The 288,358-nt window shown below is 38.4% G+C and overlaps 4 protein-coding genes and 1 pseudogene across 9 annotated transcripts; 3 read left to right on the plus strand and 2 right to left on the minus strand.

The window, feature by feature from the left end:
* Positions 1-31,478: 31,478 nt before the first annotated feature.
* On the plus strand, positions 31,479-95,021 carry LOC127454704 (ribokinase-like; annotated as a pseudogene).
* LOC127454924 (39S ribosomal protein L33, mitochondrial-like) lies at positions 93,645-97,950 on the minus strand. The gene is made up of 4 exons (XM_051722460.1): positions 97,818-97,950; positions 97,266-97,284; positions 95,708-95,814; positions 93,645-95,322 (listed from the first exon to the last, which is right to left on the minus strand). Exons 1-4 carry the CDS (start codon positions 97,837-97,839, stop codon positions 95,273-95,275), a joined length of 198 nt encoding a protein of 65 aa, XP_051578420.1. The 5' UTR covers positions 97,840-97,950; the 3' UTR covers positions 93,645-95,272.
* A 20,858-nt stretch (positions 97,951-118,808) lies between these two features.
* On the plus strand, positions 118,809-189,064 carry LOC127454918 (uncharacterized). The gene is made up of 5 exons (XM_051722456.1): positions 118,809-119,449; positions 151,459-151,540; positions 152,197-152,672; positions 162,498-162,551; positions 187,318-189,064. The coding sequence occupies exons 1-5, from the start codon at positions 119,381-119,383 to the stop codon at positions 187,441-187,443; spliced, it is 807 nt and encodes a 268-aa protein (XP_051578416.1). The 5' UTR covers positions 118,809-119,380; the 3' UTR covers positions 187,444-189,064.
* Positions 189,065-191,653: 2,589 nt separating this feature from the next.
* LOC127454902 (kanadaptin-like) lies at positions 191,654-214,118 on the minus strand. 3 transcript variants are annotated; one of them, XM_051722423.1, is made up of 14 exons: positions 213,931-214,118; positions 211,061-211,256; positions 210,827-210,955; positions 210,635-210,695; positions 209,248-209,387; positions 208,496-208,656; positions 207,777-207,846; positions 206,874-207,066; positions 206,544-206,652; positions 204,037-204,259; positions 203,492-203,596; positions 202,181-202,257; positions 196,138-196,207; positions 191,654-194,329 (listed from the first exon to the last, which is right to left on the minus strand). In XM_051722423.1, exons 1-14 carry the CDS (start codon positions 214,099-214,101, stop codon positions 194,280-194,282), a joined length of 1,755 nt encoding a protein of 584 aa, XP_051578383.1. In that variant the 5' UTR covers positions 214,102-214,118; the 3' UTR covers positions 191,654-194,279. The 3 variants fall into 3 exon arrangements, with proteins under 3 accessions (XP_051578383.1, XP_051578381.1, XP_051578382.1); XM_051722421.1 differs by having other exon boundaries at positions 213,271-214,118; XM_051722422.1 differs by lacking the exon at positions 196,138-196,207 and having other exon boundaries at positions 213,271-214,118.
* LOC127454908 (STAGA complex 65 subunit gamma-like) lies at positions 213,446-225,247 on the plus strand. 4 transcript variants are annotated; one of them, XM_051722437.1, is made up of 5 exons: positions 213,446-213,594; positions 215,391-215,850; positions 216,134-216,458; positions 217,259-217,490; positions 222,541-225,246. In XM_051722437.1, exons 2-5 carry the CDS (start codon positions 215,420-215,422, stop codon positions 222,801-222,803), a joined length of 1,251 nt encoding a protein of 416 aa, XP_051578397.1. In that variant the 5' UTR covers positions 213,446-213,594; positions 215,391-215,419; the 3' UTR covers positions 222,804-225,246. The 4 variants fall into 4 exon arrangements, with proteins under 4 accessions (XP_051578397.1, XP_051578398.1, XP_051578399.1 ...); XM_051722438.1 differs by lacking the exon at positions 213,446-213,594 and adding an exon at positions 213,806-213,944; XM_051722439.1 differs by lacking the exon at positions 213,446-213,594 and adding an exon at positions 214,328-214,442 and having other exon boundaries at positions 216,323-216,458; positions 222,541-225,247.
* The last annotated feature ends 63,111 nt before the right edge of the window (positions 225,248-288,358 follow it).

Genomic DNA, 288,358 nt, shown 5'->3' on the forward strand with positions numbered 1-288,358 from the left:
AAGCGCCAAATAGACATGCGCATTTGTAACCTCCGTTAATGCACCTGTATGGCTCTGTGGATGGACACACTCCACCTGTGTTTCACGTGGGTCAACTTTCTACAGGGATAAGTTGTCCTATTAAGTATATTAAATCAATTGATGACATCACAGTTCTGCACGCATTAGTGTGAAGTTGAAAATGGCAAGCTGAGAAAACAAGATGCAAAATTGAAACCCCTGTATCATTCAAGTCTACTGTCTGGGAACTTTTTCTATTTGCGGTCAATCAGAACAGCGATGGTCAAAAACATTTACAAAAAAGGCACTGTTTGCAGACATTGCTTGACGCGAGTGCCGTATACTGGTAATACATCGATGTTTGATTATTTATTTATGCTGACATCACCTGGGAATATATAGCGCGCGGTGCACACAGAGCCGCGAGTGAGCCCGAAACTGCACACAGACACAATCCCTTCCGTCTTTAAGCAGGCACTCAGTGCTAGTTTGGACAGACATGAAACAAGAACTAAAGCGCTTGGGGTATTCATTGCCAAAGTTATGTTGCGCTTACTCTGTTGATGAAGATGTGGTATTTCCGTGTATGATTAAAACACTCATGTTGCGTTACGACATCCCTTCTAGCATATATTTTAACAGCATGGTTATTCCTTCTATAGTGATGTACAACTTCAGAATGTTGAATATATGTTGAGTATGAAATTCTGTTACCAAATAGAATATATTTATTTTGGATATGGGAGTAATATATTTTTTTTCTGAAAATAACATATCGAACCGTACTGAAACCGTGACCCTAAAACCATGATACAAACAGAACCGTGAGAAATTTGAACTGTTACACCTCTTTTATCTATCTATATATATTGAGGCGAGCAGGGCATGGCCAAGCGGCATCGGGGCAGAGAGAGGCTAGAGAGATAAATGGTAAATGAATTCCACCTGTGCCCCACACAGGTCTCATGTTCCAGGGAGGAGTGGAGATTTGAGGAGAGAAGACAATGGCAGATGGGAAGAGAAAGATGCAGGGAGCTGTGTGTGACTGTGTCACAGTGACTGCTGAAAAGCAAGGATTTTGATTGTTGTTGAATGAGTTTGTTTATTGTGCTGAGAAGCACATTTATGTATTGATGAACACTGAAAAGTGTGGCATTAAAGTCTTACGTGGATTGTTCTCCTGGCTCTCACTTCCTCCTTTTTATGCAAAGCAGAGGTCTGCCACATTTGGTGCCAAAACCCTGGATTTGGAGGAGGAAGGCACTGTCATGGAGTCCTCGCCGCTGGCTGAAGATCGTGACACCAAGGCGAATCCCAATCCGGTGGTGCTGGAGCAGTACGTCAGCTGGCTACTGAAAGGGATGGCTGAAGGGGGTCCAGTGCTATCGCCCGGCAACTCTGACGGAGGCAGTACAGCTGGCTGAGGATTGTTTGGCAGCATGTTCGGGACCGCCATGTCCATCTCTCTCTCCTCTCTCTTTCTCCCTCTCATTCCCCTCATCCTGTTCTTATTCCCAGAAGCCATTCTGCCATTTTGGGGGGGGGGGGGGTAAGTCACAGGCCTGAGTTTGGCGATGGGGGTATGTGGCGAGCAGAGCATGGCCGAGTGGCGTCAGGGCAAAGTGAAGCTGGAGAGATAAGTGGTAAACGAGTTCCACCTGGGCGCCATACCGGTCTCAGATTCCGGGGGGAGCGGCAGGAGTATTTAAGGAGAGAAGACAGCAGCAGACGGGGAGAGAGAGACACACGGAGCTGTGTGACTGCTTAAAAGCAAGGCTGTTCAGTGTTGTTGAATGTGTTTGTTTATTGTGCTGAAAAGCACATTTATGTTTTGATGTACACTGAAAAGTGTGGCATTAAAGTCTTATGTGGATTGTTCACCCAGCTCCAGCTTCCTCCATAGGAAAGGCAGAGGTCTGCCACATATACAGTGCATCCGGAAAGTATTCACAACACTTCACTTTTTTCCACATTTTGTTATGTTACAGCCTTATTCCAAAATGGATTAAATTCATTATTTTCCTCAAAATTCTACAAACAATACCCCATAATGACAACGTGAAAGAAGTCTGTTTGAAATCTTTACAAATTTATTAAAAATAAAAAACGAAAAAAAAAAATCACATGTACGTAAGTATTCAAAGCCTTTGCCATGACACTCAAAACTGAGCTCAGGTGCATCCTGTTTCCACTGATCATCCTTGAGATGTTTCTACAACTTGATTGGAGTCCGCCTGTGGTAAATTCAGTTGATTGGACATGATTTGGAAAGGCACACACCTGTCTATATAAGGTCCCACAGTTAACAGTGCATGTCAGAGCACAAACCAAGCCATGAAGTCCAAGGAATTGTCTGTAGACCTCCGAGACAGGATTGTATCGAGGCACAGATCTGAGGAAGGGTACAGAAAACTTTCTGCAGCATTGAAGGTCCCAATGAGCACAGTGGCCTCCATCATCCGTAAATGGAAGAAGTTTGGAACCACCAGGACTCTTCCTAGAGCTGGCCGCCCGGCCAAACTGAGCGATCGGGGGAGAAGGGCCTTAGTCAGGGAGGTGACCAAGAACCCCATGGTCACTCTGACAGAGCTCCAGCATTTCTCTGTGGAGAGAAGAGAACCTTCCAGAAGAACAACCATCTCTGCAGCACTCCACCAATCAGGCCTGTATGGTAGAGTGGCCAGATGGAAGCCACTCCTCAGTAAAAGGCACATGACAGCCCACCTGGAGTTTGCCAAAAGGCACCTGAAGGACTCTCAGACCATGAGAAACAAAGATTGAACTCTTTGGCCTGAATGGCAAGCGTCATGTCTGGAGGAAACCAGGCACCGCTCATCACCTGGCCAATACCATCCCTACAGTGAAGCATGGTGGTGGCAGCATCATGCTGTGGGGATGTTTTTCAGTGGCAGGGACTGGGAGACTAGTCAGGATCGAGGGAAAGATGAATGCAGCAATGTACAGAGACATCCTTGATGAAAACCTGCTCCAGAGCACTCTGGACCTCAGAATGGGGCAAAGGTTCATCTTCCAACAGGACAACAACCCTAAGCACACAGCCAAGATAACAAAGGAGTGGCTACGGGACAACTCTGTGAATGTCCTTGAGTGGCCCAGCCAGAGCCCAGACTTGAACCCGATTGAACATCTCTGGAGAGATCTGAAAATGGCTGTGCACCAACGCTCCCCATCCAACCTGATGGAGCTTGAGAGGTCCTGCAAAGAAGAATGGGAGAAATGGCCCAAAAATAGGTGTGCCAAGCTTGTAGCATCATACTCAAAAAGACTTGAGGCTGTAATTGGTGCCAAAGGTGCTTCAACAAAGTATTGAGCAAAGGCTGTGAATACTTATGTACATGTGATTTTTTTTTTTCTTTTTTGTTTTTTCTTTTTAATTAATTTGCAAAGATTTCAAACAAACTTCTTTCATGTTGTTATTATGGGGTATTGTTTGTAGAATTTTTAGGAAAATAATTAATTTAATCCATTTTGGAATAAGGCTGTAACATAACACAATGTGGAAAAAGTGAAGCGCTGTGAATACTTTCCGGATGCAATATACAATATACATATATATATATACACACACACATACATACACACACACACACACACACACACACACACACACACACACACAGTATATATATTCATTTTTAATTGTTAATTTTTATTTTATTGCTAACTAATTAATTTTACATTTTTGCAATTTAATAGAATTATTTATTGAAAAAATATAAGTTTATATTGTAATGAAGTCATATACCATTTTTATATATCCTTAAAATTGCTTTAACTTAAATTAACAAATGTAATTCAATGCATTAGGTGTTAAGTTGGTCTAAGTAGATTTTAATATGAGCACAGAAGTCACTTAGCCTTGTAATTTTGTTTACAATAGGTCTCAATTTCTTTTATTGTTGCATTTTTTTCTCTGTTCACTTTCAAAATAAACGAAGTACATTAATTTTTAGTCTGCATTCATTATTTATACGCACAACTGTTTAAATAGCCTTTAAATTATGTTGGGAAAATAAGTACATAAACTAGGTTAGACTACTGCATGTCTGCCCACAGAATAATCAAATTGTTCCTCGATGTTCCCACAACATAACTTTGGAACTGTGCCAGTCCATCATTACGGCGTTGAGGTAACATCGAGTAACAATAGCTGTTTTGTGGTTACCAGTTGGTAATTTTTGCTTTTAATAATTATTATGTGGGTGGACATGCAGTGGGCTACGAATATAGGAATTTCACTTTTCCGGTTGTCACAACGTAATCAGTTATGTTGCCACGATGAAAGTTTGGTCGTCAAATTACGGTGCAGTTAGGTAATGCAAGAAAACTTATCTAAGGTTAAAATTGATGTACAATAAATCTATAAACTAAAAACGCAAATGAGGATTCAATAATTAAGCCTGTTAAAATATTTACATTGTCTGATATATAAATCGGGTATATGGCCATATACGAACAAATACAATTAGAGTTCATATATTTGTACTATGTATTATGAGGGGTGGCAACACCAAAGCAAGTGCCCATGCGTAGTTCTTACAGATTAAGGTACCAAGCTTCATTGCAACAAGTACTAGTTCATTAATTGGAGTCACAATCAAATGATAAATATCCATGAATTTGCGATACAACTGCATTTCCACAGGAACACATCACAAACACATCAACAAATTCTAAATGTTCCTTAGCTTGACATAAAACTAGTAATCTGGAATAAACTTCACATTATGCAGGACAAATTATTTAATTTGTTTTAAGTGTACCCATGGAGTGCATGCATATCCAATGTTATTCTGCTAATAAAATCCTGTAGGCCTATCAACTTTGTAACAGCTGGAATAAGCCATTTGAAAGGGAACATTAACACAAAGTTAGTTCTAAATAAACTCTAGGAAAACTGTACTTTGGGTGGCAGTGCTGCGAAACTCATGAATATTAATTACTTTATGCACAATAAGAGATTTTAAATCACCTATTTTGATAAACAGTCGTTCTTAATGACCTATTCAAGCACTCAAATAGATATTTCACATAATATGGTAATTTTATCTCTACATCTGCCACTGTCAGTCTTGGGATTTTGTTAGTAGATAAACACAGATCAGCAATTTAATCAAGAACATGATTGATTGGTCAAGTGGTTAATTTTATTCCTAGTTTTTAGAGGTTCTGGTTTCTAATTCACCCAAATATAACTTTTTTATTGTAATAAACCAAGGTTGCATCTGTATGTAAGTGGATGGGTGTTACACTTTAAAAATAAAATTCAATAAAAGATGCGGGGAGGCGAGAGTAGCGGAAACACAGACACATTTATTGACTGTTCAGTATTTGAAAACAGCTAACTCTGAAGTTCAGACAGCGACAACCACAAACTCTCCATTCCAGCAGTGAGAATCTGCACGAGAGCATCGGTGATCAAGATGGCACAGCTCATGAACACCCATCTCCCATCGCACAACCCCGCCATGGAACACTCGGTTTATATAGGAAGGAAACACACTGCGTGCCGGTGCTCTCCATTAACAATCAGCTCACCTGGATACCCCACACCTGAGAGTGATTAAGAGAGAGAGAGAGAGAGAGAGAGAGATAAAGAAAGAACATACGCTCTACATGCACACAAACAATACAGCCGAGAAGGCCATCACAATGTGGGACATATTTTGCTTTTCTATTTCCTGGAAAAGAGCGTGAGCTGTAGAAAAAACTGCTGACACTAAACGACACTGATAACAGCCACAACAAACATTTATCATAAATTCAAAATAACACATTCCAGCACCAGATACGCATTCAAAACATACATAGATCAGATGAAATAGAAACTCTAACTCAAGAACTGGAGATGTATAACACATGAAATGAGAAATATAGTTAACTGTACAACGTAACTACACATACTTCATATACATAATGTACGAAAGAGGGATCCCTTCTAGACACAACACGCAAAGTCCTGGAAATGACTGAGAAGTGTCATTTTGGGAATCATTCAACAATGGAGCTTGGCTGCCCCGTATTGGACATTTATGGTACCGTGTTTGATAATTGCATTCAGAACTAGGTTAAACATATGGCTTGGATTTTCTAGTATTTTTACATCTCAGTTAATATTTTTACTATAATTTATTTATATAAAAAATAAAAGGTTTGTGCAGTACATTTACAATACAATAAATTAAGACTTTTATAGCATTTTGTTTCACTTTAAAAACTGCTTTCACTTGCACAATAATGCAATGCAGTGGAAACAGTATTTAACCTTTTGATGTGCGTGCATGCCCCCCCCCCCCCCAGAACTGATGTCACTTTGCTTAAATTAGTTCACATTTACTATATAGTCTAGTCAAAAAAAAAAAGAGTTAATAATGTTGACAAATTATGAAGATGTATAATTTGTCAACATTATGAACAATTTTGAACAGCACACTCTATAGTAAATGTGAACTCATTTAAGCAAAGTAAAGTCAAACCCATGGGTGCGGTCAATGAGCATCAACAGGTTTTAAGATATCAAATATTCTGCATATATTCATGCATGCCAAGTACCTCAAAAACATGTGAATACACATAAAAAGGAATAATAACATTTAATGTGTTGCCATGGCAACAGTATTTAAGATAGCAAGAATCCCTTCAGAATTTTAAATCTGCACTGTCTTGACATTATTCTACATTTTTTTGATGCAATTCAGGTAAACATAAGAGGGACGTTTCAAAATCTGTTAAAAGTGCCACAATTCCACCAGTTGGTGGCACTATGACTGTGACCCACAATAGCCACATCAATGTGATCAGCCCGCAAGGACAAACATTTGGCTCAATTGTGACATCAATTGTGATGTCACACTATGCAGGCAGAAGATATGAGACACTTCCTTTTTCCAATTTTTTGACATTGTCGTGTCACCATGGCAACACTGCACCATGGCACATGTTCGATATATCAAACATCTGTTCACAATTTAGCATCGTCAATGTCTTGGCATGATGTCACCACATTTGGTACCTGTAACATGAAATCCCTAGGAGGAGTATTTCAAATTCCAGAGCATGCATTTTTCAAACAATCCAAAATGGCCAACTTCCTGTTGGGCAGAGCTTATGACTGTAAGCATGAAAGTTGAAAGTTGGTTCATCCTTGGGAGCAATTTCCAAATGCCTGAAGGTACCATGTTCATCTGTACAAACAAAAGTATGCAAGTATAACACCATGGGACCACGCAGCCATCATATTGCTCAGGAAAGAGATGCATTCTGTCTACTCAAGATGAACGTAGTTTGGTGCAAAAAGTGCAAATCAATCCCAGAACAACAGCAAAGGACCTTGTGAAGATGCTGGGGGAAATAGGTAGACAAGTATCTATATTCACAGTAAAATGAGTCCTATATCGACATAACTTGAAAGGCTACTCAGCAAGGAAGAAGCCACTGCTCCAAAACCACCATAAAAAAGCCAGACTACAGTTTGCAAGTGCACATGGGGACAAAGATCTTACTTTTTGGAGAAATGTCCTCTTGTCTGATGAAACAAAAATTTAACTGTTTGGTGATAATGACCATTGTTATGTTTGGAGGAAAAAGGGTGAGGCTTGTAAGCCGAAGAACATCATCCCAAACGTGAAGCATGTGGGTGGCAGCATCAGGTTGTGAGGTGCTTTGCTGCAGGAGGGACTGGTGCACTTCGCAAAATAGATGGCATCATGAGGAAGGAAAATTATTTGGATATATGGAAACAACATCAAGACATCAGCTAGGAAGTTAAAGCTTGGTCACAAATCGGTCTTCCAAATTGACAATGACCCCAAGCATACCTCCAAAGGACAACAAAGTCAAGGTATTGGAGTGGCCATCACAAAGCACTGACCTCAATCCGATAGAGAATTTGTGGGCAGAACAGAAAAAGTGTGTGCGAGAAAGAAGGCCTACAAACCTGACTCTGTTACACCAGTTCTGTCTGGAGGAATGGTACAAAATTCCAGCAACTTATTGTGAGAAGCATGTGGAAGGCTACCCAAAACGTTTGACCGAAGTTAAACAATTTAAAGGCAATGCTACCACACACTAACAAAGTGAACTTCTGACCCACTGGGAATATGATGAAAGAAATAAAAGCTGAAATAAATCATTCTCTCTACTATTATTCTGACATTTCACATTCTTAAAATAAAGTAGTGATCCTAACTGACCTAAGACAGGGAATGTTTTCTACAATTAAATGTCAGGAATTGTGGAAAAACTGTGTTTAAATGTATTTGGCTAAGGTGTATGTAAACTTCTGACTTCAACTGTATGTGTATTGGACTATATTACCTTCATATCCGACTTTAATCTTGACAAACCTTATATTGTTCGAAAGCTACAAGTCTCTAGCTTCAAAATATGCTCACTGTTTTGCGATCTGAATGACATCATTACAGAAATGCATTAAAATACTGAAAGAATGGATTTTAAAACATGCAACGTGAGCGGTATTACTTATCTTCTGGTTTTGATCCGATCGGATGATAGCAGGAAATTCAAACCTACAATCCATGGCAAATGTCCACGATTGAAAGTAGACTAGACCATTTTATCCAAAACAGTGAAAATCGATGAAATAAAAACAACTGAACATCCTTTGCTTGCATCATCACATAAATTAAAATATATCAATAAAATATTGATTATAAAACTTAATTCATCAATCAGCATCAAGGTCTCCGCTATTCCGGTGAAACATCTGCATTGTTTGAGCCCACCAACGAGTCTCTCTGTAATTCACAAGCGGAGCTGTCAATCAAACCAGATCAAAGGCTCCATGGCCTCTCCAAAATGAGGATTGTCTGTTTCAGTGAATAGATCCAGCCAATGGATCGCTAGTCAAGATTTGATTGTTAGGTTATGTAGCCATTGGTATGACGTTTCTATGGTTACAGGGGTTGGCTTTGCTTATTCCAGAACAGTGACGTCATCCTAATGTTTGTTTGGATAGAGAACCTAAGGCCACCATTACCAGAGGTGGTAGAGTAGCCAAAAACTGTACACAAGTAGAAGTACAATTACTTTAAAAAATAATTACTCAAGTAGAAGTAAAAGTGCTAACATAAATAATTACTTGAGTAAGAGTAAGAAAGTATCCAATTAAAAGAGTACTTAAGTACTGAAGTGACTTCAGAACACAGAATAATTTTTTAGAAGAATATTTCAGCTCTGTAGGTCAGTACAATGCAAGTGAATGTGTGCCAAAGTTTGTATGCTCCAAAAGCAAATTCAGGCACCATAAAACTAATCCATATGACTCCAGTGGTTAAATCCATATTTTCAGAAGTGATATGATGAGAAACAGATCAATATTTAAGTCATTTTTTGCTAGAAGTTCTTCTCCCAGCCCAGCAGGGGGCGATATGCAGAGATGAATGTGAATCACCAAATTACTAGAAAGGTTTCCAAACCTCTCTTCTTATTGACAAATTCATCCAGATCTGACAAGAGCCCTTCAAGGTATAGTTCACCAAAGAATGAGAATTCTCTTGTAATTTACTCACCCTTATGCCATCCCAGATGTGTATGATTTCCTTTCTTCTGCAGAACACAAATGAAGATTTTTAGAAGAATTTATCAGCTCTTTTAGTCCATAAAGTGCAACTGAATGGGTGCCAACATTTTAAAGCTCAAAAAAAAAAATCACACAAGTCAGCATAAAAGTAATCCATAAAACTCCAGTGGTTAAATCCATATTTTCAGAAGCGATGTGATATGAGAATGTGTGGATGAGAAACAGATCACTTATTACAGTGAAAACGTGAACAATGTCCCACAGGGAAATATAAACCAATGCAAGATCATATTTTATTAATGCCAACTTTCGCTATTCCATAGCTTATAGTTGTTAGTTCAGTGTAGTTTTCAGTGTCGAAAGAATTTAGATCATTAGTTCTGTACAGCAGTACCGCTGCTCCCTAAACACAGAGTACGCAGCCTGTGAAATGCTGTCTGTTCGCGCTACAGTTGTCAATAACACGATCGGCAGAGCAAAAAGCATTTACACTTAATGTGGCTTTTTACATGGATTCATGCAGTTAATCTGCCCGAAGTAGCTGCAAAAGTTTCCAGTATCCCCGCGAGGGCACGGGGTGAATGCATAAATACTGCTTAGGGCATTCGGGATGCAGGACAAAGCGCACTGATATATTGCTGCAGATTTTAAAATGTACACTTAATAACTGATGGCACAAGAGCCCATATTTACAGAATCACCCTGAAAATGACCATCACCATGTCACACAGAGCCAAAACTTACCTCAACGTGCTACCTTAAGTTGGAGCTGCAATTTTAATCTTGAAATATCTACTTGACTTGGTGTTAAATGAAGGCATTGCATGATGAAACTATTTTTTTACTGTGCAAAGCGAAGAAATTGTTTCACTTAGTTAGAAGAGCATTATGCTGCAGCAGTGATGGACTTGGCTTGAGTGACAGTCTGTGACAGCACACGAAGCTGTGTGAACTTACTCTGTCGTAAAAGTCCCATTCAATAATCTCTCAATAAATTACACATTAATTAAAATTAAACCCAGTAATGTAATGGCAGAAACACCGCCCACTGTAATGAAGTAAAAGTACAAAAATTTCATTAGAAATTTACTTGAGTCAGAGTAAAAAGTCCCCACTTTTAAACCTACTCTAAAAGTAATTTTTTTCCCAAAAAGTTACTGAAGTGAATGTAACGGAGTAAATGTAGCACGTAGTCAGAGATGACTGAGAGTAAAGAATCAGATGTTCATTTATTAACTGTTCTGGGCTGTGTATCCCAAAAGCATTGTTAGTGTAAGTTGATCGTAGGTACCATAGGCACCAATGGTCGTTAAGAGCAACTTGGGCTAACAATGCTTTTGGTTAACACAGCCCTGAGTGATTCCATTTAGTTGAACGATTTATCAAACTGAATCAACATGCAAGTTTGTGAGTAAGAGTGAATTATGGCGATGCTATAGAGTAATTTTTTTTTTTATTTGAGTAAATTTAGTGGAATGAGTGAAAATGACAACAAGAAAGAAGTGTTTTTTGGTATTATTTGGTGGTACGTTTTTTTTTTTTTTTTTTATTATTATTTTTTTTTTGGTGTTGTTACATTCAGTTTAGACTTCAAGTTCACAAAACCTTTTGATTAGCATGGTCTGAAGATGATCTGAGCAGAATTTTGTGAAAATTAAATTATCGCTGTGGGAGGAGTTAAAAAAAAAGTAGGTTTTCAGTTAAATTAATAATGGCCGACAGGAAGTTTGGCCGACCATGACAAATGTGGTATCGTTGAACTTGGCTTGACCCAAGGAATCTATCAAGACCAGACTCATAACAATAGGCTAAAATTATCAAAAGTTATTAGAATTTTTATATATTTTGTTATATTTTTTTACCACAAGCCTGCGCTTTCCTGAAACTTGTTGAGCACCTTCAGGGCACTGTGCCGATGACACATACAGAGTTTCGTAACAATACGCCAACACAGCATTTTACAACAAAATTCAAAATGGCCAACACCCAAAATGGCCGACATAGGCAAAATTGGTATCATTAGACACGGTTGTGATTTTAGGACAAACCCTTCAGAAGTTATAAGTAAAAAATAGCCATTTCTTTTTTGTATCTCGTAACCAGTAGGTCGGGCTGTGCCGAAACTGCTCAAGTACCCTCAGGTCATGGTTGTCATAACACACAACAAGTTTGGTCTGAATTCACTAAAGTGTTGCAGAGATATAGGCTAACAATTGATTTGGAGTGCTCATCGTCAAATTTCTTCACAAGTTATTTGAGAACGGTTTGGTCTGTCAAAAATCTTTGAACAACTTTTTGTTGGCATGGTCTAAAGATGATCTGAGCCAAATCTGTGAAAATCAGACCAACCGTCTAGGAGGAGTTTGAAAAAGTAGGTTTTCAATTAAATTAATAATGGCCGACAGGAAGTTTGGCCGACCATGAAAATGTGGTATCGTTGAACTCGGCTTGACCCAATCAATTGATCAAGACCAATGTCATAACAATAGGCTAAAATTATCAAAAGTTATTAGCATTTTTATATATTTCATTATTTTTTTTACCACAAGGTGGCACTGTCCTGAAACTTGTTGAGCACCTTCAGGGCATCGTGCCGATAACACATACAAAGTTTCGTAACAATATGGCAATGCGTTTGTAAAATACAGCATTTTACAACTAAATTCAAAATGGCCGACAGACACAATGGCTGACATAGGCAACACTGGTATCATTCGACATGGTATGCCCCACAGAATCTAAAGAGTCTAGTTTCGTGATTTTAGGACAAACCGTTCAGAAGTTATAAGCAAAAAAAAAAAAACGTTTTTTATATCTCCTGACTCATAGGGGGCAATGTGCTGGAACACTGCAGGTCACCTCAGGGCATTATGGCTATAACACATACCAAATTTCGTCACAATCTATCAAAGCGTTGTGGAGATATAGCCTGAAATTCAATTTTGTACGTTCTTCATTTAATTTGTTGAAGCGCCATTCAAAAACGGTATGGTATATCAAAATTCTTTGAATACTTTTTGTCCTGAGTGTCTCCAGATGACGCATGTCAATTTTCATGCAAATCGGACATACGGCCTAGGACGAGTTTGAAAAAGTAGTTTATTCTGAAAATTCAAAATGGTGGAAAATCTAGTCGGGTGGAAATTGAAACCATGGTATTCTTTTGACTCAGCATGAGCCGATTCAGGGAATCAGGGGGGAAAAGAATTTTGTCTCTAGGACTTACGGTACAAAAGTTATTAGCATAAACATGAGTGAAAATTTGAACTATTGGTGGCACTAGATAGTTCGAGATAAAGACTCCAAATTTGCTGTGGTAGCACTGCAGACTGTCCTCTACCTGTGTGCAAAATTTCATAACTTTCCCGTGAACGGTTCAATGAGCTGCCGTAGGAACCATATACAGAATAACAATAATAATAAATATAGCTGCAAGCAGCGATAGCACGGTCAAGCCAATTATCGGCACCATGAGCAGCAAAAGAAGCTTTGTGACATGTTTTTGGTTAGAGTCCGATGAACAGTGTATGAGGAGTTAGAAAAACTAAACTTTCAATCATAATAGACACATTTATTTTAAGAATAACTAAAAATAGCTATTTCTTAGAATTTTTGTCCAGTATGTGGTGCTGTTCTGAAACTGCTCAGGTAGTAACTGCAGTATCATGCAGGAAAGCGTTCAAGAGTTATAAGCCAAAATAGCCATTTTTCTATCTCCTGACCAGTAGGGGGCAGTGCGCCAAAATGCTGCAGGTAACCTCAGGGCCTAATGGTGATGACACGTACCAAGTTTCGTCCAAATCCCTCAAAGCGTTGTGGTGATACAGCCTCAAGTTAAATTTTGCACGTTCTTCTGCGAATTCATTGAAGTGCCATTTGAAAACGGTATGGTTTATCAAAATTGTGTGAATAACTGTTTGTTTTGAGTGCCTCTAGATGATGCAGGCCAATTTTCGTGCAAATCAGACAAACAGTCTAGTAGGAGTTCGAAAAAGTAGGTTTTCAAAACATTTAACAAATGGCGGCCAGGAAGTTTGCTCGATCATGACATAATTGGTATCATTCTTCTCGGCATGAACCACAGAATCTATCAAGACCAGTCTTATGACAGTAGGCAAAATGAGTCAATAGCTATTAACATTTTTAGAAATAGCATTATAATTTTTGACCACAAGGTGGCGCTGTCCCGAAACTTTGAGTCCCTTCAGAGCATGGTGCCAAAGACGCATACAGAGTTTCGTAACGATACGCCAAGTCGTTCGTAAAATACAGCCGATGTCCAAAATGGCCGACATAGGAATTTTTCATATCGTTGGACTCGCTATACCCCACTGAATCTAATGAGACCAATTTGATGATTTTTTTGACAAACTGTTCAGAAGTTATAAGCAAAAATGTGCTTTTATCATATCTCGTGACCACTAGGTGGCACTGCTCCGAATCTGAGCAGGCACCCTCGAGGTATGGTGTCTATGACAAATAATAAGTTTGGTATGAATACGCTAAAGCGTTACGGTGATATACCCTCACGTCCATTTTGGCGTGCTTGTCGTCTAATTCGTTGAAGCGCCATTCGAAAACGGTATGGTTTATCAAAATTCTGTGACTAGCTTTTTGTTGTGAGTGCCTCTAGATGATGCAGGCCAATTTTCGTGCAAATCGGCCTACAACGACTTCGAAAAAGAAGGTTTTTCAGAAAATTCTAAATGGCCGACATCCAAAATGGCTGACATAGGAATTTTTCATATCGTTGGACTTGCTATGCCCCACTGAATCTAATGAGACCAATTTAATGATTTTAAGACAAACTGTTTAGAAGTTATAAGCAAAAAATATCTTGTTTCATATCTCGTGACCAGTAGGGGGCAGTATGCCAAAACTCTGCAGATAACCTCAAGGCTTAATGGAAATGACAAGTACCAAATTTCGTCCCAATCCCTCAAAGCATTGCGGAGATACAGCCTCAAGTACAATTTTGTGCATTCTTCGTCTAATTCGTTGAAGCGGCATTCAAAAATGGTATGGTTTATCAAAATTATGTGAATAACTTTTTGTCGTGAGTTCTTCTAGATGATGCAGGACAATTTTCATGTAAATCGGACAAACGGCCTACGATGAGTTCGAAAAAGTACGTTTATCAGAAAATTCAAAATGGTGGAAAAATTGCACGTCAACAACGCTTTTTGTTGTGAGTGCCTCTAGATGATGCAGGCCAATTTTCGTGCAAATCGGCCTAGAACGACTTCGAAAAAGTAGGTTTTTCAGAAAATTCTAAATGGCCGACATCCAAAATGGCTGACATAGGAATTTTTCATATCGTTGGACTTGCTATGCCCCACTGAATCTAATGAGACCAATTTAATGATTTTAAGACAAACTGTTTAGAAGTTATAAGCAAAAAATATCTTGTTTCATATCTCGTGACCAGTAGGGGAAAGTATGCCAAAATGCTGCAGGTAACCTCAAGGCTTAATGGTAATGACAAGTACCAAATTTTGTCCCGGTCCCAACTGTTTAGAAGATATGCTTTTTTCATATCTTGTGACCAGTAGGGGGCAGTATGCCAAAACGCTGCAGATAACCTCAAGGCTTAATGGAAATGACAAGTACCAAATTTCGTCCCAATCCCTCAAAGCATTGCGGAGATACAGCCTCAAGTACAATTTTGCACGTTCTTCGTCTAATTCGTTGAAGCGGCATTCAAAAATGGTATGGTTTATCAAAATGATGTGAATAACTTTTTGTCGTGAGTTCCTCTAGATGATGCAGGCCAATTTTCGTGTAAATCGGACAAACGGCCTACGATGAGTTCGAAAAAGTACGTTTATCAGAAAATTCAAAATGGTGGAAAAATTGCACGTCATATGGTGCATATGGTGGTCTTCAGCCAAGGAATCAGAGGAAAAAATAATTTCGTTTCTAGGACTCACGGTTCAAAAGTTATTAACATAAACGTGAGTGCAAATTTGGGCAGTTGGTGGCACTAGAGGGTTTGAGGTAGAGACGCAAAATTTGCTGTGGTAACATATCAGACTGTCCTCTATCAGCCAAAATAGCCATTTTTCTATCTCCTGACCAGTAGGGAGCAGTGTGCCAAAATGCTGCAGGTAACCTCTGGGCCTAATGATGATGACACATACCAAATTTTGTCACAATCTGTCAAAGTGTTGCAGAGATACAGCATGAAGTCCACTTTGGCGTGCTCGCCGTCAACTTCGTGAAGCCATTTCTCAGGTATGATTTCAAACATAGAAAAAAAAGTGATAGCTTTTGTGTAGCTCTATCTCACGATCGCCTTATAACAATTTTGGTGGAAATCGGACAAAAATTGTAGGAGGAGTAGCGAAATATGTCCTTAAAATTCAAAATAGCAGAACCAAGGACTCGGCATGAGTTCAGGAATCAGGGGGAAAAATAATTTTGTCACTAGGACAGTTCAAAAGTTATTAGCGTAAACATGAGTGAAACTTTGACCTGTTAGTGGTGCTAAAGGGTTTGAGTTACAGACTCCAAATTTGCTGTGGTATCAGTTGAGACAGCAAAATTTCATAACTTTCCTGCGAACGGTTCTATGGGCTGCCATAGACTCCCATAGCAGAAAAAAAGAATAATAAGAACACTAACGTTTACAATAGGGGTCTTCGCCCTTTCAGGGCTTGACCCCTAAAAAGAACACTACACAGCTTCTGTGCTTGGCCCCTAATAATAATAATAATAATAATAATAATAATCCTTAGAAGAACAATAGGGCCTCTGCAATTTCAGTGCTTGGGCCCTAATAATAATAATAATAATAATAATAATCCTTAGAAGAATAATAGGGCCTCACACTTTCAGTGCTTGGGCCCTAATAATAATAATAATAATAATCCTTAGAAGAACAATAGGGCCTCTGCAATTTCAGTGCTTGGGCTCTAATAATAATAATAATAATCCTTAGAAGAATAATAGGGCCTCACACTTTCAGTGCTTGGGCCCTAATAATAACAATAATAATAATCCTTAGAAAAACAATAGGGCCTCCGCACCTTTAGTGCTTGGACCCTAATAATCCTTAGAAGAACAATAGGGGCTCCGCACTTTCAGTGCTTGGGCCCTAATAATAATCCTTAGAAGAACAATAGGGCATCCGCATTTCCAGTGCTTAGGCCCTAAATAAAGAAAAATCCTTAGAAGAACAATAGGGTCTCCAAACTTTCAGTGCTTGGGCCCTAATGATCAATAAGTGCTGAAAACTTAACAAGAAAATATGATTCAGAAATCGACTTGACAGTTGCTGAAAAAAAATAGAAATAGGCAGCAGTCCTCAAATACTTAAAAACAAAAAGATGCTAATGAGTAAGTGGAGAAATAGAAATCCAACAGAAAACAAAACGTGGTCCTACAATGTTTTTAGACATGGTATCATGGACGTCCAATGGCATAACCATGGTATTCTTTTAAGTACCTTGGAGTATCATGTAAATATGATACATTAAGAAGGTATTACCATCTTATACTATCACTGCGTCATAGTGCTACCACTGACTGTGCTCTTTAGTAAGGGATTCTTCTTGTTAAAACTCATCAAATAGCAACAAATAATAAAATTAATTTAATTTGTACAGGTAAAACAAAATGTGGTTAAATTACAGGTCTATTATAATTAAATTCAGCTGTCTAAAATGAATAATTTATTACTAGGCATCATATTAACTGTGAAACATCTGCACTGACACATAAAATAACATGACTATCCCCTCTGATCTTAGCTGTGTTCGAATGAACTGGGGAAATGGTGCTTGTTGTGCAGTCTGAGTGATATCTGCTATTTAGTTTATTATTACGTTTGTTTTGGTGTTTCAGTACTGCAGCGTCATGATAACAGACTGGCTAACACGCTAACCCATCATTATGAATGACTTTTTTTATCATTAATTATTAAAAGCCTAGGTTCGCTAAAGTAAACATTTACAAGTACTAAACGAGAAGTTACGGTTTGTTTTAGTACCTTTATATAAAATAAACAAATCTTCAGGCTGAACTCATTCCACACTTCCTCTGTTGTGATTTAGGTCTTTGTTATGGATGTCCGGAAACATGCCTGATTGTTTTTACTAAAGCGTTATTACGTATCTATGTATAGAATCAGTTCGGAAGCTCAGTAGCACAGTTTATTAGACATATATCACAAAATTTTTAATACCCAATTTTATTTCTGTACTTTTTGTGAATCAGAAAAACACTTCACAAAATAGATGGACAGCTCAAATTGTCCGCTGTGTTGTCACGTGTGTTTGTGTGCCGTCACATAGACGTGAGTACTGAGTGTTGTTTTGACTGTTAGATCACTGTTTTACTTTTTGTGCAAAAATAGGCAAAGTATAAAATAATATAGCGTACAAAATAAATCCGAATGGTAACTTATTTAGGAGCTGTATAATATACCTTGCATTCTTGTGAGTTAGATCATTAATCCCGTCTCTCTTACAGATATTAGAGGGTGCAAACAGTTAGTAGACTTTGACAACAACCACTCGTTGGCTAAACCAGCCCAAAGACTTTAGACTTTATTTAATTTTATTTGTATTAAATACATTTTCTAACTCCCTTTACACGATTATATTAGCCAAGTTGAATATTATAATTAGAATAAACTTTAATTTCTTCAATGAAATGTAATTTCTTTTACATATTTAATTTATCCATCTAAAATTAATAGTGAAAATAAGATGATAATAAGATACACTGCAAACTTTATAATAAATGAAAAGTTAATTATTTTAGAAATAACATTTTACAGATAATATTTCAACTATTTATTTTGGCTTTAGTACAATGACACTAAAATATTATTTCATTTTGCTAACATTTTGTCTATATGACATCTCTTACTATTTTTCTCACACACAAAAAAAATATGTGAAATATTTGATTTTAGGGCAAAAATCGTATTCTTGATAATAATTTTGATTCAATTTGATTTATCTTGTTTTAGAAACAACACTGCATAAGATATTTAGGTTTTTCAGAGAATGTATTTTTAACATGTGTATTTTGTCTTACTGTACTGGCAGAGTTTTTATAGTCAAAACAAGTGAAACAATATACCAGTGCAGTATTTAGAATACGTTACTGACCTTGAGTAATCTAACGAAATACTTTACAAATTACTTTTTACAGCATGTATTCTGTAATCTGTAGTGGAATACATTTCAAAAGTAACCCTCCCAACCCTGGACCAGGGACATATGCAAGGATCCTTTTTGTGGACTTCAGTTCGGCTTTTAACACCATCATCCCAGCTAGGGGTGCACCGATCGATCGGCCACCGATCGGAATCGGCCGATATTTGTCTTAAATTCGTGATTGGCGATCGGCCAATCGTGCCTAGATTTAGGGCTGATCTTTTTTGCAGCATGCAGGGAATCACACATACACTGCAACTCTAAAGAATGAGCACTTTCAGGGCCTGGGTAGCTCAGTGGTAAAATACGCTGGCTACCACCCCTGGAGTTCGCTAGCTCGCTAGTTCGAATCCCAGGGCGTGCTGAGAGACTCCAGCCAGGTCTCCTAAGCAACCAAATTGGCCCAGTTGCTAGGGAGGGTAGAGTCACGTGGGGTAAACTCCTCGTGGTCACTATAATGTGGTTCGTTCTCGGTGGGGTGCGTGGTGAGTTGAGCGTGGTGCCGCGTTGGATGGTGTGAAGCCTCCACACGCGCTATGTCTCCATGGCAATGCGCTCAACAAGCCACGTGATAAAATGCGTGGGTTGACAGTCTCAGACGCGGAGGCAACTGGGATTCGTCCTCTGCCACCCGGACTGAAGCAAATCACTACGTGACCACGAGGACTTAAAAAGCACATTGGGAATTGGGCATTCCAAATTAAAAAAGAAAAAAAGAATTAGCTCTTTCTGTTGTAGCGCAGTGAGTTGTTGGCAATTCTAAGCATTCACGAATTTAAACTTTCAGACATGCTGTAATTCAGATGAATATGCCAGTTTGTTTTTAAAAATGTGTAAGAATTACACGTGTATGAAAATTAAGCTGCCCATTTTCTAGAGTCGTTAACAGTAGTTATTCTGACTCTTAGCACAGCCAGCAGGAAGATGATAAAGAGGCTGCTAACAGGTATAAAAACTAATTTAACAACAAATAAACATGCAAATACATGATATATGAAGTGAGTCGTAACAATCAGATGTTGTGTTGAGCTATAGAGACTCTTTGAGCGATCATGAGCACTTTTAGCTTCACTCCCCTCAACATGAGCGCTCTCCAGGTGCTCTCAATATATCATCACCGATTTAAATAAGATTAATATTAGTCACAATACCACCAATAACAGATGTAACTGTTTGCCCTTCAATAACAACACCGCATCTTCACGCATTTGCTTAATAATTAGTGATTTGTGTTACAACAAGATGCCAAAGACAGTAAACAATCATAGATATTAATGATTTCTCACTGGAGCAGTTTTAAAGCTTGTAATGGATCTATTTTTCTTATTTTTTAATGTATCGCTGCAGTGTGTGATGCTCTCATGGTTTTTACTGGTTGCCAGTGTGTCACATTGACCTTTTGATATTGACAACATAACTATTAATAACTGTTTTCAGTACAAATAAATGTTAGCAATTCACAATTAATTTAATTTTAATGTAATTTTGGTAAAACTTAATAAAAAGGTTTCATTTCTTTTCACGAACAAACAATGAACAATATTTTTTACAGCATTTGTTAATCAATGTTAGTTAATAAAAATACAATTGTTCATTGTTAGTTCATGTTAGTTCATAGTGCATTAATGTTACTAATACAACTTTTGATTTTAAAAATGTATTAGTATACAGTGTAACTAACATTAAGTTCATTAGTTCATGTTAACTACAGTAATGTTGTTAAATATTATTAACAAATTGAAACTTTTTATAAAGTGTTACCGTAATTTTACTGTGTGAGGCATAAACATATATCTGCAGCATATAACTTGCAAAAGTGTGGCAAAGGGCACTTTAAAAAATAATCGGTACTGGCCGATCTTAGTGTTAAAAAATAGGAAATCGTATTGGCCTCAAATTTCCTGATCCACCACTAGTGCTTAATATGCAGTTGTTGCCTCTAATTTCACATAGTTACAGATATTTTTTCATTTAAGGTCAGTTTGGCCTGTAAAAGAGCAAATAAACATCTTTTTGATGAACTCTTTCATTCTTTCTTGTCTGTTGTTTAAACAAAGAAAAATATCGGCAATCAGTATCGGAATCGGCCCATTTGCTTGTAAAAAATCGGCAATTGGAATTGGCCATGCAAAATCATGATCTTTGCATCCCTAATCTCAGCTATAATCCAGACTAAACTACATCAACTCTCTGTTCCCACGTCTATCTGTCAGTGGATTTCCAGCTTTCTGATGGACAGGCAGCAGTTTGTGAGAAATTCACTTCCAGCACCTGTACAATCAGCACTGGTGCCCCCCAGGGATGTGTGCTCTCCCCACTACTCTTCTCCCTCTGTACCAATGACTGCATCGCCAAGGACCCCACTGTCAAGATCCTGAAGTTTGCAGATGACACCACTGTCATCGGCCTCGTCCGAGATGATGATGAGTCTGCATACAGAAGGGAGGTCAAACAGCTGGCTGTCTGGTGCAGTCAAATCAACCTGGAGCTGAACATGCTCAAAACGGTGGAGATGATTGTGGACTTTAGGAGGAACACCCCAACACTGACCCCCCTCACCATTCTAAACAGCACTGTGGTAGCAGTGGAGTCATTCAGGTTCCTGGGCACTACATCTCACAGGACCTGAAGTGGGAGACCCACATTGACTCCATTGTGAAAAAGGCCCAGCAGAGGTTGTACATCCTTCGACAGTTGAGGAAGTTCAAACTGTCACAGGCGCTGCTGATACAGTTCTACTCAGCAGTCATTGAGTCTGTCCTCTGCACTTCAGTAACTGTCCGGTAACATAAGAAGACTACAAAGGTTAGTTCGGACTGCTGAGAGGATTATTGGTTGCCCTCTGCCTTCCCTTCAAGAATTATACACTTCCAGAGTGTGGAAAAAGGCTGAAAATATCACTCTGGACCCACCCACCCTGCCCACTACCTTTTTGAACTGTTGCCTCTGGCCAACGCTTCAGAGCTCTGAGCACCAGAACCATCAGGCACAGGAACAGTTTTTTCCCTCAGGCTATCCATCTCATGAACAGTTAAAACTGCCCCACTGCGCAATAATTATGTGCAATTCACAGTCTAGTCTTTTTATATTTATCCAACACATCCAGCCTCTTCTGCCATTACATTCCCTTGCACTTTATACAACAGATTTGTATTTAGATTTCAAATCAAAATCAAATCACTTTATTGTCACACAGCCATATACACAAGTGTAATGGTGTGTGAAATTCTTGGGTGCAGTTCCGATCGACATAGCAGTCGTGACAGTGATGAGACAGTACCAATTTACAATAACATAAAATTAACACAGCACAATTTAAACATCTGATATACACATAATTACACTCAACAATATACAAATAATAACATACACTGTACAGTATACAATACACACTATATAGATACACATTATTCAATAAAAATAAAAATATATAAAAAAGTATATATAGTAGTATATATAGAATGTACAGTATTGTACTGTATTGACATTCAGGCTGTCGATTGATAGTCAGTTGTTAAGAGAGAATATAATATAATAATAATATAATTTATGACAGTCCAGTGTGAGATATAAGAGTAAGGGTAATAAAGTGCAGTGCTGATGTATTTTGATTGTGGGAGATCAAGAGTTCAGAAGTCTGATTGCTTGGGGGAAGAAGCTGTCATGGAGTCGGCTGGTGCGGGTCCTGATGCTGGGATACCGCCTGCCTGATGGTAGCAGTGAGAACAGCCCATGGCTCGGGTGGCTGGAGTCTCTGATGATCCTCCGAGCTTTTTTCACACACCGCCTTGTATATATTTCCTGGAGGGAGGGAAGCTCACCACCGATGATGTGTCTGGCAGTTCGCACCACCCTTTGCAGTGCTTTGTGGTTGTGGGCAGTGCTATTGCCGTACCAGGCGGAGATGCAGCCAGTCAGGATGCTCTCTACAGTGCAGGTGTAGGACCGTGTGAGGATGTGGCGGTTCATTCCAAACTTCCTCCGCCGTCTCAGGAAGAAGAGGCGCTGATGAGCCTTCTTCACAACGACTTCAGTGTGGATGAACCATGTGAGTTCCTCAGTGATGTGGACACCCAGGAACTTGAAGCTGCTGACTCTCTCCACTGGTGCTCCATTGATGGTGATGGGACTGTGTTCTCTGTCTTTCTTCTGAAGTCCACCACAAGCTCCTTTGTCTTTCTGACATTGAGGGAGAGGTTGTGCTCCTGACACCAGTGTGTCAGAGTGTGCACCTCCTCTCTGTAGGCTGTTTCATCAATGTCAGTGATCAGACCTACCACCGTCGTGTCATCAGCAAACTTAATGATGGCATTGGAGCTATGTGTTGCCACACAGTCATGTGTGTACAAGGAATACAAGAGTAGGCTGAGAACACAGCCCTGTGGGGCTCCAGTGTTGAGGTTCAGTGATGAGGAGATGTTGCTGCCTATTCTAACCACCTGGTGTCTGCTTGACAGGAAGTCCAGTATCCAGCTGCACAGCGAGCTATTTAAGCCCAGAGCCCTGAGTTTCTCATCTAGCTTGGAGGGCACTATGTTGTTGGATGCTGAGCTGTAGTATACAAACAGCATTCTCGCATAAGTGTTCTTTTTTTCCAGGTGGGAGAGAGCAGTGCATATTGTAGATGCAATGGCATCATCAGTGGAGCGGTTGTTGCGGTAAGCAAACTACAACGGGTCAAGAGAGAGAGGCAGCACAGAGCAGATGTAATCTCTGATTAGTCTCTCAAAGCATTTGCTGATGATGGGGGTCAGAGCAACAGGTTGCCAGTCATTTAAGCAAGTTATTTTTGATTGCTTTGGAACAGACACAATGGTGGATGTTTTAAAGCATGTTGGGACTACAGACAAAGAGAGGGAAAGTTTGAAAATGTCCGTAAAAACACCAGCCAGCTGGTTTGCGCATGCTGTGATGATGCGGCCCGGAATGCCGTCTGGGCCCGCGGCTTTGCGGATATTCACCCGTCGGAAGGATTGGGTTACATCCGCTACAGAGATGGAGATTGAACTAACCTCTGTAGCTTCGGCCGTGAGAGCTCTCTCCGCGAGGGTGGTGTTATTTTCCTCAAAATGAGCATAAAAAGTATTTAGCTCATCCGGGAGAGAGGCAGCGGTGTTCATGGTGGAGTTTTTATTCCCTTTAAAGTCCGTGATGATGTTAATTCCCTGCCACATGCTTCTAGAGTTGGTGGTGTTAAACTGTCCTTCAATCTTGCTCCTGTACTGGCGTTTTGCGGTTCTGATAGTTTTTCGGAGGGCATAACTGGCTTGTTTATGCTCCTCCACGTTCCCGGAATTTAAAGCAGAGGTCCGCACATTAAGTGCCGCGCGAACATCGTTATTTATCCATGGTTTCTGATTCGGATAGATCCGTATTGTTCTGGTCAGAACCACGTCCTCCGCGCACTTTTTGATGAAACACATTACGCTATCAGCGTAAAGCTCGATGTCGTCATCAGAGGCGGACCGGAACATCTCCCAGTCCGTGTGATCAAAACAGTCCTGTAGCGTAGAGTCTGATTGGTCCGACCAGCACTGGATCTTTCTGAGGGTGGGTGCTTCCTGTTTCAGTTTCTGCCTGTAAGTGGGCAGAATCAGAATGGAAGAGTGGTCCGATTTGCCAAATGGTGGGCGGGGGAGGGATTTGTAGCCATCCCGGAAGGGAGAGTAGCAATGGTCCAAAACCCGGTCCCCTCATGTGTTGAAACTAATGTGCTGGTGGTATTTTGGTGCGACTGATTTTAAACTGGCTTTATTAAAGTCCCCGGTCACAATGAACACGGCCTCAGGGTGCACGGTTTCCTGCTCACTTATAATCCCATACAGTTGCTTGAGTGCCCGGTCTGTGTCGGCTTGTGGCGGGATGTACACAGCAGTGATAATGACCGCTGTGAATTCCCTCGGTAGCCAGAATGGTCGACACAGAAGCATGAGAAATTCCAGATCAGGAGAGCAGAAAGACTTGAGAGAATGTACGTTCCTCTGATCACACCAGGATTTGTTGATCATAAAACATACTTCACCACCTCTGCTTTTACCTGAGAGGTCTTTCGCTCTGTCCACTCGGTGCACAGAGAACCCCGCGGGTTCAATGTCTGAGTCTGGAATCTCCACAGACATCCAAGTTTCCGTAAGGCAGATAATGCAGCAGTCCCTCGTCTCTCGTTGGAAAGAGATCCACGCTTTCAGCTCGCAGAGCTTGTTATCCAGAGACTAAACATTTGCCAGTAGAATACTGGGTAGCGGGGGTCGATTTGTGCGGCGTCTTACTCTGATGAGAACGCCGGCTCTGTTTCCCCTTTTGCGTTTCCGTGGCCGGGCAGCCCAGACAAAGGGCTCCGCTTGCGTGTTTTGTAAACAGTGGGTCGGCATTGAGGAATTTGAAGTCCGGTTTACGGTGTGAAATTGCTGAACCAATGTCCAAAAGTGTTTGTCTGTCGTAGACAATAAGGCAGACAACATCCAAGACAAAAAACATAAGAATTGTGAACAAAACAAACAAAACACTACTATGTTGTGTCAGAGCTCGCAGCGCAGCAGCCATACTCGGCGCCATCTTGAGTCCTTGAGATTTGCACTACATATGTGTATGTGTGTGTGTGTGTTTATATATGTATGCGTATGTATGTATGTGTGTGTGTGTGTATATATATATATATATATATATATATATATATATATATATATATATATATATATATATATATATACATACAGTTGTGGCCAAAAATATTGGCACCCTTTCTAAATATGAGCAAAGAAGGCTGTGAAAAAAAAAAACTGCATTGTTTATCCTTTTGATCTTTCATTAAAAAAATCCACAAAAATCTAACCTTTAATTGATGTAAAACAATTGAAAGAGGGGAAATATCTCATTATTAAAAATTATTTTTTCTCCAAAACAGGTTGGCCACAATTATTGGCACCCTTAGAAATTCTTATGAGTAAAATATATTTGAAGTATATTTCCATTCATATTTTACATTTTGTAGTGCAACTGGGTGACTAGGAACAAGAAATTGTTCAGCCATGACTTCCTGTTTCACATGGGTATAAATATGAGGTAACACACAGGTCAAATTCCCTTAATCATCAATCACAGTGGGTTAGACTAAAGAATATAGTTCTGATTTGCGGCAAAAGGTTGTTGAGCTTCACAAAATGGGAAGTGGCTATAAGAAAATAGCCAAAGCATTGAAAATGCCAATTTCCACCATCAGGGAAACAATTAACAAGTTCCAATCAACTGGAGATCTTAAGAATCGGCCTGGAAAAGGAAGTGTGTTTATATTGTCTCCACGCACAGTGAGGAGGATGGTTCAAGTGGCCAAAGAATCTCCAAGGATCATAGCTGGAGAATTGCAGAAATTAGGGTCTTGGGGTCAGAAAGTCTAAATAAAATATCAAGACATCACCTACAACACCACAAGTTGTTTGGGAGGGTTTCAAGAAAAAAAAGCCTCTGCTCTCATCCAACAACAAACTCAAGCGTCTTCAGTTTGCCAGACACTACTGGAACTTCAAATGTGACCAGATTCTATTGTCAGATGAAACAAAAAAAATAGTTTTTTGGCAGCAAACACCAGAGATGGGTTTGGCGCACACAGAGATAAAGAAGTACCCAATGCCCACGGTTATATGTGGTACTGGATCTTTAATGTTGTGGGGCTGTTTTTCTACCAGATGTCCTGGACATAGACATCAGATACATGGCATCACTGACTCTATCAAATACCAACAGATAAAAAAATCAAAACCTGGCTGCCTCTGCCAGAAAGCTTACAAAGGGCCCTGGATGGATCTTCCAGCAGGACAATGATCCAAAACACATCAAAATCAACACAAAAATAGTTCACTGACCACAAAATCAAGGTTCTGCCATGGCCATCCCAGTCCCCTGACCTGAACCCCATAGAAAATTTGTGGGATTAACTGAAGAGGAGAGTCCACCAACATAGACCTCTGAATTTGAAGGATCTGGAGAGATTCTGTATGGAGGAATGTTCTCAGATCCCTTGCCAGGTGTTCTCCAACCTCATTAGACATTGTAAGAGAAGACTCTGAGCTGTTATCTTGGCAAAGAGAGGTTGCAAAAATTATTGAATAAAAGTGTGGCAATAATTATGGCCAGTGCATTTTGGAGAAAAATGTTTATTTAATAATGAGATATTTCCCCTGTTTCAGTTGTTTTGCTTAAAATAACGTTTAGATTTTTGTGAATTTTTTGAATGAAAGTTCAAAAGGATAAACAATGCAGAATTTTTTTCACAGCCTTCTTTGCTCATATTTACCAAGGGTGCCAATATTTTTGGCTACAAATGTATGTGTGTGTATATATATATATATATATATATATATATATATATATATATATATATATATATATATATATATATTTGTCTTATTGTGTATTCTATATATACTTTCTTTTCTATGTAATTTTTTGTATTATTATTAAATTTTTTTTATTATTTTTTTTATTATTATTATCTATGACTTGTTGCTGTTTTGTATTGTGCACTGGAAGCTCCTGTCACCAAGACAGATTCCTTGTATGTGTAAGCATACTTGGCAATAAAGCTGATTCTGATTCTGATTCACCCTCACATGACAAGCTGTTTCTACATTTGAAGATCACACTCATTGCTGTGCTTGTGGAATATATTCCACATACAGAATGCAGACTTGAAGGTTTAAAATAACTCAGAAAGGAATTAGTCCTTCCAGCAAGAGCCAAATAAAGTCTTTGGGGAAGATTTGGGGAAGTGTCTCCTGCTCTGCCAGCTCAGGCTATTATTAATTTGTCCCCAGGGAACTGATTCACTCCTCGCTGGTCACATTTGCTGCCAGCAGAAGTTTTTTCAGCATCAAATGTGTCCTTGTCATACCGGCTGCACTGTTTCCGGCTCAGGTACACGTTCAGATGCCTGGAATGTGACCTAAATGTGCAGCTGGGCAAACTGGCAACTTTTACCTTTCATGTCCACATATAGTACTGTATATTACTCTGAAAAAGATGGAGAGTTGAAGAATAATGTTTTAGAGTTTTGTTCTTACTTTCAGTGACATACAGATGTGTTGAGTGAAGTTTTGATGTTTAATCCTCAATGTTGCCTCATTCCCATTTTCTTAACTTTTCCCTACTTTAAAACACTTAAAATTAAGTGTAAAATTGTTAAGTGTTAAGCGTAATCTTTTTTTAAATATTGTTCTTTGCTTTTTTTAAATTTATTTTTTATTAAATATACATTTTAAATATTCACCAAATTGTATCGTTACTCAATTTCAAAAGGTAAATGAATGAAAACCTGCTTTTGATTAATTTCTTTCCATTGTCGTGCAGTGTTTCCACTGAGCCAATATTTAAATTGCTTTCATCATATGTGCGATATAGGGTTAACACGTGAGTCTGAAAACGATTCTTAGATCTGTAATCTTTCAAACTCAAGAGAAGAAATGTTTCCATAGAGATGGGTTATGCAGGCTTAACATTTTTATTTTAAATGTTTTCATAATTTCAAAAATCATATTCCTTTCCATCTTTGTCATACCCCAAATGATCAGAAAAACAAAACTAAATGTCCTTTTATAAAACTGGAAAAACTCCCTGTTGCTCATATATTTTACCATTAAAAATTCAGTCATCTGTATTGGCCTTTGAAGAGCAGAGATTGCATCAATTAGGCAATAGTTCTGTTGGGAAGTATCATACTTCAAGTATGTGTTTGTGTTTTTGGCAGGCTGTTTTTTGGAGGATGGCTGACACATTTCACCCATCAAAGTGCTATGCATGGCTTTGAAGTATAAAATCCAGTTTTCTATGTGGTTTGTGTTTGTGACAGTCAAATAGAATCAGACGCTTTGGAACCTGTATCGTGCGGAACATCTGTGTCTTTGTGTTAAAGCCAGACAGTGCCACCTACTGATTACAGTTTGAACAAATTACTAAATATTCACTGGAGCTGTTACTAACTTAAATTGAGACATGGTGTTAGTCAAGATTGTGCATGTGGCAAGCAGAAACTCTGTTTACTTGAAATATAAATTAAATATACCCTTTAAAAATGGGCATTAGGCACCTAAGCTCTGTGTCGGTATGTGCCATTTTTGTGAAAAAGATGTTCCTTTCAAAAGCTCAAAACTTAGGGGAAATTCTTTGTTGATTGCTGTTCTGTGGCTGCAATATGGTACTCAATTATTACCATATTCATCATTCATGTTATTTACATGGTACTCAAAGGTATTCAAAGTATACCATGGAATAGCCATGGTATATGTCCAAAGCACAATGATCCTACAAATCTTAAAATCCTATGATAATAACAATGTAAAAGCCTGGTACAGTTGTTACTTTTTGTTAGTGAAAACCTCTGTCCCTGTAGCTTTTTGAAATCATTAAAATATTTTTTAAGGGAAAAAGAAAAACACAAATAAAAACTCTAATATTCCTGTTGTTTCTCATAGAGAGCGATTAAATTTAATTTAATTCAAATTAAGACTTTTTCCAAAGTCTCCTGCTTTTCAGATTTGTTCCTCTGAAAAACACCCCAGTAATCTCACATATGTCTCCTCTGGATTTTTGGAGATTTTAATAATCTCACACTGTGCTAAAATATGGCAATGCCAAAGTCTGCAATCAAAAGTCAGAGACTGCAATATAAACTCAAACGGTTCTCATGAAATTTTTCTGAGACAGAATTGATTATGCTATCTGCAATAACTGTATAACTCTAAACTTGTATGACAAAAATTGTCTCATTTGTGTCTATATTGATATATTGTGTGTATTTCCTGAGGAATTTTAGGAGAAACATCTGGGACATAGTTGGCATTTAAGTGAAACTGAGTCTTAAAGGGATAGTTCACCCAAAAATGAAAATTCTCTCATCATTTACTCACCATCATGCCATCCCAGATGTGTATGACTTTCGTCTGCTGAACACAAACAAAGATTTTTTAAAAAATATTTCAGCTCTGTAGGTCTATACGATGCAAGTGAATGGTGACCAGACCTTTTCAAGCTCCAAAAATCACATTAAGGCAGCATTAAAGTAATCCATACGACTCCAATTGTTTAATATATGTCTTCTGAAGTGATGCAATCACTTTGGGTAAGAAACAGATCAGAATTTCAATCTTTTTTTGCAATAAATCTGTATTTTCACTTTCAAAATGTGAAAGAATGTGAAAGTGTAAGTGTAGATTTATAGTAAATAAGGATGTAAATATTGATCTGTTTCTCACCCACACCTATCATATCGCTTCTGAAGACGTAGACTTAACCACTGGAGTCATATGGATTACTTTCATGCTGCCTATATGTTATATTTGGAGCTTCAAATGTCTGGTCACCATTCACTTGCATTGTGAGGACCTACAGAGCTGAAAATGTATTCTAAAAATCTTTGTGTTCTGCAGAAGAAAGAAAGTCACACACATCTGGGATGGCATGAGGGTTAATGATGAGAGAATTTTTATTTTTGGGTGAACTATCCCTTTAAGTCTCTTGAGCTATGAAAGAGCAACCTCTGAGGAAATAAATAAATGAATAAAACCCTCTTGGAAGTTATTTCAAAGAATACCATTGAATTATCATGTCCATGTACATAAAACAATTATATTACCACACTGTAAAAAAAAAAATTCAACCCACTAAAATTGAAAACTAAAAATTAATTGCTGCCTTAAAGTGAAATTAAAGTGGTGCCAAAGTTACAACCTGCAGCAGTAAGTTCACTGTATACCTGTTATAGGTATATATATTAAGGTAAACTGATGAAAACAAATATGTTGTTATAACAATTATTTTTGTATTTATTTATTCAGAGCATAAAACACGTTTGAAAGACCATGGCTTTACCATTGTGCCATGTCCAAAAACCAATTACCAAATACTTGCTCCTTTAATGGTCTGTTGACCTTAATGTACAATAGCACATTTACAATGTTACTCCTGTGTTTCTCAGGCTGTTTGTGGTCCAATCTTTATTGGAAACAATGAATTGGAATAAACATCTGCTTGCACCACAGCCTACGTCACAGAACACCTGTTGTATTTCCTTTTTGGCTAAGGAGATTAACACCATTTGCCAGAGTTTGGTTTGTGGCAGAATGACTGTTGCTCATGAAACAATGAAGCGACTGTAGGAGAGGAGTTAAGGTGAGGCCAGACTGTCTCTAACCTGAAACACAGACAATGACTCAATCAGACATACTTGACATACTCAGACATAGCTGGCTAATGGAACCAAAAGTAAAATAGAGGATCTGTGCTGTAATTGGTTGCAAAGTTGTATCCATGCTAATAGCAATTTAAAAGTGTCTGTATTTCTTTGCCGAACCACAGGTGTCTACAAATCTAAGTTAAGGCTGCTCTGAGGAGGCTCCTTTGCCTCCAAAAATGTCATGTTTTTCATTCATCATTATATGTTTTTATATTAATAATTTCATATTTGAAACATTTGTTTCATAAAATTATATCTGTGTTTTTTATTCCACTGTAAATGTATTTATGCAGCATTAAACAGCCAGTAAATGTATTGTTTCGGGGTATACTACACATGCCGCTTCAGATGTAAAAATGGCACAGGACCATTATTTGCGATTTTATGGCAGATGTAAATTTATTACTTAGAGTAAATAATGTAATATTGTTAATAATATTGTTAGCTTAACCTTCCTCATCCTTTTCCTCATTTCTGAAGCTTTAGGCCAAAGACAATGTGCAAGTGTCTTGGAAGCAGTTTCAGAATGAGGTAATTACTAAAAAGAATTTTAACTTTTTTGCATTTTCTGCACTGATTTTGTAGGAAAATCTGGAATTCTCTGGAATGAATTAATAAAATGGTAAAATGGAGCTGAGAGTATGACAGTTATATTGGTAGCTGATAGGATGATCGAATTAGTCAAAATGTTTAACAAACTAATAAGCAAGGGAAAGAAAATGTGTAGAACTTTGTGAACAGTGTTACCTAAAGTTACTTAAAAATAGTAATTCAACAAATCCTAAAAATTACTAATTATTTCACTAAAATTGTAATTGGATTACTAATTACTTCATTGAAAAAGTAATCATTTTACTAATTTATATTTAAGTTACTTTCTAAAACACTTTTCCACTCAACAAATTAAAAATAATGTCTATTTTTCTTTCTTGTTCATACACTCAGCACCTCACATTTCTCCTTCACAATAACTTGTTACGGGGCTATAATTCATGTATTCTTACATAAATAATATATTAAAAAATAAGCATAACCCTACAATGTACTTAAGAGTAATGTATTATACTAAAGTAATTAAATTACGTATCTAATTGGATTACACCCAACGCTGTGAACGAAATATTACACTAGAACTTGGTATTTGGTTTGTAACATGTTTAATAACTTAAATGGTTTTGTGAAAACTAAATCGTGGTCATTTACTTTAAATTATCATGAGTTCTTCATTCTAAGTTTTTTAGGTTCTTTATCAGCACAATTTGTCCTTAAATCATTAGCAACACCATCAACAACCAGCTCCAATCACTTCACCACTCAGTTTACTTGAATCTAGACAAGATCTTTGTCCATCCGCATTGGCTTGCTGTAATTCTCCCTCTTTTAACTGCAGCACTCAAACAACACATGTTCACATGTGAAAAACAACTCTATTGGCATCACATAAACATGGACTCCCGGAGACTTGGATTGGGGCCAGACCGTAACCAGCTGTCTGGGATAGTTGTTTTTTTTTTTCCTGTTGTTCAATAGAATGAGTAATAGCTGCTTGTCCTGCTCGGGTGAAAGGCTAACGGACCTCTCTCTGAAATGGCATGCACTAAGACGGCACAATAATTAGCTTTTCTGGAAGTCCAAGGCACCTGCCTTAGATTTAGAAGGGCCCAGGATGTTATATTTTTTTCACTGACAGCCCACAATCATAGCCCATTTCCAGTAAAAGGCCCCTCATTTAAACAATATGGACTTTAATTGACTGAATGGCCCATTTGGTGTTCTCTTAAAAACAAATTGTACTGATGGACATGTACATTTACTAAAGACTAACAATGTATTAATTTGACAGAATATTGTATCTCTACTGTAGTTTTAGGTATGGTGTCAGTTATGGTGTTTACTGTTAAAAAATTTTCAACATTTACTTGCCTTCATAACATTCCAAACCTGTATGATTTCTAAAGTCTTCTAAAGTAGGGGGTTAAAAATTTGGTCCAGGGAGTGTAATAAAAAATACTATTTATTTTAATAATATCTTGTGGCTTTAGTAATATGGCAATATAAAAAAACAATTATTTAATTTTGTCTTAATATCATGCTTACTGTTTTTTTCTCAGACAGTATAAATGGGCCTTTGTACATGAAAATAAAATATACATGCATCTATATAAGAAGGGATTCTTCGCAAGGGACACAAAAAGAGAGATTATGAAGAATGTTCATTATGCACATATTGACCATATACTGTAAAGCTCTAAAAAGGACAAAATAGATAACATAAAAGTAGTCCATACACTTTGTGCACTACTGTATATTCCAAAACCTCTGAAGCCATACTATAATTTTGTGTGATGAACAAACCAAAATTAGACCAAAGCCACTGTTCAATGAGAATCTTGGCCTTTAGCTGTAGCTCTCAAATGCCATTCACGCTTCTGCATATTGAAATGTGATGCATTGCGCAAGATTTAAAATTTGTGGCATTACATTGCAATGGTGCTCATGTGTCTAATAAATAATCGCAACACAGCAATCGCAAATGACAATGTGAAAGCGTGAATGAGATTTGAGTCGGAAGAAACAAATAAATTAATGATTAAAGAAATATAGAATTTTAAATCAACTTTCTATTTTGCATTACCTTTAACATTTTTGCATTTCCGCAATCATTTTATATCGCATTATTTTTGCATTAATGGGTGCATTTATTTATTTAATTAATAAACTATTTGTATATCACATTTGTTCATTTCTATAATTATTTATGCACACATATATGGATTTATTTATTTGTGTATTAATTTATTTATTATTTTTGCAGGTTTTATCCTCCGTTGTTAACACCCCATATTATGATTTCATGTTGTTATGTGTCTATATTAGCCAGGCACCTCGACTTCCTAAAGCTGGAGAGACAATACATGGACACAAGTTCTTTTTCGGTTTTGGTGGCAAAGGGGCCAAGACTGCCATGGTGTGCAAGGTACCCAATATTGCCTGCTTTCCTATTAATAGTTTAAGTCTAGTTCTATCTATTCCTCATAGCTTGTGAACACCATAAAAGACTGAATATAGCCTAAGGTACACATACACACAAAAATGTTCAGGTTGATACCTATCAATTCCTAAGTTTCAGATTTTAACCACATGAGAGTGCCTAACCAAATAATAAAGCTTCATTTTGTCAGCGCAAAGGCGCTAATCAATACCAAAGCGAATGCAGCGTGCAAAAATAGACTCCCATTGCTTTCAGAAACACTCAAAGAGAGATCACACATCAAAGACAGAGGGCCAGGTAGTGAAGGGTCTCCTCTGCTGGGGCTTAGGACCCATACTTGGCATGTCTTTACCAGCGTGGGATAAAAGCAGACCCAGTTGGGGAAAAAAGGAACTCTTTTGCCCCTCACCTCACCATTGAATGTCTCATAGGAAGGAAGAATAGGAGATCTAAGTTGTATTTGTGTGGAGGCGTTTGTTTGGGGTTGCTATATCTGGAAGGCTTGGCCTGATATAGCAATGCAGAACTTTGGCCAGTCAGCAAGTTGCTAGAAAATACTGTTTCAAGTTCTGCTTTTCAACTTTTTTACCATTTCAAAAAATAGTTTAAAGTGGTTTCTTTTTCAAAACATTGTAAATATTTCTTCTCTCTTCAGGTCGGCAAAGACTTTTTGGGGGACAACTACATTCAGAACTTCAAAAATAATGGCAAATCCACTGGTAATGGAAATCATTGTTCATACAGTTCTTGACTTTTAAGTCTTTGTTCAGACAGGCTGCAAAAATTTGATCTTTTTGGTGTGTTCAACTCTATTCTGTTTAGTTTTTTGCAGCAAAAAAAAAAAAAAAAAAACATGAAATCTGAGTTTATAAACTTGATCCAAAACCAATCCAAAATGTGTTTAAAATCCGATTAAAAAATAATATATTTGTAAATTTGAAAATCACTGAACTGTCAGATGAGATTTCACATATTTTTTAGTTATTTGAGACGTGATGAGTATGTAACATTCAAATTGTGCAGTCATGTCTCTAGCTGTGTCCACATTCACTCATGATTGACATGAGCAGAGGCAAAATTTCCAAACTCTTAAAAATTTATTTTTAAAAATAATTCCAAACTGAAAGCTTTGTGCTCTTAGTTGTCTTGGAAGAAAACTCTCTTGGCATTGTGCTGATGTTTATTCTGTGTTACTGTACTGATATAGGTACTGGATATGGATAACACTGTCAGAACAAATGGATCCGATTTCATCACTTGTAGAATGAGTGTGTGGACAGTCAGTCCCTTTAAATCAGTTTTGAAAACAAATGGGATTTGTATGCATTGTGAAAGCCTAAGCAGTCTTGTACAGTCTTGTTCACTTTGTATTTGTTTTCATTTTAAAAGCTTGCTAGAATGCTTGTATGCTATCTACAGCTGGGCTAATGTTATAACTATATGTCAATATATTTTTTTTTTTATCCTTTTGACTATATATTTACAAGATATATATACTATACTACTGTTCAAATGTTTGGAATCACCAAGACATTTTTGTTTTTTGAAAGAAATTGATGCTTCTTTTCACCAAGTATGCATTAAATTGAAATGTAAATCCTGCCAAAAACATTAACAATGTTGAAAATTCTTATTACTGTTGCTATAAACTGTATAAATTATTATAAACTGGCAGCTTCAGTGAACAGTACATATTGTTTAATCTGCAACAGTGAAGAGCAGACTCTTGGATGCTGGCCTTCTAGATAGACTTTCAAAGAAAAAGTCACATCTGACAAATAAGGAGAAAATGGTAGAATGGGCAGGTAAATAATTAGAAATTAGTATAATGGATGGATGAGTTTAAGTTTGAGGTGTTGAACTGCTGTTAGAAAAGTCTAATCATTAGGTCTCTGAAAAGAGTCCTACAAAACAATTGCATCTTTGGAAGTGCTACAAAAAGCATGGGATAAAACTTTGTCCAAATATCTTGATAAACTGACAGCTAGAATGCCAAAGGCGTGATTGCTGCAAGTGCAGGATTCGTGGAAAGTTTGAAGAATACAGCTTTTATTTAAATACACTGCCTGGCCAAACAAATAGTCACCGTTTGAATTTAAATAAGCAGATACTTAAGAGGCTATTATTGGATCACTATTGCAGTGATTAATATGTTTCAGCTGGCAACAGTTCTTTTAACCCTACTGATGCAGTGTGTAGCTTCTCATTTCTTAAATAACCACATCGGAAGACGTATCCTGTGGTTGTGGAAAAGATGTTACTTTGTTTCAGAAGGGGGAAATTATTGGCCTGCATCAAGCATCTTTTTTTTTTTTATCAATTTAAAGCTTCTTTGGTTAAGAAAATTATCATTTTCTTCCAAATATGGTTATTCCTAACTTTTAAGGATAAAAAATATAAATGTACTGTTTCTTTATCTGTATACTGATATTGATTGAAATAGTATTTAGGAAACATAATGGCCAAATAAAAAGCACATCAAAATAATTTCGTTTTTAAGGATGTTGCTTAATTTTGCCTGTAAAATCATGCCGATGATATTGTAAGTATTTAATATCACCCAGCCCTAATACTGCCTGTATTGTAATAATTACAGAAATCAGAAGGTCAAAGATTTCAAATTTCAGATTTTTCCAGATGTGATTTAATTATGAACTTGTCTTTCTTTTTTAGATTTTGTAGAACAGACTGAAAAAGCTGCAACCGGAGCTGCCTCATCATCGTCAATGACACAGGTAGACAGAAATTTGTCTGAGTACCGAGTTCTGCTGCATCCATGGCTTTTAAAAGCATCTAAAATAACATAAACACCACTAAGTACTCTTCTGAATGAGACATGGATGAGTGAGAAGCTCTCGTTCTGTGTCCACTTCGCCTACGCAGGGTAATTTTAGACACTTTTTATGTAGCACTACTTGGATTTAAAGAAAGGTGACATAACCAGCCTGATGCTCAGTGTAAGGCCTGCTGCATTTTAAATGTCAAGGTTTAGTGAACCAGCATAAGTGCTAAGGCCCACTAGTGCCACAGTGAGCATCCTAGGAAGAGCTCTGATTGCCATCATGATTGCCATAACAACCTGCTGAAATCTCAGTGTCCCAGCTTCCTGTGTGAATGTCACAATGACGTAAGACCGAACAATTATCCAGCAAGATAACAAGGAAGTCATAATGAGGTAAAAAATCTCGATAATATCTCCTGACACTGCAGTGTGGTTTTCTTAATGCTTATGTCAGATTTGTATGTGTGACTGTCTGTTTGTGATGCAACAGTGCAAGAATTTTGTACATGTCTGGTTGTAAGTATATATCACTGGCCCCATAAAGTATTTGAACACTTATAGTAAGTCACACTTAAAATGTCTGAATTTCATTGCATACTGCCATTCAAAAGTTTGTAATCACCATGATATTTTAAAGTTTTTGAAAGAAAAGGTTACTTAAATTGATCAAGAATTATAGTAAAGAAACATAATGTTACAAATGGATAAATACTGTATTCTTTAAACTTTGTTTATCTATTAATCCTCCACTTGCAGCAATTATGCCTTAGGCATTCTAGCAGTCATTTTAAGAAGATATTCAGATGAAGTTTCATCCCATACTTTCTGTAGCACTTCCCAAAGATGTAATTGACACTTTAGACCTTATTATCAGACTCTTCTAACAGCAGCTCAACACCTCAGACTTACACTCATCCATCCATAATACTAATTTCTAATCATTTACTGCTCAATCTTTAAGTTCTTTTGCCTGTTCTACCCTGTGTCAGATTTTTCTTTGAAACGTCTTTGAAACAGTGTCTGCTTTTCGCTGTTGCAAATTAAACTGGTATTTTTCATGTACTGTTAATCAAAGCAGCTGGTTTAGGACCTCTGTTGGGTCTGTTTCTCAAACTAGTGACTTTAATGTTCTTCCTCTTGTTGTCATTCTTCTGGGCCGTATTGGTCAGATCCAGTTTGCTTATATCTTTCAGTTTTTAGAAAAATTTGTTTTTTGTTCTGACATTTTTCAGACCAGAATTTGACGTGAAAGTGCAAAGTGACTACATGCAAGTGTACTCAATATTTAAGCAACTGAAAAAAGACAATGTATTTGATATAATCTCAAATACAACTTAGATCTCCCATTCTTCCTTCCTATGAGATGTTCAAACATCATTAAATAGCACAACCATTTTCAACTGTAGTATCGTACCAAATTAGCACATTAGAATGATTTCTCAAGGATTAGGTGACACAGATTCTTAGTAGACTGGAATAATGACTGCTGAAAATGGGGCTCTGTCATCATGGGCAAAAATGTTCATTAATCAACACTGATACTTGATACTGATCACAAAGTATAGTCAGGACATTACTAATGTAAAAAAACAGCACCATCACTATTTGAAATAAGTCATTTTTGATGAAAGCTAGACAGGCCCCATTTCCAGCAGCCATCACTCCAACACCTAATCCTTGAGTAATCATGCTTAATTGCTAATTTGGTACTAGAAAATCACTTGCCATTAAATCAAACACTGCTGAAAGCTACTTGGTTCATTAAATGAAGCTTAACATGGTCTTTTTGTTTGTTTTTGAGTTGCCACAGTATGCAATAGACTGGAATGTCTTAAGGTCAATATTAGGTAAAAAAAATGGCAAAAAAGGAACAGCTTTCTCTAGAATCTCGTCAGTCAATCATTGTTTTGAGGAATGAAGGCTATACAATGCTTGAAATTGCCAAAAAAAACTGAAGATTTCATACAAAGGTGTACAATACAGTCTTCAAAGACAAGGGCAACTGGCTCTAACAAGGACAGAATGAGATGTGGAAGGCCAAATGTACAACTAAACAAGAGGATAAGTACATCAGAGTCTCTAGTTTGAGAAATAGACACCTCACATGGCCTCAGCTGACAGCTACATTGAATTCTACCCGCTCAACACCAGTTTCATGTACAACAGTAATGAAAAGACTCAGGGGTGCAGGCCTTATGGGAAGAATTGCAAAGAAAATGCCACTTTTGAAACAGAAAAACAAAAAGAAAAGGTTAGAGTGGGCAAAGAAACACAGACATTGGACAACAGATAATTGGAAAAGAGTGTTATGGATCTTAACCCCATTGAGCTTTTGTGGGATTAGCTAGACTGTAAGGTGTGTGAGAAGTGCCCAATAAGACAGCCACATCTGTGGCAAATGCTACAGGAAGCATGTGGCGAAATGTCACCTGAGTATCTGGACAAACTGACAGCTAGAATGCCAAGGATCTACAAAGATGTCATTGCTGCACGTGGAGGATTTTTTGATGAGAACTCTTTGAAGTAATTTAAGATGTTCTGAATTTTTTTTTCAAATTGTAATAGTAATTTTTCACGTTATTAATGTCCTGACTATATATTGTGATCAGTTGAATGCCACTTTGGTGTAGGTGCTACTGGTTGTTTAAATCAGTTTTACTATCAGAAATAATCAATAATTAATTGTTATTAATTATGGAATAATCAAATAACAATTAAATAACTAAATAGAATTTAACTCATTAAACTATTCTCCAGAAATAATCAATAATTATTTGTTATTAATAATCGAATAATCAAATAACAATTAAATAACTATATAGAATTTAACTCATTAAACTATTCTGCAGAAATAATTAATAATTAATTGTTATTAATTATGGAATAATCAAATAACAATTAAATAACTAAATAGTAATTAAATGGAATTTAATTCATTAAACTCTATTCTCGGGGCACCACTCTTTGAAAAGAGAAAAATGATAGCAAGTTACTGATTGAGTCTCATAAAACAAAATCTACCCTGTAGGTTGAGTATCTTAATTGTTAATCAAAATAATAAAAAAGGGAAAAACTAGTTAAATTATTGGTATACAAATCTAATAGTAATCTAGTTACAGTTAGTTTCTAACACCAATAACATAATAGTACTCTGAGGTAACTTGGGAGTTCTTCACGTGGTAGAGGTTGGCTTCAACACAACATTCAAACAAAAACAAACAGGAGTACTTATAATATAACAGGATTTATTATACACAAGCAGTAGTGAACACAGCCAATACTATCCGAATATAATCCAAAAATAAAATCAAGGATATCCTAAGCTAACAGTGGAGCTATATGCTAGTGTGTGTGTGTGTGTGTCCAGGCGTGGTAACAAAGGAATCAAAATGGAGGATCAGGTTCAAAATGGAGGGTTAAATCCAAAATGGAGCTAATACCACGTGCGGATGGAAATGAGCGGACACACAAAGGAACTGACGGAACAGGCGGGGGAATTTGGTTCGCCAGCCAGTGAGCACAGCCAATACTTTCCGAATATATTCCAAAAATAAAATCAAGGAAATCCTAAACAAACAGTGGAGCTATATGCTAGTGGGTGTGTGTGTGTGTGTGTGTGTGTGTGTGTGTGTGTGTGTGTGTGTGTCCAGGTGTGGTAACAAAGGAATCAAAATGGAGGATCAGGTTCAAAATGGAGGGTTAAGACCAAAATGGAGCTGATCCCACCTGCGGATGGAAATGAGCGGACACACAAAGGAACTGACGAAACAGGAATTTGAGTTCACCAGCCTGAGTTGAACACAAACCGAGGCACCGCTCACTCAATGAATATCAGTGAGAGAGAGAGAATGAGAGCGAGAGAGGAAAAATGCATGCAGTTTAGTTAAGGGTAACCGCTCGTAACAGCGGGACTGAATTACTAGTTCAAATCACTCAACAAAACAAACGTAACCCCAAAAGAAACTAAAACAAATCTCCCAACTCGAAGCAGCGAGCAGAGTTTAACATACAAAAATATACTCAAAACATCAGCATTTAGAATCAAAAATATGATTTAGATTCACAAGAAAAATCACAGTTTCTAAACTAAATCTGCCCAGATATCAAGCCTTACTTGGGAAATCCTGTGTGATTTCAGTAGGTTTGTCCGTTGGAATTCCTGTTGCATTGAGCAGTCAGGAGAAACGTTCTGGATGGTTCCTTGTCTTACGCTCGTCAGCGAAAAGACGCATCTCTGCTTTATTCTTCGGATCCAGCGATGGAGAAGAATGCAGAAAGTAGTCAACGTTGAATGAAAAAGAGGGAGAAGGGAAACTGGTCGACTTTCCGTTTTTCAAAATAAATTCACTGTTGCTTTACAGTGAAACTGAACTGGTTGATATAAGTATACTATAAGACTTGAACAAAGCTAAGTTAATCTTACTCTACCGTGGCCAAATGGTGAGGTTAGAAAAACGTGGTCTCTTTGTTCTCAGTCCAAACGGAGGGAAGACTCCTTCAGTACGTGCACAGTACAGATGTCCCTTAACAGCCAGGCAGAGCTTAGCACAGAGAGGCCGAAATTCATCTGTCCGCGGGTTTTGTTGACGAGATGACGTCATCGGTCGTAGGCCGCTCGACCAATGGAGTTTGAGACTGGGTCCATGGGCGGGACTTCGCATCCAGTTGTGAATTTGTGAAGGATCCTGGGAAACTGAGTTCAATGTCTCTCCTTTTGATCATAGAACAAAGGGCCATGCAGTCTCTGCTGCCATTTTAAGTGGGCCAAGGCCCTACATTGGTGAATAAAAGTACCAATTTCTTTAAAAAGTACCAATTTCTTAAGAGCAAAATCTGTACATTATTCCAAACTTTTGGCCGCCAGTGTATATACACCAATTAGCCACAACATTCTGAGATGCTATTCTTCTCAACACAATTGTACAGAGCGGTTATCTGAGTTACCATAGACTTTGTCAGTTTGAACCAGTCTGGCCATTCTCTGTTGACCTCTCTAATCAACAAGGTGTTTCCGCCCACAGAACTGCCACTCACTGGATGTTTTTTTGTTTTTTTGCACCATACTGAGTAAATTCTAGAGACTGTTGTGTGTGAAAAATCCCAGGATATCAGCAGTTACAGAAATACTCAAACCAGCCCATCTGGCACCGACAATCATGCCACGGTCCAAATCACTGAGATCACATTTTTACCCATTCTGATGGGTGAATATTAACTGAAGCTCCTGACCCATATCTTCATGATTTTATGCACTGCATTGCTGCCACATGATTGGCTGATTAGATAATCGCATCGATGTTTGTTGGTGCCAGATGGGCTGTTTGAGTACTTACCGAACCGGTAAGTACTTGAGTACCCGAATGCTTTCAGTAAAGCCCTGAATGTTTTGTAGTGATGTCAAAAGTACCAGTGCTTCGGTATCAAATTGATACTAAATATAAAAATATTTTAATATTAAGAAATACACAGGTTATATTCTAAGTAGTATATATAAAAGTTAATTATACCTGTCTTTCTACAGTAACAATAATAACAAATACCGACTCCATTCAGTACCACGTACTGTCTTGTTGGCAGCTTCTTTAAAGCATTAAGCTAAACCCTGAAAATCCACTTACCATAGAACCACCCCTGGTCAGAAGAGAGAAGATGCCAAATTTAAAAGGTTAGTTCAACCAAAAAGGAAAATTCTCTCATCATTTACCCACCCTCATGCCATCCCAGATGTGTATGACTTTCTTCAGCAGAACACATTTGATAGAAAAATTGAAAAATATTAACCCTTTCACATGTGCAATCAAACCAGTGTGATTATGCTAGGCTGGGCTCAGATGCGTATGATCAAACCGTTATGATCTGCATTCATGCTGCTGTTTACCAGCAATAAAGGGACAGAAGCGGTTGTCATAATGAACCAGCTGCTCAAATAGTCTTTTCAACATCACAATATCTTTATTTTTATATGTTACAAACATTCAAACAATCACTAAATAAAAGTTGAAAGCCGCTACCGTCAGAGCGCACTGTTTTGCTGCAGCGATGCAGCCATATTTTCAGACATTAAACAAAGAATATACAAACTAGTCAATCTACTCGAGCCTTCTCCCATTCTGTCCGTCACTCATTCCAACAACTTCTGGTGCTAGGAAAGTGTAAGGACTAGGCTTTTAGAACCTTCTATGCTTCTATCACAAACTCAAAATCCCATATTGCATTGCATGTAAACAATATGGCGGCATGCATAGCCGCCAAGCACATTCATGATCGCATCTTATCTATCATAATCAATTATTATAAACATCTAAAAACCACATTATATGTTTGATAATATATAATCTGACCTTCAGTGCACCTGCTGTGATATAATCTGTCCTTCAGTGCATCTGATGTGAAGTGTAAGGTAAGATATATATATATATATATATTATTACAGCACACATTAAAGAACTCACACTGGGGGGTCCATCAGTACAGGAGAAACTCACATGCGAAAATGTTAAAATGCAAGTGGATGGTGATCTGACCTTTGAAGCTCCAAAAACGCCATGGTTACTTGTGTAACCTCTGTTCCCTGATGGAGGGAACAAGATGTTGTGTCGATGTAGTGACACTAGGGGTCACTCTTGGGAGCCCGAGACACCTCTGTTCTTTTGATAAAAGGCCAATGAAAATTGGTGAGTGGTATTTGCATGCCACTCCCCCGGACATACGGGTATAAAAGGAGCTGGTATGCAACCATTCATTCAGGTTTTATGCTGAGGAGCCGAGACAAGGTCCGGCCATTTCAGCAGGTAGTTCAGCGTTGTGGCAGGAGGAACACAACGTCTCGTTCCCTCCATCAGGGAACGGAGGTTACGCAAGTAACCATGACGTTCCCTATCTGTCACTCACTCGACGTTGTGTCGATGTATTGACACTAGGGGTCCCTATACAAAACGCCACAACTGGCTGAACTGTGTTACGTGAACTGGCGCTGTCCCCCAACATAGTTATGAGTGTCGAACGGCCCTTTGGGGACAAGTCGACTACCCAAAAGATAGAGACAGGCTAGCCCAGTCGTGGCCTCTTTTCCCCTTCTTTTTTTTCACTCCCTAAAAAAAAAGGGGGATTACCTAACTGGGCCAACCAGGTCTAGTCGGGGGGGGGGTCCTTCCCAAGGGGAGGACACCGCGGAGACCACACCTCACCCAGAGAGAGGGGGGGATATTTAAGTGGAAAATACGTCACATGGTCTTGCCGATCATGTGGAGAAGTCTCATGGTAGATCCTATCCAATGGGGGAGGAGTTACTACAAACATGGAGACTGTGGCAGAGGAGGCTCTGCCCAAGGAAGACGCAAATTGCCAACAGGGAAACGAATTAACGGAAGATATACATCGCATGGGGTTACCTTACAGGGAACCGCCACATGCGGAGCACCTACCCCAGAACAGGGCTCTTAGTTAGCACGTGTACTGGGCCGGCAGTTTTTCAGAGTCTCTCTGAAAACTCGACTGCCACAGGGCTCAGAGGAAGTTAACCAGGGAACATAGTTTGTGAAGACTACTGGGAATTAATGGTGCACGTCTTCAGTTCAGAGGAGGTGAAAGGCGCTATATGCAAGCGATACACCCGGCCGGCTATCCCGGCTTATCCACTTGTATTGCGTGCCACTACCCGGGACGAAACCGGTTCCACCCGGAGGTTGTAGAACCTCGCAAGGTGTTGGGTGTTGCCCAGCCTGCTGCTCTGCAAATGTCTGTTAGAGAGGCACCCCTGGCCAGAGCCCAGGAGGCTGCTACACCCCTGGTAGAATGGGCTCGTAGCCCTACCGGGGGCGGCACGTCCTGGGCGTTATATGCCATAGCTATGGCGTCAATGAGCCAGTGGGTGATCCACTGCTTGGAGACAGCACTTCCTTTCCGCTGTGCACCAAAGCAGACAAAGAGTTGCTCAGAGATCCTAAAGCTCTGCGTGCGATCCAAATAGATGCGTAATGCGTGCACCAGACACAGCAACGACAGGGCTGGGTCTGCCTCCTCCTGGGGCAGCGCTTGCAGGTTCACCACCTGGTCCCTAAAAGGGGTCATGGGAACCTTGGGCACATAGCCCGGTTCGGGTCTCAAGATCACGTGAGAGTAGCCCGGACCAAATTCCAGGCACGTTTCGCTGACAGACAACGCTTGCAGGTCTCCTACCCCCTTGATGAAATTGAGCGCACTCAGGAGGGCAGTCTTCAAGGAGAGTGCCTTAAGCACAGCTGACTGCAAAGGCTCAAAGGGGGCTCTCTGTAGACCCTGAAGAACTACAGAGAGGTCCCATGAGGGAACGAGGCGCGGTCTGGAGGGGTTCAGCCTCCTGGTGCCTCTCAGGAACCTGATGATCAGGTCGTGCTTCCCTAAGGACTTACCGTCCACTTTGTCATGGTGTGCTGCTATAGCAGCAACATACACCTTCAAGGTGGAAGGGGACAGCCTCCCTTCCAACTTCTCCTACAGGAAGGAAAGCACCGATCTGACTGCGCATCTCTGGGGGTCTTCCCGTCGGGAAGAACAACACTTAGCGAACAGACGCCACTTAAAGGCATACAGGCGCCTCGTAGAGGGGTCACTAGCCTGAGTGATTGTGTCTACCGCTGCGGGTGGTAGACCACTTAGGTCTTCCGGGTCATGTCTAGGGGCCAGACATGGAGATTCCAGAGGTCTGGTCGTGGGTGCCAGATGGTGCCCTGTCCCTGAAAAAGAAGGTCTTTCCTCAGGGGAGTTTGCTGGGAGGGCTGTCACGAGGAGCATGAGGTCCGAGAACCATGTCTGGGTGGGCCAGTAGGGTGCTACCAGGACGACCTGCTCCTCGTCCTCCCTGACTTGCACAGAGTCTGTGCAAGTAGGCTCACTGGGGGAAACGCATGCCAGCACGTCTATGCCGCGAGGTACCTCGGTTAGGGCGTACCAGAGCGGGCAGTGGGAGGATTCTTGGGAGGTGAACAGGTCTACCTGTGCCTGTCCGAATCGACTCCAAATCAGCTGGACCACCTGAGGGTGGAGTCTCCACTCTCCCCTGAGGGTAACCTGCTGTGACAGCGCGTCCGTTGCAGTGTTGAGTTCGCCCGGGATGTGAGTGGCTCGCAGCAACTTGAGGTGCCGCTGACTCCAGAGGAGGAGACGGCGGGCGAGTTGTGACATACAACGAGAGCGCAGACCACCTTGGCGGTTGACATATGCTACTGTTGCCATTTTGTCTGTCCGAACTAACACATGCTTGCCCTGGATCAACGGCCGGAACCTCCACAGGGCGAACAGAATTGCCAGCAACTCGAGGCAGTTGATGTGCCAATGCAGCCGCGGGCCCGTCCATAAGTCGGCAGATGTGTGCCCATTGCAAACAGTGCCCCAGCCCGTTTTGGAGGCGTCTGTTGTGACCACGATGCACCTGGAGACCTGCTCTAGCGAAACACCTGCCCGTAGAGGTCGGTCCAAGGGCTGAAGAGGCAGTGACAGACCGGCGTGATGACCACGCGATGTGTCCTGCGGCGCCATGCCCATCTCGGGACTTGAGTCTGAAGCCAGTACTGAAGCAGTCTCATATGCATCAACCCGAGCGGGATGGCCACCGCTGAGGATGCCATATGCCCCAGGAGCATCTGAAAGAGTTTCAGTGGAACCGCTGTTTTCTGTTTGAATGCCTTCAAACAGGTCAGCACTGACTGTGCACGCTCGTTCATGAGGCGCGCCGTCAACGAGACTGAGTCCAACTCCAAACCAAGAAAAGAGATGCTCTGAACCGGGAGGAGCTTGCTCTTTTCCCAGTTGACCCGAAGCCCTAGTCGGCTGAAGTGTGAGAGCACCAGGTCCGTGTGCACACAACACATCCCAAGAGTGAGCTAGGATTAGCCAACCGTCGGGATAGTTGAGGATGCGAATGCCCACTTCCCGTAGCGGGGCAAGGGCTGCATCTGCGACCTTCATGAAGATGCGAGGGAACAAGGACAGCCCGAAAGGGAGGACCTTGTACTGATACTCCCGACCCTCAAATGCAAACCACAGGAAGGGTGTGTGTCGAGGTAGAATTGAGACATGGAAGTACGCATCCTTCAGGTCTACCGGCGTGAACCAATCTTGATGCCAGACGCTCGCTAGAGTGCGTCTTTGCGTCAGCATCTAGGACGGGAGTCTGTGTAAAGCCCGGTTCAGTACACGCAGGTCCAAGATTGGACGCAACCCACCGGGGCGGAGCCTGAGGTGCCACACCGTGTCGTGGCCATGCTGAGTTCAGGGACATCGAAGTACTTACCTGGCTCCTTGTGACCACCCCCGGAACAGCCTGGGATGGGGGAGGAAGAGGCCTGTCCTCGTGACCCTTGGAGACTGTCACATCGGGGGCGGATTAGTGCCACATCTGGGATCTCAGGGGCGGGGAGACCGCTGCTGGAGCGCCAAACCTGCCAAATAGAGTGGTGGACGGTGGTCGTGATGACAGCCATGCATACCGGATCCGTGACCCAGGGAACAAGGATACCACTCTTGCTGAACTCTTGAGTACTGCAGCCACTTGGGCATGCAGCGCAATTAAATGCAAAGGTAACAAAAGATTCTCCTCCCGGCCCTCAACCGGGGGATGGAGTGGTCTGCTTACCAGCTCAGGGCAGCGGGTTTCGTCGTCCCTGGGTCGCCTGTCTCAGGGGCGCTTCGAAGCCTTTTGCGGGTTCTTGGAGGCCGCGAGATGGGTGGTGTCTGCTTCCTTCGGTGGGCTCCACGCCGGGGCCGGGCTGCAGGGGCTGGCTGCAGTGGAGCCGGTGCAGTCACCACAGGGGGACGCCCTTGATGACAAGCAGACGGGGTGCGGGATCTTGAGCTGCGCCAGGGCAGGATGTGCCAGATAACCTCCGTCTGCTGCTTCACCGCTGAGAACTGATGAGCAAAGTCCTCGGTGTAACCAGACTGGCCAACTTGGGAAATGGGGGCAGCAAGGAACCGTGCCTTGTCAGCCTCACCCATCTTGACCAGGTTGAGCCAAAGGTGGTGCTCCTGGACCACCAAGGTGGACATCGCCCGCCCGAGAGACAGTGCAGTTCCTTTAGCACCTTGGTGGACTTACAGGAGAGCTATGGCGTGTAGGACGGAGGCGGCTTATATAGCGGCAACATAGGCCTTGGCCGTCAGAGATGACGTAAACCTGCAGGCCTTGGACAGGAGTTTTGGGTACCCGCGCCAGGTGGTGGCGCTCTGTGGGCATAGGTGCACCGCGAGCACCTTTATCCACCGGGGGGATTGCCGAATAGCCCTTGGCCGCCCCACCATCGAGGGTAGTGAGGGTGGGGAAGCTGAAAGATCGGGACCAGGCAGTTAAAAGTGCCTCCCACGAAATTGTCAGCTCTTCATGCACTACCGGGAAGAAAGGAACGGGGGCGGAGTGTGGCTTTGAGCAGCGCCGCGAGCCCTGGAACCAATCATCATGCCACGAGGGTTCAGGGGAGAGCGGAGGGTTCCACTCTAGCCTGACGCTCGCGGCTGTCTGGGAAAGCATGTCATCATCTCCGCGTCAGCCTGTGACTGGGCAACCGCACACGAAGGGAGGAGCCCAGCTGAGGCTTCCGCATCCGACTGGATGAGCCCGCTCTCCGATGTTGCGCTCGAGAGCTCATCACTTTTGTGGGGTCCGAATAAGAGGTTGAACTCGCCGTGAGACGAGCCGGCGGACTCATCCGGAAGCCCGATCAGGGCAGATGAGCATGCTGGGAAATGGGAGATCCGCGGGGGTATACCCGGCGGAGGCGGTCCCTTTGGGGTCCCCAAATCACCCCCAGTGCTAGCCGCACTGGCCTCAAACCCGTAGGTAGAAGGACCAAGGCGGGGAGCCTCTGGGGTGGCTTGCTTTCTTACGAAGGTAAGCCGCGACCGCATCGTTGCCATGGACATGTTCTCGCAATGAGTACATGACCCATCCATGAACACTGTCTCCACGTGAGCAGGGTCCAGACATGAAAGGCCGTCAGAAGGCGAGAGATAACGAGCACAACCAGGAATAACACACAAAGGAAAGGCATTTTTAAAAAGACGTGTCTTTAAAAAGATGTTCCGTGTGTGCGGCTCTTTAAGAAAAATATACTCTTTTATTTCTGCCAAAGCACCCAAGGGCATTCTCTGCAGTGCACCAGTGCAGAGGAGGGAGAAGCCACTGAAATGCGCCGTCAGATCCAGCAGAGGTGAATGAACAGTTGTGGGAATTCAGCTCAGTGAACATGACCGTTCGGCTCCGAAGAGAAAATCTGAATGAGTGGTTGCATTCCAGCTCCTTTTATACCCATATGTCCGGGGGAGTGGCATGCAAATACCACTCGCCAATTTTCATTGGCCTTTTATCAAAGACCAGAGGTGTCTCTGGCTCCCAAGAGTGACCCCTAGTGTCACTACATCGACGCAACATCGAGTGAGTGACAGAGAGGGAATCAAAGACCGTCAGCATAAACGTCATCCATACGACTCCACTGGTTAAATTAATGTCTTCTAAAGCAAAACGACCGCTTTTGGTGCAAAAAAGATAAATATTTAAGTACTTTTTAACCATAAATCATCGCTTTCGGTCAGCAGCAGTATGCGCAGTATGACATATTCGGGTCGGCATGTTATGGACGTAATCTCACATTTTTCTCTCAGTTGAGACATCCAGAATGAGCACACAAATGCAAAATTGTGAGTAAACAAACAGATACAAATACAGATCTAAACCAAAACCAACAAAGCTTCTGTACAGCGTTCCTCCTACTCAGTTGTAAACAGCACTGCTCTTCCGGGTGTCACACGTGTGTCTGTTTTCGCGTGAACATGCCAACACAATTACATCACACAGGCTTACTGCTGCTGATGGGAAGCAATGATTTATAGTTAAAAATTACTTAAATATTGATCTTTTTCACACCAAAAGCATTCATTTCGCTTTAGAAGACATTAATTTAACCAGCTTTTATGCTGACTGTCTGTTATTTTTGGAGCTACAAATGTCTGATCACCATCCACATGCATTTTAAGGACCTACTGAGCTAAGATATTTTCTGTTTTTCTTCAAATGTGTTCTGCCGTAGAAAGAAAGTCATACTCATCTGGGATGGCATGACAGTGAGTAAATGATGAGAGAATTCTCATTTTTGGGTGAACTAACCCTTTAAGGCACACTTCATACGAAATCGAAGAACAAAGGGGTGTGACGTTATTTTGAACAAAATCTGGCCAAAATGAAGGTATTTTTTAAGTTTATATCAATGGTTTGTAACAGCTCGCCAGTGTGAACTTTTAGGAAAACTTTGTATCGGCTGCTTAACACCGTCATACTGCCAATGGTCCATGTCATTGGTGGGTGTGCCTGGAGCTTGTTAGCGAGCTGGTGCAAACTGACCTACATCTGTACGATTGTTCATGTAGAGACATTTTCCAAGAACATATCATGTGATTTTTTTGGTTTAATTAGTCTGCAAAAGTGATCACATCTACTCAAATACTCTTATGTGCCCATTCACTTTGTTGTTTGATATGTTGTTTCATTCATATGTCGTCTGCAACCGAAAGCCATTCACACATCTGCCCAAAGTGAGATATGCCTCTTTTCATTCTTTCATCTGTATTCTGCCCATTAATACTCTTTTAGACACTCATCTTTGCAGTAGTATCAGTGTCATCATAAATTACAATAGCAGAGTGTAACCAGCAAATATTATGTTTGCATATATTGTGATCACACATTATTGCCATGAATGCAAAATTGCAGTAGTATCAGTGTCATCATAAATTACAATAGCAGAGTGTAACCAGCAAATATTATGTTCACTTATATTGTGTTAGCACATTATTGCCATGAATACAAAATGTAAACATGGCAAATAACACATTATCTACTGTATATACAGGTATAGTACTTGTAATCATCATTGAGTGGTTAAACGGCTTCTTATGTGAATTCTACTCATAGATTAAGGCATATAGTCATTGATAACACATTTTAATGTCACATTAGTTAAGGTTTTACATGTACGTAGTCTTGTGCGTCCTCATATTTAAATGATCTTCTAAACACCTCCCCCAGCAGCGTGGCTGGTGTCTGAATGTTCGCAAACAGTATACCGTTCAGCTGTTTCAAACTTCTTTTTGGTAATGAATGAAGAACTTCTCTGTGAGTATACATGAGCCCTACTGTCACTCCCTCAGCAGCTGTATTAGAAACCCCATCGCAGCAGTGGTAATTTTTTTAAACTAATATCAGGGTAAGATAACACAAAGCATAATGTTACAAATTTACACTAAATAATCTAAACATTTAAAATATAAATTGTTTGCTAGATTTACTCTTTACTTTTGGGTCTTGAAGGTACAGGCAGCGTTTTTCTAGTTGGAAAGTGAACAAAATATTGTAGTTGACCACAAACTGCCTACTGTTTGCCTTCTGTTTTCCATAAATTAAAACATCATCATCCAACTCCACATCTAATTTAAAGAAATCGAGTTAGTGCTCAGTTCATGAAATTTGCTGATAAATATCTAGCTGGCCATTTAGACTCACTTAGATGTTAATAGTGGAGATGTAGCGGTTCAGATATGATAATATTGACATATCACACATAAAATGTCCAATTGTGCTTTGCCTTTATAAACATGTATTCTTGTATTCTGAATTATTATACTTTTCTTTTTTATGTGATGTATCGGAATACATTACTAAATACATTTAAGAGAGAGTATTAAGTATTCAGCCCAGAATAATTTCTTTAAATATTCTGCCCAACCCTGCCTGTGACCTGAATATATGACATAATAACAACATAATCTACTCTGGTTTTGTTAACCAAGAACCATTTAAGAACAAGGAAAAACTTTCTTGGTATATATAGCACTTACAGTTGAAAAGAGCTGTCTGACTCGCATTTCAGTGCTGTAATTTTAAATCCAGCATTTTGAATGTGACGTCTCATCTCCCAAGGGATTATGGGATCATAAAGTGTCTAGTAGATCCTCACTTAAAAATCTTGTGGAAATATTAGGTGTAACAAAGTTCTTAGGATGGGGTGCAAGGAGGAAGTGTGAGACGGCATGATTAAACTCAAAAAGGTAACTTATTTTAATAATAACTCAAACAATTTGCTTTTCAGTGCAAACTCAGCACACGCTCTTTCGGTGTGTGTCTGTGTGGGTAGCGCTCTCTCCTCACTGTCATCCGGCTCGCTCTTAAAACCCATCTCCACTCTCACTGCAATTACAAACAGTTACAGTTCGAGACAATCATTGCCAGGTGATGATCCTTACCATTCTCATCTCCTGATTTCACTCTTCATTCACAAGCGTGCCTGGACCATGCCCAACCACGCCCCCACCACCACAGTAGGTTATCCAGGCGTTGAGACGTCTTCACACAAATAATTATTAGTAATCTGTGTTACTTTACCACAAAAAGCTAAAGAGGGTGAACAAATCTTTATGACCTGTCACTGGAGCAGTGTTGGAGATCATATTGGATATATCTCTCTTGTTTTTGAATGTATCTCAGGTGGTGAGTGTGATGTTGAACACGCATAATGTGTCTTTTTGACAGTGACAACAGAACCGACCATATCTGTTTTCTATATTGCAATGAATGTTGCAGAAAGTGGCTCTGTTAAATTTTTAAACCAAACCAGGAGAAAATATAATGTATAAAATAATTACTATAAAGTTAATTCTCAATATAAATAATCTTTACAAAAAAAAATTTGTTTACAAAAATTACACAGTATATAAAGTTGTGCTCAAATGTTTGCATACCCTTGGAGAATTGGTAATATATGTACCATTTTTAAAGAAAACATGAGTGAATAGGCAAAACACATTTATTTTATTTCTTATGGGATTCATATTCAACTGTAGGTTATAACAGAATGGCACAATCATAAAACAAAACATGGCAACAAAGAAAAAAATGAAATGACCCCTGTTCAAAAGTCTGCATACCCTTAGTTCTTAATACTGTGTATTGCCCCCTTTAGCATCAGTGACAGCGTGCAGTCTTTTGTAATAGTTGTCTATGAGGCAGCAAATTCTTGCAGGTGGTATAACTGCCCATTCGTCTTGGCAAAATGCCTCCAGGTCATGCAAAGTCTTTGGTCGTCTTGCATGAACCGCATGTTTGAGATCTCCCCAGAGTGGCTCGATGATATTAAGGTCAGGAGACTGCGATGGCCACTCCAGAACCTTCACCTTTTTCTGCTGTAACCACTGGAGGGTCAACTTGGCCTTGTGCTTAGGGTCATTGTCGTGCTGGAAAGTCCAAGAGCGTCCCATGCGCAGCTTTCGTGCAGAAGAATGCAAATTGTCTGCCAGTACTTTCTGATAACATGCTGCATTCATCTTGCCATCAATTTTCACAAGATTCCCTGTGCCTTTAGAGCTCACACACCCCCAAAACATCAGTGAGCCACCACCATGCTGTTGAGCCTCATGTATTCAGATAGAAGACAAAGGCAGGCCTAACACAGTCGTAAAAACCTAACTCAAGCCCCCACATTCCAAGTCGTAAATTATACTGATAAAAATCGTGCCAAAATCAAACAAAGGGAGTCCAAAAAAGACTACAAATCCCATGAAGCCTTGCTCACTAAAGGATCGAACTCTCAACTCCTATTGGATGAGGCACACAACAGAACGTCCCTCAAACATGACATCATCAGGAGTTGAAATACCTCTGAAATGCTTTCGGGATTTGCTTCCAGCAACTTTGCTTGCAGTGTGTGGACGCAGTTCAATGCTGCTCTCATGTGCAACCTCGTGGCACAAGGAAGTAACGTCCGACTTGAAACTGTAGTCATACAATCTCCATCTCGCTGGATGAGTTGAGATTACTCTGTGTTCAACCGAACACTCTAACGGATCCGAAGGAGACCACCGAGCAATTCGCATCTTCATCCGTTTGCCTACAGAAGTGAAGAGATTAAAGATTTCTCTTCCATCTTCAATCAAGTCGACATTTCTGAGTTCTCCACCAGCCCGCCGAGAATCAACAGCCGTACCGCCCGCCGACAGAGCGAGGAAACGGCCTCCCGTCATCACCCAAGCCTCAAGGAAAAGGGTCAGAGCTAAAGGACGGAGGAAAACACATTCTGCCTTTGTCCTCATGCGATTCAAGTAAGAGGTTTACGTCTGGGCAGAGATAGAATATTATAGTGTGTTATTCTTGTGTTTCAAGGTTTTTGCTTGTACAGTTTACGGACCGCCATGTCCGCTCATTATTAATACTCAGGGTATTAATTATCACAAATTTGTTTTGCTGTATTGTGGTCCAACCAAATTGGATTGTTGTGCAATTTCGCCATCGCGGGTGAGACAGCAACTGAGTTCATCCATTAAAGAGTCAAATAACGTGGGACTTTTACGAGCCATCCACTGCGTCTCTGAGTGATAAACTGACAGCTGCTTTCTCTTCCACTATCGCGAAATCTGCTTTAGGGCCGTCATCTCTCTCTCTCTCTCTCGTACTAACCACACACACACACACACACACACATACACACACACCTTATGTGTTATAGGATTATTTTTATTTCCATATCTAATCACATCACTGTATAGTTTGTAGTTGTAAGTCGGAATTTTATTGACTGCATTGTATTAATTATTAATTGATATTACTGCATAAATAAACTTTGTTTATATTACAAAGAGAAGTGTTTTGGTTTGTTTTGCATACGCCTGTGTCATGCTGACGGGATGTCATTGCTCGGATTCAAACCTTCATTCATTGTTTTTTTCCCGAAAATCGATATTCGTCGGATGTCGATTTTCTTAAGAAAACAATCTAATATTGAGACTGTTTTACTATTTGGTTATTAGTCCCTGATTCCAGGGTGGTGCCCCATCAGTGTTAATCCTTATTAATATTCTATTGATTTCTGATCATTCATAATTATCTTTTGATGGTTGTTGAATTTGAATGATCAATAAGCTAGTGTTAACTTTAATTAGTTTCATCGATGTTAACAATTAACGATTATCTTTGATAATTGTTCATTTAAAGGATTAAAAAAGCTAACATTGATTCTCATCAATGTTCTATTGATTTTAATAATTAATAATTATCTTTGATAATTATTAATTATTGCTAATAACCAAACTTGCTCCTAAACGTAGCACACTACATTTACTGGAGCCCCATATGAGGTTTTAATGAGTTAGATTCAAGTAATTAATTTAAATATTAATTAATAACTAAAGAAATAATTATTAATTATTTCTGATAGTAACACTGATCTAAACAACCAGTAAAGCCCTACAGTGCTTCACAGTGGGGATGGTATTCTTTTCACTATAGGCCTTGTTGACCCCTCTCCAAACATAGTGCTTATGGTTGTGACCATAAAGCTCTATTTTGGTCTCGTCACTACAAATTACAGTGTGCCAGAAGCTGTGAGGCATATCAAGGTGTTGTTGGGCATATTGTAACTAGGCTTTTCTGTGGCATTGGCACAGTAAAGTGTTCTTTCTGGCAACTCGACCATGCAGCTCATTTTTGTTCAAGTATCGTCGTATTGTGCTCCTTGAAACAACCACATCGTCTTTTTCCAGAGCAGCCTGTATTTCTCCTGAGGTTACCTGTGAGTTTTTCTTTGTATCCCAAACAATTCTTCTGGCAGTTGTGGCTGAAATTTTCTTGGTCTACCTGACCTTGGCTTGGTATCAAGAGATCCCCGAATTTTCCACTTCTTAATAAGTGATTGAACAGTACTGACTGGCATTTTCAAGGCTTTGGATATCTTTTTATATCCTTTTCCATCTTTATAAAGTTCCATTACCTTGTTACACAGGTCTTTTGACAGTTCTTTTCTGCTCCCCATGGCTCAGTATCTAGCCTGCTCAGTGCATCCACGTGAGAGCTAACAAACTCATTGACTATTTATACACAGACACTAATTGCAATTTAAAAAGCCACAGGTGTGGGAAATTAACCTTTAATTGCCATTTAAACCTGTATGTGTCACCTTGTGTGTCTGTAACAAAGCCAAACATTCAAGGGTATATAAACTTTTGATCAGGGCCATTTGGGTGATTTCTGTTATCATTATGATTTTAAAAGGAGCCAAACAACTATGTGATGATAAATGGCTTCATATGATCACTACCCTTAAATAAAAGACAGTTTGTTTGCATGATCAGTCATATTTTCAAAATCAATGCCAAAATTTCACCATTTCTGTCAGAGTATGCAAACTTTTGAGCACAACTGTATATATATATATATATATATATATATATATATATATATATATATATATATATATATATACAGGGTTGGGGAGTAACGGAATACATGTAATGGGATTACATATTTAAAATACAAAATATAAGTAAATGTGTTCCATTACAGTTACATTTTAAATAGTTGGTAATTAGAATACAGTTACATTCAAAAAGTATTTTGATTACTGAAGAGATTACTTTGCATTTTATTGTCATTTGTTTCATTTAATACTTAGTCCTTTCAGATGGAAAACATTTATACATATAAATGATGCGATCCAAAGTGCATTTGAACAGCGGTGAAACACTTTCTTATGATGTGTTACATTCATACGAGCAGACAGAGAAGTAAGTTTGAAGTAGGTTTGGAGCAGAAGAAATAGAAATAAACCTTGTGTAAACTGTCAGCTTTATGCTTTATGCTATTTCTAGCCATTTTACATGCATGTGTTACCAGGCACGATCATATTTTTTTTATCAAGAAAATTCACGTTGGATCATAATTCCTTTTTTTCTAGTAAGACCTTTGATATTAGGGCAAAAATCGTATTCTTGATAATAATTTTTGTATTGTTTTCCTGTAAAAATATTCAAAAAAAAAATCCTTAAAACAAGATCAATTTGATTTATCTTGTTTTAGAAACAACACTGCATTAGATATTTAGGTTTTTTCAGAGAATGTATTTTTAACATGTGTATTTTGTCTTACTGTACTGGCAGAGTTATTATAGTCAAAACAAGTGAAAAAATCTGAAAGAAGTCCAAAGTATTTAGAATACGTTACTGACCTTGAGTAATCTAACGGAATATGTTACAAGTTCTCGCCTCTGACTGAGGATTGCTACGTCAAGGGAGTGCTCAATCCGGTGGTGCTGGAGCAGTACGTCAGCCGACGACCAAAAGGGATGGCTGTTATCTGAGTTATCGTAGACTTTGTCAGTTTGAACCAGTCTGGCCATTCTCTGTTGACCTCTCTCATCAACAAGGCATTTCTGTCCACAGAACTTCCACTCACTGGATGTTTTTTTTGTTTTTGGCACCATTTGGAGTAAATTCTAGAGAATGTTGTGCGTGAAAATCCCAGGAGATCAGCAGTTACAGAAATGTGTGTGTATATACAGTTGAAGTCAGAAGTTTACATACACTTGGGTTGAAGTTATTAAAACAATTTTTTTTTAACCACTCCACAGATTTCATATTAGCAATCTATAGTTTAGGCAAGTCGTTTAGGGCATCTACTTTGTGCATGACACAAGTAATTTTTCCAACAGTTGTTTACAGACAAATTGTTTCACTTTTAATTGACTATATCACAATTCTATTGGGTCAGAAGTTTACATACACTAAGTTAACTGTGCCTTTAAGCAGCTTGGAAAATTCCAGAAAATGATGTCAAGCCTTTAGGCAATTAGCCAATTAGCTTCTGATAGGCTAATTGGAGTCAAGTGGAGTTGTACCTGTGAATGTATTTTAAGGCATACCTTCAAACTCAGTGCCTCTTTGCTTGACATCATGGGAAATTCAAAATAAATCACCCAAGACCTCTAGACAGGTAGGCAAGTATCTATATCCACAGTAAAACATCCTATATATAACCTGGAAAATAACCAAAATAACCTGGAAGGCTGCTCAGCAAGGAAGAAGCCAGTGCTCCAAACCCGCCATAAAAAAGCCAGACTACAGTTTGCAAGTGCACATGGGAGAAAGATGTCACTTTTTGGAGAAATGTCCTCTGGTCTGATGAAACAAAAATTTAACTGTTTGGCCATAATGACCATCGTTATGTTTGTCGGAAAAAGGGTGAAGCTTGCAAGCCGAAGAACACCATCCCATCCATGAAGCATGGGGGTGGCAGCATCATGTTGTGGGGGTGCTTTGGTTCAGGAGGGACTGGTGCACTTCACAAAATAGATGGCATCATGAGGAAGGACAATTATGTGGATATATTGAAGCAACGTCTCAAGACATCAGCCAGGAAGTTAAAGCTTGGTCGCAAATGGGTCTTCAAAATGGACAATGACTCCAAGCATACCTCCAAAGTTGTGGCAAAATGGTTTAAGGACAACAAAGTCAAGGTATTGGAGTGACCATCACAAAGCCCTGACCTCAATCCGATATAAACTTTGTGGGCAGAACTGAAAAAGCGTGTGCAAGAAAGGAGGCCTACAAACCTGACTCAGTTACATCATTTCTGTCTAGAGGAATGGGACAAAATTCCAGCAACTTATTGTAAGAAGCTTATGGAAGGATACCCAAAACGTTTGCCCCAAGTTAAACAATTTAAAGGCAATGCTACCAAATACTAACAAAGTGTATGTATACTTCTGACCCACTGGGAATGTGATGAAAGAAATAAAAGCTGAAATAAATCATTCTCTCTACTATTATTCTGACATTTCACATTTTAAAAATAAATTAGCGATCCTAACTGACCTAAGACAGAGAATGTTTCTACGATTAAATGTCAGGAATTGTGAAAAACTGAGTTTAAATGTATTTGGCTATGGTGTATGTAAACTTCTGACTTCAACTATATATATATAGTTTTAAAAATGAGTAGCCCTGCTCTACATCTTTCTAATTTCATGAAAACACTTTGAATGCCATAAAGTTGTGGTTCTCTCTTTGTAGTTATGTTTCTGCAATTTTGTTTACATGAGTGTTTTGATATAGTCATATAACAACAATATTATTCTCTCTTCTCTGTCCTCACAACACATGTTTTTATTTGAATCTAGGTGTCTCTCACTCCCACTTCCTAAAACTATTTTTAGCCTTCTATCTCATCTCATCTAAAATAAACAGATGATTGGTGAGTTTAAAGCATGATTTTGTCCTCCCATGGAAAAAAAAACACCGGCTTTGTCTCAGATATCATTAGCACCTTGTGTTTTCAGGTCCCTGCTGATCAGAGATGCCCTGTACCCTCGTCATGGAGATCCACAATGATGAATCAAGCTTCATTCACAGATGGGTGACACAGATGGGCACCCCCCCACCCACCACCAGCACCACCAACGCACTCCCTCAGAACTGCCCAGATACATGCTGTTTAGCCTGTTAGCGGGCCATATTTAGTGTTAAGACAGGCCATTATCCCAGATTATGCGCCTATTACTTGGGATGAATTCATCAGACAATGACGTGCGCAAATAGCACTTACCCAGTGCTCAAGGCTTAGATTACGCACATGCCACCCCCACAGGCTCGCTGGAGAGGAATCCGATGCCGTTTTTCTAACCACATTTTCAAATAAATTTGTGTAAGCGCTGTCAAATTTTCTCCTCAAGTGTAGTTAATTTTGGATAACTATGAAGCTGACATGTAGTTAACATGTTATTTCCTACAATAGCCTGGGCACTAAAGGGATGTCTGATCACTCTAGTGTGAATTTTCCTAAATTTTTCTTTAATTTGCTGTTGTTTTTTTGCTCTTAGTGCCTTTCGAAGCCTCTCTGAACAGTGAGGTCTCACATGGCTCATTCAATCTTCTCATGTACTTGTTAGTTTTGCCTCTTTTTTTTCTCTCTTATTATTTCCCAGTTCTTTCATATTACGCTATTCACTTCACAAGTATTTATTGATTATTTTCTCTGCTCACTTGCTGTCTATTCCTAAAGAACTCTTGAGTTTCCTTAAACAGATAGTTCACCCAAAAATAAAAATATTGTCAACAAAATTGGATGACGATTTAGACTCAAGCTCCAAAAAAAAAAAGCATAATAAAAACTGATTTTCAGTGATTTATGTTTTTTTTTCGGGCTGTTCCTTACATATAGATATTATAAGACTTTGAACATACTGTAGCACTTGAGTCGTGTGGACTATGGAAATGAGCTTCCTGAAAACTATGCTAAATCTGCTATTGAGTTCAGAGGGGGGAAAAAACAAAACATTTTGAATGACATGATGATGATAATATTTTTGTTTACAGTGGACTATTAAGTGTGTTCCTAGCCTGGGAATGCTTTCATGTACACTGATGAGCCAACATTATACTCCACTCACAGATGAAGCAAATAATGTTGATCATCTCCTAACAAGGCCACATGTCAAGGTCTGTGTAGATTATATTAGTGGTCCGAGGAGGGACAAACCACAAACCGGTGACAGGGTGGTGGGTGCCCAAGGCTCATCGATGCACAAAGGCAAGAATGATCGCACAAGCACATTTTCAAGCAAAATTTTTACAAAAAGAAGTTTGGTTTTAAATTATTCTAAATATATACAGTACTGTTCACAAGTCTTAGGCACATAAGATGTTTCACAAAAGCATTTGTCTTAAGATGGTTATTTATATCTTCAGCTTTATGTGTCAATAGGAAATATAAATGTTAGACTCCCAAACATTACTTTTGCAAATAGAAAAGATTAGAATAGAAGAACAGGGAGCCCTGCAACAGATGTCATGGCCCCCACAAAGCCCCCCACTGAACATCGTGTCTGTCTGAGATTAGATATAGAGACAGAAACAATTGAGACAGCCTAAATGGATAGAAGAACTGTGGCAAATTCTCCAAGAAGCTTGGAACATCCTATCTGCCAACAACCAAGAAAAACTGTGCCCAGGTGTACCTAGGAGAATTGGTGCTGTTTTAAAGGCAAAGGTGGTCACACCGAATATTGATTTAGCTTTTTTTATGTTTACTGGAATTTGTATGACATTAAGTGATAAATGAAAACTATTTATGTCATTATTTTTGAAGACATCCTCACTACGCAACATTTTTCACAAGTGCCTAAAACTTTTGCACGGTACTGTCTCTAAATGATAGATATTGTGTTCTAAATGATGACAAAAGGCATTGCAACTTAGTGCAACATGTTATATCTAGTTATTTTTCTGCTAAGATATCTGTGTGAACTTGAAGGGAACTGACTTCATGCATCAACAAAAAAATCACCTTAGGTCTCGTTGATTAAAAGTAATTGCAAGAATGCCTCAGATATGTGAAGCGAAAAGGGCTAGTATCATTTGTTTGCAGATGCCACGTTTTTTTTTTTTTTTTTTTGCAATGAGATACAGACATTTTAAAGTGTGATTTAAAGTGTATTTTAGGAGCCACTGCAAGGGGTAATATATTACATTAAGGAAGGGATAAGTAGAAACTGCTTTAATGTTACCAGACTGTGTGCATTTGTGATTATGTGCCCTTTTCCCCCTTAAGAATAAATTAATAAGTACCAATAGAAGACAATTCAGTAACAAATCATTATGGAATCAGTAACAGTCAGTATGAACATACTAAAGTCTGTCTCCATATTGAGGACCTTATACAGAAAGTATGCACTTTATACTTTAGACATTATTCAGCAGAGATGCTCCTTATGACACACAAAGTATTTCCGCCTTTTAATGTGCGTAGATTACTTATGTCTAAGCACACAAAGTAGAAATCCCCTCACAGACAGGAAGTAAGGAGATTGTGCCTTGCTTACAGTCACTTCCTATGTGGTTTGGTGTACAGACCATGTAAGGTTAGACAGAGAGAAAAGAGGGGAGAAAGAGAGGGAACTGATGGCTTTGGATTGATGTTGTTATGAAACAAGTGTTGTGCTGAGAAAGCAGCAAAGTTTGCTTATATCAAATCAAATTCATCCAAGAAGCTTATAGGGCAGGTTTCATACTGACTACAGTGTGACGTCAAATACAGTGTGTCATGTGCAGTATGATGTGTTCTGGTTTGCTCTGATTTAAATGTTGTTTCCTTAACTCATGACAATAATGTGACGTCAAAGAAATTCTTTACTTGGGTCTTTGCATTTGTACCTGTTTATGGATGAATCTGTTTCTTTCTTCAATATTTGAGAACAAAATGGACTTAAATTACCTAATGTGTAAATCACAGTTTCCATTTTTCTTACAGTAAAAACCATTTGTAATCCAGCCCCTGCTATCAGAGACCTGCATTCTGATTTTTACAAAGCATCTGATGTTTTCTGCTGTAATGAGTCTGAGGTAAGACACAATATCAGTCACATCACATACACAAGGCTCAACAATAAGAATTTTTTTCTGGTGGCTCAGTCGAACTAATAGTTTACATTTTTACATGCCCTGTCAACATTTTCACTGGCCCTACTACAGAAATTGACACATTTTATTTTTGTCAACATATTTCCTGTCCATAAAATAAGCTTACAATGAAGTGAAAATGCAGCACTGGCCAAATGGGGCAAGTGACCATTCCATCAACTGGCCCAAATTTCTCTCTCACTGGCCATCAGGACACCCTTATTGTTAAGCTCTGCATAAAAAAATAATAATAATAACTATACAATTGCAAATGTGAAGTGGGTATTTTCAGGAGTACCAAACTTTGCAAATATAATGATTTCCCGAGAATCGCCATTGTCTAACATTATTTGGACAAAAAGGTAGACCCATTCCAAATTCACATCATTAGTTGAGTCAGAAGTTGAAATGTCAGACCGCTCAACAAACATTTGAAAGTGCTGCTGGTTTCTCACAAAACCTGTCACGAACATGTCCGGGTTACATTTCACCCCAAAATCAAAAACAAAAATGTTTAAAGATTGAGAAATAGGATCACGGGATGCCATGCGAGAAGCAGACGTGTGAATCACGAGCTCTGCGCACTTTGCTGTTTTTTTTATTATTTTCATGTTATAATCTGGTGAGATTTGATACACCCAGTACATATTTGTTCTTTGAGGTAAACATGGCAAAGAAGTCAAAATCCTCTGGCTCTGGAGACATTAAAAGACACTTACGTGCTCAAGATGAAACCTCTGGGCCTGCAGACCGTGGACTCGATTTGGACGGCACGTCGGGAGATGAAATCCAGCATCAACTGTCCAACATCTCGGTGATTCTGACGAAGGTTGTTGCTGACTTGGAGGATCTCGCTGTAATACGTCGATCGATTACGGCGATGGAAACAAAATTCTCTGAGTTGGTCACAAGAGTGACAGAAGTTGAGAAACGAATTGGTTATCCGGAATCTTCGGAAAGGGAATTATCCGCTAATCCACCCGTGTCCAAAATAGTCGTGGACATTTTTTTGGAAAAACTTGAAGATTTGGAAAATAGGAGCCGAAGGAATAACATACGAATTGTTGGAATTCCTGAGCATGAAGAAGGCCGAGATATGGTTAAATTCCTAGACGAGCTCTTCCCGAGTCTGCTCGACATAACAGGCCATAAACTGGAAATTGAGCGAGCTCACAGAGTCCCGGCTCACAGATCTGCTGAGGGAGACAGGCCCCGATCAATTCTGGCCAAATTTCTGAGATCATCGGATAATGATCTTGTGTTATGCGAGGCGAGGAGCAAAGGAAAGCTTTCTTGGAAGAATCACAATATTTTCTTGTTCCCGGACTTTGCGAATGCGACGAGAGAAACGCAATCGATTCAAGGAATGTAAGAAACTCTTACATCAATGGAAGATCACTTTTGCACTGATGTGTCCGGCCAAACTGAGAATAGAAACGAAGGATGGTCGCAGGGTATTTACGTGTCCAAAGCAAGCACTGTCTTTTATAAAAACAATGGGTGAGTAAGCAATTTGGGGTTTTTCATGTAGCTCCAGAGTGGATTAAATCGCTGTGCTTACTCTGGCTGTCTGAGGAAGCTGGGCGACATTTTTGTTTCTTTTTGCGTTGGTTCCGCCTTGCGGCTGGAGATTGTTTGTGGCATGACTCCTTCAAGAGACTATTGCATGGACAGATGATCACTTTTACACTGAAGTTCCCGGCCAGATTGAGAATGGTCACTAAGAATGACTGCAAAATATCTTCATGCCTACACAAAGGATGTCTTTTATAAAGTTGACGGAGTGCGTAAGTCATGGTGTATTTTTTTAAATTATTTTTATATATATATATATATATATATATATATATATATATATATATTTTTTTTTATTTTTTTTTTTAATGCAGCCTTTGAGTGAATTTGACTCGCTTAACTGAACTTGACCATTGAGAAACCGGGGTGTCTGTTTTGTTTTTTGTGTTTTTTTTGTGTTGGTTCCGCCTGGCGGCTGGATCTTGTTTTGTGGAATAACACTCCTTCGGATCAGCTGTGGATGAATCTGTTCGTTCTTTGTGCTTATGCCTCCTGTTGGCTGGAGTTTGTTTTTGTGGAGTATTATTAAGGGACATTAGAATGATTACGTCATATGCTGCACTCATAGCAGCTGGCTCACTGAACACTTGTTTATCTGTCCGAGGAAACTGAACAGCTTTATATCAGCTGGAATTTCTTTTGTGGAGGAACACACCTTCAAGACAGTTCTGTGAATGAATCTAAATGTTCTTTGTGTTTATTCTGCCTATTGGCTGGGTTCTGTTTTACAAAGTATTTTCTGTTATGTGGTGTTGCCTTACAAAATTTGTGCAGAAGCACCGGACTTGAATAATCCGACGGCAAAGTTGTCGCGGGGGTTCTCGTATGCGTACATGGACCTTTTGAGTTTAGAGGGATTGACGCAGGTTGGCGCTGTCGTGTGCGGGGTTAATGTGCACATTTTTATTTTATCTGTTTGTTTTGTTCCGGGGGAAGTTCGGGGTTTGATTGTTGCAGTAATGTTGGAATGTGGTCTGTATAATCTTGTTTTTGACACATGATTTATTTTTTCTATTATATCAAAATGTCAGTTGTTAATATGAGTGGATTGTCTCTCTCCACATGGAATGCGAATGGGTTGGGGCACCCCATAAAAAGAAGGAAAGTTATTTATTTTCTTAAACGTAAGAAGTATGATATAGTGTTTCTTCAAGAAACGCATCTTTCCCCACAGGAAGCTGAAAAATTTGGGAAGATATGGGGTGGACATGTTTTCTTTAGTGCTGCCTCAAGTAAAAGCAGGGGGGTCATTATATTGATAAAAAAACATCTAAAATTCAAATGTCTCAAACAGATTAAAGATAAATCAGGAAGAGTCATTATTGTTTTAGCAGAAATTCAGGGGCAAAGGTTGATTTTGGCTAATATTTACACATCTAACGTTGATGATCAGGGCTTTTTTATAGATCTTGAAGGGATGTTGCAAGCCGCTGGCACCCCTCATGATATAATATTGGGAGGAGATTTTAATCTTTTGATGGACTCAGTCCTTGATCATAATGAAGCAAAAGTGTGTAAGCCCCCTAGAGCAACATTGACGCTTCACAGAATGTGTAAAAATCTTGGTCTTAAAGATATTTGGAGACTTTTGAACCCATCTGAGAGGGACTATACATTTTTTTCATCAGTCCATAAGATTTATTCTAGAATAGATTTTTTTTTTTTTTTTTTTTTTTTTTTTTACCTAAATCCCTCATTTCAGCTGTTGTTGATTGCTCAATTGGAAATATCTTAGTCTCAGATCATGCCCTGGTGAGTTTAGAGGTGTTGCCTCATACAGAGAAAAAGAAATCATATAGTTGGTGCTTTAATGTATCCCTTTTGCAAAATCCTGATTTTCAAAAAATGTTAAAGGCTGAAATCCAATTGGTCCTCATTATCCTCTGTAGGCATAGCTTGGGAGGCACTTAAGGTGGTTCTTAGGGGTCGGATCATACAGTATGCCTCATTCATCAAAAAATCCAAAGCACGTGAACTCGTGGAATTGGAACAGAATATTAAAAGTGTCGAGGCAGAGCTGAAGCGCCGAATGTCGTCTAATGGCCTCAGAGAACTGACCCATTTGAAATACAGATATAATACAATTTTGTCGTGGAAAGTGGAGTTTTGGCTATTCAGGGCAAGACAGTCATATTTTGAGTCGGGGGAGTCTTTTTCTACCACTCACTGAAATCTGCTGGTGTTTAAATTTTTACCTCGGCCATTGATATTAATAATGCCTTTAAAAAGTTCTATCTTGATCTCTATAGTTCCATGTCTTCGTCTACTGATGAAGATATTAGGAACTTTGTGGAACCATTAGAACTCCCTAAACTGATGACAGAGCAAAAAAAGTATCTTGATTCTGAAATAACCTTGGAGGAGATTGACAAGGTAATTAAGGCCTTACCTACAGGCAAGGCTCTGGGGCTAGACGGCTTTGCCGCTGAATTTTTTAGATCTTATGCTACAGAATTGGCTCCACTTATGCTAGAAGTTTATATGGAATCATTAAAGAATGGAAGCTTCCCCCAGCCATGACACAAGCCTGGATCAGTCTGATTCTTAAAAAGGACAAAGATCCAAGCGAGTGTAAGAGTTACCGTCCAATTTCCCTGATCCAGCTAGATGTAAAAATTTTGTCAAAAATTCTGGCTAACCGATTAAGTAAAGTTATGACATCTCTTATACATATAGATCAGGTGGGGTTTATTCGGGGCCACAGCTCTTCTGATAACATCAGGCGTCTAATCAATATCATGTGGTCAGTAGCAAATGATCAGACTCCGGTCGCTGCCATCTCACTTGACGCAGAAAAGGCGTTTGATATGGTAGAATGGGATTATCTTTTTAAGATTTTGGAAATATATGGGTTCGGGAATACTTTTATTGGATGGATTAAGTTACTTTATAGACACCCTGTAGCAGCGGTACAAACAAATGGATTAATTTCAGATTATTTTACTCTGAATAGGAGCACCCAGCAGGGTTGCCCTCTTTCCCCATTATTGTTCTGTCTTGCCCTGGAACCATTAGCAGCCGCGATAAGAAAGGATGGTGATTTTCCAGGGGTGGTGGCAGGAGGTGTGGCACATAAGCTTCTGCTTTATGCAGATGATATTACATTATTCGTCTCCGCCCCTACTAGATCTATGCCTTGCCTCCACAGAATTATTAATTCCTTTTCTAAATGTGATACAGAGTTAATTGGTCTAAATCCGAAGCTTTGGCTCTGACAGCATACTGCCCAGTAACGGCTTTTCAACCGGGCACCTTTCATTGGCCCAAACAGGGCATTAAGTATTTGGGCATTTTATTCCCAGCAAATTTATGTGATTTTAGTGAGAGTTAATTTTGACCCTTTAATTAAAAGATTTTCGAGCGATGTGGGCAGGTGGGCTTCATTACATTTATCTATGATTGGGAAGGTTAATGTTATTAAAATGAATTGTATTCCAAAATTCAACTACCTGCTACAGTCTTTCCCTGTAAATGTCCCCCTCTCTTATTTCAAACAATTTGATAGCATAGCGAAGTCCTTTATTTGGAATGGAACTCGTCCCAGGTTACATTTCAATAAGTTACATAGGCCGATTGACAAGGGTGGGCTAGGCCTACCCAAGATTTTGTTTTATTATTATGCATTCGGTCTTAGACATTTGGCTCATTGGTCGCTTCCACCTGAAAGAGGGTTATAAAGGGTTATAAGTTGATTCCTAATGCATAATTTTGTGGTTAAATTTATTTTTGTCTGTCTTGGAATCAATAAAAAAATGTTAATAACAAAAAAAAAAGATGTTTAAAGGAATATTCCGGGTTCAATTCAAGATAAGCTCAATCAACAGCATTTGTGGTATAATATTAATTACCACAAAAATTTATTTTGAGTTGCCTCTACTTTTCTTTAAAGAAAAAAAAAAAACCTGGGTTCCAGTGAGGCACTTACAATGGAAGTGAATGGGGGCCAATGCATAAATGTTAAAATACTCTTTATTTCAAAAGTGTAGCCACAAGACAAACAATATGTGTGTTAACATGATTTAACTATGATAAAATTGCTTACTAACCTTTTCTGTTTAGTTATAGCTAATTTGCTGCTTTGTTGTCATGACAATGTAATATCTACAAACCCTGAAACCCTAAATGACTGTAAAAATGATGATTTAAACAACTTTACAGTGGAGTTTTAACAGAATAATTAATGTAAGTGCTTTTTTTTTTAATTATAAGCTTCACATTTCTGCATGACCTGCACGCTAGTAACAAAATACAACAGCCTGAAATGTCATATACTAGACTAGAAATTACAGGGTTGGCTGCCGTGTCTTACTGTAACTGTTATGTTGGAAGACGCCCCTCTTACATCTTAGCAGGGTGAGATGACAGAAAAGGGTTTGGATTAATGGGAAATGGTAAAGTTAAAGTAGCCACAGCCAGGCAAGCAGATGCACAGATGGTGTGTCAGTGCAGCCGGGGGTGAAAGCTCCGGTGTAACAGAGTTTGAACCAGAGTGCTCCATCAGGGATACTTTGATGTGGCTGGGAGGTTGGAGAGTGAAAAATGTACAGGTGGGACTTAAAAGTGAGAGCCTTCAGTACAAATCAACCATTTAGACTCGTCCCAACGCACGCATTTGCGTTCAGTTGTGAAAGTGAGCGATTAATCATCAGCAGTTTACAGAAGCAGATAACCACACATTGATGAGTAATGCGTGTGCTTTTCTGCTTTGGCAGCTTGCTACGAAAGATTGATGGCAAAGCTTAAAGTACACAAATACAAAGGTGATACTTGTTGCCCTGATCTCTGAGTGAGCGGTATCTCCACTCGTTTGGTGGGGTAAGGTGGGGGTTACCCTTCACACCTGCAGTATAGCACCTGAAAGGACTTAAAATGCAAACACGTGCTAAACTTAGGCTAAAGTTGGTTTGGTCTGAAAGTACCCAGGATGAGAACACTTTGATCAGTTGATCCCAGTGCATTACACACATTTTCCTACCCTCTGTTATTCATAAATGATGTAAGGATTTAAGACTCTTGTGTTTCAAAGGTTGAACTCTGTCGGTAATCATTTACAGCATTTCTGTCTTATTGATCCCATGTGCTTTTAACCACTGATCTTCAGTCAGTTGTATGTTCTCACATTAAGAGGAATACGTGGTAAAAACATCAATTTCGGGTGATTCGATCAAAGGTGGACAGTGCTAAATACAGGTGTAAATGAGGTCCAAAATGTTTTGTGGACAACGGAGAAAGACTGCCTACTCACTTGTCAATCAACCATTGAGCTTAAAGAAGGGCTTTAAACATTGTCAGTTACATGTAGCTTTAAAAATAATAACAGTTTGAATTTCTTTTGCACATACTGTATGCATATTTCACAAAACATCTTTAGTGAAGCAAGCACATCTTAAGTTAATTTAATACATGCATTCAACTAAAAATAAAACAATAAGCATTTTGCTCAAAATGTTGTGGCAAGATTAAAATTAAAGATTTTTCTGTTACTTTGCTTAGACATAGTAAGTAATGTATGTAATCATGGACTCTCATGACCTTCCCCGCAGCTGACCACAGAGATGGATGTAATTGCCAGATGTAAACATGGCCAGAGAGTGCAACAGTCCGGTTCTGAAAGTAAAAATCCCATTCATTTTTTTCATAGGGTATTGATTTTTAACAATAGCTTAAACATTTTTTGACAGACCTAAAAGGAGCTCCAAGGTTGTTATCGATGTTAAATGCTCCTGTTGAACCCATCAGTCTGCGTCACTTCAACTTCATTTTTATAAAACGTGTTTTACAGTGGAATTCTTGGTGAAGAAATACACTACACATGCAAGCAAACCAGTTAATGAGCCCAGCACAAACCACCCACTCCCATGATGCACTGTGAATGATGCAGTCGAGTTGGTCTCCCTACACTCTCAGACTACTTATATACAGTTGAAGTCAGAAGTTTGCATACACTTAGGTTGAAGTCATTAAAAATAATTTTTTAACCACTCCACAGATTTAATATCAGCAAACTATAGTTTTGGCAAGTCGTTTAGGACATCTACTTTGTGCATGACTGATCACATTGATGAGTGATTTTTCCAACAATTGTTTAAAGACAGATTGTTTCACTTTTAATTGACTATATCACAATTCCAGTGGGTCAGAAGTTTACATACACTAAGTTAACTGTGCCTTTAAGCAGCTTGGAAAATTCCAGAAAAAGATGTCAAGTCTTTAGGCAATTAGCCAATTAGCTTCTGATAGGAGGTGTACTGAATTGGAGGTGTACCTGTGGATATAATTTAAGGCATACCTTCAAAACTCAGTGCCTCTTTGTTTGACATCATGGGAAAATCAAAAGAAATCAGCCAAGACTTCAGAAAATAAAATGTGGACCTCCACAAGTCTGGTTCATTCTTGGGAGCAATTTCCAAATGCCTGAAGGTACCACATTTATCTGTACAAACAATAGTATGCAAGTATAAACACCATGGGACCACGCAGCCATCATACCGCTCAGGAAGGAGACGCATTCTGTCTCCTAGAGATGAACGTAGTTTGGTGCAAAAAGTGGAAATCAATCCCAGAGCAACAGCAAATGACCTTGTGAAGATGCTGGAGGAAACAGATAGACAAGTATCTATGTCCACAGTAAAACGAGTCCTATATTGACATAACCTGAAAGGCTGCTCAGGAAGCCACTGCCTCAAAATCACTATTAAAAAGCCAGACTACAGTTTGCAAGTGCACATGTGGACAAAGATATTACTTTTTGGAGAAATGTCCTCTAGTCTAATAATTTTTTTTTTTTTTTTTACGGTTTGGCCATAATGACCATCGTTATGTTTGGAGGAAAAAGGGTGAGGCTTGCAAGCAGAAGAACACCATCCCAACCGTGAAGCATGGGGGTGGCAGCATCATGTTGTGGGGGTGCTTTGCTGCAGTAGGGACTGGTGCACTTCACAAAAGGAAAATTATGTAGATATATTGAAGCAACATCTCAAGACATCAGCCAGGAAGTTAAAGCTCTGTTGCAAATGGGTCTTCCAAATGGACAATGACCCCAAGCATACCTCCAAAGTTGTGGCAAAATGGCTTTAGAGTAACAAATTAAAGGTATTGGAGTGGCCATCACAAAGCCCTGACCTCAATCTGATAGAAAATTTGTGGGCAGAACTGAAAAAGTGTGTGCGAGCAAGGAGGCCTACAAACCTGACTCAGTTACACCAGTTCTGTCAGGAGGAATGGGCCAAAATTCCAGCAACTTATTTTGAGAAGCTTGTGGAAGGCTTCCCAAAACATTTGACCCAAGTTAAACAATTGAAAGGCAATGCTACCAAATACTGACAAAGTGTATGTAAACTTCTGATCCACTGGGAATGTGATGAAAGAAATAAAAGCTGAAATAAATCATTCTCTCTACTATTATTCTTACATTTCACATTCTTAAAATAAAGTAGTGATCCTAACTGACCAAAGACAGGGAATGTTTTCTACGATTAAATGTCAGGAATTGTGAAAAATTGAGTTTAAATGCATTTGGCTATGGTGTATGTAAACTTCTGACTTCAACTGTATATGTATATGTGAGTATGTGTGTGTGTGTGTGTGTGTGTGTGTAAGAGGTTCATATGTTGGAAAAGGAGGAAACGGGAAAGTTGGGATTGCAACTCAAAGGTAGAACTTTAAACAAACTCAAAGTGGTTTTTCAGCAATACACTCATCAGATCAGATCAGATCACACTTTTAACACAGTCTTTTCTCTCACGTCTCTGGTGTGGTCCCTTTTTATCACTCTCCCCAGTGCTTACTGCAACAGGTGTTAGACATTATAGCACTCAGGTGTGTTCACCCTTACCGCTTTCTCTCTCTCTGGACGAACGCTCGACCACGCCCCCACCACCACATATCCCCACCACCCAACTCAGGCCGGGGAGTCACCCGGTCTGCCCACCACTCCCCCCCCCATTTCTAGAAAGGAAGTCTGCGACAGCCATCTGCACCCCCGGTCTGTGGACCACCTCGAACCTAAAGGCTGAAGAGCCAGATACCAACAGGTGATCCACACCTAATGTAGAATAATTAGGCACAAACATTCTATAATAGCCAACCAGCCCCAGGAACTGTCTCACCTCCTTTTTGGTCTTGGGTCTTGGGCAGGTCGCAATCGCCACAGTTTTATCAATTTGGGGATGCACCTGCCTGTGGCCCAAGTGGAACCCCAGATTCCGTACCTCCACCCGTCCAACTGCGCACTTCTTGGGGTTTGTCGTGAGTCCCGCCCATCTCAGCGACCTCAGAACAGTCCTCAGATGCTGCATGTTCCGCTGACAATCATTACTGTATATAATGATGTCATCCAGATAGGCAGTGGCGTAAGCAGAGTGTGGTCTGAGGACGTGGTCCACTTGGCGCTGACACGTAGCCGGGGCCCCAAACAAATCGAACGGAAGCGTCATAAATTGGTGTAAGCTAAACGGTATATTGCCGTTAAGGGGATCTGCCAATAACCCTTTGTCAAATCCAGTGTCGAGTAAAAGCGAGCTGTGCCCAACCGATCGAGCAACTCATCAATACAAGGCATTGGGTATGCGTCAAATTTAGACACCGATTGACTTTCCTATAATCCATACAGAAACGTACAGACCTGTCGCTCTTAGGAACTAGAACAACTGGGCTGGACCAATTGCTGTGGGATTCCTCTATTACTCCCATATCGAGCATTGCATCTAATTTTTCCCGAACTATTTTCTTTTTGTGCTCGGGCAGTCAGTAGGGACGGTTACGTACCACTACCCAGGCACCGTTTCGATGTGGTGCTGGATGAGGTTTGCACGACCCGGCAGAGGAGAAAACACGTCTGCAAATACTTTCTACAACTTGGCAACCTCTGTGAATTGATACGGTGAGAGGTGGTCTCCGCATGTGACATGATTGGCTTTTATGTTCACCTCCAGTCCGAGCTCCGCCCTGTCCGGAACTGCTGTTGCCAACATCACAGGGACCGCCTCCCTCCATAATTTCAGGAGGTTGAGATGGTATATTTGACGTACGTTACCTCTATCTGTTAGTTTCACCTCATAATCAAGATCTCCCACTCGTCGTGTGACCTCAAAGGGCCATTGCCACTTGGCGAGTAATTTAGAGCTCGATGTGGGGAGTAATATGAGCACTTTATCTCCCGGTGCAAATTCCCGTAGCCGAGTACCCCTGTTATACAGTCGGCTTTGACGTTCCTGAGCTTGGAGCAAATTGTCCTGTGTTAGTAGACCCAGAGTGTGGAGTTTTGCTGTAAGATCAAGAACATATTGAATTTCATTTTTACTGTTTGAAGGCCCCTCCTCCCAAGCTTCCTGTATGACATTGAGTGCGCCGCGCGGCCGCCACCCATACAGCAGTTCAAATGGGGAAAGCCCTGTGGAGGCTTGCGGGACTTTTCGCACTGCAAATAACAGGGGTTCGAGCCATTTATCCCAATTTCTAGCATCCTCATGCACAAACTTACAAATCATATTTTTCAGGGTTTTATTAAATCGTTCCACCAACCCATCTGTTTGTGGATGGTAAACACTGGTGCAAATCAATTTAATCCCCAATAATTTGTACAGTTGCGTAATGTTAGTGACATAAATGTTGTGCCTTGATCAGTGAGGATTTCTTTCAGAATCCCCACTCGGGAGATTATTTTGAAGAGTGCCTCTGCAACACTACGTGCTGAGATGTTGCGCAGAGGCACTGTTTCCGGATATCGTGGTGCATAGTCCACCAGAACCAATACAAAGCAATGGCCGCATGCCATCCACTCTAATGGCCCGACGAGGTCCATGCCAATTCTTTCAAAGGGGACCTTGATTAATGGAAGGGGGCGCAATGGTGCTCTTGGGGTAGCCGGCAGATTCACCAGCTGACATTCATAGCATGCTGCACACCACCTGCAAACATCCCAGTGAATGCCTGGCCAATAGAAATGGGCCATTAGTCAGTTCAGTGTTTTTTCCTGCCCTAAGTGACCCGCCATCAGATTATAATGAGACGTCTGGAATAACATTTCCCGATGGCTCTGGGACCATCTCCTGCCCCCATCTTCATGAGGGCAACTGGGGGCATGGGGGCTGCTGGGTACGGGGTCGCGGCCGGTGTTTTCTCCTGGTGTAGTAGACTCCGGATCGCATGCTGGTCCTCTGCTTGAGCTTGGAGCACCTCCTGGAATTGGCGATCCTTGTCCTGGCGTAGCTCAAGCAGGGCCTGATGTTGCGCATAGTGCATACTGCCGAGGGACTTGATGACTTCTGCCAACTGTGAGGACTCCATGCCAGCATATTTCCTCCAATTCTCCTGGGTTTTGGCACCACTGTAAGAGGTTCGTAGGGTGGAAAAAGAGGAAAAGGGAAACTTGGGATTGCAACTCAAAGGTAGAATTTTAATTAAACAAACTCAAAGTGGCTTTTCAGCAATACACTTATCAGATCAGATTACACTTTTAACACAGTCTTTTCTCTCAGGTAGCTCTCTCCCCCTTGTCTCTGGTGTGGTCCCTTTTTATCACTCTCCCCAGTGCTTACTGCAATCAGAAACAGATGTTAGACATTGTAGCGCTCAGGTGTGTGCACCCTTACCGCTTTCTCTGCGGACGAACGCTCGACCACGCCCCCGCCGCCACTAAATATATATATATATATATATATATATATATATATATATATATATATATACTGTATATACGTATATGTTTAGATGATACTGTATTTCCATAATTTTTAATTCGATTACGTCATTCGCAATGCTTCGTGGGATTGTAGTTTATGCCCTCATTAAAGACGTTAACTACACAGTCTTTTACCTTTGTCTTTTTGTCCAATTTTCAAATACTTTTTGCCCTATGGAAAAAAATTATGGAAAAAAACTTCAGGAACCAAGATGGCTATTAAAGTTGATTGTTGCACTTTATAGAGATATGATGCTGTAAGTCATAATAAATATACTCCACACAAACGCAGACACAAATTCTTGGCTGCCACATTGCAAACACACAGTCCCTTTGTACTTGCATAGGTTCTTGCATTACTGTGTTGGTAAAAAAAAACCTTAGTGATATTTACTTTTAAATGTCTGCACCATTAAACAGGATGTTATTTAGGTAGCTACAGTAGCTATAAATGTGTCAACAGTTTAACTTGCTCAGCAGTATTCTCTTACTGTATTATTACTGCAAAATTAAGTGTTTTAAGGATATCTTACTGCAGTATTCTCAAACTGTTTACACTAACCTCTATAGTGTCCCTTGTGCCAATGCTGTAAATGCAATGTGTTCTTGCATAATTGTATGAATTGCGTCCTTACATGATTGAGCTTGTGTATATAGAAGTGGATGCATTCACACACAGTATGTTTCAGTGTAAGCTGCCGTATGTGGCTGTTTCCTCATTATCGTACCCAGCTTTGTGTTATCTCTTTCAGGCAGAGCTGCTGACAGGGAACCTACACAAAGGTTGTTGTTCAGTCATAGTCACTCTGGGGCCTCAGGGCTGTGTGGTGTGTCAGTCCACAAACGTGGCCCCTAAACCCGTCCCCACCACCATGTTGATACTACGGTAAGACTACAGTCGCTCCTAACCAGGACGTCAGTCAAATATCCAGTGCATCTACATAATGATATTATTATTATTTTTTTTATTTTTATTATTTACTACAAGTCTTTGGGCAATGGTCCAGTGGCACTTGTGACATACTGTTTGCCTAGATTAATTACGACACTGAATGACACTATTAGCACACTGTACACATAATCACAAGTAGTGTTTTCATTAAGTCGAATAAATGCATCATCGTTGAGTTAATTATCTGTATCTGTTGTATTTGGCACTTGCAGCCTGTTACTCATCACACACCAGGTGTACAGGTGTACCTCCTCGGTAGGTTCATTACCACTTTATTTTTTGTTTTATCAGCCTGCCCCATCTTGCAAAGTCTGGTCCACTTTGCAGATTCTTTTGTCCAAGAACTGCCACTAACACAGGGAGGCCTTCCTACCACTGTTAATTTTATGTTGTTTTATTTTATGAGACATTTATAGAAATAGATCACCCAAAAATGAAAATGTATTAAAATTTTTCATGATTTTTTAAAGATGAAAATGTATATTATTTACTCACCTTTATGCCTCTTAACAAACACGCATGATGAAGCAAAGAAACAAGACAGACAAACAAGAAAGTGTCGTAATACGCACAATGAACCACGTAAGAATCATTTTGCAAAAATGTAAGTAAAATAATGTGATCCTATGAGACCCGGTTGAAAGTTAATAAAAGGATATTTCTTGCAGCTGACATAATTATTTCCTACTGAAACATCTGATTGTTGTCAGAAGTTCAGTCTGGCATTTTACACGTATGTTAATTGGATACAGCTACTGATGTGTCTCGTATTTCCTCGAGTCTGACATCAGCCTCTTATTAATTGTGAATGTGCTTCTTCTGGTTTCTCCTCTGATTGTAATCTCTGAAGATGCTTACTCATTTCACACCTGGATTCAGATACTCTGGCGTCATAGTAACTTGTGTTTCCTGTTTATTTTATTGCAAATTTCAAAATGCTTGAAAAGTCTTATGAAGAACAACAGGATCAATTATTAGTCAAGTATTATGTGTCAAGACAGAAAGAAAACACATTTCTGATGGAAGTATGCAAAACAATAAACAAAAATGTCCTTCTGGTGTCCAACAAATAAAATAAAAAAAATCATCTGCTTCTCTGTTCTTTGTTTTAATTATTCTTTGGCTTTAGAAAATGTCTGGGAGTACAAAGTATGCATTTCAGTTCTCCTTTTTAAAATCACATTTCACATGGTTAAGAAGCAAATTGACAACTTCGTCCTGCACTCATCCGTTAGCGTGACATGCAGACCATCTTTGCTCTATGTAACTAAGGTTCTTAGAAAAATTAATTTATTTGGAGTAGTTCATGGGGTTTTTCATTATTCTCCAAAACCCTGTAGTTTTCAGTAGAATGAGCCCTGCTTTTCCAGTCATTGGTATGAGAACATTAGTTTTAACAAAGGTGTACTATTAGTAAGCTTATGTTATGATGCATACGCATTAATCAATCGCACTTTGTCAAAGCATCAAAAGCCTACTTGTCTGTATTATACACAGGGAAGACCAGGGCTAAAAATTAAATATGTATTTTTAATTTTTTTATGTTAAAATACTGTCTATCCAAGCTTAATATTCTGAGTCAACTATACACCGATCAGCCACAACATTAAAACCACCTGCCTAATATTATGTAGGTCCCCCTCGTGCCGCCAAAACAGCGCCAACCTGCATCTCAGAATAGCATTCCAAGGTGCTATTCTTCTCACCACAATTGTTAATTGAGCGGTTATCTGAGTTACCATAGACTTTGTCAGTTCGAACCTGTCTGGCCATTTTCTGTTGACCTCTCTCATCAACAAGGCATTTCCGTCCACAGAACTGCCGCTCACTGGATGTTTTTGTTACTGACCCGTATCTGCATGATTTTATGCACTGCACTGCTCCCACCAATTGGCTGATTAGATAATCGCATGGATAATTTTTGGTGCCAGACGGGCTGATTTGAGTATTTCTGTAACTGCTGATCTCCTGGGATTTTCACACACAACAGTCTGTAGAATTTACTCTGAATGGTGCCAAAACCAAAAAACATCCAATTCTGTGGATGGAAATGCCTTGTTGATTAGAGAGGTCAGCAGAGAATGGCCAGACTGGTTTGAACTAACAAAGTCTACGGTAACTCAGATAACCGCTATGTACAAATGTGGTGAGAAAAATAGCATCTCAGAATGCAGGTTGGTGCTGTTTTGGCGGCACAAGGGGGACCTACACAACATAAGGCAGGTGGTTTTAATGTTGTGGCTGATCGGTGTTAGTCAATTGTAGGCTGATTTACCCACAAGTGTAAACACTGTGGCACTTTCAAAATATTGCTCTCGACCTGCCCAACATACAGTAGCAACTTTGGCCCAACCAGCGTGAGTCTGAGACAATACTATATATTTGACCAACCAACAGAAGACGAGGAGAATGTTTGGAAAACCTGTTTGAAAACATTAATAATTTTTGCTATTCTGTTTGGCTAGTGATGCAGAAATTAAACAAACAAAAAATTTGAGTGCAAGTCAATTTTGTATAGAGGCAACATATATAATATTTAAAACACACTTGCCCCCCCCCCCCCCCAAAACATTTTTTTTTAATTAATTTAAATTTAAAACAGTAAACTATGTCTTTTACATTTGCATTACTGTACAGGTGCTGGTCATATAATTAGAATATCATCAAAAAGTTGATTTATTTCACTAATTCCATTCAAAAAGTGAAACTTGTATATTATATTCATTCATTACACACAAACTGATATATTTCAAATGTTTATTTCTTTTAATTTTGATGATTATAACTTACAACTAAGGAAAATCCCAAATTCAGTATCTCAGAAAATTAGAATATTACTTAAGTCTTATTATCTATCATTTTTGTCTTTCATTCAAAATACTCACAAAAATCAATCCTCAAATAGATATCAAACAATTCCAAACACAACACAAATTGATAAAAAACAAATATTTTTGTCAAATATATGTGTGACACAGTTATTGGACATTATAACTCCTATAATGTCTAATGAGGTTGGAGAACACATGGCAAGTGATCTGAAACCATTCCTCCATACAGAATCTCTCCAGATCCTTCAAATTCAGAGGTCCACACTGGTGGTCTCTCCTATTCAGTTCACCCCACAGGTTTTCTATGGGGTTCAGGCCAGGGGACTGAGATGGCCATGGCAGAACCTTGATTTTGTGGTCAGTGAACTATTTTTGTGTTGATTTTTTATGTGTGTTTTGGATCATTGTCCTGCTAGAAGATCCAGCCACAGCCCATTTTAAGCTTTCTGGCAGAGGCAATCAGGTTTTTGATTTTTTTTATCAGTTGGTATTTGATAGAGTCCATGATGCCATGTATCCGAACAAGATGTCCAGGTCCTCTGGCATAAAAAAAAGCCCCACAACATTAAAGATCCACCACCATATTTAACCGTGGACATGAGGTACTTTTCCATATGGCTACCTCTCTGTGTGCACCAAAGTCATCTCTGGTGTTTACTGCCAAAAAGCTCTGTTTTGGTTTTATCTGACTATAGAACCCAGTCCCATTTGAAGTTCCAGTAGTGTCTGGCAAACTGAAGATGTTTGAGTTTGTTGTTGGATGAGAGCAGTCTTTTTTCTTGAAAACCTCTTAAACAACTTGTTGTGATGTAGGTGATGTCTGATTGTAGTTTTGGAGACTTTCTGACCACAAGACCCAACTAATTCCTGCAATTCTCCAGCTGTGATCCTTGGAGAATTTTTGGCCACTCGAACCATCCTCCTCACCGTGCGTGGAGACAATAAAGACACACGTCCTCTTTCAGGTCGAATCGTAACATCTCCAGTTAAATGGCACTTCTTAATTATTGCCATGATGGTGGAAATTGGTATTTTCAATGCTTTAGCTATTTTCTCAACAACCTTTTGCTGCACATCATAACTTTATTCTTTGTTCTTACCCATTGTGATGGATGACTAAGGGGGCTTTCACACTGGGCATGTTTGCTGTGGTTCGATTCCGAATGTGATTGTTCCCAGTGCCCCCCGCAGCGTTGGTCTGGTTTCACACTCACTTGATTCTATCAAACCCCGGTCCATTTGCATTCATCTTACGTCTTCAAAAACACGCATGGTGAACACAATGCGACTCATCATACTTTTTGTTTTTTTGTTATTTTTGGTGCCATTATGCACAGCAGAGTGAACAACAACTGCGTATACATGCGCTTCATGGCGTAACTCATCAGATGTCCAAGGGAAGGCAGCTTGCTGCTGCTCGCAAACGGCATTTTTTGAGGAGACAGCTGATTGCAAGGAATTCATTTGCATCTTTGTTTACACTAAATGCTTACACTCGTGTCCAAGGTGAAGTTATCACCACTGTCATCTCCTATTATACCCTATATTTATAACCTATAATAGTATTTATATATAGTATTTATAAGGTATATAGATAGATAGACAGACAGACAGATAGACAGACAGTATTTATAGTGTTGATTGTACTTGTATGTCATTGTGGTGTCATTACTTTTTTGGGACTTTCAGGAATGTGTGGATCCTCATGTGTTGTCGAAACTAATGATGTCGTCATCGGCTAAAACGCATGCGCAGGTTACTTTACTTCCTGAACGAGTGCACACCCAAGTCCGAGTTGCATTCACATTCACACGAATCGTGCTACAGTTCCATTGTAACCGAACTCAGACCACCTCCTACAGGTAGTCTCGGTTTCGGTACCACGGTGCGCTCCCCGGTCCGCATGCAAACCGTGCTCTGTTTCGAACTAAACTGCCAGTGTGAAAGCACCCTAAAAGAATTTGGCCTATGTGTTACCTCATATTTTTACCCATGTGAAACAGGAAGTCATGGCTGAACAATTTCATGTTCCTTGTCACCCAGGTGTACTAAAATATGTAAAATATGAATGGGAATAATATTTCAGATATATTTTACTCATAATAATTTCTAGGGGTGCCAGTAATTGTGGCAAACTTGTTTTGGAGAAAAATATTTATTTTCTTATGAGATTTTTCCAACTTTCAATTACTTTACTTCAATTAAAGGTTAGATTTTTGTGAATATTTTGAATAAAAGATCAAAAGGATAAACAGCATAGACATATTTTTCACAGCCTCCTTTGCTCATATTTACCAAGGGTGCCAATATTTTTGGCCAATACTGTATATGCTGTTTTAAGTGTTTGCACAGTAATGAGAACATTTAAAACGACATTTGTTAGTTTGATTGAATTATTTTGTCTGATTTACAGATATACAAAGCATTCCACATCTCTCTCTCTCTCCATCTCCCTCTCTTGTTTTAGTCATCCACACTCACATACAGAGTGCAGCATGACATTTCCAGTTTCAACAGAGTAGGCTGCCCCTCGCTCCCCTGTCCTCTCTGGGTGACTCAGTGCTTAGCAGTGATCCACACAGTGGGAGTCCGCCTGGCTGTGGTCTCCACGTGGCCGTTGGCTCATTTCCGCGCACGTTGATGAACCATAAATCCTGAGTTGTTTAGCTCTTTTGGATGCCCTGATCCCTCTTCCAGTAACTTTGTTTTTTCCTCACTTGTTAAAAACGTAGAAAAGGAGGGGAATGGGGGCAAATGCCAGATTTTATCTCAATGGCTAGACAGGAGCAAGGCATGTTTCCATTTGTTTACTTTTCGAAGAATGATGGGGCATCACTTTTTTAAAAGAAACTTGTGCATGTCTTCCCAACTGATACAGTGTTTCTTTTCACTGTTATGCAGATGACACCCAAATCTATTTACCTCTGAAGCGCAATGACAAGCATACCCTTGAGCCACTACTAGCCTGTCTAAAGGAACTGAATGCATGGCTGACTCAAATATTTTTTGTTCAGTTCTAATGACAGTAATCATGTGTGCAACCTCAAGTTAGGTACTCTTTATTCTTTTACTACATCATGTGCTAGGAACTTAGGTATCTTATTCGACAACAACCTTAAATTTGATAAACAAATTAATGCTGTGGTAAGATTAGATTTCTTCCATTTACGACTGTAAGCCAGAGTAAAACATTTTCTCTCTGCGAGAAACCTTGAAAAAATCATTCATGCCTTTGTTCAGACTACTGTAATTCCCTTTATATTGGAATTAATCAATCTGCCCTCAATCGTCTACAACTGGTCCAAAATGCTGCTGCCAGATTCCTAAAGAGCAGACGCAAGTCTGAGCACATCACCCCAATTTTAATCTCACTACACTGGTTACCGGTCAGATACAGAATTGATTTTAAAATTGTATTATTCATTTACAAATCATTAAACAACCAAGCACCTCCGTATCTTTCAAATTTGCTGTGTCCCCACATGCCTACTCGATCCCTAAGATCTGGGGACCATGGCTTACTCTACGTTCCCAGATCTGGAACAGTGTGCCGGCTCATATCAGAACTGCTCTACCTGTTTTTAAGTCTAGGTTAAAAACCCACCTCTTTTCATTGGCTTTTAACTTACCTTGATACCTTGCCTTCTGTGTCTACCTTTTTTATCTTGTCCTTTGTTGTTTGGTTTTATTGCTCTGTATAATGTACTGTACAGCACTTTGGTCAACTTCAGTTGTTTTTAAATGTTTACATTTATATTACATGTATGCATTTGGCAGATGCTTTTTATCCAAAGCATCTTACAGGACACTTATTACAGGGACAATCCCCCTGGAGTTAAGTGCCTTGCTCAAGGACACAAATGGTGGTTGGGATCGAACCGGCAACCTTCTGCTTACCAGTTCTGTGCTTTAGCCCACTACGTCACCATCACTTCATAAAATGTGCTCAACAAATAAACTTTGACTTGACTTTTGGGGATATGAACCCAACAAATGGCTTACTTATGGTTGACTCTGCACATTATACTTAATAAAGGAGAAAGGAACCATCCAAAAAATTTGACAACAATTAGACACTTAACCTTTAAAGAACATTCAACAGAAGGTTAAAGTGTTTACCGGGCTTCCCTGAGCATAGCTTAGTGAGTCACAAAGCAATGCACTGCTCTCTGCACTTTAGCCTGAATACAGCATTTTTTGCAGTGTCAGCAAATAGACCTCATAAAAAATAAACACTGTTGTTCAGACAATAGGTATGGAAAGTGAAATTTTTTTGTATGTGACTCAGTTTGCAACTGCTTCCTGCACAACTACTTAGCACCAAGTGTTATGGATAAAATTGTTTTTGATTTCAGTTTGATTTGAAGAACATAAGCCACATGCCCACTTACCAACTTGAAATACATCCATAAGGTAGGAGATGTTGAAACTATTGACTATTGTTGCTGAAATCTCTCATTTGTGTGTCTGTCACATTCCCCGCTTAGAAATGGGGCAGTCATTTAAATAAACTTTTTCAGGACACTGTATTTTAAAGATAATTTTGTAAAAATCCAAATAACTTTATAGATCTTTATTGTAAAGGGTTTAAACAATGTTTTCCATGCTTGTTCAATGAACCATAAACAATTAATGAATGCACCTATGGAACGGTCGTTAAGACACTAACAGCTTAGGTCACAGGTATAAAAACTAAGGACACTAAAGAGACCTTTCTACTGACTCTGAAAAACACCAAAAGAAAGATGCCCAGGGTCCCTGCTCATCTGCGTGAATGTGCCTTAGGCATGCTGCATGGAGGCATGAGGACTGCAGATGTGGCCAGGACAATAAATTGCAATGTCTGTACTGTGAAACGCCTAAGACAGCGCTACAGAGAGACAGGAAGGACAGCTGATCGTCCTCGCAGTGGCAGCACCTGCACAGGATCGGTACATCCGAATATCACACCTGTGGGACAGGTACAGGATGGCAACAACAACTGCCCGAGTTACACCAGGAACACACAATCCATCCATCAGTGCATCATCAGATTGAGCTTGTTGTCATTGAGATTGCCTGCAATGCTGTGCGTTACAGGGAAGACATCCTCCTCCCTCATGTGGTACCCTTCCTGCAGGCTCATCCTGACATGACCCTCCAGCATGACAATGCCACCAGCCATACTGCTCATTCTGTGCATCATTTCCTGCAAGACAGGAATGTCAGTGTTCTGCCATGGCCAGCAAAGAGCCCGGATCTCAATCCCATTGAGCACGTCTGGGACCTGTTGGATCGGAGGGTGAAGGCACTTGCAAGTGCCTTGGTGGAAGAGTGGGGTAATATCTCACAGCAAGAACTGGCAAATCTGGTGCAGTCCATGAGGAGGAGATGCACTGCAGTACTTAATGCAGCTGGTGGCCACACCAGATACTGACAGTTACTTTTGATTTTCTCACACAAAATCACATTATTCCATTTTTGTTAGTCACATGTCTTGTTCAGTTTATGTCTTAGTTGTTGAATCTTTTTATGTTCATACAAATATTTACACGTTAAGTTTGCTGAAAATAAAAGCAGTTGAAAGTGAGAGGATGTTTGTTTTTTTTTTTTGTTTTTTTGTTTTTTTGCTGAGTTTATGTTTCACTGATTCCCAATCAATTAATCCAACACATTTTGGATGGACAGCAATCGACGCCTTGCTGTGCCATGTGCAATATGTGTCTTTGTGTTTGTTGAGGAAGATGATGCCCAAAAAAGTTTGGATAAGAACACTTATGTTGGTTTGTGGACAGTATGGCTTGTTCTTGAATTGGTGTAAGATGTTTATAACAGCTAGTTTATTGGTCACTGCCAAGGCCATGAGGGACCACCCACCAATAATCACTGAGAAAGTATTTGTTCTTCCCAGAGGGCAGAAAGAGAGTTAGGTCCATTAACTTAGCAGGGATTTGAATTTGTGGGACTGACAGTTTAGTTTTTCATTAAAACAAATTTCAAACTTATGTAAATGAGGCCAGTAGTGGAAAATCATTGGGAAAAAAAACAACATGATGACACGGGGAGTCGGAATGTTGCTTCCAAATGTCCCAGTACCCTGACAATGGCCCCATTGTGCTGAGTTACTGACAAGTTGCATCTCCCATTAGACATTTTTGCATCAGTTCAAGCATGTTTATGGTTTCGGTAAGCAGAAACCAAGTTTAGTTTAAGAGAAGTTAACCTGCTGTTTCTGAATTCACTGTGAGATCAGTCTGGGAAAACAATGGGTTAGTGGGTTACTACCTCTATACCAACTTTTTAGCTTGTTTTCAAGACAAGACAAGTAACTGTATTCAGCCCTCATTACAGTTTCAAGCACTTCAAATTACAGTTACTTTATCAAATTTTGTTAGAATACTTTTAGATTACTTATCTCTTAATGGCCACAAAATAAGGCAGATTTGAAAGAAAAAGTCTCGTCAACCAAGCTAGCAACATATTTTCACATGAGATATACAAAAAATAAAAAACCCAGAAGAAATCAGGATGGGGGCAAATGCTTTTTCACAGTTCTGTGAAAAAGTATTTGCCCCCATCCTGATTTCTTCTGTTTGTTTTTTTTATATCTCATACTAAATTGTTTTAAAAAATTCAAACAAAATCTAACATAAAACAAAGGCAATCTGAGTAAACACAAAATGCAGTTTTTAAATGATAATGTTATTTATTGAAGCAAAAAAGTTATCAAATACCAACTAGGCCTGTGTGGAAAAAGTATTTGCCCCCTTAGTAGCTAAATCCCCAAATCTATGAAACTGCATTCATAATGGGGTTCAACTGGACTAGTATGAAGTTGGCTAAAAGGTCTCACTCAGTAGCACACTATGTCAAGGTCGAAAGAAATTCCAGAAATGATCATATCATCAGTCTGGGAAGGGTTACAAAGCTATTTCAAAGGCTCTGGGACTCCAAAGAACCACAGTGAGAGCCATTATCTCCAAATGGAGAAAACATGGCACAGTAGTGAACCTTCCCAGAAGTGGCCGACCTTCCAAAATTCCTCCAAGAGCACAGTGATGACTCATCCAGGAAGTCACAAAAAAAAGCCAAGGACAGATTCCAAGGAACTGCAGGCCTCTCTCACATCAGTAAAGGTTACTGTTCATGACTCCACTATCAGAAAGACACTGGCCATCCATGGAAGAGTGGCTAGTTGAAACCCTTTGCTAACCCAGAAGAACATTAAGGCTTGTCTGAATTTTTCCAAAACACACCTTGATGCTCCTCAAACCTTTTGGGAGAATGTTCTGTGGACTGATGAGTTGAAAGTGGAACTGTCTGGAAGACAGGAGTCCCGTTACATCTGGCGTAAATCAAACACAGAATCGCACAAAAAGAACATCATACCTACAGTCAAGCATGGTGGTAGTAGTGTGATGGTGTGGGGATGCTTTGCTGCTTCAGGGCCAGGGTGACTGGCAATAATTGAGGGAAACATGAATTCGGCTCTCTACCCGAAAATCCTAAAGGAGAACGTCCGGTCATCAGTCCGTGAGTTGAAGCTCAAGTGCAACTGGATTATGCAGCAAGACAATGATCCAAAGCATAGGAATAAGTCCACCTCTGAATGGCTCAAAAGAAGCAAAATTAAAGTTTTGGAGTGGCCTAGTCAAACTCCTGACTTGAACCCGATTGAGATGCTGTGGCTGGACCTTAAACAGGCAGTTCATGCTCAAAAACCCTCCAATGTGGCTGAACTAAAGCATTTCTGCAAAGAAGAGTGGGACAAAATTCCATCACAGCGTTGTGAAAGACAAATCTCCAGTTAGCAGAAGCATTTGGTTGTAGTTGTTGCTGCTAAAGGTGGCACAACCAGATATTAAGTTTCAGGGGGCAGTTTTTCACATGGTTGATATAGGTGTTGGATAACTTTTTTGCTTCAATAAAAAAATTATTTTAAAACTGTATTTTGTGTTTACTCAGGTTGCCTTTGTTTTATGTTATATCTCGTTTGAAGATCTAAAACAATTTAGTATGAAAAATATACAAAAATAGAAGAAATCAGGAAGGGGCAAATACTTTTTATATTTTGTATATAACATTTGAGTGCATGATATATTCTTTCCCTGCAATTATAATTGCTGTATAAATACATTTATGTTGCTGCAGATGCAGCTTCTGTGCTGATTTTTGCAGTGTAAAGATGGACGGCTCTCCATAAGCATTTGGTGAGTCACGTCCAAATCTGAAACTTGCAGAATGAAGATCTGTTGTAAAATAGCAGTTAGAAACAACAATAATATGAATAGGTGAAATATGGGAGAAAGTACTGCAAAGACTGAAAGAGGGAAAAGGACTTGAAATAAATCAGAGGATTTGAAACGATGACAGAAAAACCTTATGTAAATAGCTATTGTAAAATTTGTGGCTTATTGACATATGAGCAGCTAGTTCAGTGTCAAAAGTATTGTAATGAACAGGCATATTAATATTTACAGTATATCTCATTTTTTTTTTTTTTTTATCTCATATGAAGTGATTCACAAAAAATATTAAACAATAAAAAAAAAAATAAATAAATAAATACAATTTAAAAAAAATGATGAGTAAGAGAATCAAAATGACCCAAAAATAATTATGGAAATATGCAAGCAAGCCTAGTTAAAATCACTAATATGCTACATTGTTGTCACATGAGCTCACTATTTTGTTTTATTTCTGCTAGTGGCATTCAGTTATTATCTCAAATTAATATGGTTTTAATTTATTATCTAATTTTGTGTCAAAATGGATTATTATTTGTCAGTCCAATCAAATAATGGGTTAACATATCAAAATATTGTAGTTAACCACAAACTTCCTTCTGTTTGCCTTCTACATCCAATAAAGAAATCTAAGAAAAGATAATAATGACATATCACACGTAATTCTTCCAGTTGTAACTTGCCTTTATAAATATGTATTCTAAAAGTATTCTGAATATGTTACTTTTTATGTGGTGTATCGGAATACATTACTGAATACATTTAAGAGAGAGTATTTAGTATTCAGCCCAGAATACTTTAAAAAATGATTCTGCCAAACCTTGTGCACTAAGGACTACTTATGTGGGTGTCTTAAGTGCTGTGCGCACATCTTTTGATTCTAAAGGACCATGCTGTTATGTGCTTACGATCAAGGAATCCCTTCTGTTGATGACTGACACCACGAAGTCTCAGGTTAAAAGCATCTTTTTCAGCTTCACTACAGCTAGACTCTCCTTGAGTGATCAAAAGCCCTGTGGTGTGGCACTATATGAAAAGCAAAGTTAGACACTGCTGCAAATCTGAATGGGCAAGTAGTTTCCATCTACGTTTCTACCCACTCATCGTAAGATCATTCCTTTTCTGCCATTAATCTTATGAAGGCCTTTTTTTCTTCCCATGCTGTACAAACTTTTAATGAGATCCTCTCTGTAGCCTATGTGTGTGTGTTTGCGTAGACTAGGTTCCCATACATCCCATACCTACAGCACACTTCAGATGGACTGTGGGTGGCCCATGATCTTGCATTTGGAGGTTTGGGAGATTTGACCATAAACAACACTGACACTCAAACACTGTTTGAGTGTTCAGAAATGAGAACCTTTAGGGTTACTTCTAAAAACACTCTTGATGGTACACAAACCATATGAAAATCCTAATGGTTTGTGATAAGTCACAGAATGAAACAATATGAGTTTTTAATTCTCTTGATGTTTTGACTTTGTGCACCCCACCTACTGGTCATCCACTCAGTAACCTCAGATGGAAGTCTTTGGCATTAACCTCATGAATGCCATCTTTATCATGTCATCCCTGAGTCATCCACTCTTGCTTTTGGACCCTTTTTTAACCAATGGACTTAGAGATGCATGTTGTTGTCGAACTCTCATTTGTTCCGTAGTTGTTATAACTATTGCAACCATCCATTTTTCCAAGGCTTTTTCTCTTTTCGGGATAATCCTCGGACTAGCTCTACATGAGGCGCTAGAGTATATGACATTGGCAGACTTCAATTAAAAATGAAATCAATAGTGACCATGTTAACATGCACTTAAGAAAACATTTATTCCAGGGTTTTTGAAGAAAGAGGTGTTCTGAAACATCATGTAAACGAGAACGCTGATTTCCTTAAGCCATTTTAAGGCCCCGATATACTTCCAGAGAAGTTCTTCTTTCAGAGGTATAAAAAAAGTTTTAAACAACCGAGCAACGGAATACTGTTTGTGGACAGTAATTTAGAAGATTTGATTCCTTTTGTTGACTTATAATTAAACAAAACAAAAAACGCAAGCCATGGTCTTGCACCCCAATGTGTTCACGTTAAATACTGACTGAAAAACTGAAAAAAAGTAGTAGGTGGAGCTTCAGGTCATACCTACCGATGACATGGACCAATGGCAGCAAGGTGTTTAGCAGCCGGTTAGAAGTTTTCTTAAATGTTCGCCCAGGCGAGCTGTACCGAATCACCGAAACGAATGCAAAAACACCTTTTTGGCCAGATTTTGTTCTAAATTATGTCATACCTGTTCATTCTTCGATTTCATATGAAGTAAATCTGGGCCTTAAAGGAATAGTTCACCCAAAAATGAAAATTTGCTGATAATTTACTCACCCTCAGTTTATTTCTTCATCAAAACAGAATTTAAGATTTTTAGGATTTCATTTCAGGCCTCCTCCTTTAAACAATGCAAGTGAATGTACTCCATTTTTTTGACTGTCCAAAATGCATATTTATGGTGCATCAAATTAATCCACACGACTCCAGTTGACAAATAAAAGTTCTTCTGAACCCAAACGATTTATTATTTTTAGAAACAAAACAATACTTATATACTTTTTAACTACAAATGTTCCCTTCCGTACATCTCTGTGACATGCGCTCATGAGAGGGATGACGTAAGCTCATTGGTAAGGTCACGCATGGAGGAAGCAAGAAGCGTGTCATTGTTTACAAGAGAACGAGTGCTGCACAAAAGTTTAATTGTCTTTGCTGTAGATTTGTATTCGTATAAGTGTATTGTTCAAAATGGTCATTTGGTGTGTGTATCCTGGATGCTTCAACCTTCAGAAACCCCAAAGAAAATGCACACCGGGAAAAATATTAACTTTTCATCGATTGCCTATACGTGATCATGAGCGATTGAAGCTCTGGCTTATCGCGCTGAACCTGGATATCAGTACAACCCTACATTCTCTCAAATATTGGAGGGTGTGCAGTGAACATTTTACGCCTGAGGATTTCAGACCATCGAAAAAACAAAGGATCAATATCTGAATTCATCAGCTGTGCCCGTGTTGTTTTTCCAGCGAACTCAGGTATGTGTGAAAACTATAGCTGTCTTATTTGGAAGGCTGCGTCCTCCGGTGGTCGTATTTGTCAGCCGCATACGTCATCGAGGCTGTCTCGTTTCAGAAAAGCGAGTAGGACACTTCAAATGCAGCCTTAGAATGCGACCTTCTTTCACAGGAATTCGGAGGATGTATGAGGTGTATCCCTCGTGGGCACTCACAACCCACAATTCTTTGCTTCAACGGAAATGTCTAAAAAAATTACGCCAATTTGCCCGTAAATATGATGTTCAAACGCAGGGAATGTTAATTCCCAAGTTGAAGTACCTCAGTAGGTGGGTGCATAGTATATAATATGTATAATTATATTAATATATAATTAAAATGAAGTATTAGACTAAAAGTACACCTGCAAAATCTATTTTCTTTTCTCTTTACATCATAACTCTCCTAAAATTTACCTCATACAATCCCTTCTAAAGTGACTTTGTTCCCTTCTCACTCAAAGTGCTCGCGCTTGTTAAAGAGTGGTGTGCTGTCACGTTACGTTTGTCCTACGAAGGCCGTCTCGTTTAAACGAGGCTCGTTTAAAGGAGGACGCTCAGTATACTGCAGCCGTCAAAGGACGCGTCCTACCTAGCATGCAGCCTTCGAAACGAGACACAGCTTTTGTCATAGTCACGCCTTCCTCGGGCTCTGCACCTCCCTCATCACTCCGCTCCTCATCACCCGATTTCTAATTCACCGCACCTGCACTCAATTCACACGCTCATCACTGCCTGCATAAATAACTCACATTCACGCCACTTCACTGTCAAGTCTCACACAAAGGACTCTAGTTTGACCGCACTGCTCTCACGCAGTGTTTATTTACCTGTCTGTATTTGCTCTTGATCTTTGTCGATATCTGTTTACCCAGCTGTTTCGCCTGTTACCTCTTCTTCAGTTCTGTGGACATCAACCTTGTGAATCCTTCTTCAGTTTGTAAAGCTTCTCTTCTGTGTGATATCACCTGTACCATTGATCTCACTGTGTAAACCCTGTAAATCCTGTGAATCTCAGTAAACACTCTCGCACTTGGTTTCACTAATGACAACTTGTGTGGCTTGAATTCCTGACAGTCATAAAGCCTATATACTTCTGCTAAAGAAAAAGCATTGCTCTGAAATAAAGGATGGATATTTACTGCAGTAATGTTTTTTTTTTTATTATTATTATTATTATTTGGAAATTATTTTTTATTTTTATTTTATATTGTTTTGAAATTGTTTTGGACTGCTTTGGATTGTGAACGGCGCTTGGTCTGTGCAAGTTTCTCTTGTAAACAATGACGCACTTCCTGCCTCCTCCTCCTCCACGCATGACCTTACCAATGAGCTTACGTCTTCCCTCTCCTGAGCGCGCATCACAGAGATGTACAGAAACAAACATTTGTAGTTAAAAAGTATATAAGTATTGTTTTGTTTCTAAAAATAATCAATCGTTTGGGTTCAGAAGAACTTTATTTGTCGACTGGGGTCGTGTGGATTATTTTGATGCACCCTAAATATGCATTTTGGACCGACAAAAAATGGAGTACATTCACTTGCATTGTTTAAAGGAGGAGGCCTGAAATGAAATCCTAAAAATCTTAAATTCTGTTTTGATGAAGAAAGAAACTCAGATACATCTTGGATGGCCTGAGGGTGAGTAAATTATCAGCAAATTTTCATTTTTGGGTGAACTATTCCTTTAAGGGATTAAGAGAAAGCAGTTTAACACACCTACGTTTCACCCAGAGAACGCAGCTTAATGTGGCCATGTGAACACATAAGCGGCGTTCTAACAGGATTTTGAAGATCATGTGCGATAACAGTCCAGATAACAAATGTCATATGATGGAGCCCAACAAGTCAACACAGCAGAAAGAACTCAACATTTTTGGGACTACACTTGGAAAAGCACATACACTATAAACTATACCAATTTATACACACCAATGTAAAATATCAACAATCCCTCACGTTCGCGTATGCACTCTTACATCGAGGGAAACCCCATTATTTCAGCACAATTCCGCTGCATATTTGGGAAAATTACGTTGCTGTAGAGAAAGCTGCTTATTGACCGAGCCACATACGAGAGTACGCCACTTATACAGTGCATGTAAACAGGAATGCTGCTTTCTCGCAATAAGCCGCTTTCTGGTGTCCATGTAAACATAGTCAATGAGTCCGTATACATGCACGTTCTTCCACCGATTATGCTTAATAAGCCGACAATGCGTGTGGTTATGAAAACGCAATAAACGGCGTTCCTTTATCGGTGTCATAAACGCCGTAAGAATAAACCAGTCAACACGGGTAGATTTATGTCCATTATGACGATTTTGCATGGCATTTAATCACCTTTACCGGTGTTCTCACCGTAAAAAGCAGAGAATAATGTGATTATTTCAAATCTCATGTAAACACAGTTTTCTCACAATTTTTTTAAATAAGCTGATTTTTGTGAGTAATCAGCACGTTGATGTGCATGTTAACGTGCTCAGATGCTATTTACTTTACAACTCGTTCCTGGTCTTATTGTGCATTATTCATTGCATATTCCAAAGAAAACAAATGTTTCTCTTCATTATCATTCATTAAAACGTAATAACTTGCTCTGCCTCTGAAGTGACTTTCAGCTGGTGTCACCAAGCCCTCTTATTTTTTAACCCCTTACCTCCAGCCACCTTGCTAAATTGTGGTATGTTATGGCCAGTTTTCATACAATTCCTGTTGTATAAATAAAAGTCCACCATAAATTTTTCTATGAAATATATCAGCTTACGTAAGAAAACTGGCTTGCTAATGGCATTTCATGTTGACTTCAATCATTTTTATTTATTTTTTGCAACACTCTCTGATAAATGACTGTTGTGAGGTACAGAAATTCTGGCCGAAGTGTTTGCTTTTTGCACTTCTTTTTTTATGAGTACACAACATAAAACATGTCCTTCAGCTTCATAAAAGTTTTCACTGTTAGTAGAACCATAATGAAAAACTATGGTCTTTTACTGGCAACATCTAATAGTTTTGCCATTTGATTGCCAGTTGCTCTTTCTAACCTTTACCAGAATGTGTCTGGGACTGTTTGGCCAGTACTGGGAGGGGCAGTGGATGTCACTGTAGCTAAACATCAGACCAATGTTGTCAGATGTCAGTATTACTTAAGGAGGGTCACCATGCAGCCTGTGAAGACAAAGATTGCCCCTTTTAAAAAGAATAATGATTCTTTTGATAATGCAAATTGTTCAAACTCTCTATAGTATCAAGTTTGCCAAAAACATTTTTGTAGCTTTTAAAAAGTATTAGGCCATTCAAACTAACAGCTATAGCAGTTTTGAATGAGTTACCATTTGAAGGGGACGAGCGACAGCGACCATTGGCAACGCAATTAAGTTGAGAAAAGTAAATTCCAATTGAATCATTCATCTTGTTCATTATACAGTATGATGCATTATGCACAGCTACAATTTATATGCTTTAACCTCCAGAATGTAATTTTTTACATATTTTAGCGACAAGAAAACTGATTTGCTGCAAGTAAGAACTAAATCTTGTTCTTATTGGCAATACATTCTATTTGTATGCAGATTTTTAAAATATGTGGCCAGTTGTGCAGCCCATCAATAATGTTAGGGCATTCATGCAGTAGGAAGTTCTACTAGTGACCAACAGTGCAAAGACCTGGCGACCTCCAGCGATAAAGAACTGTCAATGTGAATGGTCATTTACCAATTACATTTTTTTCTATTTGTCTATTTGTCAAATTTCTTGAAGCATAAACTTTATCAGAATAATAAAAAGATGAGTGGGGGTTTAAGCACCTTTGACTGAGCTGGGTGGAGCTATTAAATACTTTTTTCAGAACTTTCTTCATTAACACACGATATGTTTAACTCCAGCTGGTCGACTATTTACTCAAACAGACAAAATGAATGACTTGCGCTAAACTGGGCCAGTGTGTACTGTGATCACTTTGTAATGGATTCTTGTGTGCGTAGGTCACCTCATGAAGTCATCAGTCTTTAGGGGAGTTTAGACAACTGCAGCCTTTGGCCTTGTGGTTTAAGATGAAGTGAGAAAAGACAGTCAAAGGTGTGTAATAAATATAAATGGTTGACAGGGTCTATGAGATGAGTAATCAAGTAGACTTGTGAGAACCAGTGACTGGGCGATCTGCGGTTAAATCTGAGAGCATGACCGCATTCCTATGTGCTTTCCCATCATAAATTCAACACCCATCCCCCAAATCCCAGTCTACCCCCTGCAGGCATGGTAAAACATTAGTATTCTTATCAATTTTATAGTCATGGAAATAAAAGATGCCATAGTGTGTAGTACCATTGACTCAAAAAAAAAAAGAGCTCTAAATAAAAATTTAAAAAAATCTCCCTCCCCCTCCAACTTATAATTATCTAAATTAAGAATATATGTTTTCATTATGGGGTGAAATATGACGTGGAGAAGTTCTTGACAGGCTTTATGAGATTCACCTGGGGAAAAAAATGCTAAATGCACAAGTTAAATAAGATTTAACAGCCACTGAACATCTCAAGTCACAAAACCAGATTTTTCTCAACAATGTCACACTGCATGTGTGCATAAGTGCACATCTCCAAACAGAAGACTTTCACAAAGACTTTGAGGCTTGACACTACAGTACAGAGTACGTACTGATAGAGGTCAAGGAAAGCCTGAAATTTCACTCTGTAACCAAATCAGCATCTACAGACTTAACATGCTCTGCACACAGCTAAATAAGCACATATGACTCAAAAGCACTATATAAAAACATCTCATCATCATTATCATCAAATATGATCTACAGCATTTGGTAGTTAATATATTTTTTGTACCTGTTTCCCATTTGTTTCCCAGATTTCTTTATGTACAGTACAAAGTTACATCATTTGAACCCACGCCATTTACAAGTATGATGGCACCCCCTGCTGTCATATTAATTTCTCTAAGTGGTAACTAGTTCAATTGTCTTCAAACTGCACTTCAATTTATTAACATTACTCAGACAAACCACAAAGTGAACCTTATAATTTCTTAACAGGGAACCGGTGACAACTTCATTGGTGCACTGGCTTTATATATGGCCCATTATCCCATAATGCCACTGGATTTGATGGCCAGAAGAGCCAACCTCGTCGCAGCCGTATCTAACTGTTGGCACTCAAACATCCTTTCCATTTTGGAAGGATCTGCCAACTGAACTATTCTGAAGGTGATTTGTCAAGGTCCCTTATCTTAAAAACAAACAAAATACCATTAATCTGTGCACAGTGGCCACATAATAGCTGTTTGTATAATACACAATACCATGTACTGGAAAATCATGTTGATGATTTTCATTTGTAAATGATTATATATATAGCTTAGCTTACATAGAATATGTTTTCAATAATGACTCTCAGGCTTAAAGATTTCAACATGTTGTAAGAATGTGTGAAAATTGAATAAAATGTCAATTTCTGTAAGAAATACAAATTACCCAGCCGTTTTTATGTTTGAATTGCTATTATTTTTAGCATGGTAAATTTATTTACACTGATTTTCTCACGAATTAATTTAGCAGGCTAATTATTCCAACAAATCCACTTCAGCCTAAGGCAATATATCATTGTGTAGGTGGTACATTGTTTGCAAAATGTGTCAAAAATGTGCTTTAGTCCAAAAAAAAAAAAAAAAAGAAATAAAAGAAACAAATCGAACAATACACTAAATATTATGGTCAGTGAACAGGACATTATTCTTACGGGTTGTCTGGTCTCATTACAATGAACCAGTCATCCACAGTTGTAGAGGTGTGGGGTCCAAGAATTCCACTCAAATCTTCAAATCCTCCTCCATGGATGTTTAGATTTTGATCACCTGACTGTGGGGGCTGTTTCATGTCTGTAGTTTGACACAATGCACATGAACCATCAGTGTCTGTATCAGAAGAGTTCTTCCAATGTTTAAAGAGAGCGGATCTTCCTCTTCTCAATGAACAAAACATGTTTGTTTACTGTGGGATGCAATGAAAAGAGAGAATGAACTCAAACAAGGGTGAAACACTGAAAAGGAAATACAAAATAGACTTGAAAAATAGAGACTTGTGTTTCAATTGTATAAGAACAAGAGTGCTGGTCTGGTATTTATGTTCTCTGGAGATTCTCTCAGACCAAAGATGCTTTGTTATTGTTACTTTAGGGATTGGGGTTTATGGTTTGCCAATATATCAAAAGCACAATTTCGCCAAACTCTGAGCTATTTGAAACATTTGTAATGATAAAACACCAAACACTTTCAAAAGTGTGGCTTGCTCACATTTAAACAGGGTCTACAAATTAATACTGAGCAAAAACAGAGCATAAACCTCAGTGCCATATCAAAATAATTTTTCACCTTACCTATTGGGTCATGCTTTCGTAAAACCAGCTTCTCTCTCAATCTGCCCCTCTTCGTGTTGAAACAGTAACCTGTGCCAGCTGCACTCACCATCTGAACCAGCAATGTCCTGAAACACAAGATCATTTGAAGGACATAGGTCATGTCATAAATCACAGGTATGTTTATTTCCATGTATCTGTCAAAAATCAAGAGGATAAACAAATTGATTCAACAATCTTGTATTGCATACGGTGGTATCTGGACACAAAAAAAATTTAGACCTCATAACTAACTTAAATTTTCTCTGCCATTTCTGCAAATGATTTTTAGTGGTTGTATGAAATCAGTTCCCCTCAAATTTGCATGTGTCCTAGAAGAGTATCCACAGGTGGACAGTATACCAATTGTTTTATAATTAAAAACCAAACAAACTTAAAAGTGTGCCATCTCTCTTTAAAATAAATGCCATATGGTTTGATATTTTATTATCTAATTCAATGACATCCATACGTTTCTGTGGATTAAAGGAATATTCCTGGTTCAAAACAGGTTAAACTCAATCAACAGCATTTGTGGCATAATGTTGATTACCACAAAAAAAAATTATTTCAACTCACCCCTCCTTTTCTTTAAAAAAAGCAAAAAACCGAGGTTACAGTGAAGCACTTACAATGGATGTAAAATGGGGCAACTTTTTGGAGGGTTTTAAGGCAGAAATTTAAAGCTTATAATTTTATAAAAGCACTTACATTAATTCTTCTGTTAAAACTTGTATTATTTGAGCTGTAAAGCTGCTTAAATCAAAATTTCTACCATTGTTTTAGGGTTTGTTGAAATTACATCGTCGTGACAACAAAGTTGTAAAATCAGCTATAACTTTACACAGAAAAGGTTAGTAAGCGATTTTATCACACTAAAATCATGTTACCATGCATATTGTTTATTTCTTATGGCAATACTTTTGAAATAGTCAGTGAGTATTTTAACGTCGATTGAGCTTTACCTGGAATATTCCTTTTAAGTGTCCAAATATGACAGTATGCATATGACAGTAGACTACCTAAGTTCAAAATGTGTTAAATGTACAACATCACAACATATACAAGTACCTGTTAGTGCAATATTATGCATGCTATCAGTTTAAAATTAGATTAAAATGTAGTATGTTTTAATATTCATATTTAAGTAGGTTCAAAACTGCTTTATTACATACAGTACAGAAAGTCAGCAGTGTATGAAATATATTTGCACAAAACTCTGTAGAAAGTTCTGCAGATTTTTGCAGTCTCTGAACGCCCTTCACTGAGTTGTACTCATCTCCTGCACTATTGCATGTTCATTTAAAAAAATATTTTGGCTAATTATATTATGCTATTATCTATCAATAACACTATAGTACTTTCAGTTCAATTTAACAATTGACCATGTTTTAATCTATTCCACAGATACTTCCCCATAATTTGTGCAAACAATTGGAATTAGTTGGCAGATTCCATCTGAACCTGCATATGAGTACACATCACATAGGGCTTTCACAATTTAACCCATGTAAGCAGTGTAACATATAGCAAAACTTACTTAGATTTGCTCTTGGCAACTAGAAAAAGAAAGAGAGAAGGGTCAGATTAGAGTAATAGGCTGTGTCCTGCAATGTGGCATGCTATACTTCATCTAAAACTGTTTTAAACAACATTTTATGAGCTTTAATAAGACTATATAGAGCATTTGTACTTTTAATAATACATTTTTCACAAAGCAGAGATATTTAACTGCAAAAGCTAAAATGTGATTAAAAATTATGACAAAGATTCTAAAAAAAAAAAAATTCTAAAATCTCATTCTAAAGTGTTTAAGTAAAAAGAAAGAGGAACCATATTATTTATATGTTGCTAACTACATATAGCGAAAAAAATAATTAAAATAAATTTATAAAAACGGAATAAAGTGAAGAATGTTTACACCAATACACACACGCACTAGGCTGGGTATAACTGTTAATATGTACACATGATACTAGCGGCTAGTCATTAGCCTCTATGTAACATATTTGTTCTACAGTCTACACATATTAATTGCACTTCTGCTGACACTGTGTTATTGCATATATTGCACGATTATTGATATACTCACGGTTTACCGCAGTAAGAAACATTCTGATACTTAAATAACAGATCAGAAACAACCGCGAAATGTCACATTGAGCTCCTGCTGGCTCCTGTCACTTACTACTTCCGGGAAATCTCCAATGTTTCCTGTGTCGTGTGCAATTGTACGTCATCTAGCCTATTTTTCTTCTTCTTCTGGTCTTTATTTCATGGTCCATGATATACAAAAACAATTTCTCACCTCATATATATGGAATAATAAGGACATCTTATATAAACATAATTCTCTTTTTATTAGATATTGGTTTGATAATGGCATTATATTGGTATATCAATTATTTAATTTAAATGGCCTTCTTTTCATTTATGATGAGTTTTTTGCTCACTACAATATCCCTGTAACACCAGGAGATAATGCAAAAGTTTTGGTGCAATTTCTCAGGCAGTGTGTATGTTGTTTAGACAACAGTCAAGATTTAATCTTCATCAATGGTCTTTGCCCAGTATAGTAAATTCATATATAGGGATAGTTTGTTTTTCTTCTCCATCTAAATATAGATCTATAAGAGCTCTGTTTCAAAGAGATGTTGTGTCTAGATCATATGTGTGTTCATAATTGGAATCATTTTACAGATACTATTATTTGGGAAAAGGCTTGGCTCATACCTAATCCGTTTCTAATTACAAACAAAGTTAAGGAAGTATCATTTAAACTCATACATAGGATTTACCCAGCAAAATATTTATTGTCAGATTTAAAGATAATATTAATATAAGCTGTGCTTTTTGTGACAGCTGCACTAAAACTGTGATTCATTTATTTTGGCACTGCCCATTTGTAAAGAATTTTTGGCAAAATATATGTGATTTTATTGTCAAGTATATTGATGCTCAATTCGTTTTATTATGGAAACATGTATTGTTTGGTCTTCTACAGAAACAAAAAGACAAAGATAGTCATGTATATATTATAAATCTTTTTCTTTTATTGGCAAAATTTCATATTCAAAAAAGTACAATTTCTTCAAAAAAAAAAAAAAAAAAACATCCTGTTTTATAGCTTTCAGAAAGGAAATGGAACATTATATTGATTCAATCCGTTATTCCTTGAAACAAAAGTCAATCAAAACTTACAAATTTGTACCTCCTTAACATTATGTAGATTGGTATTAAACTCCCCCTAGTGTTTAAATGCTGTATTGTATTTTTTTTTTTTTTTTTTTTTTTTTTAAATGAATAGGTTTGTTTAAAAAGTGGATTTACTAAAAATTTAAAAAAATCTACTTCTTCTTCGTTTTATGGCGGTTGGCAAACCACTATTTTTTTCTCATTATGATCTTGTATCTTTAATGCATTCTCTAAAATTAACCAAGAATGGAAAATTATGTTTATTGTTAAATATTATGTATCTGTTTTTGGCATTGCATAAATGTTATTTATTAAAGTTTTACTGTGTCTTTTTTATGGTTGTTTTCTTACTGTATCTTTGGAGAATTATTATTGTTTCCAGTTATTTTTCACCTTACCTATTGGGTAGTGTTTTCACAAATCCAGTTTCGCTCTCAATATTGACCCTTCTTCATGTTGAAACAGTACCTGTGTCACAGGGGTGGGTTTACGATTTCTGAGGCCCCAAGCAACCGACCAACCCGGGGCCCCATTTAGAAAATTTTTGCTTAAAAAATTACATAAAATTGATTTTAAATCATAATTTTAAATTCATCCTATCAGCCGTTGTAGCCAAGTACATTCAAAATGTTTAATTAAATAAAAATATAGTTAACTATAATGTTTTCCAGTTTTTCCACAGGTAAAAAAGCAATATTTACCTACATATATTTTTACAAAACACTTTATTTATTTATTATTATTATTATTATTATTATTATTATTATTATTATTATTATTATTTGATTTTGTGAACAGGGTGTGCGAAAACCTACTTTTTCACCCAGTAACATTTTGGAATTTAGTTGGTATTTATTAATATTATAACCCATCAATTACAGTATTTATTGTTGTCCAGTTTGTCATTATAAAATGATACAGTATTATTATTATTACTTTGAGGATTTATACATTAGTATTATATTCCTGTCTTATTTAATTTACTTTCTCCTGGATCTTATATTCTGACGCTGCAGTGTATTGTTCACCATGTTGCAAAAGGATGTATTTTTTGTTAGCATTGCAGGCAACATTCGTAACAGTAAACACACAAGCACGGCGGCCCCTCAGTACATTAGAGAAGGGGGGGGGGGGGTAAGCATTCCCGTTTATCAAACGCTGAAACTTTGCTTGGTGCAGAACCATCTGGAATTATGTTAAACATTGTAACAGTCACCTCTTTGCAGCCTGAACGTTAAATCTTTGTGACACATGCACTAAAAACAGTCTAGACGCAGCGCAGCGCAACGAATGAAACAGAACTCAAGTGTTTCGACGTGCGTTTTTGAAACCTTAAGTTCTTATTAACTTAAAACAGTGTCTAAAAATGCGCCGGTCACTGAGATACTTAAGAAACAGCGATACGCGGTGCAGCAGTCAAAGACGTTCGTCCAGCGCGTTTAAATAGGAAAACAATGGGAAAAATAAGAGCAGACGCACACAAAAACTCGTTTGGTGTGAACGGCCCCTAACTCATCCGTTTGCGTGTATCTGAGCGTGTAAGTGAAACAAGTTCGGAAGGTCTATATATATATATATATATATATATATATATATATATATATATATATATATTTATATTTCATAAATTACAAACCCAAAGTTCTGCTGACCTGAACCTGCCAGCTTCAACCGTGAACCACCGAGCTGACAACGGTGTGTTCGCGCGTGAACAACATGTCCCTTCAAGCAGTTTTTGATGAGCTTTCCTACCGGGGTGGGGGACCTCTCGATGTCCGGGGTCCCACGCAATTGCGTGGTTTGCGTGGTGGTTAAAACCGCTACTGTGTGCCAGCTGCACTCACCATCTGAATCAGCAAAGTCCTGAAAAACAATATCATTTAAAGCCAGGGCATATAGGTTATCAAAAAGTTATATTTGCATGTGTCATAAATCAAGAGGATAAACATGTATCAATAAAAGTGCACAAAAACAGGAACGTTTAGTTTAAGTTTAAAAATTGAATATTGTATATTTAATTTTAATCTATTTAAAACTTAATACATGTAATACATATGAATACAAGTAAGTAGGGGTAACCACTGGCACACCAGCAACAGCGAGAGAGGAGTAGGCCTAGACTGTTGTATTTATATAAATCCTGCACCTGCATTCCAATCTACATCTTGATGTAATCCTTCCTCATGATCACACAGCGTGTTTTCATGAGCTTAATGGGAGACTAAACAAAAAGTTTAAATGTGACAAGACTGCAGTATACCCAACAGACTCGTGCAAGCCATTCGTGTATCACGAGCCAGCAGTGCTTTACTTTCGATTACTTTTTGGCGAGTAAACGCACCGCTTTGCTTCAGTCAGGCTGTGCGGATGACAGCCTACATTCCGTGTTTCATTTGTTTCTTTTTGCTTTCAGAATAACATGTGATGTAATAAGGAAAACACCACTATTAATCCTTGATATTTCCAACCCAGTGTACAGGTAGGCCTACACCCTCCTTAAAGCACGGTCACACTCAAAATGACATTACACGATTAAAAGAGAAACATAAACCCACATCGTGTGGTTCAGAAATCTGAGTCTATTCAAAATATAGGCTAAATTAAACCTGGAAATAAAGTTTTAGGATTTTGCAGGTGCGATTCACTGAAATGGGCTAAATAGTTGATCTGCTTGTGATGCGCGAATGGCTTGGAGGCGCAGCGCGAGTCACGTCTCACTTTAATAGTGTTTTGTCTCCCATTCAGCTGATGAAAACACGCTGCGTGACCATGAGGAATGATTACATCAAGATGTAGATTGGAATGCAGGCAAGGTGCAAAAAAAACTTCATATAACTATAATAGCCTGCTCCCAGTGGCGGAATGGCCATTGGGAGAACCGGGACTTTTCCCGGTGAGCCGGCCGCGAAATGGGGCCGCATGGGCCGCAGCGTTATGCAGAACGCGCCACAAAACGGCGCCGCGATATGCGGAAGGGGGCAGAGATATGCAGAAAAGGACAGCAAAATGCAAGTGGACTCATACTTCGGAAAATCGCATAAATTAGCATTTCTTTTTTTTTTTCCTTTTTTTTTTTTTTTTGGCACAGCCATTGACCAGGAAAATAAAAAATGGCACTCCATGTCAAAAAGGTTGCCGTCCCTTGCTCTTGAAAGAGAGGGCAATGGAAGAGGGGGAACAATACTGCCAAAAGGAAGACAGGGATCAGGAAATTAATTGTTGGACGTGCCACACTGGGACCAGCTGCAGCCTGGCAGGATATGTGTGTGAAATAGCCTGCGTCACTAGATGATGGTTCTGTGGAGAGACCTGACAGAGGCAGTGGAAGCAGTTCATTCAGACTGTTAAATTAGCTCATGTCTTCCCAGATTCTGTGGTAGAACCACCCTGCTTACTGACAATGACTCAAGAAACATGTCATCACAGCATGCCGCAATAGACACATGTGCAAGAGGACTATGCCAGGTTTCAACTGCTTGCAGAAATATGTTGAAATCCCCAAATATTCCACTATTACGAAATACATAGGAAGAAGAAATGTTGTTTATATTGTGTTTTTCTAAACATTGTTAGGCTATATGTTTGCAATAATAACTAAAATCCTCAAATAATAAGTAAACTAAACAAAACAAGGTTAGTTCTTCATTGCAGGGTGTACTGTAGAAAAAAAAGAAGAAAAATATTCTGAATAAAAATAAAATATGTTTTTTACAGTTCAGACTTTTTGTGACATTTTTGTGACATTGTGAAATTTTATGACACCTAAAGGTGAAGTGTGTATTTTTTTTCTAAATTAGAATACTATGTGTCACACCCTAATAGGCAGAGAAGTAAGCCAAGTAAGTAACATTTCTCTGTTTGCATCCCAACCAGCCTATCAGCCCGACATAGCTACACTGACTCAACCAGTGGTTTGAGTTTGGGGTTGTCCAACCAAAAGCAGTCAGGGACACAGTTAATGCACAAAAGAACATAAGTCCATATTTCTATTCTTTTAATTCATTCCATACAGTTCATTTACAATACAAACTTCTTATGAATGCGCTGTCTTTGTTTTTATTGCTGTGTTTTACATGGATTATTGCATCAATCTCAAACATCTGCTGTTTAGGAACCACATCGAACCACATCGATCTCAAACTCTCGCTGCTCAAGAACAACCATAACAACAATAACAACAACAAACAAGTGCAGTAAGTCATGGCATCCGCTCATGTTATTTCTTCCTGCATTGCATACCACATGTTTATGATAGCTTCTTCCGTCAGCAGTGAGGGATTTACATGTGATAAATGTAAGGAATTAGTTAGGCTTATGGAGAAGGTTAATGAGTAAGAGACACGCATCTGAACGATAGTGGAGGTCAGTGAGAAAGAGAAGCCGGTAGATACTGTTTCGGAGGCGGGTAGTACAGCGAGCAACACACACACTTTGGTTCTGGCTGTAGAGCCCCCACAGCAAGGCATTTGGGTTAAGTCTCAGCAGCATACTCGCTCAGCAAAGCGACACCACTCCATTCCTGTTAGGGTTTCCAATCAATTCTACCCACTCAGTGATGCACCCACAGAGAATCATGTTGAAAGAGCCTTAGTGATATGTGATTCTATTGTAAGGAACATGGAAATAGAGACTCTACCACTATTGTTAAATGCAATTCAAGGGGTATGGGCATCTGACATCAGATCAAATTTACAAGTGCTGGCTAATGCTAAATGTAGATTTTCTAAAATTGTTATTCATGTTGGCACTAACGATGTCCAGCTTCACCAGTCAGAGATCACTAAAGATAATACTAAAGAGGTGTCTGAAGTTGCAAAAATGATGTCAGACACTGTAATATGCTCTGGCCCCCTCCCTGCTCATTGTGGTGACGAGGTTTAGAATAGATTTGTGTCACTGAACGGCTGGATGTCTGAGTGGTGTCTGGAGAATAGCATAGGATTTATCAACAGTTGGAAGAGTTTTTGGGGTAGACCTGACCTGCTAAAGAGAGAAGGACTCCATCCCTCCAGGGATGGTGCCGCTCTCCTCTCTAGTAATTTGGCTCATAGTCTTAATAGTGATAGTATTTGACTAACTGGGGCCCAGGTCAGGAAGCAGACAAACTGGTTAATCCAAACATCTGCTAGCTGCCTTAAGATGTCACATAAACTACAACACATAGAGACTGTATCACCAAGATATTGAAATGTTTAGTGTGTGTGTTCATGTTTTTGATGTCTTTTATTTTGAAAGTTATTTCCTGGTTCATGTCATGTGATTTCATGTTTTCCCTCTATGTTCATGTGTCTTGTTTTCATTGGTTTATTGTTTAATTATCTTGTTTAGAGTTCTGTTTGTTCATTGGTTTGTTCTCCCATGTCCATGTATTTAAACCCTCATGTTTTCCATTGTCCTTTGTCAAGTATTGTTGATGTAATGTTGGTTCAAGTCAAGTCAATGCTTCATGAAATCATTAAGAATTTTTTTTTATTAAGGTCAAACTAAAATAAACTAAAAAAATTAAAGATAAACATCATACAAAAGTAGGGCTACTAAACATTAGATCTCTTTCAACCAAAGCATTAATTGTAAATTAAATGATTACAGATCATAGTTTGGATGCACTCTGTTTAACTGAAACCTGGCTTAAACTGGATGAATATATTAGTTTAAACAAATCTACTCCCCCATGTTATTGTTATAAACATGAGCCTTGTCTGAAGGGTCGAGGAGGAGGTGTTGCTACAATTTACAAGTTTTTGGTGTTACTCAGAGGACAGGATATAAGTTTAAGTCTTTTGAACTAATAACGCTTAATGTGACACCATCAGATATAAATAAAAAACCTCTGTTGTCTTTTTCCCTTGCTACAGTATATAGATCACCCGGGCCATATTCTGATTTCCTTGGTGAATCTGCAAATGTTCTATCAGATCTAGTAGTTATTAGAGGTATTTTACGTTGCATGGAAGGATAGTGTCTGTAGCTACAGACAGGCACTAAAAGCTGCCAGGTCAGCATATTTTAGCAAACTTATAGAAAATAACCACAAAAATCCTAGGTGTTTATTCAGTACTGTGGCTAAATTGGTTAGGAATAAAGCCTCGACTGAACCAGATATTCCGTCGCAGCAGAATAGTAATGACTTCATGAATTTCTTTACTGATAAAATAGAAAATATCAGAAATAAAATTGGAATAATGCAATCAACTGTCTCAGCACTTCAGAAAACAGTGTCTCATAATTTTCCTCACGAGCAACTTCAATCCTTCGCTGTCATAGGTCATGAAGAGCTAACAAAACTTATCAAAAAAATCAAAAGCCACTGCTAAGCTCTTAAAAGAAGTATTCCCTGTAATCTCAGAACTTCTTCTTAATATTATTAACTCCTCGTTATCCTTAGGACATGTCCCAAGAAACTTTAAAATAGCAGTTATCAAACTGCTTCTTAAAAGCCACAGCTTAATCCTGGCGAATTGGCTAATAAGAGAACGATTTCAAATCTCCCATTTATGTTGAAATTACTATAAAAGGTAGTGTCCTCCCAACTAGGTTCATTTCTGCAGAGAAATGGTATATATGAACAATTTCAGTCAGATTTAGGCTCCATCACATTACAAAGACTGCACTTATCAGAGTTACAAATGACATATCTGATCGCGGCTGCATTTCTCTTCTAGTGCTTTTAGATCTTAATGCTGCCTTCGACACCATAGATCACGAAATTCTCTTGAATAGGCTGGAGAATTATATTGGCATTAGTGGACATGCATGGTTCAGGTCCTATTTATAAGACAGCTACCACTTTGTATGTGTAAATCAGGAGTTTTAGGGGCTCTGCTTTTCTCCTTATATATGCTTCCCCTGGGAGATATTATCAGGAATTGTGGAATAAGTTTCCACTGTTATGCAGACGATACCCAACTTTATATTTCTTCTAAACCCGACGAAATTTCACAATTCTCCAAATTAGCAGAGTGTATCAATGAAATCAAAGATTTGACTCAATTCTGACAAAACAGTGGTACTAATTATTGGACCAAAACCTCTAAAAATAAGCAGCTAATATATAATTTGACTCTCGATGGCTGTACTGTTACATTGTCTTCTACAGCAAAGAACTTAGGTGTTCTATTTAATACCAATCTGTCCTTTGAAAAACTAATTTCCATTCTTCCACCTCAGAAATATTGTTAAGTCAAGACACATGCTCTCTGTTGATGATGCTGAAAAAGGAATTCATGCTTTCATGACCTCAAGACTAGATTATTGTAATGCATAACTGGGAGGATTTACTGCAAGTTCAATAAATAAACTTCAATTGGTTCAAAATGCAGCTGCCAGAGTGCTGACTTGAACCAAGAAATATGATCATATTAGCCCAATTTTATCATCGTTACATTGGCTACCTGTTAAATTTCGTATTGATTTTAAAATTCTGTTAACTACATGCAAAGCTTTGAATGGTCTAGCTCCACAGTACTGAAGTGACCTTCTACCACACTATATTCCATCACATTCATTACGATCACAAAATTCTGGCCTGTTAATAGTTCCTAGAATATCAAAATCCACAAAAGGAGGTAGATCCTTTTCCTATTTGGCTCCAAAACTATGGAATAGTTTCCCTAACACTGTTCGGGATGCAGACACACTCACTCAGTGTAAGTCTAGACTAAAGACTCATCTATTTAGCCAGGCAAACACCTAATTTATCCATCAACTCACAATTAGGCTGCTTTAGTTAGGTCTGCTGGAACCAGAATCATTTCTCAGAAACATTTATCATAATCTATAACTCTGCAATAAATTGAATGGCATCTATGTTAATATTATTCTATTTGTTTCCCTGTCTCAACCTCGGGATTCATACACCGAGGTTACCAGAGCCGGCCAGATTCAGCTCCATTCCTGCTTGGTGTCGGACTCCACTGCTACATGTAGCTGAGTGATGACGACAAACTACAGTCGGTGCTAGCCAGACATTACTTCAGTCATTTACGACGGACTTCACAGGATGAACTGATGCCAACTCCAACTGCAAGACATCGGATACTTCATATGCTACTGCTTGAACCTTGGATTTAGGATGGACCCCACCAAACCTCACCGAAATGATCTTCAGGTTGAACTGCGATGCACCTCATTGATCTCTGCCTGAATCACCTTTGTTTATTGATGGACTACACTCTTGAAATGGAATACATAGACTATCTATGAATTGCCAACAAAAGCCTTCATCAGCCAACTAACAAAGGACAATGCATATATGTGAACTTCTGCAGTTAATTCAGGATAGACTTCAAAGACATTAGTGTTTAATCTTACAGTTCATACAAAATCTTTGTTTAAACACTGGTCCTTAACACTTACTTAGTTTACAAATTTTAAACCGTGACTTGCACTGCACATAAATAACTAATACTGACATTATATTCATGCTGTTTAGCCAGAGGGGAACTGACCCCACAGTGAACCTGGTTTCTCCCAAGGTTATTTTTCTCCATTAACCAACATCTTATGGAGTTTTGTGTTCCTTTGCCACAGTCGCCTTCGGCTTGCTCACTGGGGTTCTAAATACAGTTATTATTTAACTATTTAATTATTTATTTTTATACACAATTTACAATTACACAATGATGACTCTTAGACTTTATAGATTCATTTTCTGTGAAAGCATGAATTTCTGTAAAGCTGCTTTGAAACAATGTGTGTTGTGAAAAGCGCTATACAAATAAAAATGACTTGACTTGACTTGACTTGACAAGGAAGGGCATAGGAAGTAATTGGAAAAGAACCTTAGAGTTAAATTTCGCTTGACCCAGCCCATTAGTGCTTTGCGCATGTAATTTCCCCAAACTCACTTGTGCTAAGACTTAGCGCATGCTTGCACGAAAATACCAAAACTTTATGGACATGCACACTGACTTTGCGCTTGTCATATTTAAATGTGTTTTTGTTCATGTTTGGATTTCATGTCTTTTATGTTAATAGTTTAGTTCCTGTTTTATAGTCATGTGTTCATGTCATATGATTTCCTGGTCCCTCATGTGATCTTGTCATGTGATCCTGTCATGTGTTTCCCCTGTTCATGTTTCTTGTTTTCATTGGTTCATTGTTTAAGTATCTTGTTTTACAGTCTTGTCTTTTCATTGGTTGTCATGTTACCCTTGTCCATGTATTTAAGCCCTCATGTTTGCCATTGTCTCTTGTCAGGTATTGTTGTGTTGTAATGTTGTTTTTGAAGTCAAGTCGTTTATGTTTGTTTTGTGTTGGATTCACGTTTTTGGATATATCGCTCTTCATGTAAATAAACTGCACTTGTCTCAATACTGTAGAAGATTTTGTTTGGAAAATAATAATATAACATGTTACTGTACATATGGTTTTGTTTTCTTTCCTTAAAAAGGAGCTAAATGCATTTTAACAGGAAAAGAAATATATATAGTGTGAAATTTCAGCACTTTCAAAATGTGTGATTAATAGTGATTATGAAGAATCATGCTATTAATCGCGATTAAATATTTTAAATGACTGACCGCACTAATTATTACATTACTGTCATACAGGCTTTGAGATTCACCAAGTAATAATAATAGTTTTAGAAACATAAATCGTATATTTTGTTTGTTTTTGTAACATTTCTTTAAAAAATGTGTCAAATAACGGAGAACATATGATTGTCAGAGACTCTTAGAGACTGCAGGTGCTCATTCAGAATGCACTCTCAAATCACATTCTGTGCCCTGTAGTTGACTGAGTGGGCTGTTATGTCATACAGATGTGCATCAGGTTGCCATGGCAACAGCAATTCAGAGAACCAGATACTGTTGTACCCTCTTGAAAAACAATTCTAGAAATCATTTATACAATGCTACTGCAAGAATAATATATGGTGAAACACTGCCTTAACAAGCTGTTCTTTAAAAAATAGCTCACAGATGTTCATTACTGGTTAAGCACTGATAAAAGTTTATTTTTTCAGGTTACAGGTTGGAAAATAAACTCAAAAGGGTTTTATTAGACCAAACACAGAACTTGGCCACAAATATGCATTTTATTAGGTAGCAAATACCCACATACTCTAACAAGGCAATCATCCCTAATGTTTCGCATTACTTATCTGCATCTTATGCACACAACTCTCAATTTACCACTCAATAATGCATTAGTACAGGAGTATCAAATGCCTCCACTGCAGCCTGTGTGGATCTAGATTTTCATCAATGAATGCCTCTCCCATCTGTCCTCCACTTTCGGAAGCCTCTCTCCTTTCCGTGACTCAAATGGTAGTGGGAGTGGGTTGCCTCCTGTTCCCACTGAGGGGAGAGTTGGATTCTGACATCTGCCATGAGGAGAAAGAAGAGGCAGAGAGAGAGAGAGAGAGAGAGAGAGAGAGAGAACATGAATGAATGAAAGAAATCAGGGAGGACAAAGAAGGATCAGTCCATTCATTATTGTAAAACAGTCTCAGAAATTAACTTTCCAGTAAAGGAACAGTGTGAAGTGTGACTTAAAGGGATATTTCACCCAAAAATAAAAAAGATCTCTCATTATTTACTCACCCTCATGCCATCCCATATGTGTATGACTTTCTTTCTTCTGCCAAACACAAATAAAGGTTTTTAGACGAATAGCTCAGCTCTGTTGTTCCATACAATGCAAGTGAACGGAGGCCAGAACTTTGAAGGTCCAAAAAGCACATAAAGGCAGCTTAAAAGTAATCCATATGACTCCAGTGGTTAAATATATGTCTTTTGAAGCAATATGATAGGTGTGGGTGAGAAACAGATCAATATTTAAGTCCTTTTTTACTATAAATCTCCACTTTCACTTTCACATTCTTATTTTGTTTTTGACAATTCGCATTCTTAGTGCATATCGCCACCTACTGGGCAGGGAGGATCATTTCTAGGAAAAAAATGACTTAAATATTGACCTGTTTGTCACCCACACCTATCATACCGCTTCTGAAGACACAGGTTTAACCACTGGAGTCGTATGGAATACTTCTATGCTGCCATTATGTCCTTTTTTGGCTTCAAAGTTCTTGCCACTATTCACTTGCATTGAATTGACCAACAGAGCTGAGCTAAAAATCTTCATTTGTGTTCTGCAGAAGAAAGTCATACACATCTGGGATGGCATGAGAATGAGTAAATGATGAGAGAATTTTAATTTTTGGGTGAACTATTCCTTTAAGTGTCAAAATGATTATTTTTTTTTTCTTTTTTTTTTTTTTTTTTGGTCACTTTGTCACCAGCAAAAACAAAGACTGAAAGCTTAACCATTTGCAAAATCCTGCTCTGAGGTAACAATTGACACATTTTTTCTCCACGTCATCCATCACCTAGTAACTAATACTAAGGTTACGCAGGGAGTAGCGCACCAAATACATCCATGCCTTTATTAACTTAGCCATGTATTAGTCACTGGAACACACCAGATCAGAGTGCTTCCACTATTTGGGTCTCTTAAGGTTTCTCTCTATCTCTGACCTGACATAAAGCCTCACTTTTCTTAGTCAAATCTTTAAGACATTCAAATCATTGGAATACAATGCAAATGCTGTGTACTCTTGTCATTTTAGTTCACATGTCATTGAGGCTGTTGATACAGAATTGCTTTACATAGCAGGGTAAAACAGGTTAATGCATCTCAATACTAGAACAAGGAATTTCGAAAATGCCAACCTTTTAGGAGTTAAGTACAGAAGTGAGGGGCTAGGATATTACTGTTTGTTTCCATTCTCTATGGTGCTTGTTAAGGAAGCAAAATTGCTCAGACTTGATTTGAGCAATCAGTTAACCCTATGTATAAAACTTTGCCATTCTTGTCCTGCACTATTTGTGCTATGAACATGACTCATACCTGAAATCATGCAGCTTGTTGAGGAGAGGTGAGTTATTACTTTTCTAAGAGATCTGACTCAACTTTTTTGGCATTCTTTCACCAAAAAAAATATACTATAATCTTACATTGAAGAAACAACTCGAGCCAAACCTATGAAACTATAAAATCTTAGTGACCCGAGTGTGGGCTCTTTTGACATGGGTCAGTAAGTAACCTCCTAACAACCACCCAGAACACCCTAGAGACCACCTAGCAACACCCTAGCAACCACCCAGGACACCCTAGCAACCACCTAGCAATGTGCTAACAGCCATTTAGGGCAGTTTTATAACTACATAACAATGCCCTTGGCAAGCATCTGTCAAAAAATCATTTTTACATTGCAAACTTAAAATTAAATGTTGACCATGATTTACTCTGTCCAAGCATTCACTATGATGTGCATCAAGTCTCTGTACATACCACCGATTTACCAGATAAATGTTATTTTAATGTACTGTAGATGTTTACAAATTAGTAACATTAATAACAGAGTATCATATTTAGTAAATATGTAAAAATTATAGATCACTGGAACACATTGAATCTTTGAAAAGGCAATGCTTTTTTGATTGCAGTTACAAAAACATTTTGCTTCTCTGATCAAATGTGGGTGATCAAGATTGGATGTTGGATGTTGGGATCAAGATTGCACATGACTTTTAACCACTTAAGTTGACATTGCTTTGTTTTTTTTTAACCTTCGAACAAGCAATATGCTGATATGATGGTTGTACACCTACACATTTTTCAAGATAAGATAATTTTATGTCACCAGCAATGTCACATCTGAAGGATTACTACAAGGGTCATACAACCATGACATCAAAGAATTGAAAAATTTGCACGTGAAAGTCATGATTTGTGCTATAAATTTCAGTGACATTTGACTTTGTTGCCAAAATGGAAAAGGTGACCTAATGTTTTGTCTTTCTGGGTCACATGACATTAGATCCACATGAAATGTGTTTAAGGTCACTTTTAGAGGGAATACATGTGGAAAAGAGAAAGAGGAGGTACTTCAGTGGCAATTATTCAACACAGTGTTCGCACATAACATAAGCTGTTGTTCCTGTGCTTACTGTAAAAGGATAGTTCACCAAACAGTGACAGTTCTGTCATTATTTACTCACCATCATGTTGTTTCAAACCCATATGACTTTCTTTTTTTTCCATGGAACACAAAATGAGATGTTAGGCAGTATCTTAGTCTCAGTCACAATTGCATCTTGCTTACATACTCTAAAATTGAATGTTTCATGGGAAAATGAAAGTCATATGGGTTTGGAACAAATCAAGGGTGAGTAAATAATGACTGAGTTTTCATTTCTGAGTGAACTATCCCTTTACATCCAGTACACAATGAAGTGTGAATAAAACCTGTGAATAAAAAGTCGGAAATAAATATTCATGGTAACACAGTTTATTTCAGATTTTACATAAATTTCACATAAATTATTCACACTTTATTATGAAAATTGACTGGTCAGATTCACAGTTTTAAAAATGGCAAATTTCACTTTAAACTCACACATGTCATGTGTTGTTTTGAAAAGAAACATATAGTTGCCATTAAATTGTTGTTTGATTTTGTACAAATTTTCTTCCTTTGTTCCCTTGAAGAGCTCCCCACGTCCAGCATTCTAAGCGGTGGTCGATTTATGTAAGTGTGTACTTTTTATAGAGTGCTTAGGGAACAAAAGAGCCATCTGGCATGCTAAAAGTGGACTCTTGGACGCAAAATGCCCACGCTTTCCGCCAGTGGGTCAGTGGGTGAGAGAGGAAGGGAGGCTGCAGGGGAGGAGTAGACAGACAGAAGCGGTCCAGAGAGCGGTGGGCGGTGTGGGATGTGTGCACCTGGAAAGTCAGTGTCTTTCAGCACAAGTAGGCTGAGTGCGTTTATGTACTGCAACAAGGGTGTGAAGGTCATAACTCTCCACATGTCATCAGATTTTTTTTGTGCAGTTTGGCACAAAGGGAGCCCAAAGAAAACCACTGATGTGGATGCAACAGATTTGTTTAATGTTGTTGCCTTTTTATGGCCATGACTAATAAGCAGGCTAAAAGTTAAATTTTCTCACCAAATGGGAATTACAGTTTTTCTCAATCGCTTTGGCAAATTTTTTGAAACAGTCTTAACATTCTCTAAACTGTAAGTGCAATTGTTACAACTCTATTGCATGTCTGCAAAATGTAGTAACTCACCCAAAATATTTAATTCATGCTTTAAAACCTAGTTATTATGTCAGTAAATTGGCCAATGCCACCAAAATGAGAAGTTTTTTTGTCATCGTGTGAGCCGTACTGGTCAAATGTTTAGATGTTTTTTTCACCAAGGCAGTCAACCCTGGAAATGTTTGTTATATACAAATTTCATTTTTGTTCTACTTTTTTTGTTGACACTGACTGCTTACTGTAATATACAAGAATGTTAATTTTGTCTAGCTGAATGCTATTGTGTATCTGACTGAGCTTTTTAGATACCGATTTCAACAGTAGGTAAAAGTTTACTGGGAAAAGTCAAAACTGTACAATACTGTAGTACACAGGAAAAGGATATGCACATTTGTATGTATACAGTAAATTTATTTTTGTAGTAATGTGTTACATGTTCACAGAAAATTCATATTTGCATGTCCATTTTTACACATTTCTTACATGTAAAGTCATACATAGTGAACAGAAAATTGCCACAAAATTTCATCTGTGCAAAAACAAACAAACAAAAAAAAAAACATTCCATGTCATAGATATTTATGGAATATACATGTATGTCTGACAGATTTTGATAATTAAATGGATCATTTTGCATGTGATGGCTCACACGATGAAAGAATGTTTAGAAGTTGTGAAGAATGTGACAATTTAATTGAGAACAACAGTTTTGATCAGCAAGCCATGTGCATTTGGTTATTGTGCAAATTGTGGACAATTGTGCTTACTTTTTTGCACGCATGTGCCAAAACACGTGCAATTTGCTTAAATGAATAATAAATTCAAATCTGGTGTGAACAAGAAACTAATTGTTCAGAGATTTGTACTTAATGTTTTGAAAAAAATAATTCTCATTCGAGAATTGAGCCAAAGCGATTGAGAAAAACTGTAATAAATTAAGCCATGTTGCTCCTTCCTACTATTTTAAAGGGTTAAGTAATAATAATAAATGTGGATTAAATAACAGTTTAACCAAAACTGAGCAATTAAGTCTACTCTTATTCCATGGGCATGTTAAAAGTTACGGTAAATGTGTGTGTGTGTGTGTGTGTGTGTGTGTGTGTGTGTGTGTGTGTGTGTGTGTGTGTGTGTGTGTGTGCGCGTGTGTGTAGATAGCTCAAATATGTAGACAGACAGACAGATAGATAGATAGATAGATAGATAGATAGATAGATAGATAGATAGATAGATAGATAGATTCTTATTTCAAGATTTCAAATGTGTTCTGCTATTACACAAAATACTGTTATTTTTAAAAGAGTAGTTCGAGATGTCAATCAGTTATTAGTCATATATCGCCCTCTATTGACGACATACGGATTTGAGCCCATTACTGTAAACTGTTTGGTTTAACTGCTTCCTAAAAAAAAAAAAAAAAAAAAAAAAAACATGAAAAGAGAAAGTACTCAAAAACGTTTGTCTAACTTAACAACACTTAGACAATTACAGCATTCCTGTAGACCTTCATCTTAAATCAAACAGAACTAACTCCTCTAGTTTGGGTAGCTTCATTTGTTATCGACCGTATCATTATTAACAGTAATCTATCAGTAGGTGTAAAATTTATCAATATATTTATCTATATGTCTATTGACATTATCAACATAACAAAGGCTGCGTCTGAAACCAAAGGTGTCTTGTTGCCTCGCTGAAGTAGGTATAGCTGCAAGCCGCTGCCGGAGACCTCCAATTGGAGGCTGAATCTCAAAAAGGGCGGGGTTACTCCAAAATGAGGTTGTGCCAATCCAAAAGGGGGCGTCACTTCCACTCATGGTGAAAGTTAGGAACAGGGTTAGATTAGGGGCTCCAATATATCTTTAATGGCGGTTTGGAGCTCACGCCCCTTTTTGGAGCTATGCATGAAGAAAAGCTACGCGCTGCTTCGAGGCTTTCATTTTTAAAGGGACAGTACCCTCTAGTGGGCATCTGGTGTTCCTATATAACCCTACATGTATAACTCCAAGTAAAGACTTGAGAATTTTAAAAACATAACACGCAGCAAAACGACATTTATATTGTTCCAAATGACTATTTCTATTTTCATTTCTATTAATTAATAAAGACAAATGATTATTTCAAACAGTTATAATAATTTGCATCATTACTGATGTCTTTGACAGTATTTTTTTTTTTATCAATTAAATGGTACCTTTGTGATCAATTTATTTCAAAAACAAAAACTGTATTAGTGATTCTGAACTTTTGAACTGTAGTGTATGTACAGAAGTAATAAATGCAAGAAAGATGTAATGCAAATATAAACTTTTTTGTGGTAATCAACATATTGTCACAAATGATGTCGATTGAGCTTAACTGGTATTGAACCCGGAATATTCCTTTAATGTATAATATACCACAATATTTTTTTTATTTTTTGGCAAGGGAAAGTAATAAAACAAATCAAAATATTTATTTGTGGACTCTCTCTTTCTCTCTTTCTGTGTGTGTGTGTGTGTGTGTGTGTGTGTGTACAGGTTTTGCTATACTTGTGAGGACCAAGTATTGAGAAACAACCTGTTCTGTGAGGACATTTCTGGTTTTGAAGACCTTTTGGGTGGTCCTCACAAGGGAAATGGCATATTAAATGATGTTTTTTTGAAAATGTAAAAATGCAAAAAGGTTTCTGTGAGGGTTAGGTTTAGGGATAGGGTTAGGGGATAGAATCTATAGTTTTTACAGTATAAAAATCATTATTACTATGGAGGGTCCTCACAAGTATAGCAAAACCAACATGTGTGTGTGTGTGTTTGTTGGGGCTCAAGCAGCTCTCAGATAACATACCCCTTATTTAAGGTGATGTGACATGAACTTGCTCAGCATGTTTTAAACTGTCATTACTGTAAACAATGAGTGTGAGTATGTGTGTGTGTGTGTGTGTGTGTGTGTGTGTGTGTTTATGTAGGGGTGTTATGTGATAACATTCCTCTGGCTTTACATCCTGAATGTATGACTAGCTTACTGTATGTAACTGAAAATGTAACTGATGTATTTCCAATTGCTGTGACCATCAAGTACCAATAAAAATGAACCATAAGTCCTTAAATTGCAATTTTCCGAAATATATTAAATTAACCAGATGGTGAATCATATTTGACACAGTGTGTGCAAAGTTGCTGTTTGTTTAAATTGCATTTTCATGAATACAAAACAACTGTCATGGGAATTAAACATATTTATTTGGCCACAATTACAGTGAAATGGCCATCATATGGTGTATTAGCAAGATATTTCAACAAGAGGATATTTGTGGTGCAGATCCTGAAGCACTGAAGATTGAAGAGGTTTCAAGGGTGTACTTGAGAAATTGCACTTTATAACCATACTTAAGTATTATTTTGGGAGAACTTGTACTTTACTCGAGTAGTATTGAAACTGGAATATTATACTTTTTTTCATAGGAAAACAAAAGCTTCAAAGTACACAGTACACATTTCACTGGTCATCATGATGTAAATACATCCTCTTATTAAATAAAATGCCCCATTAATTTTATTTAAATTTTATTTTAAAAAGCCACTGAAACACATTTTAGAATGAAATGTATTTGGTCACAACTATAGACATTCGTCCTTGAGAAGATATGTTTTATTTATAATTTATAACCTTAATTTTTTTATCTAATATTTTTGGCTTGATACATTCACTTTTAAGGAGTGCTGGGTACAGTAGATTACTTCGGAATTGTAGTCTGTTACTGATTACAAATTACATGTCTAAAATGGTTACGTTATCTCTTAGATTACTGTTTTTAGATTATCTAATCTGATTACTTTTGGATAATCTCTGACCTAATTTTTGTTTATTTGATGTCACATACATTTGAGAAGGATTATCTTGTACCACTTTGACATAATGTTGCTTAAAACATTTAAAGAAAACGTATTTAAAGTTGCTATATGTAAGATTGACAACAAGCGTTTGAAATGGGTACTGCAGTCCAAATTCAAAATATTGGAGAGTGGTCTGCCCCACCCCAGACTCGAAGCTCATGCGGGTTGCCAGAATGTTGACACGCAAATTAGCCAACTCAGCATCCATTTTAAAGGATTTCTGGGCTTTAAGAAGTCTCCATCTTTCAAAGGCATCTCCAATATTTATCCTTGTTTTACTACGACTCTGGTCATGGTGGTTTTTAGATGGATGGCGAGGCTTTTTATGTCGGGTGGAATCTGTATCTCTGATCCAGTTTATTTGCAGCACGCAGTGTTGTTTGCCTGCAAACATGTTCAAATCCGGCAACTACTGTCGAAATACTATTGGTGAGTGGGCAGTGGGCGGGATCACACAGGCCAAAACATAAACAGAAATTCCGGCCCAGAATGGAAACTTCAAAGTAGAATTTACTGGCTTTTTTATTTATTTATTTACTTTCTGTCAGCTCGAACCGGTCTGGCCATTCTCCATTGACCTTTCTCATCAACAAGGCGTTTCCGTCCGAAGAACTGCCACTCACTAGATGTTTTTTGTTTTTGGCACCATTCTGAGTAAACACTAGAGACTGTTGTGCGTGAAAATCCCAAGATATCAGCAGTTACAGAAATACTCAAACCAGCCTGTCTGGAACCAAAAATCATGCCATGGTCGAAATCACTGAGATAAAAAATGTTCCCCATTCTGATGGTTGTTGTGAACATTAACTGAAGTTCCTGACCCATATCTGAATGATTTTATGCATTGAACTGCTGCCACACGGGTTAAAATATCATGTAATCTAATTACAAGTACTTGATTTTTGTAATCTGTTTACTCAGTCCAGAGTAGGGTACAATGGGGCTAAAGGCCCCATGGGGTAAAAGGCTCCTTTGATTTTATTTTCTCCCAAAAAACAATAAATAGCAACAACTAGGAATAGATTTGTTTTGAAAATGTTTCAAAATGGGCTCACATTGACTGATCCAATCACAATGGAGAATAATTTGTTTATAGAATACTTGAGATGTAATAAAATGCCAAATGTGTTTGAAATTAACAGGACATCGTGCACCTTTTTCTGAAGTAGTGATTTTGAGTAAGCATTATCTTAATTTTTTTTTACTCAAAATAGCATTTTGATGTTTCAAAATTATTTGCATAAGTTGACAAATTTTGCACTGTAACTATTGCCCCTATATCTACACATATCACTGTAACATCCCCTACGGGCCTTTCCCCCCAAGTGCGGTGTTAAAGAGTCCCTGACCACTTTTTTCTTTCTTTTTTTTTTTTTTTTTTTACTTTATTTTAATCAAAACCTTCCTTTATCATTTATTTTCAAACAAATTATGTTGCTCCATCAATATTCAATAAAATGAAATTCTTCTTTTTATCTTGATACATTTTGTGACATTTCCTTAAGGTGTACCTAGCCCCATTGTACCCTACATGTAATCCTGTTACTACCCAGCACTGCCTTTACGTGAGTAAAATTATGACACAGTACCCATAAGTATAATTTCACTGTACTTTTTACACAACTTTTGTATGTAACAAAATAACAAAAATTGGCCTACATGAAGAAAATTGTTCCTGCAAGCTGTGTGCATATACTGAGGTAGGAAATTGAATTATTTATATCCTTAACAGATACAAACACTCACACCATACTGTAGTGCAACTCAAATCAGCGTGTAGGTTACAGTGTTCTACTTTTGCGTAAGAAAATCATCACACTTGACCCCAGACCCTGTAACCTCGCCATATCCCTTTAAGAAGCTACGGCTCCTCCCACTTTAAGAACGCAATGACATCATTGGATTAAATAGCCAATGAGAGCGCGCGGTGATCATGAGAATAGAACGTGTAGAGAGCATACGTAAGTGATGTGTGTCTATGTATGTGTCAGTGTTAGTGTTAGTGTTAGTGTGTGCGTGTGCGTGTATGTGTATGAGTGTATGAGTGTATGTGTGTATGTGTTTTATTATATACACTTCAACTTCATCGTCCATCTGTCGTTCGGAGTAAGATTAACATTCATTTTAACCATGTGGATATTTTAAAAACTTCCTTTTTGCTGAAGAATGACACTGTCGCTGATCTGTTCAACACAACACAACACAACACAACACAAGACTTAATAGTTATTTTTAAATGAATTTCCTTCTTCAAGGTAACGGATGTTTAGACCAACTGAAGATACTCTCTTGAATCAACGTTAAAAACAGATCTTATCGCTTCTGCACGGAGATAAGTTGTTGTTTCGTCACTGGGAATTCATGATGTTTGTTTATTTGTGTTTGAGTATGAGTTTGTTTGCATGGGGCTGGACATCCCATTGACTGACTGTTTACGAAGGTTTCTTAGAAATTGCTGATCAACCCCGAGCTTATGCTTCAGATATGAATGTGTAATTTGAAGAAGTGATCTTAAAGCAGAGAACAATCAAAGACTGGCAAAATGCTGAAGACTCTCACTAAAAAACTCAGAAGACACTCTCTAAACGAAATCCACCCTTTCCAACTTAAGGTAAGTCAATACATAAATGTATATTTACTGCAAGCACAAATATAATTTGACTGCTTGGGCACAAATACCCTTGTAGGCCAAGATGCATAAAAAATAGATAAGCATATAACTTTAATTTTTATTTTGATATAGGAGATTTCTATGTTTTGCAACTTTATATTTCAATGTTACGGTTTATTTACTTTAGTAAGTGCTGAGTAACATTTTACTACGTGTTAAATGTGTTTCCTCGTGATCAATCATTATTGTTTTTACCATAGTGTTAACAATTAAATATTTCATTGTACATACTAACTACAATATTTTATTACTGTAGTAATTAATTATAGTATCATATGTGTAACACAGACACTGTAATTTTAAGTGTTACCGTACACCTCTTTGGTTTGTTACTACTGTATTGTCTCACATGGGAAATTAGAAGCTTCCTTTTTCTCATGTGTACTACACTGTTTATTTAAGCTAAAGATGGATTTGTTTCCAGGACTAGTTTTAAAACTTACCCACTGGTTGATAGAGTGTAGATTGCTTGTAAAACTTTTGCATATTTACTCAACAGATCACACACTCACACACTGACACACGCACAATTACACATTAAATTGGACCAAGTTCCCAGTCAACATGAATAGATGCCCTCATTCAAAAACTATATGTGTAATAAATTGCCTTCCAACTTTATTTTTAGAAGGATGGCATCTGGAAGTGCCATCTTAAAGTAATACAACACCTTTCTGGAATCCATACAAACTTGACATACTGCACCCAATGCTTGTTCTCTGTTAATGCTACATTTTTATGAAGTAATAAATGCTCATAAATGCACCACACCAACCCTAAGTGAAGGGATATGACTCTTTTTTTTTTTTTTTTTTTTTTTTTTTGCTGAACATATGGTGTGGTGTTTCACAAAGATGTGCTTTGCATCAACTTTAGCTCTAATAAATATAGGTAGTCCAATCTGTGGACTGTTCTGTTGGTCCCTGAATGATAGTCTTCACTGTTTTCAAATGACACTTTCAATTGCTTGGTCTGACCAACTACTTGAGGTTCTAGTTTCATTATTTGTCATGAGTAATGAACACTTGAGCTTTTTCCTAGTAGATGACTGTTATCTTATGAAGGGAATCCACATTTGTGGAGCAGTAGCGGGATGGATAGCCACCTTTAAACCTGATGAGTAATGGATGAAATTGGAGAGGCCACCATAAATGTGCGGTCACCCAGTCATTGTTCTGAGTCACGGAAGAACAATCTGGGAAACATTGGAAATATGTTAGAAATAAATAATATGTGACTCCAGCCAGGTCTCCTAAGCAACCAAATTGGCCCGGTTGCTAGGGAGGGTAGGGTCACATGGGGTAACCTCCTAGTGGTCGCGATTAATGGTTCTCGCTCTCAATGGGGAGCGTGGTAAATTGTGCGTGGATTGTGGAGAGTAGCATGAGCCTCCACATGCTGGGATTCTCCGCGGTGTCATGCACAATGAGCCACGTGATAAGATGCGCAGATTTACTGTCTCAGAAGCGGAGGCAACCGCTTTACTTGTCCTCCGCCACCTGGATTGAGGTGAGTAACCGCGCCACCATGAGGACCTTGTAAGTAGTGGGAATTGGGCATTCCAAATTGGGAGAAAAGGGGATAAAATAAATAAATAAATAAATAATATTCCTGGTAAGTTTCTGGTCTCTGCATCGGAAACAAATTTCCTTTTTGGCTGATGTCACCAGGCTGTGTGGGCCATTGGTTGATGTTAACAATAGCCAAACAGCTATCGAGGCATTATTTTAGGCTAATGTAGTAGGTAGGGATGGGACGTTATATCGCGAATCAAAAAAATGACAAACCATAACCATTTCTTATACAAATTAATGTAAACTCAATGTTATTACTTGTCAATTGTACACATTATTTCAAACAGTGAAATATATATATATCATTATTATATATACAATTTCATGATATAATATTAATTCATATAATGTAGAATTTTTGTATTTTTACATTGTACAGTTACATTTTGATTATAATAATTAATATTTTGTCATTTATAAAATATTGCCAATAGTTTAATTAATCTGTCATCATATATGGTAGTTATGAGAATTTCTTCCCTGGAACACAAAAGGAATTATTTTCAGTTACCATTCCCCTTTACATTGCATTCACATAGCATTTTGTTTTCCATACAATTATTGAAAGTGAATGTGACTGTGGCTAACATTCTGCCTAACATCTCTTTTTATGTTCCATGCATGGAAGAAAAAAAAAGTCATATGGGTTTGGGAAAACATGAGAGTGAGTAAATGATGACAGAATTTTGATTTTTTTTTTGTTTTTTGGGTGAACTATCCCTTTTAGTGTGTGAGAGCTACTCATTGCCAAAGACTGTTCAAATTCCTGTACCAGCACACATGTGTCCTTATCTCAGCTTAACCCTTTGGCTTACACTAATAAATACAATTACGGTGTATGGAGTGCCGGCCTCATGCCAGAAACTTTGACACGGACATGGAATCTGTGTGTGTATAAGTATCTGTGTGTGTCATGTTGGAGTAGATCTATTAGACCTGAATACATCTCAAACACTGAGAAGATCTAGATGGATCTTGAGGGCCTTTTGCTGTTTTGTGGATCCTCATGGCAGTATTGTGCAGATAAGAATAATTTAGCTGATGAAAATTAGAATTTAAACTGGAGTTAGGACACAAATTTTAGCTTTGGTCCAAAACCTTATGAGCATGATACTCTCTAGATGCAAAAACTGTTCTAAAATGTAGGCAGCAACATTTTTCTTTCTCCTTCCTTGTATATATTTAATTTCATATCAAAAATTATCGTTAGAAAGTTATCTAAATTAGAAATTTATCTAATTAAAAATGGACTACATCCTGGACTTTTCACTATATTTGTGTGTGCTATGAATTTTTATGCTCATTAGAGATAGCATCACTTGCTTTGCAACATGCTAATGTCAAACTGTGTCTCCTTTGTCCCTTTGCATGAATAATATTTGTGTGGTGCACAGAGTTGCTGCCTAGGTAGAGAATTACAAACCGGTCACTTATGAGGTTCCATTTTAATTAGAATGCTGCCTATTCTATGTAGACAGTATACAGCAAGGCAGCTCAGTAAGTTTTGGAACAGATGTACTGTTCAAAAACAAAGAGAACACAAACAGATCAGGTGCAAGGCCCATTCAGAAGTCTCCGTCATGCTTGAACAGCCACACGAACATGCCGACCCAAAGACACACACACACACACACACACACACACACACACACACACGCACGCGCTGTGTAGCAATGACCCCAAAGGCTGGCATATGTGTTAATGTTTTGAAACACTGTTTATTGTGTGTCCTCCTTTGCAACAATGTATCCTAGCCTTTCACCTGATACTCTTTAATGAGTTTCTTTTCATGCACTGGTGTAAATAAAATGAAAAATGCAGCTGCAACAGTGTGACCACAGAGGACTTAGCATAAACACTCCCATGGTTGGAAGACTGCCTCAAGTTGCAAAAGCATCTTTGCAAAATTTGTAAGACACTGTTGGAGAGTACAACATTTCAAAAGACTAGTAATAATTTATTTGTGATATACAAAACATTAGCAGAACTACATACATTTTGTCTTGTATAGAGCTTGTAAAGTCTTGTAAAGATCATAGACTTTTTGTCATACCCCAGAATAACAGGATGTCTTCCCATTGTCATTGCTTAAAGGAATAGTTCACCCTAAATTCTGTCTTATATTGAATGAGTGAATCCAGCAAATTTGTTCTTACATACGTTTCCTGACATTTAAAGTTAAAAGGAGAAGTTTACCTAAAAATTCCAATTATCTCATCATTTACTCACCCCCATGTTGTTTTAAATACATATGTATTTTTTCTTTTCTTTTTTTGAGAATGTTTTAAGAATCTTTATTAGAACCCGACCAATACCGATTTCAGAGAGGGAAAATTCGCCGATTACCTATATGGTGACCGATATATTAAATTTTTGAGCTGGAATGAAAACAGACCTTTTCTATGTGTATTTTTCACAGATTTTGCACCGATATGACTATGCAAAGGTACTCAGAAGGCTGCTTTCTTAAATATTTTTATCAAAGAATATTTTACATTATTATTATTATTATACATTGTCAATAAATACTAGAAATGAACACTGAGAAAATAAAGAATAAATAAAAATAAAATAAATGGCTAAATAAACATCAGTACTGTTTAGTATCAGTCAAATGCTGACCATTAAAATAAAGAATAAATAAAAATAAAATAAATAGCTAAATAAACATCAGTATTACTGTTTAGTATCAGTCAAATGCTGACCATTAAAATAAAGAATAAATAAAATTAAAATAAATAGCTAAATATACATCAGTATTACTATTTAGTATCAGTCATATGCTGACTATATTAATACTGCCGAGTCAAGATAAACAGCGGCAGCGGTGTTACACCGTATTCTGCAAGTTCAGGGGAAACTTTCAATGGTGGAAAACCAGACTTTTAAATATTACATTTTGTAAATGCAATGACTGGAATTGTTCGGTTGAAGGGGGTACCAAACTGTGAATCCTGAAAAAACAGTTTGGTGAATACATGTTTACTCATTAGCTTCCACTCAGCTGACAACAATGAAAGTAGCTACGTGCTTAGTTAGCTATAAGCTCATTGTCACAGAGAGTAAAAGACGGACATTGTTTATTTTACTTTCCAGCATTGTGTCTCACCAACTAGGTAACAATATAGCATGAAATCAACACTCATCAGACACAATCCACCACTGCACCGTTGTCTGCTGAGCTGCAAAAAGATGCTCTGATGTTTACCTTTCAATTTGCTACATTACTGACTTGCACTGACAAATTATAGTGGGCTAACAGCAAACAGACATGAGTGACATGGTTGACAGGGACAAGGTTAATGTTATATTAATTATATTGAAAAGGGAAAATGATGGGGTCACTGTTTATTAAGTTTCCAGTATGTATTTCACAAACTAGTTAACTTACCGAGACACCGCTGAACTCCGCCCTGCCTGCAGAGCCACCGTCAGCTCAGCTCTGTAAACAGTGGAGTCGGAGCGCACTCTGCTGGACAAACTATGCTATGACACCAATTCTAAAGCATTGTTTTCTGCATTATATGTTCTGAAAAAAAGTTTTAATATCTGTAAAATATACGCAGATACCGATATATCGGTGAAAGGCTAATATCGGCTGACCGATATATCGGTCAGGCACTAATCTTTACACAGCTCTTTTCCATACAATGACAGTTCATAGTGACCACATCTGTCAAGCTCCAAAAAGGATAAACGGCACTATAAAAGCCCCATAAAAGTAGTCCATACTGAGTCTGACGCTTGAAGTCCTGCAATATATTTGCGTTAGGAACAGAAAAATGTATTAAATCATTCCCCGATAATCTTCCACTCCACCATAGCCCTTATATTTGATTAGGTAGCTGCAATGGAGAAGATTTAATCACAACTTAAATTTCAGTCTGTTTTTTTAAACAAAGCTATTTTTTGGATACAGAAGATTTGTAATATAGCATGCAAGTCATATGGACTTCTTTTGTGGTGCATTTGTTCCTTTTTGGAGCTTGGCAGCCCCTGGTCACTAAGAATTGTTGTTGGAAAAGAGCTGCATGAAGATTCTTCAAAAAATAGTATTATGTGTTCCATAAAAAAAAACAACAGCACATGGGTTTGGAATGATATGAGGGTGAATAAAAAATTACAGCATTGTCATTTTTGGATAAATATTCCTTTTAAATGTCAGGAAATTTATGTAAGGACAATTGACTGAATTCACACACTCAATATGAGTGTGTTTACACTACCGTGATCCACAGACCTAAATCCTGCTGGCAAACCATGAGCAGTGTGTCAAAATGTTTGCTTTTCTATAAGATGGGTGGGAAAAGACTGGAAATTCTAGCTCAATGTCATTTACATGTTGGCTAAGCGTTCAATTTAGCAGTCAGGCTAATGAAATTTGATACTATGGTTTAAGTCACAATCAGAGAAAAAATTATTTGGTGATACCAAAAAGTAAATGTGTGACTTTATAGATGTGTCCAACATTTATGCAAATTTACATCTTAAGCTTCCTGCTCTAGTCATTTCCACTGACACACTATGTAGTATGGTTGGTCAAAGACAGAAATGTCTGCAGCAGATTTTATAAACCTTTTACATAATTGGCAGCCTACTGTATGTCTACGCATTTAATTTGAATTAGCAAAGCAAGCATTTTCACCCTTGTTTGTCAAACGATTGCTTCCATTTCCTCATAGTTGATTTTTACCGTTCTTTTTGTAATTGCATCATCAATTATTTCAACATTTATAGCTGTGATATTGCATTTGGTGGAAATGTGAAACATATGTTAACGATTAGGTGCTTTCTTTTGCTGTTGTTAGCAAGTTTGGCAGTTGTGAATTCAGCTGTGTTTGGTCATAAATATTATTAGACTAGTGAATGCTGAGGCTTGTGAAACTCTCCCTGAGTGTTATAGCAGAAAGCAGCAGAAAAGTATAGCATATACAAAAGCTGCATGAACATTTTATCACGTTATTTAGCTTGTGTATGTTTACATTGTGAGAGCTCTGATGTCTTGTGTGATGAAATGTGGTTCATATATGTGCTTGTCAATTTGTTATGGATATGCAAATGTCACGTATGAGTTGGTGAGACATTGGCTATTTTCGGAATAGCATACTATCATACTATTACTATTTCTGCAGTATAGTGTGAATGCTGTTCGTAGTATATGCCAGTTTTTTGTATGCATTGATATAGCAGGCTAATACCTGGATGATACTACATTTGGCAAAATCTGCAGTATACAACAGAGAGAACTGTGGGCAATACTATATGCCATAATGCAATGCACTTGACCTTCTGTTTCCAGTGTGAAGGAGTAAACTAAGTAATAACATCCCTGATTTTTATAATCTTTTTCTTGCCTCATTATTTATTCGAACTATCATATGTAGGCATTTTCTAAAGACAAAATTGGATTAAAAATAATATAAAATAACCATTAACTATTGTGCCACTTGTTGAATTTAACATGCAATGTGATGAGGTCATGTGACCGCAATGTTGCAAACTACTGTTTGATATGGAATAATGCCTACAGAAAAGATAGTAGGCAGCAGCATACAGTACATACTGTGCAGTATTTAGTAGGCAGTGAGATAGTATTCAGTTCCGAACAGAGCTAGAGACTAAGATATACTATGTGTATCAAGACAGCCATGTTAGTTTTAAATTGGCTGTGTCCCAATTTACATACACCCTAAATAATAGCCTATGCAAGATTAGAATTAGTGTGTCACAAATCAAAGTATGTTGAAAATAGTATGTCAGAGGTGCGTAGATGGTAGACACTATAGTATTTCAAATTGTGTGCATGTATGCAAGATTTTTTTTTGGCTAATATTTTCTGTGTGCTATAGAAGGAGTTTGACATTTTTCTCTCAATATTTTCAGTTGTAGAAAATGGCGAGGAACCCAAGGCTGAAGCTGCTATAGTTTCTGAATGTTTGAACTTAAAAGTAATAATGATTGTTTAGGTTATTAATTTATCTAGACGATAACGCTTACATGCCAAACTAGGCGGTCTGTGGTATCAAAACATTGTTTTTTACATTGTAGTTTGTTCCAATACTGGCGTACTGTCTTCTGCACTCTCAAATGTATGTACGGATGTAGGTCTCTCCACTGTGCAATATTAGCCAAAAAACATCTTGCATACATGCGTTACATCTTTAATGCAGTTATATTTAATGCGTTATAGCTTTATTAAAGTTCAAATAATATGGAAGCAGATCATGTAAATAACTACAAACTCAGAAACTGGCATTTCTCTGTGCAGTTAGCGCCTCTTCTATGAGTTGCACTAAGTGTCCCGATCTAAGGGGGAGAGATTGAACTGCATCCGGCTGTGGCACAATCTGTCACGGGGATGCTTGTCCCTCGAGCGCACATGCTTAATGCAGCTAGATTATAATGTGATGGCTCGCGACTTATTGAATCATAATATATGTGTCACTGTGTGTTTCTTATCATGAAGAAAATTGGCAATACGCAGCTTTATTAATACGAGAGAGTTTGTTTTTTTTGTGGGTTAAACATGGATTAAAGTGAACAGAAAGATGAGAGAAGGTAGTCTTTGCCCCATTATACACTGCAACAAAATACATTTTTGATTTGTTTTTGTTTTGGCTTGTTTTCCATTATAAATATCTAAAACTCCTTTAAAACAATGTACATTTTCTTTAGCAGTTACACAGCAAAATTGTTATCATAGAATGTTGAATATAATATTAAAAATACAAATTTTTAAAATATCTAAAAATCCTTTAAAAAAGATGCATTCACCTGACAAGCAGCATATAAGATATTTAGACTTGCTTTTAGAGAAAAGATCTTGAATATAAGTATATTTTGTCTTTACTGCACTCGCAGAAGTATAACCAAGTGAAAAAATACACTTATATACACAAAATACACTTATTTAAGATACATTCTCTTAAAGCAAGTCTAAATATCTTGTATGTTGCTTCTCAAGTAATTGTATTTTTTTTTTATTTTTTTTTTAAGGATTTTTAGACTATTTTAAATGGAAAACCAGACAAAAACACTTGATAACAAAAGGATTTGTTTTACTGTGAATTTCTTTACTGAATTAAACTTTATAAAAAGTTTAATTCAGTAAATGTCATTTAGAGGTATTTTTAAAAGATGATTTTGTCTTCTTCATTATTAGTAAGCACGTTTAATACAACCTTTTAAGTCGGGGCACAAGCTGAATAATCGGTTAAGAGCTAATGATTAATTGTTGCAATAATTGGCAAATAATCATTCTAATAATTGTTATATTAATCGATTATCAAAATAATCGTTAGCTGCTGCCCTAATCGCAATCGGCGTGTGAGCAGAACTTTTTTTTTTTTCACCGCCCCTGTTAACAGGTTACAGCATTCACATCGGAAGCGTCAGCAGCACATGAGAGTGAGCTGCAGTGCAGTAGTGCAGTGGGGGTTTTGGCTCCGAGTCTATTTTTGCAGCGCCGCTCACGCTCCGTTAAAGTGACCATGCACTGTTGATGGATAAAATGAATTTTATTTGACACAAAGTACACAATACACAGAATAAGCATATATTAGTATTCTAGTGTGTCTTTTATACTGTATGAATTAGAGCACATCTGAAAAACAAATGAATAGATTCCAGGAAATTTAACAATTGAAACCAATTTAAAATATTTTTATTGTAGCTCTAAATCAGAAGTACAGTTTATAATTTAAAACTACAGTAAACTACAACTTATGAGCCTGAAAATATGAGACAAAATACTGTCTTTTATGTACAGTACTATTAAATATAGAACAGGTCTATAGGCTTCAGCAATACCCAATCACAGCCGAGTTTGCTTTCACTTGTAAACACATGCACGTGACAGACATCGGTAAATTCAGAACTTACCTCATTCGTGTTCAACAGTGGATGATACAAGACTGATTGTGGAGGTGGAGAAGCACAAAGTGCTCTATTGTTTACCTTTTAGATACAAATGTGGTCCTCCTCATGTAAATAAGATTTCATGAAGATCAAGTTTGTAATACTTATCAATGACCCACTCCTGATAACCATTTTATAAGTTATAGTCTTTCTTAAAATAAATACTCACCGTAGTAACATAGAAATCATAGTATTTTTCTGTATAGAGCCGCTGCTGTGACGCTATAAAAATGCTTCCAGTGTGAAAGCCCTGTCAAGTCTGCAGCTGCAGTTATGCTGTAGTTAAGCTGACGCTATGCTCACGTCTCGCTCAAGCTTGCTTTGCACAGTTCAGGACAGCATTGCAGCAATCTGGATGGATGTTTATATGTTATCCATTTGGCGAAGTGGTTTACCTGCTATAATGCTTGGATATGTTGTCTGGTAGTGTTTTTGAAGCTAATATTGCTTTTCATGCTTGTATGAATCGAACGTCACTCGTGTTAACCGATCGCGATGTATCTACATTGTCAGGGAAGTTACTGTGACATATTTATGACTTCTGAAATTGACTTCTTGTAATTGTTATATTGCATTTTTAAGCATATTATTTTCATGTGTAATAAAGTATATTTCATCCCCATCATTATTGAATCCTCATTTTATGTTTTAGTTGACAATGTTGTTGTGTACATTGCATAGACATACTATTCTAGTATTACGGTTCACTTGCATTATCAACTGAGGCTGTACAATATAATATACAAATATTAAAGTCTTCCATTGAACTCGTATCAGCCAAATCACAAATTCACCAATGTATGAAATACAAATCCTTATAAAATTAAGGTAGGTTTTTTTTTTTTTTTTTTTTTTTTTACTAAATATAAACAAGGAAGAATGATATTTAATAATTTTCATTTATATGCACAAATATACAACAATACATGAAGTATAATTATGTACCTATGTATGTTTTAAATGAATAGGGTGTGCAAAAACTACAGTTTCACTCATTTATTTTTTGCAATCCAGTTGAATATTATTATAATACTGAATTGCTATTGTGGAACCCAGTCAAATGGATTATTTTAATATAATAAGGAATTTGTATTATTTTGCGGACTAGATTACAATAGTAATATATTTCTGTTGTATTTACTTCACCTTCACCTGGAGCTTTTATTTTGGCAGAAAACTGAATGTGCAGTGTGTATTTGACAGTTTGCAACATTCCTCATTACTAATGTGTGAACCTGCCACACTGTGCAAACATTTTCACAATGCAGGATATCCGCTTTGAGAAAAACATGAGCCCCACATGTACACATACAGTATGTCACCTGTTTACTCTCAAGCACACAAATTAATATTATTAAATTATACCCTTTAGAGGTTCAATAATCACGTTATGTTGATTAATTTTGCAGCTCTGAAGGATCGTGAAATCATTGTAATGACAGGATTTTTAGGAATCATAGCGGCCTAATAAAAAGCGCATTCAAATCTTTGCATTATTCATGAGATTTGTTTAATTTTACATCAACAGTAAAATCAACGTAATTATATCATGAATATTTATTAGATACACTATTGCCCAGCCTTATACCCATTACCAGCGATGTAAAAACTTTTAGTGCAAATGACGGGAATTAGGACACAGCCAATGTGCTATGTGAATATTCTATCCTGAGGTGTGTATTTGTGTGTTTCATTTTAGTGTGCATGGAAGGAGCAGAGTGGCATGTCAGAGTGGTCACACTTAGTCATGCACAGTCTTTGGAACGCACATGGATTCCACAAGCACACGCGCAGACATGCACACTAACTGGCCATGATTACAGGGCCAACCTCCATCCCATACTGTTTAGCAGATGACATAGCTAGAACTCATGACTGTGACATGTGTTGATGATCAATGTGTAACTCTCACTTACCGCCCACTACACTGCATACTGAGCTTTGACATCACAGACACCATTAAAACTGTCACAGGGACTTTCTCTGAGGACTACGCAGAAAAGCAGGATGAGGTTTTTTCATCCAGAGAAAGGCCCCCACATTAAGAAAATTCATTATTAATCATTTAATAATTATTAATTAATAATAATTAATAATTATTTGTGTGTGTGTGTGTGTGTGTATGTATGTATATATAATTTTTTTTATTTATTTATTTTTTTTTCAGATTGAAAAAAATGTAATTATTGTGGCAGACAAAGCACTGATTAGACAACACAAAAAGTGGCTTTAGAAGTCAATATATTGTTTTCTTTATTCCTATAGCTTTGAACATAAGCCTACAGTCGACAGCAATCCATTTAGCAATCGAGTTTGTAAATCTGTCCTGTTCTCACAGGACGTGCTCCCTATGTATCAGACGGATGCTTTTGGAGCATCTCACTTGTTTTCAACATCATAAACGCAGTTTTTTTTTAGGACGCTGTGAAGTTAAAAGTAGTTTCAACATTATCTTGTCTCGAAATCTCTGCATTCTGTTGTGTTTTGTCCAGCTCTCAAGAACACATCCTGAGTGACTAGCTCTCTCTTTCTGGGGCTGTGCTGTTTGTGAGGTTTGTTGAGGTGCACTGACTGCCTACTGCCGACGTGACCAATAAAAACACAGTTACATGTACTTTAAGCTTGAATTGCTCAGATGGTAGGAAAATACTTACTTTTGTTATTAAATGTATGTACGGGTCAGAAGGGATTATATATTTCTTAAACTTTATTATTATTATTTTTAATATAATTAATCACACTAACTCAATGTGTTCTGTACTTTTCTAGGGCGATGAACCTCTGGTTATGTGTTACTGATGTTATTCCTGTAGTGTTGAGTTTGCTTCATGTAAACAGTACTATAGGAATAGTTATTTCACACCCCACCCATATACCATCCTGGTGTCCTTACACGGCTATCAGTCAAAAGTAACCTGATTTATTTTTTTTTTTTTTTTTTTTTTTTTTTTGAAATACCAGGTTCTACCACACCAGTCTCATGCTAGAATGTGTAATGTGTTGGGATGAAGTGTGTAATTTCTGTGCCACTAGCAGCACCAAACGAAATTACAATATTTGTTCTGTGCCTGCCCCCGTCTTCCATTGTACGATCAAAATGGGTATTCTAGGTATACTTCCATTTTTTTTATTTTTTATTTTCTCCCCAGTTTGGAATGCCCAATTCCCAATTCCCAATGCGCTCTAAGTCCTCGTGGTGGCGTAGTTGCCTCCACGTCTGAGACCATCAATCCGCGCATCTTATCACATGGCTTGTTGAGCACGTTACCGTGGAGACGTAGCGCGTGTGGAGGCTTCATGCTGTTCTCCGCGGCATCCACGCACAACTCACCACGCGCCCCACCGAGAGCGAGAACCACATTATAGCGACCACGAGGAGGTTACCCCATGTGACTCTACCCTCCCTAGCATCTAGGCCAATTTGGCTGCTTAGGAGACCTGGCTGGAGTCACTCAGCACGCCCTGGATTCGAACTCGCGACTCCAGAGGTATTAGTCAGCGTCAGTACTTGCTGAGCTACTCAGACCCTCAAGAGGGTATAATTCCATTTTGTCGCAAACGTTCAGCGTCTGGTTACAGTCAAATGCGAACCTGTCAAAGTGTACTCCATATAACCCATATAATTGTGCGTGCATATACACAGGCGGTTGGCACATGCATGCTACAACTGCTATGAGATACTGGACTTTGAGTTTAGACCCATAAAGATGTCTTTATATTCCTAAAGACTCGAGTTATACAAATGCAGGTATCTCCCACACGTGCTCTTGACTTGCACATCCACTGTTATTGTTTTTACCTTCATCACCTGATGTTTAGCGGCAATTATATCTTCTAGCGCTTCTTCATGACAGCAGTGGCTCAAAATGTAAGTGTTACCACCTTGTGAACCCACTAATTAGTGCATATAACTCAAGACGCATATGCATACTGCGAAAAAGACGAAAAATCTGGAAAATCAGCCTGCTTGCAGTCAGTGCTCGTGCACTGCTGATGACGAGATTTGCGTCACATCCTGTTCGTGGACACTCAGCGTTTGCATCTGACCGAAGTATACTTTGGGCTTTAGGCCTTGTCCACACTAATACATTTTCATTTGAAAACATATCTTTTTCTCTGTCTTGGCCTGAGACGTTGTTTTTGACAGCGAATATGGAGCTTTTAGAAAACACTCTCCCAAGTGAATATATTTTAAAATGCTGTCTTCGCATTGTAGTATGGACAGGGGAAACGGAGATATCTGAAAACTATGATGTATTTGTTGTCATGTGAGGCAGTCATGTGATTCATTCAACCCAAAACATTCAAGTTGGCGGCATGTTTTTTAGAGGAATTGTTGTGCCTGATATTCACTTTGATTGCATTGTTAAAGATAACTGTTACTTTGTATAACCTTCACAATGCATTCTTTCGAAGGTGATGGGAAGTTTACTCGGAATTGTTGTCCGGTGATGGAACATGAGGACAATTGTGTTTCGGACCGTACATAGAACAGCGATTTTATGCATGCCCAGTAAGGGGATTTAAGGGTCTTCATATGTTTCAGTGTGGACGAGAAACTGTTGGAAAATGCTTGAAAACGGTAGTGTGGACAGAGAGCGTTTTGAAAAGGAAACGTTGTTTTCAAATGTATCCAGATTAATGTGGACGTAGCTTTAAGCCAGAAGTTGACATGTCGGACCGCTCAAACAAACAACGTTTTGAAAGCAAGAGCCACAGTCTTTACACTAGGGGTGGGGAAAAAAATTGTTTCAGCGATGCATCGCGATTCATACTCAAACGATTCTGAATCAATTCTCAAAAGAAACAGAATCGATTCTGAGTTCAGTTTAAATCACGGCAGAGCAGTGGCGCACGCCAAAGACAGATGTAGAAACAAAGTCGCGAGTTAAGTGCATACACTAAAGTCAAGTGCACAAACACGACTGTTTGCAGAGCAGCTGTATCAAACACATGACCATTTGTGCCCGAATGAAACTACAATCCCGAAATTCTTTCACAAACCCACGCACATAGCAACTGGAGAGTTTATTCGTGATAACAAGCCAACAAACAACATGAAAGATGAGCTTGTACCCATTATTGCACTGATTTGCACACAACGGGGGAAAACACAGAAGAAAAAAATGGCGAGGCAATCATTTAAGAATCATTTAATTCTTTTATTCTTTAATTTATTTTGTTCACAGCTCATACTGAATGTAAAAGGCCAGTTTATGTAATGTAACTCGTTCTGATTTTTAAAACAGCTGCTAAATAAAAAGCTGAAAGGGAAAAAAATAGAGTAAAAAATAAATTTTGAAGAAACTGAAAAAAGAAATAAATTGAAGGACATGATGCATCGTGATGCATCGAGAATAATTTTATAATCGAATCATTCCCTTTGAATCGTAATCGAATCGTGAGGCCAGTCAAGATTCCCAGCTCTAATTTACACTATTCAGAAAGACTAACTTGATCATAGTGTTTACATTACAACAGTGCAATCAGGGCTGCTTCAACCTTCCCTACCTACTTTAGCAACTGAAATGCAGCAATCAGGTTCAGTCTCATTACATCTTACTACAAAATAGGACTTATTGACATGTCAAAGAAGGACACATGGTGGATTGAATTCAGGTACTGTGACATTATGTGTTTGTGTGTTTTTTTTGTTTGTTTGTTTTTTTGTGTTTTGGCAAATATGCTTATGTGCCTTATTATAGTGACTGGCATATGATTGACCTTTGAGCAGCACCACACTAACAATTCTCATTTGTGTGCCAACAGTCTTTAGAGCTGATATAATTTTCACACACATGCACACACACCCTCAGAAGAGCCTTTAATCCGTGAGCGTCATAACTGGCCCTAATCTACCTCACACATTCAGATGGGAACAGCACCTGTTAATCCAGCAACACAGCTGTGCCCCTCTCATTGCCACAATGCTTTGCAGGATGGCACTGTAAATCCTGAGGCTACAGGGCAACTGATTATGTTGCAAACACATTGACAGGCCTTTAGGTTATGAATTCAAACCACATGCTATTCAGACTGCTCTGCCTGCATGAGCAGTGCATTGTGGTTAGCATTATACCCTCTTGCAAACACTGTTTTAATGCATATGTTAATGCAGACAGGTTGTGCTAGTTTATGCTGTCGGACATGTATAGTATCCATTTCAAACCATATAAATGGAGGCATTGCCTGTCAGGAATACTAAAATTATTATTATTATTTTTTTTTTATATTTAAACTCCAAATTTTAAATGCTATAACCATAACACATTGAGGAATTTTTTATTATTGAAGCCAAGGAAAAACATCTTTATTGGATGTTCCAATCCCATATGGATTAAAGTAAAGAATATCTGTTGTGGGTTGACAATATAAGCAAAAATGTATATTATGATATTCCTGAAATGTTTGATCGATGATGATATATATCACGATATACACATTTTTATGATAAAGCGATTCAAAAAACATATTTAAAAAATAAATACATTTTTTTTACCTTTTTTTTTTTTTTTAAATGAAAAATAATGTCCTTAGACTTTTTACATATATTACATTTTTATTTTTGTTCTATTTCATTTGGACAGTCTTGTATATTACAGTGATACTACTATCAGTAGTAGCCTACTTATTTTTATACATAATATTTTATGTATTTTATCTCTTCTACATTGTTTTCAATCCAAGCACAAATTCTGAAGCAAACCCCTCCATCATGCATTTGAAAGAGATCACGCTCTCAGCAGAGTTAACGTAATCAAAGGCACTTTTTAATGCAAAATAACATAAAAATAATTGATGGATCCATCTGAGTGACGGATAATAATAATTTATAACACAACCTCAGATTACACTTCTCTACATGCTGCGGCATGTTTCATAACCGTGATATAGACAATATTAGAAGATTTGTACCGTTTGACACATTTCTACTGGTTTTATCTGGTATATCACTCATCCCTAATATTTATTGTAATGTAACTTGCAGTTTATGACTTTAGTCTTTTATGTCTTTATTATTATTATTTTAGAATATAATTTTTATTGCGATATATAACTTAATTTATTATACTTAAAAAAAATTAATAAAAAAAATAATTAAAATTGATATAATTAGACACACCAGCGCGGAGGAGGGCGGGGCCGGGCAGAATGACGGATGCCCGGAGCCCAATCAGCCTGATGAGGCGAGCGAGGGATAAAGGCGACTGAAGACGGCAGCTCGAGAGAGAGAGAGAGAGAGAGAGAGAGAGAGAGAATTATGGGCAGCTGCCCTGTATGTGTTTTGAGTTTTGTTTTTTTTTATTAAATATTATTTATATTAAGCCGGTTCTCGCCGCCTCCTTTCCCTTATACCCCCTTTACATATATATATATATGTATGTGTGTGTGTGTGTATATATATATATATATATATATATATATATATATATATATATATATATATATATATATATATATATATATTGTTTTTGAGAATAAAATCATATATTTTACATTATCAGTAACAATGAATTACCAAAAACTACCATGGTATAACTGCATTTTTTGCAGTGGTACCATAGCACCAAGGAAAAAATTGAAGTATACAATATGTAAACACATTAAGTGGTATTAATTATTTGAAATATAATGTGTTAAAAAATTATGCAATTAATCATTCCCCCGACCTGTCCGTAAATTCTGTAATAAGGAAAGTTCAATGTCATACCATGTTTTTCGGACATGTACTAGGACAATACTCTTTTCTATAACACTCTTGTACTCTAATATTCTTTTAAGTACCTTGGAGTACCGTGTATGGGTGAATCTCATGAAAACTATCAAGAAATGTCTTGGTCATATGAGAATGTGAGAATTTGATCATTTGCATTACATTAAAGAGAATTTGGGCTTGGGGATGGGGGAACATTCTTAATTATCATGAAAATAATTTCACAAATGCAAAAAAGTCTTAATGGTAAGCCTTAATGGTAGGCCTCATTTACCATATGAAAATTATGATTTATTCCTTTTTTTCTTTGATTTGTAAAATACGACCCAGACATTTATTTTGTGAGATTTACGTGATATGATATTTAAATATGGTAATCATTAATTCAGTACCAAGGTAGTACCATCTGATACAATCAGTACTTTTTTTCTAAGGTAAACTTCATGTGATGTAAAGGATGCATTCACAGAGATTAGGAAAAGACTTAATCTACCCACGGTACATGTTTGTATGAGGTTAATTGTGCTTTTTTTATGCATAAGCAAATCAGTTCAGGTCCACTGCTTAAGACATGCAAATGCAGAGGGAACGGCCAGGCTATAAACTGCCAACCGTGTGATTCACACCTATAGTACTTGAGAACAGCTCCCCTGCCCAAAGGTGTGCAGACAGATATGTTAATAAACAATGCTGTCTATGTTAGTTTGATTTAAAATGTATGCTTATGTTTCAACATGCACATGTGTTGATTAGAAAGAACTTCTACAAATGTAGAGTATGCTTACTGACCTCATACACACCCCAAACAAAAATGTTGCTCTTATTATACTGTTAGAGTAACATTCAAGCACAGCCACATTCCTGTGTGTCACTCACATGCTGTATTGAAATGTCAGTTATTCAGATAAATAAACACAAATGCTTCTAATTTGAATTTGCTGCCTACAGAGTTTATCCATGTTAAGTTTATTCTGGTAAGTTAAATAGATCCATGAAAAAGAAATGTCTTAACCCCCAAATTGGTTCACGTTTATTCATATATCATGTTACAATTATATTACAAACGTAATAGTTCTCGCTCCAAATTCTGATTGGATGACCCACCTTCGAGTATACACAAAATAGACACCCCTGTGACTGCACTTCAGTTGAATTCTATATTAATGCACCAAGTTGCAATGTTACTTGACAACTGTAAAGAGTATATGACTAATAAACTGTACTACTTGTTAGATTAATTGTTTATTCTGTTTTTTATTAGTAAATAATGTAATTTTTTATTGAACATGAGTGTCTTTTATTATATTGAGGTTGCTGGAGCATTACAGTACATCATGATTCATGATAAACACTTATTCATGGTCATATCACACGGCCTCTTGTGGCTTATTGCGTTACAATAATTATAATTACTAACGGAAAAGTATCAAAACGTACTATCATGTTTTTGTTGACATGCCATGTTTTAATTCCATGGTTTTTGGACATACAGTATACCATGGTAGTATAAACAGTGCATAGTAATCATTCAGTATTATGGTATATTAAAGTACCTTGGAATTACCATCTGAAACCATTGCTACAGTGCCATGATACTGCTACAGCACTTTTTTGTAAGGGATAAAAAGGAGTCATTAAAAAAGTTGAAATTTTTGTAATTGAAATGTATTCAACATATACTGTGAATTACATTTAACTGTATTCAAACACATTTTGTGGGAGTATGAGGAAATATGTTGGGTCAATTATGATATCTGCAATCTTCAAAGCCAGCGGTATGTAAGCATTGGCATACTCTGAACTTTTGAAGAAGGTTTTTATCAAGTTACCGCCTAAATACTTAAAAAAAAAAAAAAACAAAAAAAAAAAACATATACTTTCCCATTTCAGTCCAAAATCTTAGTTTAATGGGCTATCTCTTCTTTTGGCTTGATTGGTTATTTGGCCCTAATAGACCATGATTTTGACAGCATCTTTGTTCATGTACTGTATTTGCACTTAAACACATGCATCCCATAATCCCTTGTGAAGATGTTGTCATCCCATCTGGGGGTGGTTCCTTGGGAAACAAGCCTCATGCAGTTCTACAATATTTAGTTCAGTAATTCAGTGGTGTATGTAATTTTTTTTTCTTTCTTTTTTTTACAAAGTATAATCGATTTCCCTTTATCAAACATATATCTCACAACCTTAAAGGAGTAGTTCACCCAAAGAGAAAAAATATTCAAATTATTATTTACTCACCCTCATGTCATTCCAAACCCTTATCAAGTCATTTTATTTGAATAGTGCTTTTCACAACACACATGGTTTCAAAGCAGCTTTACAGAAAATCATGCTTTAACAGAAATTAAACTGTAATATCTATAAAGTCTTAGAGTCATCATTGTGTAATTGTAAATTGTGTATAAATATAAATAATTAAATAGTTAAATAATAATTGTATTTAGAACCCCAGTAAGCAAGCTGAAGGCAAAACCAGGCAGTCACAAAACTTGTGAGAAGCCAGGCTCACTGTGGGGGCCAGTTCCCCTCTGGCTAAACACCATGAATAGAATGCCAGTATTAGTTATTTGTGTGCAGTGCAAGTCATGGTTTAAAATTTGTGTAGTAAGTGTTAAAGGCCAGTGTTTAAACAAAGATTTGTATGAACTGTAAGATTAATGACTAATGTCTTAAAGTCCATCCTGGATTAACTGCAGAAGTTCACATAGATGCATTGTCTTTTGTTAGTTGGCTGATGAAGGCTTTTGTTGTCAATTAATCAATAATTTACATCAATGTGGTGCATCGCAATTCAACCGGCTGGTCATTTCGGTGAGGTTCAGTGGGGTCCATCCTAAGTCCAAGGCTCAGGCAGTGGCATATGAAATATCCGATGTCTTACAGTTGGAGTTGGCATCAGTTCATCCTCTGAAGTCCGTTGTAAAAGACTGAAGTGATGTCTGGTCTGACAACAAGCAGGAACAGAGCTGGATCTGGCCAGCTCTGGTAACCTCGGGATTCATATTGAGACAGGGAAACAAACAGAATAATATTAGCATAGATGCCATTCAATTTATTGCAGAGTTACAGATTAGAAATGTTTCTTGTTCCTGCAGACCTAACTAAAGCAGCCTAATTGTAAGTAGATGGATAAATTAGGTGTTTGCCTGGCTAAATAGATGAGTCTTTAGTCTAGACTTAAACTGAGTGAGTGTGTTTGCATCCCGAACAGTGTTAGGGAAACTATTCCACAGCTTTGGAGCCAAATAGGAAAATGATCTACCTCCTTTTGTGGATTTTGATATTCTAGGAACTATTAACAGGCCAGAATTTTGTGATCATAATGAACGTGATGGAATATAGCATGGTAGAAGGTCACTTAAGTACTGTGGAGCTAGACCATTCAAAGCATTGCATGTAGTTAAAAGAATTTTAAAATTAATACGAAATTTAACAGGTAGCCAATGTAACGATGATAAAATTGGGTTAATATGATCATATTTCTTGGTTCAAGTCAGCACTCTGGCAGCTGCATTTTGAACCAATTGAAGTTTATTTATTGAACTTGCAGTAAATCCTCCCTGTTATGCATTACAATAATCTAGTCTTGAGGTCATGAATGCATGAATTCGTTTTTCGGCATCAGCAACAGAGCATGTGTTGTAACATAGCAATATTTCTGAGGTGGAAGAATACTGTTCTACAAACATTGGAAATGACATTTTCAAAGGACAGATTGGTATCAAATATAACACCTAAGTTCTTCGCTGTAGAAGACGGCGTAACAGTACATCCATTGAGAGTCAAATTATATTTTAGCGGCTTATATTTTAGAGGTTTTTTGGTCCAATAATTAGTACCTCTGTTTTGCCGGAATTGAGGAGAAGGACATTTCTGGCCATCCAATCTTTGATTTCATTGATACACTCTGCTAATTTGGAGAATTGTGAAATTTCATTGGGTTAAGAAGAAATATAAGGTTTGGTATCGTCGGCATAACAGTGGAAACTTAGTCCACGATTCCTGATAATATCTCCCAGGGGAAGCATATATAAGGAGAAAAGCAGAGGCCCTAAAACTGATCCCTGTGGCACTCCATATTTTGTTTGATTACACACACAAAGTGGTAGCGGTCTGATAAATAGGTACTGAACCATGCTAATGCAAGTCCACTAATGCCAACATACAGTGGTGTGAAAAAGTGTTTGCCCCCTTCCTGATTTCTTATTTTTTTGCGTGTTTGTCACACTTAAATGTTTCAGATCATCAAACAAGTTTAAATATTAGTCAAAGATAACACAAGTAAACACAAAATGCAGTTTTTAAATGAAGGTTGTTATTATTAAGGGAAAACAAAATCCAAACCTACATGGCCCTGTGTGAAAAAGTGATTGCCCCTAAACCTAATAACTGGTTGGGCCACCCTTAGCAGCAACAACTGCAATCAAGCGTTTGCGATAACTTGCAATGAGTCTTTTACAGCGCTGTGGAGGAAATTTGGCCCACTCATCTTTGCAGAATTGTTGTAATTCAGCCACATTGGAAGGTTTGAGCATGAACTGCCTTTTTAAGGTCATGCCACAGCATCTCAATAGGATTCAGGTCAGGACTTTGACTAGGCCACTCCAAAGTCTTCATTTTGTTTTTCTTCAGCCATTCAGAGGTGTGTTTTGGATCATTGTCCTGCTGCAGAACCCAAGTTCACTTCAGCTTGAGGTCACAAACAGATGGCCGGACATTCTCCTTCAGGATTTTTGGTAGACAGCAGAATTCATGGTTCCATTTATCACAGCAAGTCTTCCAGGTCCTGAAGCAGCAAAACAGCCCCAGACCATCACACTACCACCACCATATTTTACTGTTGGTATGATGTTCTTTTTCTGAAATGCGGTGTTACTTTTACGCCAGATGTAATGGGACACGCACCTTCCAAAAAGTTCAACTTTTGTCTCGTCAGTCCACAGAGTATTTTCCCAAAAGTCTTGAGGATCATCAAGATGTTTTCTGGCAAAAATGAGACGAGCCTTAATGTTCTTTTTGCTCAGCAGTGGTTTTCGTCTTGGAACTCTGCCATGCAGGCCATTTTTGCCCAGTCTCTTTCTTATGGTGGAGTCATGAACACTGACCTTAACTGAGTCAAGTGAGGCCTGCAGTTCTTTGGATGTTGTTGTGGGGTCTTTTGTGACCTCTTGGATGAGTCGTCGCTGCGCTCTTGGGGTAATTTTGGTCGGCCGGCCACTCCTGGGAAGGTTCACCACTGTTCCATGTTTTTGCCATTTGTGGATAATGGCTCTCACTGTGGTTCTCTGTAGTCCCAAAGCTTTAGAAATGGCTTTATAACCTTTTCCAGACTGATAGATCTCAATTACTTTCTTTCTCATTTGTTCTTGAATTTCTTTGGATCTCGGCATGATGTCTAGCTTTTGAAGATCTTTTGGTCTACTTCACTTTGTCAGGCAGGTCCTATTTAAGTGATTTCTTGATTGAGAACAGGTGTGGCAGTAATCAGGCCTGGGTGTGGTTAAGTTATGTTTTAACAGGTGGGGCAAACACTTTTTCACACAGGTTTGGATTTTGTTTTCCCTTAATAATAACAACCTTCATTTAAAAACTGCATTTTGTGTTTACTTGTGTTATCTTTGACTAATATTTAAACTTGTTTGATGATCTGAAACATTTAAGTGTGACAAACATGCAAAAAAATAAGAAATCAGGAAGGGGGCAAACACTTTTTCACACCACTGTAATTCTCCAGCCTATTCAAGAGAATGTTGTGATCTGTGGTGTCGAAGGCAGCACTAAGATCTAAAATCACTAGAAAAGAAATGCAGCTGTGATCAGATGATAAGAGCAAGTCATTTGCATCTCTAAGTGCAGTCTCTATACTGAGATGGGGCCTAAATCCTGACTGAAATTAATTAATATATACAATTTCTATGTAGAAATGAACGTAATTGAGAGGACACTACCTTTTCTAGTATTTTCGACATAAATGGGAGATTTGAAATCGGTCTATTATTAGCCAATTTTCCAGGATCAAGCTGTGGCTTCTTAATAAGCAGTTTTGTTAACTGCCATTATAAAGTTTCTTGGGACATGTTCTAAGGATAGCGAGGAGTTAATTATTTTAAGAAGAGGTTCTGAGATTACAGGGAATACCTCTTTTAAGTGCTTAGTTGGTATTGGATCTAACATACATGTTGTGGCTTTTGATTGTTTCATAAGTTTTGTTTGCTCTTCATGACCTATGACAGCGAAGGATTGAAGTTGCTCGTGAGGAAAATTATGAGACACTGTCTTCTGAGGTGCTGTGACAGTTGATTGCATAATTCCATTTTTATTTCTGATGATTTTTATTTTATCAGTATAATAACGTTCTTATAACTTTTTTCTTTTTTGTTGATCACAAAAGGTGATTTGCTCTTTTCCATACAATTACAGTGAATGGGGACTGGAACTTTCAAGCATCGTAAAAATAGTGTGGAATACAGAAGCTTTGTGTAATGAAGAGACTGAAATGTAAAATTGTATTCACTGATAATCGTACTCCCAAGTGAGCTATTGACCACTGTGACTGGATCATTAGGTCAGTTGAAGCTGAGACATTATAAGGATGAGACATTTCTATACATATTAATTGAAATAAAAATTATAGCAGCTTTAGGAATGGAAGTTCTACCTTACAGTTAAAAGAGCCAGTCACATTGTTGATCAAGGCACTTGCCTGTCAAGAGTGTTTTTATTTTATTTTTTTTATTTTATTTTTTTACATGTGATTTGAGCTGAAGAATTTATAAAACAATTATTGTCAGATTTGATTTCTGATTTGAAATGTTAATTGAACATAATCTTGGCCAACAGTATTTGAGATTTTGATCTTTTCCCATTCAAGTAGATAGGAACTGTACTTGCATGACTAGAAAAAAGCTCCCGGGAGGCATTATGAATAGGGCTGTTGAGTGACTGACTTGCCTTAAGGGACTTTGCTTGAACTCAAAACCGGATCAGGCAGATTCGTGAATTCATACGTTCTTGTGAACAGGATCAACCAATTAATTAAAAAGAATGATTAGTTCATGAAATGTATATCACTACTTATTTCATGAACTCTCATTAATGCGCCATAGAGAGCTGGGGCTGTTGTCTTGGAATATAGCACACAAGTAGTATGGACAACATTTATGATACTTTCATGGTCTCTCAGCAGAAGACCAGTACAAGTCCTCTAAATCTAAATTCTTCAAAAGAGTTTAATTTATTAGTAGTAGCATGTACGCAGAGCCTGTTTTACTTGTTGTATGCTACTAACACTGCTGTTTCGTTTTTGCCCATGAGATCCTTTCAGAGCTTTTCTGTACAGACAAAAGGACCAGAAGTCCACATAGTATCAGTATTTTTTTTTTATCTGTTGAGATTAAAGTGAGTTGAAAAGTCTGGATGTAGAAAGACTCTATCAGGTTTATTGATTGGCTGTCACCACAAAGTCAAGGTCACTTGCCAGCATGTTGTACAGTGGTTATAGCAGCATAGTGCTGGCAGTGTGTCTGCCTACTTGAGAGAGCTACGGAGACAGGTGTACAGTGATGGTACAAGTGCTCTATGACCCCCAACTTACTTTTTTAAGGGTTAATTAACAAAGGAAAAAGCGTGGGATGCTGCCACCTCTGCTGCTGGTGCAGATGGTAAGTTAACACATTTTTTGATGTGCGTCCTTTTTGAGAGGAAATACTTCAAAGTTTTGGCTGGTGTTTGAACAAGGATATATCGCTATTCAATGGTTGTATATAATTACATATTTCTGACTATACTATTAAGCTGTATTATTAAGAGTGAATGAGCCAAACCAAGTGATAAAACCATCCTCTGTTGTTCAAAACAACATTCAAAGGCTAATCGTCCTCCAACTTCCCATATTCCCCTGAATGATGGTGGTTGAAATGTGCAGAGCTTATTGTGTTGGCTGTCACTACATGAAAGAATTCCACAAGACTACAATTGCTTACATCAGCATTGTGTAAATAAGATTTCATGACAATCAAGTTTGTAATACTTAATAGCTCACTCCTGATTACAATTTATAACTTTATTTTTTGTATAGAGTGCAGCAGTTTCTGCAGCTGAAACGCTGCCGGTGTAAAAGCACAAGTGTTGTTTACTGGTAAATTTCCCTTGCCCAATGGCGGAAAAGCGCCTATAGAGGCCTACTATGAACCTTAGTTTACATGTCAGGGGCTATATCTTTTAGCAGAAGGATGCCACTTAATGTATTTGCTTAACCTCCAGAGACCCCCGTGTGCTGTGTGCATTTTCAATTTCCCATTTTGATTTGTAACTAGTAGCACCTAATAAATAAGCAATAATAATAAAAACAAATTTCTAGAGCAAACAGTTTTCCTAAAAAATGTATGTCCACATTTGTGGACAGCGAGGCTACGTTGTGAAATTTTAAATAACACAAAGCTATAGAAAGTCGATTTTTTTTTCCATCAAATTGTTTATGTTTCCAGGAGTGTTGGTTATTCATGTTTTTGAGATGTTACAGACATCACAGCTGATTTTCTGTAAAGCTGAATAAATAATTCTTATTCAAAGTAATATCCAGCATCATCCAATTACTGCCAACCTTGTTAAAATAAAATGTAGCATTATCTGAATCTACTGATTACCATTGTCCCATGTCTGCCGAACATGTTGAGTGGTTCAAACATTATCTGCAGCCTGAAACTGAACTTTTGGTTGGATTTTAGGATTGAATGCACTATTTAGTGAATGGCTTAACCTCCAGTGTGCTGTCTGTCTTCACTGGTCTCAGAAAAGTTTGAAATGCACATTATTTTCATCCAAACACCATATAAAGCCTCCAAAGCAAAATGTTTCAGCTTTTGGATGAACCCATTTATTCTCGATGTGAAAATGCATAGTAAATATATAGGAATGCATTTAGTAAGGAATAATTGACGACGGACCATTGAATTGTTGAAAAATAATGCACACCCAAGTGGGTAATGTGGTCACGATGCGCAACGTAGTTGCCACAGATTCAGCGCCTTTAATACAGCTCAAGCCTTCATTGCTAATTAGAAGAAAATAATTTGGCGAAGTGATATAGAACCGGTATGCGGTCAAGACCTGGAACTACTTTATAGCCATGCATTTCCTTGAAAAATAATTGCACACCTTAGAATGTCCGTGAACCAATCAGAATCAAGCATTTAACAGACCCGTGGTATATAATGTTAAAGAATAGAATCATATTGCACAATGATAAAACAAATTTAACATAAAAATGTGTATATTAAAATTATGCTAAATGACCCACAGATGTGTTAGAGTTGAAAGTTCAAAATAACTAGCATGTTTTTTCTACTTTTGAGGAAATGCGGTGCCTGTTTCCACATATGTGGACATCATGTTTATCAGGGCGCTGACGTGTGAAAATTGAACAGATTTTTTAAAGTGGCATATCAAATGAAACTAGAGACTCTACTCTTTGCATCCAAACAGGTTTCAGTAAAAAAAAAAAGAGATTTCTTACCAGAGACACTTTTGTTGGCGCTGCGTCCATAGGACAATTGGTGTGCTTAATATTTTATTATGTTGCAACAATTTTTTAAAAGCAAAAAGGCACTCGATATTATAGCTGAATTTGTTGCAGGCACTTCGCTGCATTTCTATCCTAACTCTACCCTTTAGCCTCTAGTACCTTATTGCTTCATTGTAGATATACATATATACACATTTACATACAATACATACACAGAAAGATATATAATAGATACAGTATAAAATAAACCATTTAGTTATAGAATTTACACTATTGTTTATACACATTTTATGCCTGTTGCCAGTGTAAAGGTCATTTTTAGTGTTTGTGCTTGTCATGGCAAGACTTGACTTACCTTGCAGTTAGGTTTGCACTTACTGGGCTTGCAAATTTTTTTGACTTTGTTTAGTTTCAATTAAAATCTTTGTGGTTCTGAAGTGGGGAAAGTTTCTTTCATTTGTGTGTAAGTAGGGCATGAGGTCAAGAAGTGCAGTTTGGTTCCACTTCATTGTGTGTGTAGTAAGGGCTGTAGTCTTCCTTTGGCATGAGCCAGGTCCCTTCCATTCCTGTCTCTTTATAAAAAGGCTCTTTCGAGGCTATATACTCTTTCTCTGTGTGTATCTCTGTCTTTTCTTCACAAACATCTATGAAATAGGAATGGGTCAGAATGGTCGACCAAAAACCGTCTAGTCAGTGAGTGAGGTTGACTAGTAGGTTTGTTCAGATTTGTTATTTTTTGTTATTTGTTTTCATTTTACTTTAATGTTTTTAGTGTTGGTTCTTTAAAGAGGATGAATTTACAGATGCAACTTCTGAAAAGGCTAGCATGCTGACAGTCTTAACAGTTAACCCCGCCCTAAAAGTTTCTGGTATTTCTAAATTCATCACCTCTAAGCACTGCTGAATAAAAAAGTCTTGCAGACTCCTTCAGCAATAATTTGCAAGACAATAGCTGACAAGTTATTTAGCCTATTTAATTGCTGAATATCTGTTGTTTACTACCTTTAAAGGCCTGTTTTTATGTAACCATATGTTGTCTGATGGACATGACCCTAAACCAGCCTAATTATGCAGGACTTTCATAAATATGATGTGTGTAATTTTTGCTAAATTAAAACACTTCCTCCTATCCCAGTTTAATGTACAGAGACAACTATATTAAAACATTCGTAGGTTGAAAGTATACGCCTAAACACTTTGCATCTTTGCCGCATTTGTTAGTTCAACCAATGACAGATGGAAGGTGTATTCTAAAATCCTTAATAAACAATTTAGGTTTATTTTTGCAATTCTGTATAGTGATGATAGTGTCGAATTAATTTCACACAAAGTTTAGGAGTTAAGATTTTGAAAATAAGTACAGTTGAAGTCAGAAGTTTACATACACTTAAGTTGAAATCATTAAAACTCATTTTTTTTAAGCACTCCACATATTTAATATTAGCAAACTATAGTTTTGGCAAGTTGTTTAGGACATCTACTTTGTGCATGACACAATTTTTCCAACAGTTGTTTGCAGACTGTGGGTCAGAAGTTTACATTCAGTTAACTTTGCCTTTAAGCAGCTTGAAAAATTCCAGAAAATGATGTCAAGCCTTTAGACAATTAGCCAATTAGCTTCTGATAGGAGGTGTACTGAATTGGCGGTGTACCTGTGGATGTATTTTAAGGCCTACCTTCAAACTCAGTGCCTCTTTGCTTGACATCATAGGAAAATCAAAAGAAATCAGCCAAGCTCTCAGAAACAAAATCTGTGGACCTCCACAATTCTGGTTCATCCTTGGGATCAATTTCCAAACATCTGAAGGTACCACGTTCATCCGTACAAACAATAGTGCGCAAGTATAAACACCAAGGGACCTCACAGCCATCATACCACTCAGGAAGGAGACACATTCTCCTAGAGTTTGGTGCGAAAAGTGCAAATCAATCCCAGAACAGCAGCAAAGGACCTTGTGAAGATGCTGGAGGAAACAGATTGACAAGTATCTATATCAACATAACCTGAAAGGCTGCTCAGCAAGGAAGAAGCTGCTGCTTCAAAACCGCCATAAAAAAAGCCAGACTACAGCTTGCAAGTGCACATGGGGACAAAGATCATAATTTGTGGAGAAATGTCCTCTGGTATAATGAAACAAAAATTGAACTGTTTGGCCATAATGACCATCATTATGTTTGGAGGAAAAAGGGTGAGGCTTGCAAGCCGAAGAACACCATCCCAACCATGAAGCATGGGGGTGGCAGCATCATGTTGTGGGGGTGCTTTGCTGCAGGATGGCCTGGTGCACTTCACAAAATAGATGGCATCATGAGGAAGGAAAATTATGTTGATATATTGAAGCAACATTTCAAGACATCAGCCAGGAAGTTAAAGCTTGGTCGCAAATGGGTCTTCCAAATGGACAATGACCCCAAGCATACCTCCAAAGTTGTGGCAAAATGGCTTAAGGACAGCAAATTGGAGTGGCCATCACAAAGCCCTGACCTCAGTCCGATAGAAAATTTGTGGTCAGAACTGAAAAAGCATGTGTGAGCAAGGAGGCCTACAAACCTGACTCATTTACACCAGTTCTGTCTGGAGGAATGGGCCAAAATTCCAGCAACTTATTGTGAGAAGCTTGTGGAAGGCTACCCAAAACATTTGACGTAAGTTAAACAATTTGAAGGCAATTCTGACTTCAACTGTAGTTTTAAATAAGTAGCAAACACAGAGGCCACCTCAAGGATGATACACTTCACACTGCTGTCTATGTGTAATGGGCAATAACTAAAATACTCATGAAAACTGCCTATAAAAACTGTGGTGGGAAGGATAATTTGTGGAGACTTTGAGACTTGAGAGAGACTGGATTTAAGTGGGAATTGGAATGGCTCTTCAGGGGGCCCTGAGCTGTTGTGAGATCCAAGTATTTGTGAGAGAGAGACATATTTGACTCATTCAGTTTCTCTCTCTCTCTCTCTCTCTCTCTCCTCTGTTCTTTCTCACTGCTCAGTGAAAGGCTGAAGAGGAGTAGTGGTGTGTCTGTGTTTGTGTGTGTGTGTGTGTGTGTGTGTGTGCACTTAAGAACAGATGGCAGCTTGGCTTGGACAAGATAATTACAGTGCACTGTGTTGCTTAACTCTTTAGTATTGCAATATGTTGTGTTTCACTCTGATTCACTCTCTTATTCTCTGATAGACTTCTAATCAGGTTTACTCTTTAAACAATCTTTTCTAAATAAATTAATAGACTCGGCCTCTGTGCAGTAGAGCATAGCTAAGCTTTCATAGCTATTGGTGTTGTGGTATTGGGTGTTTCTCTTATTTTACTTCTCTAAACATCACTCTACATTTATTGCTTTCACACTATCAGTCCTCCTCTCAAACAAGGCAGACCAGCAAGGAAATGCATACTAAAGTTTGAATTTTGGATTGAGTTCCATTTGGCAAGTGTGCACATATCTTACAAGACATCACACATTCTGTAATCTCAGTCAAGGTATAGATACAGTATGTGAATCATTTGTGGTGTTTACTAAGGCAATCAGTTCTACTGCACACTAGACTTTGAGCATGCTAAATTATTTTGGACACTACAACGGACCAGTATATGGTTTATAATAAATATAAATCACAAATAATATTATATTCAAAATGTTAAAATTTACTGTCTCCTCACAGTCCTGCAACACTAAAAACTTGTAGGTTTGAAATATGTGTTTTTTGTATTGAGTCAAGAGGTCAGTGTTGGTCACGCATCTTCTCGTCATCTGGACTCGCAGGTCAGTGTTCGTATACTTTTGTACGCAGCGGAAAGCGAAGTTTCTTTGCATGAGGTTGTGTTTCCAGTCTGTTTCCAGTGATATAATAACAACAACAGGATCCCAGGATTGGAGCTACACTTTTGTTAGGCCTCTTATACACAACTGCTTCTGAAGGTTACAGTCTTGCGGTGCTGCGTCCCTGAAGCTGCAGTGAGAGGATGGATGAGGCACTCTTTTTATGGAAACATGTTTAAAATGCATTATTTTGTATCAACACGGTCTTGTGCAATTAAGACTTTTACGAAGCAACATAAAAAACTTATCACCAATTGACTGAAAAAATACATCTGTCGGTTTTGATGCAAGTTAGACGCACAGTAACTGGCACACATCACTTTCCTCATGTAAATTAGATTTCATGATGGTTACATTTATAATAGTTCTGTATTACTCACTCTCGATAAACATCATATTATTTTTGTCTTATCACAAGAAAACTCAATATAGTTAGTCTAGAAATCACTTTATATTTTGTATAGTGCTGCAACTGTCAAACTCAAAGTGCGTCTCTTGTTGAAGTCAAGCAGCAGTGCTGTAATCCCCCACAAGCACACACAACACATGTGAAACTCTTTGAAACCTTTTTTGGTTTTGTTACTTCAGTTAAGGAAATTGGAAAATTAATGCAATCCTATGGGTAGCAGGCTAGCAGCTACAAGTTTGTTTACTTATGAAGGCGTCCGACTCTTCGTCTTTCTCATTGCTTTGTGCGTCATACACGTTTGACCAATCACAAGCTGCAGCACCTCCCACAGTTCCTAAAAAGTAAAATCCATAAAAAGTACCTACCCCGAAGTAGGAGCTCAAAAAGTACCTGAAACTGGCTTTAGTTCCTGCAGTGGGAAAGGGCCTTTTAACTTGCATTGAAGGAGGGACTCCACCCATATCTAGGGATCAGAAAATTACAGACACTCGACGGTGGCTTCTCATGAATTGGCCTAGTAAGCAACTACCTAGCAACCACCCACAACACCCAAGCAATGGCCTGACAACCACCCAAAACATCCTTGCATTGTGGAGGTGACTTTTGCATGGGCAAGGACCACCAACATTTCCTTATGAAAATGTTAAAATCTAGTTTTATTTAAATTAGTAAACCCTTTTTCATGTTGGTTTGTTTGCAAGAAGCATTTGTTTGTTTCTCAGCACAAGTTTAAAAGGGTGAGACCCTTTTGTATATGAGAAGGACTGTTCCCTAAGAAGTTGCTCTGTTAGTCATTTGTCTAATTGTGATAACAGAGGATAAGCAGTGATTTTATGCCACTGAAACAGAATAAAGTGAATGAAAAATCACTGTTGAGGGTGTTAGTGTGTTTGTGAGCTGTGGGACGTGTAAATCTGAGTTGTACTTGTGCAGAATTTCTATCATGGTGATTCAGGTTTGTCTGACCTTTGCTTTGCTTTTGAAACAGATTTCCTACCATGGCAGCGAAGAGGGAGGAGAGAGTGAAGACTCGGAGGGTGAAAACCAAGAACTAGCCCAGATCGACAGAGGTTTGTGTTTTTCCGCCTTCTGCCACATGCATATGTATACAGAATATTTGTCACATGCATTGAGCAGAATTTACTCACTTGTGATCCTTAAAGTTAGAAACTCCAAACCATAAACTTGATCTAAACCATATATGCTCTAGACCATATATGCACTTAAATCACTTATTGCTTGAACTTGCAGTACATGCTGGCCTAACTTTAGCTTAAAGCACTGAGATCTGATCAGATATGATCTGGGATGTGTGGTATAATGGCAACAGCTCGCTGCTGGCAACCGAGAAGTTGCTGGGTGGAGTCCTGTAAAGTGACGTTCATACTGACAGCTATTTTTAAAAGTGAGCAGAAGTCATTCATTTTCTATGAGAGTTTTGAGCGGCCGTTGGTAATGCATCAAAGAATAGCATTGACACAATGCAGCGACTACCAATGGGAGTGAAGACAGTGATCTTGTGATCAGTCCCTACTTGGTTCCAGCAATTTAACCTTTGTCAATGTGAACACCCTTAAGGAACAAGCCACAAAATATTACCATTGTACCTTTAGGTACATATACTCAGGATGCTCCTTGGGTATTGTCCTTGAAAGGCTATTGTAAATGGCTTTGGATAAAAGCATCTGATAAAAGACTACTTTCTGCTAAATTATATTCCATACAGAGCACAGGCGAAACTGCACCCGGACCCCTCTAGCCACCAGTCAACAGCACAATCAAGGCATGCTGTCTCCCTCCCATCTACGCCGTCTCCGTCTTCTGCTGGACACCACCCTGGATCGTCACAGTTCTGAAGAGGAACTGGAGCGCATTGCTGGAGCTACAGTGGCAGAGGCAGGACGAAAGTGGCACAGGCATGGAGACATGAGCAGTGCCTCTAGTGACGAGGAGGTGAAGGACCTGTGTGGGCCAAATGAGCCAGCTGCCGCGGCTCGTTTGATCGCCGCCTCTCCCAGCCCTGTTCTCTTCAGCTCCTCCCCGCCTCGAGCTCTCAAACCGTTGCACACGCCGGGCCGCCTCCCCATCCGGCCCATCATCCTCAGCCACTTTGAACAGCCTTCCATGCCTTATTGGCGACACAGGCCAGCTTACACAGGAGAACTTGGTCGGCCCAGCCTGGACCTAGAGAAGATGCAGCAGGTTAGAAATACACAATTTTTGAAATCTGATTGAGCAGCAAGAACCTGCTATGTTACTAGTTTAACAAGTCAGATCCTGCTTTTTCCCTTGCTTAACCAAAAAAAAAAAGTTTTTGGCTTGCTTTGACCTCATGGGTCGACGGACACGCCGGTGCGTCCTGCTGGATTTTTTTCCTCATAACAGCCGAAACAACTTAAAATACTCCAGCAATTTTTGGGCATACAGATGTGTAAGACATCATTAGAAACTATAAAGGGTCTACTTTTATTTGTGAACACTCACAATAACAACAAAACCTTGTGCTTTTGTAAAATAAAGAAAATAAACAGGGTGCGCTTTCAGCCGTCTCTGTCTCTGTGAGTATCTTTCTGAAACACGTCACAAAAATGAACTGAAACTCCGCGAATACTTATCAGACAAACATAAAACATATGTCTAAAAAAAGCTTAAAATGTCTACTTTTAAATAAAACAATTCAAATTTAAAACAAATATTTTCCTGCAATGTAATCTGTATGAAACAAAGCGATGTACAGTTTCTCCTGGCTCAGCTAATTATCGCTAATGTGATCACACCCACCAGCAGAGCACGCTATTCATATGGTAATGTGCCGAGGCGATCAATGCAAATGGTAAATGCCCCCAACAGTGCCTTAAAAAGTATCAAGTTCATTCACTTTTCTGCGCGTTTGGAAGATGGCACGCTACACAGGTGAGGAAGCTCTACAGATGGTCCTGGATAGTGACGAAGAGTTCACATTTTCCTCAGAAGAAGAGCGGGAATCCGAAGAGGAACGTTTGAAGAGCGACTTGATCCAGCCGAGGATACAATTTCGGATGAGTAAGTCTTTACTTACATTAGTTGACATGCTATTTTATATAAACATGTACATATTTTACTAGTTGGACTATTTCCAGACTTGCCAGCCAGTATTCAATGTATTGAAATTTGAAATATGTCCTATTAGGCAGGTTTTAGTTACATTTAAATGTTGTTTCAGATAAAGCAGGTATTTAAATTGTATGCTGTATGATATAAATATGATATGTAATATGATATAAAAATAATATGAATGTTTAGATTATATTTTAACTAGTGTTTATGCTGCCTCATTATCATCAACGAAGCTTGTGCTTGCAAATATCTGTTTGGGTGTAAATGTGTAAAATGTGCTGTAAATATGCCCAAATTAGAAAACCAGCAGAAAATGATTTCTGAAGGATCATGTGACACTGAAGACTGCAGTAATGATGCTGAAAATTCAGCTTTGATCACAGGAATAAATGGCATTTTACAATATATTCAAATAGAAAAGTTATTTTAAATTGTAAAAATATGTCACAATATCACAGTTTTTTGCTGTATTTTGGATCAAATAAATGCAGCCTTGGTGAGCAGAAGAGACTTCTTTTAAAAACATTAACAAATCTTACCAATCTAAAAGTTTTAAACAGTAGTGTATGTCTAAAGTTTTAAAGTAAAGTCTTTATGTAAAGAAAATGTATAGTCAGATTACTTCTTTTAACTTAAACTTGATTTTGTGAACAAGCTACAAACAATACATTAAATCATTAAGTCTCCTCACATTCATTCTCTCTCAGGGGAGGGGTCTATTTCTCAGGTGTGAATCACATCAATATTCATGATCATTCACGCCTCCTCGCATATGGCCTTTCTAACACTAAAAGTGTCTAACAAAAGTTAAATGACTATATTGTTTTGTATTAATGAGTGATCAGGATTTTTTTCACATTATTTTGTTGCAAAAACTCTAGGCTACAAGATCCAGTTCTCAAAAGTCTTGTGAACAAATGTTTAGTATGTGTTATATGGCCTTATTTCAGTGACTTAAAATATTTGTTTTTTTCAAAAACCACGCATAAATGTTATTTTCTCAAATTCAAACATGTACATACATGTTGCTCACATATTATTGTAGCCCAGTTTGTGCAGAATACAGTGTTATCAGACTTTAGCCATTAATATGTTTTTAAACAACTGAAAAAAGCACAAATGTCAAGGCATGTCAAAACTTCTCCAGGGCCCAAAACACCCTCAGACCCCAGAGAGTTAACCAGAAAAAAACTGCTGCCTTAATAGCTGAAAAAGCAAGAACCTGCTGCTTCACTACCTTTAAAAAAAAAAAAAAAACAAGAATAGGGTTAGGAACCGAGAAAATTAAAATAAATAAATGGAACCAAATGAATTTGACTCTGTTCTGTTAATGGCTCTCGAACATACATTCTTCCGCATATGCAGACGGGATACCTAAATAATCTGACAGTGTTTCCTGCAGCAGCACTGCAAAACAACTATTGAATCAGCAGCACGAAACATACAGCAAAACTTATGTAGTCTGTTTCCCAAACGAATGAGTCTTATGAGCCGGTTCTTTTGAATGGACAAAATAAAATGTACAGAGTGAGCAGGGTAGCTCGATTCCCGAACAAATGACTAGGGATGCACCGATCCGATACCTGGATCGGTATCGGCTCCGATACTGATGCTTTTAAACGGATCGGGTATCGGTCCGACGAGCCCGATCCAAATCCGATACTGTGTGTTAGTCATGTTCGTTACTGTCAAGCTCAAAAAAATGACATAAAAGAACCATAAAAACACAATTAAAGTAGTTCATATGACTCATGCATTTTATTCAAAGCCACTTGAAGACGTGCAGTAGCTCTGTGAATCACAAAAGGCTGTGTTTAATAAGTAAATATATAAAATGCACGCACAGCTCCAGCACGTCAATGAGTGGCGCTTCTCTGTTTACACAAACACTTGCGGCTATTTTTAGCCTTCACATGGTGCGCAATATTTGAGCGCTACTCACGAACAACATCTCAGATGTAGATGCTCAATAGATCGGTTCACTTATAATATGCATTTAGAATGGCACTGGAGCTGCTTTTTTACCAGAGTTTGAATAAGAAGCGAATTAAACTACTGTGAACTTGCCTACAAACAGACACACTTACAGGACTTCCTGGAGAGTTCAGAATGTCATAATAAAAGCGTGAGGGTTTAAAAGTTAAAGGTGCACGATTGAGATATATTACTATATATTACTATTATAATATATTATTATTATTATCATTTGTTTACAAATTATAATAATATTTGAGTTGAATGGGTTCCAAAAAATAACTGTGAATGAAAAGTGAGCCGATATCTTACAACTAAATTGAACAAAAAAGAGATCTGAATCCTTTAAAGTCCAGATTCTACTAATGACTTATACTGGAATTACTGTTAATTTTGCTGCTACATTATCCAGTATACTAGTTAACAAAATTTTTCTTAATAAGCAATACATTTATATAGAAATAATGCGCAGTTAGAGGTTTGTGTTTCTTTACATATTAAAGAGCACACCCAATTAGTTCCACACAATAATGTAAAGATATTCTAAACTGATTATGCAAAAAAACAACAACACTGGTATTGGATCGGGATCGGCCGATACTGAGATTTCCGATATCGGAATCGGATTGGAAGAGGAAAAAGTGGTATCGGTGCATCCCTACAAATGACTCTTATGAGTTGGTTCTTTTGAGTCTACACAGCAAAATACACAGTGCTATTTTCTGAACAAATTACTCTCATCAACCTTTTCTTTTTTTTTTTTTTTTTTTGTGAATGAAAAACTGAACCGCAAAGGAGTTCATTTTGTCATGTCCGACTGGAAAGGAATAGTTCAACCAAAAATTAAAATTCTCTCATGATTTACTCACCTTTAAGCCATCCCAGATGTGTATGTCTTTCCTTCTTCAGCAGAACCAAAATGAAGATTTTTATAAGCACATTTCAGCTCTGTATATGTCCATACAATGCAAGTGAATGGATGCCAGCTGTTTGATGGTCCAAAAGTCATATTTAGGCAGCATAAAAGTAATACACATGACTCCAGTCCATCAATTAATGTCCTCTGAAGAAAATTGATAGGTTTGTGTAAAAAATAAATAGATTATTAACTTAAAAAAAACCGCTTCCTGTTAGCAGTCGACGCAACACGTAAATGTCGTGTGACATAATCGCGATGGCACATTCACGCGAGAAGTTTACCACAGAGGAACGAATGTTACGCAAGAGTTAGGTCATTTGAATCAGCATCCCAATGATGGCCGGAAGCAACAATTTAAAGTTAAACTTTTTAATTATCGATTTGTTTCTTACACAAACCTATCGATTTGCTTCAGAAGACATTAATGGATCGATGGGAGTTGTGTGGATTAATTTTATGCTGCCTAAATATGACGTTTGGACTGTCAAACAGCTGGAATCCATTCACTTGCATTGTATGGACATACAGAGCTGAAATGTGCTTATAAAAATCTTAATTTCAGTTCTGCTGAAGAAGGAAAGACATGCACATCTGGGATGACTTAAGGTGAGTAAATCATGAGAGAATTTTAATTTTTGGGTGAACTATTCCTTTAAAATAGAGTAATAACCCTGCTAAAAAGACCAGCTTAACCAGCATGCATTTCCCATGCGGGTCTAGGCTGGCCAGTGTTGGTCTGGTGCTGTTATAGCAGGTGGACCAGCATAGCCATGCTTTTCACCAGCAAAACCTAACTGTTGAAGCTGTTTGACCTGCATGGTCTTATGATGATGCTGGTTAAGCTAGTTTAAAAGCCTGGTGAAGATACCAGCAGGGGTGTAGATTTCAGTGGGGATGGGGGGAGGTATGGAAACAAGTAAATGCTTTATACTGTAACCCCCCAGTGTTCAAGCCAAATCTACGCCCTTGCGTATCTACCAAATCTACCAGCACCCAAAACACAACAATTTCTTCCTCAAAAGTACTAAAAGAATTGTTAATAGAACCAAAATCGTTAAAAGGAATAAAAGGAACCATTACATTCCTTACAATTCCCATCCCTAAACAAGAACCTGCTGCTTCATTAGTTTAATAAGAAATAACCTGCAGTTTTCATTGCTTAACCACCAAGAACTGGTGTCCCTAGCTCTTCCAGCAAGAGTTATTGCTTTACTAGCTTAACCAGCAAGAAGCTGCTGATTTACTACCTTAATCAGCTAAACTAACTTGGTCAGCTTCACTAAACAGCTTCACTTGAAAAACCATTCTGTTTGACCAGTGTCAAGTTATGCCGGTGAACAGCATTGCTGTGTTGGTCCACCAGCTAGGCAAGTACCCATCATGTACTAACCAGCGTATTTTGACTTTGACCAGCATGGACATCCACTATGTTCTTTTCAGCATGGTACTCACAGCAATTCATATACACTTTTATTAAAGCTACTATACCCTAACCAGCAAGAACCTGCTGCTTCACTAACTTAACCAGCAAGACCATCTAGGTTAACTTGCTTCATTAGAAAACCATGCTAATCAACAAGCTTGACCTGCTAAGTTGTGCTGTTGAACTACATGGCTATGGAGCACCTAGACCAGCAGAAATCTAGTTCTATTCAGCATAAACCAACCAGTAGTGTACTCGACAGTGTAAATTATACAGTAGAAGATACAACCCTTCTTTGACCCTTAACCACCAAGAAACTGCTATTTCACTAACTTAAAGACCAGCTTGGTCAACCAGCTTCACTCAAAAGAACTATGCTGGTTGCCCAACCTCACTTGCTTGACCAGCCCTAAACCATCCTGGACCAGCATGAAAATTCAGGCTTGTCTTTTCAGCAGTGTAATTTGAATCATTCCTCCTTATATACTTCACTCTCCCCAAAAGACCCCATAATTATTTAGATGCCTTTCTGTATCTTCAGAAAATAAATGTATTCAGAACACTACAGTCCAGAAGTCCTTCTTAAGTGTCTGGCTGAATTTTGAAAAACAATATCAGACAAATGCACACAACTACACTTACTCCAACAACTCCATGTGCTCCAGGGCTTTGTGCCAACCACCTCCAGAGAGAAAGAAAGGATGACAGATGTCTGCCCCCCTCCCTCACTCTAAACAAACGGCTGATAAAGTGTAAGAGCCCAAAAGAGAATCTGCTAGTGAATGAAAAAGCAGAGTAGGACAAGCAACTATAGAAGTTGTGTTCATGTGTTCAAATATACAGGCCAGATTTTGCCAGGTGGAAGAGCAAAGTATATAGAGAAACAGTGGGAAAGAAAGAGAAGGCGAGAAACAGCGAGAGGGGAGTTAGAGAGAAGCTGGTTGTGAGGACCATATGACTCTTGGAGTCCATGGCAAGGGCACAGTGTGTGTGTGTGTGTGTGCGTGTAACGGTGTATGTGTGCTCAGTCAAGTGGAACGGGAGATGTTGGACGAAAAACAATATGGGAAGACTACTCAAGTAGTTGCTTAACTTCTTTTACCTTAACCCTTTCGGATCCTGTTCAGTTTTTATTCAAGTTTTCCTGTAGCTCATCTGGTAGAGCATCAGTCATCACATTCAAACTCAAAAGAGAGTCACCATTATTGACTGGTCATAAGCAAGAAATAATCACGTCCATCCTCACAATACTACGTACTCTCATTTTAATTGTATACGACAATGTTATGCTAATATGTTGAACCACATTTGGGCAACGATTATGTTTTTCATTATTAATCTTTACGAACTAATACATTCCTGCACAATGCACATCCGCAGTTACTTATATCCAGTATGTATGGGTCTGGCTATTGTTTGAGCGAAATTAATGGTTTGTCTGACAGATGTCTAAATGCACCCCAGAATGGTTGAGTTAGCTTGACAAACATAATCTCCTTTTTTGGGAACTTTGAAATGAAGCCAAGCTCATTTCAAACTCCAGTTGGGCTTTAACCGTGGCTGCCTTCCAGTCACACAGATCTAGACAAATTTGACAGTTCCTGGGTTTTTTTACTGGGAGTCTCAAGTAGAACAAAGAGGCTGCATGAAATGCACATTAATCTGTCAATCTCTGTAGGTTTTTATCGTAGATTAATTTTAATATTCAAACTTTATAAGATACTCAAAAGAGAACTGGTTGTTTTTACTGTAATTAAAGGCCTAGACTGTGTCCAAGCATATACATAATGTGCTCCGAAGAAAGTTAAAGGAGCATTTCATCCACCCTTTTGTAGTTCCAACCCCATATGACCTTTTTTTTTCTTTCATGGAACCTGAAACTGACAGGAGCTGTCAAAATCTGAAAAGGACAGCAACAACATAAAAAATGAAACAACAACAACAAAAAAAAAAAAACACTATAAAATCTCCATAAAAGTACACCATACGACTCATGCGCTATTTTCAATGTCTTCTAAAGCCATGTACGAAAATCTTGCTCTCCGCCAAAGCTTGCAAATCACATTATATTGAAATTTGTCACATGAAGACATGTTGTACCAGGTTTAACGTCATTAATGCTAAACGGTATTTGTATTCTTGTGTCTTTTAAATTAACATGACATTCCAGTTCTGCATATGCAGAAACGTTGGGGCAAGATTTTCAGTGAATAATAAATTGCAGTCTGTTCCTCAAACAAAGCTATCATATGTCTTCAGAAGACTTGGAATATAGCACGTAATATGGACTACTTTTACATCACTGCTTTGTCCTCTCTGGAGCTTGACAGTCCCTGGTCACTACAGTATATGCTTTCATTGTATGTATCTTATTTTGTGTTCCAAAAAGAATGAAAGTCATCCAGATTTGGAACAATATTATGGTAAGTAAATGATGACAGAATTTTAATTTTTGGGTTAGCTATTCTTTTCTGTCATTTGCTAATATATATATATATATATACATACACACACACAGGTGCATCTCAATAAATTAGAATGTCGTGGAAAAGTTCATTTATTTCAGTAATTCAACTCAAATTGTGAAACTCGTGTATTAAATAAATTCAATGCACACAGACTGAAGTAGTTTAAGTCTTTGGTTCTTTTAATTGTGATGATTTTGGCTCACATTTAACAAAAACCCACCAATTCACTATCTCAAAAAATTAGAATATGGTGACATGCCAATCAGCTAATCAACTCAAAACACCTGCAAAGGTTTCCTGAGCCTTCAAAATGGTCTCTCAATTTGGTTCACTAGGCTACACAATCATGGGGAAGACTGCTGATCTGACAGTTGTCCAGAAGACAATCATCGACACCCTTCACAAGGAGGGTAAGCCACAAACATTCATTGCCAAAGAAGCTGGCTGTTCACAGAGTGCTGTATCCAAGCATGTTAACAGAAAGTTGAGTGGAAGGAAAAAGTGTGGAAGAAAAAGATGCACAACCAACCGAGAGAACCGCAGCCTGTCAAGCAAAATCGATTCAAGAATTTGGGTGAACTTCACAAGGAATGGACTGAGGCTGGGGTCAAGGAATCAAGAGCCACCACACACAGACATGTCAAGGAATTTGGCTACAGTTGTCGTATTCCTCTTGTTAAGCCACTCCTGAACCACAGACAACGTCAGAGGCGTCTTACCTGGGCTAAGGAGAAGAAGAACTGGACTGTTGCCCAGTGTTCCAAAGTCCTCTTTTCAGATGAGAGCAAGTTTTGTATTTCATTTGGAAACCAAGGTCCTAGAGTCTGGAGGAAGGGTGGAGAAGCTCATAGCCCAAGTTGCTTGAAGTCCAGTGTTAAGTTTCCACAGTCTGTGATGATTTGGGGTGCAATGTCATCTGCTGGTGTTGGTCCATTGTGTTTTTTGAAAACCAAAGTCACTGCACCCGTTTACCAAGAAATTTTGGAGCACTTCATGCTTCCTTCTGCTGACCAGCTTTTTAAAGATGCTGATTTCATTTTCCAGCAGGATTTGGCACCTGCCCACACTGCCAAAAGCACCAAAAGTTGGTTAAATGACCATGGTGTTGGTGTGCTTGACTGGCCAGCAAACTCACCAGACCTGAACCCCATAGAGAATCTATGGGGTATTGTCAAGAGGAGAATGAGAAACAAGAGACCAAAAAATGCAGATGAGCTGAAGGCCACTGTCAAAGAAACCTGGGCTTCCATACCACCTCAGCAGTGCCACAAACTGATCACCTCCATGCCACGCCGAATTGAGGCAGTAATTAAAGCAAAAGGAGTCCCTACTAAGTATTGAGTACATATACAGTAAATGAACATACTTTCCAGAAGGCCAACTATTCACTAAAAATGTTTTTTTTTTTATTGGTCTTATGATGTATTCTAATTTTTTGAGATAGTGAATTGGTGGGTTTTTGTTAAATGTGAACCAAAATCATCACAATTAAAAGAACCAAAGACTTAAACTACTTCAGTCTGTGTGCACTGAATTTATTTAATACACGAGTTTCACAATCTGAGTTGAATTACTGAAATAAATGAACTTTTCCACGACATTCTAATTTATTGAGATGCACCTGTATATATATATATATATACACACGTATATATTATTTTCTTTTTTTTAAATTTTTTTTTTATTGTAATCTTTACAAATTTTAAAGAGCACTGATTGTTCAATGTAAAAGACTAGACTCTGTCCGAAGAATAATATTTTTCAAATGAGCTCTAAACAGAGTTAACCTCTGCTCTTGAGTCACAAGGCCTCAGTTTTTAGAAGTGGTAGAATTCTTTGTAAGAATAGCAAACAGAGTTCCACGCTTGTTCTGAGGGGTCGGCCCACAGGATGTTTTGCTCTGTTACATAAAAGAACCATTAGTTTTGATGGCCACAGTGGGCTAAAGCTTTCAGGGTTCTTCCAGAAGAACTCAAGGGCAAAAAAGCAATAGGTGTTTATATTGGCTATATGGAAACAAGATGTTTCTCAGTGTGTGCTGTGGTGTGAACATTGGCTTTGCATTGTCAACATGTACTATAAGGCTTATGGAAGTTTTATGTCATTCTTTTTAACCACTATTTCTCCTTTCTGCTCTTTTGTTTCAGAAAATGCTTCTTAAAAAGAACTGTGGTGGGAAGACAAGAACCATCAAGATTCGGGTGAGGGTGTGTCAGAAAAATATTACAGTGTCATATATAGGACTGGGTGATATAGCAGAAAAAAAAATAAAAAAAAATATATATGTGTGTAGATATATACACTGGCAAACATTTATTTTGCATATGTTACGTCCCAGATGTAAGGGACTAGGGTAAGGGAGTAACAGAGAAAAGTAAACATAAAATTGGTTGGGGTGAGTGAGTACCAGTCCCCTTCCAAGCACAACAGACACGTCAAATTCCAAAGTCAAGTATTTTATTTACAATATTTCCAAATGACAAAGTAAAATAGGAAGCAAAATAGACTTCAGGAGGGGGAAAAGGCCAAAACAACAAACAAAAGGACTCTCTAACTAGTTAAGGAGTAAAACTGTCTAAACTGACAAAAAAGAAAATTAACAACAGAAATGTACACTAACTCCCTAACTAAGCAGAAACAAGAGAAAAAGAGTCACAGAAATAAAATGGCACCCACCTCCCTACGGCTTCCAACACAGAGAAACATGTAGCGCAACAACAATGCTAATTACTTATTTGGAGGGCTACAATAAGCCATAACTTGAGTAAGTTTTATACAGTATCAATCTCTGACAAAACTACTAGAACAACACAAAGCAGGCGAGAGGTACAGCACTCTGGAAGTCAAGCTTCAGTGTGGTAGGCATGTTGAACAGCTTTTGAGCTTGCAGCCTATGCACAGTAACGAGCGGCAGGTGCGAGCGATCACCTTCCTTTCCTCCGTACCTGGTTGAGCGGCAGTAACACACGGAGAAACACAGAAAGAGAGAGAGAGAGAGCACACAGCAGCACGTAGCATCCAACAATATTATATAAATAAACACGGAACGTAACACATATATATTTGGAAAATTTTTACAGATTTTGCTCTTATGGAAAGAAATTGGTACTTTTATTCACGAAAGTAGCATTCAACTGATCACAATGTATAGTCAGGACATTAATAATGTGAAAAATTACTATTACAATTTGAAAAAAAAAAAATTCAGAACTTAAACTAAAGAGTTTTCATCAAAAAATCCTCCACGTGCAGCAATGACAGCTTTGCAGATCCTTGGCATTCTAGTTGTCAGTTTGTCCAGAAACTCAGGTGACATTTCACCCCATGCTTCCTGTAGCACTGGCAATAGATGTAGCTATCTTGTCAAGCACTTCTCATCCACCTTACAGTCTAGCTGATCCCACAAAAGCTCAGTGGGGTTAAGATCCATAACACTCTTTTCCAATTATCTCTTGTCCATTGTCTGTGTTTCTTTACCCAATCTAACCTTTTCTTTTTGGTTTTTCTGTTTCAAAAGTGGCTTTTTCTTTGCAATTCTTCCCATAAGGCCTGCACCCCTGAGTCTTCTCTTTACTGTTGTACATGAAACTGATGTTGAGTGGGTAGAATTCAATGAAGCTGTCAGCTGAGGATATGTGAGGCATCTATTTCTCAAACTAGAGACTCTGATGTACTTATCATCTTGTTTAGTTGTTCATCTGGCCTTCCATATCTCTTTCTGTCCTTGTTAGAGCCAGTTGTTCTTTGTGTTTGAAGACTGTAGTGTACACCTTTGTATGAAATCTTCAGTTTTTTGGCAATTTCAAGCATTTTATAGCATTCATTACTCAAAACAATGATTGACTAACGAGTTTCTAGAGAAAGATATTTTTTTTGTTGCCATTTTTGACCTAATATTAACCTTAAGACATGCCAGTCTACTGCATACTGTGGCAACTCAAAAACAAACACAAAGACAATGGTAAGCTTCATTTAACGAACCAAATAGCTTTCAACTGTGTTTGATATAATGACAAGTGATTTTCTAGTACCAAATTAGCAATTTAGTATGATTACTCAAGGATATTGATTGACTAGACTCAAGATGGCGCCAAGTATGGCTGCTGCGGTGTGAGCTCCGACCCAATGTTGCAGTTTTTTGTTTGTTTTGTCTACAATTCTTAGGTTTTTTGTCTTGGATGTTGTCTGCCTTATTGTCTACGATAGACAAACACTTTTGGACATTGGTTCTGCAATAGCACACCGAAAACTGGACTTTAAATACCTCAATGCTGACCCGCTGTTTACATACACGCCAGCGGAGCCCTTTGTCTGGGCAGCCTGGCCGTGGAAACGCAGCCAGAAAAAGGGAAGGAGAGCCGGCGTTCTCATCAGACTAAGACGTCACGCAAATTGACCCCCACTACCCAGTATTCTACTGGCAAATGTTCAGTCTCTGGACAACAAGCTCTGCGAGCTGAGAATGCGGATCTCTTTCCAATGAGAGATGAGGCACTGCTGCATTATCTGTCTTACAGAAACTTGGATGTCTGCGGAGATTCCAGACTCAGCCATCGAACCTGCGGGGTTCTCCGTACACCGAGCGGATAGAGCAAAAGACCTCTCAGGTAAAAGCAGAGGTGGTGGAGTATGTTTTATGATCAACAAATCCTGGTGTGATCAGTGGAACGTACATTCTATCAAATCTTTCTGCTCTCCTTATCTGGAAATTCTCATGCTTCTGTGTCGACCATTCTGGCTACCCAGGGAATTCACAGCGGTCATTATCACAGCTGTGTACATCACGCCACAAGCCGAGATAGACCGGGCACTCAAGGAACTGTATGGGAGTATAAGCAAGCAGGAAACCGTGCACCCTGAGGCTGCGTTCAGGGTGACTGGGGACTTTAACAAAGCTAGCTTCAAGTCAGTAGCACCGAAATACTACCAACACATCAGTTTCAACACACGAGGGGACCGGGATTTGGACCATTGCTACTCTCCCTTCCGGGATGGTTACAGATCCCTCCCCTGCCCACCATTTGGCAAATCTCTTCCATTCTGTTTCTGCCCGCTAACAGGCAGAAACTGAAACAGGAAGCACCTGCCCTCAGAACGATCCAGTGCCGGTCGGACCAATCAGATTCTATGCTACAAGACTGTTTTGATCACGTGGACTGGGAGATGTTGCAGTACGCCTCTGATGACTACACAGAGGTCTACGCTGATTACGTAACGTGTTTCATCAGGAAGTACATAGAGGATGTTGTACTGACAAAACAATACGGATCTACCCTAACCAGAAACCATGGATTAATAGCGATGTTCGTACGGCGCTTAATGCACAGACCTCCGCTTTTAATTCTGGGAACGCAGAGGAGCATAAACAAGCCAGTTATGCCCTCCGCAAAACTATCAGAGCAGCCAAACGCCAGTACAGGGACAAGATTGAAGGACAGTACAACACCACCGACTCAGAAGCATGTGGTAGGGAATTAATATCATCATGGACTTTAAAGGGAATAAAAACTCTGCTGTGAACACCGCTGCCTCTCTCCCGGATGTACTTTTTATGATCGTTTCAAGGGAAATAACACCACCCTCATGGAGAGAACTCTCGTGGCCGAAGCTACAGAGGTTTGTTCACTCTCTGTCTCTGTAGCGGATGTAACCCTATTCTTCCGACGGGTGAATATTTGTAAAGCCATGGGTCCAGACGGCATTCCGGGCCACGTCATTAGAGCGTGCGCGAACCAACTGGCTGGTGTTTTTACTGATATTTTCAACCTTTCCCTCTCTTTGTCTGTAGTCTCCACATGCTTTAAAACGTCCACCATTGTGCCTGTACCAAAGCAATCCAAAATCACTTGCTTAAATGACTGGCGACCCCCATCATCAGCAAATGCTTTAGAGACTAATCAGAGATTACATCTGCTCTGTGCTGCCCGCCTCACTGGACTCACTGCAGTTTGCATACCGCAACAACCGCTCCACTGATGATGCCATTGCATCTACCCTACACACTGCTCTCTCCCACCTGGAAGGAACACACGTGTGAGAATGCTGTTTGTAGACTACAGCTCAGCATTCAACACCATAGTGCCCTCCAAGCTTGATGAGAAACTCCGGGCTCTGGGCTTAAACAGCTCACTGTGCAGCTGGATCCTGGACTTCCTGTCAAGCAGACGCCAGGTGGTTAGAATGGGCAGCAACATCTCCTCATCACTGACCCTCAACACTGGAGCCCCACAGGGCTGTGTTTTTAGCCCACTCCTGTATTCCCTGTACACACATGACTGTGTGGCAACACATAGCTCCAATGCCATCATTAAGTTTGCTGATGATACGACGGTGGTAGGTCTGATCACTGACAATGATAAAACAGCCTACAGAGAGGAGGTGCACACTCTGACATGCTGGTGTCAGGAGCACAACTTCTCCCTCAAAGTCAGCAAGACCAAGGAGCTTGTGGTGGACTTCAGGAGAAAAGACAGAGAACACAGCCCCACCACCATCAATGGAACACCAGTGGAGAGAGTCAGCAGCTTCAAGTTCCTCGGTGTCCACATCACTGAGGAACTCACATGGTCCGTCCACACTGAGGCCATTGTGAAGAAGGCACACCAGTGCCTCTTCTTTCTGAGACGGCTGAGGAAGTTTGGAATGAACCGCCACATCCTCACACGGTTCTACACCAGCACTATAGAGAGCATCCTGACTGGCTGCATCACTGCCTGGTACAGCAACAGCATTGCCCTCAACCGCAAAGCCCTGCAAAGGGTGGTGCGAACTGCCAGACACATCATCAGAGGTGAGCTTCCCTCCCTCCAGGATATATTTACCAGGCGCTGTGTGAAAAAAGCTTGCCACCCAGCAGGCGGTATCGCAGCATCAGGACCCCCATCAGCCGACTCCATGACAGCTTCTTCCCCCAAGCAATCTGACTTTTGAACTCTTGATCTCTCACGATCAATATACATCAGCACTGCACTTTATTAATCTTAAATTGGACTGTCATAAATTATATTCTCTCTTAACAACACACTGGCAACTGACTATCAACCAACAGCCTGAATGTCAATACAGCACAATACAACCTACTGCATATTTTATATATACTATTTTTATTGTATACTGTGTATTCTATATTTTGTGTATGTGTTTTCTATATTGTGTGTATTGTATACTGTACATTTGTTGTGTGTATTTATGTGTATATTACATATGTAAATTGTGTTGTGTAAAACTGATGTTTACTGTAAATTGGTGTATGTCTCATCACTGTCATGACTGCTATGTTGCTCGGAACTGCACCCAAGACTTTCACCCACTGTTGCACTTGTGTATATGGTCGAGTGACAATAAAGGGATTTGATTTGATTGATTTAATTTGGATAAGGTGTTGGAGTGATGGCTGCTGGAAATTGGGCCTGTCTAGATTTGATCAAAAATGAGTTTTTTCAAATAGTGATGGTGCTGTTTTTGACATCAGTAATGTCCTGACTATATTTTGTGGTCAGTTGAATGCCACATTGGTGAATTAAAGTACCAATTTCCTGAGAGTCACGTGACGCCATGCGAGGAGCGGACGTGTAAACGGCGAGCTCTGCGCACTTTGTTAGTTTGTAAATTATTTTTATGTCATAAACCGGTGAAATTCAGTACACCCTGCTACATATTTGTTCTTTGAAGTCAACATGGCAAAGAATTCAAAATCCTCTGGCTCTGGAGATATTAAAAGACACTTGTGTGCTCAAGCTGATACCTCTGACAGGGTCGCAGATCAGGGACCCGGTTTGGAAGGTGCGGCGGGAGAAATTCAGCGTCAACTGTCCAACATGTCTGTGATGCTGATGAAACTTGTTGCTGACTTAATACGTCGATCGATTACTGTGATGGAAACGAAATTCTTTGAGTTGGTTACAAGAATCGAGGACATCAAGAGACAGATCGATTATCTGTAGTCATTGGAGAGGGAATTAGCTGCTAATCTGCTAGTGACGAAGGTAGACTTGGAACACGTTTGGGAAAAACTGGAGGATTTAGAGAATCGTAATTGCCGAAACAATGTCCGAATTGTTGGAATTCCTGAGCATGAAGAAGGCAGAGAAATGATGAAATTCCTAGACGAGCTGTTCCCGAGTCTGCTCTGCATAACAGGCCATAAGCTGGAAATCGAGCAAGCTCACAGGGTCCTGGCTCGCAGATCGGCTGAGGGAGACTTCTGATAAAGATCTCGTGTTGCACGAGGAGCAAAGGAAAGCTTTCTTGGAAGAATCACAGCATTTTCTTGTTCCCAGACTTTGCGAATTCGACAAGAGAGAAATGTGATCGATTCAAGGAATGCAAAAAACTTTTACATTTTTTTTGTTTTTTGCACTGATGTTTCCGGCCAAACTGAGAATAGATACTAAGGATGGCCACAAAATATTTACATGCCCACAGCAAGCATTGTCTTTCATAGAGACAATGGGGTGAGTAAACCATTTGGTGATTTTCATATGGCCCCCAAATGAGCTGACTCGCTGAGCATACACTCGACTGTCTGAGGAAGCTGGGCGCCTTTTTGTTTTTTGGTTTTTTGGTTCCGCCTAGCGGCTGGAGTTTGTTTTGTGAAATAACACTCCTTCAAGAAACTTTTGCATCGACGAAGGGTCGCTTTTACACTGTTCCTGGCCAAATTGAGAATAGATACTAAGGATGGCCGCAAAATATTTACATGCCCACAACAAGCGATGTCTTTCATAAAATCAAATGGACTGAGGGAGTCATGGTGTGTTTCTCACATGCCTCCAAGTGGCCTTTTTTTGTTTCTTTTTGTGCTGGTTCCGCCTAGTGGCTGGAGTTTGTTTTGTGGAATAACACTCCTTCGGGACAGTTTTGGATGAATCTGCTCGTTCTTTGTGCTAACGCCTCCTATTGTCTGGATTTATTTCGTGGAGTATGTTTTTGCAGGACATTGCAAGGATTAGGCCATCTGCTGCACTTATGAAACAGCCGGCTCACTGAACTTTTGATTGCCCGAGGAAATTTGTTTTTACATTTTATTTATTTATTTTTTGTGTGTGTGCTGGTTCCACTAGCGGCTGGAATTTGTTTTGTGGAGGAACACATCTTCGAGACACGTTCTTTTGTTTCAAGTGTTTGTTCCACTTATTGGCTGGAGTTTGTTTTATAGATTATTTTCTGTTATGTATTTCTGTCTCACAAAATTTGTACAGAAGCACCAGACTTGAGCAATCCGACGGCAAAGTTGTCACGGGGGCTCTCGTAGGCGTACATGGACTTTTTGAGTTTAGAGGGATGGACGCCGGTTGCCGCTGTCGTGCACGGGGTTAATGCGCACGTTTTTCTTTTTTATGTTTATTTGGTTCTGGGGGACGTTCAGGGTCTGACTGTGGCACTAATGTTGGAATGTTGTCTTTAAAATTGTATTTTTGACACGCAATCTGTTTTTTCTAATATGTCAAAATGTCAAATGGTAATATGAGTGGATTGTCTCTCTCCACGGGGAATGTGAATGGGTTGGGGCACCCCATTAAAAGAAGGAAGGTTATTTCTTTTCTTAAACGTAAGAAATATGATATAGTGTTTCTTCAAGAAACACATCTTTCCCCGCAGGAAGCTGAAAAATTTGGGAAGATATGGGGTGGACATGTTTTCTTTAGTGCTGGCTCAAGTAAGAGTAGGGGATTCATTACATTTGATAAGTAAGCATCTGCAATTCAAATGTCTCAAACAGATTAAAGATAAATTAGGAAGAGTCATTATTTTTTTAGCAGAAATTCATGGGCAAAGGTTGATTTTAGCTAATATTTACGCACCTAACGTTGATGATCAGGGCTTTTTTATAGATCTTGAAGGGATGTTGCAAGCCTCTGGAACCCCTCATGATATAATATTGGGAGGAGACTTTAATCTGTTGATGGACTGAGTCCTTGATCATAGTGAAGCAAAAGTGTGCAGTCCCTCATTTCTTCTGTTGTTGATGCTCAGTTGGAAACATCTTAGTCTCAGATCACGCCCTGGTGAGTTTAGAGGTGTTCCCACATATGGAGAAAAAGAAATCATATAGTTGGGGCTTTAATGTATCCCTTTTGCAAAATCCTGATTTCCAACAAATGTTAAAGGCTGAAATCAATGTTTATATGGAGACCAACTGGTCCTCAGTATCCTCTGTGAGCGTGGCTTGGGAGGCACTTAAGGCGGTTCTTAGGGGTCGGATCATACAGTATGCCTCATTCATCAAAAAATCCAAAGCACGAGAACTCGTGGAGTTGGAAGAGAATATTAAAAGTACCAAGACAGAACTGAAGCACCAAATGTCGTCTGATGGTCTTAGAGAATTGACCAGATTGAAAAACAGATATAATACTATTTTGTCGTGGAAGGTGAAGTTTTGGTTATTTAGGGCAAGAAAAAGTTATATTTTGAGTCGGGGGACAAAGCAGGGAAGCTCTTGGCTAGATATATAAAGCAGAGAGTCATTTTCTACCATTCATTCAGTGAAATCTGCTAGTGGTGAAATTTTTACCTTGGCCATTGATATTAATAATGCTTTTAAAGAATTCCATCTTGGTCTTTATAGTTCCATGTCTTTGTCTTCTGATGAAGATATTAGAAACTTTGTGGAACCATTAGATCTCTCTAAACTGACGACTGAGCAAAAAAAAAAATTATCTTGATTCCGAGATAACCTTGGCGTCCAGCTCCTGACGAGGTAATTAAGGCCCTGCCTACAGGCAAGGCTCTGGGGCCAGATGGAATTTTTTATATCTTATGTTACAGAACTGGCTCCACTTTTGTTAGAAATTTATATGGAATCATTAAAGAATGGAAAGCTTCCACCAACCATGACACAAGCCCGGATCAGTCTGATTCTTAAAAAGGACAAAGATCCAAGCGAGTGTAAGAGTTACCGTCCAATTTCCCTGGTCCAGCTATATGTTAAAATTTTGTCAAAAATTCTGTCTAACCGATTATGTAAAGTTATGATATCTCTTATACATATAGATCAAGTGGGGTTTATTCGGGGCCACAGCTCTTCTGATAACATAAGGCGTTTAATCAAAATCATGTGGACAGTGACAAATGATCAGACTCTGGTCGCTGCCATCTCACTTGACGCCGAAAAGACGTTTGATATGGTAGAATGGGATTATCTTTTTAAGATTTTGGAAATGTATGGGTTCGGGAATACTTTTATTGAATGGATTAAGTTACTTTATAGACACCCGGTAGTGGCTGTACAAACAAATGGATTAATTTCAGATTATTTTACTCTGGATAGGGGCATCTGGTAGGGTTGCCCTCTTTCCCCATTATTGTTCTGTCTTGCCCTGGAACCATTAGCAGCCGCGATAAGAAAGGAGGATGATTTTCCAGGGGTGATGGCAGGAGGTATGGTGCATAAGCTTTTTGCTTTATGGAAATTATATTTTATTATTCGTCTCTGACCCTGTTAGATCTGTGCCTTGTCTCCACTGGATTATTAGTTCTTTCTCTAAGTTCTCAGGTTACAGAGTCAATTGGTCTAAATCTGAAGCTTTGGCTCTGACAGCGTACTGCCCAGTAACGGCTTTTCAACCAGGCACCTTCCAGTGGCCCAAACAGGGCATTAAGTATTTGGGCATTTTATTCTCAGCTAATTTGTGTGATTTAGTTAGAGTTAATTTCAACCCTTTAATAAAAAGGTTTTCAAGTGATGTGAGTAGGTGGGCTTCATTACATTTATCTACCAAAATTCAACTACCTGCTACAATCTCTCCATGTAGATGTCCCCCTCTCTTATTTCAAGCAATTTAATAGCATGGCGAAATCCTTTATTTGGAATGGTAAACGTCCCAGATTACATTTCAACAAGTTACATAGGCCGATTGACAAAGGTTGGCTAGGCCTACCCAAGATTTTGTTTTATTATAATGCATTCGGTCTAGGACATTTGACTCATTGGTCACTTCCACCTGAGAGAGCCCCTCCCTGGTTTCGTATTGAACAGGAAGTCCTTGCCCCTATTTAGCCATTGCAAAACCTTTCTATTAAACTAACTGGAGAAGTTAAGTCACACAGTTAAATCTCGCATTTGCATGTGGTTTGGACAAAAGTGTCCAGAGTGTTTAATTCGGATATTTATTTAAATGTTGCCTCAAGCATATGGCTGAACCCTAAATTACGGATTAATAAATCCCCTTTCTGTTGGTCTGAGTGGATTGTGAGGGGGGTTACTACACTGGGTGGAATGTTGAGATCTTTTGAGAATTTGGTTCATCATTTTGGGATTCCCAGATCTCAGTTTTATTGGTATTTACAGCTTTGCCACCTGCTCTTTATTGTTTTTGGGAGTAGCACACACCCCCCTAAAGCGACAGATACTTTGGGAGAGGTGATTACTGCTTTTGGAAAAGGTCATGAGGCGTCAGTGTATTACTCCCTGCTAATTCAGAGTTTGGGGGATGGAGCTTTAACTTCTATCATTAGATTATGGGAGAAAGATTTGAACTTGGTATTGGAGGAAGGAGTGTGGGCTAGGATTCTAAAAAATGTCAAGACTGCATCTAGAGATGCAAGGGTTCGCCTTAGCAATTTAAGATTTTACAAGTGTCAAATAAGTCTTGGTCTTAAAGACACACCCACCTGCTGGCAGTGCTAATCAGAAGTTGGAGACACAACCCATGTCTTTTGGGGGTGTGTTAAGATCCAAGATTTTTGGTTGAAGGTTCAGAGTTATTTGTGTGACGTTTTGGGCACTCAAATTTTACTTTGCCCCAGACTTTGTATTTTGGGCAATAGGACGGTCATAATTTTGAGGGACATGTATATAAAAAATTGGGTTCTGACTAATATTATGATTGGCAGACAAATTATTTTAAGGGGTTGGAAGTCGGACAGAGCGCCATCATTTCCGGAGCGGTGTGCGGAGATGGCAGGTAGAAGGCTGGGGTTTGGGGACTTGTTTATCAGAAAGTGGGGTAGGTATTTGGCAGTTGTGGGGGGCTCTCGGGGAAGGGTTAGGGAGAGAGAAGTTTAGTTTAATTATGTGTGTTTATTATATATTTTTATATATATTTTGTATTATTATATATATATTTTTTATATGTTTGTTTGTGTGTGTGTGTTATTTTATGTGACCACGGTGGTGTTCGTTGGGGGTTAGGGGTTGGTGTTTGGGGAGGGATAATAGTGGGGGTTAAAAGTTAAATGTTGATTCGTGTGTATGTGTTGTGTTTTTCTCTGTTGTGTTTTTTTTTTTTGGAATCAATAAAAAATGTTAATTACAAAAAAGTACCAATTTCCTTCCTAAACAGCAAGATCTGTACATTATTCCAAACTTTTGGCTACCTGTGTATATTTCAGCCTTTTGATGATATTCAATATCTTCATATTTATTTATTTGTCCTGAAATGGGTCAAAAGGTTGTTTTTCTTTCACAATAATTTAGACCAAACTGCAGTTGTTGTCAAGCAGATTCAAAATGTTTAATGCAAGAACTAAAAATCTAATTAAAAAATAATCGAGGTATGTTTCCCATTAATTGTTTACAAAATGAACACAAATAAGAATGTATTTATTTAAATGCAACAATATAAATTTACATAGTAATAAACAGCAATATTTATTTAGATTGCTTTAAGACCCAGGAGAAGCCCCTGTCAACCCGGTTGTTTTGGCAGTTAACTGAATAAAAGTGGTTAGTGGTATTACCACTGACAGTGCCCACTGCTTTTATCAAGGACTACTGGGCAAACAAAGTCAGGTTTATTGTAATTTTACACATTTCAGAGCAATTAACAAAATTAAATGAGGTTCCTTCAAGAAACTACAGTGCAACAATTAATATACATCCAAATAGACACGACACCAGCTGATCTATATCTTAATGGCAGAATAGCCTAAAGTAGCTTAATTACAACAGCAACAGTAAATTTAAAATAATGAATTGGACATAATTTATATAAGAGAGGAAATATGAGATATACTGTAAATGTTAACTTATTATAATGTTACGTAACTTAAATAATATTAATAAGCAAAGATAAGGTTTACAAATTTTTCCCCCTACTTTTTAAATGGTTCCTGCACCCAGTGCTTCATTTGATTACATAACATTTTCTATAATTAAAAATTAGCATTTGTTACAAGTGTGAGTCTGGATAAATAGGTAAGTTCTATATATAGTAATCATTTCAAATATTGCTTAGCATGGTTACTGTTACCCACTCAGACAAGCTTTCAGTTCAGAATGAACTAAATAGGAGTGAATTGGAAATTTTCAGAAAAATTTGCTGGTAAAATGGTAAAACGCAATATGTATTATTCTAAGGTGGCCAGTGGGCACACTGCACATCTGCACATCTCTGCACGTCCAAAAAAACCTCTGTTTCATCTGCAGGAGATTGGATGACCGTTTTATTAGATTAATGGAAAGAGCTTGAGGAGAACAGAGGACCAGTGGATTGAAAGGGAGAGGGAGAAAGTGTGTGTGTGTGTGTGTGTGTGTGTGTTTTAGGATGAAGTCATTTTCCATTTATAGAGTGCCAGCTGTTGCAGGATCTGCATTCATTGAGCGAAAGATGTTCATGGTTTTACTCCCCCGTCTTGTTGTTTTTAACTTCCTCTCTTTCTTCCCACTCTCTATTCCTTTGCCTTTTGTCTTTGATTGTTGACTGTTATTATGTTGGGTATATGGTGATCTATTTGATATGTTCTTTTTCTTTTTACCAGACACACTCAGAAAATAAAATGCTACCTGGGTGGCCACATCCTCTGTTCTTTTCAAAATCACTCTCTTTCTCTTTGCCTTTTACACCACCTTTTAACCAAGGTTATTATTAATTTGCATTTTAAAATAAATTTATTTCACTACTAGTGTGGTATACTATACTATTTCTGAAATTACTTAATACTATTTTAAGTTTTAGTTAGTTGCATAAATTTTTTGTTAGTTTCGTTTTTAATTCATGGACACATTTAGTTTTTATTAGGGGTGTAACGATTCACTCGTTTTCTCGATGCATCCTGCCGATTCATATGCATCAATATGAAATATGATTTTTTAATCGAGAATCGTTAGTGTTAGTAAATAATCGATTTAAACTGTTCAAAATTGAATGAATCACGATTCAGCAAATTGGTATGTAATATTTATTTATCGCACATGTAATGAGATCACGTCTGCTCTCCGTTCCATCCGAAACTCTCACTGAAACTTTTTATGAGCAGCTTTCCAAGTCTTTCAAGCACCTTTTTGTCTGATCACTCCTCCAGATGGCCACTCTCATGAGCAAATGATGGCTCGCATAACACACTTGTCTCAAACCAAACACACTCTAATTATTTGATTTAGCTGCCAATTTGTTGCGTGACTACGACGGGTGGAAATTTTGGGGAGCTTGGGCAAAAATGGGATTAAAAATTATAAAAATGCTCCCGAAATTCAAAATAAGGGGGCATAAAAACGTCTTAGTAATGAATTCTTGTTTTTTATTTGTAACCTGTAATATAGTTGATGTTGATGTAATGTTTAGGGTAAGACGTAATACATTCTCAGACTTAAGAATTTGTGTTAATGAATTTATTAAATAGACATTTTAACATAAGACAGTTTGTTTTAAATTGTTAGAAAAAATTATGCCCTCATAAAGGTAAAAATTCCCCTGAAAATCAAATGCAGGGGGCAAATTTCGACCCTGAATGTAAAAGTTAATTTCTGACACTGGGTCACTACTGAACAAAAGTGATTTAATTGTGAGGAAACTTCTGTTATTTTCTAGGAGATAAAATAGTGCCATTTTACTAGTTTCATTGTTTGTTGGGGACTTGGTGTGCAGAAAACATTTAATTGAAGTCACCTATATGATTGCTTTTCTCTTTTCTTTGAAACTGAATGTAGTCAGATGATATTACTTTAATATTGTAATACTTGGATTAGTTTACTGATTCAGGGTCCCCACGGTCATGGAAAATCTGGAAATATCAAGGAATTTAAAAACTTTGATTTGAAAAATTAATACAATTGAAAAAAATCTCAGACTTTTTATAGTGAAATATGGAGTATGGAATACTTTAAAAGCTTTATTTAGCTCTGAAATATTTTATTGACATGTACTCTTGTACTATTATTGTATTCCAAGTAGCCTGTATGTTTGTTTTCTTTCAAGCTACTTTTGGTGCAATAAACAGTCTCAAGTAGTTTGCCTTTCTTTTTCTTAAGACATTAGGGGAAGTATTTAAAGAATCCATAAAAATGCATTTAAAAAAATGCAGAACCTAATCGTTAATCGAATTGAATTTTATGTGAATCGCATCGAATTGAACCGTTTTGAATTTGCAAAAATCATTTTTTGAATTGAATCGAAAACCTGTGACTCTAATAGATTTGCTTTCAACCCAAAGATTCACACCCCTAGTTTTTATGTATTTTGGTTTCAGTGTTAGTAGTTATAGTTAAAGGTAATGTGTGTAATATTATTCCATGTTAAAATATTTTCTCCCAGTTTAAAATGGAGAGACAACTGTAAGTAAGCCATTCACAGGTTGATATCCCTGAAAAGTGTAAACAATGGCTCTGTGGTGCAATCAAAACCTTCCTCTCTTTTATTGAGCATCCCAACCAGCCCGACATGGCAACATTGAGATCGTTTACATGGACACCGGTGGCCTATGTCACAAAGCAGGATTAAGCAGCTAGCTAGATAAGTTTAAACTTAGTTTAAGCGAACTCTGAATTTGCGGTACCAGTAAAGTGTATAGGCTTTCATCAGGGTTCCTCGCATAGTAACATACGCTAATCGAATAACCTGCTCCGGGGCAGATTATGTCCCCAATCAGAGATCTCATCCAGATTCTGGACCAATCAGCTGTTAGGAAAGTGACAGTAAACACCCCCAGTATCACTCATTCCAATTTAAAGTGCACTTCAACGAGACAATTTTAGAAATGTACAAAATAAGCTATTTAGGATAATTATTTATTGCAAGAAATATATTTTTGGCAGTCTTGCATTGATTTAAAGACACCAATTGTTTCCCAATCATTTCCCACACTGGCCATAATTTATGTATGAATAAATAAACCTAAAATAATTATATAATTTCAAGTAAGATATTAATACAATATCAATAATGATCGAATGACTTTAAAATATAAAAACTTAATCACTCCACATTATACTGTAGATATACAGTTGTGCTCAAAAGTTTGCATACCCTTGGAGAATTGGTAACATATGTACCATTTTTAAAGAAAACATGAGTGAGCAGGCAAAACACATTTCTTTTATTCCTTATGGGATTCATATTCAACTGTAGGTTATAACAGAATGGCACAATCATAAAACAAAACATGGCAACAAAGAAAAAAATGAAATGACCCCTGTTCAAAATCTGCCTACCCTTAGTTCTTAATACTGTGCATTGCCCCCTTTAGCATCAATGACAGTGTGCAGTCTTTTGTAATAGTTGTCTATGAGGCCCCAAATTCTTGCAGGTGGTATAGCTGCCCATTCGTCTTGGCAAAATGCCTCCAGGTCATGCAAAGTCATTGATCGTCTTGTCTGAACTGCACGTTTGAGATCTCCCCAGAGTGGCTCGATGATATTAAGGTCAGGAGACTGTGATGGCCACTCCAGAACCTTCACCTTTTTCTGCTGTAACCACTGGAGGGTCAACTTGGCCTTGTGCTTAGGGTCATCGTCGTGCTGGAAAGTTCAAGAGCGCCCCATGCGCATCTTTCATGCAGAAGAACGCAAATTGTCTGCCAGTGTTTTCTGATAACATGCTGCATTCATCTTGCCATCAATTTTCACAAGATTCCCCGTGCCTTTAGAGATCACACACCCCCAAAACATCAGTGAGCCACCACCATGCTTCACAGTGGGGATGGTATTCTTTTCACTATAGGCCTTGTTGACCCCTCTCCAAATATAGTGCTTATGGTTGTGACCATAAAGCTCTATTTTGGTCTCGTCACTCCAAATTACAGTGTGCCAGAAGCTGTGAGGCATGTCAAGGTGTTGTCGGGCATATTGTAACCAGGCTTTTTGGTGGCATTGGCGCAGTAAAGGCTTCTTTCTGGCAACTCGACCATGCAGCTCATTTTTGTTCAAGTATCGTCGTATTGTGCTCCTTGAAACAACCACACCGTCTTTTTCCAGAGCAGCCTGTATTTCTCCTGAGGTTATCTATGTGTTTTTCTTTGTATCCCGAACAATTCTTCTAGCAGTTGTGGCTGAAATCTTTCTTGGTCTACCTGACCTTGGCTTGGTATCAAGAGATCCCCGAATTTTCCACTTCTTAATAAGTGATTGAACATTACTGACTGGCATTTTCAAGGCTTTGAATATCTTTTTATATCCTTTTCCATCTTTATAAAGTTCCATTACCTTGTTACGCAGGTCTTTTAACAGTTCTTTTCTGCTCCCCATGCCTCAGTATCTAGCCTGCTCAAGTGCATCCACGTGAGAGCTAACAAACTCATTGACTATTTATACACAGACACTAATTGCAATTAAAAAAGCCACAGGTGTGGGAAATTAACCTTAATTGCCATTTAAACCTGTGTGTGTCACTTTGAGTGTCTGTAACAAGGCCAAACATTCAAGGGTATGTAAACTTTTGATCAGGGCCATTTGGGTGATTTCTGTTATCATTATCATTTAAAAAGGAGCCAAACAACTATGTGATAATAAATGGCTTCATATGATCACTATCCTTAAATAAAAGACAAATAAAAGTGTGTGTGCGCATATTTTCAAAATCAATGCCAAAATTTCACAATTTCTGCCAGGGTATGCAAACTTTTGCGCACAGCTGTATCAGAAAAGTGTGAATGCCACCCAAACCCCTTTTTTTTTTGGCAGAGATGCCATGAACATACAGTATTTCACTTGAAGCTCAATAAAAGCACACTAGCACACCAAATATGTCTTTATTGTGTCTTATGCTGCTAGAAAGAATGAACAAATGTCTTTGTTAGTGCATACCATCTACATACTCATTTTCCAATTGCTCACATTTTTATTATTCGATAGTGTATTAATGTCTAATAGTATTAAATTATATTAAGTTAGTAATTTAAATTAATACTAAAGCTTTTAATTTCAATTTGTAAAAATTTCAAATCAAGATATTAAACTTTTAAAATCACGAGCTTGAATGTTCTTGTTGTGTGGACCTATATAAAGTTACTTTTACATCGATATATTATCTATTTTAATATTTTCATCACATTCAGATTGTCTAGCAGCAGCAGCAATGTTTCTTATTGTGGTGTAAATGCCTTTAAATTCTTTAACATTTACTAGTGGTGATCCTCTGTGCTGTGTGAATGTATTATAATTATTCATGATTTCATAGTGATTATTTGTGTTGTGTAAATGTGTTTTGATTAATCATATTTTTAACGTACTCTTGTGCTGTGTTATAACTGTTTAAATTCTTTAAACTCTTTACTCCTGTATAAATGCGGCTCAGTGAGTAAACAGCATTAACTCAACGTAATTTCCCTGCAACGCTTGTGTAAATAACAAACATGGGGTTTCCCTCTTACGTCAAACTCTGGGATTCCCCCAGTGTAGTTGAGCGCATATTCGTGGATGTGAGGGACAGTAGTCGATATTTTAAATTGTTGTGTATAAATGGGTATTTTTTATAGTGTATGTGCTTTCCCTTTTCCCACTGTACTCCCAGAAATGTTGAATTCTTGCACATGTGCACTCTTAAAAAAAACCTGTAAGAACACAGATAGTGCATTTACTTGGCCACATAAACCGTGTTCTCTGGGAGAAACCTAGGTGTGTTGAACCCAGGGGCGTCACTAGGTCAAAACATTCGGCTCAAGCCCCGAAAGTCTGCACCTCCCAGATGTATGGAAAAATAATGAACAAAGATTTCCTCCTGTGTAATATATGTTCTGTGTGATTTTTAGTAAATAAAGTTTTTGTTTGACTTCAGATATTTCTTAAGATAACTTAAAACATCAAGAGCATAAAGAAAGGAAAACAATATCTGTTATGGAAACCAGTATGGAAACCTTACTTGTGTGTTAACATTATTTAGTTAGTTTTAGTTTGTTTTTTAAACCACTCTTTAATTTTTATTTGTTGCATTATTTTATTTTAGTTTCCACAAATGTTTTTAAATCAGTATTACGTGTCTTAGTTTTAGTTTTATTATATGAAAACAACCCTGCTTTGCACCCATTCACTGTCCTTTCTCTATCCTTCCATGACTGCACATGTAGAGGATAGGCCCGTCATTTAATCACAGAGCCCGTGTCTCTCTGTTGGCCGTGCTCCATGTAAGAGTGGGAGATGAAGGGGGAAGCGTCTGTCAGGGGGCCTGTTTGGGAGGAGGGGGAATCAACATGGGGGTTTGAGGTCTGGGACGGGACCAGAGAGAACGAGGTCTCAGAAACAATAGAGAAATTAAACCAAGGAAAGAGGGAGAAAAAAAGACAATCTTACTGCCTGGGTGAGTGCTTTGGTCCAAGCTTGTTGACAAAACAGATGTGAAGGGTGGAGGGGTTAACTTGTTCCCATGTATGTACTGGAGTATAGGGTAATGTTTTGAAAGCATTCTGTGGTATTAATGTATTAGAAAAGAGAGGAAGCTTGATCTGTTTGTCATAATTAGTAATAATTTGTGTCGCTTGCTATCGCTCATTAGGGTAAGGGATTAGAAACAAACCCTGAACATAAGAACAAAATATAAAACTTTGATGTAACTCATTATGCGCGAGTTACATGAATGATACCTCAAATTGTGGGGGTTATTGGGGAGGGAGTGATTATGTTTCTAACCAATCTGACTTTTGATTTTCACTTGGTGGATGATAAAATTGGCAAAAAACAAAACAAAAAAATCCCCTAGACTTATATTGAATGAGAAACCCGAGCCATATCTAAGGTCCAGAATATCATATAGACTTGTGGGTGGGCTCTCTTGACCACCCTGGCAACCACCCAAAACACCATAGCAACACACTTAACACCACTTAGAATGCCCTAGCAACCACCGACAACAACCTTTCATCATGGTTGCGAGCTTTGGATGGACAAGCAATTTCTAGTTAGTTTTACAGGTATTTGTGAATGTGAAGGCTTGTAGAGCTCTTTAAAACTTAAGATGTATGCTACATTTAAAAGAACATCATTTGATAGCTTGTCATTTGCTGTTAGGATGTGTAAGGATGAAACCAGTTTAAAATGATTGAACTTGGAACATTGCTTTTTTTGAAGGAAGATTAATGGAAAACAGCTGCTTGTAGAAAATAAATGGAATTAAGAGCACTGCAATGAAACTTTGAGGCCTCTTGGTTCTTTTTTTGTGATGAAGTGTTGATCTGGCCCCATGATGGATTTGAAATCCTTAGGTATTTTACAGGAAAGAGCTTAACCCCCAGGTTCTTGCATAAATCTTTGTGAGTTATGCAGCTTGCGCCAGGCTAGATTTAGCAGGCTATATGTGAAACATATTAACTTCTGCTTTCATTCCCCAGGACAGGAACTCCTCCTTTCTCAGGGTTTTCAGGTTTTTGCTCATTTGGTTTCACTTTAAAGATCATTTTGGTGCTGTTAGCTAGTGATGAAACACTAGAAGAACACACTGTTACACACAGTTCATTGAGTTGTAAATGTAGCTTACACATGCACTGCATTAACGTTAGGTATAGTATGAAAGACAAAGATTGTAAGAAAATTTCCTTTGTTCTTGGTTTGATGTACTCTGTTTAGAGTTACAGCAAAACTCTAAAATGTATAATTAAATTCCTTTAAAACAGCTTGCCTTATCATAGTGCTTTTAATGAGAGTCACAAGTCTTCATCTTGTGGTCTTCGTCTTGAGACCCCTCAAGACCACAAATGTGGCCGTGGTCTGGGTCTCAAAACATAAAGTCGTGGTCTGGATGAACTAATGTAAGTTCAAGAGTTTTGATCAGATGCCAGATGTCACAACTCTGTGGCAGTTTCAGTCCAGCAATTATTTCTAATGGTCCCAGATAAAGAATTGGGGTCTGTCAGATACGTGTTGATATGCTTACAGTAAAAGACCCACAATCAATTAAATTTAATGGCAGAGAGTTCTAACACAGAAACATAAAGGTCTGTGATACCAACCAAGCATTCAGGGTTGAGTTAACAAGTAGGCATGTGAATTCGAATTAGCACTGTTCAAAAAGCCATTCTCTGGTGCAATGAAGATACACCTCAAAGTGACAAATGGGACATTGTGGACAGTCTGAAGTTAATGAATAGTGCAAATTACAATTGCCTATACACACTAACTGCAATATATGGTAGAATTACACTTTGCAGTGTTTTTTTAATCTGAGGTATATCTTGTCAGATTTAGTTTGTTAACCAAGACTTAATTCAGTGCATCTATTGATTATATTTGCTATATGAGAAATTTAATTTTTCTGTTGCAGAAAGAGAACTCGCCTGATTTCTTTAAAGTTGTTGAGTTGTTCTACATTAACAGCTCGTTTTCTGTTTTCTGGGTAGGGTGCAGTGTACATGTTTCTTTTCCTTAGATATAATAACAGCTGCAACAGTACTCATAATATTACTCAAACATGTTCTGTTTGCATTCAAGGCATAATTTAAAGTTTTAGAGATCATATTTATTTTATCTTGACTTTATTTACATATGTGCCCTTGTGGTAATCCAAAAGTAATTAAAAGTAATATGATTACATTACTTTCATATTGCTGTAATTAGATTACATTACTGATTACATTTATTGTTAAGTAATCAGTAATATGTAACAGATTACATTTAAAAAGTAACCCTCCCAACCCTGAGTGTAATACTAGAGCTAAAGGAGGGTAAACTCTTCTGAACTACTTTAAACTCAGCTGGTGTTTTGCAACTCAAAAATCAGTCACAGGTCTGTTCTGACAGTAGGGTCATAGACAGCAGGGAAAATGCAAATAAAAAAATGCAACTATAATAGTGCATATTTGCTCTTGTTATGATTAGGGCTGGGTAAAAATATTGATTTTAATTCTCAAAACATTTAATTGTTATCACACATAGCAGTTTGACTCCACCATTGTTAATATGCACTCTCCTTAAACACTTCTCTGAGACTGCTGAACTCGCTCTATTTTTAAAGAGACAGTTCTGTTTTAGCGCTTGTTCTACATATCAATTTAAATCTAAATAGTACAAATTTAGCATGTAAACAATAAACATGTAAAAATATATACTGTATATACAACTGCCTGGCCAAAAAAAAAAAAAGTCACATACTCTAATATTTTGTTGGACCACCTTTAGCTTTGATTATGGCACGCATTCGTCATGGCATTGTTTCGACAACCTTATGCAATGTCACACCATTTATTTCTGTCCAGATTAGCATTCATTTTTGGCTGAGATCTTGTATTGATGATGGGAGAGTCGAACCACTCCATAAATTCTTCTCCAGCAAACCACAAAGACTTTCAGTGGGGTTATGGTCAGGACTCTTTAGTGGCCAATTCATGTGTGAAAATGATTCCTCATGCTCCCTGAACCACTCTTTCACAATTTGAGCCCAATAAATCTTGGCATTGTCGTCCTGGAATATGCCCGTGCCATCAGGGAAGAAAAAAAATTCATTGATGGGATAACCTGGTCATTCAGTACATGCAGGTAGTCAGCAGACATCATTTTAATGCAGCATAACATTGCTGAGCCTACACCTGACCAATTGAAGTGACCCCAGATCATAACACTGCCTCCAGAGGCTTGTACAGTGGGCACTATGCATGATGGGTGCATTGCTTCATGCGCTTCCCTTCTTACCCTGACGTGCCCATCGCTTTGGAATAGTATAAATCTGGACCCATCAGACCACATGACCTTTTTCCATTGCTCCACAGTCCAATCTTTGTGCTCTCTAGCAAATTGAAGTCGTTTTTTCAGATTAGCCTCACTAACCAGTGGCTTTCTTTTGGCCACACAGCTGTTTAGTCCCAATCCTGTAAGTTCTCATTTCATTGTGCATGTGGAAATGCTCTTACTTTCACTATTAAACATAGCCGTGAGTTATACTGTAGATTTTTTACGATGTGACTTCACCAACGGTTTTAGTGATCTCTTATTATGACCATTCAAGATTTTTTTCCGACCACATTTCTTCCACGAAGCTGACAGTTCACCACTACACTTCTAGGTTTTAATAATGCGTTGGGCAGTTCTTAACCCAATTCCAGTGATTTTAGAAATCTCCTTAGGTGTTTTCTTTGCTTTATGCAGGCCAATAATTTGCCCCTTCTGAAACACAGTAACATCTTTTCCACGACCATGGGATACGTCTTCCGACATAATTGTTTAAGAAATGAGAAGCTACACACTGCATCAGTTAGGTTTAAAAGGATTGTTGCCAGCTGAAACATATTAATCACTGCAATAATGATCCAATCATAGGCTCTTAAGTATCTGCTTATTTAAATCCTTTTTCTTTGTTTTGGCCAGGCAGTGTATGATTGTGTGTGTGTGTGTGTATATATGTGTGTGTGTGTGTATATATATATGTGTGTGATATATATATATATATATATATATATATATATATATATACATACATACATACATACACACACACACACACACACACTTAGGTTGAAGTCATTAAAACCACTCCACAGATTTAACATTAGCAAACTATAGTTTTGGCAAGTTGTTTAGAACATCTACTTTGCGTAAGACATGAGTAATTTTTCCAACAATTGTTTACAGACAGATTGTTTCACTTTTAATTGACTATATCACAATTCCAGTGGGTCAGAAGTTTACATGCACTATGTTAACTGTGCCTTTAAGCAGCTTGGAAAATTCCAGAAAATTATGCTTTAGACAATTAGCCAGTTTGCTTCTGATAGGAGGTGTACTGAATTGGAGGTGTACCTGTGGATGTATTGTAAGGCCTACCTTCAAACTCAGTGCCTCTTTGCTTGGCATCATGGGAAAATCTAAAGAAATCAGCCAAGAAAAAATTAAAAGTTGTGGACCTCCAGAAGTCTGGTTCATCCTTGGGAGCAATTTCCAAATGCCTGAACGTATGTATAAACACTATGGGACCATGCAGCCATCATACCGCTCAGGAAGGAGACGCATTCCGTCTCCTAGAGATGAACATAGTTTGGTGCGTAAAGTGCAAATCAATCACAGAACAACAGTAAAGGAGCTTGTGAAGATGCTGGAGGAAACAGGTAGACAAGTATCAACATCCTCAGTAAAATGAGTCATATAGACATAACCTGAAAGGCTGCTCAGCAAGGAAGAAGCCATTGCAACAAAACTGCCATAAAAAAGCCAGACTACAGTTTGCAAGTGCACATGGGGACAAAGATATTTCTTTTTGGAGAAATGTCCTCTGGTCTAATAAAACTAAAATTAAACTGTTTGGCCATAATGACCATCTTTATTTTTGGAGGAAAATGGGTGAGGCTTGCAAGCCGAAGAACACCATCCCAACCGTGAAGCATGGGGGTGGCAGCATCATGTTTTGGGGGTGCTTTGCTGCAGGAGGGACTTGTGCACTTAACAAAATAGATGGCATCATGAGGAAGGAAAATTATGTAGATATATTGAAGCAACATCTCAAGACATCAGCCTGGAAGATAAAGCTCGGTCGAAAATGGGTCTTCCAAATAGACAATGACCCCAAGCATACCTCCAAAGTTGTGGCAAAATGGCTTAAGGACAACAAAGTCAAGGTATTGGAGTGGCCATCACAAAGCCCTGACCTCAATCTGATAGAAAATTTGTGGGCAGAACTGAAAAAGTGTGTGCGAGCAAGGATGCCTACAAACCTGACTCAGTTACACCAGTTCTGTCTGGAGGAATGGGCCACAATTCCAGCAACTTATTGTAAGAAGCTTGTGGAAGGCTACCCAAAAGGTTTGACCCAAGTTAAACAATTGAAAGGCAATGCTACCAAATACTAACAAAGTGTATGTAAACTTCTGACCCACTGGGTATGTGATGAAAGAAATAAAAGCTGAAATAAATCATTCTTTTTACTATTATTCTGACATTTCTTAAAATAGTGATTTTAACTGACCTAAGACAGGGAATGTTTTCTAAAATTAAATGTCAGAAATTGTGAAAAATGTATTATTTAAATGTATTTGGCCAAAATGTATGTAAACTTCTGACTTCAAGTGTGTGTGTGTGTGTGTGTGTGTGTGTGTGTGTGTGTGTTATTTATATATATATATATATAAAATAAATGCAATTTGAAGACGTCCTTTATATTGGTGGAATACATGGACTATGTACTTTTTAAAAAAGCTAAAATGTGATTAGCTTAAAACTAACAATTAAATAAAATTTGTCAAATTAATATTTTCGTAATGTTATAAGGTCTCCTGTATAATTGCATTAGCTGAGATAATTTCTTTCATATTTATGGACATTAAAACAAATATACCCAAATTAATTGGAATTGAATAGAATCGAGAGCTTGTGAATCAGAATCAAATTGAATCAGGCAATTTATATCAATACCAAGCCCTAGTTATGATAGCAAATATAAATAGGCTAATCAACATTTAAAATGAACGATAAAAGCTTTTTATCTGTTTTGTTGATGACATCAAAGGCTGTGTGTCTAATCAGACTTATTCTGTGCAAATCCGTCATCTTGGTAATACTAAAGCGATATTTTGCCTAGTGTTTGTTTCATGGGTTCATGCTAATAAATCACAATCCTGATGTTGTTTATAGAGTTACAAAATTGTCAGTTTTCCTATTCATCAATTCTGTCAAATTTCCCAAGCATTACTATCATGTTATTAATTTTGCATATTGTTGAACTTATGCTGCATACATTTCAGTGTGTGATTTGAAGAACATTTTTGTTTACTTGTATTATGATCAAATGTAAAATCTGGGTTCTGAAGCAAAACCAGTTGAGAACCACTGCTCTAACATAGTCAATTGCTTACCACTTGAACTTGCAGTTGTCTTCACACCTTTCCTTTTTTGTTTCTTCACAGAATCTGAGTGGTGGCCGTCACGCTCCCAGATACTCCTATGATCCTTCCATCTTCACTTTCCGCTCACTGAGCAATGCCCCACCCTGCAGTCCCCTGCTCCCCACTGAAGATCATCCGTGTGCTTGAAGGAAAGACTGGAAACTCAAAAACAAAACACTGCAAATTTGTGGACCAAAAATCCCCAACATAAAGACAATGTATGTTTTTGCATTGCCTTTTATTTTGCAGGATATTAGTGTGAACAAAGGCCCCGTGATAAGGCCTGTTGACAAAACAGGAAGTGTGATCAGGGCCAGAATGTACGAGAGGAACGAGGAGATGGCAACCTTTCGCCTTTAGCTGTCTCATCCTCTCTATCTCTCAGGAAACCCACTTAGAACTTAATATTGATGACAAGGCCACGACCACTGCATTACATGTAAAACCGCAACCAAGTGGTAACAGAAATGAGGAGAGTTTGGTTAGTGGCCACATGGTAATGGTGTGACCATAACATTTTGGAAAATATCTAAGACCATATTGAAAGTATTTGGTTGTTTGGACAGCAAAATGTTTTGAGACAATCAGTTTGATGCCAGAATGGGCCTTAAATAATTCAATACAACTGGTTATTGATCTAATAGAGTCAATAGCTCTATAAACAGGGTCAACCCAGAAAACCTAACAATCCAACATAATGAAAATACACACCAGATTTTCCATGTCATTGTTCATGTTTAGATGTTATGTAAGTGAAAATAACAGTATATCAGAATCTGATGTCTCTTCCAAAGTAATTAAATACTAAGCAAAAAACAAAGAGAAATACTACACACACACACACACACACATATACTATAGTATTTCAACATTGTATATTACACCCCTTCATGCGCTTTGTCTAGTAGCACATTTAAGTATATAACGTGCAGTCTTTTACAATGACATTGTAGTTTATGAAATTTTTGACATTGTTTCATCTTAAAGATTTAATCAGGGATGAAATCATAGCCCACACATACACATTGGCTATATTTGGAATGGAATACTAGTCTACTGCTTACTGCATACTGTGCAGTATACACTGTATACTGCTCGATATAAAAAATAAAATAAAAAAAATGCAACAACTAAATTATTACACTGTTAATTGCACAAATGATGTCTAGTTATCACAGAAATAAAAATGGTTTGCATTTTTAATCCAATTTTGAGTAAAATTGTTGTGGCACTTTTATCAAATAATGAATCAAGGAGATTAGTTAAAAGTTGTAGGTCAATCATATTACATGTGAGACACCGTATTCTGCAGAAAATTTGAATACTGTGCACAGTATAAATACTATATACTTCAGAAATCATAGTATGGTAGTATGCAATTCCAAACATTGTTATTCTGATGTGTAGAAAACAAAGTACAGCACTCAACAGGGGTCTTAAATAATGACCGTAAGCCTATCCATGCAGTATATTTAAAAGCTAAAATCATTTTGAGGACTTGATTGTGGGTGTAGTGTACTCAGTAGCATACTTATTCTGCAGTACTCTTTGTTGAATGTAAACAGATACAGTGTGGATAAAGATCAATAAGCTAGGCCAATCAGAGGGCAAACAATAAGTACAATTATTCGTTGTTGTACAAGTTTCACCTAGGTATTACATGTATCTACGTGAAATGAATACAATATTTTAAATTAAATATAGCTACAGGGGCATATAGTGCATGCTTGCAACGTGAAAAGTTGAGGAAAATAAAAATTTCTTCCCATTTTGTGTCATGTTATTTTACTTGAAAAGTGGTTTGACTCAGGTTATGACAGTTGATAGATATCTATGTTAATATTATTTGCAAGAGTTGTTTAGTAAAGCTTCTGAGGGCAAGTCTTAGATAGTGTCCCTTTTACAAATGGGGTCACTGCCCCACCCTGAGCTCCTGATGTTCCCTAGGGGAGTTGAGACAGTGGTCAGTGTATCGTTCACAAGGTCCTAGAGATTTGGACTGTACTGTTTGACTGCAAGGATAGAAAGACATGTCCCTATAGACCTAAGGAGATGGATCGTCTGTAAGCAACTAGTGTCCGTAGGCTTTGTTCAGACAGGTGGCAAATTTTTTTTTTCATACTACAAACAACTGCCAAAAAAACAACAAAAAAAAAAAACAACAACTATTTGTATGTGGTTTTAAATCTGATTAAATCTTGATTTTTGGAATGTGTTTCATTCTGAACGGAAAGTTCAGATTTCAAATTTTTTTTTTTTATCATTCGGTACACTGCACACATATGTGATGGTATACACAATGCAGTAGAGAAGTACAGTATCTCTTGCTGTATCAGAACTGAATTTTTTGCTCACTCTTTCCCTATGCAGTGAACTAAGTGGCATTAGTTATAGTAAACCTCCACCCGATTTGTTGAAACCATGTCAACATGGGTCAGATTTCATAATTTGCAAAATGACAGCATGGACAGTCAGTCCTCAACATCATATTAGGAAAACAAAATTAAATTGGGTGCACTGTATACAAAGCCTTAGGCCACATCCACACTAATCATTTTTAGTTTGAAACCTCCATTTTTAATTTCCTGGCATCATCAATATAAAAAGTATGTGGTTATGGAAAGGGTTTCAGAAATTGTTGGATTTTTGTTAGAGGAAAAACGCCATTCCAGTGTGGATGAGAGGTGGAAACGTAGTGAAATCATTGCCTTTATTTAAATGAAAAAATAAGTGTGGACATGGCCTAAGAAACTAGAAAGAGAACACAGAGAATGCTGTGAAACGACCGATTTTAATGAGGTAAAAACTCAAAGGTTTCTGGAAGTGAGCATATACCTGAAAGGTGTCTCAAGTTGTGCCTGGCAAGCTATTTTGCCTCTATATGGCTATGATTAGGGGTGGAGTCAGGGTTAAGACCTCAGTAGCCAGCCAGAAAAAATTCCCAGCACCTTTCACTGCAAGGAACTCTGATGTAAGCATCCATTGACCGATGATAATTTCAGGGAGTTGGGTTCAGTTGTGCTTTCAGAATATTGCTGTATCACAAACTGAAACTGATTTTCTCCATGCCCTCAAAGCAGATCTCCATCAGTAGAAGCCCTAAAAGTTTGTCATCTTACTTTGATTACATGACCATGATCCACAAAAACTTTCCACTCTCGTGTGAATAGTTTCCTCATGTAAAAGGGCTTTTGTGTAAGGGTCATGTTGTTTATTTCTCGCTATGTATGTGCGTGTTTGCATGTGTTGGGTGATAAGCATGTCTGCCAACATTGCAGGTTTCATATCCACCCTAAAGGAGAATTTTCATTTTAGTGTGGGCTGATTCCACAGCCCTATCCATGCCAGATCCTAAACAGAGCGATAAGCTGCGAGTTTGTGTACAGGGAACAGAGAGTGACGTCAGTGCCTGGCTGTGGTGAGGCGCCTGTTGAATTTAGCCAGGAATGAAAAAGATGGGTGTGTGCAGTCTGATCAGCTGATCCTCTGGAAGAATGTGGTTCAATTTGCCACCTTTCAAAATCACATTCCTGTTGGATAAGCAGTGTTTTTACATTCACTTTAGAATTCGGAAAAAGTTCAATCGACTCCAAATGGCACCTTTGGAAAACCTTATAAAAATTAATCCTAAGTGGTGTACTGTAGATATACGATATGTTACCCTTTTAAAAACACGAGATGACATAAAAAAAAACAACAAAAAAAAACCATTTACTGAGTGCACCTTTAAGCTCTATGGACCACATACACGGATCAGCCACAACATTAAAACCACCTGCCTAATATTGTGTAGGTCCCCCTCGTGCTGCCAAAACAGCTTAGAATTGCATTTGGAGATGCTATTCTTCTCACCACAATTGTACAGAGCAGTTATCTGAGTTACACTAGACTTTGTCAGTTCGAACCAGTCTGGCCATTCTTTGTTGACCTCAATAAGGCATTTCAGTCCACAGAACTGCCGCTCACTGGATGTTTTTTTGTTTTTGGCACCATTCAGTGTAAATTCTAGAGACCGTTATGCATGAAAATTCTAGATCACCAGTTTCAGAAATATTCAAACCAGCCCGTCTGGCACCAACAATCAACCATGCGATGATCTAATCAGCCAATTGTGTGGCAGCACTGCAGTGCATAATATCATACAGATACGGGTCAGGAGTATTTCTGTAATTGCTGATCTCCTGGGATTTTCACACACAACAGTCTCTAGAATTTACTCCGAATGGTGCCAAAAACAAAAAACATCCAGTGAGTGGCAGTTCTGTGGACGGAAATGCCTTGTTGATGAGGGAGGTCAACAGAGAATGGCCAGACTGGTTCGAACTGACAAAGTCTACGGTAACTCAGATAACCGTACTGTACAATTGTGGTGAGAAGAATAACATCTCCGAATGCTATTCTGAAATGCGGGTTGGCGCAGTTTTGGTGGCACAAGGGGGACTTGCACAATATTAGGCAGGTGGTTTTAATGTATGTGACATGCTGTTGATTACTACAGAATATAACCTGCATAAATGAATTAAAACAAAAAAAATAAAGTATCTAATTTTCAACTCCAGTCATAACCATGTAAAGTTGGTAAACCAAGTAACAGGATACATGGAGTTTACATGGGGCAAACTCTAGCCACAGGAATTATGTCAGCATTACATATCTATTAGGCCATTCACCTAAAAACAAGACCTACCTCAAAAGGACGATTTAGACAACGGAGGAATTAATATAACCACTTTAACAAAAACCTGTCCTGCATATTTCTGTTTTTAAACTCCCATAATGTCTTGCTCCATAGATTTCCTTTGTAATGTAAACAAAATTTGTGTTTGTTTTCACAAACTGAGTGATGAGTCAAGTTTTTTTGTGGTAACAGAGCAACAGACCCAAAATACCATTTGTTTTTTTTTCCACAGACCAAATAATTTTTTTTATGCTGACTTATAAACCTATAAATGTAGACCTACCATGAACTCCAAGGTTATTAATTGATGGTACATGCTTCTGTTGAAGCCATCAGTCCACGTTATTTCATCTTCCTTTTTACAAATTCATGTTAAATGCCGCAATTTTTGGTAAACTACACTTCCCATGATCCTGAAAGCAAACAGTCCACCAATCAGAGAATTGCAACGAACAAAGCACACCAAACAAACTGCAGAAACCACCTACTCTCATGACGTACTGCGAATGACGCAACTGAGTCGATCTCCCTACACTCTCAAACTACTTTGATTTTATTGCAAAATATTCAGATATTTGCAAATATACATGTATATAATTTCTGTACTTTTAATAAACACCTTCAAATCAACCATTTTATAACCATCCATCGTTTTTAATTAGACTGCATCATTTGCAATGCTTCATGGTCTTGTACCTTAGTCTTTTTGTCAGATTTTCAAATATGTTTTTGCTTCTAAGTTTGTAATGTCACATCTGCGCTGGTAGGTTTGGTTCATGGCTTAGAACTCTTTAATGAAATCTGTTATAAGACATAAATTGGAAAAACACTTCAAACCAAAATGGCTCAAAATGTTTGTAGGCACTGTTGCTCTCTTGAAATTAACTAGTATTGAACCTAGAACATCACACATAATATCACATCATAAATAAAGAATCTGGATAGCAGTTCATTGTGTATTTTAAGAGTTTGATGCCAATTACGGTAGTTAAGAAATGGGTTAAATTGAGTGTACCTAGATGCATGATAATACATACTTTGAATATGTCAAATTTCTTAAAAGACCCCAAACACAAAACAAGACCCAGTCTTAGTGAGAGACAACATAAATGTGTATTTTGTTACTTATCTTTTGTAAAATAAACAATATGTATGGGGCAAACCGTTCTCTTCTAAAATTGAGAATTCAAGGTGAGTGAAAGGGTTTGATAAACAGAGGAGAAACTAGTGAGTAGTAGCCTATGTGGGGGGGCTCTAATCCTTCCTTGTACACGCCATCACACACACACACACACACACACACACACACACACACACACACACACACACACACACACACACACACACACATTCCCAACACTGAGTCACTCTTCATTAAGATCAATAGAATACACACACACACACACACAGCACAGAGCTCACTCTCACTCCCTTTCTGATTCATTAACAGCTCGCTCCCAATTGCAAAATGCCGGGCAAGTGTATAGATGGCTGGTAAAGCCACATCTTTCTGAGGAGGTATTGTTAGCAGTCAACAGAACTGCATCCAACATGAGTGCTTGCCATAAGGAGTGTGGCAGCCCAGCCAAACTAAGGAAGGACTCCAGTGTTTCTCAGAGAGTGACCCAGAACAGCAGATTGAGCGGTCACTGAGCCTGTTAAACTGATCCCAGAACAGCACGCTGTGGATAATGATTTGTCGACAACATGACCAAGGCATTTAATGATGCAGTGTTTCAACTACAATGGTCTGACATGGGCGTTCATGATGCCTTGAAGCAGTTAAATTTTGAAGTGAGCTGTTGTAAAGGGCAAACATATTCCTGTTTGGTAAACAAACAGAAACTCCTAAACATAAGAAGTTTAAGAAATCAGGATTATTTCTGGACCAGTAAAACTGTGTTTGTTATGCTAACTCCCACAGAGAACCAGTGCTAGCATGGAGAAGAGCCAATTAAGAGTGTCTGAAAACAACCATGAACATTTAATCACCTTTTCTTCCATGCAACCACCACTTCAAACCAATACCCATCCAACCTAGGACCTAGACGCTTGCTTGGCAACCAAGTGCAGTTTACTGAAAATAAGGGAGAACATCAAAGGATGACAAATGCTTAAAAATATCTGTTTCAATACCAAGTGCTAGAAAGATCTTGTCAAAAAGTTCCTTAATAGGAGACACCGAATCTTTCTGTGAGATAAACAAGATGATATTGATATATATACAGTATATCCTTCCTCTCAATGCCAAGAAGAAGAGTTGGGCTAATTCCATTTAAGTGAGGATGGTCTTCTTTTTCTTTGTTCAGTATCCGTACTTATCGTTCAGATGTGTCCGACCATCACCAGTCTGACCTGTTGCAAAACAGACACAAAAACAGGATGAAAAGTGCAAACTATATCCTTGGTTAAATATCTGGTTAAAGACAGCATGAAACAGCATTAGAAATGTATTTAACTTCCATCTTCATATTTCGGTAATATTTCTGAGAAACAATATTCAGCAGGGAATAATGTAGGATGGGACTTGATTTTTATCTATTGGGATTTGATTGTATCATGAAACATGTTATGATGTGATTAGTAGTGTTTGCTTAGTCAAGCATCACCTTGACTATTGCTCATACATTGGGTTAGGGATTTTAGGCACTTTGTTAGGCTGTCTTTAAAAACATTGCAGGCTCATAAATATTTTAATATTTTCATTCATTTTTAAGCATTTAGCAGACACTATTATTCAAAGTGCATTCAAGGTTTACATTGTATTAGTGCATGCATTCCCTGGGAATCAATAATAAATTACATAAAAAAATAAATTACATATTGGATTTAAATGTAAAATTCGTCAATCTGTGTCACACTAGATCATAGGTTACTTCTTGGGCAGTATTTATAAGTCTAAATTTCATTGAGTGAATATCCTTTCAAAGCAGAACAAAGAACACATTCTGTTTGTCTGCAAATAAACTATACTTGCTGCCAACGTTAAATCCTTATCTTTCAGTATCAAATCATAGATAGCCATATGGTTAATGCAGCCTAGTAATGAGCACCATTATTTTCACCCTTGGTTTAGCTTGACATAATTACATCTTAAACCATCATACCAACCAGATGAATTCTGGCTGAATCTCAATCTCATTCCTTTAAAATAAAGAGACTAGGTGAAACCTTATCTTATAATAACCCAACCTTTGAAGTGAATTCCTTGGCCTGATCTTAATATGTGATGTGAATTTGGTTTTCCAACAATGCAACTTTCTCTAATCCTTCTCAACTCTTTTCATTTTCTTTTGTCAGTACTTTCTGAGTCAAGTAAGACAACTGTCAAAAACTGTATTTAAAGTATCCTTAGATCAAAAGATAATAATCACAGAACATAACGCTTAGTATTCAGTGAAGGACTATGGGGTAAGATTAAAGAGCACAGTTGACCCGGATGCTTGATTTCTGATGCAGGTTTTCAAAGGGTTATTCAAAAGTTATTTAAAGTTTCGGAGAGAGGTCTATAAGGTCATTTGTTTGGGGTCTGAGAAACCCCAAGACCATTTTAATAGCACAAAAAGTGCTATTAAAGATACGTTCTATATTGAAGTATCAGGCTTATACTTTATGACTTTTCCTAATTTTATGAGAACTGCTTGAAAACGTAATTTCAACTTGTTAACGTGTCAAACATCCTCTATGAAAAATTGTACATTAATTATGTTTGAGTTCTCAGAGACCCCAGACATAAAACATAAATAAATGTTGGTATGAATTTTTTAAATGCTAATATTCCCAGACTGGTTTACACACTGTAAAGATACAATTTTGTGAGTTTATTGAATTTATTTTATTACATTTTTCTACTACTTGTTTTTGCTTAGGTCCAGTTGACCCCAAACAGAAACATTAATTGAAACGATACCAATCATATTTTTGAAAAGTCTGAAAATGTCGACTTTGTGAGGTAGGAGGGTAAAGCTTCAATAATATCTGCCCGTTGAGTTTTCATTAGGTCAGAGGAACATTTAAGACTTTGAGGGGGAAATAATGTTAATAATTTTGAAATTGTGATAATTATTTTACTAGTACATCATAGGGTACAACATGTACAACATTAGAAAAATCTCAACATGGGGGTAAATATCAGAGACCACAAACAAGGGGCAGCTGTATACCTGCTGGAGGAACCCAGACGCAGTAGTCGGGGTCGTCTTCTGGGTACGTCTTGGACATGGTCACAGGAGGCTAGAAATATGGGTTAGCAATATATAAATATCAGGATACGATAAACCAACTTAAGCCATCTTTATACTAAAAAGGTGCCACAGAAGCTGCATCTGAAGTGGCATACAGTGCTGTGAAAAAGAATATCTTAGCTCTGTAGGTCCACACAATGCAAGTGAATGGTGATCAAAAATTTGAAGCTCCAAAAAGCACATAGTCAGCATAAAAGTAATCTATATGACTTCAGTCGTTTAATCCATCTTCTGAAGCCATCCAATCGGTTTTGGGTGAGACCAGTCCAAAATATAACCAATTTTTCACAATAAATCTTGACATCAGCAGACTCCTTGTCTATAATGATGGGTAAAGTAGTGCCCGACCGATATATCGGTCGGGCACTAGTGTAATTAACTATACAGTTCCTTAAAGAAATAGTTTACCCATCATTATGGACAAGGAGTCTGCTGATGTCAAGATTTATTGACCGATATATCGGTCGGCCGATATTAGCCTTTCACCGATATATTGGTATCGGCGTATATTTTACCAATATGAGCCGATATGAAAACTTTTTTTCAGAACATATAATGCAGAAAACAATATTTTAGAATTGGTGTCATTACGTAGTTTGTCCAGCAGAGTGCGCTCCGACTCCATTGTTTACAGAGCTGAACTGACAGTGGCTCTGCAGACAGGGCGGAGTTCAGCGGTGTCTCGGTAAGTTAACTAGTTTATGAAATACATACTGGAAACTTAATAAACAATGACCCCATCATTTTCCTGTTTCAATATAACTAATATAACATTAACCTTGTCCCTGACAACCATGTCACTCATGTCTGTTTGCTTTTAGCCAGCTATAGTTTGTCAGTGCAGTCAGTAATGTAGCAGATTGAAAGGTAAACATCAGAGCATCTTTTTGCAGCTCAACAGACAATGGTGCGGTGGTGGATTGTGTCTGATAAGTGTTGATTTCATGCTATGTTGTTACCTAGTTGGTGAGACACAATGCTGGAAAGTAAAATAAACAACGTCTTTTACTCTCCGTGACAATGAGCTTATAGCTAACTAGCTAAGCACGTAGCTACTTTCATTGCTTGTCAGCGGAGTAGAAGTTAATGAGTAAACATGTATTCACCAAACTGTTTTGTTCAGGATTCACAGTTTGGTACCTCCTTCAACCAAACACTTCCAGTCGTTGCATTTCAAAATGTAATATTTAAAAGTTTCCACCGTTGAAAGTTTCCCCTGAACTTGTATAGCAGAATACGGTGTCACACCACTGCCGCTGTTTATCTCTTGACTCGGCAGTATTAATATAGTCAGCATTTGACTGATACTAAACAGTACTGATGTTTATTTAGCTATTTGTTTTATTTTTATGTATTCTTTATTTTAATGGTCAGCATTTGACTGATACTAAACAGTACTGATGTTTATTATAGCTATTTGTTATATTTTTTATTTATTCTTTATTTAAATGGTCAACAATTGACATACTAAACATGATGTTTATTAAGCTATTTATTATATTTTTATTTATTCTTTATTTTCTGTGTTCATTTCTAGAATTTGTTGACAATGTATAATAATACTGTAAAATATTCTTTGATAAAAATATTTAAGAAAGCAGCCTTCTGAGTACCTTTGCATAGTCATATCGGTGCAAAATCGGTGAAAAATCCACATAGAAAAAGGTCTGTTTTCATTCCAGCTCAAAAATGTAATATATCGGCCACCATATCGGTAATCGTGAATTTTCCCTCTCTAAAATCGGTATCGGTCTCAAATATCCCATATCAGTCGGGCTCTAAATTACACGCAGGTTCACACAGGTGTCTTAACAGAGTAACCACAGGTGTATCCAAAGTATACAAATACTTTTTTTCCTTCATTTTGTACAGTATATTTATTGTTTTATCATGTAAAACCTAACAAACTTATTTTTGTGAAATGTTTTGCTTGAAAAATGTGTACTATCTTTCTTTAAAATAAATGCCACTTGGTATGATATATTTTCAACTAATACAGTACAATGATATCCAAACATTTTCAAGAGTGACTTAAGTGTACAAATACCTTTGGGGGCCACTGTAGGTCTAAACCTCAAACACCTACTTTAACAATCTTATGGACATGGACTTACAGTGGTGGCCAAAAATATTGGTACCCTTGGTAAAGAAGGCTGTGAAAAATATGTCTTTGTTTATGCTTTTGATCATTCATTCAAAATATATATATATAATGGATATCAAACAATTGCAAACACAACACAAGTTTTATCAAAACACAAATATCTTTGTTAAATATATGCGTGGCACAATTACTGGCACCCTTTTATTCAATACATTGTGCAACCTCCCTTTGCCAAGATAACAGCTCTGAGTCTTCTCCTATAATGCATAATGAGGTTGGAAAACACATGGCAAGGGATCCGAGACCATTCCTCTATACAGAATCTCTCAAATTCCAAGGTCCACATGGTGGACTCTCCTCTTCAGTTCACCCCAATAGGGTTCAGGTCAGGAGACTGGGATGGCCATGGCAGAACCTTGATTTTGTGGTCAGTGAACCATTTGTGTGTTGATTTTGATGTGTTTTGGATCATTGTCTTGCTGGAAGATCCAACCATGGCCCATGAGGTTTTGATTTTTTTTATCTGTTGGTATTTCAACATGTATGCCATGTATCTGAACAAGATGTCCAGAACCTTTGGCATAAAAACAGCCCCACAACATTAAAGATCCACCACCATATTTAACTGTGGCCATGAGGTACTTTTCCATATGGCTACCTCTCTGTGTGTGCCAAACCCATCTCTGGTGTTTGCTGCCAAAAAGCTCTATTTTTGTTTTATCTGACCATAGTGTCTGGCAAACTGAAGATGCTTGAATTTGTTGTTGGATGAGAGCAGTGGCTTTTTTCTTGAAACCCTCCCAAACAACTTTTGGAGACTTTCTGACCCCAAGACCCAACAAATTTTTGCAATTCTCCAGTTGTGATCCTTGGAGAATTTTTGGCCACTCGAACCATCCTCCTCACCTTGTCTGGAGACAATATAGGCACGCGTCCTCTTCCAGGACGATTCTTAACATCTCCAGTTGATTGGAACTTCTTAATTATTGCCCTGATGGTGGAAATGGGCATTTTCAATGCTTTGGCCATTTTCCATTTTGTGAAGCTCAAACACTTTTGACTAAGGGAATTTGGCTTGTGTGTTACTTCATATGTATATTCCTCTGAAACATTAAATCATGGCTGAACAATTTCATGTTCCTAGTCACCCAGGTGTACTAAAAAAAAATAAATAAATAAATAAAATAAACAAAAGTAAAATATGAATGGGAATATACTTCAGATATATTGTACTCATAAGAATTTCTAGGGGTGCCAATAATTGTGCCACACATATATTTGACAAAAAAAATTGTTTTTTGATAAAAACTTGTGTTTGAAATTGTTTGATATCCATTAGAGGATATATTTTTTTTTGTGAATAATTTGAATGAAATATCAAAAGGATAAACAATAAAGGCATATTTTTCACAACCTTTTTTGGTCATACACTGGAGGCCAAAAGTTTGGAATAATGTACAGATTTTGCTGTTTCGGAAGGAAATTGGTACTTTTGGTACTTCAATTGACCAAAATGGCATTCAGCTGATCACAAAGTATAGTCAGGACTTTACTGATGTAAAAAACAGCACCATCACTATTTGAAAAATGTCATTTTTGATCAAATCTAGACAGGCCCCATTTCCAGGAGCCATCACTCCAACACCTTATCCTTAAGTAATCATGCTAAATTGCTTATTTGGTACTAGAAAATCACTTGTCATTATATCAAACAGCTGAAAGCTATTTGGTTCATTAAATTAAGCTTAACATTGTCTTTGTGTTTGTTTTTGAGTTGCCACAGTATGCAATAGACTGGCATGTCTTAAGGTCAATATTAGGTAAAAATAAATGGCAAAAAAGAAACAACTTTCTCTAGAAACTCATCAGTCAATCATTGTTTTGAGGAATGAAGGCTATACAATGCTTGAAATTGCCAAAAAACTGAAGATTTCATACAAAGGTGTACACTACAGTCTTCAAAGACAAAGGACAACTGGCTCTAACAAGGACAGAAAGAGATGTGGAAGGCCCAGATACAACTAAACAAGAGGATATGCACAGCAGAGTCTCTAGTTTGTGAAATAGACGCCTCACATGTCCTCAACTGACAGCTTCATTGAATTCTACCCGCTCAACACCAGTTTCATGTACAAAAGTAAAGAGAAGACTCAGGGTTGCAAGCCTTATGGGAAGAATTGCAAAGAAAAAGCCACTTATAAAACAGAAAAAACAAAAAGAAAAGGTTAGAGTGGGCAAAGAAACAGACATTGGACAACAGATAATTGGAAAAGAGTGTTATGGATCTTAACCCCATTGAGCTTTTGTGGGATCAGCTAGACTTTAAGGAGTGTGAGAAGTGCTTCCCTCCCTCCAGGACATATATACCAGGAGATGTGTGAAAAACGCTTGGAGGATCATCAGAGACTCCAGCCACCCAAGCCGTGGGCTGCTCTCACTGCTACCATGAGGCAGGCGGTATCGCAGCATCAGGACCGCACCAGCCGATTTCATGACAGCTTCTTCCCCCAAGCAATCAGACTTCTGAACTCTTGATCTCTCACGATCAATATACATCAGCACTGCACTTTATTAATCTTATTATCTCACACTGGACTGTCTTAAATGATATTCTCTCTTAACAACACACTAGCAACCGACAGCCTGAATGTCAATACAGTACAATACAACCTACTGTATATTTTATATATTCTATATATACTATTTTTATTGTATAATGTGTATTCCATATTGTGTGTATGTGTATTCTATATTGTGTGTATTGTATACTGTATATTGTATATTATTATTTGTATATTGTGTTGTGTGTAATTATGTGTATATTTGATATGTAAATTGTGATGTGTAAATCTGTTTATTGTAAATTGGTATATGTCTCATCTATGTCTCCTCACTGTCATGACTGCTATATTGCTCGTAACTGCACCCAAGACTTTCACCCACCATTGCACTTGTGTATATGGTTGTGTGATAATAAAAGTGAAGTGAAGTCATACACTAGCAGCCAAAGGTTTGGAATAATGTAAAGATTTTTTACAGTTTCATGTACAACAGTAAAGAGAAGACTCAGGGGTGCAGGCCTTATGGGAAGAATTGTAAAGAAAGAGCCACTTTTGAAACAGAAAAACAAAAAGAAAAGGTTAGAGTGGGCAATGGTAGCTCAGCGGTTAAGGCTCTGGGTTACTGATCAGAAGGTCGGGGGTTCAAGCCCCATCACCGCCAAGATGCCACTGTTGGGCCCTTGAGCAAGGCCCTTGACCCTATCTGCTCCAGGGGCGCCGTATCATGGCTGACCCTGCACTCTGACCCCAGCCTAGCTGGGATATGTGAAAAAGAAGAATTTCACTGTATATGTGCAAATGTATAATGTGTGATAAATAAAGAAAAAATTAAAAAAATTAAACAGACATTGGACAACAGATAATTGGAAAAGTGTTATGGATCTTAACCCCACTGAGCTTTTGTGGGATCAGCTAGACTGTAAGGTGGGTGAGAAGTGCCCGACAAGACAGCCACATCTATGGCAAGTGCTACAGGAAGCCTGGGGTGAAATGTCACCTGAGTACCTGGACAAACTGACAGCTAGAATGCTAAGGATCTGCAAAGCTGTCATTGCTGCACGTGGAGGATTTTTTGATGAGAACTCTTTGAAGTAGTTTAAAAATAAATTCAAATTGTAATAGTAATTTTTCATGTTATTAATGCCACTTTGGTGAATAAAAGTACCAATTTCTTTCCATAAGATCAAAATCTGTACATTATTCCAAACTTTTGGTCGCCAGTGTATTTACTAAGAGTGCCAATATTTTTGGCCACCACTGTATATCTTATGTAAAGTCTGTTTACAATACCACTTACCCTGCTTGGTCCAATAACTTTCTTCTTCATACTTGTCTTTGGACTCTGGACATTTGTGACACCACTGTCTCCTCCCTCTGTAGAGATATTAATCATTATACACTGATCAGCCACAACATTAAAACCACTGACAGGTGAAGTGAATAACATTGATTATATCATTACAATGGCACCTGTCAAGGGGTGGGATATATTAGGCAGCAAGTGAACAGTCAGTTCTTGAATTTCATGTGTTGGAAGCAGGAAAAATGGGCAAGCGTAAGGATCTGAGTCACTTTGACAAGGGCCAAATTGTGATGGCTAGACGACTGGGCCAGAGCATCTCCAAAACGGCAGGTCTTGTGGGGTGTTCCCGGTATGCAGTGGTTAGTACCTACCAAAAGTGGTCCGAGGAAGAACAACCGGTGAACCGGCGACAGGGTCATGGGGAGCGAAGGCTAGCCCGTCTGGTCCGATCCCACAGAAAAGTTACTGTAGCACAAATTGCTGAAAACCTTAATGCTGGCCATGATAGAAATGTGTCAGAACACATAGTGCATTGCAGCTTGCTGCATAGCCACAGACCAGTCAGAGTGCCCATGCTGACCCCTGTCCACCGCCGAAAGCACCTATAATGGGCACGTGAGCGTCAGAACTGGACCATGGAGCAATGGAAGAAGGTGGCCTGGTCTGATGAATCACGTTCATGTGGACGGCCAGGTGCATGTGCGTCATTTACCTGGGGCAGATATGGCAGCAGGATACACTATGGGAAGAAGGCAGGCCGGCGGAGGCAGTGTGATGCTCTGGGCAATGTTCTGCAGGGAAACCTTGGGTCCTGGCATTCATGTGGATGTTACTTTGACACGTACCACCTATCTAAAAATTATTGCAAACCACATACAGGAATGGTTTGAGGAACATGACAGAGTTCAAGATGTGACTTGGTCTCCAAATTCCCCAGAATTCAATCTGACTGAGCATTTATGGGATGTGCTGGACCAACAAGTCCGATCCATGGAGGCCCCACCTCAAAACTTACAGGACTTAAAGGATCTGCTGCTAACGGCTTGGTGCCAGATATCACAGGACACCTTCAGAGGTCTTGTGGAGTCCATGCCTCGATGGGTCAGGCAGGTGGTTTTAATGTTGTGGCTGATCGGTGTATAAATCATAACATGTATACCATAGCAACTATCCTATTATTATGTTTCAAACATTATGTTAGCATTATCCTAATATTATGTTTCATCTTATCACATTTATGTTTTTATTTGTGAATGATCCTAACATCACTTCACAATACAAAGTGGACAGAATGTGATTTTCTACCTTTTGGAGGAGAGGCACTTTTGTCTTGAAGATTAGAAGACTTTGATTTCTCTTTTCCATGAGATGTCAATATTTTTGCAGGCTGGTCCACATAGCCTCCCCTCTCTAGACACAAAAACAGAAAATGCATGTTTACCCATTTTCTTTAAACATTCAGATTCCAAGATAATTTAGAGGATTATGCTAAACAGCAAGGTCAAGAATTTGCCCAATATGGTAGATTTTGTGAACTAATCTCAAAGGTGGTAAAATACAGATTTATTTAGCAGCGCAGCACAGCACTGTCTCTTTGTGGTCAGAAATAGAATTACACTACACTGGGCCCTTGTATCCAAAAAGACATTCAAATTCAGACAAAATACATTTTCTGCAAGCAACATTTAAATAGCAAATATTTCATTATATTACTGTAAATGTTTTGCCAGTGACAGTTTTTTTTTTTTTACATTTAGAAACTAACATTTAGTACTAAACAAATCTGTTTACATCCACCCACTGCATTGTTAAAATGCAGTTGTAGGAATTTATTTTGGTGAAGTTCTAACCGTTAGGTTGGTGTAGGTGACTTCCATGTCTCTTACAGTCAGCATTGGAGTGTTCAGGACTTCCCATCTCTGCATACTGAATAACCTCCACATCACCATCTGTGAATACATCTTCTGTCTTTTCAGTTTTTTCTTCCTCCTCTTCTTCCACCTCTTCTTCAGGGGGCAGCTCCTTCATGTTGAAGAGCTCAGGGGGAAGGCTGGCTTGCTTTGGGGGCAACTTCTGTTTGTGTAGGTGGGAAAGAGTGAGAGAGAGTTATATGTACCTTAAGTTTGAGAGGGAACTGACCCTTCGCTAAGCACTGCCACATTAGATACTGTTGCTGAGATGGTCAATCCTTCCTATTAGCGCTTTGTTCTGCTGCAACCAAAAATGGATAAAGAATCTATTGGATTTAGTCAATTACCTCAGGAACTACCAAATAATCTGGATTACCAACAGTTACATATAGTATCTCACCAAAATGGTCTCCAATATGTCATGAAAGTCCAAATCTAAAGCATGAAATTTGAATTAATCAGGTATTGAGAGGTTTGCTTCAGAATAAAGCAAGTACTTATCACAGTCAACTCAAAAAATAAAAAAAAGTCTGATTACAACTGAAAACAAAAATGTAAGTGAACTAAACTGTTTCTTTTCTAGGTAGCTCGTGTCACTATTTCAAGTGGCCCAACAGCAACATTTGACCACATTTCTTGATAATTTCTGATACATTTTCTGTTAAAAAACTATCCACACATAAGGACCCAAAAAAGATAATTCTCTCATTATTTACTCACCCTTAAACTTGTGACTTAACTTTCTTCTGCGGAACACAAAATATTTTTTTTAAGATATATGATGTGCATTTTCTATACAATTCAAGTCAATACGATCCAAAACTTTAACCCTTTAAAGCCTGAAATATGAAAGAATTGTAAGAAAATTCTTTTTTTTTTTTAACATTGAACTGTTTTTAGTACCATTAGAAAAACTATAAAAAGAAATGGTAAAACAAAAGGCACTTTTTTATGTATCATATTTGATACATTAAGTTTTAAAGGTCATTATCCTCCTGAGGCCCAGCCATTCATTTTTGTGTATGACATTTGTTATTTAATTTTTCTTAGCCCATACATGCTATAGTGGTAAATCTTGGGGTATTATCAGAGGATTCCCTGGGCTTTTCAGAGATACCAAATGTTTGAGAGTTTGGCCATGACAACTTCCTCTCCTTTGTCTATAAATATGGATTGAAATGGCTCATAGTTCAATTCAGCACATCAAATACAATATGAATAAAATAATATTTTTTTTTCAATAAACAATTTTTTTCATATGTATTTTATGCACCAAGCACTATATTGACATTTAAAAAAGGGAAATTGTATAACTTTTTTCACTGGGTCTCAGGAACTTATGGTAAGATGACATCATAATACTGTAGCTTGGAATGTAAAATAAGATTTTTATAATGACAGAGCAGGCTGCATATATGAATATTCACAGAAATATTAGTTAACACTTTAAAGATGTCTTATAAAATGTATATGTCAGAATTATCAAAGCTGTGTGATTGTTTTGTGGTGGGCATGAATGGAATGTAATGGTGATTGAGAGATATACCTCAAAAGCCTGTTGTATCATTTGCGCAAATCCGCCGCCATTTTAAATAGATAGATATAAACATTGAAACCACTTTTTTCACAAATGACCACTAGATGGTGCCATAAACATGTGAAACTTACCATAGTTTGTTTGGATCTTCAGCTTGAACAGAGAGTGAAACAGGAGTCATCAAATGTTGTGTATCATGTTTGATATACACAGAGTTATAGGGTTAAAGCTCCAAAAAGCACATAAAGGCAGCATAGAGTGGTTTAATCTATGTGTTCTGAAGCAAACTGATCGGTTTTGAGTGAGGAACATACCAAAAGGTAACCCCTGTACATGTGCTGTCCACGTGCTCTGCACATGCGTGAAGTGTGAGGATGTATGAACTAGCTTCTCTCATGAACGCAGCAAGGAAACTGCAGAGGACAAGATTTATAATGAATGTGGAGTTAAATTTTGGTCTGTTTCTCACCCCCAACTGACTGTATAGCTTCAGAAGTCAAGGATTAAACCAGTCAGTTTGTATGGATTGCTTTTATGCTGCCTTTATTTGCTTTTTGGAGCTTGAAAGTTTTGGACCCCATTGATTTGCATTGTATGAAAATACATATAATGTATATCTGTCAAAATATCTTCGTTTGTCTTCCGCAGAAGTAAGGAAGTCACACCAGTTTGAGATGGCACAAGGGTAAATATAAAAATAAATGAGTGAATCATAATTTTTGGGTGAACTATTTTTTACTTCTTTGTCTGACAAAATGGATGACAGCAATAGTTCCAAAAGGTAGGAGAAAGGTAGGACATTTTTAAGATAGGACTTATTGAAGGATCAGTGATCAAATTCTTTACAGCTGAGATTGTCTCATATAAAGTGCATTAGAAAGAGAATAAATTCATTCAGAGAGGGACTCACTCCTATAGTTCCGGTCTTCAGTTTAAATTTACTGCCTCCTTTCATGGCTCCAAACATAGGCAAAGATAACTTCTTTGGTTTCTCAGTCTCTGCAGACTGACTACTAGATCTGTGAAAAAGAACATTTCCAAAAAATACAGCAGCATTTCACATACATGGTTAATGCATGGTCTTAACAGCAATTCAGCACAATTGACCTCAAAGCAGGGCAGAAACTCCAGAAAACACCAGCATTATTTCTACACCTGCTTTGTATGTAATCTTCTTATAATAATTTTATAATTCAATCACCCAGCTGATCTGTAGGGGTGTTGTGAACATTCAGCTCACCCGCTGGGCTGCAGTGAGGGTAGCTGGGTAGGTTTGGTCAGCTCCACTAGTTTACGCAGTCGCTCACCCTCTTTCTTCAGCTCGGCCATATTTAAGTGGAGCTTCTTTCTCTCCACCCCATCCAGAGCCGTACTGCTCCGTACAGCACTCATGAAGGCATCCAGAGGGTCCTCTGAAGAGGAGCTGGAGCTTCCTGAAGGTAGAGAATATATAGAAAATGTATGGTCTATTCACACCATTTGCAAGTTTTTTTTACACTAACGTTTGCCGTTATAAGACTTTAAAAGGAAATGATGCATCCCTACGAACCCCTTCACATCATATGTGAAAATTTACACTGCTATATAACAACTTTTCTGGAGCGTAACTAGTCAAAAAAAATGTGTTGCAATGTTATTATCACAATGCCTTGGTAATGTATAATTTCATTGCATTTGATAACAAAATATCAAACCCGAGTGGCATTTTTTTTAAAAGAAAGATTTCCCATCTAAGCTCAGCATTTTATAAAAAATAAAAAAGTCTACTAAGCTTTAAAGGATTTTACTGTTCAAAATAAAAAATAAATACAAAAAAAGTCTTTAAAGAAAGTATACATCCACTAAAAATCATTGCATGATAAAATTCACTGGAAAATTAACTCCATCGTTCCATTCTAAATAAGTGCCAACTTGTTCATTATATTTTAGCAATGGTTGTAATTGATATTGAAGTTTCACTGTTGTCAGGTATGCAAATTTTATTTCTGTCTGAGTCTGATGATAATTTGTATAGGAACAGTTGTGATGAATATTCATCTGCAATGCACCTCATTCTGTTGCATTAGACTTGTTGTGAACAGGCACATGACGTAATATAAAATATGAGAAATTTGAACAAGCATGCAGCCTTTAAATATGTTACCTTTTCCAGAAGAATTGAGCTTCTTTTCAGTGTCAGTCAGCTCTTTTTCAACCTCAGCAAGTTTAGCCAGCTAAAAGAGGACACATATGAATGAATGAACTTTACATTTATATAGTGCTTTTCTGAAACTACACTCAAAGCGCTTTACATTGTGAATAGGGGACTCTTCTCAACCACCACAGCATCCACCTGGCTGATGTGATGGCACCAGTATGCTCACCACACACCAGCTATTGGTGGAGAGGAGAGAGTAGAGTGATATAGCCAATTTATGGATGGAATTATAGGGGATATATGGATTATTCTGAGGCCATGATAGATAAGGGCCAATGGAGGGAATTTGGCCAGGACAATGGGGTTACACCTCTACTCTTTATGAGAAGAGCTCTGGGATTTTTAATAACCACAGACAGTCAGGACCTTGGTTTAACGTCTTATGCGAAGGATGGTGCCTTTTTACAGTATAGCATCCCCGTCACTATACTGGGACATTAGGACCCACACAGACCACAGGGTGAGCAACCCCTGCACTCCTAAGGAGGTCTCCCATCCAGGTACTGACCAGGCTCAACCCTGCTTAGCTTCAGTGGGCAACAAGTTTTAGAGCTCCAGGGTGATATGGCTGCTGGCCACATATAATATCAATACCACATAGAGAACACACAGGGGCTCAAGAGAACATGCATAATCACATAGGCCATATGATAAAGGCTCTTTACCAGTGATTCATAGGTATCAGGACGCTCCTGAATCTTTCCAGCCTTCTTCATGCGTTCAGTCCTCTTCTTCTCAACTGCACCTGTCCGGTCCAGGAATATGTCATCATCACTGTCGTAAAAATCTTCATTCTCCCAGTTCTTCTTCTTGCGCTTGCGGGAGACTGTCAGTAAAGAGACAAAAAACAGTCTGAGACTAGAATAAAAAATGACTGCAAAAAACATGACTTCCAAAATAACAGTTCCTACAGTGATTCTTTCGATAATTCAAAAACTTAAAATTACAGAAAGATTCTGAAATAAAAACTAAAGTAACCATGGTAAACACATGGCTTCCAAAGTCAAGTTCACAGGTGGGTTGAAACAAGCGCAAGTTTTTTTACTTAGTAGCAAATAAACAAGACATCCACCTGCAAAACTGTACAGTCTGTCTTGTCTTCTGAGTTATATCTGTGAAACAGTCTGTACTTATTACTTTTGGTCAGGCGGAAATTCTGATCACAGAGTCTATAGACATTTCTGCTATTTTACCAGTGTTTTCTGATGAACCTATATGACACATGAAAACAAAATGAACTGTGTTTGGTCACTTTAAACATCAATCAGACAATCTCTTCCTGTCTAAGTGGGCTGTAATTGGCCAAATAAGCTGCAATGTGGACCACAGCTATGCAGTTTAGTCAAAGGTCAGGTTACGCAAGACTAGTCTAAATTAAATAAGCCTGAATTTGGTTGACTTCTTGACATCTACTCACCTGCCTCCTGCCTAAGAAGACCACGGGCCTCCAGGATGCGACAGGCCTCTAAACAGCACTGGACAGCCGCTTCCTTCTTTTTCCCTGAGTGGGTCACTTCAGCCACCAGCTGCCTTCCCACAGCATCATCCACTGGCAACCTGGAACAAACAGAAATCAAACCCCTAAATGTGACAAAAAGCAACGCCAATCTGTTTGTTCGATGTGCTAAACATATGGATATCTCAGAATGCCAGACTTGGTCTGTATGGCCCCGTTTCCATCTGGTATTAAGATGCGTTTCAGGTGATCCGATCACATGTGGTCAGGTGAGACACATCACTGTTTAAACCTGGTCGTTTAAATGCATCTCCTGTGACCACTTGTGTTCGGATTTGGAGAGGAGGGTCTCTGTTTCATGACGACATACATCAATCACTATGTCAGTGTGTTAGTGCATGATGTTAAAGCAAAACAAAGTCAGAAAAGACAATGTGAAAAAAAAAATGGCTCGCTGTTTCTCCCTGATGCAGTTGAAACTTAATCTAAGCACAAATGCAACATTTCATGCAGAATTATCCATTATTTTAGTTGATTACCTGTATTAAAGGAGCTTCAGGTGTTTGTGTTTGTCATATGTGTTGATATCAGACACACTAAAGAAGATCCGTGAAGCTTTCGTGATTGTGCATGTATCCGCTTTTTTAAATTTTCCAATCGGACTATTATTTCCTTTTAAAGCCACACATAATTGGCAACGTTTAAACTCTTGTTTTAGCGCAGCGGTTGACTGACATGTGAGGGGCAGCGCTTCACTGCTGCCAGGACACATAAAGGACGGATTTACCTTTACACCTCAAATGCGATGTGGTCACATGCATTTTTGACCGCATTTGTATGTGGTTTCTGTGATCCGATCACAAAATGTTTTAGAACCCGTTTAGACCTGTATTTAGGGCTGACCGTATCTAATACCAGGTGGAAATGGGGCCTAAATTTCTAATTTGACTAATTTAGATTTGAAATTTGGTAGAGACTGTGATAGACTATCTCTAACCTGACTAAGATACGCCAGTTCTGTCAGGAGAAATGGGCTCCTATATTCCTATGTCTCCTATGCTCCTATTTTTACTCACTGGATGTCATATAGTAAATAAAAAATTTTAAAAAATGTGTCTCTTAGCTTTTATTTTGAGATGACCTCTTAAGTAGATACCCTAACTTGACTTGACACAGGAAACATACGATAACATGAAATCTGCTGAGTTGTGAAAAATCGAGTTTGAATGGCTTTAGGATGGGTATATGTAAACTTTTGGATTCAAATGTATATTGATAGAGTATTGCTGCAAAAAGATGCAAATGCTGTTTGCTTTAAAATGGCTGCAAACACAGACAAAGTGCTTACTTGATTCTGCAGAGCCAGGTGCCATGGGCTTTGTCTTCATATTCAAACTCTAGTTCTTCCCCTGAAATGAGCATAAACGATTTAATTAATGAAGGGGATTTCATGGAGGTGTGAGCTAAAGAAATCAGGATTGAATAAATCTGAATCTCTTTAGTTTAATTGACATTAATGTCACATGATCAGGTATTTTACCTTCTCTGTCATAGAAGCCCTGCAGGGCCTTTTTAGGATCTTTGAGGTAAGCTGCTTCCTGATCTTCATGAAACTCCATGGCAAATGGATTTTCCTCATTCTCATCCTCTTCAGGCACTTCCTCTTCAACTGAACAGAGAAAAAACAAATTATAACTTCACTAAAAACAGGCATGCAGTTCAAAATAACTCTTGTCAGAATGCAAGAGTGAATATCATCTGTTGTCAGTGTTACCCATTCCCCAGGAACAGCCAGTATCTTCTGATGAACTTTTTCCTAAAGCACTGGCTTCACTTTCCTCTTTCTCCTCTTCCTCATCTGAGCCATCACCCATCATTCTCTTCTCCAGCTCTTCTCTCTGCTTCCTGGCCCGTTCTCTGAGCTCTGTCACCGTCAGTTCAGACTCTGCCTCTTCATCAAACTCTGGACCCTAGGAAGAAACAGTTATCTGGCATAATCTAATCTCTCTTTCAAGCAATATCACTGACCACAGTATGGGATAAATCCAATAATCAGATCCAACATTAACCATAATAGAACTGGACAGTAAATAGCAGTAATGCATTAAAACATTAATTAATCATGTTAACAAACATCATTACATCATATTATGCTAAAGAGATCATTAATGCACTTTAAAATAGTTAGAAATGATGAAACTGTTATTCATAAATATTTGAATGTACATCAACTTCTTGATCAGTTAACGCCTAGACCAATTTATCATAACCATAATTTACGTTTCTTTTAAAACTGTAATATTTTGATGTTAAAATAGCCTACTTTCTCTCCCCACAATAAGTAAACCATTTGTATGTTAATTTCCCCAAAAACTGTCAACACAGTGGCTCTACGGCTCATTCAGTATTTAGGGACCAAGCACCAAAGGTTAGAAATGATGGTGGGAAATGACTATATTTGCATTTCAGGGGGTTCAGTACAAGTTATGCTCAAACGACAGCATTTGAGGCATAATGTTGATTATCACAAAAATAAATTTCAACTCACCCCTCCTTTTCTTTAAAAACAGCAAAAATCGAGGTTACAGTGAGGCACATTCAATGAAAGTGAATGGGGCCAATTTTTGGAGGAGTTAAAGGCAGAAATGTGCAGCTTATTATTTTATAAAAGCAATAACATTATTTCTTCTGTTAAAACTCATGTATTATTTTATCTGAAAGGCTGTTTTAATTGTCATTTTTACCGTCATTTTAGGGTTTCAGGTTTGTTGACATTTCATTGTCATGCCTTAAAACATTATTTTTAAATTATTTAAATTATTAATTACTTATTTTGTTTAGCTTTTTTTGCACAATTATTAGGTCTTGCACTAATGACAAGGTTTTTTTTAGGCAATTGCCAAATATATATTTTCTAAAAAAAAATAAATGTAAAAAATATATAGTCAAACCTTTTCATTTTATTTAATAAAAGTCTAGGTTATAGAATGATGCCTTTCAAACTTTTTTTTTTTTTTTTTTTACTATTTTAAATCTTTTTTTATGACTGAAAAGTCAAGGGACGTGTTTGTCACCATATTTTGATAATGACCCAATTACAGTTGAAAAGAGCCACCTGACTTCCGGTTCTCCATTTAATTTTTTATTTTTTATTATTATTGTTAGTTTTGAATCTGATGTCTACTAAGCTCCCGTGGGATTATGGGATAGTACAGTGTCCAGTGGATGTGCACTTCAAAATCTAGCCAGATGTAGTAGATCTTCCTGGTATTTTTCACCTACTCCTTTCTAAATACTGAGGATTTGGACACCCCAATCTATTGGCATACTGTATAGTAATTCAGTATGACAGTATGCATATTCGAATGCAGCCTTTGTGTTTGTTTGACCAATGGCAGACGGAAGGTGTATTCATTAAGCTGTTTGAAAACAATGTTTATTTTTGCCATTTTGTTTGGTTACGCTAGAAGTCACGCAGCAATTACATACTTCAAATGACACCATAATTTACTTTTATGGGAACTGATTAGTTTTTGTAAGGGAAGCGTTATATAACATGTATTAATGAATATGAATTTAATTATGAAAGAATAATATTAAAAAAAAAAAAAAATCAATGAACATTGAAACTTAAAGCTGCTGTAAACATTATGCAATGTTGTCTTGATGATTACACTGAATTAGACGGCTCCCCAAGCCGATGTCAGCTAATTCAAAGGGGCAAAATGACTGACAAGGAAGACCTCCAAGTTTTCTGATTGGCTAACAGCCGCGGGCCGCGATAAATTTATGTTTCTGTTTACAGAGCCTGTCACAGAGACAGGTGTGATTTCTCAAGACAGCTACTTCACTGATATCTGTCAGGTAAGTAGGGACATTTTCTACGTGCGTGGTATTAAAAACCACTTAGCCTACAGGATATTTAATAAATTAATGTTATAATAAAGAATCACCAAACCATTCATCTATAAAAACACATCATACCTGCAGAATAAAGAGTCTTGTGCTTCCCCCAAACTTAAGTACATGTCCCACGCGGACCCTTATATATGTTTTAGGAGGAATCTTGTTCTTATTGACGAAAGTCCCATGAGTGCTGCCCAGATCATAGACATAAAACCCTCTCTCCTCTCCCACGACCTCGTCCTGTCCCTCTTTGCCTCGGTACTGCACAACAGCGTGATAGCGGGAGATGGACGGATGTTCCAGAGATACATCACAAACCGGCAGACGACCCACCACAAAATAACTCCTCTGGGTCAGCGGGACCGTGTCCAGGATCGCCCCGTTTTTCAACAGCTCAAATGAGTAAGATATGTCAGGAACAAACCCCCACGGGGGTTCAGTGTACGGAAGGGGAGGAAATTTACCCGACGGTGGTAGCTTGGCAGGGATCTTGGGTCTGATGTCTTTTGTTTTGGGCTGGGTCTTCTGTGGTGCCTCTGATGTATTGGCTTGTGGAAGATCTTTAAGATCTGATTGGTCTGGTTTTGTGTCTGTGGGGCGTGCAGATGACTGCTGACGTTTTGTACCATGATCTTTGTCTTTATTCTCTGACTGGCTGCTGTTTAATTCTTCTGTGGCTTTATTGACTGAGTTTGAACCTGATTTCTTCACCAACAGAGACGGGGCTGCAAAACTCACCGGTTTCTTGAAAGGTTCATCCTTGTTTTCATTAGTGCTGGTGATGTCCTCTTCTATGTCACATGTCTGACCATTCTCCTGGTCCGAGCTCTTCTTTGTCTCCATGACTGTGTGATTATTTTCTGTCTGTGAACTGCGGGCAGATTCCATCATGCGCTCACTGTTCGACATGCTGTTTGGTGTAACGATTAAATGATTCCGTGCAATAATATTGTTGAATATGTGATATAAATCGATCTCGCTTGGTTTATAAAATGTAATGTATTAGAATATTTTTAGGTGAATACACAATAATTATTTGCGCTTTATATATAGTTTATTTATTTTTTTAAGTCGGTATCTGTTTGCTCATTTTTTTTAGGAACTACTTACGTTTTACACGGAAGTATTTAAATGTTGTACCTCAACACCGCTGATCGTTTACATTTCGTTTAGAGGCGAAACTGAAAATAAATGACATAAATCCAATTAGTTTTGAATTCGTCATCTTTATGATCTTCAGCTTATAATAGGTAAATAAAACGGTTTGTTCCCCTTTGTTGATTTATTTATTTATTTATTTTATAATTGTTTCTTTAAACAACACTAATGAGGTGTACATGACTTTAATGTGTAGGATGTGTACATTTCAAACTTCATAATTCATTAAATAGACATTACAAACATGTAAACACTTATTATTATTATTTTACGTATGTTTTTTCCTGTAATGCAGCATGGTGAATTCACAGTATGTGTCTACATTATTACAGAGATAGTACAACAATATTTTACACTGACTGTACCAGTTGCAGTTTTGTGAATGTTTAAAATAAAGTCAGCTAGCTATTCATAAACTACCACACATGCACTAGAAGATAGATGATGTAAATTGTACTATGCTTGTACAGTGCCCTCCCAAAATATTTGGACACTGAAGAGTCTCTTAAAAAATTATAGCCTAAATGTTATTGCATTATAACAAAATTTCAAGTGGCATTTATTTGAAAGAAGATAGTACAAGCATAACAACAAGCAAAACATTTAATAACAAAATATTAACTGTAGATAGCATTATATAAACATTTATTTATAATTCAAAAGTATGACAGATTATTTGGGCCCATTCTGGTTGTCAGATATTAGTGGAACATGTCTATAGTTAATATTATGAATTGCACTCTGCTAGAACACCTGTGAACTTTAAGGGAACTGACTTAATACATCCACTAAAATTACTTTGGAACAAGTTAGTTAAAAATAATTGCAGTATTTCTTAGAAATGTGAAGTTAGTTCTGAGAAAAGCTCTTGCATAATTTGTTTGCTGATGCCACTTATAAATTCAGTTTAAAATTACGTTATCTAGTGCAAAGAAATGAATACATTATAAGGCTGGATTACTTTTTCAAATATCTTTTGGGGCCAGTAAATATAGTACAACTTACTCTGACCCTTGAACAGTGTCTTCTTTGGTTTTCAGATTGAATTGCTGTACCAGTCTTTGTGAAGATGATGCGTTATTGGGGTGAGCTTCCTGTGGCTTCGGCCCCCTCAGGTCGCAGTTCTTTTGACCTTCTGCAGCGAGAGTTCCGGCAGGTGGAGATGCAGGACCCTCCTCTGCACCAGCCATCTGCCCAGCGCCCACGTCCCACCACCATGCTGGATGTCCCCTCTGAGCCCTGTAGCCTCACCATTCACACAGTGCAGCTGAGCCAGCATACCCGCCGTCTCCGCAGCCTTATTGCTGCTGCCCAGCAGGGCCAGCAGCCCCTGCCCACATTATCAGACTCCCAGGGTGCCTTCAAACCCGAGGATGGGGATGCTCTACCTCCCCGACCCGCAACACCCACTGTACCTGATGATCTGCTCCCACTGGACAGTAAAGCCCCTCGACAGCCATTCCAGCTACGACACAGTGACCCAGAAAGTGACTTCTACAAGTGAGTCAACAGTATCTGTCTGTCTGTCTTGTCTGTCTGTCCATCCATCCATCCATCCATTCTGTTCTCTAGATAGCATAGGCTATTGAAAAACCCATATTGGTCAGCCACGGATTTAGATCTACACAGTTGATCTGCATCCTCTCTAAAAACTTTACAGTTTTGTTTTGAGTTTATAAAGAAAAGGCCACACTGTATTATGTTGCGATTCCTTTCCAAAACACCTTTTACTATCCATCTATCTTCCTGTTCTTCTCCACTCATATCATCTATCTACTTTCAGAGGTAAAGGTGAGCCAGTTACAGAACTGAGCTGGCTGTCCTGTCGTCAGCTTCTGTACCAGTCGGTTGCCACAGTGCTTGCTCACGCTGGATTTGAGTCAGCGAACGAGAGCGTGCTGGAGACTTTGACCGACCTGGTCCATGAGCACTACTTGCGGCTCACTAAGCTGATGCGTGTTGCTGTTGACAGGGAGGCCTGTCATGGCTCTACGCCCTTTCCTGATGTGGTGGAGCAGGTCTTCCATGAGGTGGGCATCGGAAGCGTCCTGGCCCTCCAGCGCTTCTGGCAGGTCCGCATCAAAGATTACCACAGCTACATGCTGCAGGTGAGATTATGATAGGTGATTTTTACCCACAGTTTAAGGGCTGTTGCTGTTTGTAGTGGAGAGCAACCTTCTGATTACTGGTTAAAGCTCAGGGCCAGTAATCAGAAGGTTGCTGGTTTAATCTCTGCACTGACTAAGCCATAATCTATCACCATTAAAGAAGAAATGTTAATTTTATGAATCAGAAAAAGCAGTAAAATAATCCACCGGCTCTGGTCGTGTGGCAATACATAAACATATTGTTATGGAATTAGCAACCATCCAGAACATCCTAGCAACTGCATAGGAATGCACTAACAACCATTCAGAACTCCCTTGCATCCGCATAGCAATGCCCTGGCAACCACCCACAACACCCTAGCATTGTGGCGACAAGTTTTGCACAGGTTAGCGTAGCTAGTTTGAATTTCAGCTTAAACTGGCCAAGAACCCCCTATTTAGACAGGAAGAGCTGTCTAAATGTCACGTGTGGTTTTGTCATTACGCGCCGTTTGGGGGCAGGGTTATCTGAGATGTATTGTACCATGAACATGACTCTGTTTTAAGGCAGACTGATAAAAAGGTCTGTGTGCTTTTACCCATAGATGTTTAATCAAACTAGCCAATCAGATTAGGACTTATTTATGTTAGGGCACTTAGAAAGTGTTTTACAGTTTTGTGTGCAATATGCATCAGATTGTTAGTGCATGGACTGTGGGCGTGCCGTCTGAAGTTGAATTTTCTTCAGAAATTGTGAACATCTAGAGTTTTGTATTGTGATTGTGTTGGCATTAACCGACTAGTGTCTTCATCTCCTGTAGGTCAGTAAGGAGCTCTCAGAAGAGTACGAGAGGCTGGTGAATCCAGAAAGGGCTCTGGAGGATTCCAAACCCTTGAAGGTTAAAGAGGAGCCAGTGAGTGACATCCCGTTCCCCTTGAGTGAGGAGCCAGAGGCAGATCTAGCCTCAGGTGACCAGGCCCTGCCCCTCCTGGGTACCTCCAGTGAGAGACTGACTGGAGGGCTGGAAGAGGGACAGTCCCCTCACACATCAGGTATATCATTCACTTCTTGGTAGTGTTCTTGGTAGGGCAAATGTTCAGTAAGTCATTCATCTATTACCTAAAGGGACAGTTTAGCTAAAACAGAAAGTTCTGTTATGTTCTCAACTTTATGTTGTTTCAAACCCATGTGACTTTCTGTCTTCCTTGGAAAACAAAGAGAAGTATAGTAGTTTGTCCTGAGTGCTGTTTATACAATAGATTTGTGTGTGAACCAGACCAAAGTGTAAGTCATTACTCACTGAAAATGTTCTCTGCCACAGTATCTCTCAAATCTAATTTGCACTTATTCATACTACATATTCAAACTGGCACGCCGAGATTGGTTAAAAGACATGCAACACCAATGAGCATTTGGCATCACTGACATGGCACATTGCTTCTTTACAAAGCAAATTTGAATATATGCAGACACGAGGGGAAGATTATTAGCCAAAAACAGTTTATATTTTGGTCTGTTCCATTCACAACACTTTCTTGAAAGACTACCATTTATCATACTTTTATGGTACTTTTATGGTCCACAAAGATAATCTGATATACTGTGTGTATATATATATATATATATATATATATATATATATACAGTACTGTGCAAAGGTTTTAGGCACTTGTGAAAAATGTTGCATAGTGAGGATGTCTTAAAAAATAATGACATAAATAGTTTTCATTTATCACTTAATGTCATACAAAGTCCAGTAAACATAAAAAATCTAAATCAATATTCGGTGTGACCACCTTTGCCTTTAAAACAGCACCAATTCTCCTAGGTACACCTGGACACTTGGTTTCTTGGTTGCTGGCAGATAGGATTTTCCAAGCTTCTTGGAGAATTCACCACAGTTCTTCTATCTATTTAGGCTGTCTCAATTGCTTCTGTCTCTTTATGTAATCTCGGACTTACACGATGTTCAGTGGGGGGCTTTGTGTGGGCCATGACATCTGTTGCAGGGCTCCCTGTTCTTCTATTCTAATCTTTTCGATTTGCAAAAGTAATGTTTGGGAGTCCAAAATTTATATTTCCTATTGACACACTAAAGCTGAAGATATAAATAACCATCTTAAGACAAATGCTTTTGTGAAACATCTTATGTGCCTAAGATATTTGCACAGTACTGTATATATATATATATATATATATATATATATATATATATATATATATCTGTGTATATATATATATATATATATATATATATATATATATATCTGTGTATATATATATATATATATATATATATATATATATATATATATATATACAGGTGCATCTCAATAAATTAGAATGTCATGGAAAAGTTCATTTATTTCAGTAATTCAACTCAAATTGTGAAACTCGTGTATTAAATAAATTCAATGCACACAGACTGAAGTAGTTTAAGTCTTTGGCTCTTTTAATTGTGGTGATTTTGGCTCACATTTAACAAAAACCCACCAATTCACTATCTCATAAAATTAGAATACATCATAAGACCAATAAAAAAAACATTTTTAGTGAATTGTTGGCCTTCTGGAAAGTATGTTCATTTAATGTATATGTACTCAATACTTGGTAGGGGCTCCTATTGCTTTAATTACTGCCTCAATTCGGCGTGGCATGGAGGTGATCAGTTTGTGGCACTGCTGAGGTGGTATGGAAGCCCAGGTTTCTTTGACAGTGGCCTTCAGCTCATCTGCATTTTTTGGTCTCTTGTTTCTCATTTTCCTCTTGACAATACCCCATAGATTCTCTATGGGGTTCAGGTCTGGTGAGTTTGCTGGCCAGTCAAGCACACCAACACCATGGTCATTTAACCAACTTTTGGTGCTTTTGGCAGTGTGGGCAGGTGCCAAATCCTGCTGGAAAATGAAATCAGCATCTTTAAAAAGCTGGTCAGCAGAAGGTAGCATGAAGTGCTCCAAAATTTCTTGGTAAACGGGTGCAGTGACTTTGGTTTTCAAAAAACACAATGGACCAACACCAGCAGATGACATTGCACCCCAAATCATCACAGACTGTGGAAACTTAACACTGGACTTCATGCAACTTGGGCTATGAGCTTCTCCACCCTTCCTCCAGACTCTAGGACCTTGGTTTCCAAATGAAATACAAAACTTGCTCTCATCTGAAAAGAGGACTTTGGAACACTGGGCAACAGTCCAGTTCTTCTTCTCCTTAGCCCAGGTAAGACGCCTCTGACGTTGTCTGTGGTTCAGGAGTGGCTTAACAAGAGGAATACGACAACTGTAGCCAAATTCCTTGACATGTCTGTGTGTGGTGGCTCTTGATGCCTTGACCCCAGCCTCAGTCCATTCCTTGTGAAGTTCACCCAAATTCTTGAATCGATTTTGCTTGACAATCATAAGGTTGCGGTTCTCTTGGTTGGTTGTGCATCTTTTTCTTCCACACTTTTTCCTTCCACTCAACTTTCTGTTAACATGCTTGGATACAGCACTCTGTGAACAGCCAGCTTCTTTGGCAATGAATGTTTGTGGCTTACCCTCCTTGTGAAGGGTGTCAGTGATTGTCTTCTGGACAACTGTCAGATCAGCAGTCTTCCCCATGATTGTGTAGCCTAGCGAACTAAACTGAGAGACCATTTTGAAGGCTCAGGAAACCTTTGCAGGTGTTTTGAGTTGATTAGCTGATTGGCATGTCACCATATTCTAATTTTTTGAGATAGTGAATTGGTGGGTTTTTGTTAAATGTGAGCCAAAATCATCACAATTAAAAGAACCAAAGACTTAAACTACTTCAGTCTGTGTGCATTGAATTTATTTAATACACGAGTTTCACAATTTGAGTTGAATTACTGAAATAAATGAACTTTTCCACGACATTCTAATTTATTGAGATGCACCTGTATATATATATATATATATATATATATATATATATATGTGTATGTATATATACACCAATCAGCCACAACATTAAAACTACCTGCCTATTTTATATTGTGCAAGTCCCCCTCGTGCCACCAAAACAGCGCCAACTCGCATCTCAGAATAGTATTCTGAGATGATATTCTTCTCACCACAATTATACTGAGTGGTTATCTGAGTTACTGTAGACTTTGTCAGTTCGAACCAGTCTGGCCATTCTCTGTTGACCTCTCTTATTTCCATCCACAGAACTGCCACTCACTGGATGTTTTTTGTTTTTGGCACCATTCTGAGTAAATTCTAGAAACTGTTGTGTGTGAAAATCCCAGGAGATCAGCAGTGACAGAAATACTCAAACCAGCCCGTCTGGCACCAACAAGCATGCCATTCATGCTATTTTAAGATGCGGGTTGGCGCCATTTTGGCGGCATGAGGGGGACCTACACAATATTAGGCAGGTGGTTTTAATGTTGTGGCTGATCGGTGTGTGTGTGTATATATACTGTGTGTAATATATATATATATATATTAGGGCTGGGCGTTATGCAAGAAATATGTTCACAATATTTTTATTTAAAAAAAAACACGATATCCAATTTACATCGTCAACCCCCCTGCTGATGGATCAGTGAATATTCTTGGTTTATTGATTTTGCTTTAAAAATGTAATTCATTTATTGAAACTGAAACGAAAAACTTAAACCAAAGATATTTCTAAATTCAAAGTGCACTTCAAGCGAAACGAAAAAGCAATACAATATTGAAGTGGTCAAAAAAATCATATATAACCTCCCTTCCATTTGCCGTCACACAAGTATCCATCTACGACAGGTGTAAAATTACTAAAACAAATTAAGATCTAAAGACAATTATAAATGTAAATGTAAACATAATAATAATGATGATGATGATAATAATGAAAGGTACTACACATGTATAGACTATAAAGTGAACCTGTAGGATTGCATTCATAATGGATTTTAAGTGCGAACTGCTCTGTGGAAATAAAGCAAACTAAACTTCGAGCAACTCCTGAGATGGTCTGAGGACATTTACAGCATTCTCATAGATGACACTATTCGTGCAAACAGTTTTCAGATGACTAAAACAGAAAAGAAAGAGTGAGAACTCTACATGCGAGTGTTCCACTAGACATGCTCCCGTTGCACGACTTCTGAACAAATAGAGCATCAGAGACACGCATTGATGGCTTTTCTTTTGTCTGTTCTTCAAAATATAATAAAGTGTGTTTCTTCAAGTGCTCGTCTATGTGTTTAAAAGCATTTATTGTCATGTATCATGAAACATCTTACAGTTATCCCGCCACAGTGGCTGGTAGATTAGCAAAATATCAGTCATGCACAAGTTATAGGCTACCCGCATTTCTTCTTGGTTTCGTAATTTCTCGATTTTGTTGATCATCATCTGTCAGTGAGTGTCACGATCGGCATCGGGATATTTTTCAAATATCGTCGATATCCGATTACTTTGTCCTACTGCCCAGCCCTAATACAGTGGCAAAAAAAAGTATGTGAACCCTTTGAAGGGAAAAATATAAGGATTGTTGAAGTCATACGTTATTGTAAGGGATGCTTCGATAACAATACCGACCTGCTTTTCCAGAGGTGAGAAGCTATTGTCAAAATCTCACAGAAACGGAAAAATAAAAGCTTCCGCCAAAATAAAAGCTTAATTTAAACGGGGAAAAAAAGTATATCTCTACTCTATGTAATATTCACTGTAATTCTACTACTACTACTAGTAGTACTAGTAGTAGTAGTAATAATAATAATAAATCAATAGTAATTTTAATCTGTGATGCTCTCTTATGCAGCACGTTATTTGAGCTTGATGTTGTATTTTGGATTGTGCTGTGAGGTTCTGTATAAAAGCACTTCATTTGAAAAAAAATAATACAATATCATGTTGAAAAATAATTGTTCTATTTTCATTTGACTAAAGTTTTAATTAACTCATTTAGACACCATTTTGATGAAAAAATTTAAAGAAACTGTTGATATAAAAAAAATTAAAATAAAAATACTTCAAAAAAGGAAGTATCAGAACTCATACTCGTTCTCAAAAAAATGGTACCGGGACATATTCAAAACTTAACGTCATTCGGAAAGTTTAAAGCATGTGGTCATTATGAATCCAGCTGTTTTATTGTTTTCAACAGGGGCAGCAGGGAACAGCTCCCCCTTGTGGCATCTAGCCCAGGTAAAGATGGAACCCCAGGACAGTGAGGAGGGCCAGGTATCAGGTCATGGGGTTCTGGGCAGTGATGTCTTTGAAGAGGGCCCCATGTCCACTATGAGTGAGGCAGGCATCCCTCCATCTCCTGGGGGTTCGGAAGGCAGTTACGGGTCCCAATCACCAGACTCACTCATGGGCACATCGCCCTTCACCCAGCGGCCTAAGAAACGAATGAGAAAAGTATAACATAGCTTCATCATCTAAATAAAGAGACAAAGTATTTCCATAGCCGTTTTGATAATATTGTCTTCTATTGGGACTACATGTCTTACCTTTGAGTGGAAATTGTTTAGGAATTGAAAGAGACAAATAATGTGTGTGTGTATGAATGCTCAGCCCAGCAAATGGCAGCTGGTCACTGTTTTACCCAATTATTGAGTGGGACAATTACTTGTTTGCAATAATAAAATTAGCATCTATTTATTGTAACGAAACAAAGCAAGGAGCACAACACGGGAAGTAATTATAGCCTGATGTCTGCTTCAAAACACACCGGGACCATAATCAATCAAGGGATAATGGCAAATTAATTACAACATGCATAAATCTGCATGTTAAATAAGCAGGCCATTTCATTACCTGCTTGCATTCCCAGACGTCACAGTGGGGTTATTGTCTCTTAGCCACCTGTGCCGAAAAATTATTTTGCTAGACACATGCTGGTTGAGAGTAAATTAAGCTTCCCACCCTCTTCAGATACCAAAGCATTCTGGGACTCTAGAAAAGGAACAGAGAGTTGATATCAAACAGGGTTTCCAAATGAATTTGGCATGAGCTTTTAGTGTCTGGTCCTTGGCAGATCTTATTACAGCTAGACAAAAAAGCATTCAGTCAGTGTTGTCTTTAGTCACACGCTGTCATCATTTTTATCAATGCTTAAAGGGACAGTTCACCCAAAAATGAAAATTCTCTCATAATTTACTCACCCCTTGCCATCCCAGATGTATATGACTTCCTTTCTTCAGCAGAAAACATTTGAAGAAAAATGGAAAAATATCTTGGCTGAGTTGGTCCTTGTAATGGAAGTGGATGGTAACACGATTTTTGATGCTCCAGAAAGCACAGACAATCAGCATTAACGTCATCCATATGACTCCAGTGGTTAAATGAATGTCTTGTAAAGCGATACGATCGCTTTTGGTGCAAAAAATATCAATATTTAAGTAATTTTTAACTATAAATAATCGCTTCCGTTAAGCAGCTGTATGCATGTTCACGAGAGGGTTGAGGTTATGCATAAAGGACCTACTGAGCTGAGATATTTTTCTATTTTTCTTCAAATGTCTTCTGCTAAAGAAAGGAAGACATATACACCTAGGATGGCATGAGGGTGAGTAAATTATTAGAAAATTTTCATTTTTGGGTGAACTATCACTTTAATCTTAAAGGGTGAATCTCATGAAAACATGTCCAGGTTATACTGAACCCCAAAATGAAAAGAAACATTGTGCAACCAAGAAGCCATTAAAAATGTTTTGAAATGTATTCTTTTCCACAGCTTTGGTTTAAAAAAAAAACTCTTCAAAAACTCCACGCTTTAGCAAACTAAAAATGTTTTTTACATTTTTCATCCTTGTGCTCATTACGATTGTCTCCAAAGACCTTTTCTTATCCCACCCTCATCTCCAATTTAATTGGATGTTGTTGACAGGTTCTTTATAGATCATAGCAACAGCAGGGGGCAGTACAGCCTCATACTGATACATCTACATCAGCAGCGCAGTATCAAATCTCATATCAGGTGTTCGATATTCCACCATTTTTCTGTTTTTATTGAGCATCCTGCTTTGTGGATAAGCTGTACTAAAGTGGATGGAGTAATCCATTTTAAACATTTCCAGTGGAAGTTGTGATTTCCTTTCACTAAATAAAAATATGTTCAGAACTCCAGGAGATAATTATACTCAAGAGTCTGTGCAGTTACTTAAAACTATTTCTGTGCATGTGTGTGAAGTGTAAAGTAAGTCTGGCTTAAAAGGGAGCAAGGCAATTTCAATATTGTGGAAGATGTACCTAACATGTTTTTATGCAGATACTCCATCTTCATAGTTTAGATGAATTTATACCATCCAGTTCTCATGACACTTTTGAAGTAGGTCCTTCACAATATACTTTATGTAGAAGAGTGTCTATTAGAGTGTCCAAGAGAGCCAAAGAACATAAAAGAACCCTTGCACTCTTCCTTGTATGCACACAATAACATATACTTAGTAATTTAGCAGATGCGTTTATCCCGAATGCCTTATTATTTGGTCTGATTCAGTTATTACAGGGACCTTGACCTTGGAGAAACCAAGTGCTTTGGGGTTAAGTGCTTTGCTGAAGGGCAAACTGGTGATGACTCATCGGCTTTGTTCACACAGCACCCAATTCCAATTTGTTTTTCAAATTGGATATTCAGGGCTGACAGTCCACACTGTCATTTTGCAAGTGTTAAAATCGAGAAATAAGTCAGTTTATGAAGTGGTCCATTTTAGCTAAATATTCTAATAGTCTTTTTCGTCAAATACTTTGGTTGTTTTGCAAATCACAGATATTTACTGTGCAAAAGTTTTAGGCACTTGTGAAAAATGTTGCATAGTGAGGATGTATTTAAAAATAATGCCATAAATAGTTTTCATTTATCAATTAACATCATACAAAGTCCAGTAAACATATATATATATATATATATATATATATATATATATATATATATATATATATATATATATATATAAAGCTAAATCAATATTTGGTGTGACCACCTTTGCCTTCAAAACAGCACCAATTCTCCTAGGTACACCTAAACACAGTTATACTTGGCTGTTGGCAGATAGGATGTTCCAAGCTTCTTGGAGAATTCGCCACAGTTCTTCTATCTATTTAGGCTATCTGAGATGGCGCCGAGTATGGCTGCAGCGTTGCGAGCTCCGACACAACATTACAGGTTTTTTTTGTTTTGTTTACAGTTCTTATGTTTTTTGTCTTCGATGTTGTCTGTCTTATTGTGTACGACAGACAAACACTTTTGGACATTGGTTCTACAATTACACACCATAAACCGGACTTCAAATTCCTCAATGCCGACCCACTGTTTACAAACACGGCAGTGGAGCCCTTTGTCTTGGCAGCACGGCCGCGGAAACGCAGATGGAAAAGGGGAAGGAGAGCCGGCGTTCTCATTAGAGTAAGACATCGTGCAAATCAACCCCCGCTACCCAGTATTCTACTGGCAAATGTTCAGTCTCTGGACAACAAGCTCTGCGAGCTGAGAGTGCGGATTTCTTTCCAACGAGAGACGAGGGACTGCTGCATTATCTGCCTTACAGAAACTTGGATGTCTGCGGAGATTCCAGACTCAGCCATCGAACCTGCGGGGTTCTCCGTGCTCAGAGCAGACAGAGCGAAAGACCTCTCAGGTAAAAGCAGAGGTGGTGGTGTATGTTTTATGACCAACAAATCCTGGTGTGATCAGTGGAACGTACATTCTATCAAGTCTTTCTGCTCTCCTGATCTGGAATTTCTCATGCTTCTGTGTCGACCATTCTGGCTACTGAGGGAATTCACAGTGGTCATTATCACTGCTGTGTACATCCCCCCAAAATCCGACACAGACCGGGCACTCAAGGAACTATATGAGAGTATAAGTGAGCAGGAAACCGCGCACCCTGAGGCCGCGTTCATTGTGACCGGGGACTTTAACAAAGCCAATTTCAAATCAATCACAGCAAAATACCACCAACACATCAGTTTCAACACACGAGGGGACCGGGTTTTGGACCATTGCTACTCTCCCTTCCGGGATGGCTACAAATCCCTCCCCCGCCCAACATTTGGCAAATCGGACCACTCTTCCACTCTGCTTCTTCCCACTTACAGGCAGAAACTGAAACAAGAAGCACCCACCCTCAGAACGATTGAGTGCTGGTCCGACCAATCAGAAGACTGTTTTGATCACGTGGATTGGGAGATGTTCCGGTCCGCCGCTGATAGCATAACATGTTTCATCAGAAAGTGCGTAGAGGATGTTGTTCCGACCAAAACAATACAGATCTACCCCAACCAGAAGCCATGGATAAATAGCGATGTTCGCGCGGCACTTGATGCGCGGACCTCCGCTTTTAATTCTGGGAACGCGGAGGAGCATAAACAAGCCATTTATGCACTGGCTCGTGTTTTTACAGACATTTTCAACCTTTCCCTCTCCTCGTCTGTGGTCCCCACATGTTTCAAAACATCCACCATTTTGCCTGTACCAAAGCAATGCAAAATCACTTGCTTAAATGACTGGCATCCTGTTGCTCTGACCCCCATCATTCAGCAAATGCTTTGAGAGACTAATCAGAGATTACATCTGCTCTGTGCTGCCTCCCTCACTGGACCTATTGCAGTTTGCTTACCGCAACAACCGCTCCACTGATGTTGCCATTGCATCTACACTACACACTGCTCTCTCCCACCTGGAAAAAAGGAACACTTATTGGTGTCAGGAGCACAACCTCTCCCTCAACGTCAGCAAGACAAAGGAGCTTGTGGTGGACTTCAGGAGAAGAGACAGAGAACACAGTTCCATCACCATCAATGGAGCACCGGTGGAGAGAGTCAGCAGCTTCAAGTTCCTCGGTGTCCACATCACTGAGGAACTCACATGGTCTGTCCACACTGAGGCCGTTGTGAAGAAGGCTCATCAGTGCCTCTTCTTCCTGAGATGGCTGAGGAAGTTTGGAATGAACTGCCACATCCTCACACGGTTCTACACCAGCACTGTAGAGAGCATCCTGACTGGCTGCATCACTGCCTGGTACGGCAATAACACCGCCCACAACCGCAAAGCCCTGCAAAGGGTGGTGCGAACTGCCAGACACATCATCAGAGGTGAGCTTCCCTCCCTCCAGGACATATATACCAGGCAGTGTGTGAAAAAAGCTCGGAGGATCATCAGATACTCCAGCCACCCGAGCCATGGGCTGCTCTCACTGCTACCATCAGGCAGGCGGGATCGCTGCATCAAGACCCGCACCAACCGACTTCATGATAGCTTCTTCCCCCAAGCAATCAGACTTTTGAACTCTTGATCTCTCACAATCAATATACATCAGCACTGCACTTTATTAATCTTATTATCTAAATCAATTATATTCTCTCTTAATAACACACTGGCAACTGACTATCATCCGACAGCCTGAATGTCAATACAGTACAATACAACCTAGTGTATATTTTATATATACTATGTTTATTGTATAATGTGTATTCTATATTGTGTGTATGTGTATTCTATATTGTGTGTATTGTATACTGTACATTGTATATTGTTATTTGTATATTGTGTTGTGTGTAAATATGTGTATATTAGATATGTAAATTGTGTTGTCTGATGTTTATTGTAAATTGGTATATGTCTGATCACTGTCATGACTGCTATGTTGCTCGAAACTGCACCCAAGACTTTCACCCACTATTGCACTTGTGTATATGGTTGTGTGACTATAAAAGTGATTTGATTTGATTTGATAGCTCAATTGCTTCTGTCTCTTCATGTAGTCCCAGACTGACTCAATGTTCAGTGGGGGGCACTGTGGCGGCCATGCCATCTGTTGCAGGGCTCCCTGTTCTTCTATTTTATTTTCAAAAGGAATGTTTGGGAGTCTAAAATGTATATTTCCTATTGACACACTAAAGCTGAAGATATAAATTACCATTTAAAGACAAATTATTTTGTGAAACATAAGTGTCTAAAACTTTTGCACAGTACTGTATATATAGAAAGACCATCATGATACCTTACATTTAGATGTTCAGTAGTTGCTGATGAAAAAATAAATAAGTTTAAAGGTGCAGTTAGCATGCCAGGGCACTAATCCTATGTTTTCCCCATCCATCCTCTGTAAAATGATTTTCCTCTGATCTGCCTAACTTCAAAACTTGTCAAGTACTATTGTGGCAACTGCTTAAAATAGTTTTCCAGTTATTGGATATTAAATCCTATGATACTCCAACCTTACCTGTCCCATTTTGCCTGATGGCCCACTTTAGCTGACATCACCCTATCTATGTCAGTTGTGAATCTGACATAATAATGACCTAAGCATCAGCACAACAACAAGAGACATAAACGATTTTGTCTGGGCTCATGTCCATTAATGACATACATATCATCATGATGCTTTACTCATGAGTGATCCTGTCCCTAAGCTGGTAAAGAATGGTGCTAGCACAGACTTATCTCAAAATGATATCGGAAACAGTAGATTGACTTTTCTTTAGCTAAATTTGGTCTGTGCTAACCGAAATTCAAAGCACTGTCCCCAGTGGCCAAAGTGGTAAGTGTTGTTGGGTGTATGGGCATGTGTAAGCTCACTTTTTCAAGTGAAATGTCCATGGAGGGTGCCAAAAGTGAGTTGTGGAGTGAGTTATTTTCAGCTGTAAAGGCTGTAATACATTGAAAAGGAACGCATATTTTATAAACCGTACCCCCAACTCACACCCCAAATCCCAAACCTAAACCTAACCATCAGTGCAGCAAAAATGTAAGAGGGAAGAATGCAACCTCTGAATCACACTCATCTCTGATTATGCAAACATGTTAACTTCCTGGTTTCAACAAAGGATCCAAACCCGGGTCTCCCACTCTGCTGACGCAAATCTCCCAGACGCACCACAAAGAAAGGTAAACATGCTGGAGCCAATGCAAACATGTCTGATAGGAGATGGCACTTGTCAGTTAGTCAGCATAATGTGGCCAATCCAAGGGTACTGGAACTCTCGGAAACAACATGCTGACTTCCCATGCATATGATCATGTTGTCTAGCAATGCCATGGTTTTACAGTAGGTTTGATTATCTAGGAATGCATGGACTGATCAGATTTATACACTGAATACACTGTAAGTTGTTTTAAATAAAAGCATCTACATCTAAGCATAAGGCACATTCATGGAAATCAGAACACCCCTTAATCTAGAACATATAAAGGAACATACCACACATTCAAAAAGAGTGAAATATAACCATTTTCCATGTACTTAACTTCGAGGAACAGTTCAATTGCATTCAAATGGTTATTGTCAGTTAATAGTATTAACTGACATAAGTACTGCCAGTTAATGCTTAGTTGCTTCTTTGCCACTTACTATTAGTTTCATTATTGTAGGCATTAATGACATTGTTTTCTAGATTCCTTTTAGCAGACTTTTCCCCCTGATATTTAGGTTAATTGTTGAAGATGAGAGGGTTTCCTAGCATTTTTTTTCATTACGTGCTCACCATTGTCTTTTGTTGAGTTGATGAATTGTACAGCTGCATTGTATTTGAAGGACAGTATCATGAGCCTTAACCTTTAAAGATAATATATGAGAAATACTCACTTTGTGCTCACAAAAGGTCACTGCATTGAGTATTTCTGTCCTCTTCTTATTGAACAGCATGTTAACTTTGACTTCCTCCCCAGTTGCTATCTCTGGACTACTAATCAGAACTGCAGGAAATATGTTAAGTTTATGATGCGTATGAACTTTTAACAGCACCAAATTTCTTGTTAAAAAAAGTTCTATTTTATGTTTGCATTAAGACCAGGTTGTTGCATTCAGGATGTACATTTTATCAGTCCTTGTATTCCCTGGGAATTACACCTATTCAAATTAAATTACTGCAATAAAACTATTGGCAAGATTTTAGAAAGGCTGCGGTACAAGTTATTACGTATTAATAAAAAAGATTACAAATACATTTTTTTCTTTGCAGTAATGTGATGACTCATGCACAATAAGACCAGGAACCCATATTGACAAAGTAAATATGGTCAGTTTTGATTTAATGTTGCTTTTAAAGACCATAAATCCCTATTACATTAAAGGCTTCCATATTCACATTTAATTCTTACAAATTTTACAACCCCCACCCCCACCCCAGAAGCCCCAGACACTGAATAACAACCATATGAATTGCCCTCTAAAAGGTTTCCTCTGGCTCAATAGAATATATTACTCTCCCGCCGTGAGGGAACGTGCACAGATTGCTTTATTTGATCCATATATTAAAAGAGTTTCAAGTCCCCCCTAAAGAGCCCTCTACAGATCTTCAAAAGTCAATTTGCACCTCATACAGAATTTTGATGTCTTTCTACTAAAGTGAAAGCCAGATTTTCAAAATGGAAAATTCATTGGTTTTAATGGTTGCTTGACAAAAAGTGCCAATATTTTGAGTTTAGCTAAGTCACTGGGGTAAAGTTGAGTTACTTAAGATTGTTACTATGTGATTAGTAGAGCGGGAAGCCACAACTGTACATTGCTTTGAAGTGAATAATTTAAACTTGCACCTTGCAATTTCACCTTGCAAATAAGACTTTGGTCTGTAAATGACATACAGTGTCCGATGTTTTTTGCTTCTAAAAAAAATAAAAAATAAATCAGACATTGAGGAAATGATTAATGTATGATGTATACATAAATCATTTCCACATCTTTGCCTGTTTGTGAGGAGTAAGTTATTCCAGAAAAACAAAAATTTGTAGCAAAAGGGCTCAGAGCAGAGCTAAAGTGTGTAATTTTTTCGATATTAGAATGTTGTACTTTCTTTTATCCCAACTAAATGTACTGAGACAACTATAAGTAGGCCATTTGTAGATTGACTCCAAAAAGAGTATACACCATTCTGTGGTAAAAACATTGCTCTGTTTGCATTTTGACATTGTCTCAACCAGTGGAGTGAGTTTGGATTGGGACTATATCTGTTTGTCTAACCAAAGGAAAACAACATTTGAAACCATAATTTGTTCAGTTCTATTTGATGATGCTAGTGGCACACAAATTAAACATTTTTAAATAAAATTAATTAAATAATTGTGATTCCAGGCCTGGACAATGATGACATTTTTTTTTTTTTTCTTAATCATCAGAATCAGAATCAGAATGAGCTTTATTGCCAAGTATGCTTACACATACATGGAATTTGTCTTGATGACAGAAGCCTCCAGTGCACAAACAATAAAACAACAAGACAGAGATAATAAAAAAATAGAATAAAAATATAAATAAGTGAATAGAAAATATAAAGGTACATATTAAAGATGCATTCAGTAACTTTTGTCTTTGTATCATTGGACTTACACTGACACATAGCAGCTTGGATGTAGCATCATTTAAAATCAATAGTTTTCAGTTTCAGATGCCATTGTAGAAATTTAGTATTCACAGTCCAGCCATTATTACTTTAATCAATGCGTGAAAGTGTCAATAACAGAACGATTACTGAGATTAAGTGGGTAATATTCGGCTGGTCATATGATTTTAACATGGCAGCCCCCATGTGCAGACCCTCTCCATATAGAATAAAACAGCTTTTATAAGCTTACTGATGTGACTGGAGTCTTCATTTCAGTGCGAGTGATCATGATTTCCTACATATACTGCAAAATTAAAATTCATGCCTTTAGGAGTTAAACTTTTTTAATGAGGAACAAATTACTGAATGCACCTTTAAAATATACAGTAAGACAAAAAAATAAATATACATACGTACAATTACAAATCTGTTGCTAATGAGACATTTGTACACTAATAAGTATGAATATTTAAATCTATTAATTCCAAAAATTGGTACAAAAACTGCCTAAGGAAACGTTCTCATCCAGTAATCACAAATGACTGCAAAGGTAATGAAAAAGTACTGAAAATTCATTGGTCAGAAAGTGTGGGAAACCACTCACAAAGCTATAGTAAACAAAAGCTAGAGGTAAAGGCAAGCAGTTTCACAAAACAGATGTAAATATAAATTGTGATTGACAGCTGTAAACTAGAAAATAAAATTAACAATGCCTGTGTGATGCTGTAACTACTGGTTTCATATGAAAAATGACATATGGTAACAAAAATTGCATACAGACGACAGTTTGCATCAATTCATACTGAGCATAACATTCAATAACTGGAATTGTTTTGCAAAATCCATAGATTCCCTTCGGTTTTCTACTCAAATGCCTTGATACCATCAGGTGTTTAATGACACGCTATATAATTATGTAACAGCTAAAAAATACAGAAAACTCGGTAACACTTTACAGTAAGGTTCCATTTGTTAAGTAATAGTTAACATAAACTAACAATGAAAATGACTTTTAAAGCATTTATTAATCTTGGTTAATGTTAATTTCAACATTTAGAAATACATTTTTGAAATCAAAAGTTGTATATGTTAACAATGTTAACATAGAATTTGAACTTACATGAACTAACAATGAACAATTGTTTTTTAACAAACATTAACAAAGATTAATAAATGTTATATATATTTTTGATCATTGGTAGTTCATGTTATCTAATACATTAACCAATGCAAATGAATGGAATCTTTTTGTAAAGTGTAACCAAAATCGCATTATCCACTTAAGAAAGTCCATGTGTCAAAAGGCCTCACAATACGAAATTTATGCTGTTTATGAATTACAAATAAAGAAATTAATTTCCAAAAGGTAATATCAAAAAAATATGTTTACAAGGCAGCAAAAGAATATGTTTAATGTTTTAGGTAAGCTTTGGGGCTTTAGGTTTTGGTTCTGAGTAAATGAAATGCTGCATCAGAGCCACTTTGCATTTTCATGACACTTAACACGTCTTGTTTTCTGTCGGCTGTGTATGAGAATTAACGTGACCCAGTCTTTTAGTATAAAGGCAACTACACCGATGAGCCAAAACATTATGACCACCTGCCTAATATGCTGTTGGTCCTCCACGTGCCACCAAAATAGTGCTGACCCACCGAGACATGGACTCTACAAGACCCCTGAAGGTGTCCTGTGTTATCTGGCATCAAGACATTAGCAGCAGATCCTGTAAGTCCTGTAAGTTGCGAGGTGGAACCGCCGTGGATCGGACTTGTTGGTCCAGCACATCCCACAGATGCTTATGCTTAGGAATTTGGAGGCCAGGGCAAGACCTTGAAATGTTCCTCAGACCATTCCCGAACAATGCATGCAGTGTGGCAAGGCGCATTATCCTGCTGAAAGAGGCCACAGCCATCATGGAATACCATTGCCATGAAGGGGTGTACCTGGTTTGCAATGATGATTAGGTAAGTGGTATGTGTCAAATTGACGTCCACATGAACCCAGGGTTTCCCAGCAGAACATAGCCCAGAGCATCACATTCTCTCCCCCAGCTTGTTGTCTTCCAACAGTGCATCCTGGTGCCATCACTTCCCCAGGTAAACAGGGCAAATACCGGGCAGTCCACGTGATATAAAAGAAAACGGGACTCATCGGAGCAGGCAACCTTCTTCCACTGCTCCAATGTCCAGTTCAGATGCTTGCGAGCCCATTGTAGGCACTTTTGATGATGGACAGGGGTCATCATGGGCACTCTGACTGGTCTGCAGCTACGCAGCACCATACGCAGCAGGGTGTTGTGTTGTGACACATTCCTCCCGTAATCATCATTAAAATTTTGTGTGACTTGTGCCACAGTAGACCTTCGGTTGGTTCGAACCAGACGGGATAGCCTTAATTACCCACACGCATTGATGAGCCATAAGTACCCAACACCCTGTCGCCGGTTTGTGGTTTGTCCCTCTTCAGACCACTGTTGGTAGGTACTCACCACAGTTGACTGGGAGCACCCCACAAGCCTTGCCACTTCAGAGATGGCCCTTGTCAAAGTTGAACAGGTCTTTACTTCTGCCCATTTCTCCTGCATTCAACACGTTGACTACGAGAACTGATTGTTCACTTACCATCTAATCTACCCAGACTTTGACATGTGGCCTTGACAGGAGATGATCAACATTATTTGCTTCACCTGTGAGTGGTCATAATGTTTTGGCTCATCAGTGTATATAGGGTTAAACAGATGCAAGAAAGAAAAGATCAATCATAATTTAATATGGAAATATCACAATGATGACATCATACTGTCGATTACACTGGATGTGAGTGGCACATTATGTTTTGTCAAAAGCAAATAGAACACATTATAATCTATAAGGCTTTTCATACTGTGCTTAGCACTCGGTTAACACCCCACTTTTAACCCCGGGTTATAAAACCCTCCTTTTGCAGGATAACCCCACATTGCGGTGTTAGAATGTTTCATAAAGTTGTTTAGCAATGCATAACCAATCATATAATGCCTCAGTGCTACCTCATGTCATATTCATGCACTTTGTACAGTTCCCCAACTTTCATGCGCTGTTATGTTCTCCGTCTGAGGGAAATCGGTAAGTGTCAAACAGTGATGGCAAACGTGAGAAAGAGACAGTTTTCTGTATTTCGTTGTATATTTCAGAAGACGAAAGTTCAACAAAGCTGATTTGCTTGGTGATTTTTCACAGAAGAGCAGTTTCACTGACAGGTGTCTGTGTTTGTTGCGAGCTGTATTCCTGCAATCATTGTTATAGACATTGTATATAAGAACGTTAACCAGTGTGAAACATGAAACAGGATGACCCAGTATAAAGAGCAGGGTTGGAACTAAATTCTGCATGACTGTGGCCTTCAAGGAGCTGAAAGCAAATGTCTGAGTAATATCAATTCAGTGCTGCCTCGCAAGCACTATAATTAGGTAACAGCTAAGAAGACACAGAAAACTCATTATCCACTTAAGAAAGTCCTAGTGGTAAAAGGGCCACACAATTTGATAGCTTGCTTATTATGAATGACAAATGAAGTATAGCATGGATTGTGTCAGTAATAGTGGCTTGGCTGCTTCTCGGTAGTGCAGCAGGGTATTTCAATCCATCTGCTTTTGTAGGCTGGATAAGAAGCCTCGTCAGATGTAACCATGGTTACCGCTTTCCAAAACAGAGAGTCAGTTTTGAAACAATAAAAATGGATATGATCCAAACGAATCCCTTGGCATTTTTACAAGGCTGCCAAGATCAGTATTTATGATACATGAAGGGGTCACAATGTACAATACATATTAAAGAATTGAGCACTTTGCCTATTACAAAGACATTTATGTGAAATCATATGTTTGAAAATAACTTGTGTGATTTGTCACTTAAACAAGTAATGGCTCTGTTTCAAAACCTAGTGAGCTGCCTACATAGGCAGCAGGGACACGCCTGATGCAAAGGCTGTTCCAAAAGATTGGTAACCTGATTATGCTTCCTTCTAAGGTATCTCTATTTGCCAAATACTACGGCAGCATCGCACATATCCATAGCAAAGAAACCAATTCCAGAATGCGTTGCAACAAGCTCAAGTAAAAAATGTAAAAGTAAAAAATGGCAAACAAAGCAAGAGAAATGTCATTTATAAATAAAAACCTATTTGTATGACTTACACAGTTGTTGCTTTTCTCTTATTAGGTTCCATTTCAATTAGTTGATAGCTGTATATGTAGGCAGTAGACAGCAAGGCAGCTAACAAAGTTTTGGAAGTGAGCCATAGTCCACAATCACAGAAAGCAGAATCACAAATGCAATTTCTATAATATCTCAATGGTTTCTCCTTGCAATGAGAATAAATTGAGATCAAATAATGACTATGGTATTATGTTTTTCAGATTTTTTATCCAGAGAAAAAGACCCCAGGAATTGCCCTTGTATCTCCAGAAGAGATCTCAACATTGTGTCAAACTGTGCTCAGATTTGTCTAGATACCAAATGTCTGCAATCAAGAGTGAAATATTTCTATATAGACTCAAACATTTATCATCAAATTCTTCCAAAAACAGATTATCTGGACTATTCTATCAACATTAATTCTATACTCTTACTATTTGGCCAACAATTTGTTTCTATATTTATTTCTCCTTTTTAAGAAAGAAACATCAAGTTGACACTTAAATACTGAAAATTACATTGTGTCCTTAGCTATGAAAAACCAACCTCTGATCTTCATATTATTGGGTCTCATTCACTAATTATGTGTCAAACCTGTATGTGAGCATTTGTTTTTGTTTTTTAGCAGAAATCAAGATTCATCAATATGTTCGCATTTACATGCTGTGCGGAAAGCCCTTAGAACAAAGAACAAACTTATGCATGAACACACCTGAATCCAGTGGACATTTTGTGTGAGAAGCTTTTCTGCACACATAAAGAAAGAAAGTTTGTACACAATTATTAGTGAATGAAACCCATTGCTCTTACACTGTTAGTATAACACTTTTTGGCACCTATTCTTTGCTTTGCAAACACAATAATTACAAAAAGCAGTACATGACAATAATGCTTCACTGGATTCGCCATCCAGTTGTACAGAAAATGTCTGAACCTGCATAAACATAGCATAAAACCTTAAGTGCAAATGCATCAAAAAGTGAGTAAGAATCAAACAATATTATGCAATAGACTCTACACTAGAGCACATCTGCCATGTTTTTACACTTGACACAAAACCTCCCTGAAGTTATACAATATTAGCAGCAAGAGAACAGTCTGTGGTAAAAGTTACTGAACTGCAACAAGCTAGCTAGCTAATAAGATTATTGTGGCACCAAGAGAATATTTTTGGGTCCCCTGCACATACCATAATATTTCCCCTCTATTCCCTCTTTTGCTGCAATGATAAAATAAAGTGTTTTATTGCTAGTACTGTTATACTTGCAGTACTTTTAAATTTACTGTCATTAACTTATAAAAGTATATTACTCACATATAATGTTTGTGATACAAAAATATTTTTCGCTGTTATAGTGCATAGATTTTTGCAATTGAACACTCTCCCCGTCAGGCATATACTGTAGGAATGTGCAAATAAAGTATGTGCAAAGAGGTATGGGTTTGTACAGGTAGCTGTATAAATATAAAAAATAAAATGTGAGAATAGTGATTTTGCATATTGAACACATGGGTTTGCAGTGGTTAGCATGTATAAATTTATTTTATTTTTTTAATAAAAAAAAAAAAATGCATATACATTTTATGTTGCACCATACTGTATTTATGTACTGTACTGCAATATACTATACTATTTGCTGTACCATGGCTTTGATAAACATCATGTGAATAAGTCTTTTAGATGATTTGTCTATGACAGTATGCTGCTGGCATTTGTCTGAAAAAAAAAAAATAAAAAAAAAATGAAGTAGCTTCAATGTAGTAAGCTTCTTTTGGCGTGTAGCTTGTAGTGTAACTTGCTACTATCTCTAAAGTATAGCTTTCAATTTAGCTTAACCACTTTTTCTGTCGAGTTCATTTTTTGAGTGGTTCGCCCAATAGAGCTGTTCATCTTGTAGTCCAAAAACCTGGAAGACAGTTCGCCATGGGTTCTCTCAGGATTTTTCTATGGGTTATTATAATGGGGTTTTTGAACTTATGAGTAAAATAAGGTCTGTGGGAAACATTACTTGATGATACATGGACATTTTGTTCTATAATATAAATTACACAAAGTCATACCTCAAATGTGAATTTTGGCACAATATTCAGTTACATACTTTTTTTTTTTTTTAAAAAACATACAGAGGCGGGGCCTGGATAGCTCAGTGGTAAAGACACTGACTACCACACCTGGAGTCACAAGTCGCAAGACTCCAGTCAGGCTTCCTAAACAACCAATTGACACAGTTGCTAGGGTGGGTACAGTCATGTTGGGTTAACCTCCTCGTGGTTGCTATAATGTGGTTCTCGCTCTCGGTGGGGTGCGTGGTGAGTTGTGCATGGATGCCACGGAGAATAGCATGAAGCCTCCACACGTGCTAGGTCTCTGTGGTAACGCACTCAACAAATCACGTGATAAGATGCGCGGATTGACGGTCTCAGACATGGAGGCAACTAAGATTCATCCTCCGCCACCCGGGCTGAGGCAAGTCACTATGCCATCATGAGGACATAGAGCGCATTGGGAATTGGGCATGCCAAATTGGGGAGAAAAAAAAAAAACAATCATACAGGGGCTTCAAAATTCAGTTTGAGGTATGACAATTTGTAATTTATGTTGTAGAACAAAATGTCCACATATCGTCAAGTAATGTTAACCACTTACCTTAAAAGTAAAAAAAAACCAAAAAAAAAAAAACAAAACAAAAACAACAACAACAAAAAAAAAAACCCATAGGAAAATCCAGAGGGAACCCATGGCGAATTAGACTTCATGGTTCGCCTACAAATTGACATCACAGCTGAACAGCACTATGGAACTACAATGACTGTCTGATTTGTCAAGCATGTAAAATCCTTATTTTGCAAGTTGTTAGAAACTTACGTAAAAAACAAAACAGTGGCTTCAAAGTTCACATTTGAGATACAGTATGACTGTGAAATTTATGTTGTAGACAAATGTGAAAGTCTTTACAAATAATGTTTACCACAGACCTAATTTTATGTAGGCTTTGCCCTAGAGGCAAATTTTCAAATTGAGAGACCAGAGAATGTCTGTCATCTCCCATAATGCTTTCAGTCACCTGCTGCTCATAGAAATTGGTTATACCAGAGACTATTTAGCAGAGACTGGCCACTTTTATTTAAAATTAATGGAAAAAAACTGGAACCCCCAACGGTCACTGGATGTAAAAAGGAAGTCCCACCTTACAGGTAAAAGAGCCAATAATCTTTTAGATGCAGACGTTGCCTGTCAACAGGGTTGGGGAGTAACGGAATACATGTAACGGGATTACTTATTTAAAATACAAAATATAAGTAACTGTATTCCACTACAGTTACAATTTAAATCATTGGTAATTAGAATACAGTTACATTCAAAATGTATTTTGATTACTGAAGAGATTACTTTGCATTTTATTGTCATCTGTTTCATTTAATATTTAGTCCTTTCAGGTGAAAAACATTTATACATATAAATGATGCGATCCAAAGTGCATTTGAACAGCAGTGAAACCCTTTCTTATGAAGTGTTACATTCATACGAGCAGACAGAGAAGTACGTTTGAAGTAAGTTTGGATCAGAAGAAATAGAAATAAACCTTGTGTAAATTGTCAGCTTTACACTAAGCTAAAATGCTATTTCTAGCCATTTTACATGCACATGATCATATTTTTTATCAAGAAAATTCACGATGGATCATAATTTCTTTTTTCTAGTACTACCTTTGACATTAGGGCAAAAATCGTATTCTTGATAATAATTTTTTTCATGTTTTCCTGTAAAAATATCTACAAATCCTTAAAACAAGATCAGTTTGATTTATCTTGTTTTAGAAACAACACTGCATAAGATATTTAGGCTTTTCAGAGAATGTATTTTTAACATGTGTATTTTGTCTTGCTGTACTGGCAGAGTTTTTATAGTCAAAGCAAGTGAAAAAATCTACCAGTGCTGAAGAAGTAATCCAAAGTATTTAGAATACGTTACTGACCTTGAGTAATCTAACGGAATACATTACAAATTACATTTTACAGCATGTGTTCTGTAATCTGTAGTGGAATACATTTCAAAAGTAACCCTCCCAACCCTGCCTGTCAATCAACTCGAGAACACGCATGCGCATTAGCTATACAAGATTGGAAAATTTAGTTTTTTAGCGCAATCTGAAAACAATAGTTCATCACTTCCGTCAAATGATTTGCTTTGACTTGAATACTTTATGAATTCTTTTATTCACTTACATACAGCTGAAACAATCTGTTGGTCTTGGCGGTTGGTTCTGTGCTGGGCAAACTCCCTGCCCATCCAAGCAGAGCAGGGAGTGCTGTTAAACACCCCCCCCCCCCAATATCATGTGATATTAAAGCAGTGAGTAGCCTACCATTTATTAGAAATGCACTAGTTTTTCCTACATTTTATAAGTGATGCATTACTGGTTTCTGAATCCATTTCTCAACATATGGAAGGGATTTGCAGTTGGTTGGTCCAGGTGTGCACAGCTGTTATCACTTCCCCAGGATCAGAGTACAGCCAGTGTGATACCTCTAACCAGAGCATCAGGCTCACATCACACGTTTAAGAGTGCTGTTGTACTGAAAATCAGCACAGCTGTGATTTCCTGCGACCTCACTAAAATTCAGGACAGCATTTTTGCTTGTGTGATGTACTGTAAGGGGCTATTTCTTTTCATCTTAAAGATAAAAAGAAAATTCATGAAAAAAAGTTCATGAACTCTCTGCAGTGGGTCCCTGGTTGACCCTGACCACATTTTTGAATTTTTAAAAATGTCTCAATTTTGTACAGTAAAAAAAGGAACATAGTCCACGTCACTAGTACAAATGGAAGACCTGCTGATTGGTAAGTGGAGTGGGAGCAGAGCTGTTGAGTACTCAGATAGCCTGCAGGCATAAAATGTTCTTGAGTGATTCTGGAATAAACACTGCAGAGCCTTTTCCCAGAAAGTAGAGGAGCAGACAGGCCAAAGGAGGGGTGACTATCATCAATCATTACTACACCTAATAATGTACTATTCAGCTGTAACTACCATTTGTAGGGTCTTCCTGTCAGAGGTGGAGCAGTTTCCAAACATAATTGTGATATTCTCCACAAGGTTGTATATTCTTCATATAGGAAATGTTCAAGAGAGGTCCTCTATAATGTGAATCCCCAAGAACATACACTGGTGGCCAAAAGTTTGGAATAATGTACAGATTTTGCTCTTATGGAAAGAAATCTGTACTTTTATTCACCAAAGTGGCATTCAACTGATCACAATGTATAGTCAGGACATTAATAATGTGAAAAATTACTATTACAATTTGAAAAAAATTTCAGAACTTTTTAAACTTCTTCAAAGAGTTCTCATCAAAAAACCCTCCATGTGCAGCAATGACATCTTTGCAGATCCTTGGCATTCTAGCTGTCAGTTTGTCCAGATACTCAGGTGATATTTCACCCCACACTTCCTGTAGCACTTGCCATAGATGTGGCTGTCTTGTCGGGCACTTCTCACTCACCTTACAGTCTAGCTGATCCCACAAAAGCTCAATGGGGTTAAGATCCATAACACTCTTTTCCAATTATCTGTTGTCCAATGTCTGTGTTTCTTTGCCCACTCTAACGTTCTCTTTTTGTTTTTCTGTTTCAATAGTGACTTATTCTTTGCAATTCTTCCCATAAGGCCTGCACCCCTGAGTCTTCTCTTTACTGTTGTACATAACACTGGTGTTGAGTGGGTAGAATTCAATTAAGCTGTCAGCTGAGGACATGTGAGGCATCTATTTCTCAAACTAGAGACTCTGATGTACTTATCCTCTTGTTTAGTTGTACATCTGGCCTTCCACATCTCTTTCTGTCCTTGTTAGAGCCAGTTGTCATTTGTCTTTGAAGACTGTAGTGTACACCTTTGAAATCTTCAATTTCAAGCATTGTATAGCCTTCATTCCTCAAAACAATGATTGACTGACGAGTTTCTAGAGAAAGTTGTTTCTTTTTTGCCATTTTGGACCTAATGTTGACCTTAAGACCTGCCAGCCTATTGCATACTGTGGCAACTCAAAAACAAACACAAAGACAGTGTTAAGCTTCATTTAATGAACCAAATAGCTTTCAACTGTGTTTGATATAATGGCAAGTGATTTTCTAGTATCAGATTAGCAATTTAGCATGATTATTCAAGGATAAGTTGTTGGAGTGATGGCTGCTGGAAATGGGGCCTGTCTAGATTTTATCAAAAATTACATTTTTCAAATAGTGATGGTGCTGTTTTTTTACATCAGTAATATCCTGACTATACTTTGTGATCAGCTGAATGCCACTTTGGTGAATTAAAGTACCACTTTCCTTACGAAACAGCTAAATCTGTACATTATTCCAAACTTTTGGCCGCCAGTGGAAATACCTTGAACATGTCCTGCACTGACCCTTTGGATAGCAGAGGGTAGTGGGCCATTTGAGATCCATCAATACGATTTACATTTCCTAAAGGATATACCAGTGGTTGCATGGCAGCACAGAAATAGTGTTACAGTTTTAAGGAAGTTTAGTTTTTAGGCTTTGGTTCTCTGTAAATGAAATGCTGCATCAGAGCCACTTTGCGATTGTCATGACACTCTGCATGCATCTTGATTTCTGTCAGCTGCCCACTAGGGTTGTGTAGTTTAGCAGTACTAACAAGTATCGTGATACCAAAAAAATTAAAACAGTATGAAATCATCTTGTTGCTAATTTCGGTTCCATATTACAGTATGCTGTCATTAACTAAATGATATGAGATGTGACAAATGTAGGGCTTTACTGGTTGTTTAGATCAGTGTTACTATCAGAAATAATTAATAATTATTTCTGTAGTTATTAAATAATATTTAAATTAATCAATTGAATCTAACTCATTAAAACCTCATATGGGGCTCCAGTAAATGCAGTGTGCTACGTTTAGGAGCAAGTTTGGTTATTAGCAATAATTAATAATTATCAAAGATAATTATTAATTATTAAAATCAATAGAACTTTGATGAGAATTAATGTTAGCTTTTTTAATCCTTTAAAATCAACAATTATCAAAGATAATCGTTAATTGTTAACATCGATGAAACATTAATTAAAATTAACACTAGCTTATTGATCATTCAAATTCAACAACCATCAAAGATAATTATCAATTATCAAAAATCAATAGAATATTAGAATAGAATAATATCAACAGCACCACCCTGGAATCAGGGACTAATAGCCAAACAGTAAAACAGTCTCAATATTAGATTGTTTTCTTAGGAAAATTGACATCCGAAGAATATCGATTTTCGGGAAAAAAAACAATGAATGAAGGTTTGAATCCGAGCACTGACATCCCGTCAGCATGACACAGGCGTATGCAAAACAAACCAAAACACCTCTCTTTGTAATATAAACAAAGTTTATTTATGCAGTAATATCAATTAATAATTAATACAATGCGGTCAAGAAACTTCCGACTTACAACTACAAACTAAACAGTGATATGATTAGATATGGAAATAAATATAATGCTATAACACATAAGGTGTGTGTGTGTGTGTGTGGGGGGGGGGGGGTATGTGGTTAGTACGAGAGAGAGAAAGAGAGATGATTAAGTGACAGCCCTAAAGCCGATTTCACGATAGCGGGAGAGAAAACAGCTGTCAGTTTATCACTCAGAGACGCGGTGGACGGCTCGTAAAAGTCCCGCGTTATTTGACTCTTTCATGGATGAACTCAGTTGCTGTCTCACCCGCAATGGCGAAATTGCACAACAATCCAATTTGGTTGGACCACAATACAGCAAAACAAATTTGTGATAATTAATACACTGAGTATTAATAATGAGCGGACATGGCGGTCCGTAAACTGTACAAGCAAAAAACCTTGAAACACAAGAATAACACACTATAATATTCTATCTCTGCCCAGACATAAACCTCTTACTTGAATCGCATGAGGACACAGGTAGAACGTGTTTTCCCGGTTCCTTGAGGCTCAGGTGATGACGGGAGGCCGTTTCCTCGCTCTGTCGGCGGGCGGTACGGCTGTTGATTCTTGGCGGGCTGGCGGAGAACTCGGAAATGTGGACTTGATTGAAGATGGAAGAGAAATATTTAATCTCTTCACTTCTGTAGGCAAACGGAAGAAGATGCAAATTGCTCGGCGGTCTCCCTTGGATCCGTTAGAGTGTTCGGTTGAACAGAGTAATCTCAACTCGTCCAGCGAGATGGAGATTGTTTGGCTACAGTTTCAAGTCGGACGTTACTACCTTGTGCCACGAGGTTGCTCCGGAGAGCAGTGAAGAGCTGCGTCCACACGCTGCAAACAAAGTCGCTGGAAGCAAATCACGAAAGCATTTCAGAGGTATTTCAACTCCTGATGATGTCATGGTTTGAGGCGCGTTCTGTTGTGTGCCTCATCCAATAGGAGTTGAGAGTTCGATCCTTTAGTGAGCAAGGCTTCATGGATTTGTAGTCTGTTTTGGACTCCCTTTGTTTGATTTTGGCACGATTTTTATCAGTAAGATTTACGACTTGGAATGTGGGGGCTTGAGTTAGGTTTTTACGACTGTGTTAGGCCTGCCTTTGTCTTCTATCTGAATACATGAGGCCCAACATTCCCCACTTTGGTCTGAAGAGTTGGTTGTTGTCCAGCATCTTTAGAGCAACTGAAGGGCCGAACAGTTCTTGTCGGTTCACAGTAACCTGTGGGTTACGCCATCCATATATTCCTGATAGGAAAGAAAAATGGTTGCACAGTCCATACAGTTCATTAGAGTTCACAGAGGCTTTATCGTCTGGACAGAGATTGAGGCACATCTGGGCATAGAACTTCTAGCTAAATCTAAAACTACATTCATCACACATAAACATTTCAAGTTATTGGAAGGCACAGCATTAACCATAACACAATCCTTTGTTGTTCTTTGGTCATAACACAAAATCAAAGTAGAACCTGACATTGGTTACTAGGAACAAAATGTTAGAGGAAAGGAGGGTTAAAGGTTAAAAGGCTTATCCTTGGAAATGATTGGGGTTAACCTGTGGGATGGGCTCAAAGTGGTGTGTAAAACGCGGCTGTATGAGAAGTGAGTCCAGTCTGGCCTGTAGATGTTGAATGTACCTGTACATGGCGTGTGCAATAATTGCGATGATCCACCCACTAAGGAGGAGCCAGAGGGCAACCAAACTGATAGGGTGTTCTTGGTAAGATGACGATCTGCTTATGTGACTAGGAAATATAGTGGTCAAGCCAGTCGGTTTGAGACTGAACTTCACTAATTTCATCCCTTCAGCCTGAAGCTGCTGTTGAAGGGTGTCGTCAACGGTGAGGCTGTGACCTCTAAATGCGTCCATGATCTCAATTTCTGCGTCATTTTTGTCGACGTTGAGATGATGGAGGACAATATCGTCAATGTGCACGGTGGCTCCTTGGGGAACCATTAAGAACACCGTTTGGTTTGGTAGCCTTAGTTTAGTGGCTGTATCATGGCAGTTGTATGACTTCGGTGGCTGGTGTGTTAACAAGCCAGCGACTGCCTGCTCGCTCTACCCTTGTCTCTGTTCCTTCATCTTTGATGGACATGCTACCTTGACACTTGCTCATGGAATTCGGCTCTTTGGCCGCAGAGGTAGTTAGTAACCTCTCTAACATAGGGGTTGCGTTTGGACAAACCCAATGAATGTACTTTGTCTTGGTACACATGTTTAGGTTAGGGATAAGGTAGAGCGAGGTGTCCTCATCATGAGTGTTGGTGGTGTTTTGAGGTGAATGTGTGCATTACCTCTCTGAAAACCAACATTAAATATGGACTTTAGTCTGTATATATTCTGCCTATGATGGAAGATAAAAGGATAAATCCTATTTTGAGGTTCTGAGAATTTACATGGATTGGAATTTCAATGCCAAAACTATATGCCAGGTGTATCTGTGAAGGTTGCACAATGAAGATAGTAGCAGATCTAAGGATTTGTTCGACAAGGTCTAGGGAGACCAGGTAAGCTGGAATCCTTCCACCACTCAGACTGTTGACTGAGGAGCTAATTTCCTTGAGGTCCTGCATTAGATCTCTAACGATACACGCATAAGTTGTTTTATCTGACAAAGTCCCTAAAGCGTGCAAAGTGTTATCGATGAGAACGGATTGCAAATTTAGTGACTATAGTACCCTGAAGGGTTTTACCCAGGCCCTGTAATTGTTCTTATTGGAGTCGTCGTCTCTGCTGGATTTTTTGACGATGGCAACATGTGTATCTGAAGCTGGCGAACTGTTTTCTGGACCAAGTGGTCTCGGTATGTCAACCTGAGCCCACGTGTCCACGACGGCAGTCAATGAGCAGAGCCAATCGGTTCAGTAGGTCCTGGCCAACTAACAGTGTTTCCGTATTAATGGGACATATGTAAACAGGGTCTATTAGCATCATCCCTTGAAAGGTAATAATCCAGGCCCGTTTTGTGATAGACGACCTATCTTGCGTGTAGCTTGTGATGCTTACGTTGTAGGTCTCTGTCTATAACGGTTTGCCAAGGGAGAGCTTTGCTCTAGCCACCTCTGCGAAGGTGTTGACCCATTAGACTATTTCGGAACTGGTGTCAAGTAGTGCGTGGGAGCGGAATGACCCATGTGTCAGGCGTTGCCCTTACGGTACAGATCGCCCAAGAAGGTCAGAAAAGGAGGGTGTGGCATGTTAGGAGTGACTGTTTTGGGGAGCAACTTGGACACTGTTCCCCTTTTCCCGACCTACAAAGTAAACTTTGGTGTTAATGGGAGGGGGTACATCGTCTAGTCATACTGACGGTGTTTCAGTGCTGTGTTCCTTTGAGGAGGTCGACGGACCTGGTGAACAATGGAGCACGTCAAGCTTAGTTACTAACTCAGTCAAGCATCTCCTTATGTCCTCCATTTCCTCTCTCAAATCTTGTTCTCTGAGGGGATTTGAAACCTTTTCTACCCACTCACCTTCTTGTTTGGGTTTTCGTTCGAAACGTGCATTTATTTTCGGCCAGCGAACGTTTTGTTGTTTAGGCCTGCCGTGACCCTGGGGGTGTGTCTGTTCACCGCCCCCCTGGTTCTGTTGCCTACCCTGCTGGCAGGGTGATCGGCACCTCTGGGGTCCTGTTCTAGCATTCACCTTAACGTGAGGCATTTCGTTGCCTTCAAGCGCTAGGTCTGCATATTCTGAGGCTTGGATCCCCAGGACTCTGGCGTCGCCTTCGTGCCCTCGGGCAGGGCGCACGCGTGTCTCCCATGCCAGTTATGCATACTTTCTGATTTCCTGCATGGTGGGGTTGCCCATTCTGCAGTGCATCATGACGTCATATCGCACGCACTCGTGGAGGTTGTGAAGGAAAAGAGACTTGAAAGCTTGTTCCTCCTCCAGACCTGGTTCGTTACTTCCTTGGAAGTACATGGTTCTCAGGTGTCTATAATACTCACGCGGAGGCTCGTGCCTCTTCTGGGTAATGGCAAAAGCAGCTATGGTAGCGGAGGCTTCGTCGATATACAGCGAATACTCCTCGTGTAGGGCTTTACACAGAGCTATGTAGTGGTTTCGTGTACCAGTCGGTAGCATTTCCATGAACGCATGGACACTCCTTACCGTGGTCTTCCATATAAGCTTGAGTTTTTCACGTGACGAAGCGTAAGGCAAATCAATCAGGCAGTGCTCAATTTCCCTAAGATAATTGTCGATGTTTGAATCTCGATTACTTGGGTCAAAGCGTTCTATGTCCCCTGCGAGGGACTCGAGTTGTCGGATGCGCAAGCGTTGGTGTCGGTATGACCACGGGTCAACCGAGTCATCCAAAACATCATAGTCACTCGGATCGCTATAGCGATGAGGACGACTTCCTCCCCTTCATGGTGGGGAAGGAGTCCAGTCGACGCGTGGGGGTGGACCCCGGGTTGCATACAGCTCCCTGGCTAATGGGATCTTTGAGCCGCTTACACCACTCTGGGCTTGAAAATAATCATCCCCCCTCCATGGTGTGGAATCAGTCGGTTTGAAACGCAAGGTGGCGTGACTGAAAACTGACTTGGGGGGGGGGCAACTATAAGGAGGGGCACCTGCATCCAACCAACAGGCCGCTGGAGGAGTTTGAAAGGTGTCTTGGAGCTGTATGTTTGGTAATGAGGGCTGATCACATTGATGCAGTTATTATGGGTCACGGTCATAGCACCACCTACTGGCAGCAAGAAAGCCTCTGTAGCACCTCTATTTTCACCTACAGTCACCAAAATTATTACATATATAGTTCTTATCAAGCTGGACAACTTTCATAATTATAGTTATCTCTGCCCAGAACTTTTAAATACTCCTCCTAGGAGATTCATGGGACTGTCACCACATTTAGACAACAATATGCCAAGACATTGAAGATACTACATTTTGAACAGATTTTTTATATATCGAATGGTGTTGCCATGGCAAGGCATTAAATTAATGGCAAAAAATGGGAAACAGGAAGTGTACCATATCTTCTATGTGCAATGTGTGCTTTAGATAAAAATTGAGATGTATGTTTAGTCTTGAGGGCTAATCACATGGATGTGACTATTTTGGGTCATGGTCATAGCGCCACCACCTGGCAGCAGAAAGTGTGGCTCTTACAACAGACTTTAAAATAGTCCTCATATATTTACCCAAATTGCTTCAAAATTGTATAGAATAATGTTAAATGCCAAATGCATGTGTCCACCTTGAATTGTTTTCCAAAAGCCACCGGATGGAAATGGACCCATGGTGCTTGGGCCCATCATTGCTGCTTGCAGCTATATTTATTTTTATTATTATTATTATTATTATTATTATTATTATTATTATTGTTGTTGTTGTCTGTAAGCAATATCACAAATATTTATAATATTTTTATTTGATTAAAACTGTATGTATCAATTTGATTAAACACCATTTGATCATATCATTTAATTAAAACATTTAACATGGAATCCAGAAAAATTCAAATGGAAAATGCATAATTTGTATCTGTAAGACTTTATGCAGTTCTTTTAATCAAGTCATGTTCTGTGTAATTTCATAAAAAATCTGAGGCTTTTTATTTGTTGATTATAGTATCATTTTAGTATCGATACTGAGGTACCAGGGCTGATATTGTACCAAAGCCAAAATTTTGTTATTGGCGCAACCCTACTGCCCACAAAATCTAACACAGTTGCTGTGCAGTGTAAAGGCAGCTATAAAGAGTTAGAGGTAATTTACCCAAAAATTATAAATCTCTCATCATTTACTCACCATCATGCATTGTTAAACTGAATGTCTTTCTTCTGCAGAACAAGACAAAACTCGATGAAGTGTAAATGCATCTGGCTATTCAAGCCACATAAGTAAATTTTACTCTGCCCAAACAGCGCTACGTCAGCATGTGGAAAAAGCTAAACATATCAGCTGTTACCGAGTATTTGCACAGGGCTCACATTGCGCAATAAATAATAATAAAGTAAGAAACAGATGCATGTTGTAGGAAAAACAAAACTTTTTTCTTTATATATTTGATGCAGATTTCTGAAGAAACTGAAAATAAGCACTGACAAGTGCGGCTGACACACATTGACATATCAGAACTAAGACAAGTCCTGAGAGGAAAAACACACAGTGCACACACACAGACAAAGTCATTTGGAATCAAGTAATAAATCATATCTTTAAAATGCCCTGCATTAGCATAATCACGGGAAAAGAAAACTGAATAAAAATGCAATTAGATACGATTTATATCCATTTGGCAGAGACACATTGATGTGGCCAATTGTATAGCATTTCAATCAGTAAAAACACAAAGTGACCAAATGTAAATCCCCCCAAAGCTTTTTGCAGTTGCATGTAAAATAAATAAATAAAAAAATACAAATAAAATAGTTTCTTTTTTTAATTTTTTTTTTTTAAGTGTTATACTGTTAACTTACCACTTGACAGCTATTTGCCTGTGCCTGGCAAGATGCAGATATAAACAGTTACATACTTTTTCAAATTAATGGAATAGTTTACCTAAAACTTCTGTCATGCAAGAACCAATGACAGTCAGTAGCCTTGTTTCCATCCACTTTTGGCGCTATTTTGTTATCGACAAAGTGAAAATGCGTAAAAAATTTTGCGAAATTTGCCGTCTTCTGCTTGTTTCTATTCAAATGGCTTTTTATCGATAAAAATGGTGTGCGTGATGACGTCATGCTTAAAAAAACACTTTGTCACATAAGTTTTGGTTTAGCGCAAAATAAATCTGTCCTTAAGCCGTTTCCATACAGAAATGTGTGTTTATCGCTAATTCACCTTCCAGATGTCCCTAATTTTTTTCCTCCACAGTTTTGGTAAAATGGAGAGAATATTGAGACAATTCATTGAAATTAGCCAGCTTACTCTCATTTTAATTTCACAAATAAAAGCAATCAGAAGATGAGGAATTGAAATCTAAAGGGAGCAGTTGCCCTTCTGATAGGACTGTAATATTGGTCCTGATGTTGTGCAGTTGCCACCGGTTCCGACCCGAAAGCAAATCGTCATGGCCCTGTTCAAGCTGGCAACCTGCACCAAGTAGTGGGGGAAACTTTCAGTCTTAGTATAAGGACCATCCATTGATGTGTATATTCTGTGTGTACAGCTATTAAAGAAAAACTGATGCAGTGTAATATCAGGATTTACATATATGATACATTCCTGATATTCAATAGGCTATTTTGAACAATCATCTAATCTTAAGCATTGCCATCAAAACTGCATTATGTCCTGCATATTTGTCAAGCAACTTTTAACGACCAACTGAACTTGAATGTCATCTAAAATTAATTTAATGTCATAATACAATTTACATTTTCTGAAGAAGCTCAGCAAATGCGATCCGAGGTAAAGAGGGTTAGATTTAAAATATTTAAACATTTTAAATTGTTAAAAAGCTCGTTTTCTGAAAGTGAACTCAGCATTGGACAAATAGTTCTTATAGTTTATAGTCTTGAAAAAAGTGTAGAACATTCTGAGAATGTCATTCAGCCGACTTTTTTCGTCTACAGAACAGGGTAAGGCTAATTTAAGTTTGTGTAAAGAAAAGGCATATATAGGTCTAAAAATATAATTTTTTTTTGTTTGGTAATTTATTTTTTTAATTTACTGCTTTTTTGTTTGGTAATTTATTTTATTTAATACAGGGAATTTTGCCGGCATTTTTTCAAAAGTAAGCTAAACAATAATTTTATAGAATTGGGCCATGTTAGTGTTCCAAAAAGCACACCGAGGCTTTTCTCCAAGTATTGTGTATTTATTTTTAATTTAAAACATCTTTGTGTACAGAAATGATATGTTTTTTGTATTATGGGCTAATTCCGTGACTGCTGTCTATTATTTTGAATGGTGCGGAAAAGCAGCTTTAATAAATAAACGGATGGCTACTGCGATGAAATTAATCACAAAGAGTGGCTATTCATTTGTTCTCCGTGCACTTGTCCATGTGCATGATATGAGATATTTGTGTTGGCACTCCTGCAAGTGTCATGTTTGCAGCATCAGAACTGTATGCTGTTAAGATCAATCCATAATCACGTACAATAAATTGGCTTTCAAGGATGTATACTGTCGTCATGATTAACACAGGCTAACGATTGGGGCAAATTCTGTCATGTGACACTACACTCTTGGGTTAATGCCAATTTTTTTGACAAAAATTGTTTCCAAACCAGTTTTTCGCGACATCTGAAGTATCGACATAGAGTTTATGCGCTAGAGTTAAACGGAAAAATATTATGTCGACACTTCTGAAATTTTAGCGATAATTTGCGTTTCCATCAGCTTTATTTTGATGTGCTAAAACTTTTTCCGCAAAAAATCCTTGGATGGAAACGTAGTTAATGATGCCCAACCTATGCAATATGCGGCATATTTAATTTGAGAAGTATTGCAGATGGAAAGACGACATTGGTTACAAAGCCATGTGTGAAAAACATGATCGTAAATAAGACTCAAGAGCAACAGCAGAGGGGAAGATATTCAGTGAGCGACTTAAATTTTGGTCTGTTCTTCATGCAAATTTATAGGCTAGTATATCTTCGGAAGACTTATATAGTGCACACACTGTATAACTACTTTTATTTGCTTTTATCATTTGTGCTTTCTTGGCATTTTTTATTTTTTATTTGGTTTTGTTTTGTTTAGTTTTTTGGAAAGCTTGACAGACACAGTCACTATGAAGTGTCATTGTATGGAACATAGCTGCATGAAGATTCTCCAGAAATTCTCCTTTTGAGTTTCATGAAAAAACAAACAAACACATGAAACACTGCTTACAGCTTTGGAATGACATGAGGGTAAGTAAATAATGACAAACATTTTGTGTGAACTATTTCTTGAAACGTCTTTGGCAAAGAATATTTGTTCTTACTTTCTCTAACAGAGACCTGAGAGTTTTAAGACAAAGTATGAAATATCACACACAGACAGAATATGGAGCCAAGGGATCCAGTGATGAAAGCACTTCTCTGCTCTGCTCATTTTTTTTTGGAATGCCCAATTCCCAATGTGCTTTTTAAGTCCTTGTGGTCGCATAGTAATTTGCCTCAGTCCGGGTGGCGGAGGACAAATCCCAGTTGCCTCCGTGTCTGAGACCTGTGCATCTTATCATGTGGCTTGTTGAGCGCATTGCCATGGAGACATAGCACTTGTGGAGGCTTCATGTCATCAACTGTGGCAACCATGCTCAACTCACCATGCACCCCACCAAGAACAAACCACATTATAGCGACCACGAGGAGGTTACCCCATGTGACTCTACCCTCCCTAGCAACCAGGCCAATTTGGTTGCTTAGGAGACCTGGCTGGAGTCACTCAGCACGCACTGGGATTCGAACTAGCAAACTCCAGGGGTGGTAGCCAGCGTCTTTACCACTGAGCCACCCAGGCCCCCTCTCTGCTCTGCTCATTAAATAGCATGCAGGAATCTATAACATTGAGGCCTGATGGCCACCTGCTCCTCTCCACTGTCACCACTCTGCGGATTTAATTATCTGAGTAATTGGATGACATTCATTTCACTTGGAAGAATTTTGAGGTTTCATTGGAAATGAAGCTGTGGGTTTCCTCCACATTTCTGTTCAACGTTCATCAACATGTAGGGAAAGGTGATTTTCACAAAATAAAATCGGCAAGATAAATTCAGGTTGGATGTGAGAGGCTGGCAAGTTATTTAATTTGAATAGTTTTGATGAAAACAACCCCAAATCACCATATACCTCTAAAATTATTAATCCTAAAGATGAATCAAGCTTGTTTTAGCTTACTTATGGGCTGCTGTTGGGTATTGTCCCATCGTTCAGAGAAGCCAAGTCAAGTCATTTTTATTTGTATAGCGCCTTTCACAACACACATTGTTTCAAAGCAGCTTCACAGAGAATCATGCATTAACAGAAAATAAAACTGTAATGTCTTAGAGACATCATTGTGTATGAAAAAATTAAGAAGAATGTCAGAGCTTTTGTTTTCCATCCTACCAGTCTAGATGGCGATTTATTCTCCCAAACTTCAAAAAAGACTAAATATGATAGCTTTAGGTAATAATAATATATTTTATTTTTATAGAGTGTCGTTAAAAGTAGCTTCTCAAGGCCCTTTACATGAAGAAAAGAACAAGACATAAAAAGCATGAAAAAGAAGACTTAAAATAGAGATATAATATACACAATATAAACATACATATAAAATAGAGTTAATAATAAAACAGGGTACAAAAATAAATCAATTAAGTAAAATCATTCCTGAAATAATATGTTTTAAGATATGATTTAAATAAACCCAGAGGCTGTGCTTGTCTTATATCAGCTGGTTATTTAGGACAATTTAGGAGCATAGAAAGAAAAAGCCCTGTCACCCATAGAGCATAAACAAGTCTGAGGGACAGCTAGGAGACCAGATTTGGAGGAGCAGAGATCATGTTTTGGGGTAAAAGAGTTAAAAGGTGAAGAACAGACTCAAATTTAAATCGTTCACAAATTAATGTCACATTTTGTTCGTTCAATGACATCAAAAGGCACAATTTATGGAAATTAACACAAGTGTGAATGGAATTTTTCAGATATGGTGGAGGAGAAGATTATCAGAGAATAATGGCTTAAATTTTGATCTGTTACTCACACAAAGCTATAGTATGGTTTCAGAAGACTTGGAATATAGCACTTGAGTCACATGGACTTCTTTAATTGGTGATTTTTTTTGTCCTTTTTGGAGCTTAGTATTGTAAATTACTGTCCTCTTGTGTGGTTACTGCTAATCACCTGGGATTTAAATGCACAGCAGTCTCTAGAGTTTACTCAGGATTGTGCCAGAAACAAAAAACATCCAGTGAGCCGCAGTTCTGCAGACAGAAACACCTTGTTGATGAGAGAGGTCTACAGAGAATGGCCAGACTGGTTCGACGGTAACTCAGATACCCCTCTGTACAATTGTAGTGAGCAGAATAGCATCTCAGAATGCACAACACGTCGAATCTCGAGGCGGATGGGCTACAACAGCAGCCAAGTGTCAACCAAACACTAAGGCTGCAGTGGGCCTACCATCTGTGTGTACCTAAACAGAAATTGGATTCCTCAAACCAGGTTATGCGTTTCCAGTCTTTAACTGTCCCGTTTTGGTGAGCCTGTGCCCACTGCAATCTCAGCTTTCTGTTCTTGGCTGACAGAAAGTATTCCTTTGCATCCCATAAAGGAACATTCAACACAATATGGGAACATCCAACACAAGACGACACCATAAAAACAAGGAAACAAAAACAGACAGGGACAGAACAGAAGGTCAGGCTAACCAGACCAAAGGAAGACCAGTGGCGAGGAGGTAGGGAAACCAAGGTGGTGCTCCAGGAAAAGACCAAGGGGGCTCAGACAGGACAAGCCATGCATTACCATCATACAGTACATGTACTAATAACATGGTTTTATCATGGTACAGTACATCAGGGGTACCCGGCGCTGGCTGCAGCATGGAGGAGAGTGTGTTCATAGGCTTGTGTGCAAAGTGGAAGTGTAGAGTGCAGATTGCGAGGAATCCTCTGGAGAGTGGTGTGTTCATAGGTCTGTGTGTGTTGCAGTAGTGTGAGAAGCAGATCCAGTGCAAAGAGGTAACTGCTGAGGGAAACTCAGGAGAAGCATTGAGGAAAGCGAAGCAACAGGCTGAAAGGCAACCACAATTCAGGCACAAACAGCGAAGACTGGCAACCAATACAAAGAACACAATACAGGACTGACTGAGACTGAGAGAGAGAGTGGTAAGTAACAACACTCAACAACAATTGAGCAACGACCACAAAACAGAGTGAGGTAAATATAGGCAGGGAACTAATAGCGATCAGGTGCCACTCACTCGCTGAAAGCTGGAGCAATCAGCATTTCCATGGATACAATCAGGGTTCCCATGGCAATGCTGATTACGTGAGCCAGCGGCACCTGAATCAGAGGAAAAATGTAAACACAATCTGGAACAAACCAGCGGATTCACAAAGACCGTGACAGTTGAATAAAGGCGTACCCGGATGAGACCTGGGCGTCGGGTTCTTGGGCAGGGAACAGAGGGGGCTGGTAACCTAGGCAACACTGGAGAGGTGATAGCCCCGTAGACGATGACGGAAAGGAATCGGAGGCATACTCACGCTAGTGTTACGCAGCGCAGATCGGATATGGGTGGAAGTGAGATCGGTCAGGGGCGTGGCGAGCTGGCTGAAGTTTCTAATAAAATGATGGTAAAAATTGCAAACCCCAGAAACCTTTGCAAGGACTTGTGGGAATCTGTGGTTTGCCAAATGGAAACTGCTCTGACCTTAATTTGATCCATGCGCACTCCCTCGGACGAGACAATGAACCCCAGGAACGGAACCAATTGTGCATGAAAGGCACACTTCTCCGCCTTAACGAACAGTCGGTTCTCTAGCCGTCACTGAAGAACCTGCCTGATGTGCTGGACATGGTCCTTGATATTCTGGGAGAAGATCAGAATATCGTCTAGGTAAACAAAAACAAATCGATCGACCGTGTCCCGAAGCAAGTCATTCACGAACTCCTGGAAGACAGTGGGGGTGTTGACCACTCTAAAAGGCATGACCAAATATTCAAAGTGCCCCCTATGGGTGTCAAAGGCTGTCTTCCACTCATCCCCCTTCCTGATCAAATCAGGTGATAAGCATTGCATAGGTCCAACTTCGTAAAGACGGACAATCCCTGCAAGAGTTTGAAAGCTTAAGACATTAACGGCAAAGGATAGTGATTCTTCACCGTGACATCATTCAGCCCCCAATAATCTATACAGGGTCTAAGCGAGCCATCCTTTTTCTCCACGCAGAAGAACCCCGCACCTGCAGGGGAAGAGGAAGAGCGGATGAGACCGGCTGCCAGAGAATCATTAATGTATTTATTCATGGCCTCCCTCTCGGAAGCAGAGAGTGAATATATCAACCTCGTGGAGAAGAAGTGCAAGGAAGCAGATCGATTGCGCAATCGTACAGGCGATGAGGAGGAAGGGTTGTGGCGCGGGACCGACTGAACACCACCCTCAGATCATGGTACAAGTACTCCAGATAAATCCGCTGGTTCATCCTGAAAAGACACACAAGACTGGACAGGGGAAATAGCAGAGTTAAGACTATGGGAAAGACAATAAGGACTCCAGGCAAGAACAGAGTTGGTTGACCAGTCAAAGTGCAGATTGTGCATTACCAACCATGGGTGCCCTAGTACCACTGGTGCAGAGGGGGAGCGGACCAACAGGAAGGACAGCTTTTCAGAGTGGTTACCCGTGATGAGAGTGAGTGGCTTAGTAGAATGGGTGACGATGGCCAGGGGCGTGCCGCTGATGGAATAAGCCGTGATCAGCTCAGCCAGTTTCACCACCAGAATCCGCCATCTGGAAGCCGTGGTGGCATCTAGGAAATTTACCTATGCTCCGGAGTCCACCAAGGCAGAGACAGAGTGAGTGGTTGTTCCGTGCTGTAGCCAGGTTGGGAGAAGAGGTCATTGTGCAGGGTTTTTTCTCAATGGAGTTTCGCTCGCCAGTAACCTCTTTCCTACCAACAAGCGTGAGCTTTTACTGGGCAATTGGCGATGATGTGACCAGGACCAGCACAATAGAGACAAAGTCCCTTGGATGTGCGATGCTGTCTCTCTTCAGGTGAGAAGCATGTCCTCCCAATCTGCATGGGTTCCACCTCAGACTGCTGTTCCGATGCCCCGGTTGAAGGAGTGGGAGGAAGGTAATGGTCAGCCGACATAGGGAGTGAAGAGTGACATCGGCTGCATCGAAGCGTGATGCACTGATCAACTCTAATGGCCAGATCGACCAGGACGTCAAAACGTGGAGGCAAGTCCAGAGCATAAATCTCATCCTGGATTGTATCTGACAGGAACCGACTCCATTGAGCTCCGTTATTCCAGTCGCCGGATGCAGCGAGGGTGTGAAACTCAATGGCATAGTCAGCAACAGAACGGTTACTCTTAGACTAACTGGACAGAATCCTAGTGGCTTCATGACCATGGGCGGATCCATCAAACACTCGAAGCAGCTCAGCTGAGAACTCCTGGAAAGGTGAGCAGCAAGGGTGGCGATTCTCCCACATAGCAGTTCCCCATTGGCCGGCCCTCCCGGTCAGGAGTGTGATAACGAAAGCAACCTTGACTGCCCCCATGGAGTATGTGGAGGGCTGCAGCGAGAAACAGAGTGAGCACTGAATGAGGAATGTGGGGCATAACCCTGCCTCACTTGAGTATTGAGGCGGGAGGTTGATACGGGGCTCTGAGCATCCGATGCTGGGGGAAACTGCCAGAGCCGGTGTGGAAACATCCACAGTGAGATCGGTATCAGGAGACTGACAGAGTTGTGAGAGTCACTGGACCAGAGATGTAAGCTCCACTAGCTGGGACGCCATCATCTTTATGGCATGGTTGGAGGCGGAGATCTGGTCCTGCTGGCGACACAAAAACACTCCCTGCTGAGCGAGAACAGATCGCAGGTCAGTGTCCTCCACTGGATCCATTAGGATGAGACGAAATATCCAAGTGCGAAGTCAAGGAACAGTTTATTTTTTAAACACAGCAAGAGCTAGTGAAGCGTCAGGGGTAAACGGCACCAGCTGCAGCGTGGAGAAGGAGAGTGTGTCTGTAGGCTTGTGTGCGCAGTGGAAGTGTAGAGTGCAGATCCGCAAGGAATCCTCTGAAGAGTGGTGTCTTCGTAGGTCTGTGGGTGTTGCGGTAGTGTGAGAAGCAGATCCATTGCAGAGAGGTAACCGCTGAGGGAAACTCAGGAGAAGCGTCGAGGAAAGCGAAGCAACAGGCTGGAAGATAACCACAATCCAGGCACAACCAAAACAGAAAGCATGATACAGGACTGACTAGGGCAGAGAGAGAGAGTGGTAAGTAACAATCGAGCAATGAACACAAAACAGAGTGAGGTAAATATAGGCAGGGAACTAATAGCGATCAGGTGCTGCTTGCTCGCTGAAAGATGAAGTGATCAGCGTTCCCATGGAAACAATCAAGGTTCCCATGGCAACGCTGATTACGCGAGCCAGCGGCACTTGAAGCATCAGAGGAAAAATGTAAACACAAACTGGAACAAACCAGCGGACTCACAGAGACCGTGACATGTTATTTGCAAATTGCAGAGTATCAGTAAATTCCTGACATTAGGAGACTTTTTAATTCTGACTGATGTTTTGTTAATGTGAAAATAGACATTACTTTGTCAACTGCTGGTACTCTTTTGTCCCATTCTTTTTTTGGAAAAATAGAATAAATGCATTCTTGTGACAATCTCATCTTCTTTTCACTATGTTCTGAAATTTCTTTCTTGAACAGGAAAGTAATGTGTAATTTATAGATTCTGGTTTCCAAATCAATCTATTAATTCCTTCGTATTTTCTAAACCAGCTTACTATGCCCTGCTGTCACACTAAGGTAGCTCCCTTTGAAATAGGGAAGCATTATTGTCTTTACATTTGAAATTTATCATCATGTGCAAAATGCTCTTGGATGGTTTGAGATTGTCCTGTCCAACGAGGAAATGAAAAATGTGTGGAGGGTCAGGAAAGATGAAACAGTCATTATAAATGGCTCACTGTGAATTGTGTCAATGCTACTTCCACATCGAGGAAGAAGGGAGAGAGAAAAATCGCTTTTATTGACTCCAGTGGCAGAAGTAATGAATTGTTATGTAGTTGAGACAAATGCCTGTGGACTCAAGACTTAGGTACCTTCTAAATTCTCTCTATGGCATCCAAATAGAGTGTATTTCCATAAGCTACTGCGTTGAGCTGTGGTGCCAGATGTAAACACACCTTGTTTTGTGTCTAGGTTCGGGTGACTAATAGCTTTTGTCCACAGTTTTCTTCAGGTTTCAGATCTATTTTGGATATTAGACAACACTTTTGAGCCAGAGGTGCATGTGCGCTGAGTATTGAGAAACTTCAGTCTCTTATAATTCCAGATGGATCAGACAGGAGGATTTTAGTAATTTCACACCTAGTCGCTTTTAATAAGATCTCTGCAGTCGCTGTCCGAGGTGCTAAAACATCAATGACATAGCATGTTTGAGTGAAATGGTTTCACATTAAAAATGCAGTTGAGAGTGCAGGTGTACATGCTGTTTTACGTTGAGCAGCAGTCATGTTACATCTTTCACACACATTCACACACAGAAAAACTAGGAAAAGGAAACATTTCCTGGCAATCTGTAGGTCACTTTTAGGTCAATGGAACAAAAAAAGAAAGGCAAGTCATCCATTCCAGCATGAATAGCATTTTTAATTTTAATTATTATTATTGCAATTGGATTTTACTCTATGAATATACAGTGGGGCCCAAAAGTCTGAGATCACATTGAAAATTGGATATAAAATACCATTCAAACCTGGAAATATTTTAAAGAAATAGTTTAAAGAGAGAAATGTTATGACAAAATGAAGTAGAAACATTCAAGATTCTGAGCTATTTCTATGTCACTAATCAAATGTGAGAAAATTTGTAACATTGGGGACCATGCTTGGTTTATATTTTCTGGCTTCCATTGAAGCACACAAGATGCTCTTTGTAACATACTCAAATCATGCTGGGATACCATGGATCATCGGGTTTTGCTCAAACTTGTATAGTCTATTCCAGCTTGAGTGCATGCTGTCATTAAATAAAAAGGGGGACATCAATTCTGAAATTGTTAATTTCAGTTCATCTTTTCACTCAGATTGTTACGCTGATAATAGAGTTTGTAATGAATGCAAAATAGAAGCACTTTCACTAGTGTTCTCAGACTTTTGGTCCATATTGTATGATGAATGTTATAAACTCATGAGCAAAATGGAGGCGGTTATCAGCACTATCAACAATATCAGCTAATAAAAGCATTGATGCATCAAACTCTCACTTATCAAGTGCACCATAACGTCACGTATTAGTAGAGATGATGATGATGATGAGAGGCGATGGATCTATTTTCAGGCTTTAATGAAGATATAACAAAGTGGAGAACCATAAACCATGAAAACAAAGAACCAAATAAACCACACACTAACACAAGTGTTACATGGATGAGAACTGACAATGAATGAACATAACAGGAGGGTATAAATACACAAAGGAACTAATGAGGGAATGAAAGACAGGTGAAGATAATCAGGAACAGCTGGTAGTGATGAGGGCAGTGCTCTATGGGAAATGGAGTCCAGGGGGAAACTTCAAAATAAGAGTCCATGGAAACATGAGGGAGACAGGACGTGACACATAATCAATATTTACAAATGCCTTTTGAACATGTGTTTTGACACCGCAATTATATTGATTCTGTGCTGATGCCACCAGTTATGTTACAAATGCATTTAAATGCACTAATCATAAGCACAGCAAACAAGAACAATGTTTTGAACCTCCTTCTGGCTGATTTTACCTAGGACTACCATCAAAATCAGAATCAGAATGAGCTTTATTGCCAAGTATGTTTACACATACAAGGAATTTGTCTTGGTGACAGGAGCTTCCAGTGTACAACCATACAAAAACAATACAAAAACAGCAGCAAAACATAGATAATAATAAAAAATAAAAATAATTATACACATACGTACAGACACACATACATACACACATACACATGGGTAGTGCAAATCTAATACAATCTGTTATGTACAGTGTAAATATAAAAACATCAACCCTATTAAAACCAGAAGGGGTTAAACCTTCAATTTAAATTTCTCTGCACGTCTACCTTTTTTCTGTTGCTGTTTATGGAGTGAATATTTCCATTAAATTGGATTTTGGGCCTCAAGGGATTGACATCCACTGAGGTATCTGTTGCAAGAAGCGTTGTGGGATGTGAATTCCACTAGACAAGCAAAAAGCATTTCAGTTTTAATAACCTATTTGGTCTGCTTAAGCTTCACTGGTTTTGCAGCCAATCATGGCACTGCTTTTAGATGTAGCAAATAGGTTGATGACCCCATATCAAACACTTATATGCAGTGTTTAGACAAACATATGGCGATGTCTGTGCTTAATAGATTACCTAGTGCAATTAACAATACACAGAGCAATCATTAATCACTTTGAAAGAATGAAAGTCTTTTTTTTTTTTTTTTTTGTTGCAAAAGACAATAGAATTTATAAAAATTGGTTGGCAAGTCTGACAATGCAATGTTTGGACAATGCAAATTCATATTCTCAACCATCCGTCAATCTTTCTGACTGGCTGCAGTGCCCACTGCATGAATTGTATGGAGAGGTAGTACTGACATACAGGTATATACTGTATTCTTTATTCAATAAATTTCTATTGTTTTCAGTTCTAATAAAGACATACCAATTCAAAACCCATACAATATCACCAAAGAACAGCCCTTACTCCCACCCACCTTACTGAGGCAGCATAATGAACAACAAGAAAATAAATTAAAATAAAGAAATACAGTACAATAGTCTGTCAGCTTAAAATCCAGTTGAAAAATCTGTTACACTGACCATTTCAGACATACAATACCTTTTTAAAGAATCTGTGATACATTATGCGGAAGGTTAGAGAGGAAGAGGGGCCATATAAGATCACATTTGGCCTCATTCTCTTTAAGAGATGCACTTAGACATTCAAATGGCAAAATTTTTAAAGGGGTCATGTCATGCATTTTTATTTTTAAATGTATTATTTTCCTTGAGGTTCACTTATAATGTTAGTAAAGGTTTAAAAAACAGTCATAATATAGAATTAAATTACCTCCCTGTCTGTGGCCCTCTTTTTGAAACACTTGCTCCCAAATACTATTATTAGGCATACAAGATATGGTGATTAAAAAAAAATGCTATATAAAGCTGAGAAAAGTAAAAAAAAAATAGTCAAGACTACCACAAGCTGCGAATGTGAAGGGTTAATAAATAGATCGGGGGCGACTCTTTCGCTGCTTTAATACGGGATAATGGCCGTCCCAATGCGATTTTTTTCCCCCGCCCAAAATACGGGATGTCCTGGATAAGACAGAGATGAGACAGCAGCCACTAGCTTTTACTAAACCATCTTTCGTTGCCTTCTTAAATAATAAAATCACATCAATATTTCGATAGCAATTACGTATTTATTTGTTAAGTAACCAAGTAATAAGCACGATCTGCTGGAGTCCTGATCATGGTTTATTTTGCGATAAAAACAGCTGACTTTACAATTCCTTACATATCAAACAAACACAGACAAAAACAGTAGTATTAAATTTGCTACTCACTGACATTAATGTTGTGTCAAATATAGTTGGCACTGCTCCATCTTTCAATATGCGTTTCTTTGCAAAGTCTGAATTATAATATTTCTCAAAAGAATCCTTAGAGAAATGTGCCGAACAAAACATGCTATAATCCCAAATTGCATTCAGGAACTTCGTTTAAATAAGCCACTCATTCCTAACGTTGGTATCTTTCAGAAGTCTGTGCAGAGATGCAGTTTTTCCACAACCAGTAACACAACAACTTCTGTGGACCATCCTTGACATCTTAATCTATTTGTTGGTTAAAATCAAACTACATAATATATATAAAATTCAATAATCATTCCAGCCTCCTTTTCATCTTGTCCCAGAAACGGCTTACGGGGCAGGACCAAAACATAAGAGAGTACAATCCTGAATCTATTTTACATTTGGAGCTGACTGCTGAGTTTTGCAGATCCATTTTGTGGAGAACATAAGGAGTGCAGTAGATGTGATGCAATATTTTAAACTGTGTCTCTTGAGCGTTCTTACACAGAAATACATTTCTCATATTCTTCATAGCATATGACCAATTTTCCTCTTCATGGAGGGAATGCCTTATTCATAATAAGCAGAATCGGGGGGAAAATTGACTTCTTTCAAAAAAATCTATTAATATTTCGCCATATTCGTAAAATACTTTGAAAAAGGGGATTAGTACACACTTCTAAGCCTATAGACTTACTTTTTGATGTAAGCACACTTTGAAAAGAAAAGGAACGAACAAACTACAAATCTATTTCTAAATTTGGGTCTTAAATAAAGCCTATCTACAACAATTACTATATGGCAAGCCCAATTATAAAAATGCAGATCAGGTATTGCTACAACACCTTTGTCTACTGGGAGCTGGTGTTTTGATATTCTGAGTCTGGGCTTTCTCTTTTGCTAGATAAACTTACAAATATGCTTCTCCAGATCTTTGATAATTTTCTTTGTAATGTACAGTGCTAATCTGTAGTGCATACAGAAATCTGGGAAGTACATTCATTTTGATGAGATTTATTATACCTATCCAAGAGATGGGAAAGTTCCATCCAATGCTCCAAATCATTTTCACTGCTTTTAAAACTGGATGAAAATTTAGGGCAGCTAATTGTTTTAAAGTGGGGGAGATATTTACACCTAAATAATGAAACCCATCAGCTGACCACTTATAAGGAAATGATGACAGATAGGCTGAACCAAAGTTTCCAAGTGGGGTTGCTTCAGACTTGCCAAAGTTGATTTTATAACCTGAAAAACAACAAAAGTTACTGTATGTATCAAGTCAGTTAGAGCTGGGACTGATTGTTCTTGTTTACGAGAGAAACAGCAACATATCGTCTACATATAGAGCTATAGTATGAGTAGCTCTACAAATTTTAATTCCCTTAATTTGTGTACTCTCTCTGATTGATTCCGCAAGAGGTTCCAGGCCTATAGCAAACAACAATGGTGATAAAGGGTAACCCTGCCTGGTGCCTCGCTTAAGTTCAAATGGGTGGAATGGGTTATGTAAAAAAAAAAAAAAAAAAAAAAAAAATATATATATATATATATATATATATATATATATATATATATATATATATATATATATAATCTGTCTCAGGTGGCTTTCTTATTCTCCAAGCATCAAATAAAATTAGATCCCAACAGAAACCATTAAGGGTCTGTCCCTTTTTAGAGTTAACTGTCTTGGACAATCTTTGATCCATTACAGGGTCCATAATGCAATTAAAATCTACCGCCCCCCCCAGTATAAGGAATTCTTGCCTGGACAGTTCTCTGAGCAAAGTAGAAAAAAAGTCAATATTTTAAATGATTAAGAGCGTAAATTGAACCAAAAGGACATGTTCACCATTCAGGAGCCCTGTAACCAGGACAAATTTGCCTGCCAAATCAGAAATGACCTCCTCAAGAGTAAATGAATATGGATTAAAATTGCTACTCTTCTCTTAGATGAGACAGATCTAGATCTAGTAATAGACTTTGCCCACCCAATCCTGAGCCATTTTTTTCTTTTCACTATCAGTTAAATGTGTTTACTTTAAAAGTGCTGTGTATTTGATCATTCTTTAAAGCTGTCAAGATTTTTTTTCTTTTTTTCTAATAACGTGATTTAACCATTCACATTCCAACTTTGGGTCTTTAGTTCAGTCTTAAGCTTTGATAAAACTTAAATGCGGTCTTACTCTGCAAACAACATTGGTATGATAGATGGTACTGTACAAAAGTGCACTGCCTCAAAAAACAAAAAATACACTGACCCTTTAGAATCCCACACAAAGAACTAACAAATTAAACACCTTTGTAACATTGGGAGAGTCAGCTACCTGCACTAGGAAAAGGGCCGTTTCATGCGCAATAAAACACTGGTTATCAAAATAAAAATCCCTACCATCTCTCCCTTTCCCAACCACCATATTATGTCAACATATACCAAGACTAATTCACTTTGAGTGATTATAATATCCATTAATCTAGATATCAAAGAAAATATAAAAAACAATGTAATATAAAGAACCTTTAACTAATTCCACATAACCTTTTCATGAGTAGGGTCTAAATTCCCCTGCAGTGCCCCCCCAGAGTGAGTTATTTCTGCACGTGACACTGCACAGCCGTTAGAGGGGGGCAATGTGTAGACGAGTAATTTTTTGAATTTTTGATTTCATGTCATTTAAAATGTTTTTTAATATTGTACATTGTTTATTAAATATATGAACAAATGGGTTATGTCTGCTGTCCTGTATTTGTTTTATTTATTTTGTTTATATATAGCTATAAAAATAAATGAACAAATAATATCAGCAGTACGGTTTACCTGTGCACTGTTTGAAAAATTGTGTGTGTCTGTGTGTGTAAACAGTAATGTAAACAGACGTGGCTGCGTGCATCGAATAATCGCACTCAGTATTTGTTCATTGTGAGTATACAAGTTTTAAACTGTTATCGTGGGGCTTTTGTGATAGTTTGGCTGTCTGTTTCAGAAAACAAAAGTATCATATGCCTGAAAAGACTTTTTGAGTTGTTGATTGTTTGTGTAAATGAAAACCGCATATGAAGCTACTAAGCCACACATGGGCAACTTAAATTTCTTCCATCCACCTCGCGACACACTTGAGAACCAAAGGAAAAGGTGATTTAATGAATAAAAGATTTTAAAATTAATCTGTCCTGCTAGTTTACTCAAATCCAACAGAGGGCGCTGTTCGAATTTTAATAGGACTAAAGGCATAATGGTCCCCTTCTTCATTAAACCTTCTCCATTAACGTTAGGCAAGTATCGAACAAACATGATGAAAGTGAATCAAAGGATTAATTAAAAAAAGAAAGAAAAGTGGACACTGAATGCCGAGTTTTTAACAAAGAATGGATTCCGAAATATTTTTTCACAAACGTTGAGTCAAAGGTTGTATGCATGGTATGCCAGGAGAGTCTGTCAGTGTTCAAAGAGTACAACATTAATAGACATTTTTCCACCAAGCATCCTAACTATGCTACAAATTTGTCTCAGCACGAAAGAGAGAGCAAAGTTCAGAGATTAGCATCCAACCTGCATGTAAGACAGAATATTTTCACATGGCAGTCAACTTTTCAAGAGTCAGCTACAAAAGTTAGTTACACGCTGGTGCATAAAATAGTAAACCACAGTAAACCATTTTCAGAGGGGGAGTTCTTAAAGGACTGTATGGTGGAAACAGCTGGCATATTGTGCCCTGATAGCACTCTGATAGAACTTAGTCATCCCTCTCATGAGCGCACATCACAGAGATGTACAGAAGCGAACATTTGTAGTAAAAAAGTATTGTTTTTTTTTCTAAAAATAATCAATCGTTTGTGTTCAGAAGAACTTTATTTGTTGACTGGAGTCATGTGGATTATTTTGATGCACCCTAAATATGCATTTTGGACCGTCAAAAAATGGAGGACATTCACTTGCATTGTTTAGAGGAGCAGGCCTGAAATGAAATCCTAAAAGTCTTAAATTCTGTTTTGATGAAGAAAGAAACTCAGATACATCTTGGATGGCCTGAGGGTGAGTAAATTTTAATTTTTGGGTGAACTATTCCTTTAACCATCACCAGTTCATTCAGCTACTTGAGGACACTGACATAGAGCACACAGATTTGCTGTATCACTCAAATGTTAGATGGCTAAGTCTGGGGAATGTGTTTCACTGTGTGTGTTTCACCTAAATTTCTTGTGACAGTGGGGAAGGTTGACGAGTTTGCAGAGCTAAAAGACCAAGACTAGGTGTGCAACTTGGCATTTGGGGTGGATGTACTGGGCCATCTGAATGACCTCAACCTTAAACTTCAAGGAAATAATGTTTGTGCATGAACTGTATGTATGTGAATGTGTGTGAGTTTTCAAAGCAAAGCTGGTCTTGTTTTCCCGACAAATGACCAACAAGTGTTTCACACATTTCCCCACATTGACCAGTCTGGATTTGCCACCTCACCACACTGTGAAATACACCACCACACTTACAGATCTCCACAATGAGTTCAACCGGTGCTTCTCTGACTTTGCCAAGATTGAAAATGAACTAGAGCTGGTGTCCTTCCCTCTTACCTTCGACTACGAGAAAGCTCCTCCGGATGCGGAACTAGAACTGACTGACATCCAGTGTGATCCTGCACTCAAGGAAACATATGCCACAGCCTCACTAGACAAGTTTTATGGCTCAGTGAGTGAAACAAAGTTTCCAAATATGCAAAAGCACGCACAGAGAATGCTTGTTTTATTTGGCTCCACTTATGTGAGAACTTTTTCTGTGATGAATTTCAACAAGTCCTTCTACAGATCACAGCTAACGGATAAACATCCTTCCGCTGTACTAAGGATCTCAGCATCAGACATGATGCCAGACTTTGATGCTTTTACAAAGGGAGGTGACCGCCTCAATTGTTCACATTAAGTTATAGAATTTAATTAATAAAGATCACACACAGACACACACACACACACACACACACACACACACAAGCACACATATACACACACAGAGAGAGACAGAGTAAAAGTAAAGAGAACAGAAAGTACTGTGTATAAATTCCTATTTGTTCATTTTCTTCATAATTTGGTAATATAGGCCTAACTGAAATTGCAAAGTTTGTTCACTGTTGTCTTTTATCATTGAATGTATTTTCACCATCCAGTGATTGAGGCGAGGCCTATATTGGACTGTTAATTATTAAAATTGGTCAGTTGTGAAATAATCTGCCTTGAGTCCATTTCTACAATTAAATGTATTCATCAGTGTCTTTTTATTTTCAGTGATACAGGTCTATACTGCTGTAGTGAATTCCAAAAAAAAAAAACAATAGACAAGGCACAGACTAATTCAAAAGTTGATACTGCAATGTGTTTTATGAAACTAAAAATTTTAATTGTAACTGTAACAAGTTTCTTACGATGGGCAAGGAGGTAGCGGGAACCAGCTGAACAGTCAACGTAAAACTTTAATAACAAACTGAACTCAAACATAACATAAACTGCAAAACAAACAAAGATGCACACACACATCTTCGTACATCTCTCTCTCGAACTGACGTCTCCGGCCCCCCTTATCCCTCTCCCACTGATTAGTCAACTCAGTGCCAGGCATGCATCATCATGGCCTGGCCATGCCTCCCTCCTCGTCACACTCCTCCACCACCAGATTCAGGCCAGGGAGACCTCCAGCCTGACTTACCTCCCCCCCCCCACCACCTCCTGGAAGGGAGGTGTTGCCCTTTCAGCTGTCCTTTCCCCGGCCATCCTTCCCCGCTTTCTGGGAAACTGAGAAAGATGAAGAGAGGGTGAGGGAAGAGAGAAAGAGTGAGCAGGAGAGACAGGACGAGAGAGAGAGAGGAGAGAGAGAAAAAGTGGCTCGCCGGCCCTCCCCTGGTGGACAGCAGCGAGTCCTCTGTCCCCTGGCGGATGGCAGCGGTTCCTCCGGCTCCTGGTGGACTGCAGCGATTCCTTCGTCCCCTGGCAGATGGCAGCGGCTCCTCCGCTTCCCGGCAGACGGCGGCAGCGAGGACACCACGACAGCGCATTCCTCGTCCTTCCCGAGCTTCGGTACCAATGTAACAAGGTTCTTATGATGGGCAAGGAGGAGGCGGGAACCAGCTGAACAGCCAATGTTAAACTTTAATAACAAACTGAACTCAAACATAAACTGCAAAACAAACAAAGATGCACACACACAGCTTCATGCATCTCTCTCTCTCTCTCTCTTTCAAACTGGCATCTCTGGCCCCCCTTATCTCTCTCCCGCTGATTAGTCAACTCAGTGTCAGCCGTGAATCATCACGGCCTGGCCACAAATGCCTCCTCATCACAGTAACCACTGAGTACACAAGATTGTTGCATTTAGGTCATGAAATGGTAAACATTTTCTACAGAAGGGACATATCAGACAAAAGGTTGCTTTGTCAAAAAACACCCCCTTTAGTAGATGGGCTACCTTATAAAGAAACCTGCTTTGCCGTGTTTTCATGTAATTAAACATACATCATGCTTTTCATTTTCCATATTACTCTTCCAGTGTGTGGCCTCCAGCTTACTTTATCATTGTCAGTATGGCCCTTTGATGTCCCTCAGTATGGCCCTTTGAAAAATTTTGCCCACCCTTTTACTAAGCAGATGTGGCTGCCTGCACACGGTGATCACGTTTATACAGTAGAAGTGATGGATGTGCATACACTGCCAAAACATTATGACCACTCACAGGTGAAGTGAATAACATTGATCATCTCCTAACAAGGCCACATGTCATTTCCGCTGGCCGGATGTGTGAATGGCGAGCTCTGCGCACTTTGCTAGTTTTATTACTATTTGTGTCATAAACTGGTGAGATTCAATAAACCCTGTTTCTTAACTGTTCTATGAAGACAATATGTCAAAGAATTCAAAATCCTCAGGCTCTGGAGATATTAAAAGACACTTATGTGCTCAAGCTGATACCCCAGACAGGGCCACAGACCACGGACTCGGTTTGGACAGTGCGGCAGGAGAGATTCAACGTCAACTGTCCAGCATGTCGGTGATGCTGACGAAGGTCGTAGCGGACTTGGAGAATCTTGCTGTAATACGTCGATCGATTATGGCCATGGAGTCGAAATTCACTGAGTTGGTTTCAAGAACGGGGGACGTCGAGAAATAGATCGATTATCTGGAGTCATCGGAGAGGGAATTAGCTACTAATCCGCTAGCGACCAAGGTGGATTTGCAACACGTTTGGGAAAACTGGAGAATTTGGAGAATCGTAATCGACGAAACATCGTCCAAATTGTTGGAATTCCTGAGCATGAGGAAGGCCGAGATGTGGTAAAATTCCTAGACGAGCTCTTCCTGAGTCTGCTCGACATAACAGGCCATAAGCTGGAAATCGAGCGAGCTCACAGAGTCCCGGTTCAGAGATCTGCTGATGGAGACAGGCCCTGATCAATTCTGGCCAAATTTCTGAGATCATCCGGTAAAGAAGGTTATTACTTGTAGAGTTTACGAACTGCCGAGTCTGCTCATTGCTGCTAATAATACTCAAGGTATTACTGTAACGTACTGTTATCACGAATGAGATTTGCTGTGTTGTAGTCCAACCACGTTAGACTGTTGTGTATTTCCACCATCGCGGGTGAGCCCGGCACAGTTTGTCCATTAAAGAACCAAAGACCGCGGGACAATTTGCGAGCCGTCACCGCGTCTCTGAGTGATAAACTAACAGCTGCTTTCTCTCCCACGATCGCGTTATGGGTTTAACCACTGGAGTCATATGGATTACTTTTATTTTTCCTTTATGTGATTTTTGGAGCTACAAAGGTCTGATCACCATTCACTTGCATTGTAAGGACCTACACAGGCTGAGATATTCTTCTAAAAATCTTTGTTTGTGTTCAGCTGAAGAAAGAAAGTCATAAACATCTGGGATGGCATGAAGGTGAGTAACTAATGAGAGAAATTTCATTTTTGGGTGAACTATCCCTTTAAAATGTTAAAATAAGAGAAATTATTTTAATGCAGAAAAAGTTACACACTTTCAGCTTTAAAATTGGCAGATGATAAAAAATGTAAAGAATACCATAGACTTACATTTCAGGAGGGAACCAACCCATGCTGTATCCATGGACTAGAATATCATAGAGAATTGGTTGGGCTCTTTTGACTTTAGACAGTAAGCATCCACCTAGCAACCATCCAGGGCCTCCTTTCCCAATAACATTGTAAGCCTAATAAGATAGTAGAATACATTTTATGGCTCATCTGAGTTTTGCCCATTTCCCAAGTCATCGTAATTAAGTAGTACTTAAAAATGGTTGTAGATATTTACCCCAGAGCAGTTGTAGATTGTAAAGTGCATCTTAAACAAAATGACTCAGTGGAGTCACCAGCAGGACAACTCCAAACTACACATAATTATCACTAGCAGACCATGGAAATTAGTGGCTTTATAGATTGTTCTCACATTTACTGCACATACTACAAGTGAGAAGGCTGATGTGAAAAGTTCTACCTAATAGAAGCAGACAATGACACCTAAGGACTCCAGTTAAAGGTTCAGCTGAGGCTGAGTTATTTTGAAGTGGTGCAGACAAATAGGATGGGGTGTGATGACTTTAAATTTATGTATTTTTCCCCATGGTGAAGTCATGGAACCAAACACCAGTTACTTGCCAAGAAATAACTAATTTTATTAATTCTTTTTAGTTATCAGACATAGTAGAGAAAGCCAAATTTAAAGAGTGGTGTCATACAAATTGTTTTCCAATCTTCCTCATCTCTCTCAGTTTTGCTTGGTCTTTCTCTAAAGAGAATATTATTACAGGGTGTATTTAAATTCATCCATAGGAAGAAAACAACAACAACAACACATCCTTCCATTGTTTAAAATGAGCCCATATTACTTTCCCTCCCCTCATATTTTGAAACACGTCTCTGAAAGTTCTTCTCAGCAAGTTTACGTCCAAACAATACAAATGTATGCAACTTATATAAGATTTGCATAAAGGACTTATATAAAGTTCAATTTGCACTAGGCTTTAGGCATGCATATTAGTCAACATAATATAAAAGCATAAGTGTAATAATGTAATACAAATGATCAATAATGCTACTAAATGATTATGAATGCTGATGATAATTAACATTAATAACATGAAAATTGAGTCTACAATGTGGTAGGAAAACTGAATAAATTAAGTTCACAGGGATAGTAAACGTCATAAAAAAAACATTGCAAGTAATAAAGTGACTGCGTGCATTCGTTTTCTCCTCTGTGTTTTACACTGATTATTGCATCAGTCTCAAACATCTGCTGATCAGGAACTAACACAACAACAGCAAACAATTGTGTGAGGGATTCACATTGATCTCAAACCCTCACCGCTCAAGAACAACAACAACGGCAAACAATTGCGGTAAGTCATGTCATCCGCTCATATTATTGCTTCCTGCATTGCATGCCACATGTTTACTATAGCTTCTTCTGTCAGCAGTGAGGGATTTACATGTGATAAATGTAAGGAATTAGTCAGGCTAACGGAGAAGACACGCATTAATAGAGACACGCATCCGAACGCTAGTGGAGGTCAGTTAGAGAGAGAAGCCGGTAGATGCTGTTTCGGATGCAGGTAGAACATCGAGCAACACAAACACTTTGATTCTGGCTGTAGAGCTCCCGCAGCAGGATGTTTGGGTGACATCTCTGCGGCATACTCGCTCAGCAAAGTGACACCACTCTCCCGTTCCTGTTAGGGTTTGCAGTCGATTCAACCCACTCAGTGATGCACCCACTGAGAATCATGTTGAAAGAGCCTTGGTTTTAAGAGATTCTATTGTAAGAAACGTGGAAATAGAGACTCCAGCCACTATTGTTAAATGCATTTCCTGTGCCAGAGCTTCTGACATCAGATCAAATGTACAAGTGTTGGCTAATTCTAAACGTAGATTTTCTAAAATTGTTACTAATGTCGGCACTAATAATGTCCGGCTTTACCAGTCAGAAATCACTAAAGATAATGTTAAAGAGGTGCGTGAACTTGCAAAAATGATGTCAGACGCTGTAACATGCTCTGGCCCCCTCCCTGCTCATTGTGGTGACGAGGTTTATAGTGGATTAGTGTCACTGAATGGCTGGATGTCTGAGTGGTGTCCGGAGAATAGCATAGGATTTATAGACAGTTGGAAGAGTTTTTGGAGTAGACCTGACCTGCTAAAGAGAGACAGACTCCATCCTTCCAGGGAAGGTGAAGCTCTCCTTTCTAGTAATTTGGCTTATAGTCTTAATAGTGATAGTATCTGACTAACTTGGGGCCAGGTCAGGAAGCAGACAAACGTCTGATTTTGGATTGGCTAATCCAAACGTCTGATAGCTGCCTTGAGATGTTACACAGGTCACATAAACAACAACACATAGAGACTGTATCACCTAGATATCACAAAGAGACTGTGTCTGTTCCCCAAACTACCAAACACAAACCCCTCCCTAAATCAAGGTAAAACTTGAAAATAACAAAAAATAAAAAATAAAATAGAAGATAAACATTATATAAAGGTAGGGCTACTTAACATTAGATCTCTTTCAACCAAAGCACTAATTGTAAATTAAATTATTACAGATTACATTTTGGATGCGCTCTGTTTGACCGAAACCTGGCTTAAACCGGATGAATATGTGAGGAATAATTGACGTCGGACCGTTGAATTGTTGAAAAATAATACACACCCGTGGTGGTAATGCGGTCCGTTGTAGGGATGGGTGATACCACTTATTTTCTTTTCGATCCGATACCAAGTACTTTCAAGACCAGTATCGTTGATATCGATACCGATACTTCTGTGAAATGTTTTTGTGTGTATGTGTGTGTGATTTTATAGTCCATTTTTGAAAGCCATTATTATTAATATTAAATAATCTACAATCGACTTGACTTCTCTTTTGTTACATTTATTTAAAAAATACTGAACATTATTAATCAGACTTTTAACAAAATATAACATCACACAAACTATATTCAAACTATTTATAATCGTCACATTATGTTTCTACATTCCTTCCCCTTTATAGGTTTTTGTGAAGGAACAAGAGAATGTTGATATTTTTCCCCTTGAGTCTGTTTCTTCTTTGACTGATCAACTCTCCTGCTTTTGAAAAAATTCTCTCAGAAGGTACAGATGATGCAGTGATTCCAAAATATTTTTTGCTAGTCTGCTTAGAGATGGGAAGGTTTGTTCATGATTTCTCCACCAAACCAATGGGTCATGGTTGCGAGGAATTACCTTTTCCTCTGCATAGCGGCACATTTCATTTATTGAATCAGTGCTTATTGATTGATGTTGTTGTGCTGACAGAACTTGAAAGTCAAAATCCTCCCGTATGCCTCCTTTAGCTGTAGCTGAGGCAGTATTTGGGGTCATTGGAGACCTGCATGAAGTTGGCCCCCCACCCAACGCATAACGTCGGCAAAATAGTCTCAATCGTCTGTGCTTCGTTTGTGCTGTAAAAATTTTCGTTTGTGTTGCTTCGGTTTTTTAGATATTAAAAGAATATTTATAGGTCATTCTGAGGTCACTCAGCCCCCCCATATGCTCCCAATTCACCCCAAATAGTCTTGTTTGTTTGTGCTTCATTTATGCTGGTTTGTGCCGGTAAAAGTTTCATTTGTGCTGCTTCGGATTTTTAAATATTAGACATTGAATTATAGGCGATGACGTCACCAACCCCCCCACATGCTCTAAATTCATCCAAAATAGGCTCAATCGTTTATGTTTCGTTTGTGCTGGTAAAATTTGCATTTGTGCTGCTTCGGATTTTTAGATATTAAAAGAATATTTATAGGTCATTCTGAGGTCACTCAGCCCCCCCATATGCTCCAAATTCACCCAAAATAGTCTCGTTTGTTTGTGCTTCGTTTGTGCTGGTTTGTGGCGGTAAAAGTTTCATTGTGCTGCTTCGGTTTTTAAAGTATTAGACATTGAATTGTAGATGATGACGTCACCAGCACCCCCACATGCTCCAAATTCACCCAAAATAGGCTCAATCATTTGTGCTTCGTTTGTGCTGGTTTGAGCCAGTAAAAGTTTTGTTTGTGCTGCTTCGGATTTTTAAATATTAGACACTGAATTACAGGCGAATTATAAATGCTAATATTTATTGAATACAATACGGACAGAATAAAATATATCACTTAATGGTCACAAAAATCAAATATAGGTTAGTAGCAGTCTCGGTCAGTCTGATTACTATATATTAGACTACTATATTATATATTTCTAAAATAGGTCTATCTTGCTTTGTGTGTAGTCAGTACGATTTATGAGCAGTGAGTATTTTATTTCGGGTTTGTCATTTCAATCTCTTACCAAAATGTTGGATGAAGATGTTTTAATACAACAACAACTCCTTCTTATCAATGATTTTGTAGTTTATTACGGTGTTTATTAAACTTATTGGTTTTCAGACAGCAGCAGCTCAAAATGTGTCTGTCGTACTCTTTTTCTGTCACTCAGTTTCGCTCAGTTCTGGGCACGAGAACAAAAGTGCAAATCTCCTTGATGTGAACACACTTTTAGAGTCGAATTGCCGAAGACTTTCTGTCAAGACTAATCAGCACATCATTTGTTCAATAAACAATCTGTATCTTTACTTCATTCACTGGTCTTTTCTGATTTAACTTTTTATTTATTTACATGGAGTATCATCTGCTACACTTCACTGCCACCATTAGGCGCAAGTGACACTTCTGTTCAAGATGCTCTTGTGGAAATTAGTGTAGAGTTAGTAGAGAAAAAGTCGATATAAATCAAACTATAAAAGTCGTTACTAAATAAAATTTCCGACCAATGTAAGTACAATGTTTTAACACTGTCAGTTACAATATTATTTGTTAACTTCAAGAATAATGGTACAACATTCAAGAGAGCTAAGATTGTCAATGTTTATTGAACAGAAAACTCATTGCTAATACTAATATATGCTAATTACAGTTGCACATGTGACCCATGTAAGTTTTTTGAATACATTGTGCATCTAGGGGTCAACATTACCATATTGGTCCTAATATAAGATATATTATCCTTATATATTATTACTATATTATATTATCCTTATATTCGGACCAATACAGTAATACATGAAAACAAGTTTATACTGAACATGACATTTTTTGAGTCAGGATTATTTAAGTGGGTAATTATGTTTTGCTTATGCCAGATGCCCAAGAAACCAGCAGTCGATAGAGATTCAATTTTCACAGTCCTGTGTTCATCAAAAGAGGCCAAAGTCCAAAAAGGCAACATAGCTACTCCTAATCAGAGCATCTGGACAGAGCTTAGTAAGCAGCTAGAAAACAAGATCACTGCAAAGCTCTATACACTTTTGTTAAATTAAATAGACACAACATCTGGAATGCTTTAGGGTTTACTCATGAATGTGATCATGAAACAAATGGCAGTAGTGATGACACTGATTTTGAGCCAGGGTCCCTTTAACCCAGACCAAAAGATTGCTGGACTTTTGATCTTCAAGTTCCATTTCAGAAATGGATTGAATTAATGCCTGAAACGGTTAAATACAACAACTTCTCTAAAACACAAAAACGGGAATACACAATTTTGAAGCCTGGCATCTGGACACGTGATAAATCATCACATTTGGCAAGAAGTGAAATGCCCCTGCACATTTGCCTTTAAAAGATCCAAGGTCTATCCATCAGCCACAGAGAAATACATAGAAATCAGAGGCAACTGTAAGGAGTGTCGTGGCCACATTCACATAAAATGTGACGGAAAGCCTGAAATGAACAGCCCAATGGTGCTCAAGTGTTTAATTAAAAACACTGATGACTCCCTGCACACTGGCTGTTCCAAGCGTGCGATGTCTGGTAACTTGAATGTGCAGATAGCCAAAGAACTGTGTGAGGGTAGAATGGAACCCCATGTATGGAGGGCATCAGAGGCAACAAAGCTGATGGATTTTGGAGAACCTGAGCCAAGTCATTTGCCTATTTGGCCACCCTGCGCAAAGCAAAGCAAGAGATAAATGATTTAGAATTAGGCGACAAGGATCCCATTGTGTCACTGCAGATGTTAAAATACAGTGCACCTCACAGTGGTAGCATTAAAGACATTGGACTGGACAAGTTTTTCTGTCACTATTGGAGTCAAACATAAATGTATATTTACACGTCATTATCAAAGACATCTACAAACCCCACTGAGGGTTTTGATGCAACTGGCTCAGTAGTGAGGAAACTACAGAGACCAAATGGTAAGTCTGGCTATATATTCTTATATCAGGGTGTTCTGGCAGGGGATTAGAGCTCAAGTGTTCCAGTGGTGCAAATGCTGTCAGAGAGACATGATGTTAATGCAATAACACATTGGCTAACAGAATGGATATGTGCAGGTGCACCAACTCTAAAAGAGGTTGTGAGTGACTTTTCTCTGGCTTTGCTCAGAGCTCTGGTCAAGGCTTTTACTCCTCATCCTGATCTAAAGACCTACATCAATGAATGTTGTGGTGTCTTACTCAGTAAACAGTCAGCAAAAGTGCCACCTTGTTTTGTTCGGGTTGATGTTACATACTGCATCAAGATGATCTGCCAGTGGGACTGCTTGAAGAAAAAACCACATCGCATTATAGATTTCTTTGTGAGGTCAATGGCACAGCTTCTCATGTCACAATCCATGGGCGATGCAAAAGAGCTACTATGAAGTATTACTGTTGTGGCTGTCAGCAAAGCAGAGGGCAATGACAGCTCTGGAGCCTCCCTCATATCAGAAAGGTGCAAGAAATACCTGAAAGCCCGAATTGCAGAAGAGTGTGTCATCATTCCAGATGTAGAGGGTGAGGACCTGGAAGTGGATCCATGTGACCAAACACAGACAGACCTACGACAGTGGGTAACAGACATATGTGAGGAGAGCAGGTCACTTGCCGTAGCTAACGGGGATCATGATAATATGCACTTCCTCGCTGAGATTATTACCAATATAATCTGGCTAGCAAGTTACATACCACTCTGGACAGGGGTAATGATCCCTCACTTTCGAAGCACCAACATCACTGCAAGTTCAGCCAATGTTGAAGCAGAGTTCAAAAACATCAAACATGGCCTTTTCAAGCATGAAAACTTGCCTATTCGGGTGGATCAATTTGTTGCTCGACATCTGTCCTTCATTGAAGGCAACATGCAAATTTGTTCTGCAAAAAAAAAGGTAAGGAAAAAGGTGAAGAGGATGCAGCTGTTGCAACAGTGATCATCACAAGAGCCAATCCACTACTATGGAAAACCAGAAATGGATGCTTTCTGTTCTGGGAAATCTGACAATGTCACAAACATCCATCCAACAGATGAAGACGCTGTTGAAAACTGGAGAGGCCTAGCGGTTCCACCCAAAAAGAGGAAGAGGAATTCATACCGCTCTCCTTGTCCTGAATGGCTCCATGCAGATCCATCTGTGAGGGGGAAAAGACTGAAAGTGGACTTGTTGAAAAATGGAAATAATCAACAGCCTGTTAAACTCAGGAAATCAAGAATCTCTGTGCTGAACACATGTGCATTTGATGCTTTTTGTCAATGCTTATGTTGTGCTTTCTGCGATAGTGTCACTTTTGAAAATATTGTTTGCGGTGAGGATTCCAACAACCTCCTCCAGCTAGTGAAATACATCACCATAAAGGGTCTGAATGCACAGGCCTACACACAGAGGGCAGAGCTACTGAGTGAAATATGCAAAGCTGTCCGATTGAAGTCTGGTGCTCTTCAAATCAATGCAGAGTGCCACATCTCCACTATCTTTGAAAAGTCAATGACAAAACATGCATGTGTTTCCTTCACAAAATAGTGCTCCTCACAGTATTGTGGTCTCAGCACACAAGTCACCCGTGAAATTCCATTTGTTTGTACTTCTGTTGCTGTACTGCAGGCTTTTGGCATGACTCATCTTCAGACTGCAGTGGAAGAAGGCCTTACCCTTCCAGAGTCCCCCTGCCTCATGCCAATACAAAGTCTGTCACAGTGTCCCTCTGCATTCAAGACAGATACCTTAGGAAAAGTGCTCTGTGCAGGGAAAGTTTCTCACAGTTACAGTCTGGGAGAACTTCTGTGGATTGACACTGACCTGGGAAGCAACTCCACTGTGAATTTCCCTCCAATCTGATGATCCAAGGAGAGAGATTTACTTTAAGGGCAATTATTGCTTTCAAAGGAGGCTTAACCCAGGATGCTCTTGGACATTATGTGGCCTACTGCAGGAGGTCTCCATGTGTCTGGGAGATGTATGACGACCTGAGAAGTGGAGTGACAGGAGCGTCAGAAAAAAACAAAATATGCCCACATTCTGTATTATACACAAAAGACTGATTGCATTGTTTAAATTTAATTTCACAAACACAAGTATTTTTGTTAATGCCACACACCCTTGTTTTCCTACTCCTGTTTGGAGTAGTAGTATCTGCTTTTCTGGAAGTCAGGCTTGATGTTGTTTGCACTCAAGTTTATTATTCTGTGTGGTATTTTTGGTTTGAAGACAGACAGTGGCTTGTCAGTATTAAGTGTTTTTAAGTTTAAGTTTTTAAAGGTACGTTATTTGTGTTAATGGATGTTCGATAGTACGCAGTAATTAAATTTCAAAAGTAAAATCATTTTGGCTTAATTCTTAATTCATTGAGTCAAGAGTTTCCACATATATATATATATATATATATATATTAGTACTAGTCAAAAGTTTGAAAACATTAAGATTTTTTAATGTTTCTGAAAGAAGTCTCTTCTGCTCACCAAGGCTGCATTTATTTGATCAAAAATACAGTAAAACAGTAATATTGTGAAATATTATTCCAATGTAAAACAGTTGTTTTCTATCTGAATATATAGTAAACTGTACTTTATTCCTGTGATCAAAGCAGAATTTTCAGCATCATTACTTCAGTCTTCAGTGTCACACGATCCTTCAGAAATCATTCTAATATGCTGATTTGCTGCTCAAGAAACATTCATTATTATTATCAGTTGAAAACAGTTGTGCTGCTTGGAAACCATGATACACAACCATTCAAAGGTTTGGGGTAAGTAATTATATATATATATATATATATATATAATACTTTTATTCAGCAAGGACGCATTAAATTGATCAAAAGAGACAGTAAAGACATTTATATTGTCAAAAAGATTTCTATTTCAAATAAATGCTGTTCTTTTTACCTTTCTATTCATCAAAGAATCCACACAAAAATGTATCACGGTTTCCACAAAAATATTAAGCATGCAAAAATGGTTTTCAACATTGATAAAAAATAAGAACCATTTTTAATAATTGAGCACCAATAATAATTGATAATAGTTGAGCACAAAATCAACATTTTACTATGATTTCTGAAGGATCATGTGACATTGAAGACTGGAGTTTTTATTTTATTATAATTTTTTTTTATTATTATGCCAATCAAATTACAAACAATGAACATGACAATAATCATTCCAACACATAATATAAAATATAGAGCATATATAGACTACAAATAGATAAGAATATACAGTATAATCTATAAAATAAACAATACAAGTAAAATAAAGAAAAACAAAATTAAAAACAAACAAACAAACAAACCATTGAAGACTGGAGTAATGATGCTGAAAATTCAGCTTTGACATCACAGAAATAAAATTACATTTTAAATTATATTAAAACAGAAAACAGCTATTTTAAAGTGTATTGTTTCACAATATTACTGTTTTTACTTAATTTTTTTTAAATCAAATAAATACAGCCTTGGTGAGATTGAGACTTCTTTCAAAAACATTTAAAAATCTTAATGTTTCCAAACTTTTGACCTGTACTCTATAGACACACACACACACACACACCCTATGTACCTGTATGTATAAACACAGAGCTACAGCAAACAGATTATGGTGCCTGTATTTATGACAATGTTAATATAACTACTGTTATTCACATAACTACATACAGTAACAAGTAAAAACACTTACCTTGGAGTTTGTGTTACATTCCACACATCCTGTGATCCGCTGTGTCCGTTAAAAGTTGAAAACGCACAGTGGATAGGTAACAGTTAAGTGAATGCGACTATTTATGTGATTTGGTTTGCCATTTGGATCTTACCTTGTTACTTCAACTGTATTGTTAAAAAAAAAAAAGACAGTCGCAAAAACGAAACTTTTACTGGTACAAACCAGCACAAATGAAGCACAAACGATTGAGCTTATTTTTGCTGAATTTGGAGCATGTGGGGGGGCTGGTGACATCATCGTCTATAATTCAATGTCTAATACTTTAAAAACCGAAGCAGCACAAACAAAACTTTTATCGGCACAAACGAAGCACAAACAAACGCGACTATTTGGGGTAAATTTGGAGCATGTGGGGGGGGGGGGGGGGGGGGGGCTGAGTGACCTCAGAATGACCTATAAATATTCTTTTAATATCTAAAAATCCTAAGCAGCACAAATGAACATTTTTACAGCACAAACGATTGAGACTATTTTGCCGACGTTTTGCGTTGGGTGGGGGGCCAACTTCACGCAGGTTCATTGGAGGAGTCACTGATGAGGCACAACTTGCTGTAGGTATTGAGGTAGAGCTTAGGACAGATGTTGAGGTAGCTTCTATTGGTGGTGCAGCAGCTAATTCTGATTTGGGCAAGTGGACATCCTGTATTTCACATAGGAGTCGCTTTTTCATGACTTCTACACAATCTTTATCACAAAATGCAAGATGTTTAAACTTAATGTCAAGGAAGGTGCTGGCAGCAAGGCTGTGTATGGTTTAAATTCCATGGAATGTACGCTGACATTGCTCTGCCAGTTCTGTGGCAAGAGAGCTACCTTGACGCTCACTGACAACAGTTGCTCTAAAAAGCAGTGACACAAGGGGAATGACCTTTGAGACAGAAATGTGTTTTTCTGATGATACTTCACGTGTTGCCTCTACAAAATGTCTCAAGGCCTCAATAGCCAGGTGGATAATAGACAGCTCTTCATTTGAAAAGCACAGGTCACTCTTCCCAAGTAGACAGAGGGCTGTGGTAACTGGTTCCCATTGTTCTTGTAGTCTTTCCAACATGTAGAAGACTGAATTCCACCTGGTTTCAACTGAATTAATCAGTTTATGTTCTGCCACCTTCAGTTGCTTTTGTATCTGTTTAAGCTTCTCTGTGGCTTTTGTGCTATGGTGGATAAAAGATACAATGTTTTTTTCATTTTTCCAGCAAGTGAAAGATCTCAGGAGATGCTTTTATCTCATCTTTGACCACCAAGTTCAAAGTGTGGGCAAAACATGGGTAGTGCATCCACGCACTGCAGAAACCATGTTATGACCATTGTCTGTGACCACTGAAAGCACCTTTTGAGTTATGCCCCATTCTTCAGATATTCTTTTCAGCAATAATATTGTCAGCTGTGTGCTGTGCACTGAAATTGTAGGTTTCTAAGACAAATTCATGCATTTGCCAGTTGTCAATAAAATGACAGGACACAGTTAAATATGCCTCTGTGTACCTTGAGGTCCACATGTCCGTCGTGAGAATCACATGATTTGCATGTTTTAATGTTTCCATTACTTTGGCTTTACAGTCAGCCTACATTTTGTTAATTGTACCCTCCATCAACTGTTTCCGACTAGGGATTTGATTGAAACAATTGCACACCTCTGCTCAATTGAATATGTAAGTCTAATACTGTAAATTGGCAAGCAGATTTCCTTTAATCCCATAAAGCACACAAAAATCCCTGCAGTTTGTGAACACACAATTGCTGCATCAAAACTTATAAACATGTATGACTGTGCAAATCAGTATGTCCTAATCTGCATATGCAGTATTTTGCTTTCATTTTCATGTGAAACAAAGCAAAGCAATAAATGTTTTGTACATAAACTTTTATTTACATTGTTTTAGTTGCATTTAAACATGATTTAATATATTTAAAAAATGTGTAATTACAACACATCTCCACTTTATACAGGGCACCCCCACTACAGGTGCATCTCAATAAATTAGAATGTCGTGGAAAAGTTCATTTATTTCAGTAATTAAACTCAAATTGTGAAACTCACGTATTAAATAAATTCAATGCACACAGACTGAAGTAGTTTAAGTCTTTGGTTCTTTTAATTGTGATGATTTTGGCTCACATTTAACAAAAACCCACCAATTAACTATAAAAAATTAGAATATGGTGACATGCCAATCAGCTAATCAACTCAAAACACCTGCAAAGGTTTCCTGAGCCTTCAAAATGGTCTCTCAGTTTAGTTCACTAGGCTACACAATCATGGGGAAGACTGCTGAGCTGACAGTTGTCCAGAAGACAATCATTGACACCCTTCACAAGGAGGGTAAGCCACAAACATTCATTGCCAAAGAAGCTGGCTGTTCACAGAATGCTGTATCCAAGCATGTTAACAGAAAGTTGTGTGGAAGAAAAAGATGCACAACCAACTGAGAGAACCACAGCCTTATGAGGATTGTCAAGCAAAATCGATTCAAGAATTTGGGTGAACTTCACAAGGAATGAGGCTGGGGTCAAGGTTTCAAGAGCCACCACACACAGACGTGTCAAGGAATTTGGCTACAGTTGTCATATTCCTCTTGTTAAGCCACTCCTGAACCACAGACAACATCAGATGCGTCTTACCTGGGCTAAGGAGAAGAAGAACTGGACTGTTGCCAAGTGGTCCAAAGTCCTCTTTTCAGATGAGAGCAAGTTTTGTATTTAATTTGGAAACCAAGGTCCTAGAGTCTGGAGGAAGGGTGGAGAAGCTCATAGCCCAAGTTGCTTGAAGTCCAGTGTTAAGTTTCCACAGTCTGTGATGATTTGGGGTGCAATGTCATCTGCTGGTGTTGGTCCATTGTGTTTTTTGAAAACCAAAGTCACTGCACCCATTTACCAAGAAATATTGGAGCACTTCATGCTTCCTTCTGCTGACCAGCTTTTTAAAGATGCTGATTTCATTTTCCAGCAGGATTTGGCACCTGCCCACACTGCCAAAAGCACCAGAAGTTGGTCAAATGACCATGGTGTTGGTGTGCTTGACTGGCCAGCAAACTCACCAGACCTGAACCCCATAGAGAATCTATGAGGTATTGTCAAGAGGAAAATGAGAAACAAGAGACCAAAAAATGTAGATGAGCTGAAGGCCACTGTCAAAGAAACCTGGGCTTCCATTCCACCTCAGCAGTGCCACAAACTGATCACCTCCATGCCACGCCGAATTGAGGCAGTAATTAAAGCAAAAGGAGCCCCTACCAAGTATTGAGTACATATACAGTAAATGAACATACTTTCCAGAAGGCCAACAATTCACTAAAAATGTTTTTTTTATTGGTCTTATGATGTATTCTAATTTTTTGAGAGAGTGAATTGGTGGGTTTTTGTTAAATGTGAGCCAAAATCATCACAATTAAAAGAACCAAAGACTTAAACTACTTCAGTCTGTGTGCACTGAATTTATTTAATACACGAGTTTCACAATTTGAGTTGAATTACTGAAATAAATGAACTTTTCCACGACATTCTAATTTATTGAGATGCACCTGTATTTTCAGAAGCACCCTCAGTGATTTTGATCTGGACTTATACCACGGTTACCACACTTAAAGACATCTTTCAGGGTTTATCTCAAGACATTTTCTGTTTTTCATCCTTAAACGCTCTTGTGAGTGGAGCTAATTTCTTCCGCCACGGATTCAGCATCTTACTTTAATACAGTCCGAGCCTTCGTTGCTAACTCGAAAACGTCACGTTAGAACTAGCAACGGAGGCTTGCGCTGCTTTACACGAGGACTAACTGGAGTAATAAGGTAGTGCGTTTGTGCATGTGTGTGTGAGTTTGTATTTGAGGGATCGAAAGAGACAAACTCCGAAAATGAGAGAGATCACTTCTGGGATTACCTTTTTTGTTGCAGCTCTCATCAGAAGTGCTTTCCACTACAGCTATGTGAGGCTGATTAGGGCGAAATATATTGAAACATTAAAAGTTATTTTGGATAATAGAAATTGTTGTATTGATCAAGTCATGGGGGTGCGGCTCTATTTGTCGGTCGCGACTCGAGTCTGTGTGCGTGTGTGTGAGCGTGTGTAAGTGCGGGGGAGACGAGGGAGCGTGAAATGTAGGATATTTTAGACATTGTTTGACATTCTTGACCAATTTACTTTAACCAATGACTTTATTTTAATTTGTTATTTTGTTGTGGTAGCCTGTAGGGCTCTTTGAAATAACTGAAATAATTTGGCGAAGTGATATGAAACCTTTATGCGTTCAAGACCAGCAACTACTTTATAGCCGAAAAATAACTGCACACCTTAGAACGTCCGTGAATCAATCAGAATCAAGCATTCAACAGATCCCTGGTATAAATGAGTTTAAATGAATCTACTCCCCCATGTTATTTTTGCAAACATGAGCCTCACCTGAAGGGTCGAGGAGGTGTTGCTGCAATTTACAGTGAAGTTTTTGGTGTTACTCAGAGGACAGGATACAAGTTTAAGTCTTTTGAACAAATAATGCTTAATTTAACACCATCAGATACAATTAAAAATCTCTGTCGTCTTTTGCGCATGCTACATTATATAGATCACCCGGGCCATATTCTGATTTCCTTGGTGAATTTGCTAATTTTCTATCAGGTCTAGTAGTTACTGTGGCTAGAGCTTTAATTGTTGGTGACTTCAACATTCACATAGATAATGAAAATGACACGTTGGGATTAACATTTATTGATATTCTAAACTCTCTTGGAGTCAGACAAAAAGTGACAGGACCAACTCATCGCCATAATCATAAGCTAGATTCAATTCTGTCATATGGAGTTGATATTGATACTATAGAAATTGTGCCGCAGAGTGATGACATCTCAGATCATTACCTCGTCTCTTGTATGCTGCAATCAGATAATGTTACTCAATCTACACCACACTATCGTTCAGGTAGAACTATTCTTGACCACTAAAGATTGCTTCACTAATAATCTTCCAGATTTATCTCATATACTCAGTAAGCCAAAAAGTCTTGAAGAACTTGAAGTAATATCAAAAAAATATAAATACAGTCTTCTCTAGCACGCTTAATAGTGTCACCACCCCTTCGATTAAAGAAAATTAAAGAAAAAAGCCCCACACCATGGTACAATGATCACACTCATGCTCTCAATAGAGCAGCTCGGAAAATGTAGCGCAAGTGGAAGAATATACAATTAGAGGTATTTCATGGAAGGATAGTGTCTGTAGCTACAGACAGGCACTAAAAGCTGCCAGGTCAGCATATTTTACCAAACTCATAAAAAATAACCACAATAATCCTAGGTTTTTATTCAGTACTGTGGCTAAATTGGTTAGGAATAAAGACTCAGCTGAACCAGATATTTTGTTGCAGCACGATAGTAATGACTATGTATTTCTCTACTGATAATATTAAAAAATAATCAGAAATAAAATGTATGCAATCGTATGTCACAGTACCACAGAAAACAGTATCTCATAATTTTCCTCATAAGCATCTTCAATCCTTCGCTGTCATAGGTCATGAAGAGAACAAAACGTATTGAAACATCAAAAGCCACAACATGTTAGATCCAATACCAACTAAGCTCTTAAAAGTGATATTCCCTGTAATCTCAGAACCTCTTAATATTATTAACTCCTCGCTATCCTTAGGACATGTCCCAAGAAACTTTAAAATGGCAGTTATCAAACCGCTTATTAAGAAGCCACAGCTTGATCCTGGAAAATTGGCTAATTATAGACCGATTTCAAATCTCCTGTTTATGTCGAAAATACTAGAAAAGGTAGCGTCCTCCCAACTATGTTAATTTCTATAGAGAAATAGTATATATGAACAATTTCAGTCAGGATTTAGGCCCCATCACAGTACATAGACTGCACTTATCAGAGATACAAATGACTTGCTCTTATCTGATCGCGGCAGCATTTCTCTTCTAGTGCTTTTAGATCTTAGTGCTGCCTTCGACACCATAGATCACGACACTCTCATGAATAGGCTTGAGAATTATATTGGCATTTGTGGACTTGCATTAGCATGGTTTAGGTCCTATTTAGCAGACCACTACCACTTTGTCTGTGTAAATGAGGAATTGTCAAATAAAACAAAAGTATGGAGTGCCACGGGGGCCTGGGTAGCTCAGCAAGTATTGACGCTGACTACCACCCCTGGAGTTGCGAGTTCGAATCCAGGGTGTGCTGAGTGACTCCAGCCAAGTCTCCTAAGCAACCAAATTGGCCCAGTTAGCGAGGGTAGCCCAGTCACATGGGGTGACCTCCTCGTGGTCGCAATTAGTGGTTCTCGCTCTCAATGGGGAGTGTGGTAAGTTGTGCGTGGATCGCAGAGAGTAACATGAGCCTCCACATGCGGAGTCTCCGCAGTGTCATGCACAACAAGCCATGTGATAAGATGCACAGATTGACTGCCTCATAAGTGGAGGCAACTGAGACTTGTCCTCTGCCACCCCAATTGAGGTGGAGCAACTGCGCCACCACAAGGACCTACTAAGTAGTGGGAATTTGGCATTCCAAATTGGGGGAGAAAAGGGGATAAAATTAAATTAAAAAAAAGTATGGAGTGCCACAGGGATCAGTTTTAGGGCCTCTGCATTTCTCCTTATATATGCTTCCCCTGGGAGATATTATCAGGAATTGTGGGATAAGTTTCCACTGTTATGCTGAAGATACCCAACTTTATATTTCTTCGAAACCCGACAAAATTTCACAATTCTCATAATTAGCAGTGTGTATCAATTAAATCAAAGATTGGATGGCCATAAATTTCCTTCTACTCAATCCCGACAAAACAAAGTTACTAATTATTGGACCAAAAACCTCTATAAATAAAATATAATTTGTCTTTCGATGGATGTACTGTTACATCGTCTTCAACAGCGAAGAACTTAGGTGTTATATTTGATACCAATCAGTCCTTTGAAAATCTAATTTCCAGTGTTTGTAAATCAGCATTCTTCCACCTCAGAAATAATGCTAAGTTATGACACATGCTCTCTGTTGCTGATGCCAAAACACTAATTCATGCGTTCATGACCTCAAGCATTACTGGGAGGATGTCCTGCAAGTTCAGTAAATAAACTTCAATTGGTTCAAAATGCAGCTGCCAGTGTGCTGAAATATGATATTAGTCCCATTTTTATCATTGTTACATTGGATACCTGTTAAATTTCATATTCATTTAAAAATTTTAACTACATAGAAAGCTTTGAATGGGCTAAACTATGAAATAGTCTCCATAACACTGTTCGGGACACTCACTCAGTTTAAGTCTAGACTAAAGACTCATCTGTTTTGCCTGGCGTACACCTAATTTATCCATCAACTCACAATTAGGCTGCTTTAGTTAGGTTTGCCGGAACCAGAAACATTTATCATGCTCTATAACTCTGCAAAAAATGTAATGGCATCTACGCTAATATTATTCTATTTGTTTCCCTGTCTCAATATGAATCCCGAGGTTACCAGAGCCGGCCAGATCCACCTCCATTCCTGCTTGGTGTCGGACTCCACTGCTATGTGTCTCTGAGTGATGACGACTAAATGCAGCCGGTGCCAGCCAGACATCACTTAAGTCTATTACGATGGACTTCAGGGGATGAACTGATGCTAAATTCAACCATAAGACGTAGGATACTTCATATGCCACTGCCTGAACCTTGGACTTAGGATAGACCTCATCGAAATGACCTGCTGGTTGAACTGCGATGCACCTCACTGACCTCTGCCTACATCACCTT

This window comes from Myxocyprinus asiaticus, chromosome 17 (assembly GCF_019703515.2).
Source record: "Myxocyprinus asiaticus isolate MX2 ecotype Aquarium Trade chromosome 17, UBuf_Myxa_2, whole genome shotgun sequence".
NCBI lineage: Eukaryota > Metazoa > Chordata > Actinopteri > Cypriniformes > Catostomidae > Myxocyprinus > Myxocyprinus asiaticus.

What these genes read in the sequence shown, in the direction of transcription:
- LOC127454924 (XM_051722460.1), bottom strand. Translation starts at nt 97,839, where the DNA reads ATGTTTCTTACTGCGGTAAACC. An exon ending in ACGAAAGCATGACCCAATAG is followed by an intron (nt 95,323 to 95,707) that starts GTAAGGTGAAAA and finishes TGCATCCCACAG; the next exon opens with TAAACAAACATGTTTTGTTC.
- LOC127454918 (XM_051722456.1), top strand. Translation starts at nt 119,381, where the DNA reads ATGCTGAAGACTCTCACTAAAAAACTCAGAAGACACTCTCTAAACGAA. An exon ending in ACCTAGAGAAGATGCAGCAG is followed by an intron (nt 152,673 to 162,497) that starts GTTAGAAATACA and finishes CTTTTGTTTCAG; the next exon opens with AAAATGCTTCTTAAAAAGAA. An exon ending in CAAGAACCATCAAGATTCGG is followed by an intron (nt 162,552 to 187,317) that starts GTGAGGGTGTGT and finishes GTTTCTTCACAG; the next exon opens with AATCTGAGTGGTGGCCGTCA.
- LOC127454902 (XM_051722421.1), bottom strand. Translation starts at nt 214,101, where the DNA reads ATGTCGAACAGTGAGCGCATGATGGAATCTGCCCGCAGTTCACAGACA. An exon ending in CAAGACTCTTTATTCTGCAG is followed by an intron (nt 211,257 to 213,270) that starts GTATGATGTGTT and finishes GTTTCTTCCTAG; the next exon opens with GGTCCAGAGTTTGATGAAGA. An exon ending in GGGCTTCTATGACAGAGAAG is followed by an intron (nt 210,696 to 210,826) that starts GTAAAATACCTG and finishes TGCTCATTTCAG; the next exon opens with GGGAAGAACTAGAGTTTGAA.
- LOC127454908 (XM_051722437.1), top strand. Translation starts at nt 215,420, where the DNA reads ATGATGCGTTATTGGGGTGAGCTTCCTGTGGCTTCGGCCCCCTCAGGT. An exon ending in CCAGAAAGTGACTTCTACAA is followed by an intron (nt 215,851 to 216,133) that starts GTGAGTCAACAG and finishes ATCTACTTTCAG; the next exon opens with AGGTAAAGGTGAGCCAGTTA. An exon ending in ACAGTCCCCTCACACATCAG is followed by an intron (nt 217,491 to 222,540) that starts GTATATCATTCA and finishes TGTTTTCAACAG; the next exon opens with GGGCAGCAGGGAACAGCTCC.